The sequence below is a fragment of the Paroedura picta genome, chromosome 10 (assembly GCF_049243985.1).
Source record: "Paroedura picta isolate Pp20150507F chromosome 10, Ppicta_v3.0, whole genome shotgun sequence".
Lineage (NCBI taxonomy): Eukaryota > Metazoa > Chordata > Lepidosauria > Squamata > Gekkonidae > Paroedura > Paroedura picta.
The window spans coordinates 86610194-86816684 of record NC_135378.1 but is presented as its reverse complement, the minus strand read 5'-3'; the positions used below and the strand labels follow the sequence as shown (position 1 = coordinate 86816684).

The 206491-nt window shown below is 54.7% G+C and overlaps 5 protein-coding genes across 13 annotated transcripts; 2 read left to right on the top strand and 3 right to left on the bottom strand.

The window, feature by feature from the left end:
* Positions 1-22979: 22979 nt before the first annotated feature.
* Positions 22980-53928, bottom strand: SIGLEC1 (sialic acid binding Ig like lectin 1). Of its 3 annotated transcripts, none has more exons than XM_077301316.1 (22): positions 53668-53924; positions 47638-47714; positions 45563-45919; positions 44559-44855; positions 42793-43056; positions 39574-39828; positions 39058-39357; positions 37441-37695; positions 36059-36361; positions 35288-35542; positions 34396-34695; positions 33884-34144; positions 32878-33180; positions 31968-32219; positions 30582-30884; positions 29351-29602; positions 28269-28571; positions 27478-27732; positions 26874-27176; positions 25750-25858; positions 24623-24713; positions 22980-23966 (listed from the first exon to the last, which is right to left on the bottom strand). In XM_077301316.1, exons 2-22 carry the CDS (start codon positions 47684-47686, stop codon positions 23928-23930), a joined length of 5106 nt encoding a protein of 1701 aa, XP_077157431.1. In that variant the 5' UTR covers positions 47687-47714; positions 53668-53924; the 3' UTR covers positions 22980-23927. The 3 variants fall into 3 exon arrangements, with proteins under 3 accessions (XP_077157431.1, XP_077157432.1, XP_077157430.1); XM_077301317.1 differs by having other exon boundaries at positions 22980-24113; positions 53668-53923; XM_077301315.1 differs by lacking the exons at positions 22980-23966; positions 24623-24713; positions 25750-25858 and having other exon boundaries at positions 25865-27176; positions 53668-53928.
* Positions 53929-72662: 18734 nt separating this feature from the next.
* HSPA12B (heat shock protein family A (Hsp70) member 12B) lies at positions 72663-99068 on the top strand. Of its 5 annotated transcripts, XM_077301308.1 has the most exons (14): positions 72663-72930; positions 73205-73257; positions 79299-79360; positions 83523-83623; positions 84573-84697; positions 85579-85765; positions 86788-86892; positions 87135-87251; positions 88691-88862; positions 90020-90106; positions 92956-93060; positions 94664-94922; positions 95377-95480; positions 96873-99068. In XM_077301308.1, exons 3-14 carry the CDS (start codon positions 79318-79320, stop codon positions 97514-97516), a joined length of 2049 nt encoding a protein of 682 aa, XP_077157423.1. In that variant the 5' UTR covers positions 72663-72930; positions 73205-73257; positions 79299-79317; the 3' UTR covers positions 97517-99068. The 5 variants fall into 5 exon arrangements, with proteins under 5 accessions (XP_077157423.1, XP_077157425.1, XP_077157426.1 ...); XM_077301311.1 differs by lacking the exon at positions 73205-73257 and having other exon boundaries at positions 72733-72930; XM_077301307.1 differs by lacking the exons at positions 72663-72930; positions 73205-73257 and adding an exon at positions 73301-73427.
* On the bottom strand, positions 98993-146934 carry ADISSP (adipose secreted signaling protein). 3 transcript variants are annotated; one of them, XM_077301312.1, is made up of 6 exons: positions 146821-146934; positions 128413-128522; positions 124215-124357; positions 115668-115806; positions 104292-104414; positions 98993-102557 (listed from the first exon to the last, which is right to left on the bottom strand). In XM_077301312.1, the coding sequence occupies exons 2-6, from the start codon at positions 128429-128431 to the stop codon at positions 102457-102459; spliced, it is 525 nt and encodes a 174-aa protein (XP_077157427.1). In that variant the 5' UTR covers positions 128432-128522; positions 146821-146934; the 3' UTR covers positions 98993-102456. The 3 variants fall into 3 exon arrangements, with proteins under 3 accessions (XP_077157427.1, XP_077157429.1, XP_077157428.1); XM_077301314.1 differs by lacking the exon at positions 146821-146934 and adding an exon at positions 135216-135234; XM_077301313.1 differs by lacking the exon at positions 146821-146934 and adding an exon at positions 134714-134833.
* Positions 146935-150196: 3262 nt separating this feature from the next.
* Positions 150197-166572, bottom strand: SPEF1 (sperm flagellar 1). Its single transcript, XM_077301306.1, has 7 exons — positions 166326-166572; positions 164401-164512; positions 163917-164073; positions 157912-157960; positions 156828-156894; positions 156358-156454; positions 150197-152828 (listed from the first exon to the last, which is right to left on the bottom strand). The coding sequence occupies exons 1-7, from the start codon at positions 166435-166437 to the stop codon at positions 152721-152723; spliced, it is 702 nt and encodes a 233-aa protein (XP_077157421.1). The 5' UTR covers positions 166438-166572; the 3' UTR covers positions 150197-152720.
* Positions 166573-176209: 9637 nt separating this feature from the next.
* On the top strand, positions 176210-201882 carry CDC25B (cell division cycle 25B). Its single transcript, XM_077301305.1, has 16 exons — positions 176210-176524; positions 178883-179007; positions 180212-180263; positions 185610-185651; positions 186566-186602; positions 187467-187577; positions 188003-188107; positions 188617-188754; positions 189900-189977; positions 191649-191825; positions 192656-192751; positions 193036-193098; positions 194300-194398; positions 195485-195618; positions 195727-195838; positions 198035-201882. Exons 1-16 carry the CDS (start codon positions 176415-176417, stop codon positions 198173-198175), a joined length of 1620 nt encoding a protein of 539 aa, XP_077157420.1. The 5' UTR covers positions 176210-176414; the 3' UTR covers positions 198176-201882.
* The last annotated feature ends 4609 nt before the right edge of the window (positions 201883-206491 follow it).

Genomic DNA, 206491 nt, shown 5'->3' with positions numbered 1-206491 from the left:
GAAAAGGGACGCCCGGGGGGGGGGGGTGTTTGGCCGCTGGGTGAAGTCGTTGGGCTCGATCGAAATCGGAGCTGGGGACGCAGACCTCCCCGCGCCCCCTCCCCACCCTTGCCCGGGGCGACTCCTGCTTTGGCCTCCGCAGCCAGCAGACCCTCCCGACGGGGTCTCTGGGCTCCCAGGCATCCGCCCGTCCAGGCCTGCGCGACATTTCCATGGAATTAGACGGCACTTCGGGGACTTCAAGGGGGCGGGCGGGTTGCTGGGAGCGGGGAGAACGGGGAGAACGTGAGTGCCTAGTGGGGCCCTCCAACCAGAACCGCCCCTTCCCCTCCGCAGCGCCTCTGGACATGGTTCTCTTGCTTCCCGTCAAAGCCCGCGGTTCATAGCTGCGGTGCCCCCACCTTGATTTCCTCCCTAACTAACGTACTGGGGGTAGGAGTGGGAGGATCTGAGGACAGGAATTGGGAAGAGGGGAGGGAAACGGGAAGAACGCTGCGCAACTCGGGCGCAACTCGGGCCAGGGCCTTGGCAGGCCGGCCAGCGTCCTTAGACCAAACCGCACAAAACGGTTTCGGTGGGTCAGTTCTGCCGCCACGTGGCTTTAGCTGGATCGGGACCTCTCCCCCCCCTACCTCCGTGTGGGCTCCGGCCAAGTCCAGGGGGTTCCCGCTCGGCCTTCGTTTTTCTAGGGGCCCCGCTGAAACCGCCGCTGCAAGAGGCCAAGAAATGTTATTTCTCTGCAGCCCTGTCTCCACCTCCCCAGCTGCCTGAGTCAGATCCTGATTGCCTTCCCATCCTGCGGATTGCCTCCAGTTTACTGTGCCTAATCCGCCTCGAGACTCAGCGGGAAAGGCGGATTCTGTAGAAATGAACTCGAGTGCAGTGATCGGCGCCTGGTTTGGTTGTTCTGCTCCAGGCCTCGGAAAGAAGCGAAGCGCCGGGTCTGAGGAGGGAGAGGGAATCGCTCCGGCGGTGCCTGTCCCTCCAGAAGCCCTGTCTGGAATAAATCTTTCCCTCTTTGTCCGAGGGAGTTCGTGGCCCGGAGGGACGTGGGGGGAGCAGCGGAGGAGGCCTGGGAGACCCCATAGGGCTTTTGGTGGGACCGGGGAAGGGAGGCAGGGAAAGCGAAAGGCCGTGATCCCATCGAGCCCCCATGGAGCACGTGTGAAACCTGGATCGAGCCTGGGTGCCGAAAGAAGAGTTTGCAGCCGGCCTCCCGCTTGGCCTGACTCCTCTCGGGAAGCCCCAGGGCCCGGCCTAGGGGGAAGCTCTCCGGAGGGGCGCTGCAGCTGGCTGCTTGGAGGACCTGTTGGCCGGATCGGTTCGAGGCGCGTCCCTTGGCCAAGGAGAAGCCCGGTGTGCCCGCTGATCATGGCTCCCGCGCTTGGGGGGTTCCTCTCCGGTCCCCCCACCCCGAGCGCCTTCTCCTTGGCCGAAGCAGAAAGAAACTCGGGGGAAGGTTTGCCTTCGAGCAAGCAGAGCGGCACCAGCCTGTCCCTGAGCGGGGCCCTGGGGGGGGGGGGGCGGGGGGGGGAGAAGAAGGCCTCGCGGGGCCCAGTCGGCCAGCCGAGGCCTAAAGGGAACCCTGAGGGGCGGGAAAGAGACGCTGCCACGGGAACCTCGACTGCCGCTGCCCCCCCCCGCCCCTTATCTCCCAACAAACGTCGTCTGGAGCGGCGGCGCTTTCGCTTCTCCCCCCGATAATCTTCCTCCCGCCCCCCCCCCCACCCCCGCTCTTTGGAGTCGGAGCTCCGAGCCCTGCGTCTGTACGTGAAGGGGAGAAAGATCGTAAAGCAAAACCCAGCAATTGGTTTAGGCAGGGATCAGGTTGTATTAGTCAGGCCGAAGGTTCAGTCGCACTTGGATCCCTTTCTGCTGCAGGTGTGTGTGGGGGGGGCGAGGGGGGGCAGAGACTGCGGGCTCCTCCTGGCTCAGCCCCCCCCCCCCAGGGCCGTGGCTCTAGCCTGGGCGCCATCTTCTCTGCGCTTTCCTCGCTGGAGGTCAGCATTTGGTCCATTACAATGTGGGTCAGTCGCGCGCCCGTCAGGAAGGCTGACCTCAATCCGGATTGACTGGCGATGCTAGCAGAGTTTACCTGGCTGGAAAGGAGCCGGTGCCTCCTCTCACAGCCGGTTCATCATCGCAGCCTTCCCGGAGAGCTCCCCCCTCCCCTGCAGCCCTGGGGCTCACCGTCCGAAAGGGACAAACCTCCCGAAAGCCGGTCCGCAGCGCGGGGCCTTCGCCTGACACCCCAAATCGGGCGCCGAGCCCCGCCTTTCCCGCCGGCCTCGTCCGGAGCCTTCAGAGGGCTCGGGCCCTGCGCCTTTGAGGGTTCCCAGCCGGCCACTTAGCGAGGCTCTCGCTGGCTGCGGCCTTGGCCGGTTGCCCGGACCGGACCGGACTTCCAAAGACGCCGCTCGCCTTTCCCGACCTTGGCATTGCGGCGGCGGCGGCGGCGGCAGGCAGCTCGGCCTGTGGGCTCCAAAGGACCCCGCGCCACGTTGCCGGACTGAAGCGGCGCCCGCAATTGCCCCGGGCAAGCGTCTTCTCGGGAACTGCGCCGCGTGGCTAAGGGCAGCCCCGCAAGAGAAGAGCCGGGTTCGAATCCTGCTGCACAGCTAAGAGACCAACGAGATTTTCGGGGAGACCCAAAGCTCTCTCCTCCGGTTACCGAAAATGATACACATGGGTGTGTGTGTTTGTGTGTGTGTGTGTGTGTGGGGGTGAGGTAGTGGAAAAGCGGCCTCTTGACCTACTAAGTCCTATGCAATGACCCCCCCATTCACTCCTAGGACTTTCCTCCCAGCCAGGGAGGCGGGGGGGGGGAGGGCCCCTCTTTCGGCAAGCGGTCTGTTCTGCCAGCCTGCCAGGATCCCAAGCGACCAGGATCCTGCACGATCCTCACGGAGGATTCTCACCGACCCTCTTCTGGAAGCGCCAGCGGGCCCGGGGGCCTAGGGTGGGTTCCAAGAGTAGCGCCTGGCCTGCGCAGCTCCCAGCCGGAGGAACGGCCTTCCCTTGTGACACGAAGAAGGGGCGCCTCGAGGGCCCCCTCTGCCGCTGCGCCTCTGCTGAATGGCCACACGCGGGTCGCTTCCCTTTTCTTACCAAAGGAATTGTTCTGCATTCTGCGGTGCCCACCCGCCTGTCCTGCCCCTTTCTCACTTGGACTCAGGTTAATAGAATCTCCAAGATTCCCCTTTCAATTAACAACGAAACAGGACTTGGGCCGGAGATCTAAAATAACCGAACTGCAGCAAAGCCGGAACTGGGGACCTGAATAGGAGTGTCCCCCAGACTAGCCTCGCTGTGGGCATCTTGTGCCAATATCGAGAGGATTTCTTGCTGTAGCCTCACCTCTCCTTCCGTGGGGGAGATCCAACTGACAGGTGAATGGGAAGTGGTGGTGATCTTCTCGGGCTCCACTTGGTTCAGATAACATCAAGGTCAGCAGAGAATAAGTGGGCTTTTCTCGGTCAACGTTAACATGCCCTTTTTAAAAATAATTATGTAATCTTCTGGCTCATGTTTAAAGATCTGCCCTGGAACTAGTCACTTTTAATTACTTCTTTTCAGAACGGGGAAAGTGTCTGCCATTAATCACGAACTTTACATTTTTATTGCCCCAATGTTTTTGTAAATGATAATTGAACCCACAGGACTGGTTTGTTTTTCTAGCAAGGAATTTTCTAGCAAGGAGAGCTGCAGTTCCGGTATGAGGCAGCACATAAGAGGAACACATAATCTGGCAGATGCATCAAATAGAGGGCCTAATAGGAATATATGGTTCACTTTCTCATCCTATTTATTATCTACTAACTGTATCTTATTTCATAATTCCCAGCACATAAAAATAGGAAGACTTTGGACAAATTTCTATAATATTTTTTTTCTGACGAGGGAATTTGTTGAGCCTTCTAACTTATCTACTCATGTCCCCCATAGAAGCTCATCAAGTAAAAAATCCTAGAAATCCAAGTGGTTTCTTTAAACCTAGGGCGATATGGGAAGTGCTTGGGAGAGAGTCAAACCCTGGCAAGATCTTAGAGGTGAAGGAATCAACATTCAATGGTCACCATATTATCCATCAATTTCCAGACCAAAGAACAGGACAGATGACTGAGTTCTAACAGCTGTTTATAAAACAAAAAGACTATTTATTAAGATGGATATGTGTTATTACTTCAGTTAGAAACAGAAGAAGAAAAATTGAAAAAAATGTATGATTAAATTAATGCAGAATGTTAGAAAGCAGATACATGAAAGGGAACGGTTATGGGGGAAATACATTAAATTTACAGCCAACCAGGTGTTACAAGAAAACTGGCAAAAAAGTTTTTTTCACATGGTTTGTAACCTCAAAGGATAGACAAAAATTACAAAGGAAGATGCTGGAAATGTCAAGCCATAGATGGAATCTTTCCCCATATGTGGTGGCGCGAGGAAAATACATGGGAAAATGCAGAACATACTAAAATGTATATTCCCTGTGGAAGCTAAGAATAGGCTAATAGGCAAACTGCTAAACAACTAGTCTGAGGAAGAGTGCGTGCACTCGGAGGCTCCCGCCTTGAATAAATCTTTGTTGGTCTTAAAGGTGCCCCTGCTGGACTCTGTTGTGCTGCTTCAGATCAACACAGCGACCCACTTGAATCTGACTTATAAAAAAAGAAATACCAGAAGAGCTATTCAAATATATGGTGGCAGCAACAGGAATGATCTACACAGCAAAATGGAAATCAGACATCTGTCCAACCTCAGAAGAATGGGAAAAGAAACTTGTTCGCTCTGCATTAAGGGCAAAATCAACAATCTGTCGGAGAGACAGACCAATTATCAGCAGTGAGGAGAGGTGGAGTGTCTGCTACGCAAGGGGCAGACCTTGAGAATGAGAAGCAGAGCAGAAGCAGAGCAAGTTTGGGAGATAAATGTATAAGGAAGCGGATTTTGAGCAGAAAGAGCTCTCTATATTAAAAAGGTATAGGCTGTATGTAGAAAGGGCGAAATGCGCAGCGACGATGAAACCATGCAGCTGCCAAGTAGATCAGTTATGCAATTCGAAATGTAACATGCTGAATATAAAAGTATCCCAACAGCAGGAAGGGCGGCTGGGTTTTATAGACAATGTCTCAGAAATTATAAGGAAGGGAGTGTTGGGGAGACGTAGTTTCTGATGAATACATTCTGCAATATTTAATGATCCTTGATCGCTACTATTCGGTCGTGTGATCCCTCTTCTCCTGTTGGCGTCCCCTCTGTACTATTCCTTTGTTGTCTAAAGGTCACCAGCTTCAGCCTCGGAGCTCCCAATCCCTCATACTTGATTCCGGTCTCCTTGAGAGTCAGTTTGTACGGCGCACCTCGATTGCCTGCCGAGGGAAGCCCTGGGAAAGAATTCGTTTTGCGCAGTTTGTGGGAGGCGAGCGGGACGCGTCCTTCCTGGCTTCCCGAGGCAGGTCGGGGGCCACGGCAGAGATGGCGCCTCTGGGACCACTTTTTGACCCTATCGGCACCGGCGGCGGAGTAACCGGGGCTGCCTTAATCGGGAGCCATTCGGCCGTAGCATCGCTGGAATTCCTTCCAGTCCGTCCTGCCCAGTTCCGAGGCTCCGTGTCCCACACAGAAGTGGGAGGGGGCCCGGGGAGATACCTGCGCCTGACCCCCCCTCGCTGTCCTGTCTGGGGCATGAACGCCCAGCCGAAGCCGCCGATCTGGGGGACTCCCTCCCCCGGTCCCCCCTCGGAGAAGGGATTTCGCTGCTCAGACGCCAGAAGGGCAAGCTCGGGGTATTCTAGGGGTGAGGGGTGTGTGTAGGGGGGGGGTTCCCGGTTCTTGAGCCCCTTCCAGAGTAATTCCGAGGGCAACCCTTGGGGGTTCAGGAGAACCCCTCCCCCCAGGATGTATCCCTTCCCTCCCGTTGGCAGCTGAACATCGCTTTTCTTGGGGGGGGGAGGGGAGATTTCACTCCCACTTGACAGATCCCACCCGCGGCAAAAGGCAGACTCCAAAAGAGGAGGGCGAAAACAAAAAGGGCCCCTCCCCCACGAGGGAGCTCAGGCGGGGGGGGGCAGCGCAACTGAGCTCCGCAGTGGGGGGGGGGGCATGGCAAGTGGCGCCGGAGGGGGTTAGACTGGCAAATATCAGCCTCGCCCTCGGAAACGCAGACCCCCTCCGTTGTCCCCGCGCCTGTCCGGGCCCTTCGCGGGCGTCAGAGCGGAGCCCCGCGGGACTGGCTGCAGCAGAAGAGACCAGAAGCCCCCCAGAGAGCAGCTGGCTTGCCAGGGGGTCAGCGCGCCAGGTTTCCCGTGTATTTCGAGTGCGTCGCCTCTGTGCATCGTAGTGCGGCCTGGGGCGTCTCCTTCCTCCACCCGCGCCCAGGAGCGAGCAGGGCCCGCGAAGCAAAGGAGGGCACCAGCCGGTGGGCCGCCACGCCTCGTCCGCAGGCCGGGGCCCAGCAAACAGGCCACTCACTCCGCGTGGGCAGCCCCGGGCTGTCGGTGGCGCTCCCGGCTGTGCCGGTTCTCGAGGGCTGGCCGGGCTCGCTCCGCCTGCAGGGCCCCCTCAGAGACCACCGGAAGCGCTGCTGCGACCCCCCAGTCCTCTGTGGGAAGGGAAATGCTGGCCCCATTGACCCCCCCCAGGGAGTGAGCCGGGAGCTTCCGGCTGGCCCCGGGCAGAGGGGGGACGCGACTCTCGCTTCCCGCTCCGGGTTCCGCCTGGGCCGAAGGGGCACTTTGCCAGCAAGGAGCCCGGGGAGGGCGGCTTTATCCACCAGGCAGGGCGCCTGAGGCCCGCAGTCCTTTTGACGGCCCACAGAAACGTTAATTTCTTTCAATATAAGAAGGGGGAAAATGAAATTTGAGGGTTGAAGCCCCCCGCGTTCCATATGCACGCTTCGACTGGGGCGCTACAAAAACGAATACAAATCCAGGGCGGATGATGCTCAGCTCCCCCCCCCCCCATTTTGAAGGGCTTGGGGAGGCTCTTGGGACCTCTCCTGCCAGGCGCGAGGCTGGGGGAGGCCTGAGGGACCTGGGAGCGCCGCCGCCTCTCCGAGGAGGCCACCCTGGGCGGTCGCGCAACGGCACCGCCGCCCGGGCGCTGGCAGCTCTTCCTGGAGCGGGTCCCGCGGCCGCGCGCTCTGCCTGGAGCCCCCCGAGCGGGCCGGGGAGGAAGAGGCGGCGGCCGCCCCGCTGGCGGTCTCGGGGCCGGCTCCGGCTCCGGCGAGCCATCCCTGCGTAGCGCGGCCAGAGAGCAGGCGCGGAGGCCCCGGCCTGGAGAAGTCCCCGGCCTCGGGTAGATGTGCAGGCCCGCAGGCCCGAGCTTGGCGGAGTTCGCCCTCGGCTCGCCCATCCCCGCGGTCCTGCCTGCAGTTTCACGGAGCCCTACTCCAGGGGGGCACGATCCGGCGGTCCCGGGCCGGCTCCTCGGCGGACGGGTCTTTCCGATCCGCGGCCGGATCCTCAGCTGTTTGCGCTCCTGGAAAAGACCGGGAGGCGGCTCGGCTTTGTCCCGCTGCTCTCGTGTCTTGTCTGCCGGGCTGTTCTCCTTTACCGGCATTGTGAAAAGCAGTCCGGGAAATGCCGGGCGGGAATCCGGAAAGACGAAGAAAGAGCATGCATTGGGAAGGGTGGGGGCCCCGGCAGCGCCTTCACCGCTCTCTCCCGCGAGCTCTCCCGCAAGGGACCCCCCCCCCGCCCCGCCCCGATCTCCATTGCTTTTAGAACCGAGGCCTGCCGCACGGCTGGAGGAGGACCGGCCGCCCAGCGAAGGGAGGCGGCGGCGGCGGCCACGCATCAACCGGAGTCTTGGCGCGTCCGGAGTTGGCAGCCGGCCGAGCAGCCTCCACGGAGACTCGCTCGGAGGCCCCGAAGCGCCGCTGCCCGTGACTGCTCGTGGATCCTGACACCGCTGCTCTTAACCCCGACACCAAGGAAGACCAGCGCAACCGGGGCCTTTATTCTCTGTCTATTATTAGATACACATCCCTGTAATTGAATAACTTAAAGTTTGCCAGCCTCCAGGCAAGGCCTGGAGATCTTCTAGAATGACAACTGATCTCCTGGAATTACAAGGCCACCTGCCTGGCTGCATGTGGAGGAGGAGCGGGGAATCAAACCCGGCTCTCCAGGTCAGAAGCTGCAGCTTAACAATGATACCACACTGGCTCTTAGACTGCTCTATCACAGAATCACAGAATCATAGAGTTGGCCATGCAGGCCATCTAGTCCAACCCCCTTCTCAATGCAGGATCAGCCCTAAGCATCCTAAAGCATCCAAGAAAAGTGTGTATCCAGCCTTTGCTTGAAGACTTCCAGGGAGGGGGAGCTCACCACCTCCTTAGGCAGCCTATTCCACTGCTGAACTACTCTGACTGTTAAAATTTTTTCCTGATATCTAGCCTATATCGTTGTAGTTTAAACCCATTACTGCGCCCTGTGGTTGATGATATTGTGTACTGTATGATTTTGGAATTGTTCCATGATAAAAAAGATTATTATAATATTTGTCAAAGTGAGTTTCATCAGTGAATGGTTTATAGCCTATTCACAGTGGGGTCATATTTTGTATTGTCTTAACTCTGTACCTTTTGAATTTATTTTTGTGAGATGCCGGAGCGCGGCTGCCGGTCACAGTTGGCGATGCTGACCTTGCCCCAAGGCCCTGATTCGGTAGGAGGCAACTTCCTGCCTCTTAGCCAGGGATTGACCCGGGGACTTTCCTTCCACTGACCAATAGAGGAGCTGGAGGGGAGGAAGAATCCTTCCTAGAGGAAGAATGAATGAAGCACAAGGAAGGGGAAGTTCAGAAACACCCCCCCTCCTGGCTTTCCTCAGGCTGTGCAAAGCTGAATTATTCAAGATTCAAGTGGGTCGCCGTGTTGGTCTGAAGTAGCACAATAAAATCAGAGTCCAGCGGCACCTTTTAGACCGACACAGATTTATTCAGGGCGGGAGCTTTCGATGTGCTACTGGATTCTGATCTTATTGAATTATTCAAGGTGGGTTTTCTGGGTGCAGGTAAGTACGGATGTGCTGCACAAAATGGGCAAATTATGAGGGTCAGTGATTGGGTCAAGTAGTAGGGCTTGTGGTCTATACTGCTGAATGCCAACACTACGCTTTGGTTCTTTCTGGTGCTCCCAGATTTCTAAAATCCCCATGCACGGGTTACTGCATGTCCCATTTGGGCAGATTGGATGGGCTCCCTTGCAGGAAAGTGCCGGGCAAGGATCTAGGAAATTCGGGTTCGAATTCTCACGGGTGCCATGGAAACTCACTGGGTGACCTTGGACCAGTCACACTAGCAAGGAGAACTGCGTAAGCCACTCGGAGTCCTCTTTGAGGTGGAAGGAAGGATAGAAATAAAGTAAATGCATCAAGGCAGACTATACATTAGTGGCATATTGGCACCTGGGCAATATCCCCCAAAGCTGGCAGAAATCTCCAGGCTTAGCCAGAGTGCAGCCATGGGTTCCACTGTGGGTTTGCAGGCAAGCACAGAGGGATGCCAACACCCAGGGGGCACCTGGGAATCCCCCAGTTTAACTGCTCATCTCCAGGCAATGAGATCAATCCCCTGGAGACAACAGCTACTTTGAAGGGAGGACTCCACAGCATTGGAGGGCCCATCCCCGCCCCAAGTCCCGCCCACTCCTAGCTCCACCCCCCAAGTTCCCAGGTATTTCCCAACCCAGAGCTGGCAACCCTCTAAGCTAAATAAGCAAACTGAGGCTCTTTCTTCAGGCCAATATGAGAGGAAAGACCTTTCTAGACGGTGCAGAAGAGTCCTACCTTAGTCTATGTGCCTCCTCTGCAGATAGAAAGGGGAATGCAGCCTGCCCTGGGGGTGCCAGGGACGGAGAGAGAACAATAAAAGGGGGGCGGAAGTGGAATTTAGCCGACACCTAAGGGGATAGAAAGCATCAGAGAAGCAGAGATGGTGTTTGGGGACCTGGTCCTCTAGCCTCTTCCAACATAGAATCTGCAAGTGAGCAGGGGCAGGGGCCACAGAGGCCTGCTAGTCCCTCCCCCCCAAGGCAGGGTCGATCCATATTTGCCTTTCCTCTGGCCCAGCGCACGTGGCTTCCAGGCCTGTTAACTTGGACTGAAGCCGCTTAATGAAGAGACCCGGCCCCCGCCTCAAGTCGCCCTGGGTCGAGGGGGAGGTCCCAGCCAGTCCTTGGACGGGATCCCCCCCCCCCCGCCTCGAGAGCAGGGCCCGATGGGGCGGCGGGATTCCTCGCCAAAGGAAAGGGGCCGGAGGCGAAACGTTCCCGGCTCTCCGAGCGCTTGTAGGGACCTCGTCCGGGGGGCCCGGGACAGTTTTGGCCGCGGCATCTCGGGAAGGAGCCTGTAGGATCGCCCAAGGGGGGAAGAACCCCCTTTCTGCGGCGCCAACCTGTTTGGGCCTTTGGCCGCTCACGCACCCAGAGGGCCCAAGAGAAGTCATTCTGTACAATAAAATAAAATAAAAAGTACGCTGGCCAAGAGGAGAGAAAGAAGGAAGTCAGCAGCGCGCAGCTCCGACCTGGCCACGCCCACTTCCTAGGGGGAAAAAGACCGGCGGGCACCACCGGGGGACTCTTGTGGGGGGCACGATCGAGGCTTCTACGAGGGGGAGGGCTGCAGACAGAACTTCTCCTCTTGTACTTCTTGCGCCCGAGGAAGTCGGTTGGCACAGAGTCAGGCCGAGCAAAGGCAAGCGCTCTTCGTGTAACCCGCCTTGCTTCTTTCCCAGCGAGAAAGGCGGATTATTGAAAAGGAGGCGGGTGTCTTGGCTTATGGAATTCAGTTCCTTAGGATGGGGTGAGTCATCAATATTCGAGCCGGTTTGGGGATTACTGAGCGCACGAAGGAGAGCTCCGACCAGCCACGGAGACGAAACGGAACTTCCATGTTCCGAGGCAGTTAAACTTCCGAATAAACCGTGTCCCAAGAGGACCACCGGGGAAGGCCTGGGCCTCGAAGCCCTGCGGACAGGCATTTTGGGGGCACGGGTTGGGCCTTGGGTGGAAAGTTTTATGCACCCGGCTGCGTTTTATAGTTTCGTTTGATCACCCAAAGAAACGAAGGAGGGAGGGAAAAGGAGGCTCAACTTCTATATGGCAGAACGGCGACCCGAGGGGTAGGAGGATCCCAAGATCTCGGGCGTGCCGGAGGAGGAGGGGGGCGCACAGGCCATCCGGGGGAGGATCGGGAAGGGGGCGCAGGTCATAGGCACAGAAAGCCGCTCTGCTCCATTTTGCGGGGGGAGGGGGTTGCCTGCCTTGCGGGGGGAAGGGCTCGCTGCGGCTGGAGAAGCCCCCCTCTCCGAAGAGTCCCCGGGAGTCAGGTGGCCCAAAACGGGCGGCGGCGGGAACCGGCGGCTCTTGGACTCTGCCCCCTCCGAGGGGGAAGATGGTCTCCTGGGGTCTGCAAGGGGGGGGGGAGGGTCGGGGGGAGGGAGGGCCTCGGGTTTCCGAAGACGGCCTGCAGTTAAGGGTGTTTGATGTCCGAGGCTTGTTTACCAGAGAGAGAGGCGGTGGGGGTGGGGCTGGGTGCATTTGGTGTTAGACACGCCTGTTGGTCCAAACCGAACCGGTTGTAAAAAGAGTTCTCCTAAGAATCCCCCGGCCTTTATTTGTATCGGGAGGCGCCGACACTGAGCAGTTTCCATTGCAAGGGTAGTCAAACTGGGGCCCTCCAGATGTCCACGGACTACAATTCCCATGAGCCCCTGCCAGCATTTGCTGGCAGGGGCTCATGGAAATTGTAGTCCGTGGACATCTGGAGGGCCCCAGCATTTGCTGGCAGGGGCTCATGGAAATTGTAGTCCGTGGACATCTGGAGGGCCCCAGTTTGACTCCCCCTGCGTTAGAGCAACGGTACAAAGATGTTTGAGTCGGGGGGGGCGCCTTGAAGACCACCGACGCTGAATTCTTCCCTGTGCCGCCCACTTCCTCAGCCACAGACGTCGGCGGATCCTCTGCCGGGTTTCAAGGCGCCCCTGGGCTCCAGATCGACGCAGCGACCCTCCCGGATCTGAGAATGAAAGGGGGGCTCCATTTTTTAAAAAAAAACGCTTGCCGTGTCCTAGAAGGCGTTTGATGCCTCCCTCGGGATCTCGTGCGCCCTCCGTTGAGTAGGAAGCAGATTAGCTGCCGCAACGCAATCGCGGGAATCCTTCGGTCCACGCTCTTCAAAAAATGAGGGCGAGAAAGGGATGAAATAAATATGGGGAAAGACCTGCAAGTTCGGCATAGCGGCCGGCGTGCCCCGGGCCTTAAGAGCGAGAACAGCTCGTTCGCATGTGAGGGTGCGCATTTGGTCACGCTTTTGCAGTCCGCCTTTCTCACCGGGGCTCCAGGTGGGCGGCGCAGGCTGAGTCAAGAGGCGCCACAGGATCAGGGTTGTAGGACCAACTAGAAAACGGAACTGAAGCAAAGACTCTTCACACAGTAAATGATGCCGAAATAGGCGGGTCCCAGTGGCAGCCATCGAAACGCAGCAGCCCCTCGTAGGTTAGTGGGGAGTTTTGTGCCGGGCAACCCTGTATCCTGCACAGAACCCCCCCCCCTTTGAACAATTCCGCTTGGAAGGTTGCCGGCCTTTGCGTTGCCTTTCTCCTCCCACCCCTCCCGCATCGATGCTCCCCTCTGTTCTTGCCCCATGAGTGCCCGGGGCCTTCATCCTTCCTTACGTACCCCAAAGGACTCTTCTCTCTGCCTCGCTGAAAATGGGATTACTCAGCCCGGGGTTTCCGTTTTGGTGAGGATTCAGGAACGTGGGCAGTTTCTCCATTTATTGATTGAAACATTTACATCCCGCTTTCCCTCGCGGCTCAAGGAGGCTTACAATAATCGTGAAAAACGTTTCCGTCTGGAACCAAAATGAAATAGAAACTAGGAACAGACCCCCTCCCCCCGCCGCCCTTTCCCCCAACCTTCTAAAGCCGTCTCTTTTAAATGCCAGAGTTTCTGGGAAGTTCGGTGCCTATGAATAGGCCAGGGGAATTTTACTTTCAGAACAATTTTTTTGGGGGGGGATCAATGTTCCCGATGGCGCCACGCCCCTCCTGCCGCACCCTGGAAACAGCCCTGCTTGGCTCCTTCCAGTTAAAGGATGGCTCTGGACAATCAGGGTCCGGTTGGCGACCCCACCCTCAAGATTCCTCCTCACCCTTCTCTAAGCCCCAGATTTGATTGGGTGAATTAGTTTTCTTCCTAGGTGCTCTCAAACGGACATCTTATTGCCACAACAGCCCTGCAAGGTAGGACTTGAGCGTAGTGTGTGACGGGTCCGGCACCGAGGGCTTCCCGGCGGGAGCGGGGAGCCTCATTTCGAGAGAAAGGGGCTGCAGCAGAGTGAAGCCTCCGTGTCCCCCAGTTCCCGCGGCTCCTGCTCTCAGAAGCCCTTCCGAAGCCCGCGGCGGAATAGGCCTGCCTCTCTTCCACGCAGGTCTTGTGAGGACGAGCCCGGCAAAGATGGGGGGGGGGGTCCAGCTGCCGCTCTGCAAGGGGGCCAAACCAGCAGCTCCCCCGCCCCGCGCCTGCCTTCTTCGCGGAGGCCCCCGCCTGGAGGAAGTCCCCCCCCCCGATTTCCGCCGACGAGGCACAACTGAACAAAATCGGAGTCCAGGCAGGCACCTTGAAGGCCGACCAAGTTTTTTTCTGGGCGTGAGCTTCACGCACTCTTCTTCGGACGCACACGGAAGCTTCTGTCCAGAATTGAACTTCGTCGATCCTCAAGGTGAAATATAAAAAAAGGAACAAAAACCCGACCTGCGAGAACCAGTCGGGTTCTTCAAGGCGCCTGGCTGGACTCGAACTTGCTTCTGCTGCCTCAGAGCAACGCGGCGACCCTGCCGCTTCTAGGCGCAGCTGCCTTGGTCGAGAGGGCTTTCCTGCGCGGGCACGAGGGTCGCCTGGCGCGAAATAGGTCTACAAACTTACCTGCGGGAAGGATCCGGACCGCGGCCCATCCTTGCTGGAACGACTCTCCCACGATGCGCTTCGTGTGCCCTGTTAATTCTTCGCCTGGGCTCCAGTTTTGCATCTAGACTTCTGTGTTTCTTGAATCTCGTAACCCTCGAAGGTATGGCCTGGCTCCCGGTAGGACGCCTGGAGTCCAAGTGAGAAAGGCGGAGTATATATGCAAGAAAGAAGGGGGTGCAAAATATCCGGCCAACGGCCTGCTGAATTCGGCCCAAGAACTCGTAACGTAATAACGGCCGACGAAGTGCCCTGCACACCCAAACTGGGAAGAGTTAAACTGTGTTGCTCTTCAAGGTGCCCCTGGACTCTGACGTCCTTCTGTTTTGTGGTTGGGCCTCACCTTTCTCTCATTCCCCACCTGAAGAGGTGTGCCTGCCCATGGAAGCTTAGAGCCAGGTGCTCTTCAAGGCGCCGCCCCTGGGCTCGGCTCAAAGACAACGAAATTCTACCCTTTGCGCGTCTTCGGCAACACATGAGCGGCGCGGAGCAAGGGACCAACCCCTCGGGTCGAGCCAGAGACGATCCGGTCAACGTTCAGCTCTTTTTATAGCTCTATTTATTCTTTTATTTCTTGCAAACCTTTGTAAGCCGCCTTTCTACCTTGCAGAAATCCAGGCGGGTCTCGACCAAACAGTGATAAGAACGCGTGATTGTCTGCAATTATAAAATTATTAATGATCACTTATTAGGGCCTGTGGTCGATTCTGCCGTGCATAGCTGTCCGTTAGCAATTTGCTTCAACTGGCTTTCGGTGTGTCTGATCCTGCTACCCAGGTGCCATTGTTTCTTGAATGCCCCACTGTATGGACTGGCTCTGGCAGACTATACAGAACGGGCCCAGGTGGGTCCCCGCGGTGGCCTGAAGCCGCAGAGCAGAGTCCAGCAGGGGCACCTGGACGGCCAACCGAAATTCATTCAAGGTAGAGACAGTGTGAACGCACACGAAAGCGTTGGGTGGCCCCGGGCTCAGATTAGTCCTGTAAAGAAGGGGAATACGGAAGGTGGGTGGGCCGCCCCGAAAGTCCCCCGCTCGCCCCAGCCGGACTGCAGACTTTTGAGGCTCTTCGCCCGGGGCTGACCCCCTTTGGGAAGGGACCCCAAGCACGCCGTGAGCAAACGGAGGTGAAGCGACCCGACGATCCGGGGGTGGTGCCGGTTTCTGCGAGGTCTTGGGGGCAGCCGACCGCAGCCGGGAGGGGCGCCCCGGGGGGGGGGGTGGCCTGTGACTCGCTGTGACTCGTCGGCTTCTCCGGAGACAAAGGAAGGCCCCTTTGTAGGGCGACTCCCTCCCTCTGCGGCCCTCTGCTCAGAAGGCCTCGAGGGCCGCCGGGTCTCCGCAGCCCTCGGCAGAGGGGGCTTCTCCTGCGCAGGCCTACCTGGAGCTAGGGCGGGGTCTCAGCTCTTCCCTTTGCTGGAACGGACAAGGGTTCGGGCGCCGCGAGAAGATCTCCTGCGGAAGAAGCCCGTTCTGGGCGAGCGCACCGTCCGACGGCAGAAGAAGGGGGCCGGCTCGCTCGCCCCTCCTGGGCCCGCAGCTGCGGCTTCCTCTCCCCACCGGGCCCCACCTGGCGGCGTCTCCGGGCAGAGCCGGCCTGCCGAGCGCCGAGGAACCTGCAGGCGAAATCCGGCTCCGCTGCGTCCCTCGGTGTCCCGGCGTGGCTGCCTTCCCCGGCGGGGTCTGGGGTGTCCTGCTGCCGCCAGGGCGAGCTTGGGAGATGGCAAAGACCGGGTCCGCTCCGGAACGGAGGAGCCTCCCTGGCGGGGCCGCCCGCGAGACGCCAAACTCGTCCCGGAGAAGCTGGGCAGGATAGGACCCTTTTCCAGCCAGAATCCGGCGCAGATACCAGAACGGCTCCCTCCGCCCCGCCGGCCTCTCCTTTCCGAAACCCCCTCCCGGTGGCTGCCAAGTGGCCAGGCGCCCAGGCTGCCCGAAAACGCCCCGCGGCCTCCCACCGGCCGCCTCGCCTGGCCCGGCCCGGCCCGGCCTCCCTCATTCGCGCGCACCCGGGGAAAGGGGCCCGCTCTGCTCCTGCGGCTTTTCGCGGGAGAAGGGCCGGGGGGGGGGGGGAGTGTTTGGCGCTTTGCTCGCGAAGATCTTCGGGGGCCTAACGGAGGAGGTGGGCTCAGGTGGGTCCCCCGAGGGTCCAGGGGCCCCCGGGAGACCTGCCAAGGTCTATCCAAGGCGCGAGCTTTCGTGTGCACGCGCACAACTGTGCCCCAGGCGGCTGCACGCGCAGGAAAGCTCCCGCCTGGCCTCAGCCTTGGTCGCTCTCGCGGGTGCTTTGGGGCCCCAACGTGGCTCTGCAGGAGGCTGGATCCAGCTACCTACATTGGTTCTTTATTGGGCAGCACTCTTGCCGGGAAACGGAGAGGAGCCGTGGCCGGCGTCGCTGGCGTCCGGGGGCTCTTTGAGGACCGACCAGGGGCTGTTCAAGGCCGGAGCACGCCTGGGGGTGGGGGTGGGGTGGGGGTGGGGAGGCCGAGGGTGACAGGAGGCGGCGTCTGCTCCGCGCCCTCCGAATGCGCCCCTTCCCCAACAACCTCCGCTTCACGCCTTGCCGGCGGGGCCTTTCGGGCTTCCTTCCCCGCGGGTCGGGTCGGGTCGGAGTCGCGTCGGGGCCCCTTTTAAAACCGGCAGGGGGGAAGCGCTGAGCGGCCCGCTCGCGGAGGGTCACGCCGGGCACTGAATGAAGGCGGCGTGGGTCTTCAGGGAGCCCCGGACTCGAACTCGGTGCTTCCAGGCCAAAGCCTGCCCAGTGAGCCGCACGCCCGGAAGGGAAGTCGGAGGGGCTCCCAGGGGCCCAGGCAACCGCGGCTGCAGGCCCGCCCGGCCACCCGCTGGACCCTCCCGCGAAGGAGGGCGATCCCCGAAGAGGCGGCGCAGAGGTCCGCGGGCACTTGGCGCGAGAGCGGCCCGCGAGGACACCGGCTTCCCAGGCTCAGTTCAGTGGCGCCGCTTGGGGCCGGGAGGGCGGTCCCGAGATTTCAGCCGTCCAACTGCAGCCGGAAGTCCCGTCGGACACAGTGCGGTTTACTCCCGAGTAAATCTAAGTTGTCTTGGTCGTCTTTACCGCCCACGGAAGGCGCCCACACAATCGGAGGGAGGGAGGGAGGGAGGAGGAGGTGGTGGTATTCCAATCCCAGCAAATTCAAATAAAAAAAGCCTTTAATGGCATATAAAAACATCGTCAAACCAATCGCAGCTAAATACAGGCCCGACCGGAAGCCCCTGGACTTTAAAAAGGGGTTGGGCCCTGCTCCCAGCTCTCCTGTGTCCTGCAGTGGCCCAAGCCCAGGGGCCATCCCGAGGTCCGCCCGCTTGATGCTGGCTGGCGCTTTTGTTTCCCTGCTCGTGTCGCTTTGCGGTGGGCTCTTGGCATGATCTGCCTGAGGCGGCTTACAAAACCTGGAACCAAACAAATGGGGAATGGGAGGGAAGCCAAGAAGGCTGCTTCCTCGCAGAAGAGCCAGTTTGGTGTAGGGGTTAATGCCGGGTTCCATCCCCCATTCCCCCACGTGCAGCCAGCTGGGTGACATTGGGCTTGCCACGGCACTGAGAAAACTGTTCTGACCGAGCTGGCTGGAGTTTTAGTCCTGGCAGGTTGCCCCACCTCTTCCTGCACCCACACAGGGGAGCATTTGGCCCGGTGCGCCTCATCCCCCCCCCATTTGTGCGGTCCAAGCCTCACCCCCCTCACAGGGTGTCTGTTGTGGGGGGAGGAAAGGGAAGGCGAAGGGAAGCCCCCTTGAGCCTCCTTTGGGTAGGGAAAGGCGGCACATAAGAACCAACTCTTCTTCTTCTTCTTCTTCTTCTTCTTCTTCTTCTTCTTCTTCTTCTTCTTCTTCTTCTTCTTCTTCTTCTTCTTCTTCTTCTTCACAGTCAAAGGAAAGGTCCAGCGAATACTGCCATAGGAAATTGAGTTGTAGACCTAATAGAAACAGAAATGACCCAGCAGAATCTTCAGGAGATTATACCAACCACGGTTCTGGATGATTTATCCCGGTCCTTCAAGAAGCCCTCTTGAATAATTCAGTTTTGCCTTCTTGTCTCCTTGTGACTCTCCCTCACACACACCCCAGTCGCCCCCAGTCCTCATGATGCTGTGTCCTAATGTTTTGTGCGCCCTCTGCCTGTAGGTATGGGCTAGCAGTTCCCATTTCATCGAGACCGAAGAAGCCCATGAAAGCTGCGACCTTGAATCAAACTTGGTTGGTCATAAATGTGCCCACACTTATCAGGCGCATGAAAAAAACACACCCCGTATGAAATATGTGCTTTATCACTTTCTTCCCCATACAGCCTTGGGGGCTGGAGGGGCCTGTCCTCATTCCTAATTTATTCCTCACTGGAAGAGGTCTTGGGGGACAGTTCCAGGTGATTCCTGAGGTTGGGCACCTGGCTCAGGTGATAGAGCTCTTCTTCCAGACCCCTGGATCTCAGGATGGAGGAGCCCAAAAGCTCAGCCCTCCAACCTGAGAAATTCAGACTGCACCACATCCTACACCTTCCTGCCTGGGAATTAAGGCTGCAGGGAGAGGGTCTCTTCCCAGCCCCCTTGTCCAAAGAGGCTTGTCTGGTAGAGACCAGAGAAAGGGACTTCGCAAAGGCAGCCCCCCCCCAGGTGTGCCTATCCCTCTGAGTCCTGCCCTTGGGGAGGCAGCTGAAGACGGCTTTGGTCAGGACAGCACTTGATACCTTTTTGTTCAGATTTTAACTCTGGGTTTTAAACATTGTCCTTTTAATTTTTTTCATTCTGTTTCTATTGTAAATTGCCTTGAGTTCTGGGTGGTAGAAAGGCAGCTAATGACTATTTTCAACAACAAAATAATTAAAACAAATTGTTTGTGTGGGGGAGCACAGCAATTGAAGGTCTAACCATGAGTCTTCTTGAGAGCCATCATTGTATTGGGGCTAAGAGTGGCGGCTTCTTATCTGAAGAGCCAGGTTTGATTCCCCTCTCCTCCTCCACATGCAGCCAGCTGGGTGATCTTGGGTATTCACAGTTCTCTCAGAGCTCTCTCAGCCCCACCTCCCTCACAGGGTGTCTGTTTTGAGGAGAGGAAAGGAAAGCGATTGGAAGCCACTCCTTGGGGCAGTGAAAAGTGGGGTATAAAATCCCAGCTCCTCCTCCTCCTCTTGCATTTATAGTCCAACTTCCTTGCTGAGACTGAAGGTGGATTTTGGGATACTAAGGAGGGCAGACTGACAGCAGAACAGCAACGAAATGCAAGGGTCCTTTGATGCTCTTGGTGGAGCCTAGTGGCTTGTTTTTGACACCGTGATGTGGTTATAACTGTAGGCCTCCTCCAGCGGGATCCTGCATAGGGGTATCTTCATTAGATAATAAGCAAATAGACGGCAGAATCAGAGACCGATGCAAACGCAAACTCCTTCTGGCAAAGGACTACTGAGACAAGAAGCCCTGCTCTTGTGACCTGCTGGGGTCCCTGCCAGACTAGAGGCATCACCAGCCATGGACCAAAACAAAAGGGAAGGTTTAAATTTCTGTTCCAACACCGCCACCTAGAGGGGACATAGAACGCCAACAACCATGCACTAGAGAAATGAAATCAGAGTCCAGTAGCACGAGGGTTGCAATAATCAGGGACAGGGTGTGCAAAGGGTTCTGGGAACACCGAAAAGGGAGCTGCTGTAACTGCTTCATCTTTCCCAGAGGTGGGAAGAGCAGATGGCCCAAAGGTCTTTCCTTGGGCTCACCTGAGACCACAGATTGAGTCCTCTTCGATGCCCCCTGGTTTAGACCTCGGGTCGCCAGCCCTGCGCTTGGAAATACCTGGATATTTTGGGGACAAGCTAGCTGGGACTGTGATGGGGCAAGGCCTCGGCTAGGGCCTACCTGCTTTCAAGTGGACAAAACCATCGAGCAGGGGAGGCCAAGCTGTGGCTCTGCTGATGTCCATGGACTACAATTACCATGAGCCCCTGCCAGTGTCCATGGACATCTTCAGCCCTGGCCTGAGACTTTGTGACTGATGCACCCTTTTGTTGTGTTCGATGGTTAATCTAGCATTTCTCATTTTCCTAACATGTTTGTGCGGCTGATGGATCAATTAATAGTCTGTACTTGTTCTAATAAGAGCCTCTTGTGGCGCAGAGTGGTAAGGCAGCAGACATGCAGTCTGAAGCTCTGCCCATGAGGCTGGGAGTTCAATCCCAGCAGCTGGCTCAAGGTTGTCTCAGCCTTCCATCCTTCTGAGGTCAGTAAAATGAGTACCCTTGCTGGGGGGGTAAACGGTAATGACTGGGGAAGGCACTGGCAAACCACCCCGTGTTGAGTCTGCCAAGAAAATGCTGGAGGGCGTCACCCCAGGGGTCAGACAGGACTCGGTGCTTGCACAGGGGATACCTTTACCTTTTTACTTGTTCTAATAAGCTTCACGTGTATTTTTAGGGCAGAGTTGGGGCCACCTTCTCTAAGGGCTCAGGCTGATGCATCCGTCCAGAAATATCGGAGGAGGCAGGCGCGTAGAGACACAGATTCCACCAGCGGACGGACCCTGCCATTATTACTGGAACGAGAGAAAGCCCCCTCCGAGTACCTCGGCATAATCCGATCACGATACTCTGTCCCTGATGATCTGATACGAACGAGGGGATCAGGGAACGACCCAAGGGAATGGATCTCTCATATGGACGCAGTAACTGATGGTGACAATCTAAAGGAGTACCTTTTCCCAAATGTTAAAAAAGGGACCACCTCAGATCTGCGTATCTAGTCAACATACCAACTCTAATCTTAAGGATGGCATTTACCTGCTAGAGGTTCCAGGCAATGCCAGCTGCGGTCTGCAGGGGTAGATTTCTTCACTGCCCTGTTTTGGACTGGGTTTGTATCTGTGGCCATGCAGCCCCTGAGGACCTCACACCCTGTGTCCTCAACTGCCCTCCCTACAATGACCTGAGAAACAAATTTATTAGGAAACTATTGCTCTGGGGCACTACAAAAACTGAGAATTTGGCCTTTCTGCTGCCTGAGAAGCATCTTTATGTCTCCCACAGAGTGGCACATTTTGCACTGGCTGCCCGAAGAACAAGGTCCAACTTATGTAAACAGCACTCCAATGCTCAACTGTCTTCTCTTAAAAGGCCAATTTTATTTCTGTATTTTGTTGTTGACAGTATTTTTAGACTTGATCAATGTATGCATACTTCTATAGACTGTTTGTTTGGCTATATTCAATTGTGCATGGCCTTGTTCTGATATAATTGTGATGGCCAATCATTGTTCTAATAAAATTTACATGTATTTTTTACAAAAGTCTGTTTCTTGTCCACACTTGCCCTGGGAATTCATGGGGGTCCAGGTGGTGACCGTGGCGAAGCGGCCTTCCTCTAAGCCCCCCTCTGAGAGCTGGTGCGTTTTCTCTGGACCCCCAAGGATCCTGCCTCAATAAAGGACCAAGGGGAAGGCGGCATTTCCACAGGTGACCACAAGGTGTCATCTACCTCTGCTTTCACGCAGGGCCTTCCAGGGTTCGAAAAGGCTGGTGGGCATACCTTTCCCCCTTATAGCTGAAGAAGGGTGCTTGCAAACAGAAGCTTATACCTTGAATAAATAGGTGGGTCTTAAAGGTGCCCCTGGACTCGAGCTGCGGGCCTTGTGGGACCTATCAGCATTCTGCAGGGCCTGCAACATGGAGCTCTTCCGCCAGGTCTATGGCTGAGGCCGTGTGGTGAGGAAGACCTGATGGCCCCCCAGTGTTAAAAGCGTAAGCACCCACCATGTGATCTGCACCTTGGCAAGCACCTTGGCCCTTTATTGAGGCGAAGCGGCCTTCCTCTAAGACCATGGCCACCCCTGAACTTCTCTTGCCTTAAAAAGTTGGCAGGGACTTGACGGCAAAGAATATATCCATTTCCAACGTTCTGCACCCTTGGGAACAGCCAGCCAGTACAGCCCTAGTGCTGACAACATCAGATGAGTATCGGGAAGTCCCAGGTTCAAATCTCCCCTCTCCATGGAAGGTCGTTGGGAGACCCTTTCAGTCTAATCTACTTCACAGGGTTGTTGGGAGGATAAAATGGAGGAGAGGAAAATGACATAAGCTGATCTGGGTGGGACATAAATGAATCCTAGAATCCTAGAGGGGGAAGGGGCCACAGAGGCCATCTAGTCCCACCCCCTGCTCAAGGCAGGACATAATGAACTACGTAAAGTAGTAATAAATCTTTATATTGTACACTGCCCTGAGCCAGCTTGCAGGATAGGGCGGTACAGAAGTTAAATAAGTACGTCAACAAAAAGGAAACAAGAAAAGGCTCCCTTGGGTACACGCGGAAAAGCCCTGCCAGTGTCTCCACTATGGCTTCCCTTGACTAATCCCATCTACCCAACCCCCTTCCCTGCAGGTTTCAATGGAACCTTGACGGAGGAAATGAACCGGGTCTGCTGGGGAAAGAAGAAAGCCACAGGCTGCATTCATCAGCACAGGGAGCAGTGCAGGGCCCACCCAGGGCTCCGAGGCACCAGAGACGGGAGGTCACTCCTGGGGAGGTCTTGCTCTGTCTCCTCGGTGTCCTCTTGGGGGACAAAGATTTCTGGCCCCGTTTTGAGATTCTAGTCAGTTTTGTGGCTATGATATTGGACCTAGGAGTGTTTTTAATTCAACTGTAATAAACACATGCATTTTCCTATATTTGAGAAGATGCTTGTCCTCTATTAAGACGAAGCATTCCTGGGCCCTTAGATTTGGAATCCTTTAACCACCTGGCTCTTAAGCCTTGATCATCAACACAACCCGACAAGAAGACTTAAGAGCAAAAGAAAAGCCACGCTGGATCAAGCCAGGAGCCCCTCCGGTCCAGCACTCTGTGTCACTCCGTGGCCCAACCCCAGGGGCCATCAGGAGGTCCAGCAGCGGGGCCAGAACTGCAGAAGCCTCCCTCACCCAAGGTGCCTCCCTCACCCAAGATGTGTGGGTTAAGTTTCTTTCCTCCCTCTTTTCATTGCTTAGTTCTGACTCACAAAACTTCACACTGAAATGAATGCACTTCTGTTTTATTTTGCTAGGCGAGAGTAACATGGCCGCCCTCCTGCACACGGTAGGGTGTAGGGCCACTGTGCAGATGAATCACGATAACTGCGATGGGGACATTGTGGCTTACGATGGTGCTGGTGGCTGCTTCATCGACTCTTTAATGCTTCATTGACTCTTTAAAGAATGATTTATTCTAAGCGAGGCAACCTGTGCTCACCTTTACTGCACAGTTAGACTCTGCCAACAAAAATGGGCCAGCTGACTCCAAGAGCGTGTGAAGACGATGGGATCTGAACCAGGGGGGTCCCTCAGGGTGCTTTGCCATGAGCTGAGGGGGAGGCTGGCGGGGGGGGGCTGGCAAATGGGGGAATTGTCTGCCAAGAACTGCGTCGCGGGAGGTGGTGGGCCAGAGGGGCAAAGGATGGGGAGATCCCTCCAGTTGTCTGCCAAGGCGAGCTTTCAAAAATGAAATCTGACTGTGGTTGATTTCTGTGTCGTGTAGGCAGGAGAGGCGAGGCTTGTCCGGCAGCCAGGCACGGGACGTTCGAAGGCGGTTTGCCATGGCCTGCCTCCATGTCATGACCCCTCCTCGTGTTCCTTGGAGGAACTCCACCCAAATCCTTGGGGGTCTCCCACTCAAATGTGAGCCACAGTCAGCCTTGCTTAGCTTCCACGACTTGACAGCATCAGGCTTGCTTGGGCCATGGTGGGCACCTGGGGAGACACAGCAGCAGGGCTACGGATTCCTCAGAAAGCTAGATTAAGTCCTTGCTTCTGCCTTCCCCCTTCTCTAAGGCAGCCGGTGAGGTCTTGGGCTGAGACGGAGCCGCTGCCCTGCAGACTGACTTCTGCCGTCCGCAAGACGCTGGTGCTGCCTTGGCCGGAAGGGCTCTTATGGGAGGGGGGGGGCAGTTCTGCCCTTGGCTTGTGGCCTCGTAGATCTGGGACAGACTCATCCACAGAGAGGGACTTCGGGGTCTTGTTCGTTCAGCTGCAGAAAGACCCAAGAGGCTCGGTCAGATGGGGACGCAGCAGGAGAAGCGGGAGAGGAGGAACCCTTCTGGTTCTCTGTGGAACCACCGTCGCTCCAGGTGACTCATTCCCACTCATGTGCCCCAAGTGCCCAAGGTCAGTTCCCCTGGAGAGAGTATACAGAATCAATAGAAGCCTAGAGTTGGAAGGGGCCATTGAGGCCATCTAGTCCCACCTCCTGCTCAGTGCAGGATCAGCCCAAAGCATCCTAAAGCATACTCAAACTGGCAGCCACTCTGCAGGGTCCTACCCTCCACCTACAACCCGATCTCTTTAACTGTAGATGCTAAGGGCTTAACTGGGGACCTTTTGCAGGCCAGGCAGAGGCCCTGCCGCTGAGCCCCATCCCCTGCCCAACGACGCCTGGGAACTGCCGGGTGAATGCTACCTTCACACACGTTCCCTTCATCCCGTGCTGGTTTAAAAACTAGACAAAACCACATCCCCTCTTATTTGACCAGCATGAACCTGGGCTGAGCCCTGAGCATGGATCCTGCTCCAAACTGACTCCAGCTCTCTGTGAGATGCCTTGGCCAGTCTTCAGTGCTGCCGATCCTCCCCCAGCCCTCCTTCCAGGCTGCTGCTCGGGCAGTGGGGCTGCCTGCACAACCTCACCCCCTGGGCTTCCTCTCCTTTCTTGTCCATCTCCATCAGCTCCGGCTTCTGGGTCCCCCAAACCTTCCACTTCTTCTGCTGCTCCTTTATCCTGGAAAAGAGGACAGAGGTTGGCATGGGGAGGGGGAGAGCCACCCTCCCCTTGGTCACGGGTGTTGGAGCAGGCAAGACAGTTTTAAGCAGAGGCTGGACAGTCATGCTGGTTTTATGAGTGGGTGGGCAGGAAGGCATGTGCCAGGGTTTGTGGCCCTTCTTCGCATACCCAGGGAATGGCTGATTGCCACTGTGGGATGGTGGGTGAATTTCCTCCAGGCCAGGCTGAAGATTTTTTGTGGGGGGATCACTGGGGCATGAAATTAGGGTCATTGTGGGTGGGCAGGTAGTTGTGAGTGTCCTGCATAGTGCAGGGGGTTGGACTAGATGACCCTGTAGGACCCTTCCAACTCTATGGTTCTATGACCCCAAAATGGCAACCGGCATTTCCCCGGGCATGCAAGGAAAGGCCACAAGAGCCAAGCACCAACACAATCCCTTCTGCCCACCCACTCACCACCTGCCTAAGTTCATAACATCAGCCTCTCCGTCAGATGGCTCCCCAGCCTCTGCTTAAAAATCTCCAAAGAAGGAGAACCCACCACCTCCCGAGGAAGCCTGTTCCACTGAGAAACCGCTCTGACAGTCAGGGACTTCTTGCTTTTAGCTACTGAGTCACTCTGCTGACTCATGTTCAGTGTCTGGTCTACTAAGACCCCCAGATCCTTTTTGCACATATTGCTGCCAAGACAAATCTCACCCATCCTATAGCGATGCATTTGATTTTTCCTACCTAAATGCAGAAATTTATATTTATCAGTACTGAAATTCATTTTAGCCCAGTTCTCGAGCCTGTCAGGATCATCCTGTATCCTGATTCTGTCTTCTGGTGGGTTTGCTACCCCTCCCAGTTTAGTGTCATCTGCAAATTTAATGAGCACCCCCTCTATCCCTTCACCCAAATCACTTACAAATATGTTTTATTTATATTCTACTCTGCCTCAAGCTCCGTAGACACCCTCATTGACTAATCGATGCCTTTCAATAAATATCGGCATTAAAACACATGCATGATCTCCCTGTGGAAGCCTGACCTGCTCCAGTTTGCCCGGACTGCGAAGATGAAGGCGCAAAGCCCAGCTGTGGCAGCCACGGCAATGAAGACCCCAGCCAGGACCCTGAAGAAGCGGAGGTCCGAGAGAGCTGCAGGCAGAGAGAGAGAGAGAGAGAGAGAGAGAATGCCCAGAGCTGGAAGGGACCTGTCGGGCTTCAACTGGTGGCCGCTGTCCATGGTCTTGGGCCAGGTGCTGAGCATCCTTGCTCCTGGGTCCCTCAAAAGAGGGGATGCGCTGCAGTGGTTAGAGTGCCTGCCCAGGATGTGGGGACCCAGGTTCGACTCCCTCCTCTGCCAGGGGAGCTGGCTGTGCCTTCTGGGGCCAATCACACAGTCGCCAATAAAGTGGAGGGTAAAATGGAGGAGGAGAGAATGGCGTTTTAAGCTGATATTGGTCTCCACTGGGAGGAAAAGCGGATTATCAATAATGGAATAACTGGAGATGTTGGGTACTGAACGTCTGCCACTAGAGGGAGTCAAGAGCCTCAATTTAGGAGGCCCGGATCCAGTTTGGGCTACGATTTAGAATGGCTGGGGGAGAGGGGATGCTGGAGGTTCCCAAGCCAGAGACAGGGCTGCGTCTGGAAGGCTCAAAGTCCTATGGAGACAAGGCAAGGCTTCCTAGTTGGGGTTGCCAAATGTGTGAGGAAACACCTGGGGATTTTTTTTGGGGGGGTGGAGCCTGAGGAGGGTGGGTTCAGAGGACCGGAGGGGCTTCAATGGATGCAGCACCCTAAGCCCACCTCTGCAGGGGGCCATTTGCTCCAGAGGAACTGACCTCTGATTTCCAGCCTCTACCTGGATGTTGGCAACCCTGCATCCTAGTGGTCATGCCTCCTGGAGAGGTGGGGGAGGAATTGGGGGGGGGGTGCCGAGGGGTGGAGGGATTCATCAGCCAACCTGTAGGGCCGACCAAGGTGGCAGCTGGGCAAGGGAGGCTCTGGGGGGACGGACGGGGAGCTTGGCTAGAAGAACTGGGCACCAGGCCAGGATCTAGTAGCGTTCCTGAGCTCACAGGTAACGGCCACGATTCAGGGCAAAGTGCCCCATGAAAGCCCCACCAGAAGCCGATCTGCCCTGCTGGGAGCCCTGCATCCAACCCACTCTCTGTACGGAAATCCACGGCAGCGGAGGCGTTGCCAAAGGGGTTGCTGGCCAGGCAGACGTAACGCCCCGAATCCTCTGTGGCCAGGCCCCGCATCTCCACCCGGAGGCTGTTGTAGGACTGCAGCACACGGAGCCGCGGAGCAGCGGCCAAGCGGGTCCCCTGGGTGTGAGCCAGGAGGCAGCCCCCCTTGTAGAGGGCCAGCTCGGACGGCGGGCGGCTGTCGACTTGGCAGGAGATGATCCCGACTCGCCCGCTCTGGTTGTCCAGGAAGGTGCTCAGGGTAGGAGTCCGAGGTGCGTCTGTGCAGACAAGAAGAGCCAGGCTGGATGAGGCCCAGTGCTCCCCCAGTCCCCCCCACCGCAAGTTAGATCTACTCCTCCGTCACGAAAGCAAGCAGGTGCCTCCTGCTGCTTGGCCCCAGCATCTGCCCCTGACCAGATGTTCCAGGCGTGTGGGCGAGGCTTCCGGTCTTAATGAGCGCCCACTCATGGGCACAGCTTAGCGGCAACCCTGGTCCCGGCTCCCTTTCCTTTGCAAGCCCAGCGGCCCACAGCAAATCCCCCCCCCCCCAATATACCCCAAGCTCTCCAGGATGCTCACAAAGGACGCTCAAGAGGACCAGGCCTGCGGTCACACTGCCCGTCCCGCCCTCTGCCCGACAGTGGTAGGAACCGGCGTCCTCTCTGGCCACGGCCTCCAGGCGGAGGGAGCGCACGGGCCCGTCCTGCAGCCACTGGCCGTTCTTATACCAGGTGTAGTTCATGTCTCCCGCTGCCCGGCTGGCCACCACACAGGTCAAGTTGGCCGCAGAGCCTTCCTGGATGTCCGGCGAAGGCTCGATGGTGATTCTTGCACCTGGGTTGGGGGGGAAAAGAGGGCAGCTGCACAATAGCTGCACCTCAGTGGAAGTGAGCACGGTTCACTCCCCGACGGTCCCGAGTTCGATCCCCAGCATCTCCCGTTTCAGGGCTTGAGGCAGGAGGGGTGGGGGAAGGATCTCAGAAAGGAGGAGTCAGTGCTGGGCAGGAAGGACCCAGAACATGTCCATCGCCATGTCAACGAAGTGATGCTTGATTGGCTGGGACTGTGGCGTTAGAGAGCCACATGAGCCCTGATTGGAGGGTTTCTGAGAAAGGCTGAAAGAACTATGAAAACATGGGTGGGTTTTCGGGACGTTCCCTTCCCTGTGCTTTTTTCTTTCTTTCTTTTTACTTTTGTGTCCAAAGTGAGCTTAAGGCAGTGAACATGGAGGAGAGTGGCATCTGGAAGAGACCCTTGCCCTGCAAAGGTGGACGGGGGAGGGGAATTCCCCGACCCAAAGCTGCCCCCTCCCCCCCCCCGATACCACCTTGCGCATGTGTCATGGGGTGGAGGGTGGAGGAATGACTCACTTTCCACGCTGAAGTAGACAGAGGCTGTGGCGGTCCCATAAGTATTGTTAGCAAAGCAGCGGTATGGCCCCTCGTCCTCCAGGCCGACCCCTGTGACCTCCACCCTCAGGAGGTTGTGGGTCTGGTGGACTTTGAGCCGTGGGCTGGGCTGTCCTCGGGAGCTCCAGCTGGAAGCCACCACCTCGTGCCCCTTGTACAGGGCGATGTCGCTCAGGGGGTGGCTCTCGACTGCGCACTGGAAGATGGCTTGGCGCCCGGTTTGCGACTCCAGGAAGGAGACCAGGGAGAGCTGCTTGGGGGCGTCTGCAGGGGAGAGAGGGCCCCACACGTCAGCCCAAAGGAAGGCCCGGCGGTTCCGAGGGGAGGCGGAGGAGGGCGGGGCCTGGAGGAGGCCAGCCGGGCAGGGCAGGAGGCCTCAGACACACCCCTGGCACCCCTTTACGGGAACGGTCATCTTGGCCTCACCAGACACTGTAAAAGTCTCCCTGAAGAAATCAGGCCCTGTCATGTGGTTTCCCCCCTTCCCCAACATGCACCTGGCTCCCCCCCACACACACACCTTTGCAAGGCAATCCAGAGATGGGCAATCTGACCCTGAGGGCTGCTGACTTTCCAGGTGAGACTTCTGCCTGGTTTCGATTGTGCTCCCTGCACCCTTTCGCAATTTAAGATTAATTCCTTCCCTCCCTTTGTCTCAACGAAAATGATGCTCTCAGGTCAGGGGGTTTAGGCTGTTGCAGCTGCTAGCCCATCAGTCTGGTGCCCAACAAGCTGAGCAGATTAGAACAGTGAGGGCTTGGGGCAGTGGCACCGCAGGGTTAGTTTTACGCTCTCTTTCTCTCACTCCTCTCTTGCAGGGCATTAGAAAGCTACCTCTCCGTCTGCCTGCTCTTGGACTGCCTCTGGGTGGGTGTGGGGCTCCGCCTCCTTCAGCAGCCATTTTGTGGCTGGCTCCACCCCCTGCAGTGGCCAGTTCGTGGCTGTGCCCACCACCCAGGGGCAGAATTCCAAGGTGCCCGCAGGCTCAAAGAGTTTGAGGATCGCAGTCTGAGAAGAAAGTGAGTGAGCACAGAGGTACTTGCAGAGGACGTGCAGGGGGGCAGGGGGAGAGGTCCGGATTCCCCTCGCGTGGTGCACTTGGCAGGAGTAGGCACCCGCATCTTCTGGGGCGACGGCCCGGAAGACGAGGGAGTTGGCAGCACCCTCGGCCAGCCACTGGGTGTTCTTGAGCCAGGTGTACAGAGCATCGGGCGTGGAACTGATGTCTTCGCAGGTGAGAGAGACCGGATCTCCTTCATGCACCTCTGAAGAAGGGTGGATCACAACCTTGGGGGCTGGGGGAGGGATGGAAATCAAAATCACAGGGGGCCGCCCCACTGGGAAACCATAAGGCACAGGTGGCCATTTCCCAGTTTGGTTGTTCCCAGCCACAACACCTGGGAGAGAGGCGAGGGGCTCCCAAGGGACCTTGCTACAGCCCCGGGCAAGGCCAAGATTTCTGTCAAGTCTCACAGGAGCTCTCTCCCCCCCACCCCCCGCATTTCCAGCTTTGGGATGGGAAATCTGGGGAGGGCTGAGGTTGGGGAGGGGAAAGACCTCAGTGGGGCCTTGTGCCTTCAGGGCCCCCCTCCCAAGCAGCCATTTTCCGCAGGGGAGGGGATCTCTGCAGTCTGGAAACGGGCTGTCATTCCTGGAGCACTCCAGGCACCAGCACCTTGGGCCAAGAGGGGAGGAGGAACAGGATGGGGAGAGGCCTGGAGTTGCGGGAAGCCAGCAGAGACCACGCCCTCTCCCAGAATTCTGGCACCTGGGGGCATCCAAGGAAGCGGTCAGGAAGTCGGCTCAGAGGGACAAAAGGTTGTTAACACAGAGAGTCTCTCAATGGCTGCTGGCCATAATTCCAGAGGGGGTCCTCCCCATTAGAGGCACGGATCCTCTGGACCCCAAAGCCAGGAGGCAGCATCAGGGTGGAAAGACCTTGGCCTGGATGCCCTATTGTGGGATCTGCAGAGGGGCTGGCCAGCCCCTGGGTGAGACGGGAGGTTGGACTGGAGGGACCCTCCCTGGTCTGGCCCAGCAGGGCACTTCTTGCCTCTGGATTATAGCCGATGTCCAGAGGGCAGAGATCAGTTCCCCTGGAGGAAGCGGCTGCTGGATGCTATGGCGCTCTACCCCGCTGAGGTCCTTCTCCTCCCCATGGCTCCCCCCAACTCTCAAGGAGTTCCCCACCCGAGAACCTGCAAGCCGAGCCCACCCTCCCCCTGCAGACATGCCGACAGGTCCCGAGGGTCGGGGATGGGCCGTGACGCTCACTCTCCAGCACGAGCTCCAGGGTGGCCTCCTCCGTGCCGAGGCCGTTGTTAGCGAGGCACGCATATTGCCCCTCGTCCTCCAAGCGGACCTCTTGGATCTCCAGCCTCAAGGAGTTGGGAGAGGAAGCCGCTCTCATCCGAGGGTCCAGGAGGCCCCGGGAAACGCTGGTGGACGCCAGGACCGCCTCGCCTTGGCGGAGAGACAGTTCCGACGGGGGGTTGCTGTCGACTGAGCACACCAGAAGGGCCAGCCGTCCGTTCCGGGCTTCCACGAAGGACGCCGCTTGGATGTTCCTGGGTGGATCTTCCAGAAGGAAAAGAGAAAGGAAGAAGGGCTGTTTTATTATAACCCACTTTTCGCCAACCCAAGGAGTCTCCAAGCGGCTTACGACCCCCTTCCCTTCCTCTCCCCACTACAGACACTCTGCCAAGCAGAGAACTGTTCTGCAAGAAACACTCTGAGGGAACTGTGACTGGTCCAAGGTGACCCTGCTGGCTGCCTGTGGAGGAGGAGCGGGGAATCAAACCTGGGTCTCCAGGATAGAGGCCACGGCTCTCCACCATGACCCCACACTGGCTCTCAATGAGTAGAACCTCTTGTGGCTGACCTAAGCCATGGGTCACAGGCAGGCTTGCCAACTTCCAGGTGGTGCCTGGAGACTGGGAATGACACTGGATCTTCAGAGCAGGGAAGGCCCCATTTAGTGACCAAGCCCAGCCCTGCAACGGCTGAGACGGCTAATCCTTGTTCAAATCTCCCGGGATTTCCTGGCCTCTCCTGGGACCCCCGGCCTCCATGGCAGCGGCTGGTGCCCAGCAACAGCTGCAGCCACCCCCAGGCTCTCCTGTCACCTGACCTGTCAGCTGACCCCAGCCCCACTGGCCATTCAAACCCGCCAGGCCAAGTCCCCAAGCAAAACTCGTGAAGCTGTTGTCCCTCCCCTCCCCAATGGGATCAGGGCTCCCCCACTCCTGCCTCCAGGCCTCATTGACACCACCCCCACACTCGCTGCTGGGTGTGGGGTGAGGAGGGGGCCAGTGAATCCGGGTGCCAACTTTCTGATGAGGCCCAGAGTTCTCCCAGAATTCCAGCTGCTGTCCAGGCTGCAGAGACCGAATCCCCTGGAGAAATTGGCTGTGAGGGATTGGGGCCTCTCTGCCTTCTACTCCACTGAGACCCCTGCCCACCCCAGACCTTGCCCATTCCTAATCTCCACCTCTCCCCCCCCCCAATCTCCACAAATTCCCCCTCTGGAGTTGGCAACCCTCCTGCTGGATCACACACACACGTCTCTGAGCCCTCCTTAGGCAGAGGGCTTTTGGGGTTCCCAGGCCCCAGCCACAAAGCATCATTTGCCCCACAGAGCCCCCCCCTCCCCGGACTTACAAAGCACATTCAGGGTGCCCAGGGAGGAGTTCCGCACCCGCTCAGATGTCCTCACGGTGCAGTAATAGGCTCCCGCCTCAGCCACAGTGACCCTGGGAAGGGACAGCGTCTGGGAGGGGCCCTCGGCGTACCACCTGTGGTCCTTATACCAGGTGTAACGTGGTTCTTCAGCCACACCGCTGTTGACAGCACAAGTCAGGTTTGCGGAGTGCCCTTCGAGGACGTCCGGAGGGGAAATCCAGATCCGGGCCGCTAAGCAAACCGGGAAGAGAGACGGGCCGAGGTCTGTAGCCGGCCTAGAGGGGCGGACACTTCAGGCTCCAGGCCCCAAACCATTCAGAAGAAGCTGAGCTGCTTTCTTGGCACCCCACTTTCACTGCCTGAAGGAGCCCCAAAGCGGCTTGCAAGCACTTTTCTCTTCCTCTCCCCACAACAGAAGCACTCTGCAGGGCTGAGAAAGCTCTAAGAGAACAGCTCTGCCAGAACAGCTTTCAGAGAACTGTGACTAGCCCCAGGTTACCCAGCCCGCTGCATGTGGAGGAGGAGCAGGGAATCAAGCCCGGCTCGCCAGGCTGAGGGTGGGGCCCAGCAGCCTCTGAGGGTCCAGGCAAAGATTTCATTGGTGTCCATTAGGAACTCGCCGTGGGAGGGAATTCATGGACAAAACCTCTGCGGCCATTCCGGCCAGGAACTGATCACTGTTCTCGGGTTGAAAGGGCACTGCTCTTTGAAGAAACCCACTGATGCAATTTCCTGTGATAAACCCTCTCCCAGATCTCTCAGCCTCTTGCTGGGTCCCGCTGCCCCTTGCCCACCTTCCTCCTCCAGGCAGCGGCAAGGGGCTGCAAGGGGCGGGACTAGATGGCCTCTCCGTCCCCTTCCAGCTCCCGGGTTCTAGACTTCTACTCACTCTCCGCAGAGAGCCTGGAGGAGACGCTGCTGTTCCCGTGTCGGTTGCTGGCCCAGCACGTGTAGCCCCCTTCGTCCTCCATCACCACCTCCCGGATCTCCAGCCTCAAGCTGTTGTACGACGTGGAAGCCCTGAGCCGCTGGCTGTGAGCCATGTTGGGGGCCCTGCTGGAGGCCAGGAGCTCGTCTCCCTTGTAGATGGCCAGGTGGGACTGGGGCACACTGTCGACGGTGCACTGGAGGACAGCCACTGGCCCCCCCTGCGCCTGCAGGAAAGAGGTCAGCTGAGGCTTCCGTGGAGGGTCTGTGTGGGCAGAGAGAAGCCAGCGTTAGGGGAAGTGGGATATTTAACTGATTCATTGATGCCTTCCTTCCTTCACTTGTTTGTTTGTTTATTCATTCATTCAGCTCTGGCTTCCCAGGGGAGGAGGGTCTGTGTGGGACAGACAGAGTCCAGCATTGGCCTGGGGCTTGTGGAGAAAATCCCTTCATTCATTTGTTTGTTTAGTTGTTCATTCATTCATTCATTCATTCATTCAGCTGAGGTTTCTCTGGGGGTCTGTGTGGTGCATAGAGAGCCCAGCATTGGTGGAAGCTGGAAATTTCATTCATTCATTCATTCATTCATTCATTCATTCATTCATTCATTCATTCATTCATTCATTCATTCATTCATTCAGCTGAAGTTTCTGGGGGAGGGGGGGGGTCTGTGTGGAGCATAGAGAGCCTGGCATTGAGGGAAGATGGAAATGTCATTCTTCCCTTGGTCCACTCATTCTTCCATTCATTCATTTGTTCATTCAGGCTTCCGGGGGTTGGGGGGGGGAGGTGGTGGTCTATAAGGAGCACAAAGAACCGAGCATTAGGAGAAACTGGAAACTCCGTTCCGTCATTTCTTCGTTCTCTCGTTCCTTTGCTCGTTCACTGGGCGGGGAGGCCCTCGGCTGGAGCAAGTCTAGTCCCGCCTGCAAGCCGAGGCAGGGGTGGAGGTAAAGCCCCCCCCTTACAGAAGACGGTGAGGCTGAGCGGGGCAGAGACGCTGAGGTGGGCCTCGTCTGCACCGTGGGCCTTGCAGTGGTAGGAGCCGGCGTCCCTGCTGGTGATGTGCGGGAAGGCGAGCGTGCTGGAGTTGCTGCTGGGAACGCGCTTGGAGTTCTTGTACCAAGAGAAGGCGGCATCGCCCGGCCCACTTCCGAGCACGTCGCAGGCCAGAGTGGCAGCGGCTCCCTCCAGCAGCTCAGGGGAGGGCGAGACCAGGACGCGTGCCGCTGGAAGAGAAGACCCGGGACATCAGGCAGCCAGCGGAGGAGCCCCCGGGGCACTCTTGGGACCAGGCCCTTGGTGCGCCAAGGTGGTCTGGCGCATGCTTCCTGGAGTCTCTGGCACAGGCCTTCCCCCCCCTCCCCTCCCGCCTGCTTTCTCGTCCGTGGGAAATGTTGACCGGCAGAAGTCCACACGGAGACCTGGCCGGACCTGACTGAAATCCGTGCTGAACAGAACTGCGTGTGTTTCCACTTACTTTGCACACGGAAATGCAGGCGTGAGACGGAGGACCCGAGTACATTGGTGGCGACACAGCGATAGCGGCCCTCGTCCTCCGGCACGACGTCTCCCAACTCCACACGCATGGAGTTGCGGGCGGCCGAGACCCGGGCCCGCGGGAGGGCTGCGCTGGGGGCACCGGAGGAGGCAACGAGGTGGTCTCCTTTGTAGAGGCTCAGCTCAGCAGGGGGGTTGCTGTCCACCGAGCAGCGGAAGAGGGCAGTCCTCCCCGTCTCCATCTCCCCAAAGACAGCCACTCGAGGCGGGTCTGGAGGGTCTGGGAAAGAAAAAGAAGATGCGTTTCGGCCTCCCACGACCCAAAAGAGAACTCCTCACCATCACCTTCCCTTCCTCTCCCCACAGCAGGCACCTTGGGGGGGAGGTGGGGGATTCCTGGGGATTTGGGGGTGGCCGGGGGAGGGCAGGGTTTCAGCAGGGGGTGCCCCAGTGGGACAGAGTGCTGCAGAGCCCCTCCCAAGCAGCCCTTCTCTCCAGCAGAACGGATCTCTGCAGTCTGGCAATCAGTGGGGATTCTGGGAAATCTCCAGGCTCCACCTGGGGGATGACAACCTCAGGTCTCAAACCTTAGACGGCAGTGAGCAGCACGGGAGCACGGCTGGAGAGCCAGGGCCCAGATTCATAAAAGGATGCTTTCACCCATTTCACCTGAATAATGCCATTCCAACCCACAGCAAAATCCAGTGGCCCAGTGGGTGGGGAGAGCCCTATTTTGCGTGTGTGGAAGTGCCCACGAGAGTCTTCCGCTCATCATGGGACCAGCGCTTTAGAAGCAGCCTTAGCAGAACCAATCGGGACGTGGCGTCCTCTGGCTCCTTGAACGCAAGCAGGAACGCTCCGGTCGCTCTTACACAGCACAGACAGGGCGACGGAGGGAGAGCTTTTGCTGACCCGGCTGCTCTCTACCCGGCAGAAATACAGCCCGGCGTCCCCTCTGGCCACCCGAGGGAGCACCAGGGAGTCCTCGAGGGCCTCCGGCAGGCGGAGTCCGTTCCGGTACCAGGTGTAGTTGGCTGAGGTGGAGGCATTGAGGCTCATGATGCAGGACAGGTGGGCCTCCTGGCCTTCAGGCACCTCTGGGGAGGGCGCGAGGGTGATCCGAGCAGCTAAAGGGGGACCGGGAGGGAGGAGGAGGGAGACGCCGGTGAGAACAGTCTTTACCTGTCCCAAACAAACCCCTGAAATAAATACCTCTGCAATTTCTGGATTTGCTTTCTACGACTAATGATCTGTTTAACATGTTTTGACGGCACATTATAAAGATGAGTCCTTTTCACCCGCGGTCCGCATTGCCATTACGCGTTCTAGTGTTTCGGGGGTGGCCCTGCTGGTCTGCAGTGGAACAGATCAGTCCAGGGCTGGGATCATCTGAGAAACCTGCAAGATTCGGAGGGAATCAGCCTCTGAGAGCCAAAACTCTGCACTGTCCGCCAAAGGGGAATCCGGCCCTCCAGAGCTCATGGGCCCAACTACGTCTTGCTCTCCCAGCTGTGCCTGCACTCCGACTGACCTGCCCCCGTGCTTGTCCTGCTTCCCAATAGTGCCCAGTTCATCTATCCACCCCTTTTCGTTCCACTTTTCGACCTCCAGGACTCAGGTGGGCCCCCCTCCCCCCCACTCACTTTCGGCTGTGAAGTGGACGGAGCTGCTGCCTTCCCCGTAGCGATTCCGAGCAGAACACACAAACTGGCCCTCGTCTTCCAGGACGACCCCCTGGATGCTCACCCGGAGCGCGTTGTGGGAGGGGGCCACGCTCACCCTGGGGTCTGCGGGTGGGCTGGAGGCGTTCGTGGAGCCCACGAGAGAGCCTCCCTTGAGCAGCGTGATCTCGGACGGAGGGCTGCTGTCAACCGTGCACTGGATGACGCCCAGGTGTCCTTCTTGGGTCTCGAGGAAGGACTGCACCACGGGGGGTCTTGGCGGGTCTGTACAGCAAGAGGGAGACCAGAGAGCCTGAGAAAATGCAGGGCACACAGGAGGGAACCGCAGACGCTTGTAACTGGGTCAACCCCAGATCAGGGGATGGAAGCCACTCTGCAGGAGGAGAGAGATGTCCTGTCCCTCCAGGGGTGGGTTTAGGCTTTGCAGGGCCTTAGCAGGGTACAGTTGCAGTGGGAGCAGCCAGACTGGGGGCAGAGGGACCCCCCCAGAATAGAAAGGGGGTATAACTCTGAGTGTCCTTAAAGCGGGAAAAGGAGGGGGGGCTACAGCTGTGCTCCTTGGGGGGAAAGACACAGTGCAGGCCCGCCTTAGGTGCAGGGTCGTAGCACATGCTACATGGATAAACCAGCCCTGTATCCCCCTGATATAGGGTTGGACCTTCCTTTAGGGCTGGTTCCGCTTTTGTGGAGACCCTGGGCCGTGAGTTCCCAGGGCCTCCTCCCCTCCTTTACACCCACCCACTTGCTGATGTCTCCTCCCCTCCTTCCCACGCTCTCCCCTGGGGCCTGGCCAGTGCCTGCAGCAAGGAGCAGGGCTGGGGCAGCAGGGCCAACAAGGGCGTGGGAAGGGCATGCTGGCAGCACGGGGTCCCTCCAGCACACCTGTGCCCTGGCAGCTTGAGGGCTGGTTCCTGTCCTTGCAGGTAAGTTGGGATTGCTGGTGGGTTTCTCTCGGGTCAGGGTCAGCCTCTGGTGCCACCCTGCCAGGTCCCAATGAAGAGCTGAAACTGGTCTCTGAACCCCCGCAGATCTCATGCTGTGGCCATCAAGGCCACCCACCGAAGCAGCCATGATCTCCTGGGGATTGCTGCACTCTGGCGATCCATTCTAAACTTGGGACAACTCCAGGCCTCACCTGGAGGGGATGGCAAAGACCTCTGCCTGCCACTCTGGAGGGCCCCAGGCAGTCTGAGTGGACCAGACTGACCTTGATAAGACATGGGGGGGGGTCTGATTCAGTAGGCGGCTGCTTCAGGCGGACAGAGGCCAGGTTCGCCCACAGGGCTCTAAGGGCAGCACTGGCACCCTGTCCTTCTAGCCGCGTGTTGTCCGGGAGTACTCACAGAGCACGCGGAGCGTGACAGCTGGCGACGTATTGGTGCCCTTCTTGTTCTTGGCCATGCAGTAGAAGATCCCGGCATCGCTGCTGACCGTGGCTGGGAAGACGAGCAAGTTCTCCCTCCCCTCTTGGAGCCACCTGGCGTTCTTGTACCACGTGTAAGTGGTCCCTTCTTCTGGATCCAGGGTAGCCAGGCAGGTCAGCGTGACCCTGTCCCCTTCTGGGACCTCTTCCGAGGGACTGACCACCACCCGGGCAGCTGGGAAGGCAACCGGAGCACAAAGAGCATGAGACACATCTCGGGTGGCTTCATGCTGTTCGCCAAACCATTCCTAAGAACATCGGGAGAGCCCTGCCAGATCAGAGCAGTCCCTCTAGTCCAGCATCCAGCCTCACACCAGGGACAGCCAGCTCCTCCAGGCGGCCAAGAAGAGGGCAGAGAAACCAAAGCCTTCATAAGGACACAGCAAGAAAAGGATCTGTCAGGTGGACCGAGAACTGGTTGACAACCCAACCATCAGGTAATGTTAATCTTCTTGGAAAAGAGGGACAAGTGGAGTACCCCAAGGATCTGTCCTGGGGCCTGTGTTCAACATATTTATAAATGATTTGGATGAGGGATTAGAGGGGATACTTCTAATGCAGATGATACTAAACTGGGAGGGGTCGCAAACACAACTGAAGACAGCAACAGAATACAGGATGATCTTGATAGGCTCGAGAAGTGGGCTAAACTGAATAAAATGAAGTTCAATAGAGACAAATGTAAAGTTCTGCATTTAGGTAGGAAAAATCATCTATACCAGTATAGGACACGATACTCCATTTGATACAGCCCAAATTCCCATTTGTCTTTTTAGCCACCAAGTCACACTGCAGTATAGGATGGGGGAGACTTGTCTTGGCAGTAGGATGTGCGAAAAGGATCTAGGAGTCTTGGTAGACCATACATTGAACATGAGTCAGCAGTGGGACTCGGTGGCTAAAAAGACAAATGGGATTTTTGGCTGTATCAAACGGAGTATCGTGTCCAGATCACGGGAGGTGATGGTACCGCTTGACTCTGCTCTGGTTCGGCCTCACTTGGAGTCCCGGGTTCAGTTTTGGTCATCCCAGTTGAAGGGGGATGTTGACAAACTGGAACGTGTCCAGAGGAGGGCAACAAAGGGGTTTGGAGACCAAGATGTATGAGGAAAGGTTGGGGGAGCTTGGTCTGTTTGCTTGGAGAGGAGATTACTGAGAGGGGATCTGATAACCATCTTCAAGTATTTAAAAAGCTGCCATTTATAGGATGAAGCAGAGTTGTTCTCCCTTGCCCCGGAGGGACAGACCAGAACCAATGGGATGAAATTAATTCAAAGGAAATTCCATCTAAACATCTGGAAGAAGTTCCTGACAGTGAAAGTGGTTTCTCCGTGGAACAGGCTTCCTCGGGAGGTGGTGGGTTCTCCATCTTTGGAGCTCTCTCAGCCTCACAGGGTGACTGTTATGGGGCGAGGAAGGGGGAAAGGTGTTTGTCAGCCGCTTTGAGCCTCCTTCGAGTAGTGAAAAGCAGGGTATAAGAAGAACCAACTCTCCTTCTCCTTCTTGGGCTCCCTGGCGCTACAAGGGTCACACTCACTCTGGGCCCCGAAGAACCTCGTTGTCGTGGCGCTCCCGTACTTGTTGGCTGCCTCACACCGATATTCGCCTTGGTCTTCCGGTACCACCCTCTGGATCTGCAGCTTCAGGGCGTTGCGGGTGGAGGTGATGAGGATCCGTTGGCTGGGGGCTGCGTGGGAACTGGAGGTCGCAAGGAGCTGCTGCCCCCGGAAAAGGCTCAGGGCAGACTGGGGGTTGCTGTCCACGGTGCAGTGGACAATGGCCAGCTTCCCCTCCTGGGTCTCTTGGAACAAGGCCAGGGCGGGCGGCCGGGGCGGATCTGCAGAAGGGAAAGGAGAGGGTGGTGCCATGGAGGGGGGGGGAGTCGTGTGCATCCAGCTGCCACACATGGAGTCAGACCTTTGGTCACTATTGTCCACTCAGACTGGCAGTCACTCTGGTCTTCCCCATCCCTTCCTGCCTGGCCCTGCCTGGCCCTTTCACCCAAGCCCATTCATCCCGGACAAAGCATGGACAGGAAGCTCTGAAAACTCACAGAAGACGTTCAGCCCCAGGACTTGGGACTTTTCACTCCCCTTGTCATTCTGCACTTTGCAGGAGTAGTACCCTGTGTCCCCAGCAGCCGCCTCGTGGAAGATGAGGTCCCGGGCGGTGCCTTCCTTCATCCAGACGTTGTTCTTGTACCAGCTGTAGTGGATCTCCTGCTTGTCTTCCCCGGGAACATCACAGGTCAGCGTGACTGTCCGGCCTTCCTGGACTTCGGGAGAAGGGCCGGCGGACAGCAGGGCGGCTGCAGGCCGAGGGGAGAAGGAGAGCCAAGAAAGGGGAGGGTCAGTGACATCTCAGCCTCTCTGGGCATGAAACGTGGTCAGACTCTGGAGGACGGCTGCAGAGATCGCAGTCCCCAGGCTGTCTTTTGGAAAGACCCCAGAGCCCATTTTGTCAAGACTGCAAAGGTCAGAGTTGCTTTCTCACTCAAGAGTCATGCAAAGAGATCCCCTTTAAAGCCGAGACTCTTCTGGGAATTAAGGAAGGAAAAGGGCAGGCAGCGGACATTCTTACATGTGGAAACCTGCAGGCACTTGATGGCCTATTGGCCTGCGGTTGCCAACCTCCAGGTAGGACCTGGGGAGTTTGCCGAATTCCACCTGCTCTCCTGGTGGCATGATCCCTCCTTCTGGTTTTCTTCAACTCCTAGGAGAGCTCCAACTTACTCCCTCCCTGACCAGTGGCTACTTTTTGGCCAAGCATTCAGGCAGGGTCAGTGAGGCAGAATATCCATGATGTCTCAGGTAGGGTCAGTCTGCCGATATCTGATGGGGTTTGCTTAGACTCCCCAAAGCTTTGGTGCTGGGAAAATGCGTTGATCTCTAAGGGGCAACTGGCTTTGAATTTGGGTCTGCGGACATCTTATTAGTGTTATTCTGCTGGAAGGATCTACTCTTGTTCATGCAAGGGGTGGTTTGGAATTTGCATGCTTTGGATTCTTTTGCAGTTTGTTTTCAATCTGGTAGAACAAAATTTGAGTCCAGGGGCACCTTTAAGACCAACGAAGTTTAATCAAGGTCTGAGCATTCATGCACATGCACGCTTCCTCAGACAATGAAACAAGAATCATAAGAGTATGAATCATATAAGGAGAGAGTAAATTAGTGGAGATGGGCTGCCTCCTTTCCACCCCCCCACATCTCCCAAGGCAGAATGGGGAAGTTTGCTGGATCCTCTGAGGAGAGGGAGGGTGGGGAAAAGCAAAGAGCACTCTAATGACCAGTTGCAGGGCCATGGGGAGGTGTTGTGAGCCCAGGACTTCTCAGAGAAAAAAGCCTTGCCAGGAGCTCCCAGCTTCACCCGAGCCTCAGCTGAATGAGAGCTTAGCCCATCCAGATGTTCAACAGACAGAGAAATCTGACCAACAGGAGAGAATAGAGCTGCAGACAAACCAGGACTTAGATTCCAAAGTTGTTGCAGGAGCTCCTCATTCCCCTACCCTGCCTCCAGCTGCAGCTCCTTGCCTTGTCAGCCCACCCAGCTCTTTTGAGCCAATTAAGCAATTAAGCAATGCCAGCTATGTGCTGGAAGAGCGCTCTAGTCTAAAAGGCACCACAGCATGTCAGCAAGGCAGTAGCTGAGTGCAGAAGGCTGAGTTATTGCAGAGTGAGGACTGAGAGAATGCTGACAACCTATATTAACGAGGTCGGGAGGCTTAGGCTGTGGACTTGCTCATTCTGCTGGTGCCCTTAGACTGCCTGAATGAGCCCTTGAGTCAAAGGTTGAGAGAGAACCAGGTAGGGAGTGAGTTGCCTGCATGCAATTTGAACTAATTGGCTCTCATTAGCAGAGTGCTCTCTCCCTATTGGGGGCACACCCTCAGGGAGGGCCATTCAGGTATGGAGTAAGTTGTCTGCATGCAACTTCAACTGTATAATGTTTAGTGATGATGTTTGGTGATGGCGGTAACCTTTCTTGTGTATGCACACTTCTTCAGATACAATCAAATGGATGTTACCGGTTAATGCATATGGGGGGTAGGGAGTGAGCAGGAAATTAGCATCTAGCAGAATGAATATGTTTAACAGTTTCAGGAACCAAATCGGAATAACATAGTGTAGGAAATAAATTTGTCAAAATTTGAGGCTAATGGGCAGATGTCCCAATCTTCTTTGAAATGGGGAGATTGGCATCAAAGAAGAAGGTGCTGTAAAGAGGCCTCCATGCTTAGGATGAGCTGGTTGGGGCACAATGGCAGGGCCTCAATTACTTGCCCTCAGCATTTCACGATTAAGGATACTTCTGCCCATTAATCTCTAAATTCTGACATTTATTCCCTTCACGATGTTTCTCTCCAGAATTAAACCCAAAGCAAATAGTAGCCTTATAAACTGAGTTTGTTACTTCTGTTTGGTCCTTGAGTCTGTTAAACATCCTCATTCTGCTGTTTGCTAATTTACTGCTCACTCCCAACTATATGCATGGACTGGTGATTCCCACTTCATTGTATCTGAGGAAGTGTGTGTGCACCAAAAAGCATATACTTTGTTGGTCTTAAAGGATTCAAAACTTGTTAATGCAAGAAGTTCAAGATCCATCTTAGGAGCTGTTGTTGCTGTCTGCCAATCCATGTACTTACTGCCTACAATCGGGGAGATGTTGGTAGATGGTGAAATTTACAGTAAGCGATTACAATTAGACCGTGTGGCTGGTGTTGTCATGGTCCGTTCAGATGGTCCATTTCGCCCATGAGGTTCCTGGGGCACTGTCCCTTGTGACATGCCCAGGTGGGACCCAACATTTCCAAGGCTACCTTGGAAGCACACGAGATGCCCCACCCACACCGGCTCAGGTGTTAGTGCAAACAACGCCAAGGAAACTAAGTGGAACTATAGCTGGACAGAGGGAGAGGGAGAGGGTGGGGTGGGGGTTAGAACTCTGTATTCACCCTCTTTTTAGTGTTCATTGTTTAATATTAATTTTCAATGGGTTTTAATGGTGTTATACTGGTTTTTATTGTTTTATTGTGAATTGCCGTGAGTCTGAAGGGAATGCAGCGGTAAATAAACAAACAAACAAACAAACAAATAAATAAATGGTAGAACCACAATCCCAAGTAGGGCTGCCAGGCTCCAGGTGGTGCCTGGAGATGACTGCTACCCACCCCAAATTCCTGAAGGGGGATTTCCCAACACAGAGCTGGCAACCGTAAGCATCTGAGCTGTTTAACGCCACCCTCCAGGTGTGCCTCTGTCCCGATACTCACTGAAGACATAGAGGGTTTCCGCTTCGGCCACCGAGCTCCCAACCGGATTCTCCGCCTCGCAGTGGTACTGACCGTAGTCTTCCCGCAGGATGCTCGGAAAGGTCTTCACCTGCCCCTCCCCACAGGCCGCCCCACCTTTGTACCACCTGTAAGCAGTGACTTCCGGGAAGCTGCTCAGCACCTGGCACGTGAGAGAGACAACGTCGCCCACACGGATGTTCTTCGCGGAGGGGCTGATGGACACCTGGACGCCCTTGGGAGAATCTGTGGGAGGAAGCAGGCAAGCAAAAGCTGTCTGGGAGGGGCGTTTGTGCTCACATGAACCCCTGTCATGGCGGAAGGCTGCCCCTTCTTTAGTTCTTAGGAGCAATCCTCGCGCAAGACAGGGTTGCCAACCTCCAGGCAGGCAAAATGAGAATGACCTGTCAGTGGAGCCTGCGGCCAAGAAGTGAAGAAACTGACAGACAGGCTTGTAGAGAGCAAATGTACTGGTGTCTTTACTTCTGAGTGTATATTTCTCACAGTGCATGACTTACTTGTTACAAATCATCAAGCGTTTGTTTCATGATTTGCGATTGTAAACTGCCCCTCTCTCTTACCCATCTTGGGGCAGTTTACAAAACTCTTGAAACTCAATAATGCTGATTTTATGAATGTTCGGCAGGTAATGATTGACACACCAGCTAGATTCCACCCCTCCCCCCCATGCACACCTGTTAGAATCTAGTTTGCTAGTGCACTGGGCTGAATACTCTCTCGGGTTGCCATTCTCCAGGTGGAGCTTGAAGTCCTCCTGGGTTTACAACCGATCTCCAGTTGTACTAGCTTGGTGGCGTGGTTGAAAGTGGTGGCCTCTAATCTGGAGAACCTTCTCCACATTCAGCCAGCTTGGGAGGCCTTGGGCCAGTCCCAATTCTCTCAGAGCTCTCTCAGCCCTGCCTACCTCACAGGGTGTCTGCTGTGGGGAGAGGAAGGGGAGGTAACTATAAGCCACTTTAAGACTCCTTTGGGTAGTAAAAAGCAGGGTTTGAAAAACCAGTTCTTCTCCTCTTCTAATACCATTTAATTTATTTATAAATGATCCGGAATGAAGGGGGAGTCGTGTAGTGGCCATGTTTGCAGAGGACACAGAATTATTCAGGGTGACAACCAAGGCAGACTGGGAAGTGCTCCAAGAAGACCTCCTCAAACTGGGTGGGGGGCAGCACTGCGGCCAAGGAGGTTCAATGTTGATAAATATAAATGGATGCAAGTGGGGGGGGGGAGGGCATATCCCCATTTTCCATAGAGATGAATGAGAATGGCTGAGATGAAGAGGGGGAAGGATCCGGAGTTGTAATGGGCAGCTCAAGGAAAGGGTGCTGCATCAGTGAAAAACGCAAACTCCCTGATAATGATTCTTAGGAAAGGGGGTGAGGGCAAAACCCAGCATGTCAAAATGTCTCTGGGGCAGCACGAAAGCCCCACGGAAGAAGAAGAAGGAGGCTTCCAATTGCCTTCCCTTCCTCTCCCCACAACAGACACCCTGTGAGGGAGGGGAGGCTGAGAGAGTTCTGAGAGAACTGCACTGTGAAAAGGGCACTAACAGGGCTGTGACTGGCCCGGGGCCACCCAGCTGCCTGCCTGTGTAGGAGCGGGGAATCAAACCCAGCTTGCCATATTAGAAGCAGGACACCAGGCTGGAAGAGGAGAGCGGTGCAGGAGCAGTGCCAAGGGCCAGGACCCCCACAGTCCCCCTGACCTGTCCTGGCAGCGGCCCCACTCACGTTTCACCTGGAGCAAGACTTCCTTGGCTTTGGTCACAGCACCAAGGGTCACCTCGCAACTCAGCCTCTGGCCGTGGTCCTTCCAGGAGAGCACGCTGCTGAGGGTTAGCTTCTGCAGCACCCCGCCCGTGTCCTGCTGGACCATCCTCTGGACAGGGGAGGGCTCTGCGTTGTCCCCGACCCACTGCAGGGAGATGCTGACCGGAGGGCAGGTGTATGGAGTGGAGCAGTTGAAGGCCGCCAGCTGCCCCTCCTGCAGGTCTTGCGGAGAATCGATCCTCGGACTGTCCGGACTCTCTGAGCAAAGGAATTGGGGGGGGGGCCTCATCAGGGACACTCCCATCCATCGGAGGCTTCCTGTCCAAAAGCGATCTCCATCCTCCACCCCCCCCCCCCGCCCTTCAGATGCTACGCACTCCCCCCCCCCTGGTCCTTCTCTAAACCCAAGCCAGGTACAATTAAAATATATATATATATGTGTGTGTGTGTGTGTGTGTATTAATTTTAAGAAAACAGGTGGAAATATAAAAGGAGTCCAAAAAGAGCAACGGGGTCAGGTAACAAATCATATTCCACCCTCAGGAATTATTGCCAGGTTTCTCTACTTGTCTCCGTTAACTCACCACGAAAACCCCCCGTTGGCCGACCAGGTCTGATTTTTGATGGCCGACTCTCTCTTATGGATGAAACATTACAGTTTCTTTTCTAAGTATGCCAATAAAGGGGCTGGATTTGAATTTGAACAAACCATATCCCTCATAAGTTACTATATGTTGCAGGTATATTGTAATTGCTATAATTAATTTGATTTATTAACCGTCCCACTCTGCATCCAGGGCTTGGGACAAGGTACAACAGAGATTGCTAAAACAAAGTTAAAATGAGAATATAAAACTGTGACAATAAATAATAAAACTCTATCCCAGTGCTGTCTGAGAACAAATTCTCTCTCTCTCTCTCTCTCTCTGCCTGTAGCCACAAGCACAGAGACCCCAGCTGCTTACCGGCGACTGTCAGGTCCACTCCTTGCTTGTCCCCCCAGCTGTTCACATTGGGGATTTCAAACCGGAAGTTATACTTCCCGCTGTCGCTCGTCTGGGTGCTCCTTAGGAGGAGGGTGCAGTTACGGTCCCCAAGAGGGTCCCCGAGCAGTTCTGCACGGCCTTGAAATTGAGCATCCACAGCATTCGGAGTCGAAGAATGGAAAACCACGATGCGCTGGCCTGCAGAATCTTTGTACCAGATAGTGGTGATGCTCGCTGGGGTGTCCACGGGGTAGTCGAAGGAACACGGGATCAAGACGCACGATCCTTGGACACTCTGCACACTCCGGGGGCAGGTGATGCTCCACGAAGCCCAGGCTGAAAAAAGGGGCAATGTACAGCGACAGCAGAAGAGAACTGCGGCCCTCCAGATGTCCATGGACTACAATTCCCAGAAGCCCCTGCCAGCGAATGCTGGCAGGGGCTTCTGGGAATTGTAGTCCATGGACATCTGGAGGGCCGCAGTTTGACTACCCCTGGAGGAGGCAGAATTTGGGGAGGGGAGGTTCTGATGCCAGAGACCAAAGCAGCCATGTTCTCCTGGGGGGCTAATCTCTGTAGCCCGGAGATTAGTCATTTCAGTTATGCGTAAACCACATTGATCAGACCCGTCTGGAGGAGTCCTGGGTGCCGCTCTGGAGGCCTTGTTTCAGAAAGGACAGGGACAAAAGTGCGGGGGGAGGCAGAGGAGTGTGGCAAGGAGGATCCAGGGCCGGGGGACCAAGCGCTGAGAGGAAAGGCCGAGGGACTTGGGAAAGTTCAGCCTGGAGAAGAGGAGGCTGAGAGGGGACAGGAGGGCTCTCTTGATGTCTCTGAAAGGTTGTCAGTCAGAGTGAGGCAGTGAACAGTTCCTGTTGGCACCAGAGGACAGGGGCCACAGTTAATGGCTTCATGGGCGGGGGATTCACAGTCAGAATAGTTCACCCATGGAATGGGCTGCCTGAGGAGGTGGGGAGCTCCCCCTCACTGGCCGTCTTCAAGCAGCGGCTGGACAGATCCTTCTCCTGGATGCTGGAGGCTCATCCTGCCCTGAGCAGGGGGTGGGACTAGATGCCCTTTATGACCCCTTCCCACTCTATAATGCTGAAGTTTGGCAGCTCTCAAAGAGATTCAGAAAGTGACCCCCCACCATATTGGGGAGTTGTTGGCTTCCCCCTCAGGGCAGAGCAAATCACGCTGACTCTTGGTGAGCAAGCAGGGTCCGTGGGTCTTAGCATGTGGTCCCGATAGGCTCTCCAACCTCAAGGTGCACCCTAGAGACATCCCAGAATTACAACTGACCTCCAGGCTACAGAGACGATGATAATGATGATATTTAATTTCTATACCACCCCTCCCCATATGGGCTCAGTTCCTCTGAAGAAAACGGCGGCCACGGCAGCCTTGTAGGGCGGGCCACATGCGGTTACTCCAATCCGGTTTCCTCCCCATCCCAAATTCTGCCTTCCTGAGGACGGGGAGGGCAGACTCCGGGGAGGGAACACAGTGTGGAGGAGGAGCTGCCACTCCCCCCTCTGAAGCTGTTTCCTGCAGCCAAATCTATATAATGTGGACATCAGTTGTCATTCTCGGGGGGCCGGGGAGGGGGACTTCAGGCCTTCTGATTGTTGGTTCAAGAAGGCAAAGTGCATCCCCATGGCGTCACTTCAGGTCAGAGAAATAGTATGGAGGGAAAGCTTAAGTCAACCTTGCACCACAATTAGGGATGCCATCCTCCAGGTAGAATCTGGAATTACGGTTTATTCCCAGGCTGCAGAGATCAGCTCCCCTGGAGAAAATGGCTACTTGGGAGGGACGTTGCACCTCACTGAAGTCCCTGTCCTCCTCAGGCTCATTCCCCAGATCTCCAGGAGTTCCCTTATCTCTCCCCTCCGCTGCTGGTGCCCAGGGAGGGCCACTATCCCAGTCTGGACTGGGTCCCACACAGGGGCTATGCCAATGAGAAAAAGAAATCCCTGGGCATTCTGTCCCTTGTAGGATGTAGCCCTTGGCGGTCTCCCACCCAGGGGCTGCACTTCACTCATGAGTAAACGTACCTCGGAGGACACAAAGAGCGAGTTCCAGGAGGAGCAGGAGGCCAGCCATCGCAATTCCTGGGAGTTAATCCAGAATCCTGGAGGGGGGAAATGTAGAATTAGATGCGGGAGGGTCAATCCAAGGAGCAAGATGTCTGTGACTGTAAGAGCTGCTCACTATTTATATTATCCGCTCACGTTTGTCTATCAAGATCAGGGGTAGTCAAACTGCGGCCCTCCAGATGTCCGTGGACTACAATTCCCAGGAGCCCCTGCCAGCGAATGCTGGCAGGGGCTCCTGGGAATTGTAGTCCATGGACATCTGGAGGGCCGCAGTTTGACTACCCCTGATCAAGATGATGGTGCTCAGATTGCCTTTCTAGAATGACGTTTACACCGATCTTGTTCCTCATTTTGGAATCTGTAAGATCTTTAAGCAGGGTGACCTCACTGTGGCTCTCCAGATGCCCGTGGACTACAATTCCCTTGAGGCCCTGCCTGTCCATGGACATCTGGACAGCCACAGTTTGCATGATTCAAAGGCAGATGAAGAATAACCTACAGGGGGCGTCGGAGGTGATGGATATTTAGCATAATTACATTAGGAATTTCTTGCTGTTTTTCAAATCATCTCCTCCTTTGTCCTGATTGGCTCCTTGGATATTTCCTGCTTCTTTGCACACACTCACTCTCTGCTTGCCTGCAGAACAGTTGGAATGAAGTCAGAATGAAGAATGCTTAAGTGGCTGGGGAGGGGGACTGTGTTTTAGCTGTGTTTTATTCTTGTAAATCACCCTGAGCCTCCTTGCAGGGTGAAGGATGGGGGTATAGAAGCCAACTAGATAAACAGAACAGTTAGACAGTGAGGAATATCTCTCTCCTCTCTCTCTTTCTATACACAGTTTGTTTTTCTCATAAAAACTATTTTTATTCTTTAAGCTGCTCTGCTCCTCTTTGCATATTGGAGTTCTGCCAACTGCTCAGTCACTAGCTTGGAGGAGGCACTGATGCTGGCGCCAGACTTCTTCCTATTCTGTTCTCTCTGGCACAGTGCCCACTGGGCAACAGGTGAACCCGTCTCCTTCTCTGGAGCAGTGAAAGGAGGGAAGTTAGCATGTGATCCAGAGCTGCCAGAATGAGGAAGCAAGATGAGTTTCCTCTTCGCCTGCGATGGGGCTCGCATGATTGTCCTGGAGAACTTGCAGACTGGAAAGGAAGCTTTTGGGCAGGGATCCTTCCTGGCAGGGAAAATACATGATAAATACGTGGTACAATTGGCTGTGGGCAGAGATTAGATGTGCAAGGAGCGATGCAACACCAGGCTGCTGAAAAGACTGAACTAGTTTTATTTAGGAGAGAAAGAAGTTTGTATAGAAGGAGAGGAGAGGGAGAGTGTCCTAACTGTCAAACTGTTGTTCTGCATTCCTGCAGTCTGTTCTGGAGGCAAGCCTCTGTTTGCCCCCCCCCCAAGGCCCCAGGAGGATTTTCCTCCTCCTTTTGACCCTGATTTCCAGCCTTTCTTGGGCCATTCTGCTGCATCTCTAACAACTCATTATCAATGTGGCAGAAGGCACGGGTGTGGGCCCATCTGCACCAAGAATAAACAGGTTGGCTGCAAATAGCACTTGGGCCAGATACTGTTGCAGAACTACAGGGGCTGGGGGTGGTCTGAGCTCAATCGTGGGCTCCTGACATTCCAGGTCTGCTTTTAGATGACCCAGGAGGTCCCTTCCAACTCTATGATTCTATGAAATGGAAAGACGAGACTCATGCTAAACCTGTTCTGGACTTAGTTTGTAATTATTCAGCCTGTGATGAATGTTTTTGGCTGTGGGGTGGGTCCAATTCTTCTTTCTCACCCAGGGTAACTTTAGCCAGCTATGATTGCTGACATTTATGATAATTTCCCCACCTCCCCGGTCAACATTTCTGGCTATGGGAATTTATGTGGGGGGTGGCAAATAAGAGACCCCAATATGTGTTTTTTGTTTGATGGGATTGCCACAAATTATCACCCTGGAAGTTATCAATGTGCAGCCATTGGCTACTTTACCTGCCCTGTTCAAGTAGTTAACGATGCATTTCGCACTCGCCCCTCTTTGTAGCACCGGGCCTCTGGGTCCGTACTGCCAAAATGAGGGGATTGCTGATGCCCAATTGTCCAACACTGGAGTGGTGGGCCATCCTATTCTTAGTTCTGTGGCAGGGGGTCTCACACTAGGAAGTTACCCCGGCATAATCGCTCCAGAGAATCGCAGAGAACCATGCCTGTAGAGTCCATGGTAAAGAGACATCCAAGGTTCAATAGGTAGTTGAAAGTCCAAAGAAGATCTTTATTAAACAGAAACTACAGAATCACTGGAACACGCCAAGACCTGCAGAGCAAAGATCTTGGCAGTTACAAAGATACAATAGGCACCCCAGGGTTATTATAGAGTTCATTCAATAGGGGAGGGGGACACAGGCATTTAGGCGGGAGAGCATAGGGCACTAGAGGTGCAAGAATTCCCAGCCGGCCAGATGGCTCGGCTTTGATCCCAACAGTTACATTTCTGTTGAGTCTCCTCTGTCTTTGCAAGGTCGAAGGAGCAGCTTGATAAGGCAGGCAGATAGCGACACCCAGCTGGGAAAGCAGGGGAGTCCTGGAGCCAGAGGACAGACTTACAGTTTTACAATGCCTGGCCTTGGCAGGCTGCAGAAAGCGAAACCGGCATGACATCCTGGGCCTCACATGTAGGTTAGAAAAATCAGAGAATACCACTGGAGCGATCATTAGAGACTGACAACAGGAGACTGAAGAACTCCATCAGGAACTGATGCAGGTCTGTATAGCTTCTGATTACCTCTTAGCCAAATCTGGAGGATTTTGCACGATTGTAGGAGATCAAGGTTGCCAAGTATGCTTTCATAATATGAATCAATTCATCGAAGCTGAATGACAGGGCCTCCAGCGCAGGACTGCTAATAATGTCAGTGCCTGCGAGGGACTTATTTGGTCATTTAACAGATTGGCTACAGCCCTCTCCTACCTGCGCCAGGCCTTTTTCTACCTGTTTACTATTATCATCTGCTTAATATCAACTTGTTGCTGCATTCAGGGCCTCCTGGGAATATGGGCAAGGATCCACCCATCAGCCCCCTGGGGTCCTTGCAAATAAATGAGATATGCCTATAAACAGCTTTGACTTTAAGAGCCTGATAAAACTGGAAATGGGTGTAGGAGTTGCTGGCACAGATCTTGCATAATTGCACGGTTGGGCAAGCCCAGGTGCAAAAGAGTGAGACATGTGCAGGACTCTTATCCCAAGCCAAGGCCTTCATCTCGGGCCAGAAATTTCACCCCCTTATGGAAATCTCTCTTCTCGAGGACTCCGTGAGCTTGCAACACATTATAGTCAACCTGTGGTCCTCCACATGCTCATGGACTACAATTCCCATGAGCCCCTGCCAGCAAACACATGAGCAGGCATGTTTTCTTTCTCTGCTTAACATGTGTACCTTAAGATGACTGATAAAAGGAATTGTCCCTTGAGGCACTGAGCGCTCTGCTCACAGACCATAACCGAGGGTGTGTATTTATTTTGTGTAATGGCCAGTGGGCTGCTTAGCCTCTGCTTTCCTCAGTAGGGAATGGAGGGATTTGAGAATCTCCCTGAGGTCCCAGCGGATGCCCTCCCAACAGGTATCCACAATGCCCAGATTCTTCATGGGGAAACTTGCAAAACACTATTTTTCTCTCTGAAGTTCAGTTACATACAAGACAAAAGCACATTAAGAACATAAGAAACCTGTGAGATCAGACTGGTGGCCTATCTAGTCCAGCACAGTGGCCAGCCAGTTCCTCTGCAGGGCCAGCAACAAGGTAGAGAGGCCACCTTCCTTTGATAAGACCCTCATAAGAGCCCTGCTGGATCAGACTTGTGGTCCATCTAGTCCACCATCCCGTCTCACCCAGGGGCCAGCCAGTTCCTCTGCAGGGCCAGCCACAGGGCAGAGAGGCCGAGGCCTTCCCCCGAGAAGACCCTCAGAAGAGCCCTGCTGGGTCAGTGATAGAAGAAGAAGAGTTGGTTTTTATACCCCACTTTGCACTGCCTGAAGGAGTCCCAGAGCAGCTTCCAATTTCCTTCCCTTTCCTCTCCCCACAACAGACACCTGTGAGGGAGGGGAAGCTGAGAGAGACCTGAGATTATGGTGCCCAAAACAGCAGTTCTCCTCTGGCGACATCTGCCTGCCGTGGGTCTCAGCCCCTTTGCCCAACTTCCCATTTGTTTCCTGGGCTCAGCTCTGTGTGCTGTTTGCCTCCTGAGTTTCGTTTCTCAGCATCTGCCCGGCTTCCACATCGGGAGGCTGCAGAGTTTCGCTTTAGTTTCTCTTAGGGACAGCAACATCCCTCCGGCCACTGACAGGGGATGGGGGGGGGGCAGGGTGGCCAAATCCAGACTGAGAAACATCTAGAGGGCCACAGTCTGCCCACCCCTGCTCTAACCACTATATCACACTGCTTCTCAGACAGGTCAGAAGATGTCGGAGAGGCAGCACAGGGGACCAAATGGTCTGGAGGGATCCGGGTTCCAGTTCTTGGCCAGGCCAGTGATGGTTCTCCCTGGATGGGGCTTTAGAAGAAGAGAGTGCCCCCCCCTCCCGAAAAGCAAGCCCTGGATGAGAGCAAGACTTTTCTCAGGACAGACGGGTTCCTGGAGGCATGCCTAACCATGCGGGAGGGACTGTGGCACTCCAGGCCCTTCCGTCAAGCTAAGGACGTCCTTCCAGTTCTCCCTGGGAATCTCAGACGGGCAGGAGAGGTCTTTAAATGTTCTCAACACACAGCTGGGATGGGCAGCACAGGGGTGCCAAGGTCCGGGGGGGTAGTTTGGGAGGGCCACAATAGTTGATGCTGGGTCCAGGCGCTTTGGAGCCCAAGCAGAGACTGGCTGTCTCTCGGCCAGAGGAGAAACCCAAAGGCCTCCGAGGAAACGTACTTCCCGCCTGTGTTTTCTCGCGTTTACCCGCCTGCCTGCCTGCCTGCCTGACTCCTTCCTTCCTTCCTTCCTTCCTTCCTTCCTTCCTTCCTTCCTTCCTTCCTTCCCTCCCTCCCTCCCTCCCTCCCTCCCTCCCTTCCTTCTCCCTGTATTTTCCTTCCTTCCTTCCTTCCTTCCTTCCTTCCTTCCTTCCTTCCTTCCTTCCTTCCTTCCGGCTGGATTCACACCAGGGCAGACGTTCCGGGTAGGTCCAGAGTTTGCGTGGTTGTGGCCTGGGCTTCCTACAAAATGCTTGCCTTCCATTTCTCAGCTCCCCTCACAACAGTCTCTCGGTGTTGGCGCTTTGTGCCTTCCAGAGAACGGACAGTGATTCCAGGCGGTCTAGGAACGCAGCATTTGTCGCACAGCTTATTTGGGCTATACGATCGCATGGCAGCCCAGCAAGAGCCCGCGTGGCATCGTGGTTCAGGGTGGCGGGAAGGTCTATTGCTGTGGTCGCCAAGATCGGAACAGTAACACTTATTCACCCACAGCTCCAGCAACAACAACCAACAGAAACTCAACTGCAGTCACCCCCTCATGCAGCTTGCGTTTCCCATTTGCGGGAAATTTTAACTAATTATTAACCCCAGCAATGGTTCTGGTCCACAGGACACACAGCGGCAGCCTCGAATCTGGAGAACCGGGTGTGATTCTTCACTCCTCTTCCACATGCAGTCAGCCTTGGGCCAATCTCAGTTCTCTCAGAGCTCTCTCAGCCTCAACTACCTCCCAGGGTGTCTGTTGCAGGGAGAGGAAGGGAAGCCACTTTGAGCCTCCTTCGGGTAGTGAAAAGCAAGGTACAAAGAACAGCTCGTCTTCTTCTCAAGAGATGTTCCGAAGTGGCTTGCCGCAGCCTGCCTCCCCGTCATGGCCCTCCCTCGTGTCCCTGGAGGTCTCCCATCTAAGTCCCAGGATCAGCCGTGCTCAGTTCCTGAGATGCGCCTAGGCTGGGCTCCCCAGGTCAGGGCCACGTAGGAGGCATCTCCCTGTTGAAAGAGAGGCCTGATTCAAGGGGAGAAAAACCTCTTACCTGCTTGTTGGACGCCCACGCCCGCAGGGGCTCTCGGTTGCCTGTGGAACTCCCTGTCCCAGGAGAGCCTTGGGCTGTCTGCAGACACCAGAGGGGATGCTGGCACTTAAGGACGAGGCAATCCAGGGGAGTTCTTTGCTTCCTCTTGCAAGCAGCTTTATGAACTCCAGTTTTGGGAAGTTCCAGAATTTGTGTCAGCTGTTTTAACTCCTCATTCCGAAGCCCAGCAGCCTGAATTGCTCCGTGGAACTGGTGAAACGTCTCGGGAGGACTAGTTGCAGATCCAGGCAAGTCCATGATGGGTGGCAGAGAAGACTGGAAAGGACTCAGAGGGGTGCAGCACTCAAATGGCACGTAGCCAGCTTGGTGGAGTGGTTAGGAGTGAGGACTTATAAGGTGGTGAACTGGGTTTGATTCCCCGCTCCCTCACATGCAGCCAGCCGGCTGACCTGGGCTCACCACGGCACTGATAAAGCCGCTCTGACTGAGCAGGAATACCAGGGCTCTCTCAGACTCACCCACCTCACAGGGTGTCTGTTGTGGGGAGAGGAAGGGAAGGTGATTGAAAGCACCTTTGAGACTCCTTCTGATAGAGAAAAGCGGCATATAAGGACCAACTCTTCTTATTCTAGCCAGCTTGGTGTAGTTGTTAAGAGTGCTGGTTTCTTTTCTGCTGAGCCAGGTTTGATTCCCTGCACCTCCACATGCAGCCAGTTGGGTGACCTTGGGCTAGTCACAGTCCTGTTAGATCTGTTCTCACAGAGCAATTCTGTCAGAGCTCTCGCCTCTCCACCTGCCTCATATAGTGTCTGTTATGGGGAGAGGGAGGCATGGCGATTGCTGCGGTGGTGGAAAGGGACCTCAAATTCCAGGCATCCTATGGGGACCTTGCAGGGCAGGAGTGGCCAAATCCTGAGGTTTTAGGGCAGGCAGAGTTTGGGGAGGGGGGAAGCTTCAGGGAGGGGCAAGGGCATGGGGGAGACATTATTGTACCACCCTGATGCCACTTTCACGGGGGAAACAGAAGTGGGGCCATGCTAGGAATCACTGAGAACTCTGTGGTAAAAACATACAATTCCTGGGGGTTCCTAGAGTGACGCGACGTAGCTCCTAGGTTCCCCCTGGAAGTGATACCCTGCCCAGCTGTCCGAGACTCTGGGGCTTCCTTATGTGCCCCACTGCTGCTCCGAGCATCAGGCAAGTGGCGTGGGAATCGGCAACAGCTGAGTGTTCAAGTCGGCTAAATGCACTGAGTAAGGTCACCAGATCTGTCTCTTCAACAGTACAATATTTATGGTGTCACACTGCAGCTGTTATTTCACACCAGGGTTTCTTGATAGCCTGGAAAGGTCTCCCGGAGGGGGTGGGAGTTAATTAATTATATGTGTGTGTGTGTGTGTGTGTGTGTGTTTGTGTGTATATAATGTGTTAAATTTTTCTCGGGCGATATGACCAGATATTGCCTATCGACCTGCCCTCCCCTCCCAAAATGGCCACTGATGGGCCTGGAGGGGGTGGGGGGCTATTTGGCCATCAGGGAGGGACCCAGGGCAGCTCTGCGCACAGCTCTGCTTCCCAACCATAGAAGCCTGGAGAATGTTCCAGGGGTTTCTCGAAGGTAAAAAAAAGGTCGAGAGAGGCTGCATCAGGCAGTAAATACAGCCAGGTCAAGACAATTGGAAGTGAAAGTCGCATCTTGACAGCAATGGACGGGTGGTGATAACAGGATTCTGAATTGATTCCAGTATCGAATAATTGGCCATCTTGGTACCTTGGGAGTTATACTGGCTCGGGGGTTTTATGGAATTATATTTTTATGTAACCCGCCTTGAGTCTTCGGAGGGAGGCAGGCTATACATTTAATTAATTGATGAATGAATAATAATATCAGGTGCTTCTTGGAAACTGGTGATGATTTTGCACGCGAGCTTGCTTTTGACTCTCCCTTAGATATTCTGCCGTTCCCTGCAGGAGAAAGATGCCTCTCTGTGCCTGCCTCTGGCCAGCCAATGGGAAGAGCAGCCAGTGCGAGGCTGTCCCCCTGGAATGTGGGTCAGGGAAGTGCTAGCACTGAACCAAAGACAGACACCCTAGAGATAACTACAGGGGCTGCTTGACAAACTTTTCCGGAGACCTCCGGTGCCTTGAGAAGGAGGGAGGTGGAGGAATGGGCTCTGGATGATGCCAACTTGGGGGTGAGTGCTGACCCCATGCCATATCAGAGGCTCCAGGGCCAGCCTGGAGACCTTGGGGTGGTCCTGGACACTGAAGGAGGGGCATTGGGGCGTTCCTCCAGGCATCTGAGCCAGCCCTGGGAGGCAGATGCTGAAAACCCGGTGGAACCCTCTATTCTTCGGACACTCTGTCCCCCTCTGACCTTTTCTTTTCACGGCAGCTAAAAAGAACCCCGCATAAAAAGGTTTCCCGGTCTGGTGTGTTTTGGGGTACGGCCCCACTAGGCACCAAGGGACTCTGTCACGCAGTTGCTATCAAAACAAACGGGAGAGATTCCATGAACTGGAGAACATCTTAACCACGGAGATCAACCATGGGATAACTGTGTGAAGCTGGATGAATATTTTTCTTGTTGATAACACCAAAGAGTCCTTGGGGCCATTTATTTATCTGTTCAATTTATATCCTTCCCTCACCCCAGCAAGCCGGCTCATAGCTCACTTAGAGGTTGGCTCCTTGTAGTAAACGCGGAGGATTTTATTCAGCCTCCTTTTGGGGCTCCTTTTTGGGCATCTGTCCCAGTGGAAAGCACACATGACAGCAATGCTCCCCCCCCCCCCCGCCTGCTTTGGCTCCACATTGGAGACCGGATCATGTTCAAGGGATTGGGACTAGCCTGTAAAGTCCTAAACGGGCTGGGATCGGCATATCTGTGGGACCCAAAAGTGCTGGCCTCGCTGCAGAAGGAGAAGATCCCAGGAAGATCTGAAATCCTACCCCCAAGTTGCATTGATGTTTTAATGACTTACTGGTCTTTAAAATCCAGTTGTTTTAACCCAAGCTGTTACTCGCCCTGAGCTACCAGTAAGGGCAGGATACAAGAATAAAGTTTGTCGTTGTTATAATGATGGATAAACAGACTGGACAGTGGCCTGGGCGTTTCTTGCTTCTTCTCTGGGATGCTTTAGGAAGGACCCTGTCCCCCCCTGCCCCCGTCACATGCAGCTTCCGCCTTTCGGGGCAACCCACCTCTTCCTGCAGACTGCGGCCTTCCCATCCCGTGTGTCAGGGGCTGACTCGGCTAGTTTCACTTGCTGAGATCAGCACAGGCGAGAAGGCAATCTGCTCCCAATTTCGGCTTGTAGGAAGCAGTGAGAGGTTGACCTCCCCTCCACTGTCTCAGCCAGAAACCTCCATCTACTTCCTGACCGGGGGAGGACTCTGAAGGAGGCAAAGAAAGGAGGAGGAGGAGGAGGAGGAGGAAGAATTGGTTCTTATATGCCCCTTTTCCCTGCCTAAAGGGGTCTCAGTGGCTTACATTTGCCTTTCCTTTCCCCACCACAGACATCCTAAGAGGGTGAGGCTGAGAAAGCCGTGATATTAATGCTCAGTCAGAACAGCTTTCTCAGTATTGTGGGAAGCCCAAGGTCACCCAGCTGGCTGCATGTCGGGGAGGAGTGGGGAATCAAACACGACTTGCCAGATTAGAAACTGCCACTCTTAACCACTGCACCAACCTGGAAGAAATACATGAAGGGACTCCACACCAATTCTCCCTCTCTGCCATTTCCATTTCCAAAATATGTGCAAGGGGCTGGGCTGGGTGGCCCAAGGATGGGTGCAGATGCTCCCCATTAGCGTGAGAGGTGCAATCCTCTGCCCACAGTTCCCAACCTCCAGGGAAACTTGGAGGATTGGCAGAGTTCAGATATGCAAAGTACACAGCACCAGCTACATAAATAATAAATAATTTGTTGAGTATTGAAGCCATTTTGCAACTGACTAGTCACCTGCAGTCAGCTGGGTGATTTTGAGGCAGTCCCAGTTCTCTCAGAGCTCTCTCAGCCCCACCTACCTCCCAGTGAAAAGTACAAAAAAGCCCCTCTCTTTTCCTTTTAACCTCCCTTGCAGAGTTGTGGCAATGATAAACGGGAAAGAGGGGAGCCAAGTAAGCTGCTTTGGGCTGCCGTTTTGGAGAAATGCAGGGCTCAAATGAATCCAGTCATACCCCACACGTGCCACGATTAGCCCAGAACTGTGGTGGGGTCACCTTTCCGCTGCTCACGCCTCCTCCTTGCAGGAATCCCATTTGGAATTGTTTGCATTCCTCTCTGAGGAGGGGGAGAGGCCTGGCTCGCTAAAGCATCTCTGGAATATGAGACACCAAGAGACAAACTCTCTCCAAGGAGCAAGAAGAGGCATTTTTTGAATCCTCGCTGCCCGAACTGGAATGCCGTCCCATCCCTGTGCCTCGGTGGGTGGAGGGAGCAAGGGCATCCGTTTGCAAGTCTCTTGCCGTAGAATTTCCCAGGAGGCTCTGCTCTCTGGCATTTTCTTATCAGCTGGCAAACACTGGAGCCTCCCAAGCATGATCAACATGCCTCCAGAGTCCAGCTGCCAGGCGAGAGATTTACCTGCTGGAACATTTTACCATCTGCCTGTCCAGCAAGAGCCCTTCGGTCCTGACAATTTCAGAGAACTTCTCGATACAACGACAAGATTTTGGGGGTGGGGGAGGGAGAGGATATTTCAAGGGTCAAAGCACCCTTCGTCAGATACCTGATGGTCCCCTGGAAATCACACCCTGAATGCCCTCTTGGTCTCTAAGGTGCCCCAGGTTTCAAATTGTGCTGTGCTAGTCCAGAGCTGCCCCTAGCAAGGTCCCGAGGGGTCCCTCCCTTCAGCCTCGCCTGCGATTCAAGCCAAGAGAGGTGTGCTGGAGAAGGTCATTCCCCTGCCTGGTACGAGGAGATAAGACAACTGTGGTGAGACAGGCTGACCAACAAGCAGGGGGACAGGTGCCACGGACACAGCTCTGAAACCCCAAGCAAGTAACTGGCCAGAGAGAAGCTCAGAGGGACTGGCTAAGAAGTTAATGCTCCTGCCCAGGGAGAAAGGAGAACGTGAAATGTACTTCTATTTACAGCCGATGCCTTGGATCTTCTGGCAAGGGGTTTTCTGTCTTTCATTCATGCGCATGAACTGTGACTTGCAGGTGTGGCGGCCTCAGCAACACCCGATGCTTGTTTGGGGATGTGAGTTTGTCTCTGGGGCCCCTCCTGCTGCCAGGAGTGCTTGTGAAGGCGGGGAAAGGCCAGGGGAGAGAGGAAAGCCTGCATCTGTTCTTCCCTGCTTGGTTTTTGCCAGAAAACACCTCTCTAAGCTGCTTTGCCCCTGATGTGGAAAGCCCAGGCTAGCCCAAGCTCAGTCTCTGGTTAAGATGTGGCTGGAAGGCCACCAAGGAAGTCCAGGGTTGCTATACAGGGCAGAGATAAAAGAGCCAGCGTCCAGGAGCACCTTCAGGACTAACAGACCTTGGGGCAGGGGAGGAGCTCTCGGGAGTCTCTGCTCACTTCTTCAGAGAGAAAAGAGCCAGAGCCCAGGAGCACCTTCAGGACTAACAGACTTTGGGGCAGGGGAGGAGCTCTCGGGAGTCTCTGCTCACTTCTTCAGAGAGAAAAGAGCCAGTGTCCAGGAGCACCTTCAGGACTAACAGACCTTGGGGCAGGGGAGGAGCTCTCGGGAGTCTCTGCTCACTTCTTCAGAGAGAAAAGAGCCAGCGTCCAGGAGCACCTTCAGGACTAACAGACTTTGGGGCAGGGGAGGAGCTCTCGGGAGTCTCTGCTCACTTCTTCAGAGAGAAAAGAGCCAGCGTCCAGGAGCACCTTCAGGACTAACAGACCTTGGGGCAGGGGAGGAGCTCTCGGGAGTCTCTGCTCACTTCTTCAGAGAGAAAAGAGCCAGCGTCCAGGAGCACCTTCAGGACTAACAGACTTTGGGGCAGGGGAGGAGCTCTCGGGAGTCTCTGCTCACTTCTTCAGAGAGAAAAGAGCCAGCGTCCAGGAGCACCTTCAGGACTAACAGACCTTGGGGCAGGGGAGGAGCTCTCGGGAGTCTCTGCTCACTTCTTCAGAGAGAAAAGAGCCAGCGTCCAGGAGCACCTTCAGGACTAACAGACTTTGGGGCAGGAGAGGAGCTCTCGGGAGTCTCTGCTCACTTCTTCAGAGAGAAAAGAGCCAGCGTCCAGGAGCACCTTCAGGACTAACAGACCTTGGGGCAGGGGAGGAGCTCTCGGGAGTCTCTGCTCACTTCTTCAGAGAGAAAAGAGCCAGTGTCCAGGAGCACCTTCAGGACTAACAGACCTTGGGGCAGGGGAGGAGCTCTCGGGAGTCTCTGCTCACTTCTTCAGAGAGAAAAGAGCCAGCGTCCAGGAGCACCTTCAGGACTAACAGACTTTGGGGCAGGGGAGGAGCTCTCGGGAGTCTCTGCTCACTTCTTCAGAGAGAAAAGAGCCAGCGTCCAGGAGCACCTTCAGGACTAACAGACCTTGGGGCAGGGGAGGAGCTCTCGGGAGTCTCTGCTCACTTCTTCAGAGAGAAAAGAGCCAGTGTCCAGGAGCACCTTCAGGACTAACAGACTTTGGGGCAGGGGAGGAGCTCTCGGGAGTCTCTGCTCACTTCTTCAGACAGAATAGAGCCAGAGTCCAGGAGCACCTTCAGGACTAACAGACCTTGGGGCAGGGGAGGAGCTCTCGGGAGTCTCTGCTCACTTCTTCAGAGAGAAAAGAGCCAGCGTCCAGGAGCACCTTCAGGACTAACAGACCTTGGGGCAGGGGAGGAGCTCTCGGGAGTCTCTGCTCACTTCTTCAGAGAGAAAAGAGCCAGTGTCCAGGAGCACCTTCAGGACTAACAGACTTTGGGGCAGGGGAGGAGCTCTCGGGAGTCTCTGCTCACTTCTTCAGAGAGAATAGAGCCAGCGTCCAGGAGCACCTTCAGGACTAACAGACTTTGGGGCAGGGGAGGAGCTCTCGGGAGTCTCTGCTCACTTCTTCAGAGAGAGAAGAGCCAGAGTCCAGGAGCACCTTCAGGACTAACAGACCTTGGGGCAGGGCAGGAGCTCTCGGGAGTCTCCGCTCACTTCTTCAGAGAGAGAAGAGCCAGAGTCCAGGAGCACCTTCAGGACTAACAGACCTTGGGGCAGGGCAGGAGCTCTCGGGAGTCTCCGCTCACTTCTTCAGAGAGAGAAGAGCCAGAGTCCAGGAGCACCTTCAGGACTAACAGACCTTGGGGCAGGGGAGGAGCTCTCGGGAGTCTCTGCTCACTTCTTCAGAGAGAAAAGAGCCAGTGTCCAGGAGCACCTTCAGGACTAACAGACCTTGGGGCAGGGGAGGAGCTCTCGGGAGTCTCTGCTCACTTCTTCAGAGAGAAAAGAGCCAGAGTCCAGGAGCACCTTCAGGACTAACAGACCTTGGGGCAGGAGAGGAGCTCTTGGGAGTCTCTGCTCACTTCTTCAGAGAGAAAAGAGCCAGTGTCCAGGAGCACCTTCAGGACTAACAGACTTTGGGGCAGGGGAGGAGCTCTCGGGAGTCACGACTTGCTTCTTCAGGCGGGAGAAATATGTCATGGAGCCTTTCTAAAGCTGGAGTTCTTGGCTGCCTCCCATTTCCAGGAAGCGTGTCACGACAAGCACCCCCCCCCCACCCCCAGTCATCCCGAACTCCTTGAAACATTTAGCCCTGGAACAAGGATATTCCCCATTTGGGCCCCTTCCAGGGGAGGGGAGAGAGAGAAAGAGCAAAGCTGATTGTTTTGCAAATTGTACAATAAAAACCACCCGGATGCTCCAAAGTTTGTTCTCATTTGGGGGACGGGGGGGGGGCGTCCTTCCCAGCCACCAGATGGGTCTTTCCATTAGAGAAAGGAAATCTTGCCTGGGCCAAGTGTGGTCAGGGGGGTTGTGGGAGGGGGGGGGCGCCAGAAGGTCCAGGAATCTCAGGGAGGGAAGCTCTTTCCGAAAGAATGCCAAAGCTAAACATGGGACGCCCAGGGAGTCGCTGGAGCCAGGCAGCAACCCTCTCCCCTTCATGCGCAGGCCTCAAACCAATGAAACCCGACCCCCAAGCACCTCCCTCTCCTTCTGTCAGGGATCCAAAACAACCCACCACCAACACGCGCTCCTTGGCTCTTTGCTGCCTTTTTTCTTTCCCTCCTGTTCTGCTGGAGGGGTCGGTTTCTGCCTTTCCACCCGATTCACGCAATCTTATTCCCCACTCTTCCTCCACATGCAGCCAGCTGGAAGATCTGGGGCCAGACACTGTTCTCCGAGAGATGTTTTATAGAGCAGTTCTTCCAGAGCTCTCACAGGGTATCTGTGGTGGGGAAATGTTTTTTAGTCCAGTAGTACCTTTAAGGCCAACTGAGTTTTATTCAAGGAAGGAGACAAGGGAAGGTGATCGCAAGCCGTCTTTGGACCCATGAGGCCAGTCCCAGTTCACTCAGATTCAGTTCCTCTTCCTCTTCCTCTTCTTCTTCTATGTCTTCCTCCTCCTCCTCCTCTTCTTCTGCCACCAGGATCCAGAGCGAGCATCTAGCAAGGAAGCCCCCCCTACCCCCCCCCCGCTTTGCCGAATGAGGTATGTGTGTTTGAACGCCTGTGCTATGTCTCAAAGGCCTGGCTGCTGGCAATGGGGGGGGGGGGCTCCTCCGTAATGTGCCTCTCCAGCCCAGCCCAAACACAGAAACCTGATCTCCCCCCTCCCCTGCCCCCAGCGGCCCTCCGACTTGCTAACGTGTCTGCAGCTGAGACTTTCCAGGCCGACCGCTCTGGGGGCTCTTGGTCGATGGATTCCACCTGCACCTTGTTACTGGGGGTGGAGTGGGGGTGTCCTGGCCGCCCCCCCCCCATCCATAAGAGCAGAGCAAGAGCCATAAAAAGGCGGCGCTGGAGGCACCAACAAAGGGGCTCAGGAAAAGCTCGATTCTGTTGCAGGGGAAGGGATTCCCCCCCCCCGCCCCCCGCCCTTGGGAGAGGCTGGCATCTTTCTCTCTCACACAGGGCAGGGTCCTCTGGAGGGGGAAAGGCAGCCTGTTCGTGGGATGCTACTTACCAGGTGAGGGCCTGCAGGAGGTCCCGGGTTCAGTCCCCGGCAGCATCTCCAGTTAGAAAGGACCAGGCAGGAAGTGATGGGGAAGACCTGAGACCCTGGAGAGGGATGGCCAGTCTGAGGAGACAGTTCTGACCTTGATGGTCCAGTGGTCTCATTCAGTAGAAGGCAGCCTCTTCCGTTCGGATCTCTGTTGATTAGGGGGTTGCTTAGTGGCAGTGCCTCTGCACGGCATCCTGAGGGTCCAGCTGAAGAGGACCAGGCAGTCCCTGAGGTGGAAAACCTCCATATTGATGTAGGAGGAGATTTTTAAACTGTAGCTAGATTTGAGTCCAGGGGCGAATTTTCAAGGGTCAAAGCTCTGTTCTCTATACCTGACAGGGTGTCCGGACTCTCAAAAACTCATCCCCTGAAATATCGCTGGTCTCAAAGGAGCCGCTGGCTTCAAATGTAGCTGAGCTCCTGCAGACGAACCTTCTAAATGGTCCCTGTGGATATTCTAGAAACCAGAATACAGTGTGAGCCCAGGAGCACCTTGAAGATCAACCAAGTTTTATTCAAGCTGCAAGTTTTGTGTGCATGCACACCGTCAGATGTCTTGTCCCAGAAGGACGGACCAGATCCAATGGGATGAAATTAATGCAAAAGAAATTCCCTCTAAATATCCGGAAGAAGTTCCTGACAGTCAGAGCGGTTCCTCAGTGGAACAGGCTTCCTTGGGAGGTGGTGGGTTCTCCATCTTTGGAGATTCTTAAACAGAGGCTGGAGAGCCATCTGACAGAGAGGCTGATTCTGGGAAGGTTCATGGGGATGTCAGGTTACACTGTCAGCGAAAGGGTTGTGGGTGTCCTGCATGGTGCAGGGGGTAGGACTGGATGACTCAGGAGGTCCCTTCCAACTCTAGGATTCTAGGATTCTGTTCTATGACAAAGTGTCCATGTGCACAAATGTTTATACCCAGACACCTGCAGCTACCCCAAGGGAAGCGACTGAAGGCCGAATGCCATCTGCTGCAGAAAGCTCCACTGGTCTCAAGGGTGCCCCTGGACTCAAACTTCACTCAACCCAGCATGGACGTGTTTGTGTGTGTGTGTGGGGGGGGGGGGAGGGAGGGTTGGGACACTAAAACATCCTCCAGACAAGCCTGGTGCAGCTGCAAGGGCTGCTTAGCTTTGCTCCAGTTTCAGTGGAGACCGCCTGCAGCCTGACCAGCCTTGCAGGGCCTGCTTGCTTCATTTTGTCCCCAGCCACCACATTCCCCTCTGGGGCAGCGACCAAAGGGGCAGGGGCTCTCTGGCAAGGCGGAAGGTCCTGTCTGCCTCCCAAAGCCCCTTTCTGAGAAACAGAAAGAAATAAAACCCAAACATCCCACCAAGTTCCTCGGGGTCTTCTGTCTCAGGCTAATGGTCCAGGGAGCGTGTAAAGACGAGGGATCTCCATTCCAAAGAGCTGTAAATGCCAGTGATTCGGTAAGAGAGCCCTGACAGGACAAGCCTAGCCGTAATAGCTAGACATGGTTTCCATTTACCCAGTCCGGAGAGCAGAAAGGGGCTTCTGTCCCTCAAGCCCCTCTGCGCCTAACTCTTTGTGACAAAGACACGCCAGCGCAGGCCCGCTTGCCCACTTTGCTCCGGCTCCATTTCTCCTGGAGGGGGGGAGACACTCCTAGCGAGAGGGGAAAGGGGAGGAGATGTTCTTCGCCACATCAGAACAGAGTGTTCAAGAGCGAGATCGGGCCAGGCCTGTCAGAAAAGATCTCCAATAACAGCACATCGAGAGGGCCCTTCCCGGAGAGAAGTCCAAGCAAGCTGTCCTGGGGTGGTGGTTTTTAAAAATTCGCCTGGAGAAGCTGGAGATACTCATGGCCAGAGAATCACAGAAACCTAGAGTTGGAAGGGGCCTCCTGGGTCATCTAGTCCAACCCCCCGCACTATGCAGGACACTCCCAACCCTCTCACTCACCCACTGTCACCGGCCACCCACTTGAGCCTTCACAGAATCAGCTTCTCCGTCAGATGGCCACCTCTCCGGCACCAACAGGTCCATTCCACTGGGGGCATTTATTTATTTATTCATTTATTCATTCATTCATTCATTCATTCATTCATTCATTCATTCATTCATTCATTTATTTATTTATTTATCCCACCTTTCTCTTCAGTGGAGACCCAAGGCAGTTGGCTTTGTTCTCCTCTCCTCTGTTTTGTACTCACATCAACCCTGTAAGGTAGGGTAAGCTGAAAGGGCGAGACGGGCCCAAGGTCACCCAGCAAGCTGCCACAGCACAGTGGGGATTAGGGCCTGCTTTTTGCTACCCGAAGGAGTCTTAAAGTGGCTTCCAGTTACCTTCCCTTTCCTCTTCCCACCACAGACACCCTGCGAGGTGGGTGAGGCTGAGAGATCCCTGATATTCCTGCTTGGTCAGAACAGTTTTATCAGTGCCGTGGTGAGCCCAAGGTCACCCAGCTGGCTGCATGTGGGGGAGTGCAGAATTGAACCCGGAAAGCCAGATTAGAAGTCCGCACTCCTAACCACTACACCAAACTGGTTTAAAAAAGGAAGTCCTAGTCCAACACTTTACCCATCAAACCACACTGTGGACGCTGCTCAAAAGACTGCCTAAACAAAAACCTATTTGCTATTATAATCTTGTGAGAAGACAGGAGGCTGGACTGGAGGGACCCTCCCTGGCCTACCCAGCAGGGCTCTTCTGAGGTTTTTCTGATAAGGTCTTCTACCCTCCAAAACTTGCTGGTCCCTAAGGTGCTTCCTGGGCTTGCCTCCAGCCGTCCCACTGTAGACCAATATGGCCCTCCTCTGAAACGGCCTCAAAGCAGATCACAAGGGAGATGTCAGAGCAACCAACAGCATCTCTAGTAGGCCATGGAGTCGGGAGATCCACTCCAATTCTAGGGGTTTACCAGGCTTCGCTGGGAGGTTGGCAACCCTTGGAATTGTGGCTCTGCCTGGCGGGCCGCTTGCTCCCTTTCCTTCTGTGTGTGTGGGGGGGGGGTCTACCAGAGAGAACCTGGGCAGTCCCCCCTCCCCGGACTGGCACCACTCTGCTGGGCAACCTGATCACCGGGATGTATCCGAAGGCTCGGTCTGTCGTGCGACACGGGCTCACATCCCCCTCTGCCAAGGGCGATCACATCAGGAGGCGGGAGGACACGTTTGCGGCTCGCCTGACGCTGCGGAAACAGAGCAGGCTGGAATTATACCTCTCAGTCAAGGAATTAAGGAGCGGGGCAGGCAAAGCTGCGGGGGCACGAGCGGCCAGGCCGAGCTAAAAGCTTTTCTGCATCCTGCAGACGGCAGCTAATTCTCCCTCGGCCGCTGCGCTCCGGAGCCAGGAGAAAAGAACATGGAAGGATGCGAGGGAGGGCCGAGGGGGGAAGAGGGGGCCGTCATGGAAGCTGAAGGGAACCCGGACTTTTCTCGGGTCATTAGATTCTCCCTCGGCAGATGGCGAAGCCTCCCGTGGAGATCGGGGCAGCCCCAGCCGAGGGGCTGTCTGTTTGCTTTATGCAAAAGAGGCTGCTCCAACCCCCTTCCTAGTCTGTACCCAAAGTTTGGGAGGCTGGCCAATAGAGCAGAGCTTGCCCAGTTGTAGAAGCAGGATACTGAGTGGGTCCACGTGGGCCTGCAGCAGCCGCAGAACAAAGGTTGAGTCCGGGGGCACCTTTAAGACCAACCAAGTTTTATCCCGGAAGAAGCTTCCATGGGCCACGCCCTCCGGCAGCATCTGGGGGCCCAGCTGGGCACCAACAAGGGCTTTTCCTGCTGAGTGGGACTCAGCGTGTCCAGAGGAGGGCAGCACAGATGGGGAGGGGTTGGGAGACCAAGACGTATGAAGAAAGGTTGGGGCAGCTTGGTCTGTTTAGCCTGGAGAGGTGACTGAGCCGTGATATGAAAGCCATCTTCAAATACTTGGTAAAGGTATCCCCTGTGCAAGCACCGAGTCATGTCTGACCCTTGGGGTGACGCCTTCTAGCGTTTTCATGGCAGACTCAATACGGGGTGGTTTGCCAGTGCCTTCCCCAGTCATGACCGTTTACCCCCCAGCAGCAAGCTGGGTACTCATTTTACCGACCTCGGAAGGATGGAAGGCTGAGTCAACCTTGAGCCGGCTGCTGGGATTGAACTCCCAGCCTCATGGGCAAAGCTTTCAGACGGCTGCCTTACCACTCTGCGCCACAAGAGGCTCATTCAAATACTTGAGGGGCTGCCATATAGAGGATGGAGCAGAGCTGTTCTCTCTTGCCCCGGAGGAATGGACTAGAACCAATGGGATGAAATTAATTCAGAAGAAATTCCGTCTAAACCTCCGGAAGAAGTTCCTGACAGTCAGAGCGGTTTCTCAGGGGAACAGGCTTCCTCGGGAGGAGGTGGGTTCTCCATCTTTGGAAATTTCTAAACAGAGGCTGGGTAGCCATCAGACGAAGAGGCCGATTCTGTGAAGGCTCAAGAGGGTGGCAGGTGACAGTGGGTGAGCGAGAGGGTTGTGAGTGTCCTGCACAGCACAGGGGGTTGGACTAGATGACCCAAGAAGTCCCTTCCCACTCTATGATTCTATGATTCACCTGAGCTTTCCCCTTCACCCCTGGTGGGAAGGATCCTGCCTCTGGAAGGCAAGAGCAGAAGTCCTACTATCACAACACAGGAGCCCCACTGAGCTGACAAAGAAGTTGGAGAGGCCTCTGAGCATGTGGGAGAAGCACTTGCAGGCAGCTGTGAATTTCCCGGATCAGGGCCTTTGTTCTTTAGGCTCTCAGGGGCCCATTAGAAATAAGGCTGGTAAGAAGAGAGACAAGCTCATACCCCGCTTTTCACTACCCCAAAGAGCCCCAAAGCAGCTTCCAGACACCTCTCCATTCCTCTCCCCACAGCAGGCACCCTGTGAGGTAGGTGGAGCTGAAAGAGCTCTGAGAGAACTGTTCTGCTAGAACAGCTCTGAGGAAGTCTGACTAGCCCAAAGTCACCCAACTAGCTGGAGGAGTGGGGTTCTCCAGATTAGAAGCTGATGCTATTTAAGCACCACACCAAGCTGGCTCTCCGCTAAGGGTCTTTCAAGGAGTTGCCAGCCTCCAGGTGGGGCCTGGAGCTTAAAACTCGTTTATTTTTATTAGTTGCATTTATAGCCCTACTGAATCAAACCAGTGGTCCATCTAGTCCAGCCTCCCGTCTCACGCAGTGGTCAACCAGTTCCTCTGGACAACCCACAAGAGGGCAGAGAGGCCGAGGCCTTCCCCTGATAAGAGCCCTGCTGGATCTGATGATCAGAAGAGCCCTGCTGGGCCAGACCAGTGAAGGTCCATCCTGCCTCACACAGTGGCCAGCCAGTTCCTTTGGGCAGCCAATGGCAGGGCACAGGGGCTGAGGTCTTCCTTCCCCTGAGGTTGCCTCCTGTCTCTGGGGCCCATAGGCTAGGCGCCTGTGAATGGGGAGGCTCCCCTCAACCCCCATGACCCTTCTCAAGCTGTCCATGCCTGTGGCCTTCACTACCTCCTCTGGCAAGGCATTCCACCTTCCCACCCGCTCTCTCCCCACCTGCTCTTTTCAAAGGGAAATGGCACCTCTGGGGGTCCCCCGTGGCCTACCAAGCATGTCCCAGAGCTGCACGGGGCTTCCTGGAAACCATGTGCAGAGCCTGACTACAAAGACAAACAGTGCTCTGGACCCAGCGGCCTGCCTGGCTCCCTGCCAGCGGAGCGTGGGGGGAACAAGGACAGCCGGACTGGAGGATTCCAAAGACCTCGTCCGCCGTCTTCCTTCCTTCCTTCCTCCCGCACGGAATTTGGCTTTGCTGAGCCTTTGCCTGCAGCTGTGGTCTGCACCGCCCCCCCTTTTCTGCCGACCCTCCGAGATGCAACCTGGGGGTCAAGAATGTCTCTGTGACCTTTGGCTAAGCCCCCCAGCAACATCTTGATCGGGCGCTCGCTGCCACCCGAGCAGGGCTGCCAGCCTCTAGGTGGGCTCGATGGAGGGAGCAGCTGCTTTGGCGGGGGGCCTCTAAGGCCGAGGTCCTTCCGCAAACCTCACCCCCCTCCCCAAATCTCCAGGAATATCCACATCTGCAGTTGGCAACTGCACATCGGGGACATGGGGCGTTGCAGGGACCCACTCCTGGACTTGAGCCTAACTAGCCAGGCTCTGGGGTTGCCATCTTGGGACTGGGGAATTCCTGCATATTTGGTGGTGGGTGTGATGCCCCAGGGGGCACCCTGCAAAGCGGCCCTTGTGCCCAGAGGAGACACCCAGCTCTTCCTCCTGATGGACGGCGGCCCTGACTCTCCCCCGGAGCCCTTAGCCAGATGCCTGGAAGCAGTGGCGAGATGGCTCAAGCAGAGTCCTCTGAAGCTCAACACTGCAAAGACTGGGCAGGAAGGGACCATGGGAGGAAGCACACTTGCCCAACCTGGATGGAAGTACGGCCAGGAACCTGGGGGCGATTCTTGATATCTCCCTCTCTGAGGAGGCTCAAATCACCCAAGTAGCACGGCTGGCATCCTACCCCCTTCGCCAAGTCAAACTACTAGCGCCCTGCTTGGCCCCGGAATACCTAACCACAGTGTGACGGTCACCTCCAGAGTGGACTCCTGGAACTCACTCTCCGCAGGCCTGCCCTTAGCCTTGATCCGGAAACGACAGCTGGTCCAAAATGCTGCGGCCAGGGTGCTCACAGCAGCCCCAGGGAGGCCCCACATTCGTCCCATCCTCCATCAACTGCGGTGGCTACCAGTCGAATTCCAGGTAATGTTAAAGGTTCTGGTAATCATCTGCAAGGCCATACATGGTCAGGGCCCAGTGTACCTGAGGGACTACCTCTCTTTCTACACCCCTCAAGGAGGTCTGCACTCTGCCACTGCCAACCGGCTAATGGCCCTAAAGAAGCCCACCTGGCCTCGACCAGGGCCAGAGCCTTCTCCATCCCGGCCCCCACCTGGTGGAAGGAGCTCCTGGAGGAGATCAGGACCCTGATGGAGCTTAAACAGTTCTGCAGGGCCTGCAAAAGGGAGCTCTTCCACCAGGCATTTGGTGGAGGTCGACCAGAATCAGCAACACCTGCCGGGCCTCGAGCCTCCCTCCCAGGAATCCACACACCCGACCTGAACCCTGGACCTGTTCGAACCGTTCTTCTGATTAGACCGTTACCTTCGGTTATGGCTGTTATGGTGATCATTGTGGCAGTCCATTTCTATGTTATGCAGACACACAGTTCCATGTTCTGTTTACGTTCCATGTGAACCGCCCTGAGTCCCAGGGGAGGGAGGTCTACAAATAGAATTAAAAACTAAAAACAGGTAAAGCTCTGTAGCCTGGCTTGCCCTCTCTAGGTTGGCTAATTCCCCGGGAGACAAGTTGGAGCCCAGCCCCCCCCCCCCCCCCAAGGCCGGCAAAGTTGCCTTCAGGGCACACGGACGCTTATCCCTTGACTGCCACTTGGTTGGGCTGAAAGGGGCAGCACACAGGAGTCTCTCTCTGGACTAAATCTTGGCTGGTCCTCAAAGTGCCCCTGGACTCCCACTCCGTCCTGCCTGGGGCAGGCTCCCTTGGCCCCTCCCCAGCGTAGCTCTGAGCCCAGCCAACGCTGATGGGTCCCGGAAACCTTGGGGGGGGGAAGCAGGGGGTCCGCCTGGGACTCAGCTGTGACCTTCCCAGCCTTCCGTCCGGCTGGAGCTGTTGATTTTAGCACGGCCAGGTCTTTCAATGGGCACTTATAAACATTCAGCTCTATTGTGAAACAGGAAGGCCACCCAGCCCCTCCCTGGGCGGGGGCCTTTGGCCTGCATCCCATGAGCAGACTGGTTAAAAAAGAGGGGGGGGGCTTCCGCTCCAGGCAGAGCGCTGTGGTGGGTGGTGGGTGCCGATAAGCAGGGTGTTCCTGGGGGGGGCAGGGCCAGGCCTGGGGATTCATCCAGGCAGCCATGGAGTAGCCCAGGCAGGCTGGTGTCTCCAAGGGGGCTGTGCCGTTTCCTTGCCTGGTTTGCCAGCAGGGGGCCCTGAGCAGCTTGTGTCATTCTCCTGTCCTCCCGTTCCTCTCACAACAGCCCTGTGAGGTAGGTCAGGCTGGCAGCGTGCGGCTGGCCCAACGCCACTCGGAAGGCTTCCGTGGGGACTCCTGGTCTCCACTCCCGCAGCCCACCTCGCAGCCCACCAGCTCTTTTTCGCGTTCTGCGGCTCCAGTGGGTTTGGCTGCCAGTCCCTGCTCCCTGCTTCCCGCCTCCTTCCAGAGGGTCTCTCGGCCGGCCCCGGACAGGAAGACGCCGCGTCACGTTTTGATTCATGGCCAGGATGAGGAAGGACTCGCTCGGCTGGCTCTAGGTGGAGGCTTCCCTGCTGGCTGAGGAGCTCTGGCCCGGAGAAGGCCAAAGGGAGGGCTCCATGGGGGGGGGGGGGCGGCCTCAGAACAGCTGCGTGGGAACAGACAAGCCCGACCCGTCCAAGGCCTCATCTCTGCTGCATCACCCCCTCAACCGAAGAATGCTTCCTGCGAATGAAACGAGGCACCCTTTCCAAGTAGACCTGCACAGGGCCCAAACCGTGACCAGCATGGGGTCACTCTGGGCAGATCCAGGTTTAAATGCCCACAACTCCCCAGGGGGCCATGGGACTATCCCGTGAATGCTGTAAGGGTGCAGCGGCCCCTGCTTGGGTGTTTAAGATCCGGGTCTTCATGTTTCAAGGTGAAAAGCAAAGGGGAGACGGAAGGTCTTCTACCTAACTGGCAGCCCTTGCTGCATCCGAGGCCCAACCACGAGGCCTGAAGCTCCCCCATCTTGAAGACTCCTTGGCACCAGGAGATGGCGGGGGGGGGGGGGGAGGTGCCTGAAGTTCAGCCCCGCCCCCAACCCGGGCTGCTTCTTTCAAGCAGAATCAAACTGCCTAAACTGAGTTTTGTGGACCTTTTTGTGGGCTCATGGGCTCAGCAGCACCCCCCCCATAGGTTGCAGCTTTGTATTCAAAGCAGATGTTGCCACTCAAAGGGGGGCAGAACCAGGAAGTCCAGAGTCTCAGATTACTTACCTGCACTGGAGCAGAGCAGAGGGGGACCGAGGGGGCCTGAAAGCAGCCAGCTCTGAAAGGGGTAAGATTCCCTCTCTCCCCCTTCACAGGCGGGAGGACTCAGAGCTGCTTCTCTCTCTCTCTCTCTCTTCTTAGCCAGTTCCAGGCTAAGGCAAAAGGCTAAGGCTGGCCCCTGCCTGCCCCTGCGCAGCAACCCTTCTTTGCCGGCCTCCCATCCAAGCACTAATCAAGACAGACTCTGCTTAGCTCCCAAGATCTGGCAAGAACAGGTTCGCCTGGTCAGGGCAACCGACCAAGAGAACTGGTTTCCTGCCTCTGTGCAGCACCCTGGTCCTCCAGTGTGCTGTAGTGGCAGACTCTAACCTGTAGAACTGGGTTGGATTCCCAGTTCTCTCAGAATTGTTCTTGCAAAACAGTTCTCTCAAAGCTCTCTCAGCCCCACCTCCCTCACAGGGTGTCTGTTGTGGGGAGAGGAACAGAACGACGTTTGTCAGCCGCGGAGGGACTCCTTTGCGTAGTGGAAAGCGGAGTATAAAAGCCCAGCTCTTCTTCTTCTTCTTCTTCTTCCTTGGTCTCCCATGCAAACCGGGGCTGACCCTGGGATTGGAGGGGATCGGGCTCGCCGGAGCCATCTGCGCCCGCTGGATGGTGCGCCTTCCACGTGCTTTTGGCCTTGGGCATCCTGTGCCAGTCGGGGAAAGCGGCTCCTAGCGTGCCTGGCCCGGGCTTAGACGGCCTGAGACCCTCCTACCCCCCCCCCCACTCCCCGGCCAAGGGCCAGGCGGCTCCAGGAAGGACGGCCGGGCGCCCCCACGGCAGCCGCAGAGCCCGGGCTTTCTCCCGCCGCGCACAGGGCGCCCCCGACGGCCTCCCGCCCGCTCGCCTTCTCGCTCGGCCCGGCGGGGGTGACGCGCGGCTGCCAGAGGCTGGCCCAGGACGGCGGGGCGTCGTCGGGGCCTCCCTCCCGCCCCTCCTGGCCGCCGCCGCCGCCTCTTGCCATTGGAAGGGGCGGCCGCGCGGGCCGGGGCTGGGCTGGGCTGGGCTGGGCCGGGGGCCGGCGTCAGGCAGGCCGGGAGGAAGGCAGAGCGCGCCGCCGACGGAGAGGCCGCCTGGGCCGGAGGAGCCGCGCTGGACGCGCCCGCTGCAGGCCACTTGGGCGGGCCCCGGCGGCGTGCGAGGTGAGACCAAGGCTGGGGGGGGGGGGGGCTTGGGGGGCGTCGCGGGCCTTGGGAGCCCGTCCGGGACGGGGCCAGAGCGGCCGCCGCGGGAAAGGCTTCCCCGGCCGAAGGCGGATCGAGACGGCGCCTGGAGGAAGGCGGGCGGGCCGGCTGGCTGGCTGTCGGGGGTCTTCCGCGGCTGAGGTGTGGCCTGCAGAGGTGGGGCTGGCCCCCTCGCCGAGTGTGGGCCGTGACGGGGTCGGAATGCCCACCTTGCCGCGTCCTCCCTCTGCAGGCGAGACGACCGCGGCTGAAGCGCCAGGGGGACCGCACTGCCCCCAGCAGCCGGTGAGCCTCGGCCACGAATGGTGCGGCCAGTTCACGGAGGGACTCCAGGCCTTCGCCGCCGGTCCGGGCCGGTGGCCGCAAGGGCAGCGGCAGGGCCCACTTGGCTGGCTGGAAGAAGATAGGAGACCCCGAGGGCACCCGCGCCCAGGAAGGTTCTGTGGCGCAGCCTGGTGGGGTCCCGAAAGGGAGAGCCGGGCGGGGAGGGGGGAGGAGTCCGGATGCCTTCCTCAGCGGCTGAACCGGCCTCGGCTGTTTGGGGAGCCCCTGGGAAGGGGGGGATTCGGCCCCGGAGCCTTTCGGGCTCTCCTCTTCACCGTGCCTGAAACTCACTGCGCTTGGTTGAAATTACGGGGCTGCCTCTGAGCCAGGCTTTGTGGGGGCTGCCAGTTCTTCTCCCTGGGGGACATTGAGGCCATTCCCAGCTGCCCACTCGCAGCTTTCCCATCAAGGTGGTGCCCCTTATACTGAGTCAGGCCCTAGGGCCATTCAAGTCAGCATCGCATACTCAGGCTGGCAGCTGCTCTCCACACTCAGGCAAAGCAAGGCCTTTCACATCACTTGCTCTTTGGTCCTTCCAACTGGAGATGCTGACAGGGATCGAACCTGAGACCTCCTGCATGCCAAGCAGAGGCTCCACCCCTGAGCTGTGGCTCCACTTCATGGCTCCCCAGGGTCTCAGGCAGAGGCCTTTCACATCACCTGCCACCCTTGTCCTTTCACCTGGAGATGCTGGGGATTGAACCTGGGACCTTCTGCCTGCCAAGCAGAGGCTCTACTGCTGAGCCCTTTCCTTTAGCCCGGCTGTCTGGATGGATTGGGATAGGCCGATCTTGTCTGAGTTCAGAAGCTAAGCAGGGTCTGCCCAGGGTTGAACTTGGGCGAAAGACTGCCAGGGACGTCCAGGGTTCCTGTGCAGAGGAAAGCAGTGGCAACCCCCTCTGTGGTCCCTCTCTTGCTTGGCAGAAGGGCTGCTGTAATTCAAGGGTTGCTGAGCACGTTCTCTCTACCTGGGCTAAAGGTCTGCTGCATCCCCCCCCCCTCATGGTGCAGGTAAACCGTCATCCCACCCTAGAACCCCAGCAGTCACCTTCAATCCACTTCAGCATCCGTTTGCAGGTAGATTTTACCCTTTCATTCTGCACATGTTGGATAATGGATCTTCCGTGCACATTAGAAGGAGATTTTCCAGGAAAATCCAGCAGCAAAAGAACATTAAAAATGCACATTGAAAGTGGGGTGGAAGTGCATTACTCAGCATGTGCGGAAGAACTGGCAGCTTCAACCCTGAAAGAGAAAGCGGCGTGAAGAACTGAGCTGGTTCACCTTCCCCAGTTCCTCGTCCCCAGCGGGCAATCAGAGCTGCATCCGTTCTGGACGGGGAGGATCTCTCAACAATGATCACCCAAAGCCAGTGAACAGTCTGGACATAAACCGAGGCACAGAAATATTGGACAACATGAACAGCTACGATGTTAGAGTACACAGGAAGCCCCTCGAATTCACAGACACCGGTCCGTTACAGTTTCAACAAAGAAGAGAGTCTGAAAAAATCAATGAAACCTGGTTACCAGCCCTTAAAAATGCCAGCATAAAAAAAACATGGGACTCTAGAAACACTAAACATAGGTTCATGGGATAAAATAGGCAAGACCTTGACTAGTAGATTTTCTAATGAACTCCACCCAGACATAGGGAAAATATTTTCTAATGGACTTGCCATCCAGACACAGGAAAAGCACTTCCTAGTCACAGTCTATCGCCTGTGTGGCACCCAGATAAGACAGGAATGTGGTGCATTTTTAAACACACACAAATAAACAAAAGGTCCAGCAATTGTTTATACACTCTATGCTTTGGCAAGGAGAGATTCCCATCTTGCTGTGCCCTGCCTCTGAAGATGGCAGCCAAAGTTACTGGCGAAGCGTCAGGAACTAAAACTACCAGACTGTGGCCTCCCGGCCTGGAAGACGCACACCAGCCATGATCAAACTTTTCATCCATCCCTTTTCAAGACCCTACGCTAAGGGGCCGTCACAATCTCCTGCAAGTCTGAAACATCCCTTATACTCTGCAGGAAGAAGAACCATCTGCTTTGCTCTGGCCTTGAGTGAATGTTTCCTTTGTCAGTTGCAGCAAGATAAAAAAAATATCCTTTTACATCTGGGAAAATTGGTTCACTTTTTGGATCAAAGGTCTTTAGTGGGCTCGGATTCTTATTGTGAAGATTGCTCCTATCCCCAATGGACAAGGTGTGTGCTAGATCCGGGGCTCAGAGTGACCAGGACATTGGGACAACAAAATCTGAGTCCGATAACCCCTCTAAGAGTGTACACAAAACCTCCGGCCTAAAAAATCTGTGTTGGTCTTAAAGGTGCCACCGGACTCAAATTTTCTTGTGCTACTTCAAACTAACATGGTGACCCACTTGAATCAGGATTCTGGGAGTCCATTTCAGCTCTTTATTGTGACCCCAACATGATCTTGCAAGAATCAAGTATAACACCATAGTGGGGGGGGGGGGAGAGACCCCATAGAGGCTGCCTTCCAAAGGTTTCTCCAGATGAACCGATTTCTGTCTCCAGTTGATCAGTTGTAATCCCAGAAGCCATCGCCTGGAGATTGGCAACCGTGGATCAACCACAACTTCCAGTTTAGAGGTTGAGGTGGACTGATTATAATTATAATGAATGAATGAATTGATTGCTTAATTAATGTGAGAACTGGCCATTGTGCATACTGCATAACCATAGAGAGGTCCTGCTCCGTGCTCTCCTGCTCGCGCAAGCAAGGCGCTTGGGTGTCCGAAGTTTAGGGACTTCTGTGTGGTGCCCCCCCCCCCCAAGCTCATTGGAGCTCCTGAGGGTTTTTATCCTGCCCTTTCTCCAGGGAGCTCCAAACAGGGTGCCTTCTTCTCTGGGCCAGGTTAACATGCTTCTTTCAAAGCACTGATCAGAAGTGTTTTTATTCTCTAAAGCCTTTTAATGGCTGGCCTGTGCAGTCCTCGGGGGGGGGGGGGGCTTGGCAGGAAAGGTCAAACGGCTGGGGGCAAAGAAGCTAAAATTGGATCCAGATGAGGGGAAGGGCTGGGGGCTGGGGAGAGGGGGTTCTTCTGATAGGCGGGGTAAAGTTATCCCTGCCTGATCAGGCAAAAAAACAAATTTGGAGTCCAGGGGCACCTTTAAGACCAACCAAGTTTTGTTCAAGGTATGAGCTTTTGTGTGGTTGGTCTTAAAGGTGCCCCTGGAGTCTAAAATTGTTCTGCTGCTTCAGGCCGACAGGGCGACCCGCTTGAAGGCAACGGAGCTTGGGGGACTCTTTGACCTGCTCTCTGAGAAACAGGTTTCAACCTGCAGAGAAGACCTCTCTCTTCACCACAACGGCCTTTGAGTCCCAGTGAGCACACTGCTAGGAACAGAGCAAAGAGGATGAGAACGGAGACATTTGTCCCTTCTTTAAGACTGCTGTGCCGATCCACCTCGCTGCAAGGCTAGATTACTGCAACGTGCTCAGTATGGGGCTGCCCATGGAGACGACCCAGAAGCTTCAAAGTGCTTCAAATTGAGCCTGTGCTGAGCCTGGGCAGGATGCTGTTCCCGTTGGCTGCAGAGGAGAGGACACACAGTAATGGGTTTAAACTACAAGTACAGCGATATAGGCTAGATATCAGGGGAAAAAATTTCACAGTCAGAGTAGTTCAGCAGTGGAATAGGCTGCCTAAAGAAGTGGTGAGCTCCCCCTCACTGGCAGTCTTTAAACAAAGGTTGGATGCACACTTTTCTTGGATGCTTTAGGATGCTTTGGGCTGATCCTACGTTGAGCAGGGGGTTGGACTAGATGGCCTGTATGGCCCCTTCCAACTCTAGGATTCTATGATTCTGATTCTGAGCAGGGGGTTGGACTAGATGGCCTGTGTGGCCCCTTCCAACTCTATGATTCTGTGATTCTGAACCAATGGTGGGGGCTGCTTCTTTGCTTCTGGGTTCTGCTCCAGGGACTGGCCATGAGGCCAGAAGCCCCTCCTAGCCCGGGAATGCCTGCCTCAGGATGCAACCCTTTGTGCCACCCCATTGCTCTCTTCCCTTGGCTTGGCCAACCTGGCCTCCCCTGCCAACTGGTCCAGTTTTTGCACGGTGTCAGCCCTCTGGGGTCGCCTGTGTAGGGATGCCAGCCTCCAGGTGAGACCTCGGCATCCTCTGGAATCCATCTCATTGCCAGACTACAGAGATCACTTCTCCGAGAGAGGCCGCTTTGGAAGGGGGACCCTAAACCCCATTGAAGTTCCTCCACCTCCCTAATCTCCAGGAGTTTCCCAGCCTGGATTTGGCACCCCTTCCAGGGGCCAGGAGGGGGGTGGCCACCCCAGAGCCTGTGACCTCACATCAGCCATTTTGTCCTCAAGCACCTTCTACTCACAGGAAGAGCAATTCACTTTGTTTTGCTGTTCACTGATGTGTGTCTTTCTCTTTAATTGAGGAAATGCTCCTTTTCTGTTGGCATTTGATGGGCTGGGTTTTGATCTCTTGATATACGATAGGTTTTGTTGACAGTCTTTTTTGGGGCCTTTTAAAAAAATTATTTGATCTCTGTTGCTGACTGTCCCAAGCCCTTTGGGGAAAGGAGGGGCAGAAACTTGTCCCAAACAAGTCCCTTTGACTGGAGAGATTTATCCCTTGATACCGACTGTGATCAAGGGCTGGAAGGATGCGGGCAAGTTTTAAATTTGGGCTTCAAGCTCCGCCTTGCACCTAGGCTGTAAGGATGCCAGCCTCCAGGTGGGGCCTGGAGATCTCCCAGCATTCCAGCTCCTCTCCAGACTACAGAGCTCAGTTCCCCTGGAGAAAAGGGATGTTTTGGAGGGGGGATTTTAAGGGATCTCTAATGTGTAGCATCTATGTAGCCCTTTCTGCCGTTCAAAGCACTTCACGTCTGTTATCCATCAATAAGTACAACAGCCCTCTAAGACAGCCTGGCCTTCGTACCCCTGAGTGGTGGGTGGAATAAGGCGGAGAGAGGCCCGTGCAAAGTGAGTAGGCAGCAGAGGCTGAGAGGCAGCTGGGGGGTTTGGGGCGGATCTTAACCACTGGGCTACATGGCTGGAGTGGCCCAAACGGGATTCCCCTGTCTTCTGAACTTGCTGGACAGACTGAGAGGGAAAAGGATCCTGGGCCCTTGTGGACAGCTCAAGGAAAGTGCCAGCCCCGTGTGCTGCGGCAGAGGCAAGAAGGCAGACTCTGATGTCAGGGATTATTGGGAAAGGGTTTGAGAATAAAACAGCCAGCGCTGCAGTGACCCTGTGCAGATCAGGGGCAAGGCCTCCTTTGGGATCCCGCAGAGCCGGGAACTGGGCAGAGAAGGCAACCCAGATGAGGAGGGGGCAGGAGGAAAGGCTGGAGAGTCCGTGAGTTTTCAGTTTAGAAAAGAGATGGCTGAGGGGGGGACATGACCAATGCAATGGAGAGAGTGGACCCCCAAAAGATACCAAAATAGAAGAACTCTAGGGCATCCGAAGAAACTGATGGGCAGTAGGTGCAGGAGGGACACAAGGGAATGCTGCTTTACACAGAGAGTGATTAACAGGTGGGATTTGCTGCCAGAGGATGCCAATGTCCACAGCAGGGGTAGTCAAACTGTGGCCCTCCAGATGTCCACGGACTACAATTCCCAGGAGCCCCCTGCCAGCATTCGCTGGCAGGGGCTCCTGGGAATTGTAGTCCATGGACATCTGGAGAGCCGCAGTTTGACTACCCCTGGTCCACAGGAATAAACTTCATTGAAAAGGGGATTCATGGAGGATAAGTCTTATCAGTGGCAACTAGCCCAAACCCAAGTGCAGAGAAGGCAGACGATGGGCACCCAAGGGGTAAACTCCCCCCACACTTAGCTGCAATAAGGTACATTTGCCTGGCAGGTATTAATGGCTTCGGCATCTTCTAGAGAAAGCGGGCTGTGACATCCAGAGGGGTCCCAGACCTATTGCAGCATCTCACAGAAGCTGTGCATGGATGCCTGATGACCGGCTCCTCCTTCTTGTTCTTTTGCAGCTGGGAAGGTGATGTGAAGATGTCGGGGTCTGGAGAACCTGCAATGGATACTCTCCAGATAGGTAAGACGCCGTGCAAGGCCCAGAAGGAACGGCCTGGCTTAGCTGGTGAAAGCTCCAGCTACCAGGAACGCTTCTCTCAGCTGTCTATGCTGCCAAACATTGCAGGGTCTTCCCTGTGCAGAAGCAGCCTTAGGGGGAAATGCGTGGTGGGGTGGGGTGGGGTGGGGGCTGTTTGTATGTTTGCTGTCCAAAAGTCAAAAGTGACAACATTCTTCTGTCCTGGCTCCATCCCCTCTGGAGCTCTTTCACCAGGCCTGATATTCTCTTTGGGCCCCAAGGTGGTTTGGAGCACCAACTTCTCATCTGGAGAGCCCGCTTTGATCCCCCGCTCCTCCTCTACGTGCCGCCAGCTGGGTGACTTTGGGCCTGTCACAGTTCTCTCAGAGCTCTCTCAGCTTCATCTACCTTACTGCTGTGGGAAGAGAAAGGGTTTTGCAAGATCCTTTGGGACTCCTCCACCTCCTCCTCCTCTCCTTCTGCTTGTATCTGTCATGATACCTGCTTTACACCTCGCCTGGTCTTGTCTTCTCTGAGCTTCTGAGCCACTTACCTGTTTTTTTAATCAGGAAGCCTCTTTAGTTCACCTCCCGGCCCCCCCTCCACCTGGGGGGGGATGCAGAGTGAGCTTCCCCAGGGGCACTTCCATTAAAAGTCCCCTGTTCAAAAATCCTTTCCCTTTTTGTACCCACTGAAATATTAACACGACAGGCGGTGGAGACAGCAAAACTCACTTAGGGAACAGCCACGGGGGCAGGAGGCTCTGTTGCCCCAGACATGGACTCTGCGCAATGAGCATGGCTCCCGCACATCCCAGGGGCTCAGAGGGGGGAAAGGACAGACAGCGGATCCCTAACAGCTCAAGCTTTCTTAAGGCCCGGGTTGCCAACTCCAGACTGCAGAGATTAGTTCCCCTGGTGAAAAGGGCTGCCCTGGAAGGTGTTCTCTCCCCTCCCCTCCCCAAATCTCCAGGAATTTCCTAGCCTGAAGGTGGCAACTATACTTGATCCATGTTTCCCTCGTCTTGTACACGTCGAGCCCAGAGAGCCAGTTTGGGGTAGTGGTTAAGAGGGGCGACCTCTAATCTGGCAAGCCGGGTTGGATTCCCCGCTCCTCCACATGCAGCCAGCAGGGTAACCTTGGGTTACTCACAGTCCTGTTAGAGGTATTCTCACAGAGCAGTTCTCTCAGGGCTCTCTCAGCCCCACCAACCTCACAGGGTGTCTGTTGTGGGGAGAGGAAGGGAAGGCGACTGGAAGCCGCTTTGGGACTCCTTCTGGAAGAGAAAAGTGGCATCTAAGAACCAACTCTTGTTCTTCTTCTTCAGTAATCTAAGGGCTCTCTCAGCCTCCCCTCCCTCGCAGGCTGTCTGTTGTGGGGAGAGGAAAGGGAAGGCGACTGTAAGCCCCTTTGAGACTCCTTCGGGTAGAGAAAAGCAGCATATAAGAACCAACTCTTCTTCTTCTCCAGTAATCTCAGGGCTCTCTCAGCCCCACCAACCTCACAGGGTGTCTGTTGTGGGGAGAGGAAGGGAAGGCGACTGGAAGCCGCTTTGGGACTCCTTCTGGAAGAGAAAAGTGGCATCTAAGAACCAACTCTTGTTCTTCTTCTTCAGTAATCTAAGGGCTCTCTCAGCCTCCCCTCCCTCGCAGGCTGTCTGTTGTGGGGAGAGGAAAGGGAAGGCGACTGTAAGCCCCTTTGAGACTCCTTCGGGTAGAGAAAAGCAGCATATAAGAACCAACTCTTCTTCTTCTCCAGTAATCTCAGGGCTCTCTCAGCCTCACCTCCCTCACAGGGTGTCTGTTGTGGGGAGAGGAAGGGAAGGCGACTGGAAGCCGCTTTGGGACTCCTTCAGGATGTAACAACCAAGGCTTCTTCTTGTGAGTCAACCTTGCTTATGAGGCAATACCAGACTTGGAGCACGGCTAGCAGAGTGGGAGATGGTGATTAGGTGGCCAAGGTTGCCAGCCTCCAGGTGGAAACTGGAGATCTTCTGGAATGACAGGCAGTCCTCAGACTGCAGAGAGCAGTTTTCCTCTGAAGGGTGGACTTTCTGGCATCATACGCGACCGAGGTCCCTCATGAGCCCTCACTTGCCCTCTTCTGGCACAACCCCCAAACCTCCAGGAATGTCCCAAACTGGAGTTGGCAACTCTAGGCTCCATCCACCGGGGACGTTCTCTTGTGCAAGAGAACCTCCCCAGCGGATTACGCCCCTCGATGACTGGAAGAGGAGGCGAAGCCCCTCCAGTTCTTTGGGATAGGCCTGCCTCCCCCCCCCCCCCGCAGCTTCAAGGGAGGGAGGCCCCACAGCAAGGGGGGCCAGGGGTTCAGATGCCGACTGATAAAGTGAAAGCTGACCCCCCCCCCCCGCCTCCCTCCCTGCAGCAACAGCTGGATCCCGTCAGCCAAGGAGCGGGAGGGGGGAGGAATGGGGGGAGAGGAGAATAATTAACTGGCTCCCCTAATTGGAACCATGTGCTCTGAAAGGAACGGGAGCGTGCGGCCCATGCAACGGGGAGGCATGTCTGGCGCGTGAGGCTGGCTGTGAGGGGGCGAGAGACGAGGCTTCCAGGGCGCCCCGAACTCCAGAGTGCCACAATCATGGAGAAGACAGAGGGAGGTCTGCCCCTCCCCCCAGGAATTGCCCCTAGCCCCCCTTCTGAAAGGACCCCTCCTCTCTCAAAAATGGGAGACGCAATCCAGCAGGCTCCTGTAGACACCTTTGGTTATAATGACGGTGTCCCCCCCCACCTCCGTGAAGCCTTGGGCTAATCTCTCTCTCTCTCTCTCTCTCTCTCTCTCTCTCTCTCTCTCTCTCTCTCTCTCTCTCTCTCTCTCTCGGCATATCCTACCTTGTAGGGTTGTTGTGATGGAGAACGCTATGGACTTCCTTGAGCGTTCATTTCATTTTTTTTTCATTCATTCATTGATTCAAGATTTCTCCTCCCCTGTTCAGCAAGGGTCTATCACTGTCTCTCTGGGGGCGAGGGACTTGGTTGGTTTCAGCTAGAGATCCTCAGCTGACAACACGGGAACTGCTCTGGCCTCAGCCATAAGCCTGGCGGGAGAAGCACCATCTCATGCTCCTCCTCCTCCTCCTCCTCCTGCTTCTTCATCATGAGGCATGGGCACAAAACGTGGTCCGTCTCAAAGGTGCCCCTGCACTCAAACTTAGTTTAGAAGGTTATAAGGCTTACTGGGGGCGGGGTGGGGGGGCATAGCGAAGGAAATAAATCTGTCAAAACCGGAGATTGATGGGCAGAGGTCTCCTTAATTGAGGAATGGTGAGAGCAATTAACCGAGACGCAGCCATTCCTCTCCCTCTCTGCTCCAACATGGGGGCATCTTTACAGCGTCTCCTTGGAAGTGGGGCGATTTCCTCTCCCCAGAGAATGGCCCTCCAATCCACCATTCCAAATCTTCTATGACCTTCTCCGGGATTTGGCATGTCACTGTGCCATCTGCTATTCTCATTATTCCATTTCTTACTGGGAATAAGGACAGAGGGCCCTCCGCGAGTCCTCCCGTCTGCCTCTTGGGCTTGGAAGGGGCTTTTGCAACCCTGCAGTTCTGACAGGCAATTAGGTTTTGGCAGGCAACCTTCCGTGGGCGGCCCTAGAATGCCAGTCCCGTGGACATTGGTGGAGCGGTTTGGGCAGAGAGTAATTAACTGTGGCATTTCAGTGAACGGGTTTCAGCGTTACTAGCCGATTTGTTTCATTTTAATCCTGCCTTTCTCCCCAGTGGAGATTCTAAAGCACCTGACACCATTGGCCTCTCCTCCATATTATCCACACAATGCCCCTGCAGGGTAGGCTCCACGGAGAGCTCAGGACTGACCCAAGGGCACCCCATGAACTCCAGAGCTCGTCCTGGTCTATCTTCTCCCCCCTCCATGTCTGGGTGGCATCTTGTGTGGGAAGGAGGGAATACGTCTGACCATGCACTCCGTCTCGCAAATAAGATCACCCGTCCACAAGGCTCTTTCCTGCTTGTGTGAACTCTGGGTGTGCTCCCAATAGCTGAGAGAAGACGCAGAACTGGAACTCACTCCCCGGGATGGGATCTTCCATTTGTAGACGCCTGGAGGGGATTTGCACTTGTCCTGGGCAAGGAAGAGAATTCTTGGTGATGAGGCTGTCTTTGCTTTCTTCCCCGCCAGGCACTAACGGAGAGCGCTCCCGCACCCCGTCTCCGTCAGGCTCTCCCAGACTCCACAATGAAAGCTGCAGCATCGCCCCGCTCACCCCGTCCCAGTCACCGGTAAGCGCAAAAGGAAGCCAGGCCTTGTAAGAACGGATGGGCCAGTCCCTCCTGAGAGCCAGAACTGAGGCGTGTCCAGGGGGTAGAAGAGCTTGCTAGAACACACACACAGGCTGTCTCTCTGCCGCCGTTTGGGGCCGCATGCCAGCTAGCTGAGGTTTTGGCTACTTCTGCTTTCAGTGGGAAAAGTGGCAGTGCAACTCCCACTTTCAGAAATGTTTCTTTGGAAGCTCCAACCCCCCCCCCCGAGTACAGTCTGGCCTTGAGGGACAACCTCATCTCCTGGGGTGACTTTCTTGCAGGAAGGGATTTAAAAACAAAAGAAAGCAGCCACCATAAAGTTATGACAAGGGAAGAAAGCCCGGGGCAGTTCAGTTGACTGCTAGGGGCCAAAAGCAGAGACTTGTGCTTTTGGCTTGGCTAATTGTTATTGATCTGCTGGTGTCATGAACTAGTTTTGGGGGGTGGCAGGCCAACGTCTGAGGGAAATAACCAAAGAGAACAGGCTGCAGCTTTCCCGGAATTTGGTCCTCCGTGGTTGGGGACCTGCTCGGCCTGCTCCGAAAGGGCCTTCTGCTTGGGGGGGGGGGAAGGGCCACATGTCCACCCCCGGCTTCTGGGAACCCTCCAGGCAAGAGACGGGCAGAGGGGCTTGGCCATCAGCCGCCAGGACTTCCTCGGTGGTCTCCCATCCCGGCACCACCTGAACCTGCAGAGTCTGTGCTCTTAGAGTTGCCATCTCCAGCTTGGGAAATTCCTGCAGAAGGACGGGGTGGAGCTTGAGGAGGGCAGGTGTAGGGAGGAGAAGGGCCTCCTGGGCACAGAGTCCTCCCTCCAGAGCAGCCATTCTCCCCAGGGGAGATGACCTCCGTCATCGGGAGGCCAGTGGTAATTCTGGGGGCTCTCCAGTCCCACCCGCCTATCAACACCCTCCGCCTCGTGTTTCCAGAGGAATGAAATCCGGACGCAGCGATCCGCTCCCTTCTCCGTGGTGGTGGCCATCGACTTTGGCACGACGTCCAGCGGCTACGCGTTCAGCTTTGCCAACGACCCTGAGGCCATCCACATGATGAGGTATCTGCGATCCGGGGGAGCCTGAGTGAGCCAAACTGAGCGGTGCGGCATGCCTGGACTCTGGGGGGGGGGGGACTGCACCGCTCTGTGGGCGTCTAGGTGTCACCTCCCTGAATGGGAAGCCTCTCTTTGACTGCACCTGGGAGCTGCCCTCTGGTGCTTCCTTTCTCCACATGGCCTTCCATGCAGAAAGACGTCTCAGCAGGTCTCTGCTGTAGCTGCTGTGTGGATAGATGTTCCTTGAATGGGACACCTTAATCTGGGTGCTCTCTGACCCTCCCTCCCACTTTGTCTCTCCCTCTCTCTGCAAGGCTTTCCATGGATTCACATGTCTCTGCAGATTTCTCTTGCAGTGGCAATGCCCACAGACTCCCACGCACACGATGCCGGACAAGCTGGCCCTTTTGGATAGATTAGGCTTCTTTCTCACTCTCCTTTTGACTGCAACCTGCATGCGAACAGGATCTCCTTGAAATTTCTTTCCTTGGGAATATCCTTCCGGGGAGATTTATTTGCTGCATTCAGGTCTCACGCTTCTGTGACTGGGCAGAACTTTATTATGTTAACCAGACATCCCAGTATTAAGATGGTTTTCAAACATCCTTTTTAAGATGCAAAGGTAGGCATCTGCTTCTACCCTCTCCCAACACATTGATATTTTCTGTATTTATGCTCCGCCCGTCTCCCCAGTGGAAACCCAAAGTAGCTTACCTTGCTCTGTCCTCCGGTTGATCCTCACAACAACCTTGTGAGGTAGGTTAGTCCGAGAGTGTGGTCCAAAGGTCACCCAGCAGGCTTCCGTGGCAGAGCAGGGCTTCCTCCCTGGGCCCTCCAGATCCTCCTCCAGCGCTCTAACCACGACCCCCGTTGCCTCTCTGCAGGAAATGGGAAGGCGGGGACCCCGGGGTCGCCAACCAGAAGACCCCCACCAGCCTCCTGCTGACCCCCGAAGGCTCCTTCCACAGCTTCGGCTACACGGCTAGAGATTATTACCACGACCTGGACCCCGAGGAGGCACGGGGCTGGCTGTACTTGGAAAAGTTCAAGATGAAGATTCACAGCACCAGCGTGAGTGAGATCGTTGGTGGTCCTAATTTTCTGGAGGGGATGGTGGGAAGGGGCGGGGGGGGTTGCAACGGTGGGTGTGGGGATGCCTAAGTGGGGGGTGGGGGCAGCAGAGGAGGTGTGCGTGCTGGACCTGGTGGGGGGGGGACACTGAAGGGGAGGGGCCCGCTGACCACTCTCCTCCCAAGTCATCTTGCACTGATCCAAGGAGGGTCTGATTCAGACTCAGGCTGCAGGCAAAAGGAGAGAGAAGGCAAATCTCAAGAGGCCTCCCCCTCTCGCTAATGGCCAGCTTGTCCGGCATCGGGTGTGTGAGAGTTTGTGGACATTGCCTCTACCTCTGGAGAGACACGGGTCTCCATGGAAGGCCGTGTGCAGAAGGTAGAGGGCAAAGAGAAAGGAGAGGAGAGGGGCCAGAGGGCATCTCCCAGGTTAAGCCAAAGAGAGACATCCCATCCAAGGGAATAACATCCATACACACAGAGTGACATCATGCTCCCTCCCACCGCAATTTCCAGCCATGTTGAGTCTTTCCCCCAAACACGCCCACCCTCCAAGGAGTCATTTTCCCTGTCGTAGCAGGAGAGCTCCAGGTGGACCCACCTGCCCTCTGAGCACGCGCAGAGCCTGGGCTTGGGTTGTGTGTCTGGGGCTTCTTTTATCCTCTGCACCCTTCTGCCCTCCGGGGCTGGTTGCAAGAGCCTGACCCTTCAATCCACTGGCCAGGGACCCGGAGCGCCTTCATTCTCTTAAGGAGTCCGACTTCTAAGCTTTAAATTGTTCGGTTGCTTATTGAATTGTTTTACCGAACTGCTCCGAGGTGCCAGTGCCGAGAGGGGCGATCGCAGAAACTGAGTGAGAAACGAAGGAACGTGATTTCTGTGATTTCTTCGCGGCCCTTCTCAGCATAGCCGGCTCAGGGCCCTTCCCGGCACATTCCCTGCTGAAAGTTAGTTCGTGAAGGGGCCCTTCAGAAGCCCGCTAAGAACCCTCAGACCAGCTGTTTGCTCCTTGCTTGGCCCTAGGACCTGACGATGAAGACGGAGCTGGAAGCCGTCAACGGGAAGAAGGTCCTGGCCTGGGAGGTCTTTGCCCACGCCCTCCGCTTCTTCAAGCGGCAAGCCCTGCAGGTAAGGGACCGGGGCAGGCAGCCCTCCTGGGACGGGGGTCTCTGGGCAAAGCGGCAGCGAGGAGGGAATGCCCCAAACCCAACTGGTATTTTCAGGTTTGTGCCCGTCCGTACTCAAGTACGAACTGCTGCCTGGCCCCCTACCCAGTTAGTGCGGCTGTCTCCAAGGAAGTGTCCCCTCCTCCATCATCCTGTCTCCGGTGTGCCTCTGGCAAGGTGCCACTGTCCCTCCTTTCACTGCAGGAACTGAAAGACCAGTGCCCGTCGCTGCCAGAGAAAGATGCCATCCGATGGGTGATCACCGTGCCGGCCATCTGGAAACAGCCTGCCAAGCAGTTCATGAGAGAGGCCGCGTATCTGGTGAGTGCCGGGGGGCTGGACGATGAGGTTTCTCGGGGGTCTTCCATTGTGCCACTGTGCTGCTCTGGCAGGGAGAAGCAACACCTGCTGGGGCCAAAGGCAGCCCTGAGATCCACTGTGGTGCAGTGATTAGAGCGTTGGACCTGGGTTCGAATCCCCACTCTGCCATGGGAGTTAGCAGGGAGACCAAGCAGCCTAGCCTACCTCGCAAGGGTGTTGAGGGGATAAAATGGAGGAGCAGGAATGATGCCGGCCACCTTGAGTCCAAATTGGGGAGGAAGCTGGGATGCAAACAAAGTAATTAATTAAACCCTGCCAAGGAACCCCAGCCTGCCCTGGCCCTGCCTGCTGGCTTACCAGCTTTCTGGTGGGGCCTGGAGATCTCCCTGCTCTCCAAGCAACAGAGAACCATTCCTGTGAAGAAAACGGCTGTGCCAGAGGGTGGCCTCTATGGCGTGTCCCCCCCCCCCCCCAGATCTCAAGGAGTTTCCCAAGTCGGAGTCGGCAGCCAAAAGGAGCCCTTAGCCGGAGGACTGAGCAAGCAGCAGAGTGGGCCGGTCCCCTCTGGGCTCCGGAGGGAATGGCTGGGAACGCAGAGCCTTGCTGGGTGGCAGCTGGCAGCTGAGCTCCCCCTCCCCTCCCCTCCCCTCCCCTCCCCTCCCCTCCCCTCCCCTCCCCTCCCCTCCCCTCCCCTCCCCTCCCCTCCTTCCTGTCTGTCGGCCGGCGCCAGGAATGCCGCTCTGCTTGCGGGCACAGGGAGCGTGGCAGTGCCCCCCCCCATTTGCTTGGCCCGCCCGCCTTCCCCTCCCCGCACACCAGAGGCTGGCGTTTGCCCAAAGGGTGCAGGAGGCCAGACGCCTCCTTGGCGCCCCCCCCCCACCACCGTGGTTTTGGCAGCTCTTGGCCGGCCGTTTCTGGATTCCCTCTTGGCTGGCCCTTCTCTGCGTCGGGATGCAGCAGGGAGCCAAGCACAGCCCTGCCCGGGTGGGAACTGGCGGCCCAGGAGGGACTGGGGCAGGCCGGCCGGCTGGTGGAGGAGAGACACAGCGGCTGTGCACGAGGGGGGCCAGAGCCCCCTGGCCGACGTTGGGGGATGGAGGGGGGTTCCCGCTGCCTGATCCAAGCCCGGTGACACCTCATGATATCTTTCCTCCCAAAAGGAGATGAGGGATGAGAGCCAGCAGGGTCAAGGGCAGCGGCCTCTAGCCTAGAGAATCGGGTTCGATGTCCCATTCCTTCTCCACGTGCAGCTAGCTGGGTGACTGTGTCAGTCACAGTTCTCCCAGAGCTCTCTCGGTCTCAACTGCACTCCAAAGCAGCCATTTTCTCAGAGAGATCAGCTGCAATTCCAGGCGATCTCCAGGTCCCCCCTTAGTGGGGGTGGGCTAACTTACCTGAGGACTCTCCCACCTCCCTCCCCTTGCCCATTTCTCTTCCAGGCCGGGCTGGTTCCATCGGAGAACCCGGAGCAGCTGCTGATCGCCCTGGAGCCCGAAGCCGCCTCCATCTATTGCCGAAAGCTGCGTCTGAACCAGCTGATTGACCTCAGCTACAAGCCCCAGGCCAATGGCCTGGCCTCCGACCTCCCCATCGACTCCAGCTTCCGCCAGGGTGAGCGAAGCCTGTGTGCTCAGGGGCTGGGGAGATTGCTGGGAGTGGCACTGTGCACATTGCTCCGGTGGGAGCACGGGCCTGTCAGTTTGCAGATCTTAAAGGTGCCCCTGGACTCAAACTTGGTTCTGGATTATTTTTGCCTGCTTTCCCTTGTGGGGGGCTGTGGCTTGGAGGGGGAGGGCCATTGTGGCATGCAGAATGCCCCCAGCCTAGCTTCTGGCATCCCCAGATAGCTTGGCTTGAGACCCTGGGGACCTACTGCCCAACGGAGCAGGCGGCCCTGAGCTCCATGGGCCAGGGGCTGGACTCTGTAGGAGGCCGCTCCCTGCGTGCACATGACCCTAGCTTAGAAGGGCAGGGCTACCTCTGCTTCTGGGCATCCTCTTGACTCACCTCAGGGTCAGTCTTGGGCCCGTGGCTCTGGGGACGGTGGCCCTTGGTGTGCTCTGACTACTCACAAACAAGGTGCCACAGAAAATCTGTTCTGGAGTACATGGCTGCTCTGGAGGGTGGACTCTGTGGCATTGCCCCCCCCCAAGGCCCCTCCCTTCCCCAGATTCCATCTTTAGAGAAAGCTTGGTATTGTAGACAAGAGCAGTGGCTTCTAATCTGGGGAACCAGGACTGACTCCCCTCTCCTTCTCCACATGCAGTCGGCTGGGTGACCTTGGGCCGGTCACAGCTCTCTCTGAGCTCTCTCAGCCTATCTCACATGGTAGTTGGGAGTAGAAAGGATGGCGAATGTAAGCTGCATTGAGACTCCTTCAGGTAGTAAAAAGCAGGCTACAAAAAACAGCTTTTATTCTGGGAGACCTCCAGGCCCCAGCTGGAGGTTGGCAGCGCTACTTGGGGCTTTTATTTACTCCCTCCCATTCTGCATAGCCACCCCCTCAGCTGTTCTCCAGAAGCGCTTTCATGTGATCACGGCCACCTCCCTCCCTCCCTCCCTCCCTCTCACCTTCGGGGGCTTCCTACAATTTTCCCTGGAGCCTTTATGGACATGCAACCGGCCAGTGAATCTCCATGCCTAGAACGGTCTGGAGGTTTTGTTCCCGAGGGTCCGGGGCCAGGAAGAATGCTGTGCGATCTGGAAGCTTCCCCCTGTTCTGGGTTCTGTTGCTTGCTTTTCTCACGGCCGGACTTTTCGCCCTGCAGCCCGAGAACAGCTGCGCCGTTCCAGACACAGCAGGACCTTCCTGGTGGAGTCCGGGGTGGGCGAGCTCTGGGCCGAAATGCAGGCAGGTAGGAGCTGACGGGGGAACTCTGGGTGGGGGACCCCCCTGCCAGTCCCAGACAAAAGGACCTGGCTCCTTCCCGGGTGGATTTGAGGGGTGCTGGGGGACGGGGGGGTGGGGTGTGAGAAGTGGGGGAGAACAGATCTTCCGTTGTCTGTTCTGCTGGAGCGCTGAACCCGGATCTGGGCATCCCGGGGGCCAATCTCCCCTGTGCCAGGGAAGCTTTGAGAGCCCAAGCAACCCCGCCAGGTTATGTTTAGCGGATGGCAGCCACCGATGTCCGGAAGCGCATCTTCCCACGATATCCGCCCTCACGCCTGAAATGGATGAGCCAAAATAAGCTGGGACCCCAGAGGGGCGTCACATGCTCAGTTGCAACCTGATGGATAATCTACAAAGTGATCGGTCTGAACAAAGGTTCCGTGGAAAATCTGATTGGGAGCAGTTTCCCGTTCTGCGTGATTGGGAGCCTTCCCTTTTTTTGGTACAGCACTGCGCCCCAGTCCAGGTGCCCCACGGACCATTCATACGGATGCCGAATCCGTGGAAGGAGGCTTTTGTGGCGGCCGATGAGGCAGAGGTGTCAGAGGAGTATCGAATTCCTCCTGGCAGGGAGGCTTCCGGGCCCCCAAACGGCCCCTCGGCAGATGACAGGGAGGGGAGACCGCTCTCGCTCAAGGGCGGGCCCCTTCCCCTTTTCCGGAGCCAGAGAGCGGCTGAGATCATCGGCTGCTGGCTGCGCATTGCTCCTAGCAGAGACGGCGCATTGGGCCATGACAGCCAGGAGGAAAAGCAGGCCGGCTGTCCCAACAATGGGGGGAAGGGGGGGGAGCAGACAGCCTGGCCCAGGCCCAGGCCAGCTTCCTCTCCCACCTAATAATAACCAGGCCTCATTTCCATTTTTGAAAAGCATTCACGCTTCACACTCAGGTTTCCAAAAGTTGCAGCCGTTTCGGGCAGTTGCCCTTTTCATGTGCTTGAGGAAAAGATGGGCCGTCCCAGGGAGGCAGCCGTCTCTACAGAAGTGCAGGGATGGGACAATCCTGTGTCTTTGCCCCGCCCTTCCCGCCTTCTGCGTGGGCCGTAGGGCTACTCCACCCTTGCAGCTCAGGGAGGGCGCTTTGACTCTCGGAAGCCCCTCCCCTGTCGGCCTCTGAGCTTCTCCTGGACTCGAATCCAGCTCTGCTCCTGCAGGCCAGCAGGGCCCCCCGCTGAAGCCTGGCTCGGGGAGTGTGTCAGCCAGCACAGCTGACGGAGGCCCAAGCAGGCCCTCTGAATGCTTTCCTCCCCCTTCCTCGGAGGGCAGTCCAGACAGACCCGGCCCCGCCCGAGGAGGGTTTCCATCTGATAAGCCAGCCCTGCGAGGGGGTCAGGCAGGAGGCCTGTTGACTCCAGGCAGGAGGCCTGGAGCCTCTCCCAGGTGACGTCCCTCTTCAGGAAGCCGCCAAGGGCCGGGCCAGGAACTGGGCCTCGCGGTTGGGAAGCTGCCCGTTCGCCTTCCCCAATTCCCTCTTGATGGGGCTTTGCTGGGGACCCAGAATATCTGGCAGATGGCAGGGGTGCAGCCGTGGGCTGGGAATTTGCAGGTGGAAGAAGAAGAAGAAGAAGAGCTGGGCTTTTTGTACCCTAATTTTTATTACCCGAAAGGAGTCTCAAAGTGGCTTGCAAACACCTTTCCCTTCCTATCCCTACAACAGACATGCTGTGAGGAGGCTGAGAGAGCTCTGAGAGAACTGGGACTGGCCCAAGGTCACCCAGCTGGCTGCGTGGGAAGGGGGAGAGCAGAACCAATCCTGGTTCCCCGAATTAGAGGCTGCTGCTCTTCCCCACGACACCAAAGCAGCCGTTTTGCTCTCTGCAGCCTGGAGATCGATTGTCATTCTGATAGACCTGGAGGCTGGCAACCTCAGTGGCCGGAGATGCCTAAGCTTGAACTCTTCCCCCACTGCGTTCTCTCTGCCATTTGAGGGGTGCAGGTAGGGACATCTTGCCCAAAAGGCCCCAAATCAAGGGCCAAAGAGCCACCCCTCCATGTTGCTTGAACACCACGCTCTGCCGTGCAAAATCCATCTTGGAAGCACCAGGGAGTGAAACAGCCCGTTGTGGATGGCATGGGGACTGTGCCCAAAGACGAAGCTCCCCGTGCCCACAGCAGCGTAGATCCTTCTGGTAGCACACCCTCAGCCACAGGAGACATTGCCAGAATTTGGGAGGGGGGACAGACCTTTCAGGAGCCAGCTGTGAAAAAGAGGGGCTGGGGGGAAAGACAGGGAGAGATGCTGCTGCCCTGGAGGGGCCTGTCGCCTCTTGACCCACATCTCAGACATGAGGAAAGGGCCCGTGTTTGTCAGTAGCGGTTCCCGCTCTTTAGTGCATGAAGACAGCGGTCCCTTTCAAGGTGTTCCCCGGGCTGGCCAAGAATGGCGTCAACTCTGCCCTAGGAAACTCCTGGAGTGGGCTGGTGCCTTCCCTGGGGGAAATTTGGGGAGCGATTGGAGCTAGAATCTATCCCATGGTTTGCCCTCCAAAACTGCGTTTCCTCCACAGGGGTCAGATCTCTGTAGTCTGGAGATGGTATCAGGCACAGATGGCCAAACAGTGACTTCCCAGAAGTCCACGAACTAAAAGGGCCGAACCAGCTCATGGGAATTCTAGTGCATGGGCATCTGGAGAGCCACCTTGATACAAGACCTTTTGTTGGAAATTCACTGAACATCACAGTAGAGCAGGGATTTGAACCTAGATCTGTTCAGTCCTACTATCTCACTGCCTTTCCCTTTGCAGACTGGCATTAGTACTGGGCCACCAGCTGCATGCCCCCCCCAACTCTCCTTCCCCCCCCCCTGGTTCCCACAGGAGACCGCTACATCGTGGCCGACTGCGGAGGTGGCACCGTGGACCTGACCGTCCACCAAATCGAGCAGCCGCAGGGGACGCTGAAGGAGCTGTACAAAGCATCCGGTGGGTCTGGGCATCTCTGCCCCATTCTCTTCACCCCTTGCAGGAAGACTGCAAGCTCCTTGGGGCAGGGACCCTTCTCACCTGAAAGGGGCCAAGGGTGGTTTGCTCTAGCCGCTGTGGGTGTTTCCTGACTGGTGAGTCTCTTAAGGTTCCCGACTCTGCCTGCCCGCAGGGAGGATGGTTATGGCTGCAGGTCATTTCGGGGGTCCCTTTTGCTCCTGTCTGTTTAGAAGGGGTGGAAATGAAAAGGGGGCTGAATTTCAGGGAGCCATTTCAGCCGCTGGGACCTCAGCCACCCGGAGGAATGTGAAACAGACCTGGACATGTTGGCTTTTCCTGGTATTTCCAAATCTGAATACCGCACCAGCACTGGGATTCAGAAATCTTGGGTAACACCGTTGTGTTTTGTCACAAAGAAGGCTAGGAATTTTGCCTGGCTTTTTCCTCCAGCTTCAAGTCCCTTTTTAGACCATTTTTTAATGTTGAAGCACCATCTGGTGGCCAAGTTTGAAACAGCCAAGAAGGGCTAAAATAGGGAGGAGGGAGGCGGGAGGAGTGCCAATTTCTGAGGTTCACAACATTCCTTGGCCATAAATCCTGAAATTCCTGTTCACCACAACAAAAGGGGATTTTTTAAATGCCTTTCCAAATCCAAGTTGCAACCAGTCCAAGTTTCTGCTGTCTTACCCTTGCAAAGAACCAAAGTGCTGTCGGAATGAGAACAAGGGCCCATGAAGAACGGAGAAACATGGCACTGGAAGGGACCTCAGGGTTCATTTAGTCCAACCCCCTGAACAGTTCGCCCAGCTGGCTGCATGTGGAGGAGCAGGGAATCGAACCTCTCTCTCGCAATTAGAGGCCAGAGCTCTTAACCACGACCCCCCACTGGCTCTCATTGAATATCCATATAAACGAATATCTCCCGAGTTCTCAGAATTCCCAGTCTTCATTTTTTAAGAAGGAAAAATCTTTAGACCACAGTGGAAGGATCCCTAGAACAAAAGGGCCGAGAGAGCTAACTTAAAAAAAAAAATACAAGAACTGGGAATTCAGAGAACAGGACACACAACGACAATGTTATAGCAATATAATGATGATTTTTAGTGGTTTAAAAACGAAAAAGGGGCAGCCACCGCCAAAGGAACTGGGAAGAGGGGGGCCAGCGTGGTGTGATGGTGAAGAGTGGTAATTTCTAATCAGGAGAACCGGGTTTGATTCCGCACTCCTTCTCCGCATGTAATCAGCTGGATAACATCACGCCAGTCACAGTTCTCCCAGAGCAGCTCTCTCAGAGTATCCGCTGTGGGGAGCGGAAGGGCAAGGTTTTCGTAAGCTGCTTTGGGACTCCTTCGGGTAGTGAAAAGCAGGGTGTAAAAACCTTCTGCCGTGTGGACATTCTGTTGTGGTTGAGCTGTACTGGCAGCAGTGGGGAAGCCCTAAGAGAACTGTGACTCTCCCCATGGGGAAAGGACTTCGGAGTGCATCACCATTTCTCCCAGCACTTAAAGCTGTGCCTGAAACCCCCTCCCACGTGTCCGGAGCCCGATCTCTGTGAGTGGGGGGGCTCTGCCTGCTTGTCTGACTCTGCCCCCTTCTCTCACAGGGGGTCCCTACGGGGCCGTGGGGGTGGACCTGGCCTTTGAGAAGCTGCTGTGCCAGATCTTCGGGGAAGACTTCATCGCCACCTTCAAGGCCAAGCGGCCGGCGGCTTGGGTCGACCTGACCATCGCCTTCGAGGCCCGCAAGCGGACGGCCGCCCCCCACCGCAGCAGCCCCCTCAACATCTCCCTGCCCTTCTCCTTCGTGGACTTCTACCGCAAGCACCGTGGCCAGAACGTGGAGACGGCCCTCAAGCGCAGCAGGTGGGGGCATCCTGGGTCAGGGTCGGCCCAGAGATCGGGGGGGGGGAGAAATTCCCCCCTCCCCCACCCAGTTTGCAGAGAGCTTTGGGCAACAAAGTCCTTTGGACCAGCCCGGCTCAGCCCGAGAGTGGCAGGTCTGTCTGGGCCTGGTTCCAAACCCCAAACCAGTCCTTGTTGGGACACAAATAGGAACGGAGAAAATGGGGTGGGGGTGGGGGGGTTGCTGCTAACCCCCTTTGCTCTCCCCGGTGCTTCTCCACCTTTCCTGCCTTCTCCTCTGCGGGTGGAAAGGCTACTTGAGGCCAGGGGGCTTGCCCAGAGGCACCATGCCAGGGGGGGCAGGGGCGAGTCCTGCTGCTTTGCCCCCCTCCCCAGGGCTGCTGGCACATGGGGAGAGGCTGGCCGGGTCCCCCCCCCTTAGCCGTGTCCTTCTGCCTCCTCTCCCTGACCGCAGCGTCAACCTGGTGAAGTGGTCCTCCCAAGGGATGCTCCGCATTTCCTCCGAAGCCATGAACGAGCTCTTCCAGCCCACCGTCTGCCAGATCATCAACCACATCGGTGAGCCCGGGAGCCTCTTCCGTGGGGGTGGGGGTCATGCCCCAGAGCGAATGCCCCTAGCCCTCCTGCCCTGGGGCACAGAAGGAAAGTGCTTGTGGCTGTGGGAGGTCCCCGGTTCAATCCCTGGCGTCGCCTGTCAGGATCTTGTTGAGGAGATGCAGAAGAAGAGCTGTTTTTTGTACTCTGCTTTTCTCTACCCTAATGAGCCTCTTGTGGCGCAGAGTGGTAAGGCAGCTGTCTGAAAGCTTTGCCCATGAGGCTGGGAGTTCGATCCCAGCAGCCGGCTCAAGGTTGACTCAGCCTTCCATCCTTCTGAGGTCGGTGAAATGAGCACCCAGCTTGCTGGGGGGTAAACGGTAATGACTGGGGAAGGCACTGGCAAACCACCCCATATTGAGTCTGCCATGAAAACGCTGGAGGGCGTCACCCCAAGGGTCAGACAGGACCTGGTGCTTGCACAGGGGATACCTTTACCTTTACCTTTTCTCTACCCGAAGGAGTCTCCGAGTGGCTCACAGTCGCCTTCCCTTCTCCTCCCCACATCAGACACCCTGTGAGGGGGGTGGGGCTGAGAGCTCGGAGAGAACTGTGCTGGCCCAAGGTGTGGAGGAGTGGGGAATCCAACCCGGCTCTCCAGATCTGAGGCCAGTGGTCTTAGCCAGTGGTCCAAGATGGCTCTCAGTGATCATGATGGGCTGGATATAATATGAAAACGGGCCCTTGAAAAAGAAAAAAAAATTGTATTTATCCAGAACTCCTTTTGGTTTATGTTTGCACGTTAAATATCTACGAAATAAATTGGAATAATTATAACCAAAAAGATTACATTTTTGTTCCAGCCAATTGGTTGAATTTTTCCAGTCTGGATACAATATAAAGCAACTTGATGGGTTTGTGTGAGTTCACCTCTGCCGCCCATAGACCCCCCTTCCCTTTTGATTTTGGCCGCCATGGTGTATTAAGACAAGCAGCCTCTAACCTGGAGCACTGGGTTGGATTCCCCACTCCTCCTCCCCCCACAGCCAGCGGGGCGAGCTTGGGCTAGTCACAGTTCTCTTAGAGCTGTTCCCACAGAGCAGTTCTCTCATAGTCCTCTCCGCCTCACCTACCTCACAGGGTCTGCTTTGTGGGGAGAGGAAGGGAAAGGTGTTTGCAAGGAAGTGGAAAGCAAAGTATAATCACCCCCCCCCCAGCTCCTCTTTGAATCCGGAGAGCTGAGTTAAGATTCCCCACTTCTCCAGATGCAGCCAGCTGGGGGACCTTAGGCTAGTCCCAGTTGATTCAGAGCAGTTCTCTCAGCCCCCCTACCTGACAGGATGTCTGCTGTGGGGAGAGGAAGGTGTTTGCAACCCACCCCCAGCAGTCCTTCTCCTCCCCCCTCCTCCCTTCCAGATGAGCTGATGCGGAAGCCGGAGGTCCAGGGGGTCAAGCTCCTCTTCTTGGTGGGGGGCTTTGCCGAGTCGGCCATCCTGCAGCACGCCGTCCAGTCGGCCTTCAGCGGCATCTGCCGGGTCATCATCCCTCAGGACGTGGGGCTGACCATCCTCAAGGGGGCGGTGCTCTTTGGCCTGGACCCGACCATCGTCCGGGTGAGGCGCCTGCCCCTGACCTACGGCGTCGGGGTGCTGAACAAGTTTGTGGAGGGGAAGCACCCGCAGGAGAAGCTGCTGGTCAAGGAGGGGAAGAAGTGGTGCACGGACGTCTTCGAGAAGTTCGTCTCGGTGGACCAGTCAGTGGCCCTGGGCGAGGTGGTGCAGAGGAGCTACTGCCCCGCGCGGGCCGGACAGCGCAAGATCATCATCAACGTCTACTGCTGCGCCACGGACGACGTGGTCTACATCACCGACCCCGGCGTGCGGAAATGCGGGACCATCAGCCTGGACTTGGAGGAGCTGGAGGGACCCGGCTCGCCCAAGAGGAGCCGGCGCGAGATCCGGGCCAGCATGCAGTTTGGGGACACGGAGATCAAGGTGACCGCCATGGACGTCCGGACCGCCAAGACCGTGCGGGCCTCCATCGACTTCCTTTCCAACTGACCCCTCGGACGGCTGCGGGAGGGGGAGGAGGAGCAGCAGGGCCCCTCCCCTAGGCAACCCAAACATGGGGGTCATGCCATCACTACCCCACACCCATTTCAGCAGCTGGGACCCCAAGATGGGCTTCAAGACCAGCACTTCCATTTAGACCGCCGCATGGATTCATGGGGCCCCCAGGCTGACGGACCCTCTCTGGATTTCACAGGAAGCCGGTGGGGGGGGGGGGACTGAATCTGACTCTTGGCCCCTCCAGCCAGTGCTGTCTGCTCAGACCAGCAGCGTCCCTCCCGGGTCTTTCCCCCCTCCTCCTGCCGGGCCCTTTTAGCTGGAGGGGCCGGGGACTGAACCGGGGACCTTCGGCAGGCCAAGCGGAGGCCCCTCCGCCCCTCGCCAGCCTCCTCCCAGAGCTGTTGGGCCACGTGCCGGAGGGCGACCGCTAAATTGGGGTGTGTCGCTTCCTCCTTCTGCCTTCCCGTGTCCTTCCAAACAGAGGCCAACAGCACTGCCGAGTGAGGGGCACGGCCCCCTCCCCTGAGCCGACCCACCTCCTTCCTCTTTCCTGGCTGCCCCCCCCCCTTTCCTTAACCAGGCAGCCTGCTGAAATAGCCATATAGCATTTTCTGGGGGTTTTTTTGGGGGGGTGTCTTTTTCGAAGGTAGTTGGAAAGATGAATTTACTTACCTTCCCTCCTACCGTGAACGCCCAAATATCCCTAATCATTGGGCTCTGCCTGGTGAACCGGCTCCATTGCAGGAGCAGCAGAGCACGTGGTCCTTCGTGTGGGGGGCAGAAGTGGGCACCTGCTGACCCTCGTATCTCCCCTGCCGGGCTACAGACATGGGTGGGGCTTGTGGGGTGCCCGTTTCCCATTTCTATCCTGCTTGGGGTGCAGAGGCCCAAACAGCCCAGGGGTGCGAGAAGAAAAGGACACAACTGTGTGCTGGGAGAAAAAGATCACTGTGGGCTCCGTAGTTCCCAACATGGGGCTGGAGAGCCAGTGGGGAGACAGAGGGGCTGTCTGCTGGAAAGGAAAGATGTCTGGTTTCCCTCCCAGGAGATGGTTGTGGGGGGGGGGGTGGAAGGGGGGGGGAGAATTAGCTTCTAGCAGTGAAGGGTAATCCCCAGTGCTCTCCTAGAGTTGCCAGTTCTAAATTGGGAAATACCTGGAGATTTTGGGGATGGAAGCTGGGGGGGGGATTTGGGGAAGGGCTTTCGGCAAGGTACAATGAGAGTCCCCCCCCCCCGCAGCCACTTTTCCTGTTGCCTGGAGACCCATGGCAATGGCGGGAGATCTCTGGGTGCCACCTGGAGGTTGGCAACTGAGCTACAGAGTGACTCCAAAGAAGGACTTTCCCCAAAACTGTAAACTGGGAAGACGCCTTGTCCTGGTTTACTGGGGAGCCACAGAGCGGAGGAGGCGTCTTTTCCCAAGCGAAGTTCTGTATTCCTTTTTACTTGTAAAAAAAGAGAAAGAAATCAAGTACACGCTTCTGCATGTATATATTTATATAGAGGCACATTAAAAACCATAAGTTTCTTTTATAACTAGTGACATTCCTCGTCTGGGTGCCATCTGCCTTTTTTTAAACAAAAAAGACATTTAAGAGACCAGCAGCGGGGGGGGGGGGGAGTCTGGGGCACCCCCATTCATGCCACCTTCCTTCTGTGAGCAACAGAAAAGGTCTGGGAGTTTTGGCAGGGGTGTGTGTGTGTGTGTGTGTGACATTCACCATCCGGCAGTGTTCCACTTTGCATTTTAGAGAACCCACAGATCAATGGGGACTGGGGAAGCAACCCCAAGAGAAGGGCATGATCACGGTTACCACCTTCCTCTTATGAGTTGCTGCCCCCTCTGCAGTTGGGGTTTGCCCTACAGGGACATGTCCGGCGGGGGGGGGGGGGAGATTCTAAATCCTTTAGTTCTGTCACTCCAAGCTGGATCCCCCTTTCGTGAGCAGCTGTAGTGTTAAAAGCAAAAACGGGAAGCCTTTGTCCCCGCTCTCCCGCGTGGGGGAATCTTTGGTCCAGGGGTGCCAGGTTTCACAGTGTCTGGTATAGCTGGCATCAGCCCTCCCCCTCCCCAAATGATAGAATCTGTTCACAATCCAATTTGCTATCAGCTGGCCAGAGCCCCCTCCCACCTCAAGGCCGCTCAGGAACGTAAGGCAACAAAATGGTGCCATTCGCACACGGGATGCTTGCGCCAGGGTCCATGCTGTGGAGAAACGGTGTTTATCCCGCCTTCCTGGCTCTTTTGACCACCTCTGGGGGGGTTTCCTCTGGCTGTTCCCTCTTTCCCAGACCTGCTTGGCTGCAACATTTGGGGAACAGTTGCAACCAAGCCTGGGTGGGTGGGAGACCGGCAATGAGGGGGCACTTCCCCTCCTCCCCAAAACGGGGCACTGAATATTATTATAACAATATAACGATCTGTGTTTTGGGTTCTCTGAGTTCCCTGTTTCTTTCTTGGCAAATACCTAGCCCTCTTATTGCAGGCATGTCTCTTCCGTGAAAGAGGCTAGAGCGTGGGTAGTCAAACGGCGGCCCTCCAGATGTCCATGGACTACAATTCCCATGAGCCCCTGCCAGCAAATGCTGGCAGGGGGTCATGGGAATTGTAGTCCATGGACATCTGGAGGGCTGCCGTTTGACTACCGCTGGAAGATTACTCTGTCTTTTTAAAAAAAGGAAGCTGGCCATTGAGGAGGCCTGGTTAACATTCTGGACATAATTATAATACTGCTGAACTGCTGATTTTGGAAAATAGAAACCCAGGAAATGTCCTGATGGTGATTAAGTGGGGTTATTATAAGGATACCATTTCCTGTGTTTTTGGTGTTCTAAATTCCGCTTTCTTTCCTCCTGGCTCCAGCAGCCCTGGGGGAAACTAGCCACGCCTGCCCCCCCTGTGAAAAAAAACCCCACTTAGGCAAACAACAGGGCAGCAATGCCAAGAGGAAGCAAGTTGGGGTCTTGATTTGGCCCTTTGGCCCAGGCGAAGTTCAGAGAACCGCCCCACTGGGGAAAAAATAACACAGTTTAATTCCATGGCTGCAGGGGGAAAGGGGCTAGAGGGGCTGCACCAAATGACTCCACCACTTTCAGCTCCCTCCCAAGAACCTTTGCAAGAACTCCCACGGCAGAATTCCTAACGCATCAGGGAGAAAGATTCTACGCTAGCTCATTCCCTGACGTGCTAGCATTCTGCTTGCGGGGATTTCCCCCCACATTAAGGGGATTTTCCAAAATGTGATCCCCTACATGGCAACGCAGAGCACCACCATGCATTTGTTCTACCCGTTGCGCTGCTCAAGATGCCGACCAGGGCTCGAGTCCAAGGGAGCCCACCGAATTCCACCAGGATGTGTGCAATCTGCTGGGGATGGGAAGTGTTGGCTTTAAATGCTTGGGATGGATTGGAGGGGAATGAAAAATAAAAATTTTAGATGCGGCAGTACAAAAGAGAAACACGTACACACCTATTTCAAGACACCGTATGGCTTGGGACAAAGAGATCACGCGTTAATCTCTCAAAAGGCCTCCACAGGAACCCCGTTTAAGGAAAACCTCACTTCTAAACAAACTGGATGGGGAAGCAATCAGCACAAGTACCTGGCCAGAGGCTGGGCACTGTTGTCCCCACCCCGTTCCAGGATACGTCCCCTTTGGGGAGAAAAGGGGTTGTCCAAACAGGTTACTTGTCATCTGCTTAGGTAGGTTTAGACTAGGGGCTTTTCTGCATTCTTATTTTCCTTGCTTATACACCCCTGCTTCTTTGGTGTTGTTTTCTTTTTTGTACATGCTTTGCTCCCTCTAGTGGCGCATGTGGTATTACACCAGTTTGTGCTCAGCATAAAACCCTGCATTTTAAATCTACGGGGGGATATGCCAGCCGTAGAGCAAAGTCATGTTGAATCAACCATGTAGAACGGGGGGCGGGGCTCAAAGAAACAGGAACGTACATCAAAGAAACTGAGACCGAAACCCCAAAGTGGATTAGAACCCCTTCGGCCGATTTTCTTGTGGTTCAGTTTGGGGATCCGGGCAGGGTGGGGCGTAATAAGAAAGGCGTCTCCTGCCCCGGCCAGAGTGGCCCCGTGAACTGACCCCGGGAAACTGGGGCAGCTACAAGAAAGAGCTACATATTAGAAGTCCTACCCGCCCGTCCCCTACAAGAACCGAGGAAGCTCTTAATTGCTCACCCAAATCTCTGGAGCGGGACACACATTTCCCCCCCCTGAATCGACCTTTTACTGCTCAATGGGGGCTCCGAGGTGTCCAGCACAACTCCGGCCACCTGTTGCCCCAGACAGTTTTTCTACAGCTGAAGAGCTGATCCGTTCTGCCCTCGGCCCGGGAGAGCGCCAGGCGACTGTTCTGCTCCGGAGGTTCCTGAGGCACCCTTGAAGCGCCGCACAGCCGGGGAGCGGCAGATCTCTTTGGCACGCGCTCTCTCTCTTCTTCCGACGGCAGCTGCAGGGACTTTGGAGAGGTTTGCAAACGACAGAGCCACACTAAAGCAGGAGGGGACACGACTCGGCTCAGGGGACAGTCCCTCTCGGCACGGCCCCCCTCACATGACGCTCGCACGCCACAGGGGCGGCTGGAGGCGGAAGAGATGGTCGGGGGCCCGCCCGTGCCTCGGCTGGAGCCACAACCGTCCTTTGCGCCAGAGGGCTAGCGGTGTGGGTTTGGCCGTGGCGGGAGGAAAGGGAGGGTGGGGGGAGTAGACCGAGCACCCGAACCCACAAGACAAGCTCCATGAGGCTGGAACGAAGCGCGGACTCCCTGCGACTGGCAGCCCGCAAACAGCTGAGACGGCGCTTTTTTAAACTTTCAAGCCGAACTGGAAAATATAGATGTAGTTACGGACCGAGAACCCTCGGAAGTCGACGGGGTTTCGCGAGGGAGGGAGGGAGGGGGGAGGGGGGGCGCCCGGCCTAGTCGAAGCCGTGCCACTCGCTTTGCTCCGAGTCGTACTCCAGCTCCGCCCCGATGCACTTCACCCCTTCCAGCAGCATCGGCGTGCCGTGGTGGCGGTCTGCAAGAGACAAAACGGGGGGGGGGGGGGATCGGGATTAGGAGCAAGCCCCCACTCCCTGCAGGCTCAGGAGCTGGTCCTTATACCCCGCTTTCCTCGACCCGAAGGAGTCTCAAAGCAGCTTACTCCTGCCTTTCCCAACCCCCCCCCCCCAAGGCCCTTGTGGGGTGGTGGAGCCAAAAGAGCTCCAGGAGAACTGTGACTGGCCCAAGGCTTCATGTGGTGGAGGAACGGCTCTCCAGCTCACAGGCCACCACTCTTAAGCACTACCCTACGCTGGCTCTCTGGGACAGAGGAGGAGACCGAGAGTTGGCCTGATCCAGCCCCCGTTTCCCAGTGGGAACTCCTGAGTTCAATACCCCCACATCCCCCACACAAGAACACAGGGGGTTGGGGAAGGGAGGACCCCTGAGAGGTATAATGCCGTACAGCCCACCCTTGGGGTACTGGTTTCCAGGTGGGGCCTGGAGTTCTGGAATGACCCCTCATCTCTAGACAACAGAGAATGGCTCCCGTAGATGAAGTGGCCGCTCTGAGAGGGTGACTCTATGGCATACCATAGAGGCCAAGAGAAAAAGAAGTCCTAGAGTGACAACGGATGTCCACTAAGGTGGCAATACTGCCCCACCCTCAAAAGCATTAATTTTTCCCAGGGGAACTGATCACAAAAGTTTGGAGATCAATTCTGCAATATCTCCAGGCCCCACCTGGAAGCTGGCAACACCAGCCCCTGCAGATCGTCCCTCGAGCAGCAGGTGGCGCCCTGCCATCAAAGGGCGCTCTGTCATTCCCGTCACATTTTGCTGCCACTTAAGCAGAACCACGGATGCCTCTCAGCGGCTCCTCCTTTCCATTGTGACTTTGGCCTCCCCACACGTGGGGGACACCCACTTATCTCGCCACCCTCTTCGGCTTGAGCGAATGCACAGCTGGCAAGATTTAATTTCCTGGGCAGCAGAACCCCTCGGCCACAGCCGGATATTAAAGCAGATGCTGAGATAGCCAAAGCGTCTCCAGGCTGGGATGGCGGGGCAGCAAAGGAGCTGCAAGAGGCAAATAGTGCCCAGCCCCACACGGGCCATTCGAGCAGAAGGGAACGGCCGCTCCCTGAGGAGCCACTCGCCAGCACCTGATGCCAACGCTGGGCCCCACAAATGACTGTGGGTCTGCTATGTACCTGCATGAGCAGGGCATTGAAAGCTGCATCCCAGAATCCTTTGAGCCCTTCAGAGGGATCGTGGGAAGCACCTTTTTGATCACCGAGAAAAGCCAGTGCAGACAAGGAGTCTCCAACCTATTTGAGCCTCTAGCCACTTTTGGCTACAGTGTGGCTGGTGCAGTCACAAAATGGCCACTGTGAAGAGGCGGTGCCAGCCACAAAATGGCCGCTGTGAAGAGGCGGTGCCAGCCACAAAATGGCCGCTGTGAAGAGGCAGTGCCAGCCACAAAATGGCTGCTGCAGCTCACCTTCAACCATGCTAGGAAGAGCTGGGTGCTGCAGGAGCATCTGCTGCTAAAGCAGCCTTAAAATAAATCAGCACAGCCGATCCAATCTCCAATGGCCAATCAGGAGCCTTGCTGGACAAAAGCCCCATCTGGCCCTACCCACTTTCTTAAAACATTTGGCCAGGGGGGCCAGGGCAAGGTGTCCGTGGGTGCGGGGGCACCTACAGGCTTCGGGATGGGGACCCCTTGTGGCTAGAGAGGAAATGCAGACAGCAGGGGGGGACTCACCCATCACCCTCGCCTGCACGGCCACTTTGACGGAGGCCGTGCTGTTGGCCGTGCTGCAGAGCTCCACCTCCTCCCGGAGGACCCCTTCTTTGTGGGCTGTGTATTCGCACTTGATGTGGTAACCTGCAGCCAGAAGGAAGAAGCAGATAGGATCACAGGCCCTCCGGGAACACTAGACACTAAGAGAGGAGAGACATGGGCAGCAACAAGACGTCACAGCAGCCACCGGCCCAGATGGCTTTTTAAGTGCTGGGATGTACCCAGGGGAGGAAGAGGAGGAGCTGTTTTTTTCACACCCTGCTCCTAACTTCCCAACGGAGTCTCAAAACAGCTTACAGTTACCCACCTTTCCTCTCCCCACAACAGACCCCTGTGAAGTGAGGGAGCTCTGAGAGAACTGGGACTGGCTCAAGGTCACCCAGATGGCTGCACGTGGAGGAGGAGAAGTGGGGAATCAAACCCAGTTCTCCTGATTTGAGGCTGCTGCTCTTAACCATGGCACCAAAACTGTGCTCCATCTAGTCCAGCACCCAGTCTCACGCCATGTCCAATCCGTTCCATTTCTATGCTGCCTTTCCTCAAAGGTCAGGGTGGCTCACAGATTAAAATCATAAAAATGCATTATCTTCATAACATTATTAAAAACATTAATATTTTTAGAAATAACAAAAGATTAATACGAGTATGAGGGCACTGCTGGATCAGACCTGCATCCTGTCCCACAGAGGGCGTGGAGGCTGGGCCTTCTCCTGATGTTGCCTCCTGGCTCTGGGGTACGCTCTGCCCGCCAGGGCCAGTAGCCACTGGTCACCCATGAATCTGTCTCTTCCGCTTTTCAAGCTGTTTAGTCCTGCGGCCATCACCGCTTCTTTGGGCAGCAAATTATACACTTTAATCACTTGCTGTGATTAACAATTAGTACACAACAATTAAAAGACCACACAAACCACAGAAAATGGCTCTAGTATACCTCTGTACCAATACGGCAAATAAAACTTTAATTCACACAAAGCAAACCCTGCATAATAACACATAATCAGCTGCTCCAAGGATAAAAAGGACAGCGCAGCGCAGATGTGTTTCAGCTGCGGCTTCCTTCGGAGGTGTCACAGGCATAACCCAGGTAAAGGCTCCTGGTGAATACCATCAACATCAGAAAAGATCCATTTGCAAATATCCCCACAAATACCTCATCCATAGGATGTGCAATTATTTTAAATTGGTATTTTCCAATTTGGGTCTATTGGACCAGGGACTATTTTTTGCTGTTTCCAAAAATTCTTGAATTCCAACAATGTCTGGATCTGGGATTAGTTTTAAAAAAACTGAGAAGAAAATTTCCAGTCATGGACACGTGGAATTCACTGCTGCAGGAAGAGCTGGGATTGGATGAGTGATTCTTTGAAGACCAACCAAGATTTATTCATGGCGTGAGCTTTCCTGTGCAGGCACACTTCCTCAGATAAAATGGAACAAGGATCATAAGAGTACAGCTATAAAGGAAAGGTAAATTAGTGGCAAATTAGTAAACTCCGTCAAAGTCTCCAAATTATGCCATATGGTAATTCTTTGCTAAAACAGCTAATCAGTCCTTCTGGGTTCAGTTGCAGTCACAAAAACACTGGAGAAATAAAACTGTTCTTGTTAGCAATTAATGGCAGGCACTTTGCCAGTTGTGACAAGAAATAATTGAAAGAGACGAGTTGCTTGGGTGGAGATGGATGGGGCAGGCTGGTGGACCTCCTGAGGCCCCCGAGTGACTGGAGGGGCCACTGGCCTGATCTAACAGGGCTTCTCTCATGTTCTTATGATGTTATTATTTATTTCATTTATATGCCTCTCTTCCCTATGGCTCAGAGCGGTTATTATGACGGCACATGAGTAGGTCACGCTGGATAGGGCACTATTTGGATGAGCATCAAGCCATGTTCGCAGGAGAAGCACCTTTCTCAAGTCACTGGATTGTCCACGCAGCACTGGCTGCTCCGATGGCCACAGCTCTCTGGCAGTGCTGGGTCTTCCCAAGGGGCCAGACCACCTTTTCCCTGGAGAGGCTGGGGACTGAACCGGGGACCTTCCGTGGGCCAAGAAGGGCCTCTGCCACCGAGCCCTCTCTATCAGAGGAGAAAGGCAGGTCACGCGAGGTCAGCTTTCAAGCACCGGCACTGTCTGGGAAATGAAAGGCTGTCCACTGCCTGGCACATTGAGAGGCCATGGGCTGAATTTCAAGTAGGCTGAAAAATCACACCCAGTCTGTCTCCTTAGTTCATTTCTAGAAATAGAATCACAGAGTTGGAAGGGACCTCATGGGTCATCTAGTCCAACCCCCCGCACTACGCTCCTCCACTGTCACCTGCCCCACCCCCTTGAACCTTCACAGAATCTACCCAGCCTTTCTCCCCAATGGGGACACAAAGCGACTTATGGCACGCTCTCCTCTGTCTCCATAACAACCCTTCAGGGTAGATCAGGCTGAGATCGTGTGACTGGCCCAAAGTCACCCAGCCAGCTTCCACAGCAAGAGTGAGGAGTTGAACTCAGGTCTCCCCGATCCTAGTCTGGCACACTTAGAATCACCGCTGGAAGGGACATCAAGGGTCTAGTCCAGAATGCAGGAAATTCACAGCTGCCGGACCACTACAGTGAATCCTGAATCCAGGCCCAGGTGATGCCTTCCTACACGCCCACTTACAAACTTTACCGCTACTACATGGCTAAGCATGCAGTGAGGGTGTAGTAGAGAATATTACATATAATCAACTGGACATTCAAAAGTGTTAAACATCATTTAAAACCACACGCACATGGTTCTAATGCCGCAAATGCACAGAGAATGTCCCAATATTTAAGTACAGGTTAAAAGGCACAATTTGTACGCTGCTATGAGAACCAAACGCATTTCAGCTAAAAGCCTCCCTCAGTGGTCATATTCAAACTGGGTACTCCATGAATAAACAAAGATATTGCTAAAATCATAGGCAGAATGGACCTACAACTCTTCCCATAAAAATGAGGCTTTATTCCCACTAAGATAAGATGTTCCCCCGTGGGGATAGAGATTCTGAAGATACAATCAGTATCCCGATGCAAGAGCCAAACGCCGCATAGCTAAAAGCTTTCCTCGGTGGCAAAATTCAGACTGCGAAGAACACGCCTCCAATTCAGCATCTGCAAATTAGATTTCAGCCACCCCAAGAGGTTCCCTGTGGAATAAGAGGCGGAAAACGCTCTGAATAGGCAGCCCGGGCAGTTCTTCCAAACGGGCAACATTTCAGGTGTCCCGAGGTCTGCTGAGGGCCGGTCCGCAGAGCCCAGAGGCCGTACGAGGTGCTCGGGGACAGTCCGGAGGGACACAGCCCCTGGCTGATTCATCCGGATCAGGAAAGGAAGCCCCTCTCTCCCCTTTGCGCCAGGCCGGAACAGATGGCAGCCTAGGAGAGGATCTCTCCGTGGACCTGGCAAAGGAGGCGGCTAAGGAGACCATCTGGCAGCTGCCTCCGGAGGGAGAGCAGGAGGAGGAGGAGGAGGGCAGAGGTTCCTCCGTGCGGGACAGAGTGTGCCGAGTTCAAGGCCAAGCCTGATGCTCCCCCTCATCTCTGCCCCCCGTTTGCAGAGTGGAAAGAAAGCAAGCCCCCACCTGGGTTACTGACAGAAGGAACGAAACTAAGGGACCCTCCAGCGGCACACAGCTATGCCCTCTCCCGGGACAGAAGCACAGCTCAGGAGCCTCCCCGGATCCAAACCCCAAATGTGGAGAAGGAGATCTCTCCCTACAAAAGCCGGGAAAACATGCACTAGACGAGTGGGGGCCTTAACTGTGGCTCTCCAGAGGTCCATGGACTACAGTTACCATGAGCCCCTGCCAGCACAGTGCAAGGCAGGCAGAAAGGTGGGACCAGACACCTTTCTGGAAAGGAGGGGCTGCGAGAGCTCTGAGAGAACTGGGACTGGCCCAAGGTCAGCCAACTGGCTGCACGTGGAAAAGAAGTGGGGAGACCAACCTGGTCCCCCACATTGCTCTGCATCCACGACACCCCACTGCCTGTGCTCAGGAGAGAGCGGTGCTCTGGTGCGCTTCACACGAGGAACGCAAGGGGGAGAAACGAGGCGATGGGGGGACCACTTGCGCCACTCACTTAAGTAGACCCTCCTCTTGCTCTGATGTGCCAGCCTCCACGTTTGGAGGGCCTGCCACACGCCAAATCTCAGTGGGCTAAGAGATGGCAGATGGAACACAGCCACCCTGTGTGACTCCGTGGCTCAACCGTCCATGAAATGAGCACACCTGTGAGCATCCCAGACTCCCTCCAGCTGCAGACTGGGCTGGGGAAGGGCACAGGGCCCTGCAGCTGCAAACTGGTGCTCCAGAAAGGGCCGCCTGCTGCACCGCAAAGCATTCCAGTCCCGGCTGGAGAAGATCAGGGCCTGCAAGTCAAATGCCAGACATGAGAGCCCCTGGTGCCAACCCCCTGGAGCCCCGGGGCCCGAAGAAGGCCAGGCGCCTCCTTGAGGAACTTCTACTTTTTGTTCCCGTGGCCGTCACTACATCCTCTGGCAGCAAAATCCCCAGTTTCATCTCAGGCATGGGTTTATTCCAGACAAAACATTTATTCCAAGCCAAGCAATTTTCTCAAAGGACACAGAACAATTATGGGGGCTTATGATGAAGAAGCTGTAAGAAAACTGACAACTGTTGCCCTCCTCTGTCCTGGATACTGCAGGGGCTGGACTGGATGACCCAGGAGTCCCTCTCCACTTGAGGGTTCTAGGGTTCTAAACCTCAGCCTGTCCACCCTACAGCCCTGATCTCAACCCTTTGGACTTCTTTTTGCCCTTGTCTGTGTGGGAATCTGTTCCGTTCAGCTCTCTGGCGTCCCGCAAGGAATTCCAGTGTGCCACAGAGCGAGAGGGAGGCACAGCTCTAATCCTCCAACCCAGGGTGTCGTTCTCTCCCTCCAGAACGCTCAATATCAAATGCTCCACAGCCTCCGTCAGCCATTCCATGCAGAGCGACCTGCTGCTGCTCCTGTTTCTATCCGGAGCCCTTGACACACTTGCTCCAAGGAGCCCTTGACACACTTGCTGGCATGCAAAGAGCGGAGGGCACATTGGAAGAGGCGACCTTTCAGCAACAACAGAAAATCCGCAAAGGGGTTGGACTTTACTTGGGTCTGAGGTATCCCCGTCCCAGTAGCCTGCCTGCCAGTAACAATTCTCCTCTTCTGAAAACAAGCTGCTCCCCTCAGTGTGTGGTTGGCAGAGAGGCGTTGACGCTGTCGGCAGAGGGGTTGAACATGCAGAGAGAGCAAAGCACCAGCGCCTGCTTGAAGAATAAAATTGTTTTATTTAAGAAGAGAAATAACCTTGGGGGAGAGGGGGAGAGGGAGAGAGAGAGAGAGAGAGAGAGAGAGAGAGAGAGAGAGAGAGAGAGAGAGAGAGAGAGAGAGAGAGAGAGAGAGAGAGAGAGAGAGAGAGAGAGAGAGAGAGAGAGAGAGATGAGTATCTAGCTAGCTGCAGTAACTCTTGTTCAACAACTGTTCTGGGGGCAAGCAGGGAGAAAGTGTATTCAAAATGCAGGAAGTCTCCTGTCGAGCCAGTCAGCACACAGGAAGAGGCAATTTGGAAATCATCTGGATGTTCTGATCCAGCAGTGCTAAATGCACCTCTCCTCCGTTGCCCCCTTTACATTGTGTTCAATTATGCACAAAGCTGATTGTACACAATCCGGCAGGTCAGTGGCGCTTCTGGGGCAAGCCTATCGCCTTAAAGATAAGGCAGAAGAGCAGAGCGCGCTGTTGTTGCTGGAGGGAGGGAAGGATCATGTCCAGATCATGCGAGGTGATGTTACTGCTTTACTGGCCATGCGGGGGAACTCCCACAGAGACGCCAGCAAGGGCTTCGGCACGCTGAACACGAAACCTGCAGAATCCAGCCCTTGATCCATCTAGCTCAGCATCATGCTCAGCCTGGGGCAGTGGCTAAGATCAGCAGCCTCTAATCTGGAGAACTGGGTTCACTGCCTTACTTCTTCTCCACATACAGCCAGATGAGTGACCTTGGGCCTGTCCCAGTTCTCTCAGAGCTCTCTCAGCCCCACCTGCCTCACAGGGCGTCTGCTGTGGGGAGAAGAAAGGGAAGGCGAATGTCAGATTCTCTGAGACTCTTTTGGGCAGCCAAAAGCAGGGTAGGAAACACCAGCTGTTCTTCTTCTCTGGGTGGCTGTCTTCAGCCCTCCCAGGTCTCAATCAGAACTGGGCTTTCTTTCTGTCCTTCGGCAGTGATCCTCAGGCGTGCTCCTGGGACCTGCAGCACACAGACCCCACCCTCCGCTTTCAAGCAGTGGCACAGCGAGTTCTTCAACACAGGCAGGATTGTGCGGTGCAGATAAGATCAGATGGGGCCACCGAGGGGTCTCCTTGCTGGGTAAACACCACGGACCCTGGGTTGTGTCTGTGCAACCAAAACTCAAACCCTTTCTTCCCTGCCAAACAAGTCCTGTGCCCCTGACAGCCTGTGAGTTTCATGGCATTTCCATGAAGACCACGGGCTGAAAGGGGGATGCAACAGAAATGTGTAACACGACGATGGACAGAGAACAGAGAGTGAACTTCCCCCCCCCTCTCCCCAGACACTGGACATGGAGACAGATTCAGAGGGGCAGCCGTGTTGGTCTGATGGAGCACAACAAAATCAGAATCCAGCAGCACCTTTAAGACCCACAAAGATTCAGAGCGTGAACTTTCGAGTGCAAGTCTGAGGAAGAGTGCTTGCACTCGAAAGCTCACACCCTGAATAAATCTTTGTTGGTCTTAAAGGTGCCCGACTGGACTCTGATTTTACTGGACTGAGGGCATCCAATCAAGCAGAGGGGCAGCAGATTCAGGACGGGACAAAACTGAAATATTTTTCTATGCAATGAGTGACTAAAACGTGGTCTTGGTTGCCAAAGGATGCAGTGATGGCCACAGACATAAACAGGGAATTAGAAAGATTAGTGGAGGAGAAGTCTGTGGATACCAGCTGTGGCCACCAAAGGGAACCTCCATGTTTGGAGGCAGTCAACCTCTGAATATGAGTCCCAGGAAGCCACATGAGCGGGAGGTCTCAGACTCTGTGCCCTGTTGCTGGGCCTCCAGTGGGTGAGAAAGGACGGACCACTGGTCTGACCCAGCAGCTTTTTCCTTATGTCCTTGACTGCTGCCTTCCGGTTCTTACACCTGGATTCAGGCAACTGAAAAGGAACCCTGCTGCAGTTTGCATTCTGGCCTCCGCTGGACAAAAGGAGACACGGCCTGAGCAGGAAGGACTACTGGGAGGCTGCCACCCCCCAAGGACGCTGCTGGCGGGCAAACAAAGAGCACGCCCTGAACTCTGCCCTGCCTGGACAGCCTCCGCGGGATACCAACCCTGCCCCTGCTCCTGCTGCTCCTGGCCTACTGCCCGGGAGAAATAATCAGGGGAGCAAAGATCCTCATAGAATGGAAGGGGACACAGAGGCCATCTAGTCCCACCCCTGCTCAGTGCAGGATCAGCCTCCAGCATCCAGGAGAAGGATCAGCTTGGAGACCCCCAGTGAGGGGGAGCTCCCCACCTCCTTGGGCAGCCCATTTCATGGCTGAACTAGACTCACAGAATCCTAGAGTGGGAAGGGGCCTCACAGGATATCTAGTCCCACCCCCTGCTCAGGGCAGGATCAGCCTCCAGCATCCAGGAGAAGGTTCTGTCCAGCTGCTGCTTGAAGGCGTCCAGTGAGGGAGAGCTCCCCACCTCCTTAGGCAGCCCCTTCCACTGCTGAACTACTCTGACTGTGGAAATTATTTTCTTGATCTGTACCAGTGCTGTTCTACATGTAGTTTGAGCCCATTACTGCAGGAAATGCTGCCAACAGGAATTGCTCCCTGCCCTCCTCCAAATCCTTCAAGAGAGCCCTCCTGTCCCTCTCCACCTCCTTTTCTCCAGGCTGAACATTTCCACATCCCTTAGCCTTTCCTCATAGGAAACATAAAAATAAAAAAACATTTTTATTTCAAACAACATGGCAATGATACTGAAAGTATACAAAAGAAAAAGAGGGATCATCCAACAAACTGCTATACACAGAATACAGAACATTTTTGGGGGGGGGGGGAGAATCCTCCCTCTAACCTCCCCTCCCTTACAGCCTCCAAGAGATTCTCCATCCCCCCCCTCAACCACTCGAAATGTCAGCCTACAGCGAGATTATTAACCTCCTCATCACCACATGTTCCACAGTCCATCTCTTGTCATTTCTAGACAATCACAATAGCTATAAAGATATCCAAGTTCCAAAGAAAATCTATTCTATATCCCACAATAAAAGGCAAAAGGCATGTTTGTTCAAAATCCACTTCCTTATACCTTTATTATTCAAAACTTATTCTCTTCCTGCTCCTGCCCTGCAGTCCATTTACAGGCAGAGCAATTGATGTTTTTTGAACGGTGCCTCGTTCTAAGTTTGTCTCCTGCCTGCACAACAAAACCCTTCATCTCTCCTCGAATTCTGAACTCAGCCTGTGTCTCAACGAAGTTGCTAATTTCGCCATGACCGGTTTCTGTTCTCATACCCAGATGCATTGGAAGGAGCGTGCCAGCGCATCAAAGCCGATGCCCCGAAATTAAAACGTGCTTGGCTGAGAGGAGGCCCTGAACTCCAACTCTGCCCTTTGACCTGAAGAAGCACACAAGAGCTAAAGCCCGGAATTACAGCAGGTGGGTCTCCACGATGCCCCTGGCCTCAAACTTCCTTCTCGTGCTTCAGGTGAACACGGCGACCTGCCTGACTCTGTCCTCATGCACTGCAGACGCACATGCCCACGCACACCCCGGCAGCGCATCAGAGCTGAGCCCACTATCTGTTTCCCACCCGGTTAGCAACAAACACGCAGACAGAGAAGGAGTGAGAGAGAGAGAGAGAGAGAGAAAGAACAGAGCGGAGCAGGCAGAGAATTAACTCGGTGATTAACTATTCCAGGAAGCGCTGGCAGTTTCCACTGGAGGAACAAGCACAAGTCGTGCCACAATTGCAGCACGTCCATCGGCCACGTGGGGGATAAAAGGGATGCCGCAGGAGCCCCCCCCCACCCCCCTCCCCCCACCCCCACTGCAGGCCTGTTCTTGGTTGCAGCACCAGGCTGGGCCCTTTACAGCTGGACGGACAAAAGCTCTTTCCTTGTGCCTTTGCAAATAGCCATCCCTGGGGGGGGGGAGTATTTGGGGCACCAGAACCGCCTTGAGACCTGGCAGCGACCTTTTGTAAGAGGCTGCTGAATCCGCACTTGCAGCCCATGATATGCCAAGAGTGAAGGGCCGAAATCCTTTGGGTTGCCAACTCAGGGGTGGGAAATTCCTGGAGGTTCGGGGATGGGGCTCAGGAGGGACCTCAGGAGGGTAGAATTCCACGCAGCCCACTGTTCAAAACAGACGTTTTCTCCAGGGGGCACAGATCTCTTCAGCCTGGAGATCAGTGGTCATATCAGGGAGTTGCCAGCCCCCCCCCCCTGGAGGTTGGCAACCCCACCACTGGCAGTGCATGGGTTAGGATCAGTTTACACCCTGACAGCCCAGGGGAGATGCCTCAGAAACAAAACCTCCCACCAGGCAGGTGATCTTAAATAAAAACCCAAGAGAAAACCAGAGAGGCCAGTAGAAAAAGGGGCACACTCCCTAACTGACCCCCCCCCAAAATAAAAACAGAACCAAGAAGGGCAGAATGGGGTGAGCAAGGGGTGGGTTTCATTCTTAGAATCCTCCAGTCTTTGGGGTGCAATCTGGAACACCCCAAAGAGGTCTCCACACTACCTCTCCCCCACATGCCTGATGGTTCGGGGAGGGGGGAGGGGGCAGGACCACACATTATGCTCAGTGGTGCTCCCACATACAAAGGAATGCCCTCTGCACAGCATTCCTTCCTCAGATGCGTCACAGACTGCCTGGCGGCTCGCATGCCGCACCCTTCTGCGTTCCGTGGGGCCAGGAAGGATCCCAGCTCAATGGAGGAGCCACCTGATGGCTGCCGTCCGTCAACAGGTCCTGCCCTGTGTAGCTCTCCCCCCCCCTGGAAGAAATGCAGCCTGCCCCCCCCCCATCTATGACAGGGCACAGAGTGTCCATCGTCAAGTGAGAGCCAGGCGAAAGCTTGCTGGGGAGCCCATAAGAGACACCCAACTATACAATATGTTGTGCAGGGTACTTTCGGTATCCTGGCCCCCTTTCTTTGAAACACCCCCCCCCTCGTTCAGATTGAGAGAGAAGGGGTCGGGGATCTCCGTTCGACTCGTGTCTGACCAAAGGAGCTTTGAGTCTTCAAAGATCAACCCCCCAAAATCTCGAGGCCAGGCCTTCTACCGGCACGGTTAACCTCCTAGAACTGTATGTGCCTCCTGCAAGCCCTAAAGAGAGATCCAGGTTGGTCCTCTGCTAGAAAATGTCATCTTTCCAAAACTGGGGGGTGGGGTTTATAATTATTGGTTTTTAAATTTATTTTGTACTCCCTCCTTTCTGTTTAGTGGGGACCAGAAATGGGTTAAATCTTTTCCCCCTCACCTGTTTTATTCTCCCAAGAAGGTGCCGTATGGAGGATGAAGCAGAATTGTTCTCTCTTGCCCCAGAGGGACAGGCCAGAACGAATGGGATGAAATTAATTCAAAAGAAATTCCGTCTCAACATCCGGAAGGAGTCCCTAACCGTTAGAGCGGTTCCTCAGTGGAACAGGCTTCCTCGGGAGGTGGTGGGGTCTCCCATCTCTGGAGATTTTTAAACAGAGGCTGGAGAGCCATCTGATGGAGAGGCTGATTCTGTGCTGTTTCAAGGGGGTGGCAGGTGACAGTGGATGAGCAAGAGGGTTGTGAGTGTCCCGCACAGTGCAGGGGGTTGGACTAAATGACCCAGGAGGTCCCTTCTAACTCTAGGATTCTATGATTCCATGATTCTAAGAAGTCAGCGTGGACAGCTCGGCTGAGAGTGAGAGAGCTCCCATGGCACATGCGCAGGACTTGCACCAGGGTCTCCCAGGGCCTAGTTCAACACCTTTCAGCACTGATCAGGGGTGCCATCATGTGCTCATGGTCACTGTAGTCCAGGGACATCTGGAGAGCCATGGTTCGGCCACCCCTGCTTACACCATACTGGCTCTGCTTTGTGCAATCCAAAGAGGGCGGGGTGGGGGGGGGGAATCAAAGACGAGTAGCAAAAAGGGAAACACTCCCCTCCGAAAGGCTTGTCTTGTCTGGGGAGGGGGAGGGGGGCATTTTAGCAACCGATTGTCTCCCAAGGAGGACAGTCAAGGAGAGGGCCGACACCTGGCCAACACCCTCCCCTTCGTGCTGCAGAGCAACCAAGGGCAGGAGGGGGGCCTACCTTCGGAGGCTGGCGTGATGTCGGTCACTCGCAGGTTCAGGTTCGGCAGGGGCACGGCGGAGACCTCATTCCCCAGACGCTGCACAAAAGGCAGAAGGAACGTGATCTCGTACTTGTGCAGGATCTTCAGGAAGCCGACCTGAAAGGAGACGGAGGGACAGAGTCAGACCGGCACCGCTGAGAACATAGCGAGCTCCGGAGCAGTGGGAAAAATAGACACGAGAAAGACGGAATCTAAAGGCAGCTTCACCAGACGCAGGTCAGGAAGGAGGGGGAAAGCAGGGGCACTCTCCCCCCCCCCAGCCTCCACCCTGACATGGAAGGTCGTGCACGTGAAGCATCGAGCATCAGGGATGAACTGAGTCCACGTGCCTGCCCTCTGGCTCCCGCTAGCCTTGAAAAGGGGCGGAAAGGGGCATCTCCTGACTACAAAACAGCTCGAAACGCTGAGTTTCTCTTTACAGAACAAAAATTAAAAAGAGTTATTTCACTCCTCACTCCATCAGAATTTCTAAGGGGATGGCACCCCATCCCGGTGCAGAAAGCTTGGAGCAGGGGTGGCCAAACCGTGGCTCTCCAGATGTCCGTGGACTACAATTCCCATAAGCCATGGACTTCTGGAGAGCCACAGTTTGGTGACATGAGAGAGGTTTACAAAACTGCGCACAGAACAGAGAAGGCAGAGAAAGAAGCTGCTCTCTGAGGTTCTGCTGTACGTGAAGAAAAGAACAGAGACTCCCGAAATCTCCTTCCCTGCCCCAAATTGTACCCGTCTTTAGGTGCTGCTGGACGCTGACTCTTTCCTCCTGCTACAGACAGAGTAGCGCGGCTGCCCATCCTGCTCCGTCTCCATGGAAGGCACCACATTGATGAGCTCAGAATGGAAATCCATCCGCCTTGTGATATAAAGACAAAGCGACTCCCATTCTCACTGCATCTGAAGAAGTGAGCAAGAGACTCCCGAAAGCTCCTCCCCTGCCCCAAAGTCTGTGAGTCCTGAAGGTGCTCCTGGACGCTGGCTCTTTTGTCCTGCTGCTACGGATGGACCTACAGGGCAGCCCATCTGGTTCTTTCCTTATACAACCTTTACTTTGCTCTAGGGACCCAGGGAGGGAGAGAAGAGGAACACACGAATCCCGTCCCCGCAGCTGGAGACGAGCGGCCAGGATGTAAATTAGGCATAATTGCAGCTAAATGCACCATTACATTCAAAGTCAGTTAGGCAGGGATCGGAATAGTAACATAATCGCTCCGGGCCGGGATCGGAATAGTAACATAATCGCTCCGAGCCGAGATCTCAGTTTTCCAGCCAAATGACGAGCTGCTTTGGGCACAACTTAAAACCCACCAGGAACCCCTCCTCAGTGAGGCCCACGGATATTGAAGGTCAACTGGGTGGGAGACCACCGAGAAAGCAGAGGCAAGCCATTGCAGACCACCGCGGGGGTCCCCAGAAGTCAGCTGTGACTCCATAGGGATGCCAGTCTCCAGGTAGGATCTCCCCCCCCCCCCAGAATCACAAGCCTTTCTAGCAGCCCCTTTTGTTTCCCCTGTCTGGAAGGGGAGAAGTGAAAGGAAGGGTTTCCCGGGCATTTAAACCCAACAACTGAACGGCAGCCTGGCCATGGTTGGGAGTCATTTCTGCAATCCCTTTCACTTGCCTCCCGCTCGGAAGTGGGGAGGGGCGAAGGGGGACAACTGATCAGTATAGCTGAATATGTCCTCCCTCCCACCCCACCCCCCAAGCCAGAAAAAGTCAGCTTCTATTCGGTCCAGCTATACCGGCAGCCAAAACAGATAACCTGCATTCTGCTTAGAAATACCAAAAAAATACCAGCAAGTTTTGGGTGAACCTAATTGCCACCTCCTTTTCTCTCCCTTACCTTCTCTCACTTTTAGGGGTCATGCAGATCATTAGAGCAATGGGAACCCCTCCACCCCCACCCCACCCCCCTTGAACACGCATGAAGCTGCTTTACACTGATTTACTTCAGTATTGCCTACTCAGACCGGCAGCTGCTCTGCAGGGTCTCGGGCAGAGAAAAGTCTTCCCCCTCCCCTCCTGCCTGGCCCTTTCAACTGGAGATGCTGCCGGGGATCGAACCGGGGACTTCTGCATGCCAAGCGGAGGCTCTGCCCCTGAGCCACAGCCCCTCCTGAACTGGAAACACGCTTGCAGGTCACCCAGAATTCTTAAGAAGGGGGCTTGTTCGCAGCAAGCCAAGAGACTCATTTTACAAAACGGTTCAACAAAGAGGTGGAAACCGGGGCAGCGCTGGCCGAATTGCAGCAGCAGAGAGGCTAGAAAGCGCAGCCCAAAAATAGGCCTTGTCTAAAAGAGGCCCCGGGGCGGCCGGATGCTTCTCTCCACCTCCAGCACAAAGGCAGCCCCTGGGGACAGAGAACACAAAAAGTAAAGCAACCCTCTTTTGGGAAAGGCTAAAAACAGTCGGGTTTAGTGGTTAAAGGGTCGGACAGGGAGTGGGGATTCAAAACGGATTCTCCTTGGGCTTTCTCAACCTTTCTGCCGCCATTGAGATACCCCAGAAACATTCTCCAGGATTCGAGAAACCCACAAAGTTGTGTGATCATGCAGAATAGGGCTGGGAAGCAGAGCTGAGGCCATGTCCAGCCGGGCGTTCTCCATCTTCCCACCCCTTCCAGGCCCCTCACTGGCCATTTGGGGATAGATGGGTCAGCATGAGCACAGACAGTCATAAAGGTTTAACACAGGGGTAGACAAACTGCGGCCCTCCAGATGTCCGTGGACTACAATTCCCAGGAGCCCCTGCCAGCATTCGCTGGCAGGGGCTCCTGGGAATTGTAGTCCACGGACATCTGGAGGGCCGCAGTGTGACTACCCCTGGTTTAACACATTCGTAAACATCATCAAGAAACTCCTGGCTGAGAAAGCCTGCCCCACACCATCTCCCCACTCATAGCAACCTTAGGGAGAAGTTCCAAGCCACATGATCTAGGAGCGCAGGAATGCCCCTGGAATGAATCCCCACTGTATGCACTCTCTTGACACTGGACTGAACTGGAGGCGAGCAACTATCCGCTGATGGAGCAGATGGGAAAGACCTCTCTCTGTACGAGTCCCCGGCCCCCCAGCAAGACAGAGCCACCTGATTTAGAATAAAGTGGCTTCAAATGCTCATAGTTCTTGAAAAGGCACGTGAACGCATGAAGCTGCCTCATACGGAAACAGACTGTCAAGGTCTTCCCCATCCCCTCCTGCCTGGTCCTTTTCATTGGAGATGCCGGGGATTGAACCGGGGACCTTCTGCAGGCCAAGCGGAGACTCTGCCACTGAGCCACAGCTGCTATCTGAGGACATATCTAACAGCTTGCGTTGTTAAATAAAATCATAAGGGGTAGGTGGGTGGCGAGTGGGTGGAGACTGTCTGGACTTTGGGCCAATTGGGATGCACACAGCCCGGGCAGCCCCGGCCAGGAGTGTTCTGGCGAACTTGCCGCCATTGTGCTCCTGGCCACCCCAGACCAGCAGTGAGTGTGGCGGGGAAGGATGGCTACCCTTCCCCCTTGGGCTGGGAAGCTCTCACGCCATCTCTGTGAGGTGGCATGAGGGCTTCGTGGCTCAACGGGAGGCAGGGTGGAGGGGAGTGGCTTCTCTCTCTCTTTCCTTTCTACCTCTTCCCACATCTCTCCTATATATGTCTTTCTGTCTCTCTCTCTCTTCCTTCCTCTCTTTCTATCCCTCTCAACCTTTCTCTCTCTTTCTATCACTCGTCTACTTTTCCTTACTCTCTCCCTCTGTATTTTTCTCCCTCTTTCTTCCCCTCTCTACCTCTACTTCTCTCTCCCTCGTTTGATTTCTATCTCTTAGATTCTCCCTCTTTCTCTATAATTTTCTCTCTGTCTTCTTCTTGCTCTCTTAATCCCTCTATTTCTCTGTCCTCTTTCTCCTCCTTAACGTCTTCCCTTCCACCTATATTTCTAGCTACCACTCTTTTCCCTCTCTTCCTTTCCTTTCCTTTCCTTTTTTTCTTTCCCCCTATCCTCTTCCTCTCTCTTTGTATCTCTCCATCTTCCTCACTCTCTTCCTTTCTACCTCCCTCTCTCTGTGCTATTTCCCCCCCCTCCCCCCCATTCCAGCACCCGCTGTTATCAGCTACAACGGGCTTTAATTCTGGTATGAATAAATATTTCGGTGCCTGTGAAACTGCATTTTACGCCTCCTGAAATGGGAAAAAATAACTCCCTAAACTGCTTTCCAAAGACGTCAGATGAACAGCCCATTCCGGTGCTGAAAAGCAGGTTGAAATAGATCAAGCTGTTCGGGAGAAGAATATATGCTGAAAAATGACCATGAAAATGTTCCACCTCCGGCCCCGAAAGAAAAGGCACGGGGCCGAGGGGAGGGCGGCACATTCTCCCTTCTCCCACGCTCTGACGCCCTCTGGATTTTCCCGCTTAACAAGCGAAGCGTCAAGGCAGGCCCAGGCGGAAACGGCTGCAGCAGCCAGACTGTTGCCAGAATGCAGCTCAGATGTTCAAATTGCCAGAAGCCATTAGTCTTGGCATAAGCCCCTCTCAGATGAAAGCGAGTCGGCTGAGCCACTGGGAAACGGGAGCCTGATATGTTCACAAAGAGCCTCTTGCGAAAGTCCCGGGCCTGAGCCAGCCTCGGATCGACCCCTGCCCAAAAGCCCCACCCTCAGACGAAACCCTCCCCACGGGCTCCCCCCAAGGCCCCGCAGCAGACAGCCCTCTTGAGGCAGGACTTGGCAAGAGGGAATTGGTGGGGACATCTGGATTCACAATAACGAACAGCTCTTTCCCCGACCCTCCGGGGGTCCCCTCTCAACCACTTCCTGGTGCAAACTATGAATCCAAGAATCCTAGAGTGGGAAGGGCCCATAGAGGCCATCTAGTCCCATCCCCCCCTGCTCAGGGCAGGGTCAACCTCAAGCAGCCAGGAGAAGGATCTGTCAAGCCACTGCTTGAAGATGGCCAGAGAGGGGGAGCTCCCCACCTCCTGAGGCAGCCCTTTGCTGAACTAGACTCCTAGAATCCCAGAGTGGGAAAGGGCCACAGAGGCCATCTAGTCCCACCCCCTGCTCAGTGCAGGATCAGCCTCAAGCATCCTCCATGTGCAGCCAGCTAGGTTGCCAACCTCCAGATGGGAACCTGGAGATCTTCCGGAATTGAAACTTATCTGGGTCATCTAGTCCAACCCCCTGCACTCTGCAGGACACTCCCAACCCTCTCGCTCCTCCACTGTCCCCTGCCAGCCCCTTGAGCCTTCACAGAATCGGCCTCTCTGTCAGATGGCTCTCCAGCCTCTGCTTAAAAATCTCCAAAGATGGAGAGCCCACCACCTCCCGAGGAAGCCTGTTCCACTGAGGAACCACTCTGACTGTCAGGAACTTCTTCCGGAGGTTTAGACGGAATTTCTTTTGAATGAATTTCATCCCATTCGACGGGACATTTCGGAGGACCTTTATCCTGGGGGCAGATTCAGGTGGGTCACCATGCTGGTCTGAAGCGGTAGAACAACAGCTGAGTCCGGGGGCACCCTGAAGGCCAACCAAGTTTTATTCTGGGAGAACCGAGGCCGAAAGGTGCCCCTGGACGGAAGCTCTGTTCCATTATCTGAAGACACCCGTCTGCACACGAAAGCTTCTCCCCAGGATTCAACTTTCCTGGTCCAAAAGGTGACTCTGTTCTCCTGATTCGTGGGCTTCCCTTGAGGCAGAAGCAGCCTGATGGCGCGTGGCACCCCCAGAGCCTCTCCCTGGCTGCCTTGAGCCGAGTTAGAGAGTTTTGTTCCCAGAAGCAGCCCGGAGAGCTCCCTGCCCTTGCCTCTTGGGCCCATTTCCCCCCCGCCTGCAGAGTGGGGGGTGGGGGGTGTGCGCGCAAAGAGCCAGACGCTAAAACGAAACCATTAGCCCTGCCGCCAAAGGCATGACTTCACCTCCCGCGGGGGATTCTGGAGCTGGAAATGCGGCAGGCGGGAGCTGCCACAGGGCACCAGGCAGCATTTGCACCAACTCACTGCTCCGCCTCCCCCGGAGGCTCTGGGAAGAGACTGGAGCAGAGGAAAGCAAAGCGACACATCGAACTGGAGACCTCTTTAGATCAGCACAACACGCAGCTTCCTTTGCAACACGACGGCCGGATTGAGGACAGAGTTTGGGTCCAGCAACACCTTTACGGCCGACAAAGTTCCATTCTGGGTAGAAGCTACACCTTTATGAACAACAAAGCTGAATTCTGGGTAAAAGAATTTTCGGCTAAACCTCCAGAAGCAGTTCCGGACAGTTAAGCCTGCTCCTCAGTGGAAGAGGCTTCCTCTGGAGGTGGTGAGTTCTCCTTCTATGGATGTGGGAACTTGGAAAGTTGCTTCCAGAACAGCATATATCACACAAAAATCTCAAACGTCTACAAAGAATAACTTCACCGGAAAACACTGTGGGGCTCCAGGTAGTCGGTGCGATTGCTATAATGTCGGAGTCACGTGCTCCTGATAGCTGGCCCTGACCAGCAGTCCAGCCAGCATGTTCCGCACTAGCTGCAGTCCCCAAACACTCTTCAAGGGTTGCCCCAAGTTGAGCACATTGCAGTAGTCTAGTCTAGATCACTAAGGTATGGATCACTGAGGCTAGGTCTGACTGGCCCAGGAATAAGTCCAGTTGACTGGGCAAAAGGCAGTACAGGTCAACCTTGCAGGGCTGTCATAAGCACATCGAGATAGCGCATGCAAAGCATACGTTGGAAGTCTTGTGCAAATGCTAAGTATCAGATTTGCAGTGTATCACAACCACTTTAAGTCATTCTGTACACTTCAGCATCTCATTCACTGCCCAGTTGAGCTGGCAGGTACACACTGCATCTTTCCCCAACAGACGAAGGAGGTTGGTTTCTATACCCCACTTTTCACTACCCGAAGGAGTCTCAAAGCGGCTTACGATCGCCTTCCCTTCCTCTCCCCACAATGGACACCCTGTGAGGGAGGGGAGGCTGAGAGAGCTCTGACAGAAAGGAGGAGTGTGTGACTAGCCCAAGGTCACCCAGCTGGCTGCATGTGGAGGAGGAGCAGGGAATCAAACCCAGCTCACCAGAATAGAAGCCGCCGCTCTTAACCACTACATGAAGTTGCCTCTCTTCTACAGGGCAAACAGTAGTTCCCTGGGGCCATTTTAGACTGGCAGTAACTCTCCAGGATTTTGGGCAGAGCTCCCTCACATCTCCTCCTGCCTGGCCCTTCAAACCGGAGATTGAACCTGGGACCTTCAGCATGTCATGCAGAGACATGGACCCTCCCTACATGATGCTGCTTTATCCTGATTCAGACTTTCGGCCCACCAAGGTCAGTATTGCCTACTCAGTCTGGCAGCTGCTCTCCAGGGTCTCAGGCAACAGTCCCCATCACCCCCTGCCTGGTCCTTCTAACTGGAGATGCTGGGGATTGAACCTGGGGCCTTCTGTATGCCAAGCAGAGGCTCTGCCCCTGGGCCACTGAGGTCTTTCCCATCCCCTCCTGCCTGGTCCTTCTAACTGGAGATGCTGGGAATTGAACCTGGGGCCTTCTGTATGCCAAGCAGAGGCTCTGCCCCTGGACCACTGAGGTCTTTCCCATCCCCTCCTGCCTGGTCCTTCTAACTGGAGATGCTGGGAATTGAACCTGGGGCCTTCTGTATGCCAAGCAGAGGCTCTGCCCCTGGACCACTGAGGTCTTTCCCATCCCCTCCTGCCTGGTCCTTCTAACTGGAGATGCTGGGAATTGAACCTGGGGCCTTCTGTATGCCATGGCCCCTCCCCAACGTATGAAGCTGCCTTACCCGGAGTCAGACTGTCGGTCCATTAAGGTCATTATCGTTTACTCTGACTGGCAGCAGCTCTCCTGCCGCCCCTGATCTAGGAAGAAGGACCTGCTAATTCTAGCCGTCTCCTCAGCAAGGCCGCCTTCCAATCGAGGCCAGGCTCCTGGGAATGACAGCCCAGAAATAGGTCAGTGGTCTCCTGGGGGAGCCTGGAAGGAGTTCAGCTAATGAGGAGAGCAGATGGGAGGGACCCAAGAGCAGCCCGGCTGGATCGGAGCAGCGGTCCACCCACTCCTGCATCCTGCTTCACAGGGGAGGGTTTGTTGCCACCTACGGTCATTCAGTGGGGTATTAACTGTTTTAATGTGTTTTTATCATGAGGACGAATGTGACCCACCAGGAGCCACGGGTAGTGGGAGTGGCAGGATACAAATCAATCAACCAACCAACCAACCCAGTGGGCCAACTGGCTGCCCAGGTTCAGCCTCAGCCTAAGGCTACGGAAGAGCCCCTGCTTGACACGCAGAAGATCCAGTTTCTCTGTGGAGGCCCCGCCCACTGCATCACCAAGCCCCGCCCAGCCGCTCTCCCCGGATCTTGGAAGCTGAGCAGGGTCGGCCCTGATTAGTCCTTGGATGGGAGACCCCCGGAGAAGCCCAGGGCTGCAGTGCAGAGGCAGGCAGGGGCAAACCATTTCTGCCCCCTTTGCCATAACTGGGCTACGATCCTGCCGAAGAACCTGCTTCCCGGCTCCTACCTTCACCAGGAAGTTCCCGTCTTTCTCTTGGGTGACCATGACCACCGAATCGTGGAGCTTCTCATCAAAGTGGACGTGGCTGGAAGGGCCCTCCACCGTCTGGTTGGGGGCAAAGCGGACACCCCCCGCCTTGGGCTTCGTGCCTGCGGAAGGGAGAGCAAAAGCGGGGGTTAATGTGGCCCCGCTGCAGATTTCAGGGGGAGTCTCTTGGTGGCCAGAGGAGGCCAGCTGTGGCTGCTCAAACGGGCAGGGAACTCACAGCGGGCCTGACTAGGGGAAGAACCATCCAGGGGTGTGACAGGGGTGCCAACCTGCAGGTGGAGCCTGGGGATCGCCTGGAATTACAATGGATCTCCAGTCGACAAAGGTTGCTTCCCCTGGAGAGAACAGCTGCTTGGAAAGGTGCACTCTAGCAGCGGTGGCACTCTCATCAGCCTATCCTACCTTACGGGGTTGTTGTGAGGGCAAAATGGAGGAGTGGAGAAGGATGCCAACCCTGTTGGGTCTCCATCAGGGAGACGAACAGGGAAGAAATGAAGCAACTAAATCAACTGTTCTTCTTTCATCGTCGAGCCCAAAACAAACGGCTGATTCTCCAAACAGTTTTTTCAGCCACTGGACTAAATCTGCCCTAAAACAAAGGCTATTAGATGGGGAAGGCAAATCAATGCAAGCAGAACTTGGAACCCTCTACTTGAGCTAAGTACTCTCAATAGGATTATGTTGAAATCGTATATCAGATTTTTAGGGAATTTTAAGGACAGGATAATGTTTACTCTTTTACTGCATAATGCACTACCATTGAGGCTAAATTCACTGGGCCCTTTCAGAAAAACTGTGTCTGAGCAATGGAAACTCCAGGTTTTCCAGGGCGCGTTTTCTTTGACTGCAGGCTCTGCCGTGGGAACAGAGCAGGTCCTATTAATGCCATCCTGGCTTCTTATCCTGGTCGAAGTGGAAGGACCGTCTGCCAATCCTGTTAGCTGATAAAACCCAGAAGCTGGCATGGAAGGTGGCCAGGTTTGGATGGCTGACCGATCGAATCAGAAAAGGGCTCAGGGAACACAGTCCGGTCCGCGCCTAATTTAATTAATCTCAAACATTTGGCAATACCTTGTATTTTATATTAATTCAATTACAGTGCTGCATTAATTTTAATGTCGTAACCCAGATTTTATTGTAGGCCTGAATTTTACAGTATTTGATTTGGTCAAGGATCGTAATAATAAAAGAAATGAATGACAAGCCGTGGAATCTGCTGCCCAGGACGGGCCGTTTCACCCTGCCCGGCGTTCGGATCATCCTTGCTGGTTATCAGGACTCAACCCTACAGAGGGAGGAGGACAGAACAGCCCCGGTCGTTCCTGCCCACACAAGAACCTGCCAAGATAACACTGCGGCCCGGAGACGAGGGAGCTTTCATTACCACGAAAGAAGAGCTATCGGGGGGCACCGGCTCCAGCTTTCACCAGCGCTGCCACCCTGGAATTGGCAGATAAGATGGGTGCCCAGGAGACGGCAGAAGAGGAAACAGAAAGATGCACCGCTCCCAGGGGAAGGAGGAAGGCATCACTCTCATTTCCAACATGCAAAAAGATCTGCCGTCTCCCGCTTTGGGAGGGGAAGATTCGTCTCTGCTCACCAGAGTTTTCCACCATGGAAACTTTCCCCTATAGAAAGAGTGCCCGGGGGGGGGGGGGTTGTCTCTGAATTGGAGCAAACCTGTGCTGGCTTGTGGACCGCAGCACAGACACAGAGAGAGACAGAGACCAAGAAATCCGCGGTGCGCACAAACAGATGCCGATTTGTCGCCAAGGGAGCTTCAGGGCAGGACCTGCCAAGAGCACCAAAGGCAGCCGTGGTGGGCACACGCCAGGAATGCTTGATTTCCCCAGCCACTGGTGGGGCATAGGGCTGCTAGATCCAGGTTGGGAAATTCCTGAATATTTGGGAATGGAGCCAGGAGAGGGCAGGGACCCCCCTCCCAAGCATCCGTTCCTCCAGGGGAACTGATCTCCATAGCCTGCAAGGGAGCTGAAGTTCTGGGGGACGCCCTCCTGGCAGCTGACCCCCCCAAACTGAAGAAGTGGGTGGCAAATATCTCGGCGTATTTGACAAGCATGGAGAGAGCAACAGCTGGCTGGGCTTCCTGTTTTGCATACGAAACTCCTGCCGGCTCAGAGAAGAAAGAAGCCCTGATTGCTGGCAGGAGAGCAGCACAGCTGCTGCAGAGCCTCTTCTCCGGGCCTGGGGGGAGGCAAGGCGGGTCCTTCCCTGCCACCAGCTCTTCCTCCAAAGACCCCCCCCCAACACAACTCCTCTTTCGCCCACACAGAAGGCAGCTTCCTACCGAGTCAGACCCTCCGTCCACCCAGGTCGGTCTTGTTTGCTCAGACTGGCAGCGGCTCTCCAGGGTCTACTTAACTGGATCCACCCAAAATTACCATTATAACCTACAATAACATTGAAGTCAATGGGAAATTTGGCCCTTTTGCCTATTCTGTGGGGGTGGAGGCACCCAATTTGCAGTGTGGAAGCCTCTCCTCAAGAGTTTCAAAAAGGTTAGACCAGAGGGTCCAATTCTACGGGCACTCAAAGAGGGTTCCCAAAGGGGAGGGAGAAAGGCCAGAACAGAGAATCTCTTTTTTCCCACCACAGGAAACAATGGAAAGCCGGAGGGGGGGGGGGGGAGGCACCATTCTTGGCTGTGCATAGCATTGGATCCCCTGGTCCAAACATTTTGAAACGTGGAGGATTTTTTTAAGTAACTCCCACAGTTACATGGCAAATTTGGTGCCTTTACCTCAAACCCCAATCCCCCCACGAACACAGAATAGACAAAAAGCCCAAATTTCCCATTGACTTTAATGATGTCATAGATTATAATGGCACCAAATCCTTATCCAGATCGCGATTCAGATAAAGCTGGTTCAGACTGTTAAAAGTGCAGGGAAGGGTGACCTGGCTCGGATACGGTCAGCACTGATTTGGGTACTTTTCAGTTTGTCTAGACTGAATTGCACATGCCTAGTGCACACCACGGCCGGCTTAGTGTGCAGGAGGAATGTTTTACTTTGATGCCCTGGGTAATTTAGAAGCTGTCCTGATCTTGTCAGATCTCAGAAGCCAACCAGAGTCAGCACTGGCCAGTATTTGGATGGGAGGCCTCCAAGGAAGATGCGGGGCTTGGCGTGGAGGTGGGCAATGGCCAACCGCCTCTGAATGTCTCTCGCCTTGAAAACTCCATGAGGGATCACAGGAAGTCAGTTGCAACTTGTTGGCACTTTCCACCCCCACCTCCCCGGTCCAAGGCTAAATTGAACCATGGTGGACTGGTAAGAAAGCACAAAGCATCCCAGAAGCCTGAACACTAACATTCGCCGTCTAAAACTTCTGGTTAAGGGGGGGGGGTCCAAATAACTCTACAGCTCAAGTGCTCAGCTTTCGATTAAAGTTCCTTTGCATTCTGGACACATCCCGCTGACTCCCACAACGCTCCCATTACATTTCCCCTGATGTGGAGAGGGCCAAACAGCCAGCTTTTCAAAAATAATTATCAGAAAATCTGGAAACTGATGCAAGCAGACTTATCCGGATGGAAACAAATTAAAAATCTCGTGGCCTGGGTAGAACTTCAGCAATCAAAATGAGTGTATTGCCAAAATGATTATATGCTACCTAATCATATAGAAGAGAGGTAAATAAATGTCTTTGGAGTGGAAAGAAGCCAAGAAAATGCTTTAATATACTCCACAATGAGAAAAAGAGAGGAAGGTTAGCAGTTCCAAATCTAAAACTATACCAAGCATCAGGTTTGCAGGCTGGATTAACAATCAAGGACCAAAAATAGCGAACCTGAGCCCAGATGCTGTTCAGGGAGAGCGCTGGCAATGGCTTGCTTCTATCAACATGATGGTTGGATGGAACCTCCAGCCCCTGAGGCAGTATACCTCTGAGCAGCCAGATGGGTAGAACAAACCAGGGAGGGTCACTTCCCCCCCCCTCCTCCCGCAGAAGCAGAATGCAGAGTTTGGAAGAGGAGAGGGGAGGGAGTGAGCGTGGCCGCTGCCACCTTCCAAATCAACCTGCCGTGACACAAAGGGAGGACTCACCAGAGGCCACGGCGGATGGGTGCCCAGGTCGCTATGGAGACCCGCATCCACAGACCCACTCCAGTCCCACCCGGGTCTTAACGTACCTTTGTTTGCTGTCGCCATTTCTCCCGCCAACGGATGCGGTTCGGTGCCGTGTGGAGCTTCTGCCGGATCAGCGGGAGGCCATGCTTGGTGGGGACGCAGCAGGCTGCCTCTGAGGCCGAGGAGAGAAAGGAAAGAGGCCACGGTGAAGACTCTCTAAGCAGCATCCCAGATCGGCACAGGAGGGGAGAGTCCGGGCTGGGTGGGAAGCGCCCCTCCAAGAGGCTCCCCCTGGGTCCTAAGGGCAGACTTGGCCTCAGCCTCGGGAAGGTTTTAGGGGAAAGAGGCGGAGAGACAGGTGTTTCTGACACACCGCTGCTGGTTGGTTTGCTCTAGTTTGCTCTCCAGGGTGTCGGGTGGAGAAGAGCTCAAATGTCGCCTTCTGCCTGGTCCTTTTCACTGGTGGTGCTGCCGGGGATTGAACCTGGGGCCTTCCGCGGGCCACACAGAGGCTCTGCCACTGAGCCACAGTCCCTCCCCACAGACATCAAGGGGAATGTGGCCAAGAGCGTGCCACTGCTTAAAGGTCTCCCCAGCAGAAGGGATAAGCGGATGCCACCGATCCGTCCTTGAGGCCTCTTTCTTTATTGGTGTGCCAGCCTCATTTTGAAAGCCACAGTCCCACCTTTAGCAGAACCTCGGCTATTTTAATTTTTGGGGGGCAACTCACAAACACCTCCAGTTGTCTTCTATGGATTCTGGTGAGTAGCCGTGTTGGTCTCAAGCTCTGATCTGCCTTTTCCCGAGTGCCTCTCTCTGCCCCCCCCCCCCAGCTGCAGACCAGTTTCTCTTTCTAAAAGCAGCACTCTGGGACTCCGGCAGAGATCCAGCCTCTCCCCTCCCCAGCAGCCTCAGAGCACTTGTCAATCTCACCCAAAACTTCTTCCCCTTCCCAAGCAAAGATCCCCCCCCCCTGTGATCCCCAGACCCTTCAACTGCCCTGCCCCGGACAGCCTGACCTTGTCAAACCTTGGAACCTGAGCCGGGTCAGCCCCCACTAGCACTGGAACGAAGGACCACCTGGGCTGGCTCTGCGGAGGCAGGAAATAGCAAACCGCCTCTGTTCATCTCCGGCCATGACCTGGCTGGTCCCGGTTAGCCCAGCCTCATCAGATCTCAGAAGCTAAACAAGCTCAGGCAGAGGCAGGGGATGGCCGACCACCTCTGAAGGTCTGGTGCAGGGGTGGGCAAACTGTGGCCCTCCAGATGTCCATGGACGACAATCCCCAGGAACCCCTGCCAGCACATTCGCTGGCAGGGGCTCATGGGACTTGTAGTCCACGGACATCTGGAGGGCCACAGTTTGCCCTCTTGAAAACAGTTTGCCCCCTTGAAAACTGTACAAGGTCACCATAAATTAGCTGCGACATGAGAGATTGTATAAAGGGGGGAGACATGGGGGTTCTGGGCCCTTCTGCTCAGAGCCGGTCGTGCGTCATCATGGCAGCATCAACACCCTCGACAGGCCGACGAGAGCCCTACGCAAAGCCCACGGATACACCATGGATTAAATATTCACTGTGCACCGCCCACGGCCCCCAGCCAACGTGGCACGATCCCTGCCCCTCAGCCCCCAAGCAATTTCCACCTGTACTGCGCCACTCCAGCGCAATGCCGAACGCCCCCTGCACACCCCCCTCCCCAATGCCCCAGAAACCAGGATGTCATTAGCACCTTTCCTTGCACTGTTTCCCCACAGCCTCACCACTAATAGGTACACTGCAGGAGCTGTCACATTGTTGGGGGGGGGGCGGAAGGGGGACTGGAAGGGGGTTGTCAGAAATAAAAACAGAGGCCTCCTTGAATCAGGGAATCATGGCTTTGGAAGGGGCCTCCAGGGTCATCTAGTCCAACCCCCTTCAGAACGCAAGGAAACCCAGGAGGTCCCTTCTAATCATGTTATTCTATGATTCTGTGAATTTGCAACCACCTGCCCACCCACAGTGGCTCCATAAAGGGAGAGGAGAGGAGAACGTGTCTCTGGCAAGGCTTTCTGGAGCAGAACCAGACTGGTTCTGTCCAGGCTTTAAAAGGGAAGCAGGCGACATGCCCTGCCGGACGCCCGTGGCTGAAAATGGCTCGTCTGAAAGACCACCTTTGAGGCTGAGAGCACCACAGCCTCAATCCTGCAAGCGGGGGGGGGGGGGGGGGAGGAGGGACTGGACTCCACACCAAAAGCTGCTTCTGGCTGCCCATTTGGATCCCTCCCTCCCAGGCAAGATTCTGCCGGCAGAAGAGCCTTTTAACTGCTGTTTGCAAATTCTTTGGATTCCCGCATCAAACTTCCCAAAAGCTGGGGAGCGGGGGGAGGGAGGGGGGGGATTGGAACAGCGCCGAACAGAAGGCAGCCTGACCTAGAAGAGACAGCCAGACACGGAGCCAGGAAGGTACAAGAGGCACCCTGGGATTTGCAGCGGAAGAGAACTTTCCCCGTTAACTGCAGCCGGTTGCTCCTTCTCGTTCAACAGCCCGCTGCAGGAAGGATCCAACTTTCCCACCCCAGGACCAGTTTCAGAACACTCCAAACCCACATCCCCAAAAAGGGTGCGCCCAAGAGATGCCCAAGCAGGGAAGAAGTCTCAGGAGTAGGGAAAGAAGGATAAGAATACTTTATTTTGAAGACTACGTAGGTTTACATCCCACTGCTGGGCCAAATAAATGCCAAACAACGCTTTAAAAAATCAAGAGTACAAGTGGGAAGAGCAGATCATGACTCTGTTGGTGGTGAATGAACGGAGCTATGAGTCCGGAGGTCCAGGGGCCCAAGGTCCCCTCTGGTGGCCCTCACCCCAGTAATCCCTAGGCAGGTGGGTGTCCTTGTTGCAGCCCCTTCTCCTCATCCTGGAAATAATCTCGCCACAAGGTCAACAAGCATTCTAGGGGAATTATGCATGCATGACACTTGGAGCCTGGTGTTCTGTGCATGCAAAGAATGAATAAAACACGACTCAAGATATGCCAGCGACAGAGAAAGAGAAGGGTGGAGGGAGGGAGGGGCTCATCTGCAGCACGTGGCAATTGCATTTCAAATTCCGAGGCAGGAGGCGGTCACAGAATTAGCACAAAGTTCAGTCCAGTCCTCCTGTTGTGGCGATACAGTTGCACACAAACCACCAGGCAGCCTCATCAATGCAAAACACAACCCTGAATCTTTGTGCATCCAGAGCTGAAGGCCAAGGGAAACAGGAAGCCGATGGCACTAAAGGAACCGCCAAAGGGCTCTGGGTGCAGGTTCTCTGCCGAAATAACGGAGGTCTGTGGTGGAAAGACCCAGGTGCAGAACTCCAATCTGTCATGAGAGGTTGATGGATGGCTTTGGGCCACTCACACACAGTCAACTTAACCTACCTTGCAGGGTTGTTGTGAAGATGAGAATAGATCCAGGTATGTAGCCATGTTGGTCAGAAGCAGCACAACAAACCTTTGAGTCCAGGGGCACCTTTAAGACCAACAAAGCTGTATTCAGGGTATAAACTTTTGTGTGGATGCACAGAATCTGAGGAAGTGTGCGTGCACACAAAAGCTGACACCTCAAATAAAATTTTGTTGGTCTTAAAGGCGCCCCTGGACTCAAAGTTTATTCTGAGGATGAAAGGAAGCTCTTGCAAGCCACCGTGGGTCTCCGTTGGGAAGAAAACATGGGTGTAAATAAATGAAAGGAATACAAATGAGAACCACTCACAAGAACAACCAACGAAGAAGAGTTGGTTCTTATGCCCTGCTTTCCACTGCCCAAAAGAGTCTCAAAGCGGTTTACAATCTCCCTCCTTTCCTTGCCCCACAACAGACACCCTGTGAGGTAGGAGGGGCTGAGAGAACTTCTAATAAGACTGCTCTGTGAGAACAGCACTATCTGGACTGCGACTAGCCCAAGGTCACCCAGCTGGCTGCTTATGGGGGAGTGGGGAAATCAAACCTGGCGTGCCAGATCAGAAACTGCAGCTCTGGCCCAGGGGCCTTGCTGCCACCTGACCTAAGCTGTCACCCTTGCGACTGGTTCCTTGGCGGTCAGCAGGCTGGAGGCAGATCGAAATGACCGCTGGACAAAGCGCCCGGGCACGCTGCCAAGACGCTCTCTTCCAGGCCACTAATGTGCTGCACGCGGGCGAAATATTTCTGCAGATTGAGAAAAGCAGCATTATGCTCTTCCGGCTGGGCAACGGCACCAATCCCTTTGGAAGAGGCGGATGGGGAGGGAAGGAAATCCGACAACGAGCAGCAGGCTCCCTCCCAGCAGGGAGGAAAGGGATGGGGAGGAGGTGGCAAAGGCAGCTCCCTGGGCTGGAACACCAAGCGGAGGGTGCAAGAAGCAGATGCTATCGATGGCCTCCAGAAAGGAGATCTTCGGTTCTCCCGGGGGCTCCCTTCTGCCCCAGCTAAACCGGCGAGAAGCACAAAGCTCTACGGGATTGGGCCCGGGGGAAGACACCCAAGGAAGCACCTGGGGCAGGGAGGAGGGAGGGCTTGGGTCTCCAACGGCACACCAGGAAACCGAAATCTGGAAGGTTCACTGCGTGACAAGGAAAGAAGACCTCTGCAACAGAGAGCCCAAAGAAACCCAAAAAATGACAATTTTTTTAAAACTCAGGCCAAACAGTCTAAAGATTGTAAAAAGCTGTTCCAGGCAGAACACCGGCTGAAAGCCAGCCTCCAGCACCAGCCCTGGTCTTCTCCTAGGGCCTCCGTTTCATTATTTCCCCTCCTCCCCCCTCTCCAAATGGCCCCCCATCTTTGGACCTCCGTCTTGAGTTGCAAGTCAGCTAACATTTCAGAACGCCACGAAAAACAAGACTGCAGGGAAGTTGCAGGGAAGACGCAAGACAGCCCCCTGCCCCCCTCCCCCACAAACACACTCAGAGCCCTCCAAAGCAACAACAGCAAAAGGCCCAGGTTGACCTCCCCACCCCTGGACACCTCGTGAGTCTGCTGGCCTGCGAAGGAGACCGGCAGTTCAATGTGAAGCAAAGGGCCCTTCTGGTGGTGGCCCCACAACCCCTAAACCTCCCTCCCTTACCTGGGACCACCCTTCTGACTTCGGAGAAATACAATTCTTCCTCACCAGGCTTCAGATTCAGGAATCATTTGCACTGGAGCAGATGTACGTTTTCAGGTGTCAGCAACTGTGGCCTTCCGGTTGCATTCCTTACTTTGCAACGAGTGGGTTACCTTGGCTCCCAAATTATTTGGGCCTGATCTACTTGCTAATTATAATTTGCAACTCAGTTCCTTCTTTTGTCGCATGTGGCTTCCGGGGCGACTTTGCCAAAAAGCAGGAGAGAAATCTTGATGTCAGCCCTCTCCTTCGGCCTTGGAGGAAAGGGCACAGAGCAGGTCCCCCCCCGCCCCCCCCAAAGCTCACTGCCCCAGCCCTTGCCGGTCCCTATCCAGGTGAAAAAGCAAGGGTTGCTACAGACATCTGGAGAGTCACAGAATGGCCAGCCCCGCCCTATGTAGTAACTACTACTATATCTATATCTATATCTATCTATCTATGGGTAGTCAAACTGCAGCCCTCCAGATGTCCATGGACTACAATTCCCAAGAGCCCCTGCCAGCGAATGCTGGCAGGGGCTCCTGGGAACTGTAGTCCATGGACATCTGGAGGGCCGCAGTTTGACTACCCCTGATCTATACACACACACAGGTTTTTTTTATGTTGCTCATTGTTTACTATAAATAATTTAAGGGGAAAAAATCCTCATTTATCTTATTACATTTGAATTGCTCACTTTCACGTCCGAGCGAGTTTTGATAAAAACCCTTTATATTTTTGATACTATGTAAATTTAGCCTGGGGAATGTTTTGCAGAGTAGCCTAGCTCAAGTATTAATGGCAGGGGAGGGGGGGGGAATCACTCCCAAGCGATCACATATCTATTTCATTTGGCGAGGCATCCGTGCTTTGCTATAATGTTTACTTCAAAAGTATTTCAAATAAAACCTCGTTCATTTTACTAAAAAACACAAATGCCCCCAAGAATGAAGGGGGGGGGCACATCTAGACACAGAGGGGAGGGGGCAGGGGCAATTGATCCTGCAGCGGAGAATTTGATGCCAGCCAAGGAACCTCAGAAGTGCATCTGGAAGAAACTGCCTCCAACTTTGGGGTTTAATTTATTGCACAATAACAAAAACCTACCGCTTATTCCCGCATCCCCCCCGTCAGCCGTCTGCATGCTCCCCTCCAGCAAGGTCCTTTCGAGCTCACACAAAAATATTAAAAATTCAGCACCTGCCAGCGGCAATAAGGCTCTTTTCAAACCCCAGAAGTTTCCATCTGCCTTCCAGGGACGGGGAAATTACCTCTGCTGAAAGGAGCTCTTTTTACAAGCCGTTCTTCGCCTGGCGTTTGGTACCAGCAACGCAACCCCTCTAAGACGCGGCAGCACCCACCTTGCACGGCCAGCGGCTTCAACCCGACAGATGCTCTGCACCCTTCCCTTCCCCCTCCCATTTACAGTCTGCCTGGGTGGGGAAACCGAGGCACCACCCCAGCCAAGAACGGCCGAGGAGCAGTCTGCCCCTCTCTCGGGCACTGGGCTGAAGACCACCACACTTATCCTGTTGCCATGGAGCTGGAGAAGAGAACATTAAATATGATGGCACGACGGGGGTCTGCGAAGAAACAGATCCCCCCCCTCACCCTGGGGGGGCCAGAAGGAGTCAGCAGTGCAGCAAGAACTCGTCCATAGTGCAGGATGTGGGCGATCCGCAGATGCCTGGCTTCCGCGGGTGTGCAAGGAAAACATTCGTGCGCACCCCATTCACACTGTAACGTGGGTGCTGCGTCTGCGGAGCTACACACCCTGAGGCTGGATGGGAGAGATTCTTCTTCCTCTTGAGAGAAAAGGGGGAGGGGGACGCATAGAACGTGCACCAGACCTCCACACCCAGCAGCCCCCTCCTATCACTGCCCTTGTGTGCCTGCTGGACGGGGCGAGGAGAGACACAGAGAATTTCCAGAAGCGTCCAAGGCGCAAGAGAAAACGGAAGCAGAAAGGGAAGCAGTGCTCACTCTCTTCCCCAAGCTGGACTTTGTTCTAATTCGGAACGTCCAAATCCTACACACTGTCGTAAGGCCACATGAGGTGACAGGAAATGTTTTGTCAACACAGCCGCACAAAAGCGCACCAACCCGGCCCATTAAATCTATTTAAAGAGGCGCCAGCCACTCAAACGTCACCCAACTAAAGAGCAGGGAATGTAAAAAAACACACACACACACACAAAACAAAACAGCTTTTGGAAATTGACAGCCGCCTAATCAATTCTTTTTTTAAAAAACTGGGCCTATTGGAAGCTGCGGCAAATTTGCAGAAAAGCAGAAAGATGGAAAATGGAAAATGTAGCAACGGTGCCATTAATAATACACCTGGAAGGGGTCGTTATGGAATTAGGAATTTAATTCTGAAATTTAAAACGTCTGAAGTAAGATATATTGTATTTCATAGAAAATGTTTTTAGGATTATAGTGGGGAGAAAATTCTCTTCCTGTTGGATACGTGATAGTGCATAAGGACATGGATGGATGGATGGATGGATGGATGGATGGATGGATGGATGGATGGATGGATGGATGGATGGATGGATGGATGGATGGACAGACGGAGAGGGGGAGAGAGAGAGGTCCCCTTTAGATGACCTTTAGAAACAATAGAAATATTGTTTTCTAAAGAAGAAGGGAGTAATACCCCCACACTAGCATTGAGTTAGTTTTGGAAGAAGAGGTAGCTTTGAAATAGCTTTACACTAATTAAATTTTAAAGTTAAGTATCTTTATTTATATAGTCATTTATACGATGTTTTAATTTTTTTTTTGTTATACTTCTGATATAAACCACCATGGGTTAAGGAAGGGCTTATAAAAGCATAAGAATAAATAAATAAACGAAACATTTAACTTGAAATGGACAGCCACCGAGAGAGCCAGAGTGGCGCGGCAGTTAAGAGCGTGGGCCAAGAGCCTGGGGCACCTGCATTCAAATCCACACTCCGTCACAGAAGCCTCCTGGGAGACCCTGAGTCAGTCAACCACCCTCAGCCTCACCTACCCGGCAGGGTTGTTGTGCAGATGAAGCAGAGGTAAAGAGAAGGGTGTTAGCCACTTCGTGAGAGAAGGGCATGACAAATTAAATGAATAAATAAATAAACAAGAGAAACTGAAATAGGCAGGAGCAAAGTAACTGCACAAAGGTGCAGGAAAAGAAAAGGAGTTCCAATGACCGGGTGCCACGACAGAGAAGTTCCTGCTTCTGATGCCAACTACCTTGCCACTGATGGGGGGGGGGAGGGGGCTCCCAATAGGATGCTAACTGGTAAGTTCAGAGGGCACCATCCTGTAGGAAGTTCTCCTGCACAAGCCCCTTTGAAATTAATGGAAGTTGAGCAGGAGACTGACTCATCTTTGTAGCAGGGCTTTTGCGGGGGAACCGGGGGCACCCTTTGCATTCACAAGACCAAGGTCCCTGGGCTTTGGCCAGGAGTGGGTCAGGAGACCATGAAAGTCTCGCCCCTTTCCCAAGCAGACGTGTGGACTACGGGCCGGTGCAAAGCGATGGTCAAGGAACCCAGGTATGCCCACAGCAACACCATGATCCCAATTCCAGGCGTTTCCATAGGAGAGCCCGCAAAGGACCAAGAATGATGGAGACCCACGGGAGGCGGCCTTAGGCTGAACGAGACCACCAGTCCATCGGGGATTAGACTGGCGACTCCTTTCCGTGGTCTCAAGCCCTGTCCATAACCTGTTGCCTGGTCTTTCTAATCTGGAGATGCCGGGGATTGAACTGGGGACCTTCTGGATACCAAGCGGATGCTCTGCCACTGAGCCACGGCCCTGCCCTCCGTGGAGGCCGCGGGAAGCCGACACCAGCCTCAACCAAGCCTCTACGTTCATGGCAGAGTTACGTCCGTGCAGCTAGCCATGGACAGGGAGCTGCAGAGAGCACAGGGGACCGAAAAGAGAGGCATCTGCCCCGTCTAGTTTTGGAAAAGGAAGAACAAAGCAAAACCCACAGCCCTGCTCTTCAACAGCTTCGGAGCCAAAGAGTTTCCAGCCGTCCCGCCTGCCGGATAAGTGTTCCATTGCCATGGCAACCGTCTCTCATGCGCCCGCCCTCTCCCACTTTCGGCTTCACACCCCAATCGCAACTTCTTCACACTCGCTCCGCCAGGCAGCTGCTTCCCCCTCACACATTACACACACACGCACACACACCTGTGCAAGCGGAAGGTCAAGGGCCCCCTCCCCTGGACCCCCCAGGGAACCCCTTGCAGGACCCCCCACTAAAGCAAAGGTGGGCTCCGTGCTGGAGACCAGCCCGTCTTCCCCACTTTGAGCAGGAGCCCAGCGGCCTCGACTCGCTCCAGTTGCCGGAGAAGAGAAAGGCAAGGAGCCCTTGGGGAGCGGAGAGCTGGCTCCCCTCTTTTCCGCCAAGGTCACCCTCCAGGAAAAAAACTAGTTCAACACAATCCCTGTTGGCTTCAAGCAGCCAAAATCAAAGAAAAGGGGGGAAGGAGGGGAGGGCAGGTTCAGCAGACTGAGTGAAGGGGGGGGAGGCAGGTGCAAATATAGCAGAGGGAGGGGAGTCGGGCTCAGTTAGGAGGGTCAAGGTCTGGCCGTCTGGAGAACCGAACGTGGTGAAGTTTCCCTTTCAGGGAGGGCCTGTGCCTCAGTGGCACAGCCTGTCCTTGGCCTGCGGAAGGTCCCAGGTTCAATCCCCGGCATCTCCAGTTGAAAGGGATCAGCCCGTAGGTCATATGAAGAGCCTCTACCAAGGACACTGAAGAGGGGACTGGCCTGGTTCAATCCACAGCGTGAGGCTCTGTCCATTACTCCCAGCAAGCAGACTTCACTTGAGGGAAATCTCTTTATGGAAGGAATAAGGAATTCAGCATCACGGTGTCCTTGCTAAGGCTGAAAGTCCTAACTAAACTGCCCCTTATCCGCCCCTCGCCCAAAGCCTCCCAGTGCCTAAAGGTTTAGGCGCAAAGATTCCTTGCTGACTAAACGGACAGTCCTTTGCCTGGCATCTCCACTGGTGCCCAGGGGCCCTGGCAGGGATAGCAGTTCCAGATGCACTGCAGTGGGAGGCGGGCAGGACGTGCAGGCCCCAGGCCAGCTACATTCACCCCTGCCCTGGACCATAACCAAGGAGCCAAGCAGGTGCCCAGGCGAAAGATCAAAGAGAGGCATCCATCAATAACCGGAATAAGCTCAATAATGACGGAAAGACCCAGCTACACGGCAAAAGTATAAATCATTTCTGACACCCAGCATCACCAGTTCAGAGGACCAAGCAGCAGATTCCACAGGAGGCGTCTGCCTGAGACCCTGGACAGCGGCTGCTGGTCTGCACAATACAGACCTTGAAGGACCAACGGTGTGATTCAGCCTGAGGCAGCTTTGTGTTTTGTTGAGGGGCCGTGGCTCAGGGGAAGAGCCTCTGCTTGGCAGGCAGAAGGTCCCAGGTTCAATCCCCAGCAGCATCTCTAGTTAAAAAAGGGCCAGGCAGGAGGGGAGGGGGAACATCTCCGCCTGAGACCCGGGAGAGCTGCTGCCAGTCTGATGACCCAGCATCATGCATTTGCTGGTCTTCTCCCATCTGCCTAACCAGAGCTTACTGCAAAGTCTGAACCCAGCCAATTCTGTTCGGAACTAGCCAGCAGCAGGGCTGCCTCTCAATGACAGCCTGAAGCAGGCTGACAAACCAGAGTGATTAGTTAGCGCTCGTGCATGCCCGGTTCAGGCAGCAAGGCAAGCTGCCGGCTCACAAAGCAAGAGAGGGCCAGTCTCAGCCCTTCAAGTCACGGTGCACACCCACAGAGGGCAAAGATGCAGGCAAAAGGCCCTTATTCTCAAAAGAATTAACAGCTGGGAGGGGGGTAGATCTGGCTTCATCTCAGGGGCAATAACCACTGTGGAAGCAGCCCCCAGAAGGAGCCACGTGGCAGACACGCAAAACAAACACTGCTTCCCCACGTGCTAAACGAATGCTGTTTCAATCCTCTTCAGCGAATATTTGCAAATGGATTTTGCCATTTTGCACAGCAAAATTCGGTTGCAAAGTAGACGGAAAGCGCAGTATTTAGTGGGTGCAGAAGCGCCCAAAGAATACGCACACATCCCGGAGCACCTTAGAGTCCAAACGGATGGTCAGCATATGGCCGTGTTAGTGAATTTCCCCCAAATAGCCAAACTCAGAACTTTGGGGGGAAAGACGCAGAAGTTCATCTCAGGAGGGAATGTAACAAAATCACAGCAGCACAGGAAAGCCTTAGAGCTCAAAGGACACTTTGTAGAGAAATCCCCCACCTCCAACAATATATTATTCAGATTCAAGTGGGCCGCCGTGTTGGTCTGAAGTAGCACAACAAAAATAGAGTCCAAGAGCAGCTTTGAGACCAACACAGATTTATTCAAGGTGGGAGCTTTCGAGTGCATGCACAGAGTGCACCTTTAAGACCAACAAAGATTTATTCAAGGAGGGAGCTTTCGAGTGCATGCACAGAGTGCACCTTTAAGACCAACCAAGATTTATTCAAGGAGGGAGCTTTCGAGTGCATGCACAGAGTGCACCTTTAAGACCAACAAAGAATTATTTAAGGAGGGAGCGTTCGAGTGCATGCACAGAGTGCACCTTTAAGACCAACAAAGATTTATTCAAGGAGGGAGCTTTCGAGTGCATGCACAGAGTGCACCTTAAAGACCAAAAAAGATTTATTCAAGGTGGGAGCTTTCGAGTGCATGCACAGAGTGCACCTTAAAGACCAACCAAGATTTATTCAAGGAGGGAGCTTTCGAGTGCATGCACAGAGTGCACCTTTAAGACCAACAAAGATTTATTCAAGGTGGGAGCTTTCGAGTGCATGCACAGAGTGCACCTTAAAGACCAACAAAGATTTATTCAAGGTGGGAGCTTTCGAGTGCATGCACAGAGTGCACCTTAAAGACCAACAAAGATTTATTCAAGGAGGGAGCTTTCGAGTGCATGCACAGAGTGCACCTTTAAGACCAACCAAGATTTATTCAAGGAGGGAGCTTTCGAGTGCATGCACAGAGTGCACCTTTAAGACCAACAAAGATTTATTCAAGGTGGGAGCTTTCGAGTGCATGCACAGAGTGCACCTTAAAGACCAACAAAGATTTATTCAAGGTGGGAGCTTTCGAGTGCATGCACAGAGTGCACCTTAAAGACCAACAAAGATTTATTCAAGGAGGGAGCTTTCGAGTGCATGCACAGAGTGCACCTTTAAGACCAACCAAGATTTATTCAAGGAGGGAGCTTTCGAGTGCACGCACAGAGTGCACCTTTAAGACCAACCAAGATTTATTCAAGGAGGGAGCTTTCGAGTGCATGCACAGAGTGCACCTTTAAGACCAACACAGATTTATTCAAGGAGGGAGCTTTCGAGTGCACGCACAGAGTGCACCTTTAAGACCAACCAAGATTTATTCAAGGAGGGAGCTTTCGAGTGCATGCACAGAGTGCACCTTTAAGACCAACCAAGATTTATTCAAGGAGGGAGCTTTCGAGTGCATGCACAGAGTGCACCTTTAAGACCAACACAGATTTATTCAAGGAGGGAGCTTTCGAGTGCATGCACAGAGTGCACCTTTAAGACCAACCAAGATTTATTCAAGGAGGGAGCTTTCGAGTGCATGCACAGAGTGCACCTTTAAGACCAACCAAGATTTATTCAAGGAGGGAGCTTTCGAGTGCATGCACAGAGTGCACCTTTAAGACCAACAAAGAATTATTTAAGGAGGGAGCGTTCGAGTGCATGCACAGAGTGCACCTTTAAGACCAACAAAGATTTATTCAAGGAGGGAGCTTTCGAGTGCACGCACAGAGTGCACCTTTAAGACCAACAAAGATTTATTCAAGGAGGGAGCTTTCGAGTGCATGCACAGAGTGCACCTTTAAGACCAACCAAGATTTATTCAAGGAGGGAGCTTTCGAGTGCAGGCACAGAGTGCACCTTTAAGACCAACCAAGATTTATTCAAGGAGGGAGCTTTCGAGTGCACGCACAGAGTGCACCTTTAAGACCAACCAAGATTTATTCAAGGAGGGAGCTTTCGAGTGCATGCACAGAGTGCACCTTTAAGACCAACCAAGATTTATTCAAGGTGGGAGCTTTCGAGTGCATGCACAGAGTGCACCTTTAAGACCAACAAAGAATTATTTAAGGAGGGAGCTTTCGAGTGCATGCACAGAGTGCACCTTTAAGACCAACCAAGATTTATTCAAGGAGGGAGCTTTCGAGTGCACGCACAGAGTGCACCTTTAAGACCAACCAAGATTTATTCAAGGAGGGAGCTTTCGAGTGCATGCACAGAGTGCACCTTTAAGACCAACCAAGATTTATTCAAGGAGGGAGCTTTCGAGTGCACGCACAGAGTGCACCTTTAAGACCAACCAAGATTTATTCAAGGAGAGAGCTTTCGAGTGCATGCACAGAGTGCACCTTTAAGACCAACCAAGATTTATTCAAGGTGGGAGCTTTCGAGTGCATGCACAGAGTGCACCTTTAAGACCAACAAAGAATTATTTAAGGAGGGAGCTTTCGAGTGCATGCACAGAGTGCACCTTTAAGACCAACCAAGATTTATTCAAGGTGGGAGCTTTCGAGTGCACGCACAGAGTGGACCTTTAAGACCAACAAAGATTTATTCAAGGAGGGAGCTTTCGAGTGCATGCACAGAGTGCACCTTTAAGACCAACAAAGATTTATTCAAGGAGGGAGCTTTCGAGTGCATGCACAGAGTGCACCTTTAAGACCAACCAAGATTTATTCAAGGAGGGAGCTTTCGAGTGCATGCACAGAGTGCACCTTTAAGACCAACACAGATTTATTCAAGGAGGGAGCTTTCGAGTGCATGCACAGAGTGCACCTTTAAGACCAACCAAGATTTATTCAAGGAGGGAGCTTTCGAGTGCATGCACAGAGTGCACCTTTAAGACCAACCAAGATTTATTCAAGGTGGGAGCTTTCGAGTGCATGCACAGAGTGCACCTTTAAGACCAACAAAGAATTATTTAAGGAGGGAGCTTTCGAGTGCATGCACAGAGTGCACCTTTAAGACCAACCAAGATTTATTCAAGGTGGGAGCTTTCGAGTGCATGCACAGAGTGCACCTTTAAGACCAACAAAGATTTATTCAAGGAGGGAGCTTTCGAGTGCATGCACAGAGTGCACCTTTAAGACCAACCAAGATTTATTCAAGGAGGGAGCTTTCGAGTGCATGCACAGAGTGCACCTTTAAGACCAACACAGATTTATTCAAGGAGGGAGCTTTCGAGTGCATGCACAGAGTGCACCTTTAAGACCAACACAGATTTATTCAAGGAGGGAGCTTTCGAGTGCATGCACAGAGTGCACCTTTAAGACCAACACAGATTTATTCAAGGAGGGAGCTTTCGAGTGCATGCACAGAGTGCACCTTTAAGACCAACACAGATTTATTCAAGGAGGGAGCTTTCGAGTGCATGCACAGAGTGCACCTTTAAGACCAACACAGATTTATTCAAGGAGGGAGCTTTCGAGTGCATGCACAGAGTGCACCTTAAAGACCAACAAAGAATTATTTAAGGAGGGAGCGTTCGAGTGCATGCACAGAGTGCACCTTTAAGACCAACCAAGATTTATTCAAGGAGGGAGCTTTCGAGTGCATGCACTCGAAAGCTCCTTCCTTGAATAAATCTTTGTTGGTCTTAAAGATGCTATTGGACTCTATTAATATATTATTCAGTTCACACAGAACAGATCTCATCTTCAAAGGGAAATGCAGATCGCCTCTAACACCGTGAGGCGTGAAAGGATAAACATCCGTGGCTGCAAAGCCATCTGGCTCTGAGAAGTGGAACGCACAGTGGGGGCGGGTGGGACACTGGAGTACTGTTCACAGACGTCCCTGGGACTTGGGTCAAGCACATGTTGGAAAGACCATGGAAGGAAGTCCGGGAGGCTGCCGGACAGGTTATGAGCCTTCAAGAGTCAGCGCTCCTCCACTGAAAACCTGGTTGGTCTCCAACGTGCTCCTAGATTCACCATCCTAAAAGAACTGTGCAACTGCAGGCCAACATGGCAGCTCTCTGAAACTATGCAAAGCAGTGCCTCTGAACATGCACAAAGTGCATTTCATCCTCAAACACAGGATACTCCTAGGTCCTCAGGTCACAGCCCAACCCTCAGCTGCAGAGCTTGGCACCGTGCCACCTTGGCACACCCACATCACCCTGCAGGAGACACCCTGAACACTGCCCCTCTGTGTCCCTCCTGCCTGCTCACACCACACAACAAAGAGATGGCGAAGGGGTGCGCCAGGAGGCTGTCGAATGGCTGAGGGAAGTTGGTTCTCTGCACAACGGAGCAGCTGCACATGATGCATTTTATGTTGCCGCAGGGGCAAAACAGGGTTAGGCTCCAAGGGAAGGGAAGAGTAACATCTGTTTCCATTCCCCTCCAAAATTTCTGCTGTTGCTGTTTTCTCACACGGAATTCTTGGCCCTCCCAGGGCTCCAGACTTTGGCATTCCAATCCACACCCCTGCTGCTCAGGAGCAGGTCCACTCAAAACCAAGGGTCTCTTCTTGGGCCCAGGCTGCTACAAGCCAGAGGCGGAGGATGCTCTGCCCCTGAGCCACGGCCCCACCCTCCCTGGAGACCTCAGACTGCGGAAAGAAGTCTCAGTCAGGCTTCCTTTAACCGTCCTCTCTGGTGCTGATGGGTTGCAGTTCTCCTTCAACTACTTGGAAAATGATTGGAACAGAGACTGTTCATGGGACATTCCTCCCCCCCCAGACTATTAACATGTTGAGTGTCATTCTGTGCACTTAGCAATGGCCAGGGGGCTGTACAGTGTGGCGAGCATGGGGACACGGGATGGGGGGGAGGAAGAGAGGAGAAGGCCTGTGGAATACCAGGAGCCCCACAGCACAGCCCCCCTTCCTGTGGTGGGGCGCCCTCCCTCAAGGATGCCACGGGAGGGGTCCCAAGAGGAGCAAGAAATTCCGAGATGCCGGAGCTGCAGGCGACAGAGGTCTCTCCCTCCCTCCCCTCCCCGAGAACTGAGACATGTTTCTCACGCAAGCAAGTATTTCCAAGACCGTTTTGGAAACCGATCAAGCCTGTTTCTCCGGAGGATCTAGCAGAACCAGAACAAAATATGCATGTGCCCCAAGAGAATCAAGGGGGAGGAGGGGTTGCAGCTCAGCAGAAGGGCCTCTGCTCGGTGCATAGAAGGTCCCGGGTTAAGCCTCAGGCATCTCCACTTAGGGATCTGGAGCAGGCAGTGAGGAGACCTCCCTGGGACCCCCGAGAGCCGCAGCCAGTCTGAGCAGGTGATACGGACCTTGACGGACTGAGGGTGCGATTTCAGGACAAGCCAGTAGGATTAGTGATCCACGCAGCAGTCACCTCCAGGCTAGACTACTGTAACTTGTGCTACGCAGGGCTTCCCTTGAAACTGCTCCGGAAACTCCACCATGTTGGGCTTTTCCCATCGGTTCTTGTTTTAATGGGGTTTTATTGGGCTTTTATTGTTCTGTTTTTGTTTCTGTTTTAATTTTGTAACCCATCATAGGCTGGCTTGCCGGGAGTGGTGGGTAATAACAACAACAACAACAACAACAAGCGGTCCAAAATGCAGTGGCTTAGGCCCAGGGGAGAACTCATATACAACCAGTGCTTTCCCACTGCCTCCAGACTGAAAAACTGATTCAGATTCAAGATTTGGCTTATCCACTTACTGTCCACAGCCAGTGGCCATTGCAAGCAAAGACTGGGGTTATTAGCTTTAAAGCCCTAAACGGTCAGGGAGCATGGGGTCTTCAGGACCACCCTGTCCATCATGTTCCTCCCGCCCCAGGAGTGTTATGGTCAAGGAACCATGTCCCGCCATTCCCATCCCCTGGACATAGGAGGAATCTGAGTAAATTGGCGTAACTCACACATATATATTTGAAAATGATTTGCTATCTACAGCCCCTTTTCTCTTGGGTATCAATTTCATATTTCTGTTTTTCTCCTTAAAATAAGTACTTATCACTCCCCAAAACCACTACAGGATCGCCACAAACTGCCGGTGACCTCACAGCACTGAATACACGCATGCCATGCAAAACTGTGCCCGAAGGACCCCTGGTCCGGTTCTCTGGAGCTGCCAGCTCCGTTGGACGGCCTCCGCAGGGTGCGGGGAGGACACAGACGTGTAAGTAAATAACTGCATTACGGCTGCTTCATGCAGCCCATTCCTTATACGGCAGGAGTCTCTCTGCTGTAGCTTGCCTCATGCCTTCCACGCACAGACATTTAGCACTGCCGACCACCACCACGCACGGCCAGTCCATCACTCGACTTCTGGAGTCTTCCCTGCCCTGAACTTCCCCTGGAAACAGCTTTTAAGGATGGAAAGCAGGAGGCTCCGAGGAGGAAGAAGAGTCCAACGGCCTCCAAGAGCTGCTATTTGAGAAATCCACCCCCCCCCGGCCTTCAAGACTTTGAACAGCAGAGAGGAACTCAGAGCAGAGAAGAAAAGAGAGCAAGCTAAGGGCTGGGGGCAGCTGGGGGGGGGGGGAGAGTTGAGCCGGGAGTTGGGGGGAACCAGCCCTGCAGCACCAGAAACTGGAGCAACAATTCAGAGCCATGGGGGGGGGGGGGGGGAGCGATGGGCACGCAATCCCTTCGTTTCTCCTCTCTACCCCCTGGCATAAATCCAGCAGCTCCTGGGAGGAAAATGTTTTAGAACAATCATTAGATTTCTCCCCCGGGGAGTGCAGAGGTGGTCGGTCATTGCCTGCCTTGGCACAGCAACCCTGGCCCTCGCAGGTGGTCTCCCATCCAAGCGCAATCCAGGCCAGGGGAGGTCAGCAGAGGTGAGTGGCCGTGGGTTGCCTCTGCCCAGCGGCCCTGGCCTCATGGTCACTGTAGTCCTTGGACCTCTGGAAAGCCACCGTTTGGCCACCCCTGGGCGGTACAGCCTTGGAGGGAGCGCAAGGCAGGCTGGGGACACCTGCCTATGTGGGGGGGGGGGCAAAGCCCCCTCCACCCCATCCCGTGAACCCCCCCCAGGCCCTGCCCTGCCTCCTCTAGGAACCTGCTCCCACCAGGATGCTGAACAGACCACCTCCCCACCCCCAGGGGCAGGTGGGGAAGAGGGGCAGGTGCGGGCAGGTGTCGGGGGGGGCACCTTTTGTAGCCCCCAGGATCAAAGCAAGGCGAGCCTACGGAGGGCGGGGAGGGGGGCTAGGCATCTACCATGACTATTAACAATGGGGGTGGGAGAAGCGCAGGGGAAGCACGGGCAGGGGGGGCCTGTTCACTGGGGGGGGGGGGTCTAAGGCTCTCTTGGGGAAGCGCCCCCACTCCCCTTCCCTCCCCCGGGGCGGGCTCTCACTCGCTCACTCACGGGCTGCTGCGGGGCCGGCGGCCTCCCTCCTCCGCTCCCTCGGGCCGCTCGAACCGCCGAGCCGCGCTCTCCGGCCGCCTTTCCCGCGGCGCCTCCGCCCCCTCGCCCGGCCCCGCCCCCTCGCCCCCATTGGCCGCGGCGACAAAGAGCTAGGCGCCGCCCTCTCCGCGGGGCCTCCCATTGGCGGGGCCGGGGCCGGGGACCGACGTGCGGCGGAGGAAGGGGCGGCTCCCTCCGCGTGGGGCGTGGCCCGCCGTGGACGGCTGAGCCAATGAGGGGGCGGGGGCGGGGGCGGGGCTGCGGCCGCACGTGGAGGAGGGCTTGGGGGGCTCGCCTGGAACCCCCCCGAGGGGACCCCTCCCCCCTCCCCCCCAGGACTCTGGATTTCTTAATTGCATGCAGGCTTGCAGCGGGGGGGGGGGGGGGGCTGGGCAGGCAGTGAGGGGCAGCCTCAGCATCGTGGGAAGGGCCCTCCGGGGTCATCTAGTCCAGCCCCCACAATGCGGGACACGCGCCACCCTCCCCTTTAGCTCCCCGGGAGCAGCTGGAAGGGGCAGGAAGGCGCCCAAGTCCTCGCCCGACGGGGGAGGGGCTGCTGCAGGGGTCAGGGGGCGAGAGCACCCCATGGCTCCCCCAGCTCCCAACCCCAGAAATGGCCCAGTGGCCTACTCTGCGGGGCTGCTCTGCCAACCCCCCCCCCCCATGCAATGAAGTTAAAGTGCGCTACCACCTGCGATGAGGCTTAGCCAGCAAGGGTTTTTATGACCAGCCCCTCCCTTCCACCCCCTCCAGGCCCAGCATTGGAGCTTGGGGGGGGGCGGGGAGAGAGAGAGAGAGAGAGAGAGTGGACATGACCACATATGGTCACACCACCCAATTTTTTAAAAACAATTAAAACCATTAAAAACCCATTCATGGCCACCCACTGGGCCAAGCCCTGCTGGGGCTGGTGGGAAACCCTGGCTGAGAGAGCCTGCACTGAGGTCATCTATCCGGCCCAGAGGCTGGTGGACAGGGTAGCCCTTCTGTGCCCACCACTGCGGCCCTCTATTCCAGGTTCCCGGGTAGGAAGAAATCCCGGCCTTCACCCATCCCTTTCAGGTTTTCTGTCAGATGGGAGATTTTGAGAGCCCTAAGAAGAAGAAAGCACCGATTCTTGTGAAAGACGTGCTCCTACTCATTTGAAATGTACAGCATGAAAAGTGCTCTGTAAGACAATCTGCAGCATTAAATAATGACAAATCTTGTCTACTGTAGACATTTACAACAAATTTCCCTGGATTATGTTTATCTTTAAAAGGGAATTGTTCTGGCGACAAAGAGGATGCTGGGGTGTGCTTGCCAACAATACTGCATTAAAAGGCCAGGGCTTTAGGCGTCCTATCCAAATATTTGGGTAGCCAAGCCCATCGTGACAGATGGTTGCTGTCCAAATAATATTTGACAAAATGGGTTTTCAAATTTGACCATCGCCACCGCCTCACAGGCCAGGAATTAAGAAGTAGGATTGTCCTACTGCAATGGCCTAATTTATCAGATCTCAGAAGCTCAGAAACCCAAGGAAGTCCAGGGTTGATCTGCAGAGGCAGGAAATGCAAACCACCCTTGAGCATCTCTTGTCCTGATCTGGGGGTCCAGGCCAGCCTGACCTCCTTGGCCCACCCCCAGGCCCTCCCCCCCCCATGGCTAGCAAGGGAGTGGGAAAGGGGTGCTGGCAGCAGGGCCCCCCTCAAAAACCCTGGGCCTTGGCAGATGCCCACCAGAGTGCACGTTAAAGATGAAGAGGTGCTTTGTATTCTCCGCTTTCCCTGCCCAAAGGCGTCTCAAAACAGCTGACAACCGCCTTCCCTTCTTCTCCTCACAACAGACACTCTGAGAGGTAGCTGGGGCTGCAAGAGCTCTGAGAGAACTGCTCCACAAGAACAGCTCTGAGAGAACTGTGACTGGCCCAGTCAACCAGTAGACTTCATGTGTCTCAGAGTGGCTGACAATCACCTTGCTGTCCTCTCCCCACAACAGCCACCCTGTGAGTTAGGTGAGGCTGAGGCTCAAGGTCACGCAGCTGGCTTCATGTGGAGGAGGAGAGGGGAATCTAACCCGGTTCTCCAGATTAGCAGCTGCCACTCTTCACCGCCACACTGCACTGCCCTGTTGACGCTAGCTTTACTTCTTCTGTCTGCAGCACAGCTCCATCGTTGTGGGCGCGATCCATCTCTGGACAGCCGGAGGGCCGGCTGCAGGAGGCGTGACTCTGCCCCTCCACGCCACGGCTGGCGTGATGCTTCTCTGTCCCTGCTGCTCCCTCCATTGGTGGCCACCTCCTTCCCCCTGTGGCTCCAGCAAGGAGCACTCTGGTTTCCCACCCGAGTGATCTCATCGGGATTCCTGCTTCGCTAATGGAGGGGGGTCGATGCTGGCTGCCCTCCCGGAGGGGTCTGGTTTCCCCCACGGCCCTGGCCTTTTGCTCCTCCGCCGAGTGAAATGCTCTTGTTCTCCTCGGGGGTCTGAAAGCAGAGAAGAGACTGGAGGGCGGATTTCGCCAGAGTCCCTCTCTGGGCTCCCCAGAGCAGAGCAAAGAAAGGATTGTGAGGGAAGCAAATGCCACCCGAAGGCCCAGCAGCAAGCGTTTGGCTTTGCTCCCTTCTCCCCACCCGCAGGATTGCAAAAACGAGGACAAAGCCCATGCAGCTTCACATGCACATAATCAGGGAGCTACAGAAGAGAGCAGTGGCTCATGGAAACGCCTCCCCTGCCAGAAGGATTTTCAGATTGTCTCTTCTGGTGACCTGCTCAGCTCAATGGGAGACCTCCTGCTCCCTTGACCACACTCCCTCCCTGCTTGCCCCAGAACAGCTGTTGAACAGAAGAATTGACTGCAGACAACAGTGATGGACTCTAATCTGAAGAGCTGAATTTGACTTCCCCCCCCCCCCTCCTCCACATTCAGCCAGCTGGGTGACACTGGGCCAGTCACAGTTCTCTTAGAGCTCTTCCTGAAGAGTAGTTCTCTCAGCTATCAGCTCTCTCAGGGCTGTAGTGAGGCCAAGGTCTCCCAGCTGGCTGCATGCGGAGGAGGAGCAGGAATCAAACTCGGCTCACCAGATTGGAAGTCAGCACTCACTACACTAAGCAGAGATACAGGAATAACTTTTTAAAAAACAATCTCTCTTGAAAAAGAAAAAAAGGACAAGAATCTGGAATTTAGTAACTAGTTAAAAGGGGCGGGGCGGAGGTGTCTGACAAAGGTGGCTGACTTTGATCTTGCAAAGTCATTCTCTGAAAATCTAGTTGCTTTCCCAGGTGTTCCCAGACTCTAATCTAGCTGCAACATTCTTCATCACCTGAGGCCCCGACTTCTCAAATAAGCGAGAACAAGAAAGAGGAATGCAATCTTTACTATGAGTAACTGTTTTGCACAGCCCTTCTACAAAAAAGGAAACTAAGCAATGCCCACAACAACCCATAATTATACAACATGAGCACTGCCATGGTTGCAAAATGATTGATTAAGAACAAGAAATCATCGAGACAACTCTGGTGGGAAGGCACAGCTGTTTCAGCCAGCCTTTTTGTGCTTGTTAAAATCGCCCACCCACCCACCCCCGATCCACCCAGTGACTGTGGCACAGAGCAACAGCCCTCTCAATGTGCCAACGCGGACCTGGGGCTTAGATGCTGCCGCCAGCGGGCGCTGAAAGCCCTCACGGAGTTCCGTTGGGATGAAGGTGGACAGCCAGATGGGGGCAGCCCAGGAGTTGCCAAGGACTACTCTGGGGGTGATGAGTCACAGGTCGGTGCGGCTTCCTCCGTGATCTCATTGACTCTGGATTTGTGGCACCTTGAAAATTCCAGCTGGGCCAATTTTGCTATGGAAAACGGGCATGTGAGGCAGGTCCAGAGTTCCTTGGGTGATGTTTAAGAAGGCTTTTTCTTCTGGAAACTGGCTGGTGGGGCAGAGAACGTTTAGAGGCACCAAGGATACATGGCTTAGAGAAAGATCTGAGTGCTAAACAGCAGCCCCTGAGTACACGGTGCCGTCACGAACTGTTCCCGTGGCAAGCTTGACGTCCACATGGCTGATAGTGAAGTCCACAGGGAGGTCCACCAGCAGGTCCAATGGAGACTGAACCCTGTGGAGTCCAGGAAAAAGCCTTGTCTAAGGTAGGCGCTGGATTCGTAGGTCCATCGACCCACATGCTGGTCTTGTCATTACTGGGCTTTCTTCTGAGGCTGAGGCCTGCAAGAGGTCAGGGTCATGCCTGCAGAGGTACCCAGTTGGCCTCCAGCTCAGCGCACAGGTCTGGAGAGGTCTGACAAAGTTTGGCTCTGTTCATGCTGAGAGCTTTTGGGCCCAAAGGCATCTCCCCCACCCCCGGCCTCTCTTTGCTGCTTTTGGTATCCCTGCCAATGCTAACAGATAAGCTCCCAGGGGAAAAGGAGCTAAGGCTGCAAGTGTTTTGCTCCCTCTAGTGGTCAATTCAGTATTACGCTGCTTTATGTCCGGCATAAAAACCTGCAGGGAGATGTGCTGGACATGACATGATGCTTGAGGGACCAAAACATGCGCAGAGCAGAACCTCCTCCTCAAGCAACAGGGACGTGCAAGAAAGGAAAGTGAGAATGTGAGAAAGCCCATAATGCCTCACTCACACAGCCCACCTGTGGGCTAGCTGTGTGGGTCAGGGGGGGGTGCAGACCGACTCTCTTACTGCGTCAGCCTGCTTGCGCCAAGATGGCAGGTCGGAGGCAATCCCCACATGACACACTGAAATCAGCTCTCCGTAGGTGTCCTGGAGAACCCTGGGGGTTGTAGTCGGAGGTACTGAGGATTACATTAGAGACCGCTTGCAAAAAGAAAAGCGGGGAGGACAGAGGGAGGGCAGTCATTAACTCTGTGCTTTTGGGGGGACAACTTGACCAAATTTGTAGAGAGGCTGGTTAAGGCACAGTCACCGCTGAGAAACATTTGGAGATGGGAATTCTTGGGAACAGGTGGAGTTCCCAAGATCAGATAGGACACAAAGGCACACAGAGCAACTGGACAAGAAGTCTCTGTGGCACCAGCAACAGCGCAGGCTTCGTCTTGTGTAAATTATTGATGGGGCAAATATTCTTTTAAACCCTGCCTGCTGCAACCCCGAAGCCCGATGCAACCCAAGACGTTCAGTGCTCCGTTGATAAGGTGCATTCACACCATGCTTGTGTCTGCTAAGAGGCTGGACTGCACTTTAGGCCCGGCTTCTTGCGAGCCTGCAAGCTGCAGCCCCTGGCCGTGTGCCTCTGGCATCCATGCGCACCCATGCTATTTGCAGGGGATGCATGCACAATGGCAAGGAAGCTTGCAGCGGCTGATTGTCAACAGGCTTTCAGGGAGGGCAGCTCCCTCACAGCACCTCCCATGCTGCTACTATACTGCCCCCTCTAGAAAAATAAGGCATAGCTGGAGGACCACTTGCACACCCAAAGGGGGCATGAAGGTGTTCTGTCCTCTCTGGCACGTTCTGTTACAGCTGGCAGGATCGTGGCTGCAGGGCCCCTGGAGGCAAAATCCTGTCTAACCAGATTGGGTGGGGGTTGACTGAAGGGGCTCCAGGAGGGACCTCTGCCCCTCTCTGTTCTGCTGAGGCTGGCTCTGTGGGGCACACTGAAGGAGACCTTGCCTGGACCATGAGGCGTCTTTCAGGAGACGGGACACGACCTTCCCAGCGCCTGCCTTAGACGAGTCTCCCAAGGACCCTGCCTCCCTGGCACCTCCGGAGAGGTTATTTTCTCTCTGTTTTGGACCTGCCGGTGTCTGTTCAGACGGGCTTCCTGGAGAGGGACGGTGGCTGCTGCCCTTGGGAACGGAGGGGCGCTCTGGGGCGAGAGGAAAGCTTGGAAGCATCTGTGGGCCGACTCCTTCACTTTCGCTTCTGCTCTGTTTGCTGCAGCTTCCGAGAGAGGTTGTCGATGCGCACATTCTTCAGGTGCAAGAGGTGCTCCAGCCGGCGAATCTTCAGCTGCAGGATCTGGGACGAGGGAAGAGGGAAAGGAACTCATGCCTCAGTCGCCCCAGCAGGCCCCGCAGGAGTGGGGAGGAGGGGCAGCACGGGGGGGAGGGCGGGGGGGTCTTGCTGCCACCAAACTGCATCTGTCGGTTCCTAGGAAACCTGGATTTGTCGGCTCACGGCCGTCTCGAACTCACCAAAGTTCTGTGTGGAGGTGCGGAGAGTCGAAGCACGAGCAATGTCCAAAGCAGGGGTAGTCAAACTGCGGCCCTCCAGATGTCCATGGACTACAATTCCCAGAAGCCCCTGCCAGCGTTCGCTGGCAGGGGCTTCTGGGAATTGTAGTCCATGGACATCTGGAGGGCCGCAGTTTGACTACCCCTGGTCCAAAGGAATGCTCCCTCCCCTCCAGCTATCTGCCAAACCTCCTCCGTGTCCCTTCCCCATCAATACCGGCAGGACCTCCCTTGGGGTGGCCCCTCCACTCTGAAGCCGAATACTCCGGCATGCTTTTTGTGAAGTAAGGCTGGCTTGTAGGCCATGTTTGATCTTACTGGCAGGGCTTCCAGGAGCTTGAGGGGGGGGGATTAGATGGGCATTATGCATTTGCACTATGATTTCATAGTATTGGCTCTCTTTTACTTTTGCAGGTGTTTTGATTGGTAACTGATATAATTGACACGCTTGTTTTAATCCTTGCAACTGCTGACCGCAGGAAACTGCTTTGAGCTCTTAGCCAAAGGGAAGTGGAATAAAAACGAAACAGGCAGACTTTGAACTCTCTGCTTTGCTCTCTAGGCGGCATCTCTGTCAAGAGTTTAGGCAGAGAACGCAGGTCAAGTCTAGGGCCGCTGTTAAGACCAACAAGGTTTCATTCCGGGCACAAGCTGTGGTGTGCTTCTTCGGCTACCTGATGCAGCACTGAGGCACCTGGTTCTAACTGCCCTTTTCCTGGCCTCTGAGTGTGTTTGGTTGTTTCTACAAGTCCCTTCCACATATTTTTTTTAAGATCAAACTGGCTCAACTGTAGACCTGGGCAGAGTCTGCACTTACTGTGTTTATTCCATTGTCAATCCTGTTGAATTCAGATCGATTTGAACTCGGGTCTTCCTCTTCCCCCCCCCCTCCCCATTGAAACAGAAAAGTGTTCTGCATGTGGTTAGGGTAGTTCGAAGGGGGGGGGAGCCAATCACAGCCTCTTTCTTTCTTTTCTTGAAGGGTGGGGGAGAGGATTGGAAAACAGTAGAGGAGGGAGAAAAAAATCCAAGACCGACAGAAGTTGAGAGAAATTAGGGACTTCTCCTTTAAGGCAAGCTCGTCACATGGACACCTTTGGCCAATGAGGACATCTCTACCACAGAGGAGAGACCAGATTCAAAACAGCCTGCTTTCTCAATCCGGATTTTATAAACATTGAACATTAAAAGCACTCTAAGATATTGCACAATAAAGGTAGGGTCACTCTGGATCAATCCTTCTTGCTGCAGAAGGAAAATTTAAATCACCCAAAATCCAAACGGAAATCGCATTCTGTGTAGACGGCAGGGACTGAATCGACCTGGGATTGGAATAAAAGCTCCGTTCAATTTACACCCTGCTGAAACACAGCCAAGTGAGGTCAGAGTCTGCAGGACCTTAGACAGTTCCGCCAGGCTGTTCCGCCAGGCCTACAGTTGAGGCCTCATATCTGCCATCTGACCTTGCTGGGTTCTCTGCCTGTCCCCACCAAACTAGACTCCTTAGGGGGGCCCACCCTATGCACACCCCCAGCCCCATGACAGAGGTTGTTTGGGGCAATACCAGAGCTTAGTTTAGGTTGGACATTTTAATCTGAATTAGATTCATTTTTGTATTTCAGAACTTTATGTGATTTTAACCCTGCTGTGATCCGCCCTGAGTCTGCTGAGATAGGGTGGGGCTAAAGTTCAAATAATAAAATACATAAATAAGAAAGATCAGGATAGGGAGGGTTAGTTTTTGCCTTGTTGCGTTTGGATTTTGCCTTAAGTGTTCTGTATGCACAGGTGCATCTATAAAGCAAGATTTTTTTTTTTAATCAAGCTATGTTTATGAGAGCCAGTTTGGTGTAGTGGTTAGGAGTGTGGACTTCTAATCTGGCATGCCGGGTTCGATTCTGCACTCCCCCACATGCAACCAGCTGGGTGACCTTGGGTTCAACACAGCACTGATAAAACTGTTCTGACCGAGCAGCGATATCAGGGCTCTCTCAGCCTCACCCACCTCACAGGGTGTCTGTTGTGGGGAGAGGAATGGGAAGGAGACTGTAAGCCGCTTTGAGCCTCCTTCGGGTAGGGAAAAGCGGCATATAAGAACCAACTCTTCTTCTTCTTCTTCTTCTTCTTCTTCTTCTAAAGGGGAAATGCTCCTGGATTATTGGGAATTTGCCTTTGAGAAACGGGATCACCATTAGGCAGCTACAACTTGATATCTGCAACTCTACGTGTACACACACACCTGGGAACAGCTGTCTCCCCACGTGCCCCTCCCATTTCTGTTCTGGATGGTGACCCAAGCTCCTTGCCTAATGGCCTCTGGTGGCTGGGAGCGGCTCAGAAGTTGAACCCCTGGCATTGAGTCTGCTTACTTGGGCATGATCTGCAGAAAGCTCTCTTGGAAGGCAAAGGTGGGCAGAAGACAGCAAGAGCTGAATCTAGATGTTTCTGGGAAATGTGGCTAAGAGGTCTGTGGCAGGCAGAAGCCTCCTTGCTGATCCTTGAGTCCTGGGCTGAGCCTGCTGGGAACTGCTGCTCCTTGCCTGCCTCTTCCCCGCCCTCTCAACCTGCACCCTGGAAATGACATTTTATTACGCCAAAGGATGTTTGTGTAAACAGCCTTGTAGATGCTTGTGCCCTGGAACCGCCCACTGCCTCGGAGTAGGGCATGCAGAACAACAGCCGGACAAGGTAGGCCTGAAGCATGGACAGTTCCCTCCAGTGGACAAATGCTGAGGCTGAGGAGCACGCGTTGAATTACGCTTGGGCAAAACTGTGGCCCACCAGACTGTGATGAACACGAGAAGATGTTTCTCTGAGTTCTAATTGACCCTGGATGAAGATGCACAAAGCAGAAAAACGTACCAGGGAGTTCTGTGGGTCCTTTGTTTATATCGGCACTCTTGTGGCATGTCAGTTACAGCCGAAATTGGCATCATGATTCTGTGGAAATGTCCCATCAGGCAGGAAAAAGAGTGACTCTGGTGGAGGCTTTTCCTGCCCTGAGCGGATCCATTTGGGGGTCAATAAGCTTTTGGGTTTTGACAGCTGCTTTTGTGGGTTATCTTTGAGAGTCTGTGTGTTCAATACATGCTACGGATGCAATACACGAGAATCTCCACTTATCATTAGTTTTACACAGTATTTCTGCTTTTTTGGGTTGCATCTTCCTACTCCTACGTGCTCTGTTTAGTTGTCTTGATTGGACAAGTGAGGGCAGCAAGGCAGGGCAGAGCCCCCAGGAAGGTGTGTGTGTGGGGGGGGGAAGCAAAGCCACGATATTTCCAAAAAGACCAAAGGAAACCAGCGGCCCTTACCTGGACTGTCTCCTGGCACGCCAGCAGGGCTTGCTCACGTTCAGCTAAGTGGAGGCGCAAGGTGGCGTCTGCTTGCCCAGGCTGTCCTCTGGTCCCCCTGGAGGGAGGAACATCCTGACAGTCAGTTTGGCCCAAAGGGATGCCCTTCCCCCCCCATGTGCCCCACTGAGCAACTGCCCTCCCCAGGGAGTGCATGCACAACCAGCCACCTGCGTCCCCTGGACAAAGAGCCCGCATCCAAGAGCGCTGGGGGAGCTCACGAGGAGGTCATGAAGGTGATGCCTGCCTTTCCTATTGCTTGTTCCCGGCTTCTCACGCTCAGAGGAAGACTTACTTCTGTACATGGCTCCTAACCCAGAGTTGGCAGCCGTACAGACATAAGATCACATTGGCAGCCCTGGCAGAAAGACATGTTCCTCTGGCTTGCTGAATCCACAACATGCAGAGATACCCGTAAATAGGAAGCTCACTTTTCAGAGGCGGGGGATTCTTGGTTGTAGGGCCCCGTGGAGTCTGCTTTGGGCCCAGAAGAATAACCTGCAAGAGACGAGAGACACAGCGGAGTGGGACGTGGATTCTGCCCCCACAGCAAAGGCCACCCCTGCCGGCAGCTGAGCATGGTCCCTGGCCTCCCTTCCCTGCCAAAGAAAGTGTTCCAGAAGGCCTTGCGGTGGGACTGGGGGCCGGATAGTCAAGTCCCCCCCTAGCAACGAAAGGGCAAGAATTGCATTTGCATCCAGGCATTCAACCGGCATGTTCTGCAGTGCCAATTTCCCCATCACGATCTGATCGGGCCCATCACGGCTGCACAGCGACCCTTTTGTCCGGGTGCAACTCTGCAGTTTGCCCAGGAAGAATTTTTGCCTCTGGCAGATGTTGCCTGGCAGTGAGCAGGGGCAGGTGGAGGCCATGGAAGAAAAGCAGCCATACGGTTCCCAACGCCAGGTTAGGTAGGTTGTTCTTATTGCAGTTGTGGCGACAGAGCCTCTTGTGGCGCAGAGTGGTAAGGCAGCCGCCTGAAAGCTTTGCTCATGAGGCTGGGAGTTCGATCCCAGCAGACAGCTCAAGGTTGACTCAGCCTTCCATCCTTCCGAGGTCGGTAAAATGAGTACCCAGCTGCTTGCTGGGGGGTAAACGGTAATGACTGGGGAAGGCACTGGCAAACCACCCCGTATTGAGTCTGCCATGAAAACGCTGGAGGGCGTCACCCCAAGGGTCAGACATGACCCGGTGCTTGCACAGGGGATACCTTTACCTTTACCTTTACCCTTCGAACGGGACAGTCTTTGTTTGTATATCAGTCATCTGAGCAGGCAATAGAGCTGGGATGGGCTGGGGGTCTGATTTGGGATAAGGTGGCCTCGTGTGCCCAGGTGAGGCCAGGGTTTGGGGAGGGGAGGGACCTCCGCAGGGCATGTGGCCATCGTCCAGCACCTCTGGAGCTGCCAGGGAACAGATTCCTGCCATCTGGCAATCAATTGGGAGATCCAGCCCCCCCCCCCTGGAGGTTGTCAAGGCCAGGCAACAAGGGGGCTCCATTTTCATTCCTCCTACCTGTGTCCAGATAGTTGCTCTCTTCCAGCGTCGAGCGCATCCCGAGCTCCTGCAACAAGAACCAGAGAGAGAGAGATGAACGTTTCCGTGTCCGGCACTCACAGCTGCATCCCTCCTGGAGCATTCCTCCAAGCGTCCCTCTCCCCTTAACCCTGCTGCTCCGGGGAGGTCGCTCTCCCTCTGAACTTGCCACCTGCGTGCATGCGGAGAGCCCCGGAGGAGAGGTCAGGCAGCAGGGAGACAGAGCACCCCGGAAGCAGATCTGGAAGCAGCTGAAGAACAGCAATGCAAAGCAATATAGGGAGGCAGCCGTGGGGACAGGCAGGTTGGAGGGGGGACCAGTTCCAGGGTTGGGGGGCAGGCAGGGCACCTCCCCCCCCACCCCTAGCCTCTGGCTCATACCCTCCTTCTTTCTCACCCCCCCTCGTGCCTCCCACCCACCCAGAGTCCTGCTAGGAGGGGATGCGTTAGGACGTGGTGTGACCAGCTGGGCTCCTGAAGGCCTCTCAGGTGCTTGTTGCTGGAAACCAGAAGCTGGGCCTTAAGATCCTGGGCTGACACAGGAGGGCTCTTTATTAATTCTCCTGCATCCCACACATACAGAGAAAAGAAACCCTCCATCTACAACCTGTTTGGCCTGTTTACTTGGAGATGAGCCCCACTGCAGTGTGCAGGCCGCCCATGGCATTGATTTATATCTGGTCAGGCCCCGTCTGTATTTATAGCCTTGTTTGCATGGCTTGCATTGTTCTCTCCTTCCACGAGGCAAGTCCAACGGCGTCCTTCACTGGCTGGCTTCCGCTGCCTGAAGTCTCAGCCAGAAAGGCAGATTACAGAGAAAGCCAGTCAAATAAAACCAAACATTCAACCGCTGCCTTCCCCCTGCCTTTCCTCAAGGAGACCGGGGAGATGTACAACAACCCTGGGAAGTGGGCCAGACTGAGAGTGTGACTGGGCCAAGGTCACCCAGGGAGCTTTATGGTAGAATGGCAGGATTCGAATCCAGGCCTCCTATTTCTTAATACAACACTATAATGGCAACTACACCCTGTTACACAGATCACATGCGCACCCTCATGGCTCAGGAGAGAAAACATCCCTTAGTGTCATAGAATCATAGAACAATAGAATCATGGAGTTGGAAGGGACCTCCTGGGTCATCTAGTCCAACCCCCTGCACTGTGCAGGACACTCACCACCTTCTCGCTCATCCCCTGTCACCTGCCACCCCCTTGAACCTTCCCAGAATCAGTGTTGGGCAGTGATTTTTTGTGGGTGGGGTCCCAGAAAGAGTATGAGTGCAGGCGAAACTCAGGAGTTTCCAAAACTCCAGATGGTACAACTGTCCTGTGGGGTTCTTTCCCCCGGGCTCCTCCCTCCACCTTGTATCCTGGACTTCAGCACCAAGGAAAGCGCCCAGCCCCCACCAGGTCCCAGCTGGTCAACATTCAACTGGTAGGGCTGGCAGAAGCCCCCCCACTCTTAAGAGACAAGGGCTCCATCCCCAAAGGGCAGGGGGGGGACTCCCAAAGAAGACCCATCTCCTGTAATGATACAACTTGGGCGCACCAAATAAAGTCAGTCAACAGAGTCAAGAGAGGCAAAAGGAAGCATTTCTCTGCTCCGTAAGTCAATGGTGCAATTTGCTGCCAGTGGACATAGGGATGGCCACAGATTCATTTAGGGAAGGTCTCTCTGCCGCTACCAATAAAGAAGACTGAGGAAATCTGGGCCCTCCTGGACCTTGCATAATTCTGCAGGGCCTGTAAAGCTGAGTTGTTGTTCCACCAGGTCTGTGGATGAGAGATGCCGGCCACCCCGCAAGGAACACCCACCGATGGAGACCCCTCCAAACCCTGAGTGGCCCCCGGACATTCTGTTCCAGGCTGGATGGTTTTAATGTATGATTTTATACTGCGCGAAGCTGATAGGTATAGAAATTAAATATTTAACTCCCCCAGGAACACATGAAACTTCTTCCTACTGAATCAGCCCCTTGGCTTATCATGGGCAGTCTACTCAGCCCAGATTTCCTCACGCAGAGAATTCCACCAAGCGGGGGGCCAAAGCCAAAAAGACCCTGGCCCTGGTCAAGGCTGTTTTTATTATCTCCCTGGGGCCAGGGGCCCTGAGCAGATTTGGACTGCCCGAATACTCTTTCTTGGGGAAGGGAAATAAGGGGGGAGCCTGGCACTTGTTGGCCTTTTAGCAGCAGTCAGGGAAGGGAGCGGCCTAAGGCGAAAGGACATTACGAGAAGACAAGACTTGTTGGAAGAGACCATCATGCTTGCAAACGTTGACGGCAGCAGGAAAAGAGGAAGGCCCGACAGGAGATGGGTGGGCGGCATAAGTCGGAAGAGACCTGGCAGCCCGTAACACACCCAGGGAGAGATGGGACTGTGTGGCCATGTCTCCCTGGAGCAACGCTTGGGTGGAAACGCCCCTAAATGTAATGTTATTCTTTCATTTCAGCTGCTCTGGTGATCTTTCCTCACTGAGAAGACAGGCAGAAATCAAATCAACCACTAAAACAAGGTACCTGCTCTACTTGACCGGCACAGAAGCCGGATTCTGCAGCTCTTGCTTGCCGTGCTCTGTGTGCTCAAAGGGTACCCTCAAACTGGAGGGGGGAGATTGTGAATTTTTGAAATGGGGGACCACCCTGTAAGGGAAGGGGTCTCCCCCAAAGTCTGTGGCATCTGGCAGTGCTCATTCTGGCCCGGCCTGGCCTTGTGGCTTGGTTCAGAGACAGAAAGAGGGAGAAAGCGGGCTTTCCAAGCTGTAGGGGGTGGGGGTGGGGGGGTGGGGAGACCAGCAGGTGAGAAAGGCAGAGACCTCAGGCGGTGGAGATGAAAAGGTGCAGAGGCTGCAGGAGCCCGCTGGGGTGGGTGGACGGCCCTGGAAAGAAGCAAAGAGCATGAAACAGAAATCCTGCAAGCTTGACCTGACCCGTGGTGATTTCCCCAAAAGGTGTTGTGTGGTTGGGGGAGGGGTTCTGCAAGCCCCGCCCCACCCCCACCCCCACCCTGCCTCTTCCGTGGTTCACATCTATGGCCGCCACTCATCAAGGAGGAAACCCAGGGAGGCCAATTTCAGCTTATAAGAGGAAACTCACATGGCGGAAGGTTCTTGCAACCCGAAAGGACTCCCCCGCATGCTGCTAACTAGATGCTAAGGCCAGGGCTGAAAGGCTATTTTTCTATGCAGAAGGGTCTAATCTGTCTGTCCTGTGAGCCTTTCGTCCTCCTGCAAAGTGACGTGGTGCAGCCTGGGCAGGCGGTTGACCATCACAGTGGCCCTTAGACAAAGACTTCCCTCTTAGACCTTGTAAGAAGGCCGCTTGGGGCCAACACAGGTTCTCCTTTGTGTTGCACAAAGGATAAATAGTGTTATTTAATTAATACGCCCTGACCTGGGTAGGCCAGGCAAGCAGGGCCAGCCCTGCCTAGCGCTTGGATGGGAGACCTCCAAGGAACAGCGGGGTCAGGGCATGGGGACGGGCAGTGGGAAACCGCCCCCAAACATCTCTTGCCTGCCTGCCGGTCTACCACAGGGGTAGCCAAACTGCGGCCCTCCAGATGTCCATGGACTACAATTCCCATGAGCCCCTGCCAGCATTCGCGAATGCTGGCAGGGGCTCATGGGAATTGTAGTCCATGGACATCTGGAGGGGCGCAGTTCAGCCGCCTGCTAGGATAAATAAACTGTTCCCAAGATCTGAAAAGCAGCTCAAGGGTGCCCTCTGCTGTCCACCAGGAAGGTTGCCCACGAGACATTTTCATGCTTGGCCTGATGGGATCCGAAACTGCCTGCTTTTTACCCCATATGTGCTTCACTTATTTATTTAGATGTTGTGTTTTTTTAATGCCAGCTCTGTACAAACCTGCCGGAGGCGGCCCGGGTCCTGTGAGGGACCGTCTAACTCCTTATGCCCCACTCAGGTCATTGCGTTTGGCAACAGCGAATAGACTGGAGGTCCCTGGGCCATGCGAAGTCCACCTGGCCTCCACCTGGTGGAATGAGCTCCCAGAAAAGCTGAGGGCCCTGCAGGAGCCGCCAGAGATCTGCAGGGCCTGTAAGATGGAGCTCTTCCGCCAGGCCTTCGGTGGGTATGTTGGGGGCGGTGTGAGGGCTTTAAAAATCTTTTATTGTTTATAAGTTCTTATATGTTGTAATCCACCGTGGGCCAGCTGTGCTGGGAATAGCGGGATATAAATGTGGACAATAAATCTAAATCTAAATAATAAAACAAAATAAGCAAGCATTCAGTGACCCAGGTCTCTGATGGGCAACTTGGATGTGGTGGGGGAAATCTTTTGAAAAGTCAAAGAACAGCATCGCTCGGTTGCTCTGAAGGCTGGAGATGTGGCTTGGAAGTGTGTGTGTGTGTGTGTGTGTGTGTGTGTGTGTGTGTGTGTGTGTGTGAGAGAGAGAGAGAGAGAGAGAGAGAGAGAGAGAGAGAGAGAGAGAGAGAGAGAGAGAGAGAGAGATTTCACCCATCTGAAATCTGCTCCACAGTACAAAAGCCCATGTCTTGTCCTTATCCACCAAAAGATCTACTTTGCCGCTTCAGAAGCCTGGTTTTATCTATCAGTTTACTGTCCTGCTTTTTTTCACTAAAAAAAGGACTCAGAACAGTTTACAAAAGAAAGATCATGAGATAAGAACATAGACATTAATTTAGGATTACTAGATGTCCTCTTTTAAGACAATGAGTCCTCTCTTTTTGGGATGTCCGTCCTTTCTTATTTAACCAAAATAAATCCATTTAAGTTGCTATTATTACCGTTTTATTTATTGTATATGGCAGAGTTACACACAAGAAGCAGATATATAATAATATAAGAGAGCCGGCATCCAGCAGCTGCACTGCTTGCCTGTTGTATTCTGGATCAAGCTCAAGGTCTTTGACCTTCAAGGCTATTTGCGGTCGGGGTCCAGCGGGGTCCACCTGAGGGACTGTCTCACTCCCTGTGCCCTCGCTCTGTGACTCTGAGTAGGTTAGTGATCCCCAGATCCTCAACCAAGGCCAGGGCCTTTTCGGTCCTGGCCCCGACCTGGTGGAAGGAGCTCCCGGGAGACCTGAGGGCCCTGACAAGCTACCCCAGTTCCGCAGGGCCTGCAAGACGGAGCTCTCCGCCAAGCGTTGGGTTGAGGCCAGGATAGGGAAGATCTTCTCCAGTCAGCCATCCACCTAACGAGTTACTCGAACACCTGCCCTCAGATTAGGGATCGGGAGGGGGGTCTGTGGAGCCGGGCTGGGATTTTAAAAGGGGATTAGTTTGAGATGAAATGGAGTTGCTTTAGCATTTTACTATGTCTTACGTGCCTGGGGAGCTCTCGTGCTTTCCGCTATTCTATTGCCAACCCCAGCAAAATCCCTAAGGACAGTTCGCCTGCAGAGGCCTTGGTGAGATAAGAGGGAGAGACCGTGAAGAAATGTGCGGGCTCTCCTATTCCCACTACCCTTCCCCGGTTCAGTGGCTTCCTGCTGATCCCAGCTGCCCAGAAATGGGCTGTCTCAGCCTTCTGGGCCCTTCCAGTGGGGAGTCGTGTTGGTCTGAAGGTGCAGAACGCAGAGTCCAGGGGCGACTTCAAGAGCAACCAAGTTTCATTCAAGGGATGAGCTTTTTGTGTGCACCTTGGACAAAACTTTCTTGGTCTTAAAGGTGCCCCTGGACTCTAAACTTCTAGGGCACGTTTTGAGGCTTCCAAGGCCCGTGCGAGAAATCACTTCCCGATGCAACCCAGCTTTCCCTTTCGACCCACAGCCCAACAAGTTTTTCTGCCCTATTGTGGACAAGATGTATGCTCCCACCCCCATCCCCCGTGTCTCACCTTCAGGGTCTGGGCCTGTAAAACAGGGATAATTGTGTTCAGTTATATGTGATGCTTGGCCAGGCCCCAGGACAGATGATTCAGGCAAGCCGAGGAGAAGGAGAAGGCGTTCGCTGTCAAAAGCCAAGGTGGGGCTCGGCCCCAGCTCTCTCCTGACTTCCACTCACCTGGTAAGAGCTGGAGGACACTTTGGCTTGTTTCTGCTTCTCCTCGATCTTCTGCCGCAGCGGGATCAGGACCAGCTCCACCACGCCAGGAGAGCACTGAGCGATCTTCCGGATCACGTCTTCCGGGATGGAGAAGTTCAGCTTGGTCAGTACTTTCCTACAAAAGGAAATGTAGGAATATGGACTCCGCCCCCGAGGCAAACGGTGCTGTCTGAAGGCCAGAGACCTCCCAGAATTAGACGTGGCCTCCAGAGGACAGAAATGAGCTTCCTCGGGAGGAAATGGCTGCTTGGGGGGTTAGGGGTGGGGGGAGGAGGTAATTAGGCTCCCCTGAAGTCCTGCTCTTCCCCAAGCCCCCAACCGTGGGCCTGCCCAGATCCTAGTTGGACTCTTCAAGCACGACACCAGGCTGGCTTTCTGGGAAACTGACAGCCACGAAATCTGCAGATGGGCTCAGGTTCAGACTCCCCTGCAGGATACTGACCTGTTCAGGTGCCCCCAGTTGGACAGTTTCTGCTGGGTCGAGTTAGCCGGGACGTAATTGTGCATTTCCACCATTTTGGGGAAGTAGAACTTCACCACTTCAGCAGCCAAGACTGGATGGGAAACAAAAGAAGAAGGAAGAGAGGGGCTGCTGACCACGCCCAGCCCGAGGCTCCTCCCTCCATTCACACAGGTGTTGCCCATCACCTCCGGAGTCTACTCAGAGGACAAGCAGAAACTTCAGATTCCCTTGACATGGAAGTCCCAGCCCTGCTGCTTCTTGTTCATCCACAGTTTACTTCACTTATGCACTGACTTTCTCCCAGCGGGCTTATATCGTTCTCCCCTCCATTCTGTCTGTACAACAACCCTGTGAGGTAGGTTAGGTTAGACTGGCCCACTGTGCTTCTGTGGCACAATGGGGATTTGAACCAGTTCAAGGTTTCCTGAACCGCTTTTGAGCCTGTAGGCTCCTTTGGAATTCTGTCACAAAATGGCTGCTGTAGGAGGCAGAGCCATTCACAAAATGGCTGCCCCAGGAGGTGGAGCCATCTGCAAAATGGTCCAAGCTATCTTCCTTGTTGCGTTCATTTTCTGTTTGTTGAGAGGTTTCTATGTAGAGGAGCGTTCAGAAATAGAACCCGGTTAAAAGTCATAATTAGATCACCACTTTGGGGTCAGAAGGCGAATTTCCCCCAGACCAGACTGACTAGGGATTCTAGGTTTCTTTATTTTTACGGGGGGACATGGAATTGGGGTCCCTGTGGATGGGCAGGTAGTTGTGAGTGCCTGCATTCTGCAGGGGGTTGGACTAGATGACCCTGGAGGTCCCTTCCGACTCTAGGATTCTGTTCTAACCTTGCCTTCTGCATTTCTTTCCACAAGCTCATTCTCCTGCCTGGGTAAACAGGACTGGTGTTTTGACTCGGGGTACGGAGGCACAGGGAGCATAGGCCCCACCTTCCTGGAGGAGCCCCAAGGGCGACACAGGCAGGGTGAGGGAACCTTCTGAGGCAGCCTATTCCATCTGCAAACACTCAAAAGCTCCCGCCTTGAATAAATCTTTGCTGGTCTTAAAGGTGCCCCTGCTGGACTCTGGTTTTATTGTGCTGCTTCAGACCAGCACGGCACCCACTTGAACCTACAGTCAGGTGATTGTTAGCCGTTCTCCATTCATTCTCTACCTGCAGCCAGCTGAGTGATCTTGGGCCAGTCACAGTTCTCTCAGAGCTTCCTCAGCCAAACCTACCACACAGAGTGTCTATTGTGGGGAGAGGAGGGGAAGGCGAATGGAAGCGGCTTTGAGACTCCTAAGGGGTCAAAAGCAAGATGCAAAACCCCAGTTCTTTTTCTTCAGCCCAACCTACCTCACAGGGTTGTTATGAGGAGAAAAGGAGAGGCGAATGTGGGATCCTCCTTGGGGAGAAAGGAGGAGTCCACATGAGGATACATGTGGGGCAGGAGGGGCGGCATAGAAGAAAAAAAATTAATAACATAACATAAATAACAAAGTATAAATGTGCACAGCAGCCCTTCAAGGAGTTTCTGATCTAAATGCCAAACAAGGGGAGGAAGTGAGGTTGCCACCTGCAGGTGAGGAAATTCCTGGAGATGTTGTGTTTGGAGCCTGGGGTGGGAGGTTGTCATATATTTGTGTGTGTGTGTGTGTGTGTGTGTGTGTGTGTGTGTGAACTTTGTAGACTCCTCCTTCCAAAAGAGCCCGTTCCTCCTGGGAAAGTGATCTTATAGTCAGATCAGTGGTCATTCCAGGAGACCTCCAGCCACCACCTGCAAGTTGGCAACCACAGGAGGAAGACGAAACCCAGCCATGCAAAGGTGCCAGACAGCTGCACACATCCCACCTTCCCATTCTCCCCCAAAGAAGACTGCCCACCCCCAGGTCCCCCCCAGCCTCTGCCCCCAAACCTCCATCGCTGAAGTCCCGGGCAATGTTCCTCTTGGGGCGGGACAGGGGGATGGCATCCACCCAGCTGTACAGATCCTGCAGGGTCTCCTCGTCCAGCTCCCCGTGGGCCATGGCTGATGGGCACGGCGGGGGCCCTGCCCTCTAGGTGCCCCCCCTGAGCTGGCAGCAGCTCTCCTCTCTCTCCCTGCTAGCTAACAGGGCTGGGGGCAGCCATATTGTTTGCATTCGTTGCCATGGTGACAGCAGCCCCCCCACAGGTGTGGCAGAGCCCAGAGCATCCTGGGAAGGGTAGTTCTGTTGAGCCCCGGCAACGGCCTTGACAACAGTGGGGTTGCTAAGCGACGTGTGCATCTTAGCAGCACTTGGCAACGCAGGCATAGAGAAGAGAGCTTCTCCAAGAGAGGGAGGGGAAGGGGGAACAGAGGTGGGAGGGGGGCTTGTTGTGGCTGCCACCTCCAGCTTGGGAAATTCTGGGGGGTTCGGGGAGGTGAAGGGCCTCAGCAGCGTAAATGTAGGGATGCCGGTCCTCAGGTGGGAGGTGCTTGGGGTTTGATCTTCTGCATGCAAAGCTCTACCACTGAGCGACAACCCCTCCCCGTTTACCGGATATGCCAGAGACGATATGATTTTTTTGCATGCAAAGCATAAGCTCTGCCACTAAACCACAACCCCCCCCCCCCCCCATTAACCGGATGTGCCGGGGATGAACTGTGTGACTTTTTGCATGCGAAGCTTATGCTCTTCCCCGAACACATCCTCTTCCCCCTCACCTGCTGATTGAGGAGTGCTGAAAGGCACAAGATCAGACGGCAGTCAGACGTTGTTATGATTTGCCTTTTAGCCTGGCTTTCCTCCCAGAAATGCAAGATGCTCCCACGGTTGCCGCTTTCCTTCTTTCTAAAATTCCACACAACCCTGTCTGTTCCTGGAAAGGCTCCAGTGCCTTTCCCTGCTGCGGCTGGGAGGAAATCTAACAACAGCAACAACAATACATTTCAAAATCTGCCCTGCCCTGAGTAATGCACCATATAAACAGGTCTTTCTCTGAATGGCTTCAGGTTTCCCAGGGCTCTGGAAGGAAAGAAGGAAAGCCACTAAGGCAATGTTTTTTCTCCAGGCATTCAGAACTCTGCACGCGTTGCCTGTCCTTCAGGGGAGGGGGTGACTGCCTGCCTCCCCTTAGCCCTGAGTCTTATTCCTCCCTCCCCGTTTGCCACCTTCTTTCCACACTCAGCTAGCCTTCTCCATCTTGGCACCACGGTGAATTCCTGCATCTCTATCCATCCTACTTGGTGAGACTAGATTAGGATGCTATCTGTCCCGTCTACGATGAAGTTCCGGACAACAAAGGCCTCGCATTAGCTTTTGCAAAGATAACGAGGCTCCGCCTGTGACTCTGGGCCTTGTCAGCAGCACACAAACCAGAAAGACGCCTCGAGCACTCTGCAGACGTTGATGTCAGAGGTGGCCCTCCTGGCAGCAAATGTGTTTGGCACCCGTTCCAGTTCGGACTCTTCCTTTTGGTTCCCACCTGAGGATGACCACTCACATTCGAACCCTGTTCCTGGACACACGAGTGGTTCGTAACGACTTTGGTTTTTCATTATGAACTCCACATCTAGAATTAGTATTCGACCTTGGTCGGAGCTTCCCATTTTATGTTTCTTATACCACCAACCAGGTCTTATTGCAATACTGTATCATGAAATGTGGGCATGTATTTTGTTTGGCCACTGATGAAGACTCTCTGGGCTGAAACACGAAAGTCTATGGTCAGACCATTCTGGGTCAAGCTTAAGGTAAGGGCACTTACCCACAAGGGTGAGCATTGGGTCCTGTGTATCTGAGTGACCGTCTCTCTCTCTCTATGCCCCCTGAAGAACGCTTCGTTCTTCAAATACCACCAGCAGGCGGTCCCTGGCCCCCAAGAGGTACGTCTGACCTCAGCCAAGGCCAGGACATTTTCGGGCCCATCCCCCACCTGGTGGAAGAATTGTTGCTGCAAAATTTTAAACTGTTTGCTGCCTGTTTTAAATCAATTTTAAATTGCACGGGAAACATTTGGCAATTCAATCTCGAGTGAATACAAGCAAATCCAAATTGCTGGGTTTTCCCTATTTATCTTGGAAACTGCTAACCATTTTTCTTATGCTGTATGTTAATTTATTCTCACTACCTGTAAGTTCGAACTGATTCCTTCCATTCCATGACATTGTCTCACACGCTGAATAAAACTCTGTTGGTCTTAAAACTGCCACTGGACTCTAAATTTGTTTTGCTGCTTCAGGCCAACACAGCTACCCACTTGAATCTACTCTGACTGTGAAATTCCCTCCCCCCCCCCAAATATCTAGCCAATACAAGAACCTAGTGTAGTGGCTAAGAATGGCAGACTCTTAATTTGGAGAGCCGGGTTTGAATCTCTGCTCTTCCTCCACACGAAGCCTGCTGGATGACCTTGGCCAGTCCCAGTTCTCTCAGAGCTCCCTCAGCCCCACCTGCCTCATGAGGTGTCACTCACAGAGAGATGGAGGGAAGGCAACTGTCCACTGCTTTAAGACTGTATAGCAGGCCTGCGGTCCGCGGCCTGGTGCCGGGCCACGAAGGCCAGGGCGCCAGGCCGCGGTTCCCTCTCCCCACCCCCCCTCCCGCAGTAAAAAACTTCCCCGGGCCGCAAGCTTGCGGCCCGGGAAGCTTCTTACTGCGGGAGGGGGGGGAGAGGGAATCAGGGCCGCGCCGCGCATCGCACGTGCATGGCCCGGCCGCACATGCGCAATGCGTGGCCGAAATCGCGCATTCACGATTTCTGCCGCGCATGTGCAAGTGCACATGCGCGGGCTGGCTGCGCATGCACGCTGCGTGGGCGGGGCAGTTGCCCCGCCAGTCCCCAGCCGGAAAAAGGTTGGGGACCACTGCTCTATAGAGATAAGCAGGGTATAGAAACCTATCCTTCTCTTCCTCCGCAATGAAATGAATGAGCAGGAGGCTTAGAACAGATAAAAGGAATTCCTTTTCCCCCCAGAGAGTAATTAACACATGGAATTCCCTGCTGCAGGAAATGGAGACTGGCTACAAGGGGAGCATATGGGGAAGAGGTCTCTGAGTGGCTCTTAGCCACAAGGCATAGAGGGAACACCCTGTCTGGGGGGGGGAGGGATGCTCTGCCTTTTTGGGGTGACCCGGAGTGCTGGGCTGATCCAACCTGGCTTCTCTTATGCCCTAATGTCCTCTTCTGCTCAGGGTGAGGGCTGCTACTAGAGGCCTAGAGGCCCAAGAGGTTTCCTTATGATGTGCTGCACATTCTGGCAAGGGATAGAGACGAGCACTGACCCCACCCCCACAGACCAGGAAAATGGGGGGCCCACCCCACAGCTGCATGGAATCCTGCTCCCACAGAGAATTAACTTTGGCCTCCTATTGAGATTCAAAGGGGCAGGCAAGTCTGAACTGGTCGGGAGGGCCTCAGTGCCCCCCCCCCAATAGTTGCTAAATCCATGAGGCAACCAGGCAGCTGGGAGTTTTATTAGTTCCTAAGCAAGAAGCGGAGTCTCCAGGCAAGTGCTTGACCCTCCTCAGTGCATTCCCAATTGCAGCTGCCTGCGTTTGCTTTTGCAAGACCTGGTGCAGAGAGCCCACCTGGCAGGCAGGTCAGAGGGTGTGTTCCCTCCTCGCAGCTCCCCCCCCCCCCAGCTGTACCACTGCCTAACCCTGCAATCCTGAGCCAAGAATCCCCCCCCCCTGCTTCTCTCAGTGAATAATGCACGTTAAAAGATGGCTCTTCTAGGGAGTTCACACCCTTTCTCTCCTCCCTTGCCCCGCAGCAGTCAGAGTTCTTCCCTCAGGAACGAGGGTCTTGTTCTAAATCTAGGGGATCTATTTTTCACTGCTGCAAATGTATTATTTTATACTGTGGGGTTTGGGGGGGATTTTGTTGTGGGATTTTATGATGTTACCTGCCACAAGCAATTCTATGGGAATGGTGGGCTACAAATCAAATAATAAGGCCTAAGGTCACCCTTTCACGGCCCAAGTGGGGATTCGAACCTGGGTCTCCCAGATGCGAATCCAGCCCTTTCTCCACTGTGCCATGCTGGATGTCCACCATCTTTCTTGCTTATGACGCCCAGCTCCCTTTAAAAGCTTGGCCAGCCATACCCCATTTTCTTTGGTTATCTCGAGACCTTTATCTTGCTTCTTCAATCCTGCCTGGAATCCTGGGACTTCCGCCCCTTCTGCTCCCCCCTCCCCCTGTCCCTCTTCCAGCCACATTCCAAAAGGAAAACCTTCCCTCTCCACGGATCTCCCAGATAAATTGGCGTGTCTTGGCATTTCCTTCGGTCTTCCCAGGAGACTATGCACCACTGGAGGATTTAGCTGAAAAACAACTGCAGTATTTCTGAGCAGAGCCACAAATACTTCCCGGGTGGGGTGGGAGATTTAACAACAAGGGAGCTGTGGGTTCAGACCACGATTTAGTGTGGCTGTCAATAAGATGGTTCTTGCTAGACCTGCCATCCTCCAGGCAGGCCGGAAGATCTCCCCAAATTAAAACTGTTCTTCAGGCAACAGAGGTCAGTTCTCCGGGAGGGGGGAGGGGGCTGGTTGCTTTGGAGGGTGGGCTTTAGGGAAATATACTCCACCCTCTGCAGGCCCTGTACCCCAATTTCCTGGAATTTCCCTCAAGCTGGAGTTGGCACCCCACTCAAGCCAGGCTGACTTCACTAAGGACTGAAGGGGCTCCCAACGGAGCAGACTATCATGCTAAGAAAAGTTGAAAGAAAAAGGAAAAGAGGAAAACCCGGCATAAGATGGATGGACTCCACCAGGGAAACCACAATCCGCAGTCTGCGGAGGGACGTTTAGGGAGTTATTAATTCACAGGGTCACCTTACGTCCTCCGCATGGACACCCAGCGGTCTTCGAGACCCAAAGCTCCCTTTCTCCGTGGCAGGCCCTGAAACTCTCTGGCCAGGAGTTCTCTCCCTTGATCAGGCATCTGGGAGCCAGCATGGTGTTGGGGTCAAAGAGCTTCTGATCTGGAGAAGTGGGTTTGATTCCCCGCTCCTCCTCCACAGGCAGCCAGCTGGGGGACCTTGGGCCAGCCCCACTTCTCTTAGAGCTGTTCTCACAGAGCAGTTCTCTCAGCCCCACCCACCCCACATGGTGTCTTGGGTGGGAAAGGGGCTTGTCAGGCACATGTGGATTCCCCCCAGGTAGTAAGAAGCAGGGAATAAACAGCCCCAGCACTGCTTCTTCTCCCTGCCCCCCCCCCCCGCTTTTCTTTTGATAGATCCCTGAAGAGATCACCTTTGGATTACAATGCAGGTCCCCTGGGGCAGTCAGGGTGGAGCAGCTGGATTGAGACAGAGACCAGGATCTGGTGATCAGCATTGGGCATTGATGAAGCCCTTGCTCCACTGCCGGGTGGGTGGGAGGCTCACACTACACACCAACACACACACACACACACCCCTTGAAATGGAAAAAGAATGCCCTTGAAACAGGGTTTCAAACAGACTCGCTTAATCTCTTGATTTAATTTCGAGGCACCCCCAAGACTACTGCCCTCCCTCCGTCAAGGATACCGGATTTGGAAGAGGGTGACACCCCCCCCCCAGCACCTCTCCCCCTCCTCCCCGGCACCTTCATTGTCTTTGGCTGCCCTTGACCTTTGCCAGGCCAAAACAGGCTGCAGGCAAAAGCCACAGCTAAACTCGGAACCCTTTCAAGGTTTGAAACAAGAATAAACAGAAGAAATAAGCCAAGCGCTTGAAAAAGAAATGTGCATGCCCAGGAAAGCTGATCCTTTGAATAAAAGTTTGTTGGTCTTAAAGCTGCCCCCGGACTCAAACAGGAATAGGGCCAGGCTGGTTTCTGGAGGGGTTTTTTTTGGGGAGGGGGGGGAGGCAGAGGGATCACTGGGGAATGAAATTGGTGTCACTGTGGGTGGGCAGGTAGTTGTGAGTTCCTGCATTCTGCAGGGGGTTGGACTGATGACCCTGGGGGGTCCCTTCCAACTCTATGATTCTAGGTTTGTTTGTTGTTTTTTAAGTGGATTAGGAGTTTAAATAAACACGGTGTGGGTTTTACATTTCTTTTCACAAGTAACATTGTGAAAATATTGCCCTTCGATAGAATAGCAACTGAATTTGGTTGAAAGCTCCTTCAGTCGGAGGAAGACTTCAGACCTGAGCCAAAAGGAAAGGAGGGCTATGCGTATTTTAATAAGCACACAACCTAGTACATAAAACTTGGTGAGGGGAACGGTGGGGTTAGCGTGGGATATGATTTCCAGTGTGAGTCCCAGCTGTTTCTCAAACTTAGGAGAACTTCGTAACCTCTGGGTTGCTGCCTTCAAATAAATTTAAAAGTAAAGTTAGGAGTTCAGATTTGGGATAAAATTTGGCTTTTCCTTACAGTCACAAGAACAGAATGTGGCCTCCAGGTGTGATTTGAAGACAGTCCAAGTCCAGCAGCAACTTCAAGACCCACCAAATAATTCCATAAACTTTTCTGAGCCAAAGCTCCTAAACCTAACAATGTCCCATCGGAGGGTGGGTTGGAGTTACAAGGACGGAGTCGGAGATGCAGAAGGACAATGAAAGAATCAAGTTTGATTAGAGCAAAGAGTTAGGTGTGCAGGTGGGAAGTGCAGAAAATTAGCATCGGAACATTTAGCCTCTCTGAATACCACAATTGAGGGCAGTTTGCATAATTCACTTAAACTCTTGGGCTGTCCTCATGTGGAAGAAGGCCGTCCCCAACTATTAGTCGCCAGAGAGTAGATTTCATCAACCTGAGGTCCAGGGTTCTCTAGGCAGTCTGAATAATAACCATTTCCAGATGCAACCAAGAAATAAACTTATTTTGCCTCCAAGAAGTCACCCAACTATTTCGCATTTGTTTTGTTTGTAAAGAAATGTCTAAATTTTTAGTCGGAATCCCTGTAACCACTTCCTAAAGTCACTGCATGAGGTTTACTTGCTGGATTGATTCCAGTGGCTGCAGTCCCATCCCCCCCTTCCCTGGAACACACACACACACACAACCCCACCCAAATTCCCTCCCAAGACTGTTCTAGGCTGAGAATAGGCAAGTCACAAATTATTCAGAACCGTCCATTTAGAGCAGCCTTTTTCAAAGTTTTTAGGGTTTTCAAAGAACCCTGAAATATTTTATTATTTATTATATTTATATACCGCCCTCCCCCGAGGCTCAGGGCAGCCTACAGGAAACTTAGTGGAATGAGAACAGCATGGAGACCTCAGCGGCTCTAAGCAGCCACAGCGCAGTATACCGCAGTGGGACCCCAGGAGAGAAGAGCAGAACATGGGGAGGAGGGTCCTTCCTTCCTTCCAACTGCAGCACTCTGACGGCCCCTGGGGTGGGACGAGGCAGGCGGGGGGCTTGGGGACCCTGGAGGATGCTGGTTCTGGTCGACCTCAACCCAATGCCTGGCGGAAGAGCTCCCTTTGGCAGGCCCTGCGGAATCGCTCCAGTTCTGCAAGGGCCCTGATCTCTTTGGGGAGCTCCTTCCACCAGGTGGGGGCCAGGACGGAGAAGGCCCTGGCCCTGGTTGAGGTCAAGTGAGCTTCCCTAGGGCCAGGGATCACCAGCCAGGTGATGGAGCACAGAGCTCCTTGAGAAGAGTGGTCCCTCAGGTACACTGGGCCCAGACCACGTGTGGCCTTGGAGGGGATTACCAGAACCTTAAGCCTGATCCAGAATCTGACTGGAAACCAACGCAGTTGATGGAGGATGGGCTAAATTGTGGGATCTTCATGGTGTGGCTGTGCGGACCCCGGCCCCTGCATTCAGGACCAGCTGTAGTTTCGGATCAGAGTTAAGGTTAGGCCTGCGTAGAGTGAGTTGCAGTCCAGTCTAGAGGTGACCGTCGCATGGATCACTGTGGCTAGGGGTTCTGGGGCCAAGTAGGGCGCTAGTAGTTTGGCTTGGCAAAGATGGCAGAACACCAGCCCCACTACTCTCATGGCCTGAGCCTCCACTGAGAGGGAAGCATCCAGGGTCACACAGAGATTCCTGGCAAGGGGGGCCACTGATAGCTACACTCCCTCGAGGCTGGGTAGGTGCGCTCCTTCGCTTGGGCCCTTCCTGACCAGTCTTTGAAGGACTGACCTTCAGGAGACTCTGCTGGAGCTGCCCAGTCACTGCTTCCAGCTAACACCCAACCCTGGTTGGGAAACCCTGATTTAGAATCACTTGCTCTCAACACTCAGAACAATACACAAAAGTACACCTGAGATCCCATCTGAGGTTTTCTTTAAAACACATCTCTTCTGCTTGTGAATCAGAGATTACCCCCAGCACTGCAAAACATCAGCTTTTAAAAATATTAAGTCCCCAGTAGCAAAACAACAACTAGAAGATAACCATTAGTCTTTATTTAACGGAGGAATAACATTTTGTTTATGGGGTTATGGGATAGAGAAGGGAGAGAAAGACATATTTTCCTTCCATGCTCACAAGACAAGGACTTGTGGGCAGTCCATGGAATTCATGACCAGGGGTCTTAGCACAGATTCAAAGAAGTTGCCCTTCACCCAAGGGGTTAAGATCTGGAATTCACTGCTGCCGGTTGTAGCTTTAAGCATAGAGAATAAATGTATGAAGCCGAGGTCCATCCGTGGACATGAGCCACAAGGCCTAGAGGAAACACTATTTCCGGGGTGCTGATGCTGGGTCATCTTGGTGCTTGGGGGGCACCAGTGGCAGGCCTTCTGGGGTTCTAGCCCCACTGGTGGACTTCCTGATGGCCCCTGGGTTTGGGCCACTGTGGGACACAGAGTGTGGGGCTGGATGAGACAATGGACTGATCCAACAGAGCTTCTCTGATGTTCTACCTTAGCTTGACCCGTCTGGCCATGTTGATCCATACTGCAGTAACTTAAGGGCTAGACTACTGCAATGCACTCTACCTGGGCCTGCCCCGACAGTCAGTTTGAAAGCTCCATTGGGTTAAAGAAGCAGCTGCTACTGGGAGCTTGCTGGCACATGCACATCACAGCAATTTTGCTGATAAGTTATCAGGTCTACTGGCTACCCCTTGTGAAGCCCCTCAAGGCTGTGGGCCCATTCACCTGCAGTGACCCCTCTTAATGTGCCCTGACCCAGACAACCCAGGAGAGGAGCTCTTGCTGGCAAGAGGGAAACTGAAGCTCAGGTCTGGGTGGCTCCAGAGGAATAAGCCGAATGGCTCTCGGTTTGGTCCTGGTTCGTGTAGGAGGACCGGCCCGGTGTCTGCCGGCTCTGTTTGAATACAGGGTGGTCCAACTGCAGCCCTCCAGATGTCCATGGACTACAATTCCCATGAGCCGCAGTCCACGGACATCTGGAGGGCTGCAGTTGGACTACCCCTGCTCAAGGCAATCAAGGGGGTGGGGGGCCTTTCCTGCAAAGGAAGTTGGGGAACGGGGGTTTTCTCGGCTGCACAAGAGTCCGCCAGGGGCTCCTGGCCAGGGAGGCAGCGGAGAACTGCCACGATCGGAGGCACCAAGGCTCTCGGTCCCAGAGCCAGGAGGGGCTGGCCGGCCCCTGGCTGCACCGGAGGGACCCTCCCCGCCTGCCTGACCCCGCAGGGCCCCGATGAGGTGTGCCGGCCCAGATGCGGCTCCCTGCGGCCCCAGAGGGGTCTTCGCGTCCCCTGCGCTCCAGCCGGGCATGGGGAGTCCGCAGCGAGCGAGGCCCTCGTGGGGGCCCCAGCCTGCCTCCCCCCCCCCCGGCCCTGCGCTGGATGTGGGGGGGGGGGCTCTGGCGCGCTCTCCTCGGCCCCGCCCCGCCCCGCCCCGCCCCTCCCCGCCCCGCCCCTCCCTCGCCCATTGGCTGCCCGCGCGCCGCCCGGCGGTGTTATTTTTCGAACCGGACGGCCGGGGAGGCAGAGCGAGGGACGCGCCGGGCAGAGCAGAGCAGAGCGGAGCAGAGCCCAGCACAGCACAGCACAGCACAGCCTCCCTCCCTCCTTCCCTCTCGCCCGTCGGCCCCGGGCTCCCCTGTGCGCTCCCCTCGGGCGCTCCTCCCGCAGCGCTTCCTCCCCTCCCGTCCCCTTCCCTGCTCGCTTGCTCGGCCGGGCGATGGAGGCTGCGCGGCGGGGGGCGCGGGGGGCTGCGGGGGCCTCCCCGGGGCTGCTCTCGCCCGTCGCCCACCTGGCGCGCCACATGGACCAGCTGGCCGGACTCGGCAGGTGAGCGCCCCCCCAGGCAGGCAGGCACGGAGGGGGCGTCGGGCGCGGAGAGCCATGTGCGCGGGTGGGGGGGGGGCGCTTGGGCCGCCCCCCTGCAAGCGCGCTCCCTCCCGGCCACATCTGGCGCGGCGGCGGGGCAGGCGCTGGGGGGGGGGGGAGGCTTCCGGACACGCGTCTGGCGGCGGGAGGCCTTGCTCGCTCGCGAGGAGGCCGCGGGAGGGCGCTCGAGGGGCAAGCGGGAGAGGGGCTCGGCGCCCCCAAGGTGGCCCCGTCCCGGGCGGCCCTCCGGGAAAAGCGAAGGTGTCCGGGGGCGGCCACAAACGGGGACTCGGCCGCATCTCCGGCCCCCCCCCGGCTGGCCTCCAGGGTGCCCCTGGGCCCGCCTCGGTCTCTCCGGCCAGGCCAGGATCGCGCCGCGCCTCCTCCTCCTCCTCCTCCAGCTGCCCTGTGTGCGCGGAGGAAGCGGCGCCCGGGGGCAGAATCCGCGCATCTGGCTTCGTGGCAGCCGCTTTGCCTTCCGATGCGCGGCGGTCGGCAAAGAAAATGGCTGCGGCGGGGGGGGGGGGAGGAGAGACATCTGGAGTTCGCGCTTTTAGTTTTGGTTTCAGCTTGGGAGCGCTTTTTGAACTGCTGTTGAGCCACAGGGAAAGTTGGGATTGGAAAGAATGGTGCTGGCAGGGGCTCATGGGAATTGTAGTCCATGAACATCTGGAGGACCACAGGTTGACTTAGAGCAGGGGTAGTCAAACTGCGGTCCTCCAGATGTCCATGGACTACAATTCCCACGAGCCCCTGCCAGCGAATGCTGGCAGGGGCTCCTGGGAATTGTAGTCCATGGACATCTGGAGGGCCGCAGTTTGACTACCCCTGACTTAGAGGGTTGAAAGCGGGCTGCACAGACCTCTGTTTCTGGGTGGGTGGCTTGTCCCTTTAAGGCCTCCACTGGGGTTGCTTCCACCCCCCCAAGGAATGCTGTGGGGTTGCCCGCTTTCCCCCTCTTAATCCCACAAGGTGTAATTGGGCTGGTTGCTCAGGTGGGTTCTGTTAGGAATGGGGTGGGTCAGTCACAATCCAGATGCCGCTGGGGAGGGGAGGCTGCCAGGTAGGCTGTGTTGGGTGTGAAATGCAGGGCCCCAATCCATGACCCTCCCCTTCTTGCATAGGTCAGCCAGGTACACTCTCTGGGGTGGGAAAGGTGCTTTGGGGGGAGGAGGTGGGGGCCAGGAATCCTTATCAGCCCTGAGGCTGCTCCACTTGCCAAGTTCCCAGCCAAGGGGAAGCCCTGCCTGTGTACGCAGGCTGAAGTTTCAAGATATGATCAGATTAAGGAGGGCGAGACCAGTTCCTTTGCAAACTTCACCACCAACACCACTCTCCAGGCCGTCCCCGGACTTGGCACCAACTTCGTAGGAAGTGTGCCGTTTTTTAAAATGGCATCATGCTTCTCATGCCCCTGGGTCTGAAGCGGAGGGTTGGGAACCGGGGCATTTCCCCCGTGTGGCCTGGCAGTCCCACAGAGTGTTTGTATCAGACGTCTTTCAGGCCAGTCCAGACTTGTGCAGCACCAGGTTTAAATTTGGGATATTGCAAAAGTCTTCCTTGGCTTGTGTGTTAAAATGAAAAAAAAGATTGTGTGTGTGTGGGGGTGTCTTGGTAACAATCTCTCTGGCAGTATCTCTTAAGTATTCCTCCTTTGTTTACAATAACAGCTTTTCTTCCGTCTTCAGGGGGGGTCGCCAACTTGGTTCTCAGTGCAGGGGCACCTTTAAGGCCCACCAAGTTTAGTTCTGGGTATAAGCGTTTGTGTGCATGCACACTTCCTCTGAAGAATTGCATGTCTGCACGAACGCTTATACCCAGAATAAAATGGTCTCAAAGGTGCCCCTGGACTCAAAACTTGGCCTTGTCAGGTAGGTTAGGCTCACCCTGTAGAACTGGCCCAAGGTCAGCTAGCAAAGAGCCATGGTGAGAACCCCAACCTGGCTCCTGTTGCCGGGAGATTGCTCTAGGCCGCATGAAATTCTTGCACATTTTATTTCTCTTCTAGTTTACTTGAGGCCTACCATTCTTGCGACTGGGAAATAAAAGCAACTGCCTGGGGGCTCACATTCTCCTCTCCCCTTCCATCTCTTAAGAGCCGAGACGGGCTTAACTTTGCTTAGGAGTGCACTGTTGCAGGTGGCTCTTAAATGCTCTTCCGGGCTTGTAACAGGCCCTTCAGGGCTGATCTGCAGACGAGAGTGCAGGCAGGATCCGGCCCCAACTTCCTCTTCTGTTCCATCCCTGCAGGACATGTCACAATTCTTCCCTCCTTCTGTTCTGGGGCTTCCCTTCTAAGTTCCTGTGCTTTGTTTTCAGTGATTGTGAAACCCCCAAAAGAAGGAAGAAGTTCGGCAAGGCGTTCAAGCAAGACTGGTCTTCGCTGGATTCGGTCTCTTCCGAGTCGTCGCAGGATTCGGTCACGTCTGAGTCTGCAGATTCGGGTCAGTAGAGGCTTGGTCGCCAGCTGCCCCCCTCTGCCCCCAGGCAGCCGGGTCAGTGGTGGATTCAGCTGGTCTCTTTACTGTGCAGTTTGGGAAGGGAGGGGGGGAGAGACCTGACCTGTTGGATTGCCCTTCCCCTGCCTGACGGCCATTCAGTTGGCAAAAGCAGAGACCTCCTGGCTGGTCCCCAGCCCCCTCCTTCACTGTCCTCCTAACCCCAGAGTTGGCTTTGTGCCCATTGCTGCTGTTGGCGCCCCCTGGTTCCTCCTTGTTCCCAGCGCCCAGCATTCCCTCCTAGGAAATCCGTGGGGCCACAATCCCCCCCCTCCATCGAGTCATGCTTAAATGCCTGGAAGCCAATCTTGCCTGTCCATGTGCACCTGCAAATGAGCTGCCGTTATTTGTCCCGTGTCCGTTATTTGTCCCGTGTCCGTGCTGGCCTGGGCGCTGGAGGGAGGCTGAGTGCGTGTGGGACCCCCCCCCCCCCCCGGTAGTTCTCCTGCTCTGCTGTCCCATCTAAAACTATCCTCCTCTTTCAGTTAAGGCTGAGGCTCGACCCCTTTGCCCCCCAACCCCAGTTGAAAGGATGCTGAGGGACAGGTGACATGCATAACCCCCCTTGTTTGCCCTCCCTTGCCCCCCTGGGTGGGAGCCAGCGTGGGGCCGGGTCTGATTTCCCCCTCCTCCTCCACATGCAGCCAGCTGGATGACTTTTTCTCAGAGCTGTTCTCACATAACAGTTCTCTTAGAACTGTGTCCTACCTCATGTGTCCTACCTCACAGGGTGTCTGTGGTGGGGAGAGGAAGGGAAGGGTGTTTATAAGCTGCTTTTCTGCTAGTGAAAAGCAGGGCATTAAAAAACCAGCCCTCCTTCTTTGACTCTTTCAACACTACAATTTTTCTCCAAAAACAGGCTGGATCCCAAGGTGCTCTGCAGTTTCTGTATGCAGTCTTCACTGCTCAGGGACAGAAGAGCTAGTTGCAGCTCCCGCATCCCTTTCCCCTCCACCCTTTCCCTTTTTTGGTTCTTTCTCAAGATTTCCCTTCTGCCTCCCTTGACTCTTTCTTGTGCATCGCTTGTAAGCCTCCGTTTTGTTGTGGCTTCGCTTCACGTCCCTTCACAGGTCTCTTGGGGGGAGTTGCACTGCTGAGTAGTCCCAATTTCTGTTTCTTGACCCTGTGCCATTTCTCTGTGTCCAAACAGGCGTTGGCCCCGATTCCCCCATCGAGGTGGAGGCAGAGATCTTTGAAGATGTGTAAGTGGGAACTTTCTTGATTGCCAAGTCCAAGAGTTTGATTTATGTTCTGGTTGAGAGTAGGCCTATTTCTCACCAGTGGAGGAATCCTGGTGAGGGCCTTCTGTGTTTGTCTCAAAAAGTCTGGAATCTCATCTAGTCCAACCCCCTGCACTATGCAGGACAATCAAAACCCTCTCGCTCATCCACTGTCACCTGCCACCCCCTTAAGTCTTCATAGAATCAGGGCTTTGCTTTCATGTTGAAGACTTCTCAATAATCTGGTTTTGTTTCTAGTTAAAGAGGGGAATTGGGAAAGGGGGGGGGTTATTTTGGCAGACCAGTAAGTGCCCTTCAGCACACAGAAGTGCTTGGAACCAATTCTGAGAAAGCAGAATATAATAATGTACGTCTTAAGATTTGGATTTTGGGACTTTCTCTGTTGAGTTCTGGTTAGATGCATTTGAGGCCTCTCTCTTTGTCCTGTACGATTTAAGGTTTATTGCATATATTGTAGGTGCGTATTGTCAAAAATTGGTAGAATATCCTGATTTTCTGTGTATTTGGAATTGCAAAATAAGAGAGAAATGTTTAAAAAGTCCTGGACAACTGAGTAGATGAAGATGAGGGCCATCTGCATAGGAATATAGGGCTTTGTGGTTATGGGTCTATCAGGGGCCACAAGCCATGTTGCATTTCTGAATCCCAGTGCCAGGACGTCATGTCAGGGGAAGGCCTCTCTGCCCTGTTGGCCCTCCAGAGGAACGGGCTGACCAGTGTGAGACATGATGCTGGTCTAGACGGACTCCCAGTCTGATCCGGTAGGGCTGCACTTAAGTTCTTGGGACTAGAATTCTGACAGGTTCAAGTGGGGAGCCAGCTGTGTTGGTCTGAAAAGCACAACAAAAATAGAGTCCAGTTGCACCTTTAAGACCAACAAATCGGGGTCCTTATTTGAACTATCCAAGAAAGTAAAATATACTGGGATAGGAGGGGGTTCTTATTATTATAATAGAGTCTAAATCATATCGTTCTTACTAATGTCTATTATATGTACTCATTTTGTTTCTATCTTTATGAAAACTAAAAATTTTACATAAAGACCAACACATCTTTGTTGGTCTTAAAAGTGCTGTTGGACTCTATTTTTGTTAGAATTCTGAAAGTCTTTTCTGGGCAGGTGGCAAACATTTTTAAAGAGAGAGAGAGAGAAAGGGCAAATTTTAATATAGTTGGGCCAGTTTTGGAGAGCTTTAACATGCATCTGCACCATTCCTCGTAGAATGTTTCTGGTATGCCATTCCTCGTAGAATGTTTCTGGTATGCTAGAGCCGGAGATAGCCTGCTTGCTGGGCAAACACCCCTTGCAGGTTTATTGCAGAAATTCTTACCTGGCTGCTGATTGTGAAAGCTTCTTCGGATACATTCCCCAGATCCCTTAATCTATTTACTGGCTGATGCTTAGCTCTGCCTTTGTTCTCTTGACTAATGTCCTCAAGAGTGCTGGGTTTGGGTTACTTTGAAGTGCAAGTATTCCCGGTTGTTTCCAAAGCAACTTTAGTGTCAGCTAAGAAGCTGTTTTGTCCACTTGTGCCAGTCCCCTCTCCTTTCCCCTTCTCTCACAGTTATTAATGGGCGCTTTGAAATAATGCTTGGTTAGCCGTTCGCATCAACCGTTGAAGGCAAGAACAGCTTAAGAGGAGAGGAAGAGGGGCCATAAGGTCTCAGCTAATTGCTGTCAGCAATTGATTATATATATATATATATATATATATATATATATATATATATATATATATATATATATATAATGCAAACAAATCTAAGTGGCTGGTTTTCCTGATTTGTCTCTGGAATCAGTTCTCCGTTTTCATTATGCTGTAATTTTCTCTCACATTTTGCCTATAAGTATGAACAGAGTGCTTCCATTCCATGGCATTGTCTCTGCAGAAGTGTGCATGCATAGGGAAGCTCAAACCTTGTATGCCTCTTTGCTGATCTTCAAGGTGTCCCTGGGCTCAAATTTTGCTCTGCTGCTTCGGACCAGCATGGCGACTCCCTTGCACCCATGTAGCCAATGAGCATGGAATAAACCAGGGGTAGTCAAACTGCGGCCCTCCAGATGTCCATGGACTACAATTCCCATGAGCCCCTGCCAGCATTCGCTGGCAGGGGCTCATGGGAATTGTAGTCCATGGACATCTGGAGGGCCGCAGTTTGTCTACTCCTGCTAAACCCTCTCTTGTAATCTTTACACCCTTGCGAGGTAGCCCTGGGAGGTGTGGCTTGCAATCCGCTGTCAGACTCCTGAAGGCAATTTCAGAGTGTAGCCCTGCCGCGAAACAGCTAGAATAGAGTCTGGTAGCATCTTAAAGAGACAGACAAGATTTCGGGGAACAGGAGCTTTTAAGAAAAGCCAGGTGTCCGTTTGTCAGATGCTTGAGCTTTGGCCCTTGGAATCTTATGGCCTGGAGAATCTTCTCAAAACTGCCTCTGGTGCAGTCAGTCCTTGAAACACAGATGGAAATCTGGTGGTGGGAATTGCCATTGGCCCCATCAGGGTCTTCACGCCAAGAGATGTTCAGAAGTGCTTGGCCATCGCCTGCCTGCCTCTGCGTAGCAACCCTGGGCTTCCTTAGGGGTCTCCATCCAAGTCCTACGCACAGGACGGACCCTGCTGAGCTTCCAGGATCCAACCAGATCGGGCTGGCTTTGGCCCCACCTAGCATGCTGAAGGGTGTCCCAGGGGGAAAAGATGCTTGAACTCGTGTTAGCAATCAGGTGATACAACATGGCCTCTCATGTCTTTGTTCCATGTTCTCTCGGGCTTTTAGACCTGCAGGGAGTCACATTTGCCAAGATAACTTCTTTGTGAAATAATAAACTTTGCACCTGCTTTTTTTTTTTTTTGTGGGGGGGGGGTTGCTCATAAGCAGCTGCCGGGTTGGTAATTGTGTAGTGTGGGCAGATGGTCCCTGGAGAGAAGGAGAACTCTTTTCTTCTTGGAAAGGAACATCTGTCTAAATTCCTCCGCTCCCCTTTTCGGCCTCTGCCTTGCAAAACGGTTCTGGGAGGCCGATACTCTTGAGCAGTCCCTGATCTGGCAAGACAAATGGAGCGTCTCCTGCCCTCCGCCTCCCCACCCCCATTAATGGGGCCTCTGTCTGCCCCTTTGCAGGTTCCTTTCAGGGGCGGCAAATGGGCTCCCCTCCTCTGGCCTTCGATTATATTCTCTGCTTCCATCAAGCGCGTTTTGTGCTTTGGTGGAGAACAAGCCGGTTTAAAATTGGATTAAATTCAGACTCTGCTGCTTTCTCTTTCTGAAGCGCATCTAGGTGGTTAGCGTGGGCCGGGCTGGGCACCCACGTGTGGCCCTTGTGGCTCGTATATCGCCCCTTCATTATGTTCTGGGGACGTCTGCATTTTTGGAGGTTGGGTTTTTAAAAACTTTACACTCCCATCTTTCTCCCAAAGAATAGCTTGTTGAAAGCTGGCTTTTTGGCTGTGCTCAGGCTGAGAAAGACACGGAGGCTCTGTTCATGTATGGGGGTTGGACTAGATGACCCTTGAGGTCCCTTCCAACTCTATGATTTAGTGCATTTCTGTGCCGCCTGTTGGTTCATGTTCAAAGCACCTTACACTTAAAGTAACAGGATTTGCTTTGGGTAGACCCTGCGTTTCCCTCTGAAAAGGACCCAAATGGGCTTCCTTCCTTCCTTCCTTCTCTCCTCACGCCAGCCGTTTGTGGGGCTTGCACAGGACAACTGGGATTCGAACCCAGGCCTCCCGCATTCTGACCAGACAGTAACTGCCCCACCATGCGGCCAGGGTTTCTTTGCTGCCGACTTAAAATTGAAATGATATATCAGTATTAAAAAAAAAAGGAGCCATTGGACATCTGCAGTATAGAAATTTTATCTGTGAAACGGAAGCACGCCATTTAAGAAAGCTGGTAAGGTTTTCCTGGGCCTGGTTCCTCCGTGGGTTGTAGCTCCTTGTGCTGAGAGAAGGGGGTTTCCTGGGCCAGGCCACCCAAATATCTCTTAAAGGTGCCACTGGACTCTGATTTTATTGCATTATTTAGTGTGTGTGGAAGCCAGGGGACAGCTGTAATTCTGGCAGGTGGCAGGTGCCCCCCTGGAAGCCGGGTGCTCTGGGCTGGGCTGGGTTTGGGGCCTTGGACTGCCCCAGAGGCCTGTAGAAACGGCCTCCCAGGATTGCCGGAGGCATCTCCGGGGTTCTCTCTGTCCTGCTTGAGAGCAAACCGAAGGTCAGTTCTTGGTCGTCTGCAGTTAGGCCTGTGTGTGTCGGGGGGGGGGGGGTTGGCTGTGTGTGGGCACCTGACAGATGGCATCCCAAGGGGGCCCCCACGGTGAATTTGCATACAGGTGGGAAGCGGCAAACAGCAACCGTTGCCATGGCAATGCCCTCGTTAGCCCGGGCCTGTGCTCAAAGGACCCCTTTGATCCTCTTTCTTAGAAATCCTTTATTCTTCTCTGCCCAATTGCACGCCAAGGCCGCTTGGATGCCGGCCCCAGCGGAGCGAGGGAATTTCTCCTTGGCGAGCAACCTGCTGGGCCGGCAGATGGGCCAACAACAGACACAAAAGTTCCCTAGTGCCCGCGGTTGAGGGTGGGTGGGCCGGAGGAGATGCTGGCACTTCCAGAGATGCACCAACTTGACTTGATCAGAGAAGAAATAGCATCCACATTTATTGCCAACCGGAAACCCCTTGCACAATTTTTGTGCAAAATGAAAACAAAAGAACTGATGGATTGGGGGTGGGTAGTGGGTGGAGGTGGATTTAGAGAGCAGGAAAAAAATAGAGCTTTTAAAAATAATTGTACATTAAGTATTAAGTTTGTAGTTCTGCCTATATTTATTGAAAGTCTTCTCTATTTCATCTGTTTTTCTTTTCTTTAAACATTCATTTACATTTATTAACCACCCATCTCATGAGTCTCAGACTAACATATTAGTGCAAAAATATAGATGCTGAATTACGTTAAAACAGATTAAGCAATTGCCCGCTCTCCTATCATGGGAGAGAAAACATTCCTTAGTATTGTCATTTTTTATCTTTACAAAACAAAACACCTTTTAGTATCTTTAGAACAAAAGGGGAAGAAGGAAGAAAGTCAAGCAGGGTCAGTCCTGGTTGATATTTGGATAGGGGACTCCTCCAAGGGGTTTCTACGCAGAGGCAGGCAATGGCAAACCACATCTGTTAGTCTCTTGCCATGACCTGGATGACCCAGTTCTTGGATGGGAGACCATGAAGGGAGTCCATGGGAATTGTAGTCCATGGATACCTGGAGGGCCGCAGGTTGACTACCCTTGCTCTAACTCCATGTCTTTCTCTGGCAGGTTTGAGAGGGCAGTGTTCGAGTCCGGGCGGGTCCTCAACAGGTACGTGTAGCAAAATCTGGACTGCTTCTTTTGTTTGGGGTTTCCCCTGCTCTGTGCCTCTGCTGCTCTCCCTACTTCCAGGTAACCCGGGCTCTGGGTTTCACCTGGATTCCTCCAGCCCTTCCCTCTGCACCAAATCTGCCCCAGATATCCATTCTGCTTTCTCTCCATCACTTGTGGCTCATCAGAGCTGCCAAGGCTTGAACGGGTGGATGGGTTTATTGTCGTGAGATGCTTGCTTGACAGGGTGGGGGCAGTGGGGGCAGTGGGGGGGCTCTTTCCTGGTGTCTGACGGTTGTGGAGACGTTGCTGGGCTATAAAAAGCCATTCCTTGGAAAGTTTTTAAGCAGAGGCAGATGGCTGTTGGACGGCCATGCTGATCGTGGGAATTGAGGCAGGTAATAAGAGGGGGGTGTCAGGGAGGGAGGAGCTGGTGCTTGCCTCTCATGGTCTTTTCTCATATGCCCAGGGATCCTTTGGGGTCAGGAAGGCATTTTTCTCCAGGCCAGATTGGCCCTGGGATCCTGGAGGTTTTTGGCCTTCCTCTGAGCATATAGCATGGGTCAGTGGGGTAGGGGGGGCTGCGGTGAACTTCCTGCATTGTGCAGAGCCCTGGACTAGATGGTTGGGAATCCTTTTCCGCTTGGTGTTTAACCTTCTCCTGGGCTGTGCCACTCATGGTGTGTGTGTGTGTGTGTGTGTGTGTGTGTGTGTGTGTGTGTGTCTTTGCTTTGAAACTTCCTCCAAGGAAAAGCTGCTGCTAAATAGAAAAATGTCATTTAGAAAGTGTCAACTGCAAGAAGGCTTTTGTTGAGGGGAGGGGGGAGGGAAGAATTAACCAAATGTGGTCTCACCTGGGAAGTGTCCCCTTGCCCCAGTCTGTCACCTGAGGCCTCTTCTCTGCTTCCTTGCAGTGAATCCTTCCCCTTCAGAAGAATCAACTCATTGCCGGTAAGTCTCTCTTAAACGGGCTGCATGGCTGGTTGACACTGCTGGTCTTGGTTGGAGTCGGGATGTCAACCTTGCCAGGTGTGACCAAGCTGTGGATCTCCAGATGTTCTTGGATTACAATTCCCATGAGCCTCCGCCAGCATGGCCAATTGGGAATTGTAGTCTAGGAACATCTGGAGAGCCACAGTTTGTCCACCCACCCCTATCCTATAGGCTGATCTGGTCACCTGGTGGTTTCCCCTAGAGAAGAATGGATGCTTGTGTTACGTTGCAGCCCAGAAGCACAGGAGGGGCCCCGGACTGACAGGCTAAGCATCCTCTCAGCATGCAGAAGGTCCCAGCTCAGCCCCTGGCATGTCCAGTTAAAGAACCAGGCAGTAGATAAAGTAGAAGACCCCTGTGAGACCCTGGAGAACAGCTGCCACTCTGAGTAGACAATAGCGACCTTGAGGGGCCTGGGGTCAGATTCAGCACAAGATATCTTTGTGTGTGGTCAAGACTCTTCTTGGCATGCAGAAGATCCCCAGTTCAAGCCCCGGCATCTCCAGTTGAAAGGACCAAGTGGGTGGTGCTGTGAAGGACCTCAGCCAGTGCCCCTGGAGAGCGGCTGTCCGTCTGAGTAGGCGATACCGATTTGGAGGGACCAAGGATCTGATCCAGCATAAGGCGGCTTCCTCTTCCTGGGGGTGTTTCCTTTGGCTGGCCAGTTTATCCGTCTGTCAGTAAAAGCACAGCTGCTCTGTTCCCCTTTCCAGGCTCCAGAACTATGTTTGCGTTTGGGCCAAGCCGATAGGCATCCGATTGAGTGGGAGGAGTGGCTCTGTTGGTCTGAGCGCCTCTTTCTCTTGTGTCCTGAACCTGCAGGTGAGGCTCCTGGGCGCCAGTCCGCTGCTGCGGAATATCTCTCATTCCAAGGAGTTCAACAGCTCTCCTGAGGACCCCCGGGCCTTGAGGCTCAGAAGCAACGCGGAAGACGTACGTGAGGAGGGAGGGGCCCCTGTGCAGCTGTGTGTCTGTCTGAATTGCCCAGTTGTGGTCCCACTAGGGGCGACCTGAAACCTCCCTTTTTTAAAGGGACGCTGGGGGCCCTGACCAAACACACAAAGTCCCCCAGGGCCTGCAAGATGGGGCTCTTCCGTCAGGCTTACGGTGGAGGCCAGCCAGGAAATTAAACCTCCCAAAACTGCCCATCCCTTTCTTCCTGCTCCTTTTCCCTTTGGACGTCTTTGTCAAGTAATTTCACCCCTGGAATGTATTGTTGATGCTGACAATTCTTAGCATTTCTAATTGTGATTTTGAGGTTTATACGTTTTATTGTGTTGTTCACCCGAGACGGGTGACCGAGAGGGGCGGCGTAGAAATTGATGGACTCGATAACGTTGTGTTTCCTGTTTCCGCAGGAAGGTGTCGTCTTCAAGAAGCCCCTGCGGCCCCTGGGCAGGCTGTCCTGTGCCGGGGAGAAGGAGCCGTTTGCACAGCGGCCGAGCTCTGCCCCAGACCTCATGGTGAGCACGGGGGCGGCTGGCTCCTTTATGTGGGCAGGAATGTGAATAGGTGCGCCCTGTTAAGTTGGGTGCAAACCAAGCATCAATGCGTGGATTCAGGCAACGGCTTGGGCTGTGGTCCTCTCATCCAGAATACTGGGGAAGTGACCTTGCACTTTTGTGGTGCACAGGAGGGTGTTGAATATTTTGAGGTTTTCCTCTGAAGAACAACCGAATGTGGTGTTTGGGGAACAGTAGAAGGAGGGCTTACAGCCTAAAAGAGCCAGAGCACTATTTTTCCTTTAACCTCATTGGACGGGAGTCTTGTCTTGTGTCCTTTCAAAGTTTGTATGGAGAGAGAAGGGCCCATTTCCCCGTTCTCGGCATGGGAATTGGCAGGACTGAATAGCTGTTGCTGCTGGAGGGAAAGCAGAAAGAATTTTTGCTCACCTGTCTTGATGCTGCCTTTTCAGGTGTGCCTGGGCCTCTCGCTAGAGCACCTTTAATGACCCTCTTCTCCCCCGCCCCAGTATTGCAGCCCTCAGAAGGAAAACGTAAGCCCGGGGTCCGACAGCCCCATCTTCCTGCGACGTTCCTCCCTGACCTCCTTCATGACCGATGAGGATGACGATGGCTTTATGGAGATTATGGACGAGGAAGAGGGGAAGGTAAGAGGCACCTTGATATTGGGGCTTCTGCCCAGCTGGACTGGATGGACCACTGGTCTCATCCATCAGAGGTTAGTTCTTAGTGAAGAGGCCTGTGTTCAGTTTTGGGCACCACAATTGAAGAAGGACGCAGACAGACTGGAGCGTGTCCAGAGGAGGGCAGCAAAGATGGTGAGGGGTTTGGAGACCAAGACGTAGGAGGAAAGGTTGGGGGAGCTTGGTCTGTTTAGCCTAGAGAGGAGACAACTAAGAGGGGATCTGAGAACCATCTTCAAGTATTTAAAAGGCTGCCATGTAGAGGATGGAGCAGAGTTCTTCCCTATTTCCCTGGAGGGACGGACCAGAACCAATGGGATGAAATAAATTCAAAAGAGATTCCGTCTAAACATCCAGAAGTCCCTGACAGAGCAGTTTCTCAGTGGAACAGGCTTCCTCAGGAGGTGGTGGGTTCTCCATCTTTGAAGGGCTGTCATACAGAAGATGGAGCAGAGTTGTTTTCTGTTGGCCCGGAGGGTCAGAGCAGAACCAGTGGGATGAAATTAATTCCAAAGAATGTTCAGCTAAGCATCTGGAAGAAGTTCCTGACAGAGCAGCTCCTCAGTGGGACAGGCTGCAGCCAGGCCGGAACAACCTAGTTGGCACCACGGGGTGTTAACTGTGCCGTATGATATCCGTAATGCGAATGGCCACCCCGGTAGATCTGCAAGATAACATCACTGCCCCTCTGCCAGAAGTCTGGAGGGAATCTTGGGTGTTCATGATCCGGGAGACCTGCCTTCGAGCCCCCGCTCTGCCACGGACATTTCCTCGGTGACCTCCGGCCAGTCTTGTTCTCTCGGCCTCACCTATCCTGCAGATCTGCTGCGACTGTAAAATAGAGAAGAATGAAATCAGCTGCTTTTGGCTCCTGTTGGGGAGAAAGGCGAGGCAAAAATACATTTTAAAAATTATGGTTTACTAGTAGTTTTATGAATAGCTTGGGATTCGCTTTTTCATGACTGTGGCAAATGGTCTCCTTGTGATCCGTTCGTCAGAAGAATGAACTCCGGGGCATAGGGGCCACCCTCCCATTGGGTCTGGGGCCGCGTGGGGGCCTCGTGGGTGACCGTTTCCCCCAGTGCTCATACTTGTGATGCCTTCTCTAGAATGGTGCAGCTGTTCCTCTGGGCATGGAAAACCTCCTGAAGGCTCCGCTGGTGAGAGAGAAGGAGGACTCTGGCCTGGTAGGTGATCCCCCCCCCCCCAATACGTGCTCCATAGTCGTGTTCTGTAAATAGCTGAGGATGTAACTTAGGTATTATTTATTATTTATTTATTGCATTTTTTAACTTAATCGCATAATGTCTTCCAATGCCCTCAGATGTAAGCAGGAAAACGACAAATTTTAAGTAGAGGACAAATCCCGAAGTATCCAATAAGAACGGCCCTATTTGAGCTGAAGTGTGCTTATAACAGTCACAGTGTGCAGGGTTTACCAGCAAGCTAAACTTTAAAACATTGAGAAAGCTAACCTCTTGAATAGCACACTGTCACTAAACTCTTAAGTGGCTGGCCTCCTTCCTTCAGAACAGGTCACAGGGGGTTGTGGTGGGAGATGAGTTGTCCAACCCCTCTGCACCGCTGTGCGGCATGCCACTTTATCTGTATGCGGCCTCTTGCCCAGCTGGTCCGGGGCTATGGGCTGGGATGCCACCAATATGAGGATGACACCCAGCTCTATCCCCTAATGGGTGGCCAGCCGGGCTCCCTCCCCCCCCCCCCACTGAAACGGTCACCAGTTGTTCGGAAGCCGTAACTGGATGGATCAGGAAGAGTCGCCTGAAACTCAACCCCTCCAAGATGGAGTGGCTGGGTAGGAAGGGGAAAGCCCAGGAAGCACGCCTTCCCTGCCTGGACGGCGTGCAACTGTCCTCTGTATCCCAAGCCAGGACTCCGGGGCTGATTTTGGATGCCTCCCTCTCCATGGAGGCTCAGATCACTAAAGTAGGGTTAGGGTTGGGTGGAGTTTTTCCACCTGCACCAAGCCCAGCTACTGGCGCCATCTTGGATGTTTGGGGGATATTTTATTGGATTTTCTTTGTATTTGTATTTTTGATTTTTTAATATTTATTTCTGTGAACCGCCGCAAGCCGGCTTGCTGGGAAGGGCTGTAGATAAATTCATTAATAAAATAAATAAATGAATGCTGTGTAATTCAATATGATAAAATAATACCGTCGCCAAAGTAATTGAGATCTAAACAGCCCCTTTGAATTACGCATAGTCTATGGCAGGCATGAATGTTGGAAGGTTGTCTTAAGTAAAGAATTTAATATTAAATGTTCAGAATAAAGCTTTGTCCTAAAATGCTTTGCTTATTTCCTTGAGAATGGGGTTTTTTTTGTCTGTTCTCCATATGGCAAGGAGTGTGCTTGTGTGTGTGTGTGTGTGCGTGGGGGGAGATTGTGGTGCGTACTCAGTTCTTTCTCACTGAAGCAGCTGCTCTGAATCAGGGCTGCGCTGTTGCAGGGGGCTTGCCGGATGGCATGTTCCCTGGTGAAGTTTTCTGCATCTAGAAAACTAGCATGCCACGGGCATTCTCCCTGAAACACTAGCTTTCTGCATGTAGGGGATTGTTGAATATAGGAGTGTTTGGTCATGTGAGTACTGAAGCGCTAATTGGCCTCGTTAAGCTGCATGGGCTCAACAGATCCCGGCTTGGCTTGTAGCCCACGCCACTGGCCCTCACTAGTATTTATTCTGGCCACAGGAATGGGTTAATTCTGCAAGCATGGGGGGTTTGCTGAGCACCAGGTTGCTCCTCCTTCACTCTGATCCTAGTGGCACGAACCCACCGCTGGGCAAATGCAGGTCGGTGTGTGGATGTGTCATGCCCCCCTCCCCCTTCCCCGCAGGCCCTGATGGGGACCAGCAAGTGCCGCCGTCTCTTCCGCTCCCCGTCCATGCCGAGCAGCGTCATCCGGCCCATCCTGAAGCGCTTGGACCGGCCCCAAGACAGAGACACGCCGGTGAAAACGAAGAGGCGGAAGAGCCTGGCCAGCAGCACCATTCCGGAGCAGGCGGAAGAGCCGGTAGGGACAGGGCAGGTCTGTTCACGGGCCTGGCTGTGCTCAGCGGAGCCCCTCCCTCTCCGCTTCGGTCTCCTCTTTGCCCGCTGCCTTCCGCTTTTCCTCTCCTCGGGGTCTTTTCCAGCAACTCTTGTCTTCTCATAACGGAAAGGACAGTAGCCTCAGTGCAGGCCGTTTAGCTCCTAGGGAAGAGTCCAGCCGTGATTTGATCTGGTTTGCAGCTCGTTTATTTCGCTCTGGGGAATTTCTGCCCGCGGGATCCACGGAACTCCCCTCCATTTGAAAGGAATCGGCTTTCTTTCTTCTCGTCCGCCATGACGAGGGGGATACCCGGGCTGTGGCAGAGGCAGGCAAGGGCAACCCCCCTCGGACCTTCTCCTGCCTTGAAAACCCAACAGGAGTCGCCATAACTCAGTTGTGATTTGGCAGCACTTTGCACCATGTTTTGGAGATAGGAAACTTGTGATTTGAGGGCTGTTTTATTAAATAATAGCAAGGTACAAAAACAGGGAAGCTCCCCTGGTCCAGAAGAGGAGGGATGGAGCGGGAGAGGGGCAGATGTGGCAGGGAAACGATGCAGAGGCTGCATTGTTGCTGCATTGTGTCGGAAGCCACACAAACTTGGCCCTATATGGAAGCCACCGAATCTGGTTGGGGAGAAGAGGGCTATCGCATTGCTGGATCAGACCAGGATCCAGGGTTCTGCCCCCAGCAGCAGCCCCTTGGGTGCCTCCGGGAACCCCCTGAACAGAGAACAAAGAAACGTTGAGTTCAAAGTCTCCGTGCTGCCCCAATTTAGGGTTCTTAGCTACCTTTCTCTGTGCCCCTCCTAGAAGCCGCGGCTGGTACGCTCCAAATCCTGCTGCCCCACCGAGATCGAGGACATCTTGGACAGCGATCATCGGGAACTGATTGGTGACTTCTCAAAGGTACGGGCCTGGCAGAGGGAAAGCCTGGGAGCTGGATGTCCGTTTGAAACATTCCTTCCCGATGGAGCTCAAGTGGGCTTACCAACAGATAAAACACCGAGAACAAAATAAGTTAAAGGTGTGGGGGGCCAGGCATGCCTCCTTGAGGACCTTGTTCCATAATTGCGGGGCTGCCACCGAAAAGGCCCTGCCTGCTTCTCATGGCCTCCCTGCAGGCTAACTAGGAGAGGCTGTGATGGCAGCATCCAGTCTGAGTTATTGCCTCCCCTTGTCCCCAAATCCAGGCTTATGTTCTGCAGACGGTGGAAGGCAAGCATCAAGATCTCAAGTACATCTCTCCTGAAATGGTGAGGAAGATAGGAAGTTTTGTGTGATGGTGGCCAAAATGTTGAGCCTGCTTCCCCCTTCCCCCTTAGCATACTGGGTGAGCAGAAAGAACCTTAAAGAGCAAGACAAAAAGAGCGAAACTGAAATATGGCCAAGAGTGTCTTGCTAATATACATGATATTATTCAATTATGTGATTAAATATAGAAGTGTTGACCCTGAGCCACTAGAGAAAGGTGGAATACAAGCTGAAAAATTAAATTAACTGAATTAAATTTGTATCCCTATACAAGAACCAAGCACATTTTAGTAAAAGCCTTCATCAGTGGTAAAATCCAAATTGAGCATTCCATCCAATAAACAGGTATATTTGCAAAACTCATCATATGCAGGATGGACCTAAAACTCATCCTGTACAAATTAGACCTTATTCACCCTAAGTGGAGACTCAATTTGGGCAACTCTTCAAAAGGTGCAATTTCATATGCCCATGGTTCTGTTTAGGCCCAATCCACCATAACACTCAAAACGGAGAGCCCAGGGATGGTAGGCAGAAAGGTTCTGAGTATGAGATTGTGGCATAAGATGTATGTGAGAACATCATTAATTTTTTTTGGACAAAATTATATTGTGTTACACTGTCCATGGCATTGCCATTACGGAAATCGTGGTTGTTTGACAGAATTTTTGTGTTTAAAAATTTTCGTTTTTTTATGTCAAAATGAAGGTGTTGTCCAGATAAAATGCTTGGTTTTCAAAATTTTGAAATTGTCCAAAGAATAACGGAGGTACTGCGATGCAGTGCTGGAGGATTATGTGTGCTGCCTGCAGCCACGGTGTGCAGAGTGTGGCTCACAAGGGAAGTACGCACCTCGTCCCCGGCCTTGTGTACGTTTACAGTTCATGTCTCTGTGTCCTTTAAATTTTGCCAGTTGACAATTATCTCCATGACGGATTTCCGTTGCATTTTCCATTGCATATCTTAAAGATTTTCCCTGTGGCTGCTGCATAAGATGTTTTCACATTGGAAAATCAGAAAGAGCCCCAAGTCCTCCCACCGTGACCTCTGTAGAGGTGGACCAATGGCTCTGAGTCCCAGGGAATCTTGGCCTTCTGGCCAGGGCCGTTCACACGTTCAACAACAGCCCTCCAGAGCAGCCAGCTCGAGGACAGGAGAAGACCACCGGTCTGAACCAGTCTGCCTTCTCTGCTTCCTCCGCAGATGGTGGCCGTGCTGAATGGCCAGTTCAGTAGTCTGATTGAGAGCTGCATGATTGTGGACTGCAGATACCCCTACGAATACGAAGGAGGTCACATCAAGGTAAGGCTTCTGCATGGTCAAAGCCAGGACTGGCATAATGGGCGGCCCCCCTGCGAAAAATGAGAGGGAAGGGGCCACTCCTCTGACTCTGCCGTTTGTGGAGAGAGAGGTGCTTCCCAAAATGCATTCCTTGCCACAGGACATTGGTCCTTCGTGCTCACAAGAGCTAGTGTGGTGGTGTTGTATTTAGGAGTGTGGGACAGGTTTTGGGGGACCCAGGTTTAAATCCCTGCTGTTGCCATTGAAGGCTGCTGGGTGACTGGCCAGTCACACGTGCCCAGCCTAACCTTCCTTGCAGGGTGGGCGTGGGAGTATAATGAAGGAAAGGAAGGCGATTGTAAGCCACGTTGATACTCCTGTCCACAATCCAGCGTGGTGCAGAGGCCTCTAATCTGGAGAGCTGGGTTTGATTCTGCACCTCCTCCACATGCAGCCAGCTGGGTGACCTTTGGCCAGTCACAGTCCTGCTAGAGCTGTTCTTGCAGAGCAGGTCTATCAGAGCTCTCAACCTCATCTACTTCACAGGGTATCTTTGTAACTGTAAGCCACTTTGAGACTCCTGGTAGTGAAAAGTGGGGTATAAAAACAAACTCTTCTTCATCATTTGTCAGTTGTTGTCCGCTCTTTCCTTGATGCTGCAGCCAATGAAGGGACAGGATGTTATTTGGGAACTGGCTGTTGGCTCCCCAATGAACGGCCCCTGGGTGGGCAACCAATCTGCTTTGCTCCAGAAATTGGGCTTAGGTCAGGAGTCCCCAGCCTTGTGGAGCCTGGGGACACGGTTGCAATTCTGACTCAATGTGATCCTCCCAGCCACAAAATGGCTGCCGCAGGAGGCAGAGCCAGCTGCAAAATGGCTGCCGCCACTTGGCTTCAGTCACTGGGGTCAAATCTTTGTGCAGGGGTGGCCACTGCTGCCAAAGGAACATTTCCAAAAATATCTGCACAGCTAATCAGAAACTTATCTGAACCAAATCCCCAGCCACTTGGTGGGGACCAGGAAAGTTTTGCTTGGGGGGGGTCAGAGTGTCTCCCTGCAGGTGAGAAAGTTTTTGCCTCTCATTGGCCCCCATTGCCTCTCCGCAGGGCGCGGTCAACCTCCCCCTGGAGAAGGATGCGGAGGAGTTTCTGCTCAAAAACCCCATCGTGCCCTTCGATGCCTCCAAGCGCGTGATCATCGTGTTCCACTGCGAGTTCTCCTCGGAGAGGGGCCCCAGGATGTGAGTTCCCCGGGGCCCCAGCAGCCGGAAGGAGGAGGGAAGCCGCGGGGCTTGACCCACACAGGGCTCTTGTTCACGCAGGCTCTCTCCCCGTTTGCCCCCCCCCAGGTGCCGTTTCGTCAGAGAGAAAGACCGCGCCTGCAACGAATACCCTTCTCTGCACTACCCCGAAATGTACATCCTGAAAGGAGGCTATAAAGAGTTCTTCCCCCAGTACCAAGTGAGTGGAGCCAGGAGCCGCCCTCTCTGAGGATGGGGTGATGGCCACAGGAACAAACAGGTTCCGGAGGGGACTGGAGGCTGTCAGGGTATCAGGGGCAGAGGGGAGCCTCCATGTTCAGGGGCATTAAACCTCTGAATCCTGAAGACAGGGTAGAAAGGACTCTGCCTTTCTGGCCTGTCCTTGACCCTACATAGGAACTGTCTGGCCATTGTCTGAGGCAAGATACTGGGCTGGAGGGACCCTCCCTGGCCTGACCCAGCAGGGCTCTTCTGAGGGTCTTCTCAGGGGAAGGCCTCGGCCTCTCTGCCCTGTGGCTGGCCCTGCAGAGGAACTGGCTGGCCCCTGGGTGAGACGGGAGGCTGGACTGGAGGGACCCTCCCTGGCCTGACCCAGCAGGGCTCTTCTGAGGGTCTTCTCAGGGGAAGGCCTCGGCCTCCCTGCCCTGTGGCTGGCCCTGCAGAGGAACTGGCTGGCCCCTGGGTGAGACGGGAGGCTGGTCTGGAGGGACCCTCCCTGGCCTGACCCAGCAGGGCTCTTCTGAGGGTCTTCTCAGGGGAAGGCCTCGGCCTCCCTGCCCTGTGGCTGGCCCTGCAGAGGAACTGGCTGGCCCCTGGGTGAGACGGGAGGCTGGACTGGAGGGACCCTCCCTGGCCTGACCCAGCAGGGCTGTTCTGAGGGTCTTCTCAGGGGAAGGCCTCGGCCTCTCTGCCCTGTGGCTGGCCCTGCAGAGGAACTGGCTGGCCCCTGGGTGAGACGGGAGGCTGGACTGGAGGGACCCTCCCTGGCCTGACCCAGCAGGGCTCTTCTGAGGGTCTTCTCAGGGGAAGGCCTCGGCCTCTCTGCCCTGTGGCTGGCCCTGCAGAGGAGCTGGCTGGCCCCTGGGTGAGACGGGAGGCTGGCCTGGAGGGACCCTCCCTGGCCTGACCCAGCAGGGCTCTTCTGAGTGTCTTCTCAGGGGAAGGCCTCGGCCTCTCTGCCCTGTGGCTGGCCCTGCAGAGGAACTGGCTGGCCCCTGGGTGAGACGGGAGGCTGGACTGGAGGGACCCTCCCTGGCCTGACCCAGCAGGGCTGTTCTGAGGGTCTTCTCAGGGGAATGCCTCGGCCTCTCTGCCCTGTGGCTGGCCCTGCAGAGGAACTGGCTGGCCCCTGGGTGAGACGGGAGGCTGGACTGGAGGGACCCTCCCTGGCCTGACCCAGCAGGGCTCTTCTGAGGGTCTTCTCAGGGGAAGGCCTCGGCCTCTCTGCCCTGTGGCTGGCCCTGCAGAGGAGCTGGCTGGCCCCTGGGTGAGACGGGAGGCTGGCCTGGAGGGACCCTCCCTGGCCTGACCCAGCAGGGCTCTTCTGAGTGTCTTCTCAGGGGAAGGCCTCGGCCTCTCTGCCCTGTGGCTGGCCCTGCAGAGGAACTGGCTGGCCCCTGGGTGAGACGGGAGGCTGGACTGGAGGGACCCTCCCTGGCCTGACCCAGCAGGGCTCTCCTGAGGGTCTTATGAGGGGAAGGCCTCGGCCTCTCTGCCCTGTGGCTGGCCCTGCAGAGGAACTGGCTGGCCCCTGGGTGAGACGGGAGGCTGGACTGGAGGGACCCTCCCTGGCCTGACCCAGCAGGGCTCTTCTGAGGGTCTTCTCAGGGGAAGGCCTCGGCCTCTCTGCCCTGTGGTTGGCCCTGCAGAGGAACTGGCTGGCCCCTGGGTGAGACGGGAGGCTGGACTGGAGGGACCCTCCCTGGCCTGACCCAGCAGGGCTCTTCTGAGGGTCTTCTCAGGGGAAGGCCTCGGCCTCTCTGCCCTGTGGCTGGCCCTGCAGAGGAACTGGCTGGCCCCTGGGTGAGATGGGAGGCTGGACTGGAGGGACCCTTCCTGGCCTGACCCAGCTGGGCTCTTCTGAGGGTCTTCTCAGGGGAAGGCCTCGGCCTCTCTGCCCTGTGGCTGGCCCTGCAGAGGAACTGGCTGGCCCCTGCATGAGACGGGAGGCTGGACTAGATGGAACCCTCCAGGAGACCAGGGTGCAGATCCCTGCTTTGCCATGGAAGCTTTCTGGGTGACACTTTCTCAGCCTAGCCTACCTCACAGGGTTGTTCTGAGGATAGAAAGGAGGAGAACTGTGTATGGTGCTTTGGGGGTACCAATAAGTGAGGCAAAAGGAGGAGAATTTAGTCGCTGCCAGGGGGTAACCGGTGTGCCCCCCTGCCCCATCCAGGTGCACTGTGACCCCCAGAACTACCGCCCGATGCACCACAAGGACTTCAAGGAGCACCTGCGTCGTTTCCGCCTGAAGAGCCGCACCTGGGCGGGGGAGAAGAGCAAGCGGGAACTCTACAGCCGCCTCAAGAACTGCTAGGAGGAGGACTCGGGGGGGGGGGGCGGGGGGGCACGACTGGGGTGCATGTCACACGGAGCGCTTTCGTCCAGTTTTTATTGAGGGGGGAGGGGGTCCTTCTCCGGTTCTGGTTTCTACACTTGTGGACAATGAAGCGGTCCTTTTCGGCCATTCTGGTTCCTTTGGAGGCTTGGGGCGGGGGCGGGGGGGGGGGCTCTGCCGTTCTGCCTGCAGCTGCCCCCCTTCCGATCCTAAAGTCGCCCCTGGCTCCAGCTGGCTGGACCCGCCTGCGATGCTGTGAATCTCCTGGGGTTTGGGCTTGTGGCAACCGGTCTGGTCGCGCCCCTTTCGTGGGTTCTGGGCTGCTCTTCGGAGCCCCACATCTTCTTCCTTCTCTCCGTGGGACGCCTCCGTGAGAACGTTCTCGGCCGCCCTCTCCTCTTCGGTGTGTGTGGGAGCCGGCCAGCAGTATCCGATTTACTCTGGCTTGGTGCTCTTTCGAGGGCAGAATTCCAGGCCGTTGTATAAGAGCATCCAAGTGCCGTGCCAAACGATTAAGGAGAGCGAGTTGTGTCATTGTGTTGTTGTAAGCTGCGTGTGTGTGTGTTCCTCATCTCTCCTCCGGTCTCTTTTAAAGCAAACTAGACAAGATGCAACTGGGCTACAGTTTTCCAGCCTGTTTTCAGTGTTTTGAGCTCTTGGAGGTGGGCTTTGGCAGTGGAGGACCCCCCCTCCCCTCCCCACTTCAGCCATTGTCAGGTTGTGGAACGAGGGTGGCCAGACTTTGGCTTAAATGCCCTTTGCGGTTGGCAAGGATTTGAACTGGGGACTTGAGTGCCCTTTGTGGCTGGCAAAGCTCTGAACTGAGACTGTGATAGGCCAGGTGTGTTTGTAGGTGGACCTGCTCCTTGGGGGCCTCTGGGAAGAAGCTTCAGGGTGGCAGAAAAGGGGGCCCATTTAATAAACTGGGCTGTTCAGTTGGCCCTTGGATTTAGCCACTCTTCAAAGTCCTAAAGCTGACCATCTTGTTTGGTTTCTTTCCATTTTTGGCTTTGCCAAGCAGGGTTCAGAAGGTAGAAGACCGGAGGGGTCAGCGTGGCTGTCAAAGTTTATCAGAGCTCCTGTGCTTCAGATGGGAGGGGCTCAGGGGTTGAAAGACCTCATGATCCTTTCATGCAGAAAGCTAGCTGCTCAAGGGAAAGTCCTTGCCTCCTCTCTGCAGAGCTGCTTTGTATAACGGGGCATTCCTTCAGGTGAGGATTTAGACATTCAGATGCAGTTAGATGTCCTCAGGGAGCCCCCAGTCCTAACATTCTGCCCTCTCGGGCTCTGGGCCAAAACACTGAATAAAGACCAGGGGCTTTTCTGCATCTATTTGCCTCTTGTGTGTTCCTCGTTTTGGTGTGTGGGGGAGGGTGTTTTCTGTTCTTCTCGTGTTTTGCTCCCTGTAGTGGTCAGTTCAGTTCAGTTCAGTGTTACATCATGTTACATTTGGTATAAGAAACACAGATTTTTAGGTAGCACATAAAGGTGTAATGTGGAATCGGCCACTGGGGGGGAGCAAAATGTGTGGAAGACATCCACCCCCATCTCCAAATCAATGGGGACAAACAAGCAAGGAAAATACTGGGGTGGGGGTAAAGGCAGACCCCCTCCTGGTGCTTCATTCCAGCTGTTTTTTGTCCCTGTGCTCCTTGCCTGAGCTCTTGATGGAAAGGGGGGAGGGGAGCTGTATCAGCTGCCAGGTGCAGCACCCAGGTGTGTCCCTACAGGCCTTCTCCAGTCCCAGTCTAGTGCCAGTTGGCCACATGGAGGGTACTTCGAGGACAGCTGGGTGCCAGCCCCCAATTTGGTCCTCTCAAAGCCCATGAGCCATCGTGGCTGTCTTTCTAAAGGAGGCGAAACAAATTGTGCACAAGGCACTCCTGCACCCGAGGAGGCACTCCATCTGGCTTGGGCCTCTGGCCACAATCCAAGCCTCTCCCAGCCGTGCTGCCCAAACCAGAGGAGAGAAAAGACTTAAATTACTGATTTGCACAGAAAGGCCCAATTCCCATACTGTGCGCTTTGGCCAAGGAGGTGTGTATTCTGCAGTGTGGCAATCAGGAGCTGATAAAGACACGGGAGATGATGGGGGGCAGTTTCAGAGGGGGCCCATTTCCCCTCCCGTGTTGTACAGAGTAGGGGCCTGCAGACAGTAAGGATTCATAAAATGCCGGCTGCCAGGAGACTCTCCCTGAGGAGCCACAGAGGGGTTCGCTCCGCGGCTGTAGCTGTTTTGACAGGAAGAAGCAGAACTCTTGTGGCTGGAATACTTTTCTTTTTAAAAAAAGCCTACCAATTGCTCTTATGCGACTTTGTTCTTAATGGGAAGTAGCCCATAAAACATTTTTTTTTTTTTACATTTAGCACTATTCTGTAAGAAGGGGGCAGTTCTTAAAGAAACGTTTTTAAATGCGATGCGTTACGAGGACCTCTCTCGAGCCAGTGATGCCCGTGGGCAGCCTGCCTGTGGCCGGTGGGTGATCTAGTCGGCGATGTGGAATTCTCCAGGAGGTCCCCAAGTGCCTTTGAGTGGTCTGCCAATAAGTGGAAAGCGAACCCAGAATGCTCAGCAGAGACGGAAGGTCTCCTCTGCAGGGGGGGAAAAAAGAGTTCTGAATGCAGAATAGAGGAGGGAACCTGAGAAAATTAATGCTTTAACCTAAGAGGCCTTTTGTACGGGGGGGGGGAGGGGGGAAATGGGTTTGTTGGGGGATTTATGGGAGGGCAGGAGGTCCCCTGAGCACAGATGTGCTTTAAATGGTGGGCCGTGTCCCTGGCCTTAAGAGAGAATTGTCTGCTTATGCAAAGTGAATTGCAAACCCAAGCATCCAGCCCTCATCTTGCAGAAAATGAAGCACCCGTGGATGTTCTGTGTGTGTCACCCTGGCTGTTGGTCTGCCTTGATGCGGCGATTTATGCATAAACCCTTTGCTGATCCTTGAGGAATCTAGCAATGCCATTCTTAAGGGCAGAGGGGGTAGCCTGGAGGCAGGTGGGGAAATTTGCTTCCCCCACTGGGTCAAATCACCGGTGTAGAAGCCAGGGGGCTCATGTGGAGTTTGGTGCTTGGGGCTTTTTAGAGGGTCTTCCAGACTGCTATATTGGGGCAGGTGCGTCTCCCCCTTTCTGCCCTGTCTTCAAGCTGTTTGGAGGTCAGGCCCTTCCCCTGTGAAAGCCACATACAGTTTGCCCCGAATTCTTCTCTGGTTTAAAGAAAGTCTTCTTTGGGGCACCAGCTGTGGGTTCTGACCCAAATTCAGTGAATTGCACATGGCTGCTACACATTGCGGTGCAGACAGATAATTGGAAGCATGCCCTTTTCCCTTGAAGCCTGTGGTTCTCCCCCAGACAGATTTCTACCTCTGGATGGATTTAGCAGCATGCTCAGAAAAGGGGGGCCAGCTTTTAAAATACGGTTGGGCTCAAAAGGCATTTCTGCAGGGAAAATGGCCCCACCCTGGGCTAATCATGCTGTGTCCAATATTGTGAGCAAGGTGGGCAGTCATGCTGTGAATGTGTGTCCATCTGTGCTGATGAAAATGTGCTTGTTTTTTTGTTTTTTTAAAGGTGGGTGACCTTTTTTTTTTTTTTGGTTCGGCATGTAAACGGCTCCTTCCCCACCCCCTTTTCCTAGGCAGTGATGTATAATCAGGGAACAAAATAAAAACTGCTAGCCCGTGGAAGACGTCTGGATTCTTGGGTCTTTCCTGGAGATGGAGAGTGGGAGGGGAGGTGGGGAGGAGGGCCAAAGTCTTAGCAGGGTCTTGGGGGAAGAGTCATCCCAGCTTGGGGGGTCTCCAGTGGCCAAAATTATCCCCTTGAAGTTAACAGAGTCCAGACTTCCATTCTGGGAGTTCTCTTCCCCCGAGTGTAATGCATGGCCTGCTCTGGGGAAGGCCAGGTATAAACGTGGAAGATTTGCTGTGGGTGACTCCCGTAGAACAAGTGGAACCGTGTAAATACTGTGGCCAAGGCCCTCTGCCCTCTGCATTTGAGTTGGGACTTGCATGAAGCTGCCGTTTATTGCATCCGACCCTCACTGCCAGACGGGGAGAAGGTGTCGGGGAGACGTCTTTCCCATTGCCCCCTGGCCAGTCTGGTGCCAAGGACTGGAATGGATTGCCCATGTTTCCACCTAGAAGGACGCCTGGTGGTTCTCCTCCCTGTTGTGGCTGCCAGGAAGGGACAATGGAACGTCCACAGGGCAGGTTTCCTGGTGTGTTCAGTGCCCCCATCCCCCCCCCCCCACACTCCATAGCACTGGTTTGTGTTTCCCCCGTTTTTATTTAAAAATCAGCAATTGTTGGTTGGAGCCAACTAAGATTTCCCATCACTAGCTACTTTTGTCGAGAAAGTCTATGGCTGCCGTGAAAAGCTTAGAGGCTTTTTTGAAAACGAAAGTTAGAAGTGCAGGGAGCTTGAGAACATCCCCTAGCTGAGAAACAGCTTCCCCTGTGGCGGGGGGCGGGGGGGGGGCGGCAGGGAAAATGGCTGAACCACGAAAATCAGCTTTGTCAACCCGGATGCCACCCATCCTGCTTTTGCCACAATCCTTCCAAAAACCTTTTTAGCCGAGCAGGCTCTCTGAATTGTTTTCCTTTTTAAAAGAGCAAATCTAGTCCCTTTTGGAGAGGAGATACTGGGGCAGAGGCTTCTATATCCGCCACGAGAGAGGCAGATACTTGTTAAAAAAAACAAACGCTGGAGATGCCAAGAGAGGTGATGCAGAGACAATGAGATTCAAATATTTGAAAACTGCCTCCCTCCCGGCGGGGGTGGAAGAGTTGCTGCAGTGGGAACGGGGCCAACCTGAACGTCCCCACCCCATCCAGCCTTCGCCACAATCTTTCCCCACAGTTCGGTAGCAGAGCAGGTTTGGGAAAGATCAGAGAAAAGCCAGGGAAACTGGGGAGGTGCAGAGCCACACCGTGAGGTGGGGGTTTCCTGGCAGCTGTTTAAGACGGGACGAGCAAATGACCCCCAGCTCCAAGTCCTTAATGGCGGCCTTGAATGCCAAGGCTGGCAGTTAGAAGAAATTAAGCCCTGGGAAAATGCAGCATTGGAAGGGAACGGGCGCCTAAGAGCTGGAACCCGGCTGCAGTTCCTGTTCAGCCACTTTTTAACTTTTAAAAGCGCAGGAAGACAGCCAACGGTCTCGTGCCTTTTGAAATGGAAACGCCCCACTCTCATTTTAATTCTGAGCTTTGATGACTTTGTGTGGGTTTAACCTCAACGCGGCCAGCAGCTTCACGTGGCGGAAAAGGGAGGGGGGAGGGGGAGAGATCCCAACCATCACAGCTTAGGCTGCTTGCGGGAAAGCAGGGCCAAAACTTTGGGAAATCGCAGCTTCTGAGCAACTTGGCATGGGAGCAACACGTGTTTTGGCCTGGCAGCATTGCCACTGCAGCTCCCGCTGACTCTGGACTGAACGAGAGACCTCTTGGCTGATTTTCATCCCCTCTGCTGTGGAATTTTTTCAGAGTAGTTCAGCAGTGGAATAGGCTGCCTGAGGAGGTGGGGAGCTCCCCCTCACTTGCCGTCTTCAAGCAAAGGTTGGAGACACACTTTTCTTGGATGCTTTAGGATGCTCTGGGCTGATCCTGCGTTGAGCAGGGGGTTGGACTAGATGGCCTGTCTGGCCCCTTACAACTCTATGATTCTATGAAACCCATCCTGGACAGTATTTCCTACTCAGTCTGGCAGTAGCTCTCCAGGGTCTCTTGCATCACCTGCTCTTTGGTCCTTTCAGCTGGAGAGGCTGCCGGGGATTGAACCAGGGACAGTCTGCATGCCCAGCAGGGGCTCTGCCCCTGAGCCAAGGGCCCTTCTGAATGATACTGCCTTATCTTGAGTACATCAAGGGCATCATTGTCCGCTCAGGCTGGCAGCAGCTCTCTAATTGGGAGAGGTCTTCTTGCCTGGTCCCTTTTAACTGGAGAGGCTGGGGACTGAGCCTGGGACTTTTTCCGTGCCAAGCAGAGGTCCAGCGGCTGACCCATGGATCACACAAACAGCCCCTGAAGCTGCCTTATATAGAATCAGGACGGTGGTCAGTCTGGTCTACTCAAATGGCAGCAGCTCTCCAGGGTCCCAGGCAGACAGGCCTTTCCCACCCCCTACAGCCTGGTCCCTTGTTGCTGGAGCTGTTGGGACCTTCTGCAGATCAGGCAGGAGATTTCAGCCATGGCCCCTGATGGGTTTTGTTAAGGGTAAGAGCAGCAGCCCCTAATCGGGAGAACCAGCTTTGAATCCTCTCCCTTCCACATGCGGCCAGCTGGGTGACGTTGGGTCAGTCTCAGTTCTCTTAGAGCTGTTCTCACAGAGCAGTTCTCTCTGAGCTCTCTCAGCCCCATCAACCTCACAAGGTGACTGTTGTGTGGATAGGAGAGGAAAAGTGTTTTGTAAGCTGCTTTGGGACTCCCCTGAAAAGTACAAAGTGGGGTATAAAACACCCAGCTCTTCTCCATACATTTGAGTTCAGAACCCCCTTCTCCCAAATCAAAACAGAACAGCCTGGCTGCCACCAACATTTTAAACTTCAATATTTCCGAGGGGAGAATTAAACACACGCAATGATCTTTCCACGTCACACTGTGTTCAAGCATCTATATCGCTACGCTGGGGCTAAGGTCATCGCTTGGCATTTACCCTCCGCCCGCCCACCCTGAAGAGCAGCCTGCTCCCCGGAGACAAGCGGGTGCCACTGGCGAGGGGGGAGCGGGCTGCCCTGGTTGCAGAAATGCCGTTTAAGGGTCCGGAATAGACCCTGCAATTCAGACTACGTTTCTGTTTAAACCGCACCAGTCCTCTTCTGGGAAACAGGCCCCTCTGGCGGCGTCCCTCCCCTGGGACTCGGGCCCAGAGGCCTCTGCCATGCCATCTGCTGCCCACACCTGGAGTCCTCAGCAGCAGCTGGCGGGGCTGCAACAGTTGCAAGGGGTGTGGCCTCCCTCAAAGCCAGCCGCAGCTGCTGCTTGAACTCGCCAGCTGTTCTCTTCCGGTATTTCCAATTTTAATTTTTAAAGGAACGAGTTAACCTTGAGCAGAAAAGAAACAAAAAATGCAACCGTGCTGGCCGGCCTACACAGGAGCATCTACGAAAGGTCTCCGATCATCCCAACATACTGTCATGGTCCCCAGTGTCCAGATGCAGATGAGGCTATAAAGACCTCCGTCCTTTGGGCGATGGGAGTTAATTGCTCTAGCGCTGCAGGTGTCCCAGTGAGGTGCTGCTGTTCTGCTCACAGCCCCTGGCTACGGGGTGTCTTAAGTGTCCTTGAGGGGCAGCCAGTGAATGACCCCCAAAACATTTAACACTCTTGCCCAGATCTCGTGGCTTCCTTGATGGAGTCAGCGTATCTCCTGTGGGCTTCCCTTGTTCCCCAGGAGAAAATGTCCGCTTTGGAGGGGGGACTGTAGGAGGTCCCTGCCCTCCCCAGGCTCCACCGCCCAAACCTCCAGGGGTTTCCCAGTCTGGAGCTGGCAACCTGCCCCTCTCCCCCATCCCGCTGAAGCAGCTCTCTTTGCGCTCCCCAGCCCAGTCCGTGGGGAAGGCGGGCCGGGGCCGGGCTGAGCCTCACGAGGCCTCCCAACGTGAGCAGGAGGGCGCGGCCCTGCGGCTGCCCTTGGCCGGGAGCCATGGGGAGCGCCAAGGGCTTGCCGGATGCCCTTGAGGCGCCGCCAGGCAGGGAGCTCTGGCCGGGGCTCCAATTCCTTGAGTGCCAACCTCCTCCCCTCCTGGCCCCAAAGATCCCTCCCCCGGAGGAAAGAGTTATTGGAGGGGAGAGCCCCGTGCTGCCGCCCCACCTTTCCCAGGCCCGCCCCCTCGACGCGCCACGGATTTTCTCTCCCAGTTGGCCGCCCTAGTTAAGGAGCTGTCTGGCGGCCGCCCGGAGCCCGGGGCGGGTTTGGCACTGCCTGGCGCCACGGGGCCGCGACCTTTCCGGGCCGGGATCGGCCGCAGCTCCGTGTCAGGGCGCATCCACGGCCGCGCAGCTCCTCGCCGGGTCCCTCTCCGTGCTGCGGCTTCTCTTGCCCGCGGACTGCAACGGGGGGAGCTTCGGGGGGGGGGGAGGGGGCGCCGCCGTTTGTGCCACTTTGCGCCCCAGCCCCCTCGAGGGCTCGCCTCTGTTCCTGCGGGGAAGCCGCAGCCCGCTCGTGTCCAGCACGGTCCCCACGCACAGCCCCGCCGGCGCCTCCCGCCAGATGGTTTTAAAAAAGCGGGTGGGGCGAGCAGGGCTCCGGATTGGCCACGAGGGACTGCGTCGGAGGCCACTGCCCAGCGGCGGCGGA

Coding starts and splice junctions, on each gene's coding strand:
- HSPA12B (XM_077301308.1), top strand. CDS start 79,318: ATGTCGGGGTCTGGAGAACCTGCAATGGATACTCTCCAGATAG. Junction 79,361..83,522: donor AATGGATACTCTCCAGATAG/GTAAGACGCCGT, acceptor CTTCCCCGCCAG/GCACTAACGGAGAGCGCTCC. Junction 94,923..95,376: donor ACGGCCCTCAAGCGCAGCAG/GTGGGGGCATCC, acceptor CCCTGACCGCAG/CGTCAACCTGGTGAAGTGGT.
- ADISSP (XM_077301312.1), bottom strand. Junction 104,415..115,667: donor CATCACGCCAGCCTCCGAAG/GTAGGCCCCCCT, acceptor TTCTGGCTGCAG/GTTACCACATCAAGTGCGAA. Junction 102,558..104,291: donor CGTGCAGGCGAGGGTGATGG/GTGAGTCCCCCC, acceptor TGTCTCTTGCAG/ACCGCCACCACGGCACGCCG.
- SIGLEC1 (XM_077301315.1), bottom strand. CDS start 47,686: ATGGCTGGCCTCCTGCTCCTCCTGGAACTCGCTCTTTGTGTCCTCCGA. Junction 32,220..32,877: donor CTCCAGGCTCTCTGCGGAGA/GTGAGTAGAAGT, acceptor CGGTTTGCTTAG/CGGCCCGGATCTGGATTTCC. Junction 27,177..27,477: donor GGTCCTCTTGAGCGTCCTTT/GTGAGCATCCTG, acceptor TTGTCTGCACAG/ACGCACCTCGGACTCCTACC.
- CDC25B (XM_077301305.1), top strand. CDS start 176,415: ATGGAGGCTGCGCGGCGGGGGGCGCGGGGGGCTGCGGGGGCCTCCCCG. Junction 194,399..195,484: donor ACGAAGGAGGTCACATCAAG/GTAAGGCTTCTG, acceptor GCCTCTCCGCAG/GGCGCGGTCAACCTCCCCCT. Junction 195,619..195,726: donor TCGGAGAGGGGCCCCAGGAT/GTGAGTTCCCCG, acceptor GCCCCCCCCCAG/GTGCCGTTTCGTCAGAGAGA.
- SPEF1 (XM_077301306.1), bottom strand. CDS start 166,437: ATGGCCCACGGGGAGCTGGACGAGGAGACCCTGCAGGATCTGTACAGC. Junction 156,895..157,911: donor GAGCAACTATCTGGACACAG/GTAGGAGGAATG, acceptor CGTCTCTTGCAG/GTTATTCTTCTGGGCCCAAA. Junction 152,829..156,357: donor CGTGCCAGGAGACAGTCCAG/GTAAGGGCCGCT, acceptor CCCTCGTCCCAG/ATCCTGCAGCTGAAGATTCG.